Raw genomic sequence first — 240944 nt, 5'->3', positions numbered from 1 at the left:
GAATAATACGCATGTATAACCGTAAGCCAAGGCAGTTTATCTTGCATTTCCGTTGGCATCTCTTTGAAGAAGCAATTTCTGCAGTGATTTAAACTACCTAATTTTGGTATGGAGAACTCGAAACTGAAAAGTTGCCACAGCTGCCATTCCCACTTCAATGATAAAGTTGATAAAAAATGACATTTTAGGTTTTGTCTCCCCTGTAAATAAGATTCCTTAGATAGAAGCATCAGATTTGCAACTTTTTATCATAATTATTTTGCAGTAATTTAGAATTGTAGTGGTGAAGTCAAAATTCATCTTCTATCTATTTTCGAACATTCTAAATGATTGTTACACGATTCCTACGATTGTTACATGCACATGTAAACAATATACATGTATATACGTATATGTACATGTGTATATAATTGTATGGCTTAATAGCTTTATTTTACCAAAAAATTCCAAACACTATAATTATGTTTTATAACCTGACACTGATGAATCATAGAAAATAATAAAAACGCTGCAAGCACTGTGAACATGGGGACTATTATTAGCATTATTATTGGTCATATTATTAGTAGCTAATATCAACAGTCTTGCAAAAGTAGCTAAGATATTTCAAAATATCGCATATCCTAACTATTTGTTCAATATGTTAAGTTCTTAGTCATTGTCCTCACTATCGGCATCCTTTGCTTCTCCTGCTTCAGTTTTGTTTTAGTGCGCACATGTGCAAAGCTCTGTGTAAGGCAGCTTTGCCATGATACTGGCACATCAGTTCCCACGGCACCTAGATTTTTGACACTCCTATAGAACTGTTTGTAGAATATCAGGTGGGAGCGATGATTCTGGTATGTCACTTTACTGCATACTCATCATTTTTCTTACCCAGTATCCACCCATGCAAAGATGGAAATGGTGCATTGTGGGCAAGTTGTGTTGTTGCCTCTTTCTATATACATGTGGGTAGCTGCTACATAATTGACACAATGCACAGGTTTTTCCAGTGATTGTAGGGAAGGAGAGACTGACTGGCCTAGACACAAAAAGCCTGTCCTTTACTAAGTTGAAGTCTGTGCCATTTTCCTGGGTGCCATCTTATTGGCCACAGAGTCTGCAGGTGTAAGTCTCATAGCAAGAATAAGTTACGTTAAAACCTAAATGATTCTCAAAGTCCTTTCATTGCCTGATGAAAGTCGACTTCTGTTTTGACGAGTTTTCTATGACTCTTTTTATTTTTCTACTTACCATAGGTAAGTAGAAAAGGAAAAAGAGTCATAGAAAGTCACCTACTTACCATAGGTACGTAGTGAATTAAGTAAGGACAATCTTAATTGATTTTGTTGAGGCACGATCGATCAATATTTTCACCACTTACGCAGTTGTGTATCGAGCATTGCGCAGATATACTCGTCATAACACTTGTTATAAGAGGCCATCTCTAAAGCAACTACAACTCGATCAAAGTTCTACAAAGTGCACGTTCTTCCTGTTTGATGGTAGCAGCATGCTTCAATCTATCTGCATAAATAGATAGGGGCACACCGTGCACCGCTCGCAAAATTAGCAAGTTGTTTAAGTGAGACTATGCTTAAGGATGTCAATAAGAATTTAAATCCGCCGTTGAGGGCCTTATAGGGCGATATGATGCCAGTCATTGGTGCCTTACCAGGACAAGTTGGTCTGCAAATCAATACAGGGCGCTGCTCATCAATTACTTATCAATTACTTAATCATAGTCAAAGCAACTGAAGAAATCATATCTTTGGTTAATTTACAGGAAAGATGGACATACTAGCCGACACAGTTTTGGACACATAAAGGACAGCTTTGCAAGTAGTTGATTTGTGTGTGTAGTACTTCACCTTAATTTCACAAATCATGCTTATATGTTTAAATGTAAGTCTTGATGCGTATAAGTGGACAGCAGAATTGGATTTTGTGATTTTCTTTGGTGGCTTATTTTCATCTTCACAAGGTGTATTACGAGTAGCAGGTTTCTGACTCTTTATATGGCTAAATGAATGCCAGGACAACATTGACTGGAGAAATCACTATCACTTAGTTAGCTTAAACCAATAAACTAGAGTTAAAACATGCATGATTTGTCTATTTGATAAACAAGGGCAGGACTAATCGGATCGAAATGCTGTTGCTGGATCGAAATTTAGTTATTTTTCAAACTGAATACAAGCATCGTGATCAGTAGCCACCACTACTGGTTTGTACAGATTACAATGTCAGCATTACTTCCATCTTAATAATCTTCCATCTTATTACATAATCAAGTATGTAAATAAATTACATAATAATTATTTTGTTGAATAATTATAAGTCCCTTTATCTAACCTCAATTGTTTGAGTAGTAAGGTATCACAAGTCTAAAAAAATACTCACTCACCTCACTGCGTTTCCTCCTAAAAAGCTCAATTTTGCTGTTAGTCAGTCTCTGATAGCATGTTCTGTGAATCTGGGAGTCTTTCCAGACAAGTTGAAGGCATACACCATTAGGAAAAAAATCTTTCAGGCTCTTTAAAACTTTTTCCAGCTTTTTAGACAGTGACTAAGTGTTTGACCCGTGTGCTTAGTCAACATTTATCAAATTAATTTCTTGAGAGCCATGTATGTGGGCTACACAAGTCATGTCAAAGCTAAAACCATGGATGCACTTATCTTTTATCTTATTATTTTCTATGCTTTATCAGTGTCAGGTTATAAAACATAATTATAGTGTTTAGAATTTTTTTTGTAAAATAAAGCTATTAAACCCTACAATTATATACACATGTACATATACATATATAAACGTATATAGTTTACATGTGCGTGTAACAGTCATAGGATATAGAATGTTTGAAAATAGGTAGAAGCTGACTTTTAACTTCACCACTGACATCCTAAACTACTGCAAAATAATTATGATAAAAAGTTACAAATCTGATGCTTCTATTGAAGGAATCTTATTTAAAGAGGAGATCAATTTTTAAATATCCTTTTTATCAAATTTCTCATTGAAGTGGGAAGGGCAGCTATGGCGACTTTTCAGTTTTGACTTCTCCATACCAAAATTAGTCTTACACACAGCAAAAATTGTCACTGAAACGGGATGCCAACGGAACATCATTTTTAAAGCTCTTTCGTCTGCTCGGCCCACAGCCTACTGCTTTAATTCTGTGATGCACAAGTAATGAATGGCATGATGGATGTATGTTTTGCGCGTGTGTCTATGCATTGTACATGTAAATACATTATTTTTGTATCAAATCCTATATCACACACTTGTCAAATCTTTACAAATGCAGAATATAAATTTAACTCGAGTAGAAGATTGAGAACCACGGTGGTTTAACAGCCTTTTTTTATTTGCAACAATGCAAATACTGTTTTTGAAGTTAAAACCACATTTTTACTGAATCATAAAGCAAAAAACAGGCGTATGTATTTTTGAAGTTGTTATTCTTATACATACAGACGCGTGTCAATAACCGAGTATTTTTATATATTATGAGCAGCCTATTACAAGAAGTGATCAATTGTTGGTCAACATATCATGGCATAACTTTGGAGGTGTTTGTCATCTCCTATTGCCTATCATTACGCTCTACTTTTACATGGAGCCACCCTCACAGCTGGTTGAGATAACCTTTTATATGTTTTCATGGAAATTTCTTGAATGTCTCTACATGTCTTCCATCAAATTTTTAGGAAAGCCAAACATAAAAGCTAACTAATGATGAAATGTGATACTATAATTGCAAATATAATGCAGTATATATATATTATATATGAATATGAAGTATGTATGTATGCATGTAGTCATGCAGCCATGTGCCATGTACAGGGTAGATTCCAAATACAAATTATATGATTTGCATCCTTCATAAATGATCAATAGGCTCTCATAACAAAACCTAAATTTTCTGCATATAACTTGTTATTTCATGGCTTCAACCTCTTTGTATTGCTGAAGAAAATCGTTTAAATGAAGTAAAAACTCACTTCTCAACCTCCTTGCATGGCTACTATAACTCTGCCTTCTTTTTAGATGAAAGGATAGAATAGTATAGATGAAAGGACTATTTAAAATTGAATATCATTTAGACCAATGATATACAGCCCAAAAGGATAGCCGACGGCTATCATATGGGCGTGGTTTAATTATGGAGCTCTATTAGGATTGTGCTAGCCTGGGTTTCAAAGCAAACACAACTCTCGCGGGGCGGTCGCGTTGCCTTGTTAGGTTTTAGAAAACACGAATCGCTGTTATCGTTTCATTAGATTATTCAGCCAGTAGACCCCGCGGGTCACAATAGCAAACATTGAATTTCTGCAATGTAGGGGTAATACCTAACCAAAATAATGTATCTAATCAAAATAAAACATTTCAAATTACCTATTTTTAGTAAATTTAAAATTAGTAAAGGTCGTAGTATATGCCTAAAGTTAAATATAATTACCCTAACAACGGCATTTTTTTTCTAGTTTTTGATTAATATTTTGCCACCCCTAATATAAAATGACCAAGTCTTTCATCGGTTTCACATTGTTTTACCTTGCCAATAAGATGGGACAGCAGGCAAAGCTGTGCAGTGTAGTTTTCATACTCAAAATCTAAATGCAAAACCGAATTTGAGCTATTTTACGATTGTGACTATTAATATCACGAATGCTTGTGAATGGCAACTGACTGATCATAACGGTGACAATATTGGGATACTATATTTATTTGACAACAAAATGAATTCAACAGATAAGTAAAATAACCACTATAGTTCATAATATTCGTAAATTTACAAGGTGCTTTATTCAGCATATTTGTTTGTTCGGGTGCCGTGTCCGGGTTAATCCCAACAGAGCTTCATAATTAAACCCCGCCCATATGAGCGCCGTCGGCTATCCTTTGGGGCTGTATATCATTGTTTAGACTTACGCAAAATTATTCACTTTTGTTTTTGGAATTTAATATGCATCTCAGTTATTAGCCATAAACTTTGTTTACACATACATCCTCCCAGAAAAGGTGATATGTTGACAAGACAGCCAAAGCAAAAAGTAGACTGGCTTTTTGGCTGAGACAAAGTTCTTCACACCTGGCTGCCGCTTGTCAACTATCAAAGTATCTTTTGTTACTGTAACTGTTTCCTATTCAATACAGAGAACTAATAGATTCATACAATCAAATCTACAACTACTCTATTTCAACCATGTAATTTACCAAATAAATCATTTTATGGATAAACCATGAGTTATCTCTCATATAGAGTGGATACCTAGGTATGTCAGTCTCAAACATTTTATTGAGTAAATTGTTTCACGGCTATGATGTCAAACAACTTTTAGAAGACAGAGACTGAAGACCGAGATTCTGTCTTTCTCAATTCTTTCCATGGACAAACCTTTATGTCTAGTATCCTTTCACTCAACATACTAAAGCCTCCTACTTATTACTTTGAAAAACTTGAAAGCATCACATTTTGTGTTCCAGTCTTGTTGGTAAATCATGGATCTATGCGGAGGATGTAATAAGGTTTAATGAGGTTAATTTCGATTTGCGATTGAGTGTGATTTGTGTAATAGATGGTGACATTTATGCAAATGCGTTAAATCCGTATCTGTTAAAGAATACCACATAGCTACAGAAAGTGGACAGCTTGATTTCAGAGTGAAAAGTGCTTCAACCCATTTGAGGTAAGAAAGAAATTATCTAACGGAATACATGTGGGTTTTCAGTGTTTATTTTAATTGTATCAACTGTCAGATATCAGTTTTGGAAGAAACCCAGGAGAACCTATTTTGCCAAGGAAACCAGCAACTACTATGACCCATGAAGACAACAACACACGCAAAAAGGAAATTTAATCACCTATTCATCTTAGCACAACAAACAGACCACCCCAGGATGTCAGATGCTAGCTGGCCGGGAAAACCACAAATCACTTTATCTCACCATAATATATACATTTATTTATATGCTTATTCAGATTCAACACAGCTCATCTAAATATTGCATAAACATCGGAAAGAAGAGACGTGAGAGCTGAGCAGCCATCCAATCCTATAGAGAACCTGTACGGAGTAGAAGAGAGCCTCCATGCGTACATCCCCGAGCTACAACAAATGATTGAGTATCTTACATAAACAATAACTGCATGACTTGAGCTTACACTTTAATCTTTGTATTTTATGCTTTTTACTTTATGTTAGTTTTAAATTTTATGTTTTATGCTAGTTTTGTTTTTTTATACATTGGTAATGTCAAAGCAGTCCTCAGAAACTATCAAACTCATGAAAAACAGTCCTTTCAACTATATCTCCATGGGATTCCATTTAATCATGGAATTTCCCAAGGAGCTGGCTTCTAGCAGCAAGCAGAGCCTTAAAAAAATAAGCTTTAAGAATTTTCACAGCTAAAATAAATTTTTTAAAAATATGACATTTATAGTAATAAAAAGAATGGAGCGAAATACATACTCCAGAATTTTTCTAGATTTTTAAAGCTAAAAACAAAAGAGATAGAGACACTTTTATAAATTCCACACTCAGAAAATTGGCTAAGTTTTTTTAAACATCATGGGCTTCCCAGAAAGATGAGCTCACCCGCTCCACCACAGCTGATCTGTTGCGATATGCACAGTCAGCGATTGCACAAAGTTTGCAAAATGCTGACTAGAAGCCAATTAAAAGTTGTTATTCTCAGATGGCTTGTATATAAGGAGCCTCTGAAAGTGATTAAGATAAGAGAGGACAGGCCAGAGAGAGGCCACGCCGGACAGGCCAGAGAGAGCGGGCCAGGGAGGCCAAGTGGGTGAAATCGTATACCCCTTTTTCAACTGTTGCCTCGAAGAGATAAAGCCAATTGGCTGAATACTACGATAGCATTTGTACGCTTCTGAGGACACGTTTTTATCAATCATTTTGACGAGATATACACTTATCATACTACGAACAACGAATTATTTGAACAAATTTCTTCATTCATTTTATGCCCAAGTGAGGCTTGCTATTGATAAATATACTTTATATCGAAGCCTGAGATAGGCCAATCTATTATTGATACGACAACAATATTTTGAGTTTGCAACCAGCACTTGAAATTGACGCCCTAGAGAGGCTATATACTGATAAAACAACACTCATTCTACAGAGGAACATACATTGGTGCCCAAGCGAGGCAAGACAACTACTGAGCTGGCAGATAAGTATAAAATATTCAGGAGAAGACAACTTGTGTCAGAATTGCAGATACGGTAACAGATCATACACAAAATTCGCAGGATTGATTTGACAGTTGATTGATATAGAGAACATTTCTTTACCTGGCAGGAAGAGCCACTTTGCCAGTTCGAAAAATTTATTTGTTACGTGAGAAAAACAGTCAGGAGTGCTACCTTACACAACATTATATAGAACCACACACAAAACACAATTGCATTTATAAGTTGTATTTTATTAAATTTTGAAACTTTCATTTAGTTTGAATAATTATATACATACATACTTATAAAATATTATTAAATTTTCTCCAGTGACAAAGCTGTAGCTTTGCACCACACTACGAGTAATTTAGAAATACATTATATTTATACAAACAAAAAAATATTTATATAATCTAGATATATTATATTATTATTATTACATATTATTTATTTTATTATTTTAATTTTTCTCACGTGACACAACACAAAATTAGAAGCTGTAACATCTCTCCAACTGGCTGTTTGTAGAAATGTTCACTTGTAAATTTTGTTACAATTAATGTTTGAAATCAATAATGCTGCTTAGGTGACAAAAAGCACACACTTCTAGGCGCATAGTTTTATTCTTATTTCATCAATGCTGATCAATAAAAATAGAAAATAAAACTCCATTTCTTGTTGGCAACCTGATGCTTATCATAAAATATCGGACAGCTGAATAAGTTTAGCTGAGAATATAAATTAATGGATTTTGTTACGTACAAATCAACTTTTGTTCAACTTTTTATCAATATCATTAATTAATATACATTCAAATTGTATGTATATATAATAATAACCATTATAATAAAGTTTAAATATATGATAAAGTTTAAATATATATAAAGTTTAAAGGTCTGCTTATCTTTGTTTCCAGTTACTGTCAGTTTCATGGGTTTGCATTCCTCAAGCTGTACTACCATATTACAAGCTCCAGTAACTTGTTAAGCACTTTCTTTCAAGTCAATTTAGTGTAATATTCATATCTATGTAATTGACATACATACCAGTATATATAAATTTGATCACTAGTTCAACTGACAAAAACTATTGGAAAAAAACCCATTGGATTTTAACTTTGATAAAATATACATCAAACATGAATTTTTTTGGAAACCCAAATCTTTGTTTAATATAGCCGAAGTAAAGTTAATTGTGATGAATTTGTTACCCCTTATGCTCACATGTAATATGTGTAAAAAGTTTGGCAATTAAATCTCTAAGTCAACCAAACCTAGTAAATTACATAAAAAAGCTTTTTGCTACTGATCATCCTTCAAATATATTAAATTTATTGTAGTATGCCCACTGAAAGTATGCCATTTAATATATTATACGGTTATTTACCAGGATGCTAACAACAAAATTGATAGAGTAGGTCCACAAGGAAAGAAAGTGCCAGAGCACAGAACGTAAATATGAATATCTCGTAAGTTGACTGTTTAAACATAGAATTTTAATGTATAATTCGGAGGAATTGTGTTAATTTTGTAATTACCACAGTTCATATGCTAAATACCTAGTAATATTGTCACTTGCTGAAGTTTGCCTATTACATCAATTGAATCAATATTACAAGTTTAAGATTTATTTTGCAAAAAAATACAAACATATTCTAGTACAGATTTATTTTTTCCATTTCCTCCTTCATCACATATTAGCACCATCAGGTAATATTTGAACTTGTAGTAGTATTTATTCAATAATGTATGTAGTGTCATATCACTTTCATCTGACTGTTATCATTCTCTCCCAATCGAATGTTCTCTCAATGTTCTACAAGGTAGAGTAGAAGGACATGAAAAAGCAATATGTTCTTTTGAGAATATTGGAAAATATTATTATGTAATTTACTTTCTCTAACTTAATATATCAGGAAAGAACACTAACAGTGTATTTAGTTGATTTACATAGAGTGACGAAGAGAAAGATGACAGCAACTATAAACAAGTATTGTTAAAGGTTGACTTGCAACAAAATTCACATTACCGTTATTTAATATGAAAATATTCACCATGTCTTACTCTGTTGTGTTGTAAGTGCAAAATATGTGGAAAGGTGATTACAAGCTCTTAAAAGCTCAAAAACGAACAGAAAATCGCAGCCACACGAGACCGCCGTAGGTTCAGATCATCAAAAATGTATGATTTTGTAAATTTTTGACTTAAATATATTTAAATTTTATTTAAATTTAATATTACATGGTATAAAATATATTTTTATTTAACAAATACAAATATATATCTACTTTTTAAATACCAAATATTATATATAAAATAAATACAAATATTATCTATACATTTATAATAAATATATTTATATTTGTTATAAATTCAAAAACTTATAATAAATACATGTATAAATATTTGTTAATTTTTGAATTTATAACAAATATTTATGGCGCTGTAATGATAACACACTCCTTTTTGTCTTTTATGTCAATCACCTGCATTTAGAATATAATTTTATATTGCAGAAAGAAAGATTGTACGCCAATACCTCTAGCAGAGTCACCTGTCATTAGAATGATAGCCACTGCTGCACCTCACATTGACAACGTACCATCACAGGTAGAACAAGATAGAGCATATAGCAGCCATCAAGATATCTCTGGGAGGTATAAAAACAGTAACAGCAGCTTAATCAGTACATTTCAGATCAAATTTTCGGAGCAAAAATATATAAGAATTTTCACTAGCACCAGACTTGAAAAAATAACTAAATATCTACAAACTACAAGTTTACTGATTTAGGTAATCAATGAGTTTAGATCTGATGAGAAAAAATCAGTCATGATGTACATAACAAATAATTAATGGTTACTTGCACATAATCTTTAGGTAAAACCAGTGAAGAAAGAGAAGTAATTTGCATGAGCAATAAATTGCAGAGACAAATTGTCACTTTACGAAGACAATAAATTAGATGTAGTCATTGTCAATATGAAACATTTTATGTGGATTAACTACTTACCATGGCTTCAACTCCTGCAATTTCAAATGTATCAAATTGGTTTCATTAATCTCTATGGTACAACCATTTTTTGGTTGGAGGCATTAATTCCTGGAACATTTAAGCCAAAATATTTATTACATTTAATTTTATGTATATATAAATATATTTTGTATATATTTAATATTTATATATACATGTACTTGACATGTACATAAACTTTTAAAAGCATTTATTATCTGCAAGCTTGAATTTGTGCTCACACTAGTGAAACAACTCCAAATTACACGGAATAACATATTTATGTCAAGTTTATTAACCAATGATAATGTAAGACGTATGTAGGAGAACCAGAAGGCCTAGAAAGTACAATGGACAGTTTTCTGGCAAAAAGAAGCTTCCAGAAACCCCTTATTGATATTGAAAGGTTGGTAGTGAGTGTCATCTTCTAAATTTTGCGTATGCTATGTTATATCTCAGTTTTATCTAGTATTTTTTTGCTTTTTGTTGAAAACAGCTGTTAATTAATTTAACAGAATTCCTTAATGTTTGTAGATCATTACTTACTGGTGCCACAACCACACATGTACCAAAAAATCAGGAAGTTATCATTACCCATTAAGAGTAAGTAAACTCTAGGCAAGACATGTGTCATATAGATTATACATGTACATATATATATTCATCAGATGCCAAATAATGTGCGAAGTTATACTAACATTAATATTAAAAACTACTATAGATCATTTTCACTATTGTAGAGAAGCTTTCAAAGTCATAACAGAAAGGAGTCGAAAAGGTAAAGATCTTTTTGTGAGCAGCTCGGAATATAGCTTTGCGATGACCAGACAAGGGCTAACAAAGACATATAGGTGATGTAGTCGTAGGAGCTGCTCTTCAACAGCAATCCAAGGTGTTAATTTCGTAGCAAACAAAAGACGCAATCACGCCTGTGACCCTTCTATCGCTATGACAAGAGTTGTACTAGCTAAGGTACATTTTTATTTCTGTAATGATCATAATCATTGTTATTGTCTATATTTTAATCACAAACCCTTTTTTAATACTGTATAATTTCATATTAGAAATTATTTCACAATTATTAGTAGGGGTAAACAGCAGTTTTGGAAAAATTAAATAGCCATTACTGCGGGTACATCTTTATCTGCAAGAGAATAATGACATATGAAACTAAAAAGTAATCACATAATGTAATAACATTTCAGTGATTTTTGCAAAATACAGAACAAATCAATCTAACATAAGTTATAAGTATTAGGTATATTTTAAATTGCTTAAACAATAATATAGAGATAAAACTTTTTTTTCATATTTTGTGAACCAGAAACACCGCTGATCATTGTACGAGCTAGTTTTTGACTAGAGAGCCTGATTTGACTAGCTCTCTGAAGAATTCTAATGTTCAACAACAGCAAAACTCTAAAAGACAACTCCTGAACAGCTGGTTAAGAGAGTCTAGAGCTAGTTACATGTTCGCTACGTATAGCATAAAATGTTGCTTGGTAGGCTAAGAAACGAGGTGTTAAAGAACTCCATGCTAGTGCCAAGACAGAGGTCAAAGATGAGCTGATGAACTTATTTGATAACACGCAGCCTCAACAGCTACCAAACCCGGAGAATACAGCAAGAGCAGTGAATTACCACCGTCAGAAACTGCCCACAATACCCCTCAGATTTACAGTTTGAAGTAAGTTATTTTTTGCCAATAAAGTTTTGTAAATACAATAAAAGCTTATTGTTTTATTCAGGATGAGCATCAAATTGTTTGCTAGGTTAAGACTGATTTAATACTGTACACATAGAACAAGTCTTTGTTTTTCTTTATATCGCTACGATTGTCCCATGGTTGAACTGGTGGGGTTATAAAGGAACATTTGCAAAGCTGAAATTCTTTACCTGGCAAAAATGCAGTTGAATTCTAGAAGCGCTATTCAAGTTGTATCATTCATAGGATACAGCAGTAACTTTCATAGGGTACAACAGTATCTTTCATAGGGTACAACAGTAACTTTCATAGGGTACAACAGTATCCTTTATAGGATACAACAGTATCCTTTATAGGATACAACACCATTATTATTATTATTTCCATTATTACTGCCTACCACAAATCTGATTATTTTCCAAAGCTGTGTGCTGATAACTACTGCAATGAACAAACAAATTTGAAAGAAATATTTTGGCTTAATAAGTGAGGATAACTCCCCCAACAAACTTGCTTTTCCAAGTTCTCTTGCGCTGACACATCTAGTCAAGCCGGGAGCATATTTTACGATGTAAAAGGAAGAATTATTTGCATTGCGGAATAATCAGTCAAGAACATAAAATCTATTTAGATCCTAGAGTGACAATGAAACCCAATATACCTATTTTTACTTTTTAGTTCTGTCATGAATATGTCACCATTTACAATGTAACCTTAATGTATTGTGCCAATATTTTTAGCTATCTCACCTTTAATTACCACGGAATTACTTAATTGCTGATGTTTTTAATAATGGTCAATTACACCTGATCCTGAACGCAACCCCAAATGCAATCTCTACAATAATGCAAAATCTTGTGTTTGCACTTCAAGGTAATAAAAAATACGTTTCATCAACTTTTCAGCATCCACAGATTTGTGCGAAAAAAAGATGCGATAAAGTTAATTCTTTTACTGTTCGCAGTTATGTCAAGCAGGAAAACTGCAGACTACAAGAGGGTAGGTATAGTCTAAAATATCATAAGTTTGTATTGCTGCTAGGTAAACACTGTTTTATGACAATGAAAACATTTTTAACCCAATAATAATAAGAAACTATCCACAACAATCTAAAGTTCTAGAGGTTTTTTTTTGATAAAAACAGTAGAAAAATTGGTTTTCAAAATGAAAAACAAATGCAATCAGTTTACATATTTTTGTGTGGGAAAAAGATTGCATGCAGATGGTATGAGTTGCATGACCATAAATTGTTCGAAAAACTTCTAAATGGTGTTAATATTAGCAGAGCCCTAAAAGAGCATAGATTGTTATTTAAATGTCAAATAATTACAGTTCTTTAAACTTTTGCAACACGTTTTCATTCCCCTACATGTGCATCCGCACTTGCATAACTTGAGTATTGGAAACATCACATTCCCAAAATATACTGTATGTGTGCAAAAGGGACTAACGAAAAACAGGATGTTCATTTTAGCATGCCTACTTCCATGCTTCTCTTAGTGTCTGCTATATAATTACCATCTCTTGTTTATCATATATACCTATACAAAGCCAGTTGACATATTTGTTTTAGATTGACAGATGGCCAATGTAGTTCAATTGTCTATGTAGTTGATAAGAATGGAAAACACATCTATATAGCAGGAATACTCATTGAGAAATCGAAGGACTTTGAAGACCTTATTGTAAAAATCATATACCATGCAGTTATTGTCAACAAGAACCTCGAAGAAACTCAAACACAGGTTAGTACTCATACGCAAAATATTCAATTGGTAAAAGATGTTTTGCATAATAAGACTGTAAGCTCAGTAGGAGATCAATTAAAAGATGTTCATTGGCCTTGAGTATCGACAGTCAGCCGAACCTTTCAGCATAGAAACTAGCTTTGATCAATCTGATCAACTATGTTTGATGAATGAGCTCTAGTAATGCAATAGAATTGGCAATGCATCTACTTTTGCAGCTATCATTTGTAGCAACGCTGCAGCCATCTTGATGACTAATCAAGGTTTAGCTTAACATCGTTTTAGTAAATAACTCATTTGCATTACCTTTAACCCTTATTTGGCAAAAGAAAAATTCAGAGATGATATTGCATGAGATATTGGGAAGGTAGTTAGCGAATATAGAACTTGAGGGCAAATTTATTCAGCATCAATAAAAAATAAAAACAAGCAGCGAAAGTTCTATATTTAACAATAAGTGATTATGGACAAGTCACCATGCCATATGACAAAAGCTAAGGAACCAAACTGCAAAACCTGTGACACATCAATTGGCTAAACTGTTTAGTGAGAGGGGCCATCGCAACAACTTTGATCTGGTAATGGCCAGCATTGTAGAATTGATCTTTTTGCAAAACTAGTACCAAAATGGAATGTCTATCAGCTATTTTGCTTTGTGAAATGAATCATTAAAAACAGGATTAGTGAACATAACCACAGAAGCATAAAACGAATGGCTGTCATTGAATTGGAACTACATAAATCAAATGATTTCTGGTACAATAATACACCTAATAGTGAAAGTCTAATACCATGTAAAGCCTGGTTCCCATATACGGCGCAAAGCACCGGTGACACCACCGCAGGCTATTGCGGTAAAATGTGAACCTGCACGCCGAGGATCGCAGTGCACCCCGGTAGATGCTGGCAGTCAATGCAAGAGTTTAGCGCTGTTTAAATTTCGCAGAGTCGCAGGCAAAATCCAACCCAAAAAGCACTGTACAGGTGAAGGTCAGTCCTTTCAATACGTCGTAGCGAAGAGACAAAGCATGGCCAATGAACAATTTCAACTGATATCGTTGGTTCAGAAGTGCCCAGCTTTATACGACAGACAAAGTGAATGTAAATTATTATAATAGTATTTCGCTTAATTAATCGTAGTAGTAGAAAGTAAATTAGTATGTATTTATAAAACAGTACTTAAAATGGTGATATAACTTTCAGCAACACTAAATAAATTGGTGCGATAATATGTACTTTGGATATAAAACTTGGTAATGTGTACAATTTATAATAAAGTTTATACTCTTTTTAAAAAAATCATTCGTTTGAGTTTACATTGGTTATTTATATTTCAATAGTTTATTTATTTTAACCATTCCAATGATGTATGCACAACATATTCGATGGAATATCTGGGAGTGCCAAATTTACTGATGTAGTATGCACTCACACGTATATATATATATATATTTGAAAAATTATTGCGAAAAAAGTAAACTTTTAGTATTTGCGTTACAAATTTGTTTCGTGCGAAGCACTCCTCAGACGCAATTGTACTAAAAATCACCGGTATATAGTACACGGTGCACATTAGAGTGCACGTATATATATATATATATATATATATATATATATATATATATACGTGCACTCTAATAATACTGCTATATGTATTATTAATTAAAAATACTTGCATGTGTTATTATATATAACTGCATTCCAAGTTGCACATACATGTATATACATTCTATGGTGTATCATTGTATGTAGAAGTATTTGCTGAATATGTTTGTGTAGTATGGGAAATTTTTGAGACTTGAATTTATTATTGCAGACCAGTGCTACAGAAGACCAAATATGAAAACAAATGCCTGGCAAGAAATCGCAGAGCAGTTGGCTTTGAGCGCGCAGGAGTGCGAAGCGAAGTTTAGAAACTTCAGGACAAGGTTCTCTAAATATTTGGAAGATAGAAGAGGTAATTGAATGTTGTGGACTAGCATTTATTCCTTAACTTGAAGCATCTTCAATGATGTTTTTAAAACTAAATATTAACCGGCTGAACTTTGAATCTCTCTAGGTGCTTCTGGATGTGGAGCAGCAGATGTGGGGCCACTAAAGCCGGAGTTTGAGGTGGCAAGGTTTCTCAGAAGACACATCAAACACCGAGAGCCCAAATCAAACTCTGCTGTAGAGGTTAAGGCTGTTGCACATTTATTGACAACAGAGTCTGATGACCCTATCTCACTTGACCTTTCGACGACAGACCCTGCGACGACAGACCCTGCACCGGCAGAGACACGCCCTCGTCCACATCAACCGTATTTTCACCAACTCAAACCAGAAAAAGAACATGGCAAAAAACTACAGATAGTCAAGAGGTAATATAAACTATTTGACAGAGCATGTTGTGTTAGTTCTCCACAGCTGCCAAATGCTCACAGAATACTTATTTAGTCTTCTCTAGCTAACAAATATTGATCAGATGAGCAATTTGTTTACCAGATAGATCGGGCTATACTCGGGCCAAAAGCTCTGCAATTGTGGCTGTCTTCTTGCTTTTCGTCTCAAATGAAGTAGTACAAGCAATTTTAACCTCTTTTTGAGAGCGGCCATTTTTAAGAAGACCTTGACATTCCGAGGCTGCCTGGCCATGCGGTCACCTGCGACGCAGTTTTATGTGAACATAGAATCGCGCCAAGCACCGCAAGCGTTTTGCTGCGCAATATTACCGCCGGAGTATCGCAATCGATATGGGAACCAGGCTTTAGCTGTTGTTATCTTATAACGTACAATAACTAAAATGTTCTGCAAACTACAGCAGTCAATTTCAGAGAGGTGAAACTGCATACAAACTTGATGATGGAGTTCATGCAAAGCCATAAACACCAGGATTCTATGATCGTTTATGATGATATCATATTTTTGCAGAGACACGCACGCCAAGGTGGTTATTCTTCAAGCAATCCAAGGGCACTGGAGATGCACTAATGCACTGGAGATACAACACTCTTCACATTGGGATACAGTCACTGTGAAGCAGCGAGTGCCATTCGTGTTGTATGATCAAAGTTGTCAGAGTGTAGTCTACATTGACATTGGCAGATACACTCATCATACAACATGGCACAAATAGAAAATAAAAAATTTTTGCGATCTAAAATTAATGCGTCTAGGTGCTGGAAATCTAAAATGAATAACACTTTTTGAAACCTTTGAACAGGTGTGCGAGCTACCAAAGCCAGTGTCATCAAACTTTCAATATATTTATTATTCTTGTGGTGAGGTGAGAGAGGATATAAAAAAGTGAATTGTTAAAACGAAATTGTAATTGTAAACCGCAAAAGATTGTGAATATGAAACGATGAAGCGCCTGACAAAAAATAACCATGTTGATATTCTCATTAATAAAATACAAAAAACATGAAATTCTTTAGATTGTCACATAATTTCAATAAACTTGCAGCCAGACAGTTGTACTTCCAATTTATTAATTGTCATTTCTTTTTTAAGATTCGTGTGAAGCCGAACCCTTGTTTAAATTCACTATTGGATGAGCTATTTATTTTACCACAAAAGTTTTCAACACAAAATTCTGAGTTTGTTGATATGCATACTGTAAGGACTAGATTAAAATTTGAGGCTGTAACAGCAGAATGTCTCAAATAGAAACATTTTATGATTTTTGCAAACATAGAGGGTGGGTCTCATAATTTTGCACAGCACTGGTGCTGTCAGAAATTATGAGACCACCCAATAATTCTCGCCTTTGTTCAACTTTGCACCTCTGCTGGCACCATATTAATTCATTCATTTGTACATCACATATTGTCATCATTAGATGCAGAAATTTCTCCTTGTTCTAGTAAAGTAAATCAGGAGTCTTTCATTCTTCTTTTACAGCATTGGTGATAGAATTAGTGTCATCAAGTTATCTCTTCAGTGTCTGACCACATAGCTTGTTAGTGGTAAAACGTGATGTCATCACTATGTGTTGTGCATTCTGTAATCTCACAAAGTCAAATAGTTTGGCAGTGGGTTTAGTCTGCCTACTTGTCTTCTTTGTTACATAAATTTGTATTTAAACTCAGAAGATAGCTTGCAATATCATATGCTTCAAAATGCCTCAACATCTCACATCAGAGCAACGATATTTGGTTATCCATCTTCATAAAGCAGGACTTTCTCAGCGAAAGATTGCCTCAGAGGTTGGATGCTCCAAAACAGATGTCAACACTACCATTAAGCGATGGTTGGAAACTGACGGATTGGAAGAGAGGCCTGGAAGAGGACGAAAGCGAGCCACTACTGTACGCCAGGATCGCACTCTGGTGCGGCTGTCCATGGGAAACCGTCGCTTGACAAGTACTGACCTCTGCAGAGAATGGAAAGAGTCAGCTGATGTTGATGTGGCCCCTTCAACAGTCAGAACCAGGTTGTTGGAGAATGGTCTGAGAGGTTGTAAGGCAAGAAGGAAACCAAAAGTCAATGAGAAGCAGAGAAAGGCACGATTGACTTGGGCAAGAGAACATTTGACATGGACGGAGGAGCAGTGGGCCAAAGTCTTGTTCAGCGATGAAAGCACATTCACAATCCAGAACCATGCGGGTAACAACTACGTCAGAAGAAGAACCACTGAAGAAATTAGCCCGCAGTGCATATTGCCAACCATCAAACACCAGACCAGTGTAATGGTTTGGGGGTGCATGGCGGCAAGTGGAATTGGTCGCCTCCACATCTGCGAAGGAATGATGAATGCTACAAAGTACAAGGATATTCTGCAGACCAAGATGCTGCCAAGTGCCAGAACCCCCTTTCAAATGGATGACTAGATGTTTCAGGATGACAATGCACCTTGTCATCGTGCAAGATTGATGAAAAGATGGACGGAGGAGAATGAAGTGAGAACCATTAATTGGCCAGCCCAATCTTCAGACTTGAACCCAATAGAGAACTTATGGCAGAGGATGAGTTGCATCATAGCGAAAGACAAGCCAACCAACAAAAGAATGCTGATAGAAAAGATAATCAGAGCATGGCATCACATTGTGACTGCAGAAGAACTGCAAAATCTGGTCAGCAGCATGCCAAGACGCTGTCAAGCTGTGATCAAGAACAAAGGCTGGCCTACCAAATATTAATGGTAACCCCAGCAAATTGACAACCCTTACGGCCCTTTTCAGGGCCACCATCTATTTACAAGAGTTGTTCAAATTATATTTCAGGAATATCAAAAGCTGAACGAGCTGAAAATTCAATAGAAATAGATAAGCAAATTTTCGTTTTTTTATTCATATCAGTTGCATATGCCTTTCCATTGAGATAAAAAATAAGTATGGATTGTTATGTGATGGAAATTTGCTTCATATTAATCAGTAGAAAATTCCGCATCTAATGGTATATGGTTTATGATAGTTTTTTGTAAAACTAAGTCAGTAAATCATTGCTACCACCAATTGTCTCTTAAAATGTGAGGTGGTCTCATAATTTCTGACGGCACTGTAGATTTGCAGGTTCTATCTATGAAGACGCTATGGATGTGCTACAGACATAACATATAAAAAAGAGACAAAAGTTTGTTTTAACCCTTTAAACTTTAGGGAGTGGTGTGTATCAAAAACATAAATACATTTCACCTGCAGTAGACTTTGTTTAATAAACAGTCAATTAGTTATTGACAATGTTGTAGTAAATAACCTTTGTTAAACTTGTTCTCCCAAACTGATGTCAGTATCCACATCAAATCTGAGCTTTAATAAGTAGCTTGTAGACTTTGCATGTCTTTTTCTCCTAAAAGGAGTTTAGTACAACCAGCAGCCAAATAATTGTTAATTAGAAAAGATACATCTGCAACTATGTTCATCTATGTGTGGGACTAAGTCTGATAATACTTCTTTGACGGAGATGTGTCCAAGACTGGGATTGAACATTGTACTATTTTTGTGATGTGCAAAATTAAATGTCTAGATTTTTCACCATTTTGCTGGATGAGAGGGTAACAAAAACATTATTTTACAATAACATTAATATAATTTAAATAATTCAGATGTTAATTTTGTTCTAACATAATAGACAAAGCATAACATATTTCCAACAACAAAATCACTACGTTATTGATAGTTGGTTATGCTTTGAGAAAACATTGGCTAATATTTATACATGCAAACCTACCAAATGGGTCGAGGCAACATCACACAACAAAATTTGTTGTATATCTTTGCGTAATGGAAAAAATTAATAATGGGAATATTATATAGTAAGTACAAACTTCAAATTCAACAATTGAAGACTTCAGACAGCGTGAAAACTTCGTTTCTTCGAACGTGTTTTGTAATCATTTCATGTGATCACATGCTGACATAAGTGAGCATAATAAGAGTTGTATCATTATTGTACTGCTTAAACTATACTGAATATCGTCGCAAATAAGTTACAAGACAAATGATATTTAGGTCACAAAAGCTATAAATAGCACCCACTATGTGAGGTTAAAAAACTTTGTAAGTTAAACTGAGCATATAAATGAAATCCTAAAAGCAAGATACTACTTCCCAGTGACCAGAGAAATACCTCTTAAAATAATCTTCCCCTTGCAATGAACATCCTATTACAGCTCCCGATTAATGCAAACTAAACTTCATAATTACTACACTTAACTGACCAGTGCTACATTTTATCAATAACATTTCTTAATTGAAACCTGGAGGTCATAAACGCTGGCCTGCAACTGTGCTTGAAAGTAGATGGACTGTAATTTTACTAGCATGATTGACAGTTACATAACCCAAACACAGTAATTGTTTTACTAATGGTGAGCTTGCCTTTACTGGCTTACCCGGTAGGTTACTCAAATAACATAACATGAGAGAGTTGATGAGGTAACGATTTTCTGGTAAGCAGCACAGGATATAGCTTTGTGATGGCCATACAAAGGCTCATGAAGACAATGACCGGAACAGATGCCCTTCAACAGTCATGCAAAAAGGAGTTAACTTTATATAAAAGAGAGACATGATCCTGTCTGTGACCTTCTGTCGCCATGCCAAGAGCTGCACTAGCCAAGGTACATTTGGGTATTCGGCTTGTGTTTATATATTTAACAGTGATATTAAGAATGCTTAAACACGCATTCAACAGATGGGTGAAGGTCATTAAAGCTTGCCAAAATAGTAATGCTCTGACGTCACAAGATAAAACGAAAAACAGAGCTAGTATATTTTTAGGCTAAATAATGCTATGAAGGTAATAAAGCCCATTCTATTCTGTGAACAACCTATGAGGTTTGTTGAATGAGTTAACCTTATTGTCCGATTTATTAATGCAGACATGATTCCTAACGTAATTTTCTGTACTCGATCATCAAAAACATAAAAAAGAAGGTTCAACATTGGAAAGATAGGTCTCCTGCATTTCAATAGTAGGCTAAATATAAAGCACTTGCATATGGTGACGACAGCACACAACTGAGTTTAGTAACGTTCACCGGTTTTTTACACCATCAATCCAACTATCAAAATCTGGAGTTGGTAATTTGTAAACAAATACGCTGTTATATGATTTGTCAATTGGTTGTTGTTTCCATATCAATTTAGCTTGCTTTGTCATCATTACTTTTAAAATACACTTGACGTCATCCTAGATAGATTATAGTTCAACTGATCTCAAGAAAGTGTAGTAATAGATGGCATATGAATGACCAGCTTGACTTCCCTATTGGCATCAAAATCAACTTATCTTGATTTGACAATGAAAAATCTATTGTACTCTCTATTTGTAGAACCACATTTAATATATCTTATATAAATGTCTGCCAAGCTAAGCTATTGAATGGAAGAAGTGAGCGAATGGATGTTTGTTCCAAAAAAATTATAAATAAACTTATATACAAAAACTAAGACTTCCTTTCCTGTGATTTTTTATTATTGTTCAGTTGTGTTGAACTTTCTGCAGTATCTTGTTCATCGTGAAAATAGGACAGCTTGGACTTTAGATATATGCTGCCCTCATAAACTATCATTTTATCGTTCTGTATTATTGACCCAGAAGCTGGAGCAGAATTCTGAAGGAGTGTCACTAGTTAAAGCTTCTGATAAACAAGGATACAGTAGGAGGAAGGACAAAAATACTTTCTCAAGTCACCATTTTTCGGAAAATGAACGAAGTCACTGCAGAGAAAAAGAAAAATCACAGCAGAAGATGATGGACTCAGGCAAAGAGGTTTGGTCTACTGAACTCAAACAAAAATAAAGTATTGGCAAATCTAAGCTAACATGTTAACAGTAATAGCACTCGGTGAGGTAATACTTAATCTGTGTGTACTAAATGTTCAATCCTTAAAAACCAAGGCCAGTGACATGACTGATAATCTTGAGCAATGTATGAACATGGTCATAACTGAATTATGGAGCCTACTATTTCAAACTAGTTTTCAGGTGAATGAACTACGCGGTGATGACTACAAATGTTTGCATAACATTCAAAACAAAAAAGCTGATGATAGAATAACTGTAGTTTATCAGTCAGGTCTGATCACGAAGAGTTCACAACACCTAAAAAATTGCAAAATCTTTGAATTTTAACTGCTTACGACTTTTTTATGACCCACTTAAAAATTCAGATGGAAAATTTTTCCTTGAAGAATGTCAGACCATGCACATGTAGTTTGTATTGACCAAAAAGTCATTTTAATATGTAGAGATGTGAACTTCTATTTATAATCTAACGGCAATAAATTTTAAAAACATTTTATATATGTATTTTTAGCTTATATCGAGGGAAGACCTACTCATAGAAGAGTCGAGTATTGAACATCTGAAAAAGAAAAAATCTAGCTATTTTTATGATTCTGAAATTGCTGAAGCTAAGCCGTATTGTAGTAGGCAGCTCGAGGATAAATTCTAATTAAAGACATGCACTGAAATTCATGAACAGATGCAAAGAGATCAAGGATCAAAACCCAATAGCAAGACTAGAAACAATTCGTAAATGCGGGTCGTAACACCGAAGCTGGCTTTAGCAGAATCCATAATCTGATTACTTGTAATAACAGAAAAATATTTATAAATTCAGAAAGTTCAGATGACATACTGTACTTTTGGCCAATACATTCTCTAGGCTCATCAAAGAAAGCGTACAGAAAATTTAGTGTCGTGTAAAATACTTGGAACACTGATGCAATTATGCTATACGTGCTTATGTGATGTTTAACTTGTTCTGGAATGAGTAATAATGAAGTTGATCATCTAATTACATGCATCAATAAAAAATGAGTGTTCCAAGTTGCACATACATGTATATACATTCTATGGTGTATCATTGTATGTAGAAGTATTTGCTGAATATGTTTGTGTAGTATGGGAAATTTTTGAGACTTGAATTTATTATTGCAGACCGGTGCTACAGAAGACCAAATATGAAGGCAAATGCCTGGCAAGAAATCGCAGAGCAGTTGGCTTTGATCACGCAGGAGTGCGAAGCGAAGTTTAGAAACTTCAGGACAAAGTTCTCTAAATATTTGAAAGATAGAAGAGGTAATTGAATGTTGTGGACTAGCCTTCATTCTTTAACTTGAAGCATCTTCAATGTTGTTTTTAAAACTAAATATTAGCCGGTTGAACTTTGAATCTCTCTAGGTGCTTCTGGATGTGGAGCAGCAGATGTGGGGCAACTAAAGCCGGAGTATAGAATGATACACCATTCTATGGTGTATCATTGTATGTAGAAGTATTTGCTGAATATGTGTGTGTAGTATGGGACATTTTTGTGACTTGAATTTATTATTGCGGACCAGTGCTACATAGGACAAAATATGAAGGCAAATGCCTGGCAAGAAATCGCAGAGCAGTTGGCTTTGGGCACGCAGGAGTGCGAAGCGAAGTTCAGAAACTTCAGGAAAAAGTTCTCTAAATATTTGAAAGATAGAAGAGGCAATTGAATGTTGTGGACTAGCATTCATTCTTTAACTTGAAGCATCTTCAATGTTGTTTTTAAAACTAAATATTAGCTGGCTGAACTTTGAATCTCTTTAGGTGCTTCTGGATGTGGAGCAGCAGATGTGGGGCCACTAAAGCGGGAGTTTGAGCTGGCAAAGTTTCTCATAACACACATCAAACACCCAGATCCCAAATCAAACTCTGCTGTAGAGGTTAAGGCTGTTGCACATTTATTGACAAGAGTCTGAGGACCCCATCTCACTTGACCCTTCGATGACAGACCGATGACAGACCCTGCGACGACAGACCCTGCGCCGGCAGAGACGCGCCCTCATCCAACATCAACCGTATTTTCACCAACTCAAGCCAGAAAAAGAACATGGCAAAGAACTAAAGATAGTCAAGAGGTAATATAAACTATTTGACAGAGCATTTTGTGTTAGTTCTCCACAGCTGCCAAATGCTCACAGAATACTTTTTTAGTCTTTTCTAGCTAACAAACATTGATCAGATGAGCAACATATTTACCAGATTGATCGGGCTATACATGCGGTCACCTGCAACGCAGTTTTATGTGAACATAGAACCGCGCCGAGCACCGCAAGCATTTTGCTGCGCAATATTACCGCCGGAGTACCGCAATCGATATGGGAACCAGGCTTTAGCTGTTGTTATTTTATAACGTGCAATAACTAGAATGTTCTGCAAACTACAGCAATCAATTTCAGAGTAGTGAAACTGCATACAAACTTGATGATGGAGTTCATGCAAAACCGTAAGCACCAGGGTTCTATGATCGTTTATGATGATATCATATTTTTGCAGAGACACGCACGCTAAGGTGGTTATTCTTCAAGCAATCCAAGGGCACTGGAGATGCACTAATGCACTGGAGATACAACACTCTTCACATTGGGATACAGTCAATGGGAAGCAGCGAGTGCCATTCACGTTGTATGATCAAAGTTGTCGGAGTGTAGTCTACATTTACATTGGCAGATACACTCATCATACAATATGGCAGTTGGAAAATAAAAGTTTTTTGCGATCTAAAATTAATGCGCCTAGATGCTGGAGATCTAAAATAAATAACCCTTTTTGAAACCTTTGAACAGGTGTGCGAGCTGCCAAAGCCAGTGTCAAAGAACTTTCAATGTATTTATTATTCTTGTGGTGAGGTGAGAGAGGATATAAAAAAGTGAATTGTAAAAACGAAATTGTAATTGTAAACCGCAAAAGATTGTGAATATGAAACGATGAAGCGCCAGACAGAAAATAACCATGTTGATATTCTCATTAATAAAATACAAAAAACATGAAATTCTTTAGGTTTTCACATAATTTTCAATAAACTTGCAGCCAGACAGTTGTAATTCCAATTTATTAATTGTCATTTCTTTTATAGGATTCGTGTGAAGCTGAACCCTTGTCTAAATTCACTATTGGATGAGCTATTTATTTTACCACAAAAGTTTTCAACACAAAATTCTGAGTTTGTTGATATGCATACTGTGAGGACTCAATTGAAATTTGAGGCTGTAACAGCAGAATGTCTCAAATAGAAACATTTTATGATTTTTGCAAACATAGAGGGCGGGTTTCATAATTTTGCACAGCACTGCATAAGTGTAGATAGTGGCGATGAAAACGAGTTGTTTGAAACTTGTGTTTGGTGAACATAGCGATGGTTTGTGGGAAAGGTTCATTGGGGGATGAATTTTTATATTGAGCAGACAGCAGACAGGTGTTAACAGATAACAATTACATAGGTTAACACCAAGATAGTACTGTTGGTTCCATAGGTGTTTAGAAGTGCAAGGCTTGATTTAGATCTGCAGGTTCTACCTATAAACACGCCATGGATGTGCTACAGACAAACCATATAAAAAAGAGATTAAGGTTTGTTTTAACCCTTTAAACTCTAGGGAGTGGTGTGTATCAAAAACATAAATACATTTCACCTGCAGTAGACTTTGTTTAATAAACAGTCAATTAGTTATTGACAATGTTGTAGTAAATAACCTTTGTTAAACTTGTTCTCCCAAACTAATGTCAGTATCCACATCAAATCTGAGCTTTAATAAGTAACTCGTAGACCTTGCATGTCGTTTTCTTTTAAAAAGAGTTTAGTACAACAAGAGGCCAAATAATTGTTAATAAGAAAAGGAACATCTGCAATTATGTTCATCCATGTGTGGGACTAAGCCTGATAATACTACTTTGACGGAGATGTGTCCAAGACCGGGATTGAACATTGTACTATTTTTGTAGTGTGCAGAATTAAATGTCTAGATTTTTCACTATTTTGCTGGATGAGAGGGTAACAAAAACATTATTTTACAATAACATTAATATAATTTAAATAATTTAGATTTTAATTTTGTTCTAACATAATAGACAAAGCATAACATTTCTAACAACAAAATCACTACGTTATTGATTATGCTTTGAGAAAACATTGGCTAATATTTATACATACAAACCTACCAAATGGGTCGATGCAACATCACACAACAAAATGTTCTGTATATCTTTGCGTAATGGAAAAAATTAATAATAGGAATGCTATATACGAGTAAAAATAAGGTGACTGTGCTTAACCACCTCCCTTATTCACCTGATTTAGCATCATGTGACTTCTACTTATTCCCCAAAGTCAAATTGACAATGAAAGGTGAAAGATTTGACGACATACCAACTATTAAAGAAAATGTGACGAGACAACTCCGAAGCCTTACGGAAAGTGATTTCCAGCATTGCATGGATCAGTGGAAACACAGATGGGACAAGTGCATAGCAAGCTCAGGCGATTACTTTGAAGGGGACAGTTTAAATTAAGTGATTACGATTAACGGTTTTTGTGTACTGAGACAATTCCTGGAACTTTACGATCGCCCCTTGTAGTAGTTACCAATTTCAAAATCAACAATTGAAGACTTCAAACAGCGTAAAAAATTGGTTTCTTCTAACGTGTTTTGTAATCATTTCATGTGATCACATGCTGAGGTAAGTGAGCATAATAAGAGTTGTATCATTATTGTACTGCTTAAACTATGCTGAATATCATCGCAAATAGTTACAGGACAAATGATATTTAGATCACAAAAGCTATAAATAGCACCCACTATGTGAGGTTAAATAACTTTGTAAGTTCCACTGAGCATATAAATAAAATCCTAAAAGCAAGAGAGTACTTTCCAGTGACCATAGGAATATCTCTTAAAATAATCTTCCCCTTGCAATGAACATCCTATTATAGCTCCTGATTAGTGCAAACTAAACTTCATAATTACTACACTTAACTGACCAGTGCTACATTTTATCAATAGCATTTCTTAATTGAAACCTAAAGGTCATCAACGCTGGCCTGCAACTGTGCTTGAAAGTAGATGGACTGTGGTTTTACTGGCATGGTTGACAGTTACATAACCCAAACACAGTAATTGTTTTACTAATGATGAGCTTGCCTTTACGTACTGGCAGTGGATAGCCCTATACTACTTAACATGGAAGTCAGACCAATTCAACTTTAGCTTCACAGGCTGTTCTGGGTAATAGGATGATTCAAGGTCAAATGACAGAAGGTATCTTTGAGCAAATTTTACCCTGCACAATGTGCCAAAAACTTATTCTTATAAAGCCCAACTGTTTGTGACTACTCCGGGTGGCAGCATAACCAAAATATCTTGCACGTCAGTGAATATGGCTCATTTGAACAAGGCAACAGTAACCTGTGAATATCATGGCCAAATGGGAATTGTATGATCAATGCAATGACCAACAATCTAATGCACACCATTCCGATCAGTTTAGTGAACAACCCATTATTGGCCATATTGAAAATTCTCTGGTTGCACTTCATGTCAATTGAAAAGTCGGTCGTGAAGATTGGAAATAGCTTCCTGCGCCCAAGGGTAAACTCTTTCCTTTATAGTGCATATAAAACTGGCCAGTACTAAAGGTTAAGATACCATTGCTACTGAGTTGCTTCTACGAAGACTTGCAACAGAATTTTTTAACCTCTGCCCTAACCAAGGCGAAATCCCTGAACCCTGAATAAGCGAACAAGCAAAACATATGAAAGGCCCAATATCAAAATACGATTTCACACCACTACAAGAGTGCCGCCTCAACTTGATTGATGACCTGTGTGATACAATAACAATATAGAACCAAAAAGTGCAGAATTATCCGTCCAAGATATAATTTACAAACTAATACTGCGGTACCCGCAACAGATGAACCAGATCATAAATTGGTTCTAGGAGAAACTTTTCGTGCTATGAGACAATATTATTACATCAGCAACTTTAAATTCTGCATACAGGTATGTTGTTTTGGAATGAATCTACTAAGACACAAACCAACCTTGTCTATAAGCTTCAATTTCCATGCTAAATTGATATAATGGCTGACTATTTTGATTTCACTACTTTGACTAGCCAAAAAAGCAGTTCAAGTGCAAAAAAGTCTGATAAGACCTAAAACAGTTACATCAGTGTGGATATGGGCACAAACTATTTTTAATACTAATTTTTAAAACAATAACCAAGAGAATGGAAGCAAAGGTTTGGCATAAACTATTACTGAATCTTTAAAATTAACAAAGTGAAGAGTCTCCAAACCACAAGTCTTGTCCAGCTTTTCTTTATTTTCTTACCACAACTATATCACCTTCAGCGAGCCAACAACTCCAACAGCTCTAGGTACTTTGTTATTTTCAATTTGTACTGCACATTAGACAGTTGAGTGTGCTCATCAGTGAACACGGGTAGCAATGTTCATGCTCAAACATTATACGTAAAACATGGAGCATACCAAAATCAGTATGTGTTGGGGCCTGGAATGTCCAAAAAAATGTAACTGGGCAGCTCCAAATCATTTGAATCAAAAAATTGAATTTAAAAAAATCATGTGGACAACCAGCTCGATTTTTCTTCTGGCTTCAAAACAAACCTCATTCAACTATCATAGTTTCTATGTGTAGCATCACCGTAAAAGTTTACTTGCAACAAAATTCACATTACAGTTATTTGGTATCAAAAGATTCACCATGTCTTACTCTGCTGTGTTGTAGGTGCAACATATGTGGAAATGTGATTACAAGCTCAAAAATGAACAGTCAATCGCCGCCATCACAAAACCGCCATAGATTAGAATCTTTTCCAAAACCGTCCAAAACCGAGCCACAAGTCATCTTGATCTTTGCCTGAGAAGTAACAGCTGGTCTAGTGGCAGCGAGCCCACTGTGCCTTTTTCAAAGACCCTTATAATTCTAAAAATCTTGTTCCAGTCCATTTCAACAAAATAAAAAAAATTCATAAAATGCAAAGTTCAGATCATTGTCAGACCCGGATATCCATTCAAAGCAAATTTTCCATTCAGAATGAATACTTAATATCATTCTTTAAAAAAAATTTTAGAATACCGTATGATCGATTATTTCTGTTGTCTTGAAAGACCCTCACTGCAATATAAACGTGTGAAACAGCAGTTTGCTATTGAGCCAATACATGAATCAAAGCAAAAGCTTGGCTACCTCATCATTAAAAACACTGATTAAAATGACAAAAACTTAGCTTGGGTGAAAACTTGGTCTATACTGGCAAGAAAATTCAAAGCTTGAAATCTTGAGCTAGAAATCGAGCAAATTGAAAGTCCAGTAACAAAAACTGAGAAGTTCCAGCACCAATGTTTACCAGCTTCACAGATCAAGTGAAAGACCAATTAAAAATTAGTTCATATAACCTGTGGACTAACCAAAAAGCTGGTATAGTATGAAAAAGAACCTAATAGTAAGAAATAAGGAGGCAAACTTGAGACTAGTACGACCCATACAATCTAAACAAAGTCGTTAAAACATACCATTACTCAATAATAACCTTTGGTAATGCGCCGGCGGATCTTACCAATGTAAAGGTTTATTTTTGTGTGATACTAAATATTGTCCTAACAAACCATAACAAATGAAGAATCATGCTGTATCAGTTTAGACTTGCGCAATTAAAAACACAAGTGATTTTGGTCTAATATTAAGTAGTGATCAACTTCAGTGGTTACTGTTTGAGGGACCAAGTGATTTGCATTGTGGTACAAGCGTAGCATATGCTAATTTTTAAAAAAGCTGAAAAGTAGTACTGCAAAAGAATAATAATCTTCAGCAACTCTTTTGAAAGACCCTACAAGTGTATCTAAAAATATACAAAGAGAATGTCAATTCCTAGTTTTCCTGTTAGGATCCTTCGAAGAAGAAACTAGATGAAATAAAGTGGAGTAAGAAAGCTGTTTGGTCACATCAACTATACTCTAAAGTTTATTCTAAGTTCAGCATGAGTCAAAACTTGTGCAAAAAGCAGATCATTAGAAACTTGTGCAATGCAATTTGAGGGATCGAAAAGGCAAGATGGTATATCATGCAATGAAGTCATAAAAGCTAACGGACTTTTACAAACTCAAATACTTCAAAATAACCAAACCTGTCTCCGTCTAAATATACAGCAGCAATCGAGCCTCTTCTTTACAGAATAAACATCTAGTATATGCCACTTTGTAAAGCTTATCAAACTGTTCAATGCCAGTCTTATTAAATTAAAATTGAGTATAGGCCAAGCCGGGCATAAGCTATGTAAAAGGTTGTCTAAAAGTTCCACCATTTAGACTGACCAAAATGTACTAGAAACAATTTACAAATTTAAATTCCTAAACACCAGCAAATGATGATGCATCCTTAAAAAGACAAGTTATGAAGTGGTTTACAGACATGATCTTCATTTGATCACTCTTCCAGTCTTCGTATACAATTAATTGTCACACAATGTCAAGCAATGCAACATTACGTTCATTTTGACATGTAAGATCAATTACAATTTAGCACCTATTTCTACTGTTGAATGTTTTAATAAATGTCAGGGTTATTTTTCTTTACATAATCGATGCCTGCCGGTATATCATTCTGGGACTTTAAAGTGAATGGTGACAACCAAATGTAACTCTTCATCATTATAGACTGGAGACTTGGACAGACTGGTAGAATGGGAAAGGCAATGGGACATGGAATTTCATCCTGAAAAATGCCAACTCGACACCTTCTCCAGGAAAAGAGTTTCCATGAATGTTTTCATGAGTTTCCGCGGATAACCAAGTCCACCATCACAACACCATTATGCCCAGAACTGAAAGCATTAAATACATTGGCGTGACATTTGACCGTAAAATTCAGTGACAGTCTCATATCAATTGCACCGCCATAAAAGCGAACTCTACCTTAGGTTTTATCAGGCGCAACAGGTAAGGTAAGTGAAAAGGTACACTTAAGACTAAAACTCAGAAACCTGAAAGACATCTTAGTCGTGCTGACGGCTCTAAGCTAGACATCACAGGTGTAAGTAATGTATGGATAGAAAGTACGTATCGAAGTATAGATACTTGTGTATATGTTTTAAGGGCTTTAGCCACAATTCTTTAAGCAAATCAAAGATTAAAAGATTAAACTTACTGCCTGTCATCAATGCTACATTTTTAAATGAGTTTGATCCCATTAAGGAATTCCCTAAGGCTTTTGAGGGTTTTGAAACGATGCCTGGCAAATTCACTATCAGCTTGAAACACGGTGTTGATCCTGCTAAGCTATACCTACGAAGGCCAATAACAGCAGGCTCAAGGAACAAGGCTAAGTCAGAGTTTGACAAAATACTAGCTGATAACGTTATAGAACCAGTAGAAGAAACTACTTGCTGGAGTTCAGGTCTTACTATAGCCCCCCAAATCAGGAAGCAAAATAAGGATGTGCGTATATTTAACTAATTTTAATAAGTGCGTAAGAAGGGAAATCTATCTTTAACGTAAGATTTCTGATATGCTATGAAAAATGTCAGAAGGAACTATGTTTTAAAAACTAAATGCTAATTCTGGCTTTTGGCAGGTCAAATTGGACTCCGAGTGCAAAGTGATAACAACCTTTGTCACACCTCGGGGTAGGTTGTTTCATGCCGTTTAGTATTTCTTCAGCTCCTGAATATTTTCAGAGTGCAGTAGAAAAAATATTGAAAGGTTCGAAAGGAGTAATTTGTTTGATGGATGACATCTTAGTGCATGGGGCCAACCCTCAGGAACACAGAGAGAGGCTCGGTAGAGGGTTAAAATGAATAGAAAAATTAGGCATGACAATTCGAAAGGAGAAATGTGAATTTGGACGGTCAGAAGTCGTTTTTAGGCCTCATAAATAGTGCTACTGGTGTAAAACAGGATCCCAGCGAAAAAGAGGCTATTGTTAACATGTCGCCTCCCACCAATAAAACGGAGATGAAAATGTTCCTTGGTACGGTTAACTACTTGATGAAATTTAGCAGTAAACTTGCAGGCATATCCACACCGATCCATGAGATTTCAGGTCAAAATTCTGAATGGCTTTGAGAATTGAACCAAAAACAGCCTGTGTTATGCAGATTTGATCTAAATGCTAAACACAGGGTGTCAGCGGATGCAAGTGAAAATGCCTCAAGTGCAGTACTGCTACAATCGACTAAAAATGGCGATTGGCAACCGGTTGAATATGCTTCCAGGAAAATGTCTGAGACAGAGACAAGATATGCTATAGTAGAAAAGGAAGCACTAGCCATTACATAAGCTTGCGAGAGATTTGATCATTACCTCGTAGGCCGCTGGTTCGAAATCAAGAGTGACCATAAACCTTTGATAGCAAATTTGGGAGAAAAAGATCTCTCTTGATTACCAGTACAGGTACGACATTTAAGTTATACCCAATGAGGTATAATTAAACTACTTTTCGTACTCCAGGCAAAAATGTTCTTAGCAGACTCTTTGAGTCGACCTAATGGATATGCTAGCGATGAGATAGCTAGCATTAAATGTGACGCAGTAGAAAGCTATGTACATAATACAATTTCTTCAAGTACATACCCCGACGTCAAAGGAGAGGTAATTTTCAAGGCCATGCAGGAAGAGGGGTTTTGCTAGAAAATGTTTAGCATACATGCCTGAGGGAAGGCCAGATAACGTAGATACATTTAGTGAAAAGCTACGCCGGCTCTACGCTGCTAAAGACAGGCCCATTGCCTATAACAAACTTTTTTGTACAATTCCAGGATCTATATGCCTAAGCTAATGCAAGAGGAGTATCTAGACAAGTGTCGTGATGGCTATCAAGGTATGACAAAATGTTGAAGATACGCATAGCGACATTTGTGATGGCGTAGTGTTAATGGCGAGATTGCAGATATGATAGGCAGATGCAATATTTGTATTATGCATTCCCAGGTTAAGTATTGACCAATGCAAGAGGACGTGTTACCCACTTAACCGTGGGAAGTTATAAGAACAGATGAACTCACTTTTGAAGGTGACTCGTATCTAATTATTATTAATTACTTCTCTAAATAGATTGAGACTCAGCCATTAGAAACCCAAACATCTAGAGAAGCGGTTAATGTCATGAAGGATGTGTTTCATTGGTTCAGAATCCCACAATATGTAAGGTCTTACAATGGCACTTGTTACAACAGTCATGGGTTTAGGGATTTCACTAAGAAACAAGGTTTCAGATTTACTACCAGCAGTCCCAGGTATCTATGCTCAAATGGCTTAATCGAGAGTGTAGTAAAAACAATAAAACCTTTGTGGCAAAAAACTCATGATAAAGGTACTGCTTTGTCAGCCTATAAAACAACTCCATTGCCATCAAGATGTTGACCTAGTGAACCCATGTTCGGCAGGCCAAAAAGGATGGCCTTAGGCATACCCTATGAAAGTGATGTAGAAGATAGCCAGTTCAACATACAAAACATCACCTAGGCATAAGATAAAGTCAAAACGGGATAAAAAATACAGGGTAAAATGACTCCTCAAACTATTACCTGGACAAGTTGTGTATGTTAAAGCTTCTACGGACATAAGGACTAAAGGTACTGTACTAAGGAAGGATACCTCTCCACCTGATAGTTACTGGGTAGGGTGGAACACTGTGAAATCCGAAGAAACATAAACGCTTCTTTGTATTATTTCCTGATGCTGGGCTGGCTGGGGCTGAGCTGCTGGGCTGGGACACATCCGACGAAGGCAAGGGTCGCAAAAGCCAACTGCTAGGCACCAGAGATACCAGGGCTGAAACCCCTCTCTCCCAGACACAAACATGTTGGGAATGAGATGCCAGTTGATAATGTAGAGCCAGTAGATGGCGAGCAACCCAGACATGAGCAACAGATTAATAATGTCATACCAATAAGAAATGAGGTACCAATAAGGGACGAGCAACCAGGGCAACTCATAAGTGCTCAAGGTGCAAGCCAAAGTAATGTTCAGGTAACAAGATCTGGCAGGGTTAGTAGATCACCTACTAGACTGAGAGACTGAAATTAATTGACGACTGTTTGTAATTACAGATACACAGAGATCAATGTCTAGTTCAAGTTTTAGTACAGGAGGCCTGATGACCAGGGACAGGAAAAGAGATGAACCCTCAAGCAAGGCGATGAGGACAGGAAACTTTTCACCAGGTAAGTGGTAAGCCTGGCAGTAAGCGATGTTTTCTTTGTTAGGCTTTTAGGAATCATGTTGCGGCAACTTGTCCCAGCAATGTCTGCAACAAGTGTTGCAAGCCAGGACATTAAGTCAGAGAGTGCACAGCACAGGTCTGTGATTTGTGTCCTTAGGATGGACATCCAATAGCCAGATGCCCAAACAGAGGTAAGGATTACCTTGCAGGTAGCAAGAGAAAGGCAAAGTCCTCAAAGCAAGCAGCAAAAACTAGACCTATGTCTATCTTTGTACCGAAAGGAGCCATGTACAGGCAGCTCAGGGTAAGTCGCGACCTTTCCTGAATCAGGTGAGCAGCTTCCTTAGTGAGGTTCAGTCTAGTTTCATGTCCTGTGATGTCATCCAACAGGGTAAGCATGTCCTTTCTGAATGAAGGTAAAAATCCGAGGAAGAATACATGAAAGCTATCGTAGCTGTAGAGGTTGACGAGCGCCAGCTCTAGTTGGAGATTGAAAATAAGCAAGAGTTCAAGGATGCCCTGATGAACAGGGCTATCCTAAAGGACAAAGTTCTGAAGGACACTAAGCTACCTGCTGCCCAAGCTACGGTAAAGTCACCTACAGACGACCATCTGTTTGTTGGTGAGGCTCACTTGGCTCCCCACACCTCAAATCGGGGAGGTGCAGAAGATGCTGTTTCGACAGCAACTTGTACTAATCGTGAGGCTAGCCATGCCAAAACTGGTGGCATGGTACCCAAAAAAAAGACTTCGTGAGCTAAGCGATGGAGATGCCCTGATAGAAGAGGAGCCAGGCTCTCAGTGGGAGTTTAGGATATACCCTATGTATGATTTAGATGACCCGATGATGCCCGTAGAAGGGGAGGTTGACCCAGATGCTTAGTCAAGGCATGGGAGCAGGTAAAAATAGACAAGTACGTACTCAGAACTTGCAGGTTAAAGCTCAAAGATAACAAATTAGGCTGGCGAGAGCTACAATGGCCTGGAGATTAAGTATGGGAAGAGGATGACTCAACCCATACAGGTTAGACCAATTTGGTCATTACCTGCATGCTCATGTATGATTACTATGCTCCTGTTTAATACCTTGGGTAAACTTGCTAACTTCTGCTCCCAGCGTGACTAACACTTTGCTGAGCTCATGATGACGTAAAAGGGTTAGATACTCTTATAAATACTGAAAGACCAAGGATTGTGCTTTCTTTACAAACAAATTCTTATTACCATCAAGTGACCAGTAGGAAAACAACACTACAGCCAAAGAATGAACAATGACGGTCTTGCTTTCAACTGATGTTATATTTTGTTCGTGTATCCACAGTAGAATATTGATTGTATTGATATCAATGTTGATTGTTTGATGTCTTATGTTCAATTTCAGCTATAACAGAATCACCCAGAGTTAAAATTGTCAGTTCCTGTCATTCAATTAAATCGAAGCCAGATGTTATGTATTAGTAAAACCGAATGCGTTTGAGTAAACCGTCGTAGGCTACTGTAGTGGAATAATTTTCCAAGATCTTTTCGCGGCTGTCCAATATTAACTACTAATATCAGATCACAATATGTTGTGTCTAATGCTATCTCTCTTACTTGCATGTGTGGTTGCGGTTTATGAGGATGTAAGTACTAAATATCTCAAGCTTATATACCAAAGATATATATGTATACAAGTAATCTGCACTAAAAACCCATAAATCAAAAAATGGATAAGTACAACAGAAAAATGAGTCGCCCGTGTTACTATATAGAAGTATAAGACGTCTTATTTGAGTTTTATATCGTAAGACTTCTTATCCATTAAAATACATAAAGTTAGGAATATGCTATGAACGCGTTGTAAAGCCCCGTTAAGTAATTCTAATTGTAATGTTTACAATGAATACAGTCGAGATATAATAATTCAGCAAATCATTGCGTTAGAACCACACGTCCCAATCTCAGCAATGGGTATATAGATATGTACGTATGTCGGCCCATATGTATATAGATATATATATATTTTTTTTTCTTTATGTTCCAATTAGTGAGGCTTGGAACTCGGTTTTTTTCATTTATGCATGTGATCTGGAGCTAAAATAGAGTTTGATAGTTACTGAGCCCATATACTACATAGAGTTGAAGCATATAAAAAAACAGAAAGTTCTCAACGGCACCATAGAATCAGAATATTATGGACTCGGACTCGAAATAAGGTTGGTGAATGAATTTACACGTTTTAGATTCTCCAATCTAGTTAATCCAGTTTTTCTATTATGAAATCCCATTAAAATTCACATTCTACTAAAACTTTACTAACATAATTTCGAACAGGGCTGTCCACACCACTGTAAATGCTTCCATGAGGTGTGGGACTGTGGCAGGTTGCCACCCAACACTACTTCTACTACTTCAACTTTGACTACTCACCCTACCACTGCGGCATCCGAGACTCACTCCACTACGACCGACCTACCTGTCTTCATTGGTGAGCCAAACCTGACAACTTCCATTTCTTCCATTAATGTTACGGGTGCTGTGGAAACACTGCAATACTTTACCAAAGAAAGAGTAAATATTGGTATGTCATAGATATTATGAAAGAAGTATCTTCTTTCAGTCTCGCACTATTCTCAAACACTTTTTATTAGTAGATTGGAATATACTAGGCACCGTCATTGCGGTGGCTGGAATTTTGCTTGCCGTAGTATTTTGGTGCTTATTTAGAAAGTACTCCAATAGACGGCCATCGTCTGTAACTTAATATCTTCACCGCCAAAGCCCTGAAGAGGCTTGACTCGAATCTTTGGCTTCTTAAATGCCTTTTATATTTGATATATATATTTTGAATAAATAATCTATGGTTTGGTACCCTTCTATTATACTTGATTTCCTCAAGTGTTGATAGCAATGATTTTATTTTAGACCCGATCATTCTGGACATCTTCCTTATATGTGGGATGCTATTAAGTATTCCTGTCATATTCCTACTGATAACCTGCTACCACCATGCATACCACCTGAATATTCTGACAAAAAAAATGGTTGCATGTTGCTTAACTATGATAATACTACCAGTGAACTCAAAGTATAATGCGATGTCTCACGAGCACGTCGTAAACTAAATATGATCATGCCCCTGTGAAAAATGAATTTACTCCGTAAATTGCATACTAAGATTAAATAAAACAAATACTTAAGCCCAATCTTAACTTTATTACGCTCGTATATGTTTACATATATAAAGGTATATCTTGACAGCTAAATATGATACATTGAACCTGATTCTTCTGATTAGCAAGGTGAGAGTCTGAGCTCGTATACAGAAAATCTGCATCCCGCTTCCGCTTAACCCTCCGCCGGAGAGCGTATCTACCATCTGCATATTTCCGCGTTCGTTGTTCTGGCTCGGGTGGTGGTTGTTTTCTGTTTATCTGACTGTTGTCATTCACAGGTACTTCAGAATCATTGCCTTGGGGAGATACTGAATCTCCGAAAGCGGTTAAATGTTCCGCTCTGTTCCTCTTACTGCCGTCTGAGACTCCTGAAGTGTTATCTGCTGATTTGTCATTTTCAGGTTTTCTAGTGCCATCTGACGGGTAGCTAACCTCTGGTTTCCCACCACTACAAGAAGAATTACCTTCCCTATCACTGGTATACGAATCAGCGCCGGCGTCATCACTGGCATCTGATTCGTCATCAGGTGAGTACCCTAAATCTATATCTAGCTCATGGCTAATGCCCCTCACTGCAGGCCTGTGACAACGTTTCAGTGTATTTAGGTTTACTCTGAATGGTTTCTGATCCGGTTCGTCAAATAATTGAATGTCCGCATAGTTTTATGTCATCTTCTTGACGATGTAAATCCCCTGCCATCTCTTTATGAGTTTGGATGTTCAATTTCCGTAACCTCGGGAGTTATAGTAGAGGACCGCGTCTCCCACTTGTAACGTGGATGGGGTTGCCCTTTTGTCGTAATACTTCGTCTGATTAGTTTTTCTCTTTCCCATGGCTTGTCTAGCATGTTCCCAAACTGTGGCCATACGCTCATGCAGTTCTGCTGCATATGTACCTGGGCTTAGTCGTTCGGGTAACTTTGGTTGTGTCATGTCATACGGCATCCTCATCTCCCTGCAGAACAACAGCATGCTTGGTGATGCGTTGATGACTGTATGACGAGCAGAGTTGTGAGCCATTTGCACGAAGGGCAGATACGTGTCCCAATCTTTGTGATTTTCAGCCATAAGTGTGACAGCTTCTGTTCAATAGTGCGGTTTGTAACTTCTGTGAAGCCATTAGTTTGAGGGCGGTAGGGAGTAGTTTTACGAGGATCTACCCGTAACAGAGAATTAATATCAGTGATCACCTCGCTGAGGAAGTTTTTTGCTCTGTCACTGAGTAAAACTCTACTGCAACCGAACCTGCAGAAGATTCTTTTGATGTATGACCTGGCCACTGTCATAGCTGCCTGGTCTCTACATGCTTCCAACTCTGTGTAAATGGTAAAGTGATCTGTCCACACCAGAATGTGCTTCATGCCAGAGTCACTCTCCACGAAGGGTCCCTGAAAGTCCACTGACAACACGTCAAATGGGCTGTCTGCCATTTGATATTTCATGGGTACTCTTAGAGGGGTTTTAGGGTCTTTATTCCTTTGGCATGACTCACACTGGCTAATGTGTCTTCTTACTTCCTTGTTCATATTGGTAAACCAGTATTTGCTTCTTAACTTGAGCAAAGTTTTACTCACTCCTGGGTGAATTGACATAAGGGACTCGTGGGCTGCGAAGAGCAAGTCTTTTCTCTGGTTGGCTGGTATGGCCAGCAGACGTTGACCATCTCTTGCCTTGTATAGCACCCCATTCACCAGCTCAAATCCAAAGCTTTTTTCCATAATCACTGTACGCTCTCTTTTAGAAGCGTCTGGTGGAAATTTTCTCTTGCTCAGGTAGAGCATAATAGGAGAAAGGTAGTAGTTTCTGGACTGCGCTAATGACATGCCCCTGTCATTTTCATCTAAATCTTCATCGATCATATTCACCTCGTCAGCTCGGGACAGTGCGTCAGCGACTAGATTCTTTTTGCCCGCTTTGTGCTCTATATCGAAAAAGTAATCAGCCAGTTGTACCGCCCATCTTGCCAACCTGGCCGTGAGATCGCTCTTCTTTACAATATAGGTGAATGCTACATTGTCTGTTTGAACCTTGAAATGGGTGTTCATTAAAAACGCCCTATAATGCTTCACCGCACATAAGATAGCAAACAGCTCTTGCTCGCAAGCCTCCCACTTTCGCTCGGGTGCTTTGAGTGCTCGGGAGTAAAACGACACAGGATGAGATTTGCCATCTTCTCCTACTTGTGAGAGTACTGCACCTACGGCCGTGGCACTCGCATCCGTCGTGAGAACGAAAGGCCTCGAGAAGTCTGGGAAAGCTAATATTGGCGCTGAGGTGATTCTTTCTTTGAGCACTTCCATCGCGTGCTGCCACTCCTCGGCCCATACAAATGGTACATCTTTTGTTAGATGTATAAGAGGGGCCGCAATAGAAGAGAATCCTTTTATGTATGTTCTGTAGAAGGAGAATAGGCCTAGTAACCTTTTAACTCCCGTCTTATCCGTTGGTGCTTTGAATTTGGATACCTTTTCAGTGTTATGTGGGGCTACCGCTATTCCCTTGGCAGATATAACATGTCCCAAGTACGTGAGCTCTCTCTGACAAAAGGTACTCTTTGACAACCGGTATTTGAGTTCAGCGAACCGGAGTCTAGAAAATACTGTTCTGAGCAACTCCAAATGTTTGTCAAATGTCCTAGAGGTCATGAGCCAATCATCCAAATATACACAGCTACTGCCCTCAGTAATGAGATCTGCCATTATAGCCAGTGTCAACCTTCGGAAGGTACTAGGGGACCCACATGCCCCCTGAGGCATCACATTCCAACGGTAGGTACCGAATGGTGTTATAAAGAAAGATTTTTCTTTCGAATTTTCATGAAGGGACACCTGATGGAATCCCGAACACAGGTCGATACTACTGAAATAGCTTTTACCATGCATGATCTCCATAGCATTGTCTGTGTTCGTAAGGGCCATTGAATGCTTGACTGTAACTGCGTTCAATTTCCTGTAATCCACACAAAATCTCCACGTACCATCCTTCTTTTTCACCAAGACTATCGGTGAACTCCACGCTCCTGTGCTCATCGATATCAGTCCTTGTTCCATCATTTTGTCAATCTGATCTTTCACTTCTGCACGGAGTTGTACAGGTATATTGTGTAGTCTACTACGTACCGGCGTAGCTCCCGGAACAGTTTCTATTACGTGTTCCACTATGGAAGTCCGACCAAGCTCTGTAATACCTTCCGCTATCGTGTCCAGGAATTCTTTGATCAGGGCTCTCAATTGTCGTATTTGGCTCTGGTTTAAATCAGTATTCTCCATTTTCAACGAATCTCCTGGTCTACTATCAGATTGTACCACAGGTTTATCCTTAAGTAGACGTAGGTCCTCTTCAAGACTTTCCACACTTCCTACTATCGCGTTGACTGGCATGATCTGAAATGAGGAGCTTGTGTGTAGTATGGGGAAACGGATCATCCCTGTATTTGCTCGATCTACTGATCTTCCAATCAACAGACTCCTTGAAGTCGCTAACTGATTGCCTTCAAAAAGGCACAGTCGACCTTCCTTGAAGTCGTGCTCTACGCGAATGTCTATTAAAGTCTGGGAGAAAGGAGGTAGTCGCATATGGTCTACCATCCTTACAGCATGTTTATTTCCCTTGTGTATGCAAATTTTGGCATCTCGTTGGATGACTGCTCTATCTCCCATCGGTACATCCGTGTTTCCAATTTTCAGCAAACATTTGTCAAAGTTATATGCAACCTCACCTAACTTGGCCAAGAAATCTTTGCCTAAAATCACTTCATGGGAAATCTGATCCGCTATATGGAGGCAATGAGTATAAACCTCTTCTAACGTGATTTTAGCTGCTGTCCTGCCTATAATTTTCAGAGTGTCATTGGTCACTCCTGTAGCAGATATCTTGTGTTAGTGAATAGGTAATTTCAGTCGGGCGGCGATATCAGCTCTAATCAATGTGATAATGGCTCCTGCATCGGCTAAAGCCAAACAAGGTTTTCCCGAAATTAGAACTCGTACCACTGCATGTCGACATTTTTTCCCTTTTGATGTGATTCCATTCATTCCATCCTGGCTAGTTGGTGGGTTGCTTGATTGTCAATGTTGGGTTGCATATTGCTTTTGCGGGAAGTAAGTGGGGAATGGCAAGTTGGTGTCATTGACATTAGACACTATACCTATTCCCTGGGTCGTACAATGGAGGCGCATGAAGGGCCCCTGCGAAGGCGCTTCAGATGGTGATAAGGACTTCATATGCACTCTTCTGCAATCGCACTGAGTCGTGACGTCTCCTCTGGTTGCGAGGATCTCATCATTTCCGTCTTTAAACATAGGGGTGTCTTCTGCAATGGCTTCGATATCTTCATCTGTGACTCCACCTTCAACATTTGCTACTAGGGCGCTCCTGTAGCGTTGAATTCGATCTGCGAGGCAATTCGTGTATAACTTATACGCCACTGCAAATGAGGCAAGTAATGTCACCCCCAAGTTACACAGAAATGACCACATCTCAAATCCATTAGCAACATGTCCTCCCGTTAGAAACCAGAAATAAGCGTTCCCAAACACGCCCTCATTGGACTCTCTTATATTGTCTTCCAATGTTTGGTGTCTGGTAGCCGATACACCCATGGCATTCAGTACTTGCTTCTGAGGACTTAGCGTGGCCAGTAGATTGTTGAGACTGCTGTGGTCGCTAAAGTGCTGCCAGTTTAGTCTGTGAGCTCGACTATAAATGGTCTCGTGAATCTTTGGTGGGTTAGCTCCCAAATGGATATTCGGAATAGATATATTGTGTAGTAACTCGGCTTTAGTGAGTGTTCCATCTCGATGGTAAGTGTAGACTGTTCCATTTAGTTTAATAAGCGACTCGTCTCTTAAACGGCAGTTGACATGAATGGAATCTGTATGAACCACATTAGTTGTCGAGTCTACAAACCCAACATAGGTATCACCACCGAAAGTAATGTTGATGGGCAAATACTCTGTGCAGTTGTTCTCCTCCATGCCCAAGAACTTGTGAGAGTCCGGATTAAGTTCAGTGCAGGGGAACACTTGCACAAAGTCGGGTCCTTGTCTGGCTATGTCGGAAGTATTCAACAGGAAGCGGGCACTAGTAGTGGGATGTTGAGTTAGGAGCAAGGCTATTATTTTCAAGGTCTTTGCAATATTGTTGCAGGTATACGCATAATTGCTCCAAAATTGGGTTTTTTCTGTGTGCAATCTGGTAGGCTAATGGTTGTATCATGGCGTTCAGCATTGCAGTATCCTCTCCCACAGCTGCATTTTCCTTCCTCGTGTAGTTGGCCAAGTCGACCATGGTGACATTATTGAGTAGGCGAACTACCAACCTTTGGTCCGTAACTGTCACGGACCGATCGGAACAATCCTTCACGGTGTTTAAGCCATGTTTGTGGAATGCTAGCGCTAGGTTAAGGTCGGTGCTTACAAAATGACCATCAAAATATGTACCATTCACCTTCTAATCTTCCGTAAATTCGCACGTAGTATTAGCATTCTCATTCCAAATTAATACCATGCCATCCGCTAGTAAACAACTCTTATCTTCATACTAGCAGCTCGACACATCTCCAGTTGTCGATTAAAAAATGTCTTGACCATGTCTCTTGTAAACACTGGCCTCAATGACCGAACACTGTTCAGCCGTAAAGTCATGCTTTTTGCAGCAGTACCTGTACTCTGCATTGATGGTGTTTTTTTGTAATGTAGACACCATTACCACCTTCCAGATGTTCCGCTGAGCATCGTCTCGTGTTTACCATCGAGACACATTCTTCCCTCGTAACGGTTGTGCTCTTACTTGACGTAGTTTTCTGTTCGATATCCGATAACCAACTTATTTCGGTTGTTATTGTCTGCGTAAACTTACTGCACTGGTAGGCGATGCTGGACCATTGCACTAGGTTTTTTCTGATATACCATAAGTTGCATGACCTGTGGTTTCGTGGTAGAGTTGTCAACAGACTGTTTATCACACACGTAGTTGGTATTTATCCCGTAGATGTGCGGCTTATCCGTCGGTGAAGATCCGCAAATCAGTGGTCTTGTAAGGTGTACAGCGGAAGAAGGGGTAGTAAGGACGGCTAGAACAGTGCACACCAGCATTGGTGCATATGCAATCGTTTTTGTGCCCTTTACCTTGGTACCTTTCTGATGGGTTCCTGGTTTTGCTTCCTCATCCTTCGGTTGAGTGAGCAAAGCATGTGCAAACTGTTCATCATCCAGTCTTAAAATTCCTTTCGGTATTCCCCACCTGATTCACTTTGTTGCCGGATCTATCACCGTAGTTGCCGTTATGTCTGTTGCTATAACAATTTTCCGTACATTGGTTTTTCTTTTTGCAAATTTTACAGAACTTTGTTGGGGGGATATTTCTTGTCGAGTCGTTGGATGCCATGTTGTGGTTAAACTGCTTCTTCCCTTGTCCATAATTATCTCCTTAAGCTGTCTGAACACGGTTTTGACAAACGGTTGTCTGTCTTTATTAATAGTTGGGTTTTGTGCTGTCTGACCTTTAGAAGTTTGAGATTTCACCAGTTCGGTCAATGCCTTGACCTGCTTGGCTAACCCCTCTACTCTTGACACTTCTGGTTTTTTCCTTTGGTTTTTGAGACCGAATTTCATTCACGTTGTGGGCGTTAGCTGCCACAAGTCTGTCCTTTTCCAACAGCGTCGTTATATTCTGTAGTCTTGGCTATCTCTAATGCTCGAGCCAATGTGCAATCCCCTGCAGCCATTATCTTATCCTGGTATGTTTCCTTCAGGCCATTTATGAAGGCATCCCTGATGAATTGATCTTTGTAGTATTCGGGGATTCCCGAATACGCGGCCTTGTTCGAGGTCACCAGTTCATCATAAAATAGCCCTACAGACTTCTTCCCTTGAGTCAATGTGAACACGGCTCTTCCTTTCATTGTTTTATGTTGGAGATAGGTCTTGTCCAACTCGCCTTTGAGGGCTAGGTAGCTTCTAACACAAGGGTTACCCCCTTTTACCAGACTTATGTAGGCCTGATACGCCGATCCCTTTAGAGACTTCGGCAGGCATTGGGCAAGTTGCTAGTTACTTAAGCCGAAGATGAGCATGTCCACTTCCCACCTCTCCGTAAATCCTTGCCAGCTTTCCTGTGGCTCATCAGCAAAGCTGATCATGGTTTCAAAGTTGGGAAGTACTATGGGAGCGGCAGCAGACCTCAGGGCTGTGCCTGATATGGGCGATGCCAGATATACAGGCTCTTGGAAGTGGGCAACATTACCCGCTTGGGCCTGCATTTGATACCCCGGCGAGGGGGGCAAATCCTCCCGGTGGGGGGACAACTCCTCCCGGCAGAATTTCATAGCCTGTCTGCGGCATTGGCTTTGGAACCTGTACTATCGGTTGCCCTGAGAATGGTTGTTGTGGAGACGTTATAACAGGTTGTGGTTGTAAATTCATTCGCTCGACTGATTGGCCACTAGTGAAGGGCGGTTGACCAATTGCTTGTGGTGGGCCAGTCACAGTTCGGGGTGTACTAGCTGCTGACGGCTTCCCAAATATGATTGGTTGTTGCAGAGGGGCCTGATTTGGTTGAGATGTGTTTGCCTGCAATAACATCATCTGCAAATCAGCCGGTATAGATCTCCATACGGCTTCTGCTTGTTGTTCTTTACTCATGGCAGGTAATGTCCGCTGTGGCTGAATCATTGGGGCGGCAAAACGCATCATGCCCGGTTGAGTCGCTGTTTGGGGAGGCTGCGGTGGCCTGAATGGTGGCTGATATGCGGTGGTAAGTTGCGGATTAGGTACAGGTGGGTAACCTATTGGTTGCTGCTCTTGTGTATCGATACCTACTCGCCTATCCGTGTTAGCCTGGTGGTAACTCGGTGGTAGATAGTTACCTAGCGAGGGTGGTTGCTTGAGACTGGGTGGATCTTCTAAACTCACTGACACTTCAGAGGCTGAACTCGCAAAAGACATTTCGCCACTTGTATTATTAACATCAGTTAAAGGTACTGTATTGATATCAGGGTATAGCCCTGCTTCAGCAGCTTTGGGCTGCCCATTAGAAGCAGTGCTTACCGATTGAGTAAAAGGTGTCATCTCCTCGGTGGAGACTGGTTGGTAGGGTCTATTGCTTCTTGTCCTGCCTCCAACCATACCACGCAGCCATGATCCTGCTTGTTCCATGCTTCAACGCAAATATTTTCCTTTGTATTTGCCACTCTAGGTGTTGTAACAACAACAGTTTCTCGTGCGCTATGTATAAATTACTTCGTTTCAGAATTAATGAAGCTTTCAGAGAATACTTAGATTGGCTATTGTTGCTATGGTTACTGTTTTTATTGCTCCAGCTATGATCACACAAGTTTGACAATAACTCGGTTCAATCAACAATGGATTAAATGACCACTTAGTAAAGTATAATCGATTAAAGTGTAAGCGACTGTAATTCTTTTAAAATTCAATTGAGTTAATTATCTGCTAATTAATTTCCAAAATTAAACAAAAGGTTTTCCCTGTCGCTTATATTGCAGAATTGCCACTATTTTAGTGTATTTGCGATTGCTTGGAAGCTATATAAGCGTACAATCAGTTTTCCTAAGGTAACTACTCTACTAGTTATCACCAGGATTTTATGGTAAATCTGCAGGTGCTTGAAAACTGTAAAAACAAATCAAAATAATTTAGTTTCCCTATCTTTGGCTGCCCTACACTATTTTTACCCTATTATTTGGTGAATTTGTAAGCATCTGGAAACTAAAACGGTTAGTAAATCAGTTTCCCTATTGTTAGCTGCACTACACTAATTCTTACCCCATGCTTTGGGAAATTTGTAGGCGCTTGAAAACTAACTTATCTGCTTGCTCTGACAGAGGGGTGATTTCAATTTGTTTCTTGTGAGATTCAAGTTCCCTAAGCAGTGACGCTAATTTGTTATGGATAGGGCACTTATCCGTTTAACAGTAGCAGCTTGGAATGTGTCTCAAATGTGTGTGACGGCTAAAACCATTAATCACTTATGCAGTTAATTCAGCTCACCCGTCTTAAAAGCACACTGTCCACAATGGATTAACAACTGCAGATGGAAACAACACAAAATTGCAAGCAGAAAACCAAGAGGGGGCGATCCACCAGGACGTCCAATCACTTGGCAGCGGGGCCGGCAAAGAACCTAGCCTCCACCACAATGTTATAGCTCCTTTTACTGCTTTTAATTACTAAGACAATACTATAACAACACTATATCAAACCTAGCGTAGCTATTTCAATCAAGATTATTGATAAATGCAATCAATGTAATAATTTCAAATACCTGTTGTAGCGTTCTTGAGTTGATCGCGATCCCAGTGCGTCCACCAGGTTGGAAATCCGGACTCCAAAAGAATACCTTTCTGTCCTCCAGATCTCCCACCTTAGGTAGGTTAGTGACGCTCTGCTTGCGTGTATCAATCCTATTGGATCTTTCTTGAAACCTGGAAGTTCTAGCCTGAGACGAAACAGTAGATAAGATGATCAATAACACTGATGAAGTCGTTTGTGGAATATTGAGATTCTAGGCTCCCCTCCGCTTTCTAACTTTAGCTAGATTACACAGTTAAGAATGACGTTGTTGCTGACATAAATCACTGTTCGTGTCTGACTGCAATTGATACCTTTAAGGCACCATTGAGTACCAATATATCACTTATTTTGAAGGTTCCTCTTCCTACGAATAGTGTGAGTTAGAATCAGCAACTACCCATTGTTCAATATATATATATATATATATAGAATCCCTCTTACATTCAATTCCAGCTATAACAACCTGATCAAGTTTCTTAAACAACTCTGTCAGCGTGTAACAATCTTATTGGATCTTTCCTTAAACTTGGAAGTTCTAGCCTGAGACGAAAAGATAGAAAAGATGATGAGTTAGACTGATGGTGTCGTTTGGTAGAATATCAAGATTCTAGCCTACCTCCGCTTTCTAACTTTAGCTAGATTACACAGTTCACGTTGACGTGGTTGCTGCCCATAAATCAAGGTTATTGACGGTTCCTCTTCCTATGAATGTTGTGAGTCAACCTCCGCAACTATCTATTGTTCAGAATATATAGAGTCCGTCTTATGTTCAATTTCAGCTATAACAACTTGAAGGGGTGTACTTTACTGCTGTCATGATAAATCTTCTAGTTTTAAAATATATCTTACCTGGCATACATTATAATTATTCCTTGTTAGTTCTCCTATGCTCTTGTAATCACAAAATGTTATCGATAAATTAATTAATTAGTATTAATAATAGCTGCCATCCACCGCCAACATAAATTCCTGTTCGCAGACCGCGATAGCGTCTCCTCGCGCATGAAGAATCTTTGTGCGACTAACCGCTAATACGGTGAGGCGCTAACTGCGCGCCAACAATACGTTCGTTGAGGCTGCCTGTTAGCGCTTAACAATTACTGAGATGTCACCCTTCTCATATTTTGTCAATTAACAAGCTTTGAATGGCTCTGCTCTAAGGCTACCCCGGACAGTAGCGCGTTATTTAGTTTCGCAGCATTTTCTACGCCTGGAGCTGATGCGTAATTTCTCCTGAAAGCTTGTATTGGATGGAGCTTTTTGGAACTTTAGACCTGAAGCTAATCATTTATCGGAAGATAGCTGTAATTTAATAGGTTTAAAAATGTTCTGACATAAATACTGACTATCTGATAAAGCTGATACGATATAAAGCTGACATAAAGCTGATATCAGGGAGATAATCTCCAGAAATGTAGAAATTGATAATATTGACTCTAAAGAACTCAGTAAAACAAACATTAACCATCTTACAAAATCAGAATGGCTGAGAAGATGGAAGATGCAACTAATTAATGGGAATTGCTCACTAAGCCTAATTGCAACTCTCCCCAGTAGATCATTTATTCAATAACCCAATACCTCTAGAGACAGAAAGGAAAGCACTTGCTGCACTGTGTGATCTGTTAACTGGTCACAGCAAACTGCAACTATTCCAATATACAATTGGAACAACCTACACACCTACACATACCTACCAACTCTCACGCATTAGGCATGAGACTCACGCAATCACCCCAAGAAAAAATGAAAATGCGTGAGATTTTTGCCCCTATTTCCACAATTTTATATGTACTATCATTGATACATCAAATGCCCCAAAACCAAATCTCACGCATTGCCCCACACTTGGGTTGGCAGGTCTGCACCTACATGTGGGCTACATGCACATGTTTGTTGGAAGACGAAACTAGTATTCACTACCTCCTAATGCTCAGACTATAATACTCCTCGACAACAGATACATCCAAAGACTATGAACTGGAACACTGTTATTAAATTAATCGACAAAACAGAACGCCTATACTATTAAACTCTTTTACGTAAATACAATACAATTATATAGTGCTACATAAATATACTCATGAAATAATATATGCATACATGTGAGGGTAAATATAAATTGATTTTATAAATCATGTAATATCAGGCCTGCAAATATAAGCAATTTTTTTTTTTTGTTGATTAATAAAGAATTAACTAACTAAATACTGACTAAGCTTTATATTTAGATTGAAGAGCTCTGATAAAGGAAACGAAATATCAAGCATGCCCTCTCAAAATCTGTGCTCGGTAGGACAACGCAATCAAAGGGACAACCTCTCTTCTTTCTCTGTGAAGCACAAAGTGATATAACAAGGGGTGTTATTTCACAGAGATAGGCTTGTGGTCAAGTATTGTCATTCATAATTATAGTGAGAGATGACAGACACCAGCCCATGCACTACCAGGTACATGCAGGTACTTCAACGAAAATAGAAAAATTATGAAATGCCAAATACAAATGCCTTAAAATGAATTTGCAATAAAGCCAAAATATTTACAGCTTGTGACTACAAATAATTTTAAAAGATTTTTTCTATAACAATGGACAGATATCTTTTGCAAGAACTGTGCCTAAAGGTCATTTTGGTACATGATATCATTGATATACAGCTCCACACATATGGGGCTGTATATCATTAATGATATACATCTAAGTGATAACCTGTACAATAGGTAACAGATATTGCTCCCATTGCTACATATTTTACATTTCTTTAGAGTGACAAGTTGTAAAGTAATAATTATAAACATCATAAAAAGCCAAGATAATTAAGTTGTTTCTGTGTCTTTTAAATTCCAATTGCATGCCAATTACTAGAAAATCGTTTTGACCATATTCCATATTATTTTTTATATACAATTATTATATTCCAACAAGTAAACCATTGAAGAAAAAGCTTACGATACATTTTGGATAAACCATATTTCTAGCGTGATTTCATTACATACATGTAAATGTCAGAAAAACTGAAACACTTAATATTGGACAGGCATTAAGTTCAGCTATGCTCGAGATTTTGTTCACTTTCAATCAGTCCACAGGCAGGCTTTTAAAAGGCTGGTTCTCAGGAACCGGATGAAGTTTTATAACAAATATTTTTAGTGACCTGGTGGAAGGCACAGTGCGTGTACAAGTGAAATTGTGAGGCAATCGCGCAAAATATAGGAAAACTAACTAGGAGGACTGACAGACACACATACAAGGACAAAGTGGGCTTTGGTAGTATAGATTAGGTGATTGGTAGAACAAGCGCCGATGATATGTACTCTTGAGTTTTACAACCAACCTCACTAATAGCCAAGAGATTTACAAAAGAGACCATCTTGACAAAATGTTCATAAATATACTCTAAAATTTGGAGCAGAAGAACATTAATGGCATCAACATCATGCAATTGTAGTAAACTAAAGTTACGTATTAAAGCAACTGCGATTTTAATAGACAGGTGCAGGATAGAAAATAGGCAAGACAGGTATAGGAGGTACTCACATCTGTCAATTAACTTGCGATGTTAAAACCAAAGAATTGTTGGATCTTCAATCTTATTATTACACTCAGTTCTGCATATCGTTCGTCTTCCACAAGACAAAAATTTGCTCAATCAAGTGATTCACAAACTACCGTATGAAGAATTAGGTTCATGCTCTTGTTGGTGTTGTGACCATTCGCTCCTTCTCCTTCTATGGTTAGTAAACCAATAATTTGGTGTGACTCGATAAAGTTTTAGTCCATCTTTATTTCTACATTTTGCTTGTTTTCTAAAACACCCTGGATTCTCATTACAAGAAACCTTTTCTTCCTCTGCTGTGAAGGATGCTCAAGTTTCATCTTTATATCCTCTAAAGTTTTCAGCAATCTAATGTAGTTTGTAACCGATGGTTTTGTGTAAATGTCTAACTCAAAGAGTAGTCAACTCCAAATTACCTTTCTAAAGTCTTTTGCATGTAAGAAATGTTAAGTTTTGCTGATTTTTTACAATACATACTGGTAGTTACTGACTAGAAATCAGTGAAAATTGAAAATATATTTTTAAGCGATTTGAAAGTGTTTCCAATGGTTTTTATGAGAAAAAGATCACCTTTTGGAAGCTGATAAATCTAAAATTGAATTATCTCCTAAAAACAGTGAAACCCATCTATTGTACCTATTTTATTCAAATCATCAAAAATAATGGCTTTCGTAGTTATTTTGATGCGTTATCTAGTATTCATGTTTGCAAACGCTTTGTTTGAATGTCTTCATATACTGTACTTTCTTATTTTGCAAGCACATTTTATTAACAACTTTCTTTTACACATTTTTAAACTCAAATAAAATTGTACCTAACATTAGTAATATGTTTTTCAATCTTCAAGCCACGCAAAAATTGCAGGTTGTAGAATGTATGATGAGTAAACAACTTCAGCATTTATAAATATGTATGATGAGTAGACAACTTCAGCATTTGTAAATATGTATGATGAGTAGACAACTTCAGCATTTATAAATATATGGGGTACAAGTTCTTGAACAAATATGTAGCATTGTTAATCTGGACAAAAATAATATTAGAATATTAGGTGTTGATAATTGATTGTATTGATTGACTTTCGAATAACGTCACAAGTAAATCCCACAAAATAGCACATAAACATGTATATAACATAACACCTAGTGCATTTGTGTATGCATGGCACTGTAGCGATCTTTGTAAAGAGAACATTTTTAGCATGGAATATGTGTGTGCATGCAAAACTCAAGTAGTAAAGCTCTATTTTGCGTTCTCAAAACTGAAAAACCACAAAAACCTCAAAATAACAATTATTATTGACTGAGCATTTTGAAATATCCACCATGAAATGATAGCTAATAAAATCATTATATTATATTAATATAACACCTCATAATATAGAATTACAATAAGAATTTGTTGCTGGTGGATCTGATAGAAGCCGAGTGTCACGTTAACATGAAAAGGCGAATGTGAATACGGAGGGCGAGTGAAAGGATCAAAGGCTAATATCTATAGGGACGATAGTTTAAGGCGTTATATCTATCTGTACCGAGTAGTAGCTGCGAAAAGAAATCTTTTATGCTGTGTCGTCTGCTGTAAACGATGATGCCTAATACAATGGCCAGGGTGCTGACAGCTCCGAGGCCGAGTAATGTAGTTTTTGGTTTAACTTCCTGTTCCTTCAACCTATTGGCAGCATCACTTTTCCTTTTTACAGCTGCCTCCTAAAATTGAACAATGAAACTACGAGCTCTCCACCATGTGTATTGAAACCTTTACAGAGGAAGTTAATCGCCGTATAGTTTCACAGAGTCCCTCGATCAACAGAAGCGTATACGGGAGCACGCTCGATTCCAAACAAACAGGCCACGCCTATTATTTTTATATAAGTTATAATGGAGAGGCCACAACAATAATCAACAAAAATTACTCCCATTAGCAGTCGCTTTAAAATTGATTGTTGTATCATGAACAATTTGAAAGAAAACAAAATTTCCTACAAAACACTACTAATAACGTTTTTGTAAAAATGTAAAGTAAATGCAAAAAGAGCGGTATTGAGAGCGAGGTATGAATATTCCATTAGAGATCAGTATGTAGATAGGGTTTGTTTGGAATCAAGTGTTTTTGTTTCCGGTTTTTGGTCACGGGACGCTGTGAAACTATACAAAACTGGCTTCTGACAACTGTTTCGCGTGTCGAGACAATTGAGTGTTGGAGAAAAAACTTTTACAATCGCCCGTTGGATTTTGTTCAATTTGTTAGAGCAAAAAGACAACAGTAAACGTTGAAGTCCGTAAAGCATTAAAACAAATGCAATACATAAAACTATATGTGAAATCCAAAATTTTATGTAGATGAAATTTTTCACAGATTCTCTGTAGATGAAGGAGAAATGGTAAAATTACATTCAATAGTTGATAAGTGGTCTCGAGCTATACACAGCGATACAGTGAGGTACGAGGGATTACTGTCTTTGCTTAAATTTTATGTTGTTTATTAAAAAACCTTTTACCTTGAACGTATCGCAAGTTTACTTTTGACTGTTAAATCGCCTCAACATACAATCATCTCCACAGGCAATCACCTCAACATACAATCATCCCAGCATACAATCGTCTCAACATACAAAATCGCTTCAACACACAATCACATCAGCATGATATAAAATTTGGGCAATTATTTGTCGTAATTGTCAACATATGAGGTCACAAATTTCTTAAAACATTACCGTTTTGTCGGTAAAAGCGAAAAAGTTGGTAGAAATTAAAAGTAAAATACAAAAATAACAAAATACACCAACTATGTTAGCTAGTGTAGGTCAGAGTAAGTTATGAATTTCTACCCCAAGCCCTACTGAGCCTAAATCTTCTCAAGGTAAAGTTACGATAAATAATAACAATAATAATAGTAACAATAAAAACTTATTTTGTAACAGGTGATTAGTTTGACAATTTATATTTAAACGCAAAATTGAACGTAAAATTGAACTTAAAATTGAACTTTTTGCAGTCATCTTGTTGCGCAGTTTAATATAGGCTCTAGAATTAATCGAACAGATACAATGTACTCTAATAAGAATATATGATCCAGCATGTGACAACTTTGACATACGAAGAAAATACCAGAATGCAAAAACTTCGTATGTTGAGGTTTGACTGGATGTACTTTTAAAGGGAAACCGAACACAATTTACTGATGAAGGCCAACTTTTACCCTATTTGCTGTGTGTAATTTACTACGTTTAACAAAATATAAATTATTTCTTACAACAGATAAATACTCAGAATAATATTTTAAAAACAAATAGGCGAGTAAATAGGCGAGTAACAAACCCCCATTGCTATGTAGTAGACAGTCAACGCTGCTAACTGAAATATGACCTCATTACCGCCTCATTGTTTATGCCAGGCTCCTGTAGAACTCTTTTGAAAATGGCTAAGAGTGCTTTTGGTGTACATGCTAAACATTAGGAATGTTATAGTCTACCCTCACTACCGTAGGGTAGAGGCAGTAAATTATTTATTGATTGAGATATGCGCTTGTACACAATCATTATTGACTGCGGATAAGCACACGAGTGACAATGCTTAAGTTAAAGTAATGACGCGTAATAACTAAATGTGTGCTATATAAAAAGTGCAACGATTAAGGCTAACCATTTTTCCAGTCATTCATAGGTCATCAATAGAGTAATTACATATTGATCACATATTAGTGACAATATTAGTGATATTGGTTCACTCAAAGGGAATTTGAAAGTGCTAAAAAAACAAATTCTACTACTGATTAAATTACTAAAAACTAAGAAAAAAATGACTTTAAGTACTAAAATGTCAATTTGAATCACTTGTTTATGTTGGTTTATAGGCTACTTCCCAATCATCAGCTGCAGCTTTAGTATAAATTCAAGACAGTTTGAAGCTTTACTAAATAATCTGAAATTGAGTTTGTGACAAAACGTAGCCAATATAACAAACTCAATGTGAAATACTCTGCAGATTATTAAGAGAGCAAGTTTTGCCCTTGTGGTTCAAATTGATTAATATGACTATCCTAGTTTCCAAAGAAGATTATATGAAAAACATATTAGTAAAAATCATTTTAAAATAACTCAAAGCTGTGGGTACACAAGACAATAATATAACACTGTGGGTACACAAGACAATAATATAAAGCTGTGGGTACACAAGACAATAATATAAAGCTGTGGGTACACAAGACAATAATATAAAGCTATGGGTACACAAGACAATAATATAAAGCTGTGGGTACACCAGACAATAATATAAAGCTGTGAGTACACAAGACAATAATATAAAGCTGTGGGTACACAAGACAATAATATAAAGCTGTGGGTACACAAGACAATAATATAAAGTTGTGGGTACACAAGACAATAATATAAAGCTGTGAGTACACAAGACAATAATATAAAGCTGTGAGTACACAAGACAATAATATAAAGCTGTGGGTACACAAGACAGTAATATTAAGCTGTGGGTACACCAGACAATAATATAAAGCTGTGGGTACACAAGACAGTAATATAAAGCTGTGGGTACACCAGACAATAATATAAAGCTGTGGGTACACAAGACAATAATATAAAGCTGTGGGTACACAAGACAATAATATAACGCTGTGGGTACACAAGACAGTAATATAAAGCTGTGGGTACACAAGACAATAATATAAAGCTGTGGGTACACAAGACAATAATATAAAGCTGTGGGTACACAAGACAATAATATAAAGCTGTGGGTACACAAGACAATAATATAATGCTGTGGGTACACAAGACAATAATATAACGCTGTGGGTACACAAGACAATAATATAAAGCTGTGAGTACACAAGACAATAATATAAAGTTGTGGGTACACAAGACAATAATATAACGCTGTGGGTACACAAGACAATAATATAAAGCTGTGGGTACACAAGACAATAATATAAAGCTGTGGGTACAGAAGACAATAATATAAAGCTGTGAGTACACAAGACAATAATATAAAGCTGTGGGTACACAAGACAATAATATAAAGCTGAGGGTACACAAGACAATAATATAAAGCTGTGGGTACACAAGACAATAATATAAAGCTGTGGGTACACAAGACAATAATATAACGCTGTGGGTACACAAGACAATAGTATAACGCCGTGGATACACAAGACAATAATATAATGCTGTGGGTACACAAGACAATAATATAATGCTGTGAGTACACAAGACAATAATATAACGCTGTGGGTACACAAGACAATAATATAAAGCTGTGGGTACACAAGACAATAATATAACGCTGTGGGTACACAAGACAATAATATAAAGCTGTGGGTACACCAGACAATAATATAACGCTGTGGGTACACAAGACAATAATATAATGCTGTGGGTACACAAGACAATAATATAACGCTGTGGGTACACAAGACAATAGTATAACGCCGTGGATACACAAGACAATAATATAATGCTGTGGGTACACAAGACAATAATATAATGCTGTGAGTACACAAGACAATAATATAACGCTGTGGGTACACAAGACAATAATATAAAGCTGTGGGTACACAAGACAATAATATAACGCTGTGGGTACACAAGACAATAATATAATGAAGTGGGTACACAAGACAATAATCAGGCAGATTTTGCTTATTCAGCCGACTATTAGAAAAATATTTGATTATTGACTGAACAACCAGTCAAATTTAAACTTGCTCAATATTAACCAATCAAAACTGCATGATTGGTTTTGCTTTCAAGTGCATAGGTAGGCCTACTTCAACATTTAAGCCTACTTCAGCTTTTAAGTACATTAAATTTCATCAATGATTGATGAAATTTGTATACTATGTTTCATAAAGATATGACCTCTGTTATTTTAAGGAGCACCTATAAAACTGTTTCTAATCAATGATATAAATTTCAAGGTACATACTCCCATACTTCTACATACCAATGTTGTTCTGAGATCTGCTTCATATGTCAAAAACGACTATTCTAGTTCACTCTAATTTGTTCCACCAGTTTTACAAAACCTATGATAACATCTCAATAAATTTAGCCGGTAATTACGTATCACATTACAACAAAATTTAAAATTATGTAAAAACTGAATGTAAATACAAAAGTAAACAAATAAACTAATAGTCATAATCAGTAGAAGTTGTTTCTATTTTTTATTTTAGGGCCACAGGAATGAGAACAAAGTCGGGTGGTAATAAAGATAATTACTCTAATCATCTGCTCTAACATGAATTATTATTCTTATGTTTTCATTTTATTTGAAATTTTCACCAGCATATTTACTTTTAGTTTCAAAACTAAAATCTTTCTTGTAAAAGATTTGAACATAATATGTTGAAAATTCATTTGTTCAAGTGTCAGAGTCTAATATGTGTTCAAACTTCATGTCACATATTGGAAATAGTTGATCCAAGTCGAAAAATGTATAAATGAAGCAGTTTATCAGACCTACAAACTAAACTAAATTAATGCTTCCAGCAAGTGTTGACAGCCGATTAGAATGAAAGAAAAACAAACCAAATATATCATTCGATCTAACAGTCAAGACGATGGCTTACAGAACATAGTAGATGTAAGTGAAAGATACAGCCACATCATCAGCTAATAAAAACATGTATCTACACTTACAACAGCTTTCTTTTCTGCATTTTTCAGAACTGTTAGCTTGACAACATTACCGGCTGACTTGAACAGATATACAGCCGTCTGATGTGTGACCTCCATTAGTGATGTATCATTCAACTACAAATTCAGTAAAAAGTGTAACAAATACTGACAAGGATTAATTGTTCTCATTATATCATTTATATAATCCTAAAAGTAATTTAAAAACTAACACCAGTTCCCTTCTCTTTATGACTAGACAAACTACCTGCTGTTGTGGTTTACTTATTTCCATGAGTAGGTTTTTAATTCTAATGTTAAATATATTTTTATTTTATTATATGCAAGTTTTAATGCAAAAAATACACCAATAATGTTTCAGTGCATGAATTAAGAAATATTATTAGACCTACTGAGGTGTGTAAACAAAACCCTTCCAACACCATTTCAATGATTTATCATTCAATTTACTACTAAAGATATCAGCACCTGCAGCTCACTTAAGACATCAGTTAAACCCATCGATGAGTGTGTTTATCTGATAAGACAACCCCCACTGATAAGCGGTAAATGAATAGTGCTTTCAGCTGTAAGACATTCAGTTTTGTTCAATATGAACACTGAGAGAGCAAGTTTAGGGCTTGATCACTCCAACTACCTGGTCGTGAGAGCACTTTCAACAGACTCCCCAGTTGACTAAACTGTTTTCATTTGTTTGCCAACTTGAATAGACACTCTTACTAGAACAAAGAGAAATAATGAGCACTATTAGCAATAATTCATGAGCAAATTCAACTTGTTTTGGATTTTTATATTTTTAAACACTTTGTTTCTTTCAGTCAAAACTCTACAGACAAAGTTGATTGGTTCGAATATTTGCTTGGCATGTCGAAGACACTGCACATAATAGCAAATATTTTTATATGAATACATTGCATTCTTTCTATTTTATTGCATAGCTCAAAGATTTCAACAATAATGGCTTCAGGTTTATCACATCATAAAGCATTAAAACAAATGCACTTCAGACAACTAAAAGCTCAATTAAGTGTAAGAAATGAAACCAGTAATTAATAAAAACCGGTTTATATGGTTGTTTCCATTGTAAGTAAATTGAGATGTTATTCTGCTCTGACACGGGAGATGGATGATGCCGAATTAGAGGCGGTAACAGAAATAAGGAGCAATTCTAACATCGACAGAGTGAACTTCAAATGAGAGCAATGAATTTACACTTTTGTCTTTGTTATATTATATTGCTATTCTTGACACTAAGCCTCTCAATTTCAACTCATTTCATTCATTTTTATATTCGCAACCTCACATTCCTTCTTATAGCTATTAGATGACTAGGAACTCATTTTTTAAAAACAAAACCAAAGATGTTTGCTCTCATTTATGGTAACCTTTTGCTTTTATTTTGTCACCTCTAATACCTATTGCACAAATCCTCATGGAACTAATGATTTTTAACTAAAAAAACATAAAGTACTGTTTAATATGACTCAAACAAACCTTATTTACAGAATGAAACTACGAAAAAGAGAACAGTGTAGCCTACTTATGTGCTGGTTTACAAACTGTAGTAGCTTGAAAAAAATTGTGTGTGGTAAATTGGAGTTAACATTTTTTGACGCATGACATAATTTAATAAATGTCTCGACAATTATTTTATTAAAATATGTCATGCTTTAAAAAAATTTGTATGTAAAAATCATTGCAAATCGGAATACATATTTCTAAATTTCTTGAGTATGTACAAGTTTGAAAAGTCGACTATGCTATACATAATTTTAACATAGTGAATGTTTGGCGACAAAATACACATATTTATGTTTACACGTACATTCTATCAATAAAGTTAAGTGATATGCATGGTTGCAAGCAAAAGGCCATCAAAGCCAAAGTTTACACTGCATTGAGGAGAAAAAAGGATATAACGGGTTAATAAGTTCAACTACTTAGGAAGTATAATAACGGATGATGAAAAATGTGACTAGGAAATTAAAAGAAGAATAGAAATGTCAAAAGATGCCTTTCAGAATTTGAAAAAGTTAATAAAAGATAGAAAGATATATACAGACATCAAGCTAAGAGTACATATGGTAGTGAGGATTGGACCATTTCAACTCAGATGGAAGGAAGGCTGGAATTGCCTAAGACGAATGTTAAGAATACTGAAACCTCTATTTTAACGCCACCTTATTTAAACAACATCTCTATTTGAGAGCCAATATAAGAGAAGGGTTCAAAAATTGGGCACCATCCTTTAATTGAACATCACTCCATTCTGACTGCCACTTTGGCATGCTTTGATCTTTACAAATCATAAAGGAGCAGTAAAAAATTGTCCACAAAATGGTACCAATAATGACTCGATTACATCAATAACAATCAATTCTTTTGTTGCTGCTGTTCGTATCGAAGTCTATTTTCTAACTTCGGAGCTCAACAGTTTTTTTGTTAAAACTTTGAAAGCAACACCATAGAAACAATAACTATATCAGGCTAATAGTACTTCCTTGTTTAACATGGTTTTGGTACTGCGACATTTGTGAAAAACCATTCAACACGAACGATGGAATCTGTACTACTATTTTGAGACTAAAACTTCTGCTTAGCGAGATTACACGTGGTTTCCCTTTATTTACACTAAAAGTGTATTCTAAATGAAAACATGTATAAGTTTTGGATGGCAGTTTGTCTACCAGAAAAAGAGAGCAGAGGTATCGGAGCAAGCATTGTTAAAAAGAACAAGGAATAGGAAGTGGTGGAGAACCATGATCGCCCACAAATAACCATCCACATCCTCTCATAACATGGCACTTGAAGAGAGAGATAAAGATATGCACATCAGCATTGCTGATGTGCCACAGCACATCAGCATTGCTGATGTGCCACACTGTATACATGTTATATGCCGTAAAACCTCTAACTGAACGCCACATATAATTGAACGCCACATATAATTGAACGCCACATATAATTGAATGCCACATATAATTGAACGCCACATATAATTGAACGCCACATATAATTGAACGCCGCATATAATTGAACGCCACCTCTAATTGAACGCCACCTCTAATTGAACGCCACCTCTAATTGAATGCCACCCCCAATTGAACGCCACCTCAATTTCAACGCCGCCTCTACTTCAACGCCACCTCTATTTGAATGCCATCTCTAATTGAATGCTACCATGGGAGAAGGATGAAAAATTAGAGTGTTACCCTTTAATTGAACGCCACTCCAACTTGACCGATACTATTTGACATTCGTAATCTTTACGAACCCATAATAGCAAGTGATCAGTAGAAAAGTGTCCACAAAACCGTACTAATAATGACGATCACATCGATAACAATTAATTCGTTCATTGTCTCTGTTCATATCGAAGTCCGTTTTCCAACGCTAAACCTTTTTGTTTTATTTTTGTTAAAACTTTGAAAGCAACACCATAAAAATAATTAATACCGGGTAACTGTCTCAGGCCAATAGTACATGTAGTTCCTTGTTTAACACAGTCTTGATACTTCGATAGAGTGTATGTAAAAACGGTTTACATTTGTGTTGGTATAGCAACGATTAGTCTTAGGCTAAAAGTTGTGCTTGACGGGCATGCAGCTAAATGCTCATCATTACATGTATTTGTGCGAAATGCAACGCGCAAAAGTTTTACTCAGCTAACAAAATTGTTTCGACGATAGTACGAATAGGGCAGCAGCACAGAAGACATTGTAGAAGGAATTGAAACCAGAAAATGTTCGTCCTATTGAAAGCAACAATCAGACCGCAGCTGGCCAAGGAAACGATGCAAATATTTTTGTTATAAAAACGTTAATTTTTGTCGTTTATTGTTTCAGTCTTTATTTAAACACCACTTCTATTTGACGCCACCTCCATTTGACGCCACCTCTATTTGACTACCACCGCTATTTGACCGCCACTATAGAGAAAGGATTGAAAAATAAAGCGCCATAGCGTTCAATTAGAGGTTTTACGGTTTAAACTCATTTGGTAATAATGTTAGCGATTTTGTTAATAAAATTGGCAGAATCAATATCGCTACAGTTATTGTCTCGGTAACCGTTACCATAGTTGAATAAGAATGATCCCTTGTTATAGTCACATTTCAAGGAGCTACCTTTAAACAAAAGAATCAATATCCAAACAATTATTTTCATATCACCAGCTACATATGTTACGATACAAAATGGGAGCAGCAATTGTATAAAAGCTGATAATAGCTTGTTTTAACGAATCTGTTTCAAAGATCATGAAGGATATTAGATTACTTGACAGTTGCAGGATGAACTGATAGTTCTTTAATGGATTTGCTCATCGTATTCTATTATCAGTAAACTCTTATGCTTTAGTAAAAGAAGTATCAATAACCACTATTGGTAAAAAATACCCAATATGATTGTACTAGACAATGCGTTGTCATGGTGACATTCAAGTTTCCTCCTTTGAAAGAGCTGCAAATGATAATATTTTATTTAATTCTCAATGCTATGAATAGTCTTAATTTTGCAAACCTTTAATATCTTATCACCCTCAGCCAAACGGCCATCCAGTGCTGCAGCACCGACTTCTCGGACCTTGGTGACAAAAATACCTACATCCTCACTAATATGCGGCATATCAATCCCTCCACGGATGTTGAACCCTAAACCCTCTACAAAGAAAAAACAGAGATTTGTGTTGTGTCACTGATTTGTGTTGTGTCACTGATTTGTGTTGGTTAATCCCAAGCACCACAGACCTACAATCTATTTTCGCTTATTTGCTGACAAATTCTCACCTATCCTAACCACAGGTGTCCTTTAGCGAGATATTGCCGAAGCTGGGCCGTAGTCTACACACACAAAAAAACAACAAAGGTCCACATAGTTATGAGCAAAAACAAAAGTATCTACCCAAATATGTCACCAATCCGATGAGCAGCACACACGAAAACTAAACCAATCGACAGAGCCACCCATCATGTCAAAATATTCCAAGTTTCAAGTCATGTCTTGCACAACTCACTTTATGGTTACTCAAAACTTGTCCCAAAGTTTCTATTAATTTGAGACTGTCCGATTGCTGTTTTAAAAATGGTCACCGCTAGCCTAGTGTTCTAATTCAACATCTCAGTAACTATCGGGACATTGCTGAGTGCTCCCAAACTTTTTGATGCCCTCTTTCAGCAATGCCCCGATAGTTAGTGAGATGTTGAATCAGGACGTTAGGTTAGGCTAACGGCGACCATTTTTAAAACAGCAATCGGACAGTCTCAAATTAATAGGGACTTTAGGACAAGTTTTAAAAAACCATAAGGTGAGTTGTGCAAGACATGACTTGAAACTTGGAATATTTTGACATGATGGGTGGCTCTGTCGATTGGTTTAGTTTTTGTGTGTGCTGCTCATCGAACTGGTGAGATATTTGAGTGGATACTTTTGCTTTTGCTCATAACTACGTGGACCTTTGTTATTGTTTTGTGTGTGTAGACTACGGCCCGGCCTCGGCAATATCCCGCTAAAGGACACCTGTGATCCTAACACTTTCTTGTAAAGCTGATTCGGTTAGAAGTAAAGCATTCATTATAACAAATTATCACAGCACATAAGATGGAAAAACTTGTTCAGGGATAATTGCCAATAGCAAGTTTTTCATCGGGTATATTTCATCGGCCTTATATCTATCAGTAAATTTTAAAGGGTGAAAATTGTCATCAGGATCTGACTATCAACTGCCTATGATAAAGTAATGAACATTTGATCGCACATGGCTATGACAACAAGGTCTATTGCTACAGATCTTACAGCCATGAACACACTGCTGCAATAGAATTAATCAAGTTACATAATTTAAGTCACTGAACTAGGGTATGACATATGAACATTGCAAAAGGCCTAAGTTCCGTGCATGATTGCATTTTTTCAAGGCAAATTTGTTTCAATACCCACAGCCAGTTTGCCATTGGTTATGGTATGTTAATTTCAAACATACGCACATCCCCATACAGGCTATTTCATTTATTTTTTTCGTACCCTTAGACCGATTTGGAAATTCACGTTCCTTATTTAAAATTTTTAACTACATTCGCCGGTAGATGTAGCTACTGATAAATTCAAGGGAAAACATTTGTTGCTGATATACCATCTTTTCTGTGAAGTACTATCTCGATAATGTCTTCTGATCCATCACCAGCGTCCATTCCGAAGTGTGATCGTGGCAAATCAATAAAACTATACGTTCATATGTGCTATACTGAGGATTGCGGGCGCATGAGACAGAAATGGAACATCAGTTAAAAAAAGGTTTACGGTTTGCATTGGTAATAATAGATAGCCTGGGTTTTTAACCATCATTTTTGTATAGTTTAGTAGTGTTTCAGAATTTTTGTAACGTGAGGATGCAAGGCTTCACAAATCATTGACGCGGTAATACAGGTGATAACTATAAAATTTAATCGTAGGTATTAGTCTCGGGGACCTCTATGGTAGGCTAGAGATTGCCACCTTTCACGTCGGTTTCCCTTGGTTTAAGCATTGGGAAGCTATAAGTATTTAAATTAAAATTGTAGTAATTGATAATGATTATTATAAAAATTTAAACATTATAAAACTAAAAAAATTTTTTTGTTTTTTTTTTTGTTCTTTTTTCGATAGGTGATGTGCGGACATATTGCGCAACCATTTAAAGCATCCTAGAAAAATGGCTAAGCGTGGAGTTATTCCAGAGGAACTGCTTAAAACTATAGAATTTGAGACGTCAGAAGATGTAGATGTAACGCCAACATTTGACTCGTTGAACCTGAAAGACGATTTGTTGCGTGGAATATACGCATATGGTAGGCTATTTGTTCTAGCTGATTGTACATTACCTATTTACACCTAGTTACATTGCTCGGTCATTTGTGTCTCCGTTTCCTAGTTTTGGTCTTGTGGACAGAATGTGTTGATCTTTGAAAGTAAAAATAATGTATTTATACTTTGAGGTTTGTTTATGATTAAGTTGAACCTCTCATAGTTGAAGTCTCTGGATGCATATATAAGGTCAGGTCCCTCAAATAATTCGATTCGGCCACAAATCAGTTTTAAGTCAAGTCAAAGTAAAATCACATAATTCAGTATTAATAGGCGAGGTGAATCAAGCAAGACTTTCAAAACTAAACATAGTGTGCAATTTCAATTCGGATTTTATACATGTTGCATTGCAGTTGGCTACTAGCCTATGTCTAGGGGTAATCTTTCAATACTCTATTATAAGACAAGAATGTTCTTAAAACACATTTAATAGTCGATCAAATAAAATTCGTTCTTTTCAATGACAGTAGCCCTATCTTCCATAATTTAATTTTTTTCAAGTCTTTAATATAAGATGTATCAAACTTTCAGTTAGTAAGACAAGTTTTTAGATTCAGTTAAATTGGTTTTATGTAAACACGTATTGTTACATCATTGTATAGCGTGAATGACTGGATTTTGTCAAGGGAATCTTTTTGCTTCTTTGGCGGCTACAGTCCTACGTAGGTCAGCACACCTATATCTATAAAATCGGCGACTCAAGCCAATCAGTGAAGCTTTATCTTGGTTGAATCATAACCTAGAAACTATCATCTTCCCCTCCATTTGAAATGTGAGTTGTGTTAGTTTATTTTTTCATCATAAAAACAGATGCACACAGAGACATAAACATAGTATTTAGTTTCGTGAATAGCAAACGGAGTAAAACTTTGCTGCAACTTAATTTCGCGGCTCTGATGAGTGCGAAAATATTGTGATGTGAAAATAAATGCGGTGGAAAAACAGATTACATTCCTCAGATCCAGTTCGCTAATAAGAAAAAAAATTCAGTTTGGGACTAGTTCGTTCGCATTTGTAAACCACAAGTTGAAATGTGTGGGGGAGATCGATAATTCAATTTGATCACTTGCTGTCATTTGTTTCTTGGACTATCAATGACATCTAGGTCCCTCCCGCCGTGACTTTCACACTCGAATCCCAAAAAGAGGAAAATAGATAGGTAACAACCAACTTCACAACCAAAACTGTATAACCCTTTCGCTGCCATAAACGCATTTATGCGTTTTTTAGGGACCACTGCCATAAACGCATTTTTGGACTTTCTCAGCAATTGCGTGGTAACCTGATTTTATTATTGGTTGACCACATAACCCACGGTCTTTAAGAGTTTTATGAAATTTACTGTGTTGTGTGAAGATTTCTCTATAAAATCAGCCTAAAACAACGAAGCAATTTTAAACTTTTGTTTGAGAATTTCTAATCTAAAAACAAACATTTTTCTGTGAGTTCATTAACTGCCGCGCGTGAGTCATAAAACAGGTAATTAGTTGTTGATGACATTATAACCAATTAAGACTTAGATTTTCGTGATTATACAGATAATTAAAGTAGCAGCACTGTCTCTGACAGTGGTGAAAGTAATAGTTTTGTAAGAGTAAGGAACATTGTGGAGGATCGTTTTAGCTTTGGATCGATCGTAGCTTCACATAGCTTTATCATCGTGCGCAAGTAGAGATACATTGAATTTTTGCATAGCAATATTGGTTAAAATGTTGGCAAAATAAAATACGTAACAAAAATGTTCTAGATAGAGATTGTACTTGAACAAAATAATACTGTATACATATCATGAAGCAATATCGGCAATTTCGGTAAAATGGCTGGCACTAGGCCGATAGCGAATTTCTACATGGTTGGCAGTGAAAGAGATATTGTGGTTGGACCTGATGAGGGTTGATATTGTTTTTGATTGGTAATAAAATTCATCGCTACAATAATTATTCTTCAATTTTATGACTTCATTTACCAGACATTCATCCTCATCAGTTACAAATTCGGTGACTAAACTGATATCATCTTAATTTGCTTTGCCATGCTGCTCAGTCGGTGTATTAGCTATAATGGGTTTACCAGAAATTTCCCATTGAGCCAACCGCAGACGAAAATTGCCTGCATTTCTAATATGACGATTTTATTGCGGATATCAATGAACAAAGCTATTTAACTTCACGTTTTCGCTCGTTCGTTATGATAGTTTAGTTTTGCTCATGAAATATTCGCGAGAGAATGACACTGCGAAAATGCGAAAGTTAGATGACGCGAATACAAAAGTTTCCTATGGTACCTGATCGATATTAGTAAGTCATTCCAAAAACTGGACAACTGCTAAGTTACCTGTCGATGTCCAGCTGTAGATGTAGACTTAGGGTAAGGTGAAAAATTGGAAACGGTGAAATTGGAAATGCAGTCAATTCTTATCGACAGACTTCGAAGTGATTTTCTAAAGGTTTCATCACACACATATTAAATGATAAACTTACGAGAATAACATTGGTCTTGAAATTAGAAAACCTATTAAACGAGTTTCTTGAAGTTGGAAATTGTTGTTAGCTAATTGGTAGGTTAGATAATATTTTATGTGTGGGTCGAAATCTTTACATTTTCATCAGCAAGTGATATGACAATACACTGAAGGCTATAAAATGTGTGGTCAATTCATAAATTGTTTATAATGATTTTAACTGCCTTTTAGATTGTTATTAAAGTTTTACTATTTAAATTTCTTGAAAAAAACTATACAGTATCTACTATTATTAAGAAATTACAACACAGTCTGAATCTGTTATTTATTTGATATATAATTTACTATTGAGATTGAGAAACAGCTGAAATTATGCTCTTTAAAAATTGAGGTGAAGTAAGTCGCTTACATTTATGCAGAATTATCTAAAATACACATTGTATAGAGAACCGACATCGATTGTGTTAAGTTGTTTGGTCAGGTCCCACTTTAGCTATAGGCTACTTGCCCTGTCTTTAATATTAGCGAATTCTCTCCAGCCTCTCCTGTAAAATATAAATGGTAGCACTAAAAGTCATTTGCATTCATCATTGTTATAAAAATGCAGGCCTCTATGCGTGACAAATAATTTTTAAAATGTTGCCACTATTATCATTTTCCTATCATCATAATGAATAGTTTTGTCAGATTATAATTCACACAGCCTTCAAGATTGAGGCTATGTGTGCACACGCAAGAATCAATTTGACACTCGCTCCAAAATTCTGTGAAATTAAACTAATTACCCTACAGGATGAAAATATTCGTTGGTCATAAAAATTCGCGATTTCGCGAACAGTCAATCCCGCGAATTATTAAATTCAGTGAATAATTAGTCTATTTTTAATCACAAGAGAGAATAACTACTGCATCAAATTGAAAACTAGTCGCTAGTCTAGTTTTTAATGTAAATACTAAACGCAATTGAGTTCCAAAACATTTTTAAAATCATTGCCTGAGCTTGGAGCTAACACTATTGGCAATGCATCACATTTATTTACAAAATTATTCGAGGTTGTCACAAGATATGCAGAATGGCGTCATCGCAAAAATAGCCGCGAGGCAGAAGTACTAAACGTAGCCGAGTTCCAAAACTTCTTTAAATCATCGCCAGGCTTCGAGCTTTATTGCCATTGCGTCAAACTTTACAAAATTATTCAAGGTTTTTACACGTTATTCGGCATGGCTTCAGCATAGCAAAAAAGCTCTCCTAGTCTCCTAATCAACTCCATCAATCTCTAATATCGAAGTCAAGGACGATCATGATTCTGATCTGGACATTATGGTATGTATTTGATTTGCAGTGCAGATACGTTTTCCATAATTAACTGCATTAGTCAATTCTTTTGTTTAAAAACTGATCGCTTTCATCAAATACTTCAGCTATTGTTTTTGTACTTCCTCAACACTCGTTAATATTTTTTCTTTTTTGTGTTTACTGCAGATTGAGAATGAAACAACCTACTCTGATTACGAAAACTAGAGACAAGTAGTAATATTCATCAAAACAGGAATATTGGCAGAGAGGCAACCAGTCAACCTAGACCCCTTCATCGACAACAACTCCTTGATATCGCTGTAGCAAACATGATTAAATTATATATTTTATTTCATGTATAGATATATTATAATTTATTACAAACTTGAGTGGACAAATAAAATATTTCCAATACAAATAAAATTTTACAAACGATGAATGCAGTAAATATAAACAGTTTAGTCCATATGGCGGTTGTCTAGCAATAAAATTAAACTGGTACTCTTGATATGTGAATAATAGCTTGTAATGGTGCTTTCTGACTAGTTATTTTGGTAATAGCAGCCCTGTCGCTGTCACTGTCTTGGGTAGGTGTTGAAGGCGATTCTCTCGCTGCTACATGGCTGGTAAGGAAGTTATCATCAGAACTCTTCTCGCTTACTATTGCAAAGTTCTGCCGGTTGGCCAAAGATTTGTGCTCGTAAAGGCGTTTTTGTTCCTTTTTTAAAAACAGATATATTCTTCTCGTAAGTAGCTGCGGTCACTTCAACCTCAATTTCCAAACCTCCCTGAATGATTAGTGATCTTCTAAGAATGACATCTACCACCCTTGCAATCATTGTTCTTCGGTGTATGATGAAAAATCTCTCTCTCTCTCACTAAAACAAATAATGAAGTAGTAGGGATGGAAAAAATTAGTATTGCGTTTTACCGAAGAACCAAAGTAAAATTCAACTAATTTAGTCAATGTAAAAAAACTCATTACTTACCACAAGTTGTTGGCTTATCAAAGGCCTCCAAAGCGATGAATGTTCGTGAAAACCTCTGGGCGCAGCAAAAATTGTTTACCGTAGAATAGCATGATCACCTCGCAGTTGTAAGCTAAATATAAACCGGAACACGCGATGTGCGCAAGCTTAGGAATAACTATTACTAGCCGCAATAGAGTTAACCTTTCCAAGAGAGTGGCAGTATTCAGCCGCGAATAAATTCATCCGCGATAATGCATGAAAAGACAATTTTCGCGAAATATAACTCCGCGAATAAATTCATCCTGTAGGGTATGTCAGGCTAAACTTTTGGTTCATGAAAGTCAAATCACCAATATGCTTATCTACATATTTGAAATGATTTGGCTGAAAGGATTTTAGTGTCAGCGCTAGTCCATCACAACGTCTATCCATTACAGGGTTTGAGAAGCCATCAGCTATTCAGCAGAGAGCCATCAAACAGATCATCAAGGGACGGGATGTAATAGCACAGTAAGTTGCCAGCAAGAAGTACAAGTCATGGTACAGATGCACAACTTCTCTCTGTTTATAGGGTTTTGCTATTTGCTCTCTACTCGAAGTAGTTACAAGTTTTGATTTCTATGCTAGCAGCCAGATGTTTTCATGTCGACAATAGCAAACAGCATTCTTCGTGTTCAAAAGCGTGGGTGTCATTAATCAGCTTTCATGTAATGTGTTTTATAATATATCTTCCTTTTTATGCTCTTAGTTAGTGAGATGTTTTACATAGCAAGCGTCAGTCCATTTTATGTCATTTTTTTCATCATTTATAGTTGCAAGTTTTTTTCTAATCCTTTGTTGATGTCCATATTTAGTTTCATGCTGCAATGAGTGTCTAGTTTGGCCTAGAGTCTCAGTTTTGCTAATCATTTGGGTCAAAGCCCTCGCAATAGAGTAAATTGAAATAGTAGTTGTAACTATGAAAAATAAATGTATACACTGTTGTGTCACTCATTCATCCAATTTACCCTAGGACCCTTTTATTTCGCTAGTATTTACTTTCGTGAGTAGCACACAGAGTAAATTTTCGCTGCAACTTAATTTCGCGGCTTTGATGATTGCGCAAATATAGCGACGTGAAAATAAAGCAGTGGAACAAACAGATTAGCGTCCTCAGGTCCAGTTCGCTAGTAAGAAAAAAATTTCAATGTGGGACGATTTTCGATTTTCGATTTCAATATGGTATGACGATTTTATTGTGGATATCAATGAACAAAGCTATTTAATTTCGCATTTTTGCTCGTTCGTTATGATAGTTTAGTTTCGCTCATGAAATTTTCGCGAGAGGATGTCTCCGCGTAAACGCGAACGTTAAATGATGCGAATACATAGTGTCCTAGGGTAACTGATTTTTTTTATTCAAATTTTGGTTACTTCTATTCAGCGTTTATATGTAGATGCTAGAAGTTTCAAATAAAACTTGTAAGCAAGAGAGGTTACCATGTGTTTTAGGGTTTAACACGCAAGTTTAAATTGGCAACTGTTGGTGTAAACATTTTTTGTACTTTGAAGATATGTCTAATTTGTCTTTCTGTAGAGCTCAGTCTGGTACAGGCAAAACTGCTACCTTTTCTATCTCATCTCTGCAAGCTCTTGACACACAGATCAGAGAAACACAAGTGCTTGTACTTTCTCCCACTCGTGAGCTCGCTGGGCAGATTCAAAAAGTAAGTGTTTGGCTTTTCTTTCATTGAACTGCATGAGTTTTTATGGATGGCTACAAATCTGCATTGGGCTGCTTACTGTCTTAACTACCTCATTGGATTTTGACATGAACGATTGTTTCTCGTTTTATAATGAGCATTAGTAGTTACATGTCGATATTGCAGATTTGTATGTTCTTTGGAAACTTGAATAAGTGACTCTCCAGTTAGGGTGTACAAGTTCTTATATGTGCTTAGTGTGAAGCTGGTGTTGTAAGATTTTACATATTAGAGGCTGCTAACTAGTAGCTAAATATGTGAATGAGAGTTTGTATTTGAAGCTCCTTAAATTAACACTCAGACTGCTAGCCCTTGTATCAGCGTTAGGTGCTAATTACGTTTCTAATACTGTACCATGGTTGGCAGGTGCTTGTTTAAGTTAAAAAGCTGCTACTAGACTCTTCAAAGATATTTTTATGTTCTGAACACAGTTATTGGGTTATTGCGTGAATCGTAAATTGTCATTAGAAATATGGATTTTAGTCCTGAAAAGAACCATTTATATATAATAGTGCAAGGCCAAGTCTGGTCTATAAGCGAATAGGAATATGGAAAGACTCAGAAACAGTTTTCAGATTCCTTAAAGGATAGTTTTTGTGTAGCCAATTTGGCTATTTATATGTAATCTGTTCTCAGGTAAGGTTTTTAAGAGCTTCTCTTCGTCAGTTGAAAAATTTATTCAGAAAAATTAATGAGCCCGTATGTTCTGTTTGTAAAGTTCAACCAGACCGTTTTAACTTTAAATCCTTCCTTTTTGATAGAGGTAAAGATGTTTGCGAATTAGGTCGGTAAATATGTGCGTGTCGGCTGCTTGAGTTGTTCCCTGAGGCGCGGTAGTAAGCGCCAAATTGTAGCGCAAATCCATGAAGGAACGAAATGTAAAAATGTTTGATTCAGATATTACAAGGCATCAAACTTAAAATATTTGCTATGCATTTATTGTCATGCTTCTCGCGAATATGAATCGACTAATTCAGGGTGAAAATGCTTTAATATAAAAGTGTTGCAACGCAAGTAATAAAATTGTAGTCACTATATAAATGGCAATAACTGATCTGAACTAAGTGACTAACGAATTTGTCTCCACTCGTATTATTTCAGTCTTGCTTCACTTCTAGTTCACCTGGTGGTCAGTCTTCAGAGTTTATCGGTTTCATTCTCTTAACATATCTTGTGTGTTAATCCTTCTAAGTATTCTCAAATATCACTAGAAGTCTTTAAAATCTTTACCGTAGTAAAAGCCGTGGTCATCCGTCTCTTCAAAGCAACACTGAGAGCATTAAGAAAAAAGACTGCACACACAGCAATCAACCAGGATATTTCACTTCATAGCCAAGTGCGCTACCATCTTTCCATGTGTTGGAATAATTGTACACATAGTTATTACCTATCAGTTGTGTTTATCTTTAGCTCTTGTACTACTGCACCTGTGTGTTCCATTCCCCTGTCCGCCTATTACATTTGTAGTTTTACCTCACTATTTTTTGGAAAATTTATATCTGTGAGTTCTTTTGTAGGTTATTCTGGCTCTTGGAGACTACATGAGCGTTCAGTGCCATTCATGCATCGGAGGAACCAATGTGGGTGAGGATATTCGCAAGCTGGATTATGGGCAGCACATTGTATCGGGTACCCCCGGAAGGGTCTTTGACATGATTAGACGTCGTAATCTTAGAACTCGGTCTATTAAGATGTTCATTCTCGACGAGGCTGATGAGATGTTGAACAAAGGTGAGTGTTCCTTGGGTGTTTGTTGAGAAGACGCGACAGGGTCAGTATTAGACATTTGTGGTTAGACATCTGATGGTGTAGAACTGTTCATTTTCATTTCAAGTTGTTGCATCAATTGACAAATGTGAGTATAAATAATTACTCAACTGATGTGCTACGGAGTGGGCTTTATTTATCTTGGTTGTACAATGCAAATAATTGATACATTTTCACCAGGTTGTTTTGTGTATCAGATATTCTCATGAAACTTGCCACGATCGTTAAATATTAGGCTAAACAGTTGTATGTCTTACAAATAAAAACTGTGAATGTTCTATGACTCAGAAGAATTCCCTTAGTATTCTGCTAAAAACTTTATCTGTTGTCATTTTTAACTGTCATCATTACAAAAGTAAGACATTACACCAAGTTGCTGATGTTATAATAATGTATCATTAAAACTTGCTGAAATATTTTAAAAGCAAAGTATGACATTTTTTCAGGTTGAGCTCAGTATGGAAATGAGCAAATTTCATTCAATGATGGCTTAGGTATATATTGGTAATCGTCGCACTTCAATGTAGCATGGGGCAAATGGCAAACAGGGAAAGACAAATCCAACTTTAGTTATAGATCAAATCAGAGAAGAAACAATAATTTGTTGGCAATTACTGAAATTGTAGCCATGGTTACCCAAGCTCTTGATTAGACTGTCTGTCTTACCATTTTTCTCTGGTCTTCTCTTTCATTTCATGTATGACAATTACCTCTCTTCTAGGTTTCAAAGAGCAGATATATGATGTGTACAGATATCTCCCACCAGCCACCCAGGTTGTTCTGCTCTCAGCCACGCTGCCTCACGAAATTCTTGAGATGACCCAAAAGTTCATGACTGACCCAGTCAGAATCTTGGTCAAACGGTTAGTTAATGGCCTTGTTTTAATATTAATGAAAAGAAGGTTGAAGATTTCTTTACATAAACATCTTAGCTTCTAACATAGTTTGTCAAATTTATTTACGTGTGAGGTTGTGAATACTTAGAAATTGAACAATTATATAAATCAAAAGCATTTCACTGTGCGCAATTATGATAGCTGCATGACATTTGGAGACAACGCTCTGTGGTGTTCAAAAAACTTCAGCGATTCTTATGTCATATTTTCAAATATAAGGTGCACTTGGAATCTTATGATTCACTGCATTTGCTAAATAAATTGGATGCCATACACATTTGGTGACATCCGAAAGCTATTGGCTTATGACAAAATTTTCAGTAATATTGTTTCTTTCAAAAGGTTAGCTATTGATGACCTCATAATCTAATCAATTAATTAATCTATTTGATAAACAGATGGAAATGTACACTTACGGTTATAATATTGTATTATCTACTCTTTCACGTTATATCTATTTGCATACCATCAGCATGTTGTTGCATTTCCTTTTACAGTGACGAGTTGACCCTTGAGGGCATCAAGCAGTTTTTTGTGGCTGTCGAGAGGGAAGAGTGGAAGTTTGACACGCTCTGTGACCTGTACGATACGCTGACCATCACGCAGGCTGTCATCTTCTGCAACACGAAGAGGAAGGTCGACTGGCTCACAGAGAAAATGAAGGTCAGTTTTGGGCTTCTCTTGCGGGTTGAATATTTTCTTACTGCTATGGTCTCATTCTAGAATGCTTGGTTTCTTTTGCAGCGATGTCAAATGGCTCATGAAGTGTTTAATATTAAATGCCTGTTTCATCATTTGTCATGCCCTTTGTAATTTGTTGGTCGTTACTGGAAATATGGATTGCTGTGTGAGGCTATAAATAAATTTTTATAAATACAAGTTAGAAACGCTCTTTCAGTTGTGGGAGGTAAGAATTACATTAGTGCTTTACTAGAAATTATATCTAACACAATTTTTTAGCGACGTAGCTGGGTGATTCATGGCTAAAATCTAGCTGTCACTAATTATCAATCATATGTTTGCTGTGTAGCGCAAATTCCTCTCTGCTTTTAGGAAGCCAATTTCACTGTCTCCTCTATGCACGGCGATATGCCTCAGAAGGAGCGAGAGGAGATAATGAAGGAGTTCCGTTCAGGTGCATCACGTGTCCTTATCACAACAGACGTGTGGGCACGAGGCCTCGATGTGCAGCAGGTTTCTCTCGTTATCAACTACGATTTGCCTAACAATCGTGAACTCTACATTCACAGGTACAGGCCTTGTCTGATCTCCAGTTTATTCTAGCCCAAGTGTATAGTAGAACCTGCTATTGGATGTCATTCCATTTCCCTGTCACTGGTTCTCTCGCAATGACTGTCCGACCTCTAATTGATTTTCCTAGTGTTCTATTAAACCTGTTATTGGATGTCATGTTGTAGTCTGTCACGGTTTCCCTCTTACTGAAAAGGTCGGTAGGAGTATATGGAGTTGGTTCAAGTTGATGACGACTCAATTAAAATATTAAAAACATTTTAATATCGTAAAGTGTTTGTTATAAATAATTTTGTTAGTTTATCATTATAATCATGATGTTTTACCCTTCATATGGTTTCATTGTAAAAGGTGAGTGTGTCGTAGTTTATGCAACAATGGTGCATCTCACTCCAATTACCACGCATCCGCAGGTTAAACTGCTCAGATTTACAATGTTTCCAGGTTGCGAATGCTCTTCATATAATAAAAAATGATAGTAAGTGTCATTCAATCTTATATCATGTGCGTCAAAAATGATGTAAACAATTGCGAGCTAGTCTCTAGTGTGCTGGGTATGAATATTCTGTTTCAGTCGTGTCACTCAGTTTATGCGACACGCCATTTTGGTTATGTTCACCATTTTATTAAAAATCACTTAAATTCATGTAGTGAGGAATTGTTTATTTCAAATTCTAATAAATTAATTTTTCATTTTATTGGCCTTTTATTGACCACACTTTGTTTAGTACAATAGTTGACAGTACACATTGAGTAATTTATATATGTTCCGACGTACACCGAGATTCGGGTTGCGTTGCATTTTAAGAACGGATCAATATTTACGTCGAACAGCTTTGTATGTCAATGCTGATGCTTGCTGAAAAAGTTGTGTTTCTTATTTATATTTATCCTTATGTCATAAAGTAATTAATATTTTTGTAGATTAACACCAAGAAAAAGTATGCCTCACCTAAAAGCCCATTTTAAAATTACAGTGCTATACGATTTTAATCCATTTCAGTGTTGGCATCGTATAGCGAAAATATCATATTGAGAGGTATAGAAACCAATAGTAATTATCTAATGCAGACAGCCCTGGTAAAAATCAACATTTTATATACGTACTGTACATATTAAAAATTAGTAACAAAATACTATGTTAACCTTACCTGTGTTACAGGTATACTATGTTAAGGTATACTATGTTATACTTACATGTAAGTTACCTACACTTTAGTGTATGTCTTGGTTATGATCTGCAATAAAATGTAATATTACAATGTACTATGTGCAGTACGTACGTAAGGAGTTTTTACCTTCGAGACAGACGTTTAACATAAACGTTGAATTTAATTTAAATTTTAACTTACTAAACACACACTTAAGCTAAGTTTTAGAATGTATTTTCAACTTTTTCACCAAAACTCAACTTTTTTATCGCATATGTTTTATCACCTATGGGTTTCCGGTTTCGTTTTTACTATAACTTTTAGCCGACTCAATCAATACCTTTTTCAACCTAATTTGACAGAAAGCCCGAAAAATGCTGTTCTCGAAAATGTTCTGTTTAATACGTAATGAAGTGGATTTTTGTTAGTAGATTAAGGGAAGTTGTCTGACCACATGATCTTCTGCATGAAGGTATCGCAACTCCAAGTTTTCTACTGGTTTTAAAGGGAAAATATTACCGTTTTACACACGAAAATTGCTGAGCTGAGAGAAATTGGTCGTCGTGTCTCTTTTAAACCTAGCGAGTTTTTCTGCGAACAGTATATCTGCATCATTGTCATTTCGACATAACAAGCACACCGACTGCCAATATTGAATTTTTAGTGAAATGTTTTGTTGAATTCATATGGCGAAATAGGATTCATATGGTGAGGATGAAAAACCGTTGTGTTCCACATTGTAAGGCAAAAACAATCGTTTGACAGGAAAATGGTAATCCAAGGCGCAATGTATTCTCTGATAGTCTAAAAACCTTGAAGAAAAATAATGATGAAGAACTCTAATCAGCCGGTTAAGAATGAGCGTTGCATTGACCGCTTAAAATTTCTCATTCGGCACCTACTTTTAAACCGAAGTATAAAATTGAATTTGAGTTTTATGGAAAAAGCCAAAGTGAAGGAGCATCTCTCGTTTTTCATTGTTCTGTTGAATGTTGTATCAGTAAAGACTGAAATAAAGAAGCTAAACTCTCTGTCCATAATCTATTTACTGTTTCATACATTCTTCAAGTGACCTTCTACTATTCAGTGTTGAGAACTGCGCATCTAGTGTCGTATTACACGTTATCTGTTATAAAGCGCTCCTACTTTGTTTATAAAGATTCACAGGCTATGTCTACACGCGTAGCTATGCTCTGGTTTCTCTACATTAGCCTGTTGATTCAAGATTTCTGTTATAATAGAGCGTCTCAGGATATCTTATCATAAAAGGCAAGAGATTGACCAACTCTCGTGTAAGGCTGCCTCTTACTGTTACAGGATTGGCCGTTCAGGTAGATTTGGCAGGAAGGGTGTGGCCATTAACTTTGTCAAGTCTGATGACATCAGGATTTTGAGAGATATTGAGCAGTACTACTCAACACAGATTGATGAAATGCCCATGAATGGTGCGTATTCACTTCTTTGTCATCTGCTCTCTCTTCATTCTGTCTACTTCTCCCTCTCGTCACTCTCTCTACTCCTCTGTCCACTGCTCTTCTGCCCACTCCTTTGTCCACTGCTCTCTCTCTCCTCTCCTTTGTCCACTGCTCTTTCTCCACTCCTTTGTCCACTGCTCTTTCTCCTCTCTGTCCACTGCTCTTTCTCCACTCCTTTGTCCACTGCTCTCTCCACTCCTTTGTCCACTGCTCTCTCCACTCCTTTGTTCACTGCTCTCTCTCTCTCCACTCCTTTGTCCACTGCTCTCTCCACTCCTTTGTTCACTGCTCTCTCTCTCCACTCCTTTGACCACTGCTCTCTCCACTCCTTTGTCCACTGCTCTCTCCACTCCTATTTTCACTGCTCTCTCCACTCCTTTGTTCACTGCTCTCTCTCTCTCTCCACTCCTTTTTCCACTGCTCTCTCTCCACTCTGTCCATTCCTCTGTCCACTCCTTTGTCTGCTACTCTCTACTCTTCTTACTATGTATTATGCTCTTCTGTTTATTGAATGATTGTATAGCTGTTTCTATGGCTGGCCATTGCATCAAATCAAATACTTCTCCGATGTTTCCAGGATGCTAATTGTTGTTCACCATGTAGTTCTTTGTAGCAACACTTTGTTTATATAAAAAATTTTCTTTGAATTATCACACTTAATACTAGCAATAATTTAACTCAATGCTAAATTATATTTTTATAATAATTTATTTTGTCGCAAGTTTGTTACAGTTTTAATTATCTCTTTTTATACACCTCGTATTACTAATCTTATTTAGTGTGATTGTACTAAAATACTCTTTGTTTTAATTTCCGTTTCCTTTATATTGTTATTGTCTTCCATTTGTAGTTGCTGACCTGATTTAGAAGGCCATCGTGTGTACATGCATCAACTGGTATTGTATGTTACATACATAATCTCTGTTGATTCTTGGATGGAGCATGCTGACTCATCATTATGTAACTGGACTATGTTTAGGGCTGATCCGTGTATAAATCTTACCTGTATTTACATGTATATACAAATAAATTATGCTCATTATAACCTATATATTTCTGCAGTTCATTCAAGCTCACTTCCTACTGTATCACTCTTGAATTTTTAAGGCTTTTGCTAGATCCCATGTTTCTAAACGGCTTATCCAATGCAATATCTAGATTCAATAAGTTTATTTCCAGTTCAATTGAATTTTAATTTCTAATTAGACTTACATAAATAACTGTGAAAAATACAAACTACTATAAAAAGTCCTTCAAAGTCGATATTTGCTAGCGCAAAATTAAAATAAAAGCCACTGGTAGAACACTTGAGTCTTGATGGATTATGGTGAAAAGGCTGCATTTTTTAGCATAATTAACGCATGTCCCTAGAAGACAAGCTATTAAAACTTTTCCACGTTCTGCTGAAATACTGCATTTCCGAACACCTCCAAAGCAGTGAGATTCGTAACTTTGATATAATTATAATAACGTCCAAACACTAAGTTTATACGATTGTTTGTTGTTTTTGGTATATACATTCGCTATGCATGCTAAATAGTAAGAATTCAGACTGCTAAATGTAAATGGAACAAAAATACAAGTTGCAATGCAATGGGTAAATGCAAGGGTGAATTACATAAGACAATCTCATAATGTATTTTCATAGAGTTAATGGAAACAGCTTTTTGGATTTCCCAGATATGCAGTATATACAGCGATATTTGTATATCGCTGAGGCTCCATTAGGGTTTCCATTTCAACCATTACAATCGTGTTTGTAAAACCCGAGCTTCGTGATGGTAACTAAGAAGCCAGTTATAAATGCATCATCGGTGGTGAGTGTATACGTGACTTAAGCTTAGTCATGTGTTATGACAAATTTGACTTGAGATCTTTATGAATACTGGTATTTACTTATTGCCCGGTTTTGATAAGTGCTTATCGCATACAATGAATTTTGGTATGTGATAGCTGATTACTTATTGTCGAAACCAGTTATAATAGAGTACAACTCCGAGTGTATAAATACATGTCGGCATAAACAATTGTTCATCGTCTACTCCTTGTAAGTGAGAGATATTTTTCATGGTGCTCTGTATGACCTGTAGAGGTTCTAAAAATGCTTTCTTAATAATCACTCCGAACATTTAAAAGGCATTTCTGCAAGTTCTTGTTACACGGGTAGTTTGTCAGGGTTGATAGCGAGCAGATTACTCCCATTTACAGAACTAATTATCGAAGCACATCTATGAAAGCCTGTAGGATATGATATGAAATGAACAGTACCATCCGCATTACAATACATCTATCCGGCCAGAGGTTAAACTAAAGGTTATTTTACATTAGCCAATTTGGTGAGCATCCACTTACTATAGCAATCACTAATATACAGTGCAAAATAAACTGCACACCTTTTGTTGATTGAACAAATTAAACATCTTATTTACAATTTGTTTTTCCCGTCTTTGTTACTAGCAAACAAACAAATTATATGCCAGTAAATTCAAAATTTTGTCAAGGTTTAGAATATTCCATCAAATAATGTGTATCATGCGCTCTAATTGGATTAGATGTAGTTTCTTGAACCAATGAAATTAAAACGATCGGATCACATATCACCAGGTTTCTTGATATGATTTCTTGTTTCTAAAGTTATACATAAAAATTTGGTATTTCTAAAATCTTGTTTTGTAATCATTACTAAATACAAAATAATAAAATTTATATGACGTGATCATATCTGTACAGATTGTTATGTTCAAAACATGAAATGTTAAGAATTTAGCTTGCATAATTATTCAAAAACATAATTTTACAGTTGTTTGGTTTACATGTTTGAAATCAGGACAAAATGAAGATTAATTTAGAATATAATTTACGGCTATTGACTATATTCGCAATGAGTAATAATGTTACAAATGAGAATTTTAGTTATCTAGCAAAGGTGTCCAGTTTATTTCCTACACCACTGTGAAGGGTATATTGAGAGTTGTGTGACCTGCTTTCGGGATTGTCCCCCTTTAGGGTAAATGGCAGGTTCTATTCATTTTTAGTATTTTCTGTCTACTTGTTTATTCAATCGAGTGACCTTGCTCACCCTAGTGTTTGCCAGCTTGTTTATAACCTTTTCATAAATAGAAGCAGGTATGCAATATTAAATTCTATTTACTGGGTGCTAAAAGTAAACAAATTGAACTCTTTGAATGACACTTACAAACAGGTGCATCATGTGCAAGTGACATTGTATAAACTGAGCAGGTGCCCAGCTAATCGTCTCTGTAGATGGTACTCATTAAAACTCTGCATTCATCTAGCTTATATAACAATATGTAGATTTTATGAACATTGTATCTCAGCATCATCTGATAGCATCATCATAGCTTCACTCTTATCAAGTAGACTTGGGTTTCTTGGTAACGACGCATACATCGGTGTGCGAAATAAACTTGACTCCTTTGGTTTGAAAACTAAAATTTTTATTTGCAATTTTGTTACTCAATTTCACAATTCTGTTCAATTGTGAATTTAGTCAATAGCCATAAATTATATATTAAATCAGTTGTCATTTTGTCATGACTAGAAAAATATGTAAATCAAACATCTGTGAAATTATATTGTTGATTGATTATGTACGCTAAACTCTGAACATTTCATTTCTTAATGGTAAAAGATAACAATCTGTACAGGTATGATCACACCACATAAACTTTTTTATTACTTTGCATTTAGTAATGCTTACAAAACCAGACTTTGAAAACAAAGAATTTTTACGAATAAATTTTAGAAACAAAAAATCCTCTCATTCAACTTGGTGATATGTAATCCAATCATTTTTATTATATTGGTTCTAGAAACTGCATCTAATATCATTCTCACATCATTTAATGGAATATTTTAAATCTTGACAAAAATCTAGTGCTCTAAAATTTGCGATTGTTTTCTAGTGAAAATAAATTTGTACAAGTAAAAAGTGATGTCCATCTTATCATGCACACAACTGTATCTCTATGGAACATTGTATTCCGGTGCCATTTACCCTCAATCATATCAAACAGCCAACTCTTGTCGCCATCCCAATAGTTATAGGATAAGATGGCTAGTTAAAGGGCATCAGTAACTCGCTCGCCCAATCTCACCGATATTGCACTGTGAACAGATTTAAACATTTGGGCCCCACTATCCAAAAACACCCCGCTGCAGATACTATCTTTGATTTCACAATCACATAGGCTGATTACATTCTGTACCGCTTTACCTGAGTTTGTCTGGAATATACGGCGTCGGAAGAAAGGCTGTTCCATCCCTAAGCTTCATTGGTATGACGGCTCTATGAATGGGTTAGATGGAGTCTAACATTAGTAAATTACTTCAATCGTTACGCAAATGTTAATATCGCTGTTACCTATTTTCCATGAGAAACAGTCACCGCAATAATTTTGGGACAAAAGCTAGTTGATGTGCAGGTGTTACGTTTCATGGAGGCATGATGCGAGCTGTACCAAATGAACCACTTATCAATATGAACAGCAAACAACGGTCATTCATCAGATAATTAAAACTTTTATTCTTTGTTTACATTAATTGCTTGGTTTAAAACAATTAAATTTCCTTTTCACATCAGACAAATCGCGATTCATCAACCGAACTTCACTGTAATTGTTTCTTAGTCTAATCTCTATTGAGTCTGCCAGCTAATTGAGCTGTAATCTCAGAGCTTGTTCACTCATGAATAGTGCCATGCTAGATGCATGCATCGCCTCAACGGTTACCCATTCACTCATTGCTAATCAACATCTGGTGTGGCCTTAAGCTTGGTCTCTACTATTTTTACTCTTGGGTTGGCAAGTAGCGATGGCTGCTGCACGTCTTGGAATTATTCTGCTGTCGGTTTGTTTGTTCGTATCCGGAGAAAGCTGCAGTAAGTCGAAGTTTGGATGCTGTGATGATGGTGAGACTCCCGCAACCGATGCCACTGGAGGTGGCTGTTCAGAAGGTAAATGGATTATAAGTTTTCAGTCTGTCATGTGCTTTTTTGATGAATTTTCATCAGAAAACTAAGCTGCCATTTGAGCAAGCTTGTTAATTGCCCTGGCCTTATTGTAAAGCTGTGTGTTTTAATACCATCAATTGTTGAAGAAAACCATTTTCTGAGTTGTTTCGCATTATTTGAATGATGACCATTTTGTAACAACATCAGTCATTTAAGATGCTATTCGGGTCACAGTATTAAGTGAAAATTTGAATCTAATATTTCATTTTTAGAGCTTTGTTAGAATTGTTAGAGCCTTTGCAAAATTCATCAAAGTGTGAAAGGTCTTGCAATAGAATAAGTAGATGAAGGATTTTAAATAAAGTTAACACGAATTCTAGGTTAACCCCTCATCGACCTAATAAAATGTTTCTGGCACTTCAAACAGAGGTATGCCGTGATACTTGACAATTAGCGCATTACCTTGGCTAGTCTGAATGATTACCATGTTCACAGCTGAAGTTGGACAGATCATACCTCCTGGCCAGAATTTGGAACTGCAATGCTTGCTTCCTGACGCCCCACACAGTGTAAGCTGGAAATTTGTGCCTGCTGACGCGAGGCTCGCTGACAAATCTCCTTACTCATCAAGGCTCGAGGTAGGACCAGCACGCATCACTCCTCACTGTGTAGGCTCATATGTGTGGCAGCACAATTTTTATGTAAAAAAATATGATATTATCATCTGATGCGATTATAATTGCAAGATCAAATATGGTGTGGGACAACGTTTGATAAAAGAAGTTGAAATCGGGATGTTTACGCAGATTGGCAAAGCTGAGGTTAGACAACTTTTAAGATTAATACTCCAGGTGTCATTTTTATATCTTTAAACTTTGAGCACAGATTTTCTAAATCTTTGATGAAGCAAACTCAATAAAATTTTTCACATAAAAATCAACTTTTTCACATCAGGGCCTGACAGTGAACGATCAGATCAGGATATTAGTGAAAGTTTTCTATCAGGATCAGATTTTTTATCAGGATCTTCGTGAAAGATGATAAATTGGTAATGCTTTATTTGCATCTAAGAATAGATGGATTTCCTACAGCAGATTTTGTCATTGTTCTGAACCTTTGAGTTCTATTGTACAATCATCTAGCAATTGTAGAGAGCTAAAGGAGCTCTTCAGTTTACATGGTCAGACTTTAGAGATTGAAGGCCTTTGCACTATAGAGCAAGTGTTTACCACTTGAGTATAAATAGCCTAACGCCCTTAGCAGTGCTTCAACTTCTAAACCAATGGAGTCGGTCCGACCCTGCCCATCATTATCCATTAAAACATGGCTAAACATTCGACATATGAAAAATGTTAAGTTTTAATGCAACGGCAATCTCTCGTCTGACTAATGGGTTTCCTTCAACGGATAATGAGAGGCAGCTAAGACCTGTTGTCTGTTCAGCATTATGAAAATCTTTTCAACGGTGGATAAATATCTCAACCAGCGATATGTCAGCACCATGTACGGTTACTAATGAGATAAGGCATAGAAGGGTCTTTATTTACCAATTACTTATTGTGAACATATGTTCAACATATGTTGGTGATAGGCCATTATCCTGGGCTTTAACTAATAGCTTATTCTGGCTGACGTACCCTTTGCTCTCTCATCACAACTGGCCATAGTCGTTGGCTGTAGCTTCAGCTAGTCAACCGTGTAGGAACTAGGTGTCAGCCTTCAACGTATCAAAACTAGTTATCATGATGGACATGAAATCAGAATTATTATTGTGTTTGTATTAAAATGTAGTAAAAATATTACGGTACTCAAAAGGTGTGCGTCTATGAAAGGACTGTTTTTGTAATTAGCAAATATTTGAACCAACTTAAATAAAAATCATCGAAACAAATGCAAGAAAAGTTGGCATAGAACATACCTTATTATTCAAGTATTGAATACAAAATTGTTAATGTTTTGGAGAACATTGATCTTAGCACAATTTTAAATGTGGCATCAACTATGCACACAGGCTACACATACTTTAGATTTACTCTGCTAGACATCTCATGCATGTTAAAATTCATGACATAATATTGGTGTCTTTCATTTTAATACCATCTTTAGAAAGACGATTGAGAATTAGTGCAAAGTTAAAAATCTTTGCTTGATTACATATTGATGACAAATAAAATATAATATTATATAATATAACATAATATAATAATATAATAATATAATACAATGTAAAGTAATAAGATTTAATATAATATGATATTCGAACTAGCAAATAAAATATGTAATATGATGTCATATAATATTCAAAATAATACTAATTATGCAAACATTTTAAATGCGGAAAACTCTAATTATGAATATGTGCTAAAAACACTCATTGATTTACCCATGAAATGATTTCTTATTCCATGGTTGCACAAAGCTGTTATGAACGCCATGGTGCACTTAAAACATAATATTTAAGATCGGTCAATTTTTACCGTATTTTTAAAAAACGATAACCTGTAGATTCCAATTTACAGTCACTCCACTACATACAAGGTTCATTTGTAAAATCGGTAATGATGTTACGTGTTTGAAAAAATATTCCTGCAAGAATATATTATAACTCAAATGATTAATTTTTCAGATTTGAAATAATTCTTGATTTCATACCAACAGTAATTATTACACAACATTAATAAAACACATGTTAAAAATCAATAGAAACCAAACGTTAAAAACCTAATTATTTTGTAAAAAGAAATCATTCATTAGCGTAGTAACTACAAAATGAGACATGTCTGTATGGTTACGATATCTCAAGAACAAACGAACAATAGTTCAAGAGTGGCAATGTGGAGCATAAATTTTGAAATAGAAATATATGTGTACCTCACTCTGACTTCAACTCAATCGAAGTCAATTCAATGTAAAGTTCTATCAAACTTGTATACTTTTTGTTATTCTTATGCTTTAAATTTATTTTTCACCGGCAACTTTGTTTTTGCTTATGTTTTCTTTTGGAACTTATTTTGGGTGCGGAGTTGAATATTTGCTGTAGTTTTACGTCACGTCTTGGACAATCTATATATATATTTCTCAAAGTTTGTCCGTTTGTAGGATTGATTGTCCCGCTATAGCAATTATTAGAACAGTTGTAGCTGGACAACAATGCAGACGCAAAGTCATGGCTTACCACCATTAGAAGCCTATCTTATTAAGCACCTTGCTAAAATTTTCCATTGGCAATGTGCCTGGCTAACAGCTTGAAAGTTACAGTTGTTTGAAAAAGTTTTAAAGCCTTTACAGTTGTTTTTATTTTATCTATTAATTTATTTCAACTACACAAAACACTCCTCTCATGATATGTAGTTTGAAAGTTAGAATTACAAATGTTGTTCTAGGTCAAATACAAATCAAATTTTCTGTCTAAAGCCTTTTTTATTGCCCAGGCAACGCCGAGTAGCACAGCTAGTCAATACATATAGGTGACCATAGCTAGGGGTTTGAGTGTACCGGTGTATAATTTAGTTTACTATCTCATGCATATTGTATATGTATATGTATCATATTGTAGCCTATGGGTGTGCGAGACAAAATAAGCTCTTTGTTGCACATTTCTGTGCAGTGCTCAATTTTCAATGTCCGGACTTTTTCAATGTCTAGAATTGGCCCAGTTTGTACGAACAAACAAGGGTTGCTTGTACCCAGCATCTTCACTGCAGCAAATGTCTTGCAAAACTTCCGTTGGTTGGCATCTCTAGCTAGTAGATTTGTTGCTAGGAAATATATGATATTTTGGAAGGTAAAATTTTCAAGCATAGGAAGTGTATTAAGAAAACAGGCGAGTGTTCATTTGAAAATTTTTGTGGTTTTTGTATTCCGGTTGTTGTTGGAAACAACAGAGGAAGCCTTGCTGCTGTTTATGTAAGAACAGAGCCATGCTGCTACTAGCCACTGTATAGCCACTCACAACTGATAGAACTGGCACTCGTATTTCCTACTAGATGCTCTACTAAAATCTTTTCAAACTTAATCTTGTTGCGATTTTGACCACCTTTCTTACTTGAACTCTTACCCTGGTAGTCTAGTGTCTCGTGAGAGATCGTCAGGCGTGCCGATAAAGTGCAGAGAATATGTATGTGCACAAATATTCTATCACACTAAAAGGCGGTGCATTGGTGCAGGTGTTAGAATGTCAGTATGTTTAGTGTGGTGACATGGGTTCAAGTCTGGTTGATAGCGATATTTTATTCTAACCTCTAACCTCTTGCCCTTGCTTGGGACAGGCGGACAGACACGAGTCTCATTATAGCAAAAATTAGGTTAAGGATGAGCTTGCATGAAATTTGTGTATATTTTATCAGAAAGTATCAGTATTTTTTTATCATTTATGATTCATTTATGATAATGATCAATTTCTCATTAATGTTTGAGGTGATCCGACTGTCAGGATGTGTCAGGATAAAAAGCGACAAAACTTGATCGAGGTTAAAACGCTCATAACAGAAATGCGTGTGAAATGACATCGCTAGTTGCTATAGTTGATTTCAGCTATTGCGAGTCTCTGTTCTGTCGGTCAGTTTGCAATTATAGATATCATAATTGTACATTCGCTTGATCTGAGCATTTTAACCCGATCTAGTTTGATCAATTTTAACCTTGAAACATTCTGGCAGTCAGATAACCTCAAACATAAAAACAATCGCAAATGATAAAAAATACTGATACTTTCTGATAAAATCTACCAAATTTTGTGCAAGTTCATCCTTAATGCAGTTTCTTCACAGATTTTGTGTTTAAATATCTGTCTTGTTATCAATGCGATTCCACCAACCCGGGTCATTTACAGCGCCTCTGGATTCCTATACAAAATTCTATTATGAAATTGTTACACAATAGACATTCACTAAGCCCTCTGCATATCTGTAACATCTCATATGTACTCAATTGCTTACTTTCTATTCTTAGTAAATCTAGAAACTTCCTTTCAAAAGAGAAAATGTGACAGCAGCCACTACTGGGTATTTGAAAATGGCAAGTTGGTTGGTAGAGATATATGTTAATGTATAAGTATTTTTTTGTATTTACTCGTTAGTTGAGACTTTTGGAACAAAGATGGTGCTGGTGTGTTAAGTTTTTTATGGTACCAACCATATGATGGTTATGTCACAGATCTCTGTATTATCACGTAGCTGACCATCCTTAACATTGCTTAGGAATTCTGTTCTATTAAACATCCTGCTAGCCCTGCAGACCGTATTATATTGCTCTTGCAGCAATAAAATATTAGGAAAGATTGTAACTTAGTAGATAGTTTAACAATAATGTGAACTTTTTCGTTTCCAACTGCCTAAAAATCCTTACATTTATATTTCTATATATATCAATGGTGTTACTAATGGTATGATCACAAAGCTGGCTGCGCTTAAATCAATGTTTGCAAATAGCAAACCAAGGGAGACAAATTCAAGTTTGACTTTAGCATGAATTGAAAAATGAAAAGCGTTTGCTTGTAAAATTCTACTGCCACTTTTAAAAAAGTCGGCTTCTCATGTAACAAATTTTCCGCCACCTGTTGCCACTTGTTGTTTCAGTTGGCAAGTAGTGTTGCTCATTAGGTATGTAAGGGGTGCTGTTTAGTGAGAATTATTAGTCAATAGTTCTCTATGGTTGAACTACCTGCTCATGTAGTCAGCCTGTGTTGGCAGGCAGTGCCTTGTTTGTAGTGATGTTGAAAGCTTCTGGGATGAAACACTACAAATCTAAACAGATTGTTAGATTAGTGGTTTAGGATAAATCACTGTATGAATAACCCAACTATGCCAGACTAACCAAAGAATAGATAAATATATACAAACTAATTTCATTTGGTTTTTGTCTCTCTGCATCAGGCTCAAACAGTTGAAATTTTGTAAAATTTGCTTTTTAGAAAAGGAGTTTTTAACCTTCAGTATGCTCTTAGCTGAAGGGTTTGATGTTTTCAGTTATAAAGTTGTAGGAATGGCTAATTGCTGCCTAATAAGGCAACAATTGTTGCCATTTGAGACAGCGACTTTTGGTGCCGGTACTTACAACGCCCTCATTTTGTTGCAACTCTATTGTTCCAGTTTCGTTTTAACCTTCTGGAAACATGGTTTTGTTGCAGACGTTTGCTGGCACCAATACATCCAGTCTCACAATTAAAAACACCAGAGCCGAAGATTCCGGAACCTACATCTGTGAGGCAATAATAACTGAAACAGGAGAGATAACAAGCAACCAGATTGTTATTAATGTCAATGGTAAGGGAAGACAATCACTAAAGTGTTTGCTCACCTGTTTGATCTTGCAGCTTGTAATTTGAGCTGATTGTTAATATGTTTAGTCTGTCATGTTAACACCAGTGAGTGAAGGCAGTCTGGAGACCCCATCCATGTACAACAGCACCTTGCTATTTGTTTTCGTCATTAATCCCTTACATCTGACGCAGACAATCTTGCACCAATCTTGACAATCTTTTCCTCTTGTTTTGAAGCATACAAAATGGCTCAGAAATGAAAAATCGACATATTCGGAATATATGAAAATAATATATTACTGGAAGGCCATCTTAACATGCCAGCAACATATAAAAAGCTGCTCTATTTATGATCTTTGGCCTTTTTCCTGCCTCTTCTCTGCTATTATCTGGTCGGAATTAGTTTTCTTATAGATGATTGAAATGCACAAATAATTTCCAGAATTGATGGCATTACAATATTTAATTTTGATGTATAGAAAAGATTAAAATTGATTCCTGAACCTCCACGAACAACCGCTCTCATCCCTAAAGGCTGGTTCACACAATATCACTGTATGTTGGTGTTAAACGCACAATACTTCAACGATCATCTACGATAACAATATTCACACTATCACAAATCCATCCGCATTTACGTCAGCAAAATTTACTCGACATAGCCTTCTCAGTATAGAGTGCGGTCGCGGAAACGACGAAATATTAATCTTGATGCAACTATCATAAAAGACAGTATGGATCGTAAACCCGTGATGCCCAATCACCTGTGCCGAAGTGGTACACATGGTACAGGCTGTCGTGAATGCTCTGCTAACTATCGGGAAAGTTTGACTGCTGCTATCTTTCCTGAAGTCTCTTGACTATGTCTTCGGTTTATGGTGCATTTTATCGATGGAAGATTGTCAAGAGGACAACCCTAACATTTGGCGACATAGTGTGAACCATCCTTTAGAAGTGTGAGCACCTCTGATTGGGAAGCATTGCTGTAGAATAAATATCATTGAAACAGTAACTATTAATCTTTTATGATTTTCACAATCTTAGCTTGTGTTCTTAGAAACCAAGGCGGGCAAGTGTTTATCATAAAGATGATTGAAGTAAAAGTGTGGCACAAAGACAGTGTTTATAACGCAAAATAATTTTATTTGACTAACTAGAAGCTTCTAGCGAGTGAATTTGATATATTTCTCCTTTTTCTTGTGCATTGGAAAATTTTCAAGCGAATATATCAAGAAAACTATTTCAGAATTGCTTGAGTTTTCTATTTGTAACTCTTATGTGTGAGCTAAAATATCCATTGCAGATTGATTACTATTGATTGTTTGATATTGATTGATTGTTATTTTCAAATTCATTTTATAGATTTTCATTTGAAACATTTTCTCATTTCCAATTTTAGGTGCTTATAGCGTTAGTTGAATAGCCTCAGGTTTCAGACAGAGTTAAGAAGATTACAAATCTTTTATATGCTTTTTCAGAATAAATAAAAAAGGAATATTCTTATTTTATAGGCAGTCTAGAGACAACAGACAGCTTTAATTTCACTCTCCTAACTAGCACTCCAGCTTTCTTTGATATTTCTGCGACGTCATCGATAAACATCTTTGATGATGACATGGATAAAACGACTCCTGTCATGACAACCCCAGACCCTCTGAGTTTCGATGGGCCGCCAACTGACCTGGAAGTTGTTGCTATTGGCTCAGTAAATTCTGACCAATCAGTAGAGGTATTCATTCGATGGAGAGCCCCGGGACCAGATTCGGTGGTTGACTTGTATACAGTAAGCATTTTGGTGATTCCGCTTTTAGCATAAGCTAAACTCTGTATACTCGCTTACTAACATGCGTCTATGAATGAGCCAGTCATATCAACTAAACATACATCAGGGGAGATAATTTCGATTGTGATGGTATTTAAACTGTTGCGTAACATTGTAAATAACTTTCTTGTCTGCTAGTCGCAGCTAATCAGTTGTACTATCGGTCAAAGCTATCAATTATGCCATGATTTGGTTGGCACAGAAATTGCTTGAGATATATAGTAAGGAGTGTACATTTCGCTTTCTAGCTGGTCGCAATTTCAAATATGCAGTGATCTGTGGAATAAAACAGGCCAATAATGCTTTTGTAAGCTACAGACAGTGTTAAGTAAATAATCACTCGCAGTTCAAACCACTAAACAGAGCGTAGATTAAGTAAATAGTATTAGCATAACTCCATTGAGTAAGTTAACAAAAGTTAAAACTCGGCAGACTTATTCATGAATGGTTACAGTATGATTATGGTTGCAACAAAGGCCTTCAAGGGGAGAGCTCCGTAGTATCCTTGTGCAGTTATGCGCTTCATTTTCACGTGAATATAAAGATTGTACTTCTATCTGATTGCAGTAGAAACTCGACTTGAGATTAAAAATTGAAGATTAAAAAGTGCTGGTATGTAAGAACAACTGTAATTTTTGATAGTCAATAGAGCAGTGAGTGCAATAACACCTGCACATCAAATGCAGCTTGCCCAAATACAAGCAACAATCAAGACAAGTGAGTAACAGAAAAGTAGGCTATTGAAAACGGCTAAGATATTGAGATTAATGCTTCAATTCTCAGATCTTCGGTAGGAGACCCGAATTGGAGTAGACATTGCCACAAACTTGGGTTAACTGAAATGAGAAAATAAGTTTATATATGAACATCAACGTAATAGCAATTCATAGCATACATGTTGGGGCACCCTAACATTTTCTATAGTCATTGGACACTGTGTGCAATAACATTTGCACATCAAAAGTGGCTTGCACAAAAACAAGCGAATAGCTAAAAAGTGTGATTTTGAAAACGGCTAAGAACTTGGTGGGAGTGATCAGACTCCCACATCACTGGTAGGAGACCCAAGCTTGAGTAGTAGTAAACACATACTTAGGTTAACAGAAGGAAACAATTTACATATATATTTATGTATAATTTTGTATATATAGATAAATACAGCAAAATCAAGGTTATTTAGTAAGCGAACACTATATCGGCCATTTGCAGATATTGAGCAAAATCTTGGTCTCAGGCTGTCAACTTCCCTAGCTTTCAGGTTCTCCTTTGGAAATGAACTTACAAGACATTTTAGTAGATTATATTAGAAAGTATCAGTATTATTATATTATATAATTTTTATAATATTATATTCTATAATTTCAGTATATTTTATTAGAAAGTTTTAGTATTTTTCTATCGTTTGCAATTGTTTTTGATGTTTGAGGTGATCTGATTGCCCAGATGTTGCAAGATTAAAATCGACAAAACTTGATCACGCCTAAAATGCTCAAAAGAAAACGGCATGCCGAGACTACTTCAAAAATGATGTCAGTAGTCATGCATATTGTTTATAAGTGCACAAAAAATATGCAGTCTTATTGACATTGGGTACTTAGATGTTTACACAGCATTCAGATGGAAAAGTAGAACAATTTCTATCCAACCAAACCTATCTTTAAATTATTTGAAAGTCTATAGAAATGTATCTGATGATATGTTTGAAGTTTTACTTTAACAATCATGAGCAGCTACAAACTATAATATACATGTACGCCAATGGAGACACATAACACTGTAACTTGGACGCATTAACCAATGTCATAACGAGAGGGACAACAGAAAGTCCGACATTATTGGAGGCACATTTTTCTTCGGAGCGTTTTAATCACAATCAAGTTTTTTGTTTTTAATCTTGAAACATCCGGGCAGTCAGATCACCTCAAACATACAAAACGAACGCAAATGATAGAAAAATACCAAAACTTTCTGATAAAACCTATTACTAATACTTTCTAATAAAATATACTAAAATTATAAAATATATTATTATAAAAATTTTGTGCAAGTTCATCTAAGTTTTTCCATGATAAAACAACTTCAAACAAGCCTTAGTCAACCCAGTGGCTGTGTTACAGATCTATCATTCTACTGACCAACTGACTTGGGCCTCTGCAGATGTCACAGAGACATCAATGTCATCTAGAGTAAAAACAGAGTTGCCCATATACTTCTATGTGGTAGCTATCAATAGTCGATACAGGAGTCCTCAGTCAGAGATGTTTGTATTTTATCCAGAAAAAGGTAAGAAGAAATTTCAGCTGCCTCTGTGTTTATGTTTGTATCTGGGACGAATGTATCAATCGATCAATATTGTCAATTGATCTATTTTAACGTGTCACTTTGGGTTTTGGTTTTAGTTGTAACAAATTCTGCCAATGATGAAGATATTACCCAAAAGTCTCTCACCAGCACCAGACATCAACTACAATATTCTGTGTGGCTGTTGTACTCTTCATCATGCCTTGAAATATTTTATTAAAATCAATTTAGGATTTTTCATAATAATCTTTTTTGCCACATTATGATTTAAAATATTCTATTGGAGTAGATTTTTGTTTTTCCGTTTTAGAGTCAGTTTTCGCAACCTTTCTACCGATTATTCCGCTTATATTGACATGTTTGTTTCGTTATAAGGTTTATAGAGAGTCGGCAGTTGCAGTTTGAAACCATGATAAACTACCCTTGTCTTGGGGAGAGTCAAACCTACATTTGAAGTGACTTTATTGCAAGATCGGTTTTTTGTGTTTTAGAACCATTGTGTGTTGGCACAAACGTTACATTACTTTAAGAATTAGCTGTAATTTGTTCAACTATTCTCACCCAAAAAACCTATGGTACTGTGATTGTGTTCTCCTGCAAGAAATTTGATTCAGAGAAGAAAATATACTCAGTAATCAGTTCTGCATTCTGCGAATCATGCTGAACATTTCATCAGTTTTTGTAAATTCAATTGTCTCTTTCTGAATACAGTCAAATTTTGACATGGCGAAAATAATGGGTAAGCAAGATTGGCTTCTTGCGTCGAAATTGCTGTAAAAATATAATTTGTTTAGTTTGTTCTACACTTCAACACCTTCAATAACTCCTTTATAAGAACTGCAGGTAATTACAGAAAGCATTAAAATAAATGCATTACATACATTAACTTACAAAACTAATTGTAAAAACACTTGAATATATTTAAGACGATCTTGATGAAGGGAAAGGTTTCATTTTTACTCGACTTGTAAGCTTTTAATAGCAGATGAATAGTAGAGACGAAGATATGACTCATAACTTACTCTAATTATGACTGTACAAATTTAAAAATTCAAAGTTTTTAAAAAAGTTCAAAATCAAAATTTTTAAATTTAAACAAGCTTCTTTTAGTATTTTTCTAATAATTGATTTCATTGTTAGACAGTTTTTTTATTTTCGCCAATCTCTTCACTTTCGCTTACAAAGTTGTCATGTTTAGAGAGCCTACTGACATAGTGTGTTGGAAATTACTTGAAGAGCAGTATCAAAATGTTTTATTATTAGCGTCTAGCACTGTAAGTACTTTAAACCATGACCAGCTGCTTTAATAGTTTTCCACCTAATATCCATTCTCATAGCAGAGAAAGGTATTTTAAACACTCCATTTATTTAATTTGAGTTCCGATGTAAACATATGAGTACCCAAGACCGCATATTTACTTATTCATCTATAAGCAGTGTGCGCGACTACTGACATCATTTTTGGAGTTGTCTTGGCATGTCTACAAACCATTTATTTAATTTTAGTGGCTAACTCTTGCACTTTTTCTTTTTTTGTTGGTACTTGTTTTATAAATTTTGTATGGTATAATTTAAAAGAACATATTTGCTTGAAATGAAATTATTGCTAATCAAGTAATATATATAAATATTTGATCAAATGATACCTGTTGATGTGGTTGTAATGAGAAGCTTGAATTTTCATTTACATGTATATGTATTTCAGTAAGTTATCTGCCCCTTGCTGCCTAACTTTTGAAAATCCTTTAGATATATTGACCTGATAATTGTCATCACCAGTTTAACATTTTTAAACAGAGGCCAACAAAGCAAATGACCTTGAAGATGCAAGCGAAGTGACGGAGAAAGAGGAAGCCAATGGTGGTCCAATGCTGGTTGTTGCAACTGCTCACATTCCAACTACTACCGGTGTTGAAGCTGAGTCTACCACTAGTGTAGAAACTGCAACAGCTGAGGCTACAACCACTGCTTCTGTAAGAAATACTGCCACCTTTACGTCATCCACGAAAAGTCTTCTAACCAAGCCTTCAGTTGGCAGCTCAACCATGTTCGCTATTCTTATCCAATCAGATTATCCAACAACTACTAGGCGACCTGACATGACCTCCGTATCCCCCTCGACTACTGCTTCTGTAGTAGGCACCGTTGAAATGGTTGCAAATGTCACCAAGAAGTTAGACAAATACGTCAGCACAGCTGGTCAGAGTGACACAACGACAGCAGGAGATGTGGCAGAATGCCAGATGTCTGAACATGGTTGTTGTGAAGATGGTGTTAGAGCGGCTACTGGTCCGGGGCATATGGGCTGTGGCCCTTACGAGCTGACTGCACCTAAAAACTTTGTCATACAAAGAACGGCGATTGCCTCAGACAGAGTTGGGATCCGCTTGAGTTGGGATCAGCTTGTGCTTTCAGAAAGTGACCCGATTGTTGAGTACACTATCAGGTATGTTATAAAGTTAACATATAAACCTTTATATTACTTCTGAGGTAGACTCAAATTTAAAATAGCAAAGCCTGTGTTCTAGAGTTGTCTTCTTTTTCAGAAATATGTTTTTCCACAGAATAGGATCACAGCTATGTCGATTTGCTGTTATCTGATTGGCTGTTACATCTGAAGATGCATAGCAAATATAAGGAAGTTCGATCTGGTTTAACTTCGCTTTGACATTTTGCTGCAGTTTCTGAACAAAAAACCATAACCTGTACAGGCATGACAAATGTGACCATAAGATTATAATAGTTGTGCTAGTTTTTCTACTTTTAAATGATTATAATAGTTGTGCTGATTTTCCAACTTTTAAATGCATTTGCCAAATAATGAATGGAGATTTCTGTTATTGTCTGGAATGTGTACTTTGTTGGTATAAAAATATGGATAAATATTTGATGAGTTCTCCCTTTACTTGGACATTAAGATATTAAAAAAACTAACTTTTAATTTTTATTCAGAAAATAATTTGTTTAAATAATTATTTAGTTTTATAATGGTGTCTTCATCTATTGCTGAATATTTAGTAAAAATTATTATTTTCTGAATTGACTTGTGAGTTTTTGAATCCTCTTAAGGTTTTTCCACATTCCCTGCAAGTTCACCCTAAGGATGGCTTAAAAAAGAGTCAGTAATATATGATAGCAGGTAGTGTCAGAGCTTCCTTAGAAATGAATACGATATGTGAACATGAGTTTGAGTGTATGCATTTATTCAGACAGTAAATTGAATTGGCTACTTGCCCATAATCTCCTTACGTCAAGACGCAATGCTACAGAGATTGTTTGTATTGTGATTGGTTACTCAAAAACACACCAGAATATCAGTAGGTAGCATGCTAAATACATACACTGTCTGCTGTAGATACAGTACTACTTTTTAGTGAATGTTGCTTTATTCAAATCCTACGGCTGACAAAGTCAAGGACCTGCTACTATCATTACTAAACAAGTTTGCTCTGCAGTATTTATCTACATTGTTCCATGTGTTTTGTCAATATTGTTCATTGGGCAAAATATTTAATAGCCGTTAAAATTCTATACTAAATTTGCTGATGGGACTTTGGTATGTCATATTAGGAGTAAACTACAGGGTTTCAAGTAATTAACCAATCAAAAGATGAGACTTCAGTGTAATTTTCAAAAAGAAGACAACTTCAATTTATTTAAATGTGTCCTAAATCCTTGTGGATGGCTGTTTAATGAGTTATTAGTACATACGAAGTTACAGTTTGTATAAAAATTTACATATTTGTAAATTATTTGTTTTAATGAACAGATTTACAGATAATAGATTGCTGCCAATGAATAGTTGGAGAGGTTTCACGCTGCCGGAGACTGAATACAACCTAGCTCTCAGAAATAGCTACATCTATTACTTCACAATATATGGAGTTACTGAAAGTGGAAAAGAGACTGAATCATCTCCTCTTTACAAATATGATCCAACAGGTATAACAGTCGGCATCTGTATTTCTGTTGTGAGTTGTATTTAAGTCAATTGTACATATTAATTGTTCACATATAATTGTCTACTGATACATATCTTAAAACTATATGGTCGGCACATATACATGCAGTTACTATATGGGATTTTATTACAAAGCCAGTTTGTTAACTGTTAGTCTTGTAGCATAAACATGCCACAATAAATACTAGTGTATAGGTCAATCTTGGATTCTGTTTTCACAGCTGAACACCAATGATGTTTGACATAAAAAATTACTAACTGAGAATTTCATGTCTTGAAAATTTATGTGTTTACTTAAAAGTTGACGTTCAATAAAATTCACATTACAGTTATTTGGTATCAAAAGATTCACCATGTCTTACTCTGTTGTGTTGTAGGTGCCAAATATGTGGAAATGTGATTAAAAGCTCTTAAAAGCTCAAAAACGAAAAGCTGCCTCAGATTGGAATCTCTTTATTTCGATGACGTAGCCATGAAATTTGGTTATTGTCTTGTCATGTGATGTTCTCACGTGAATTGAAAGGCCAATAAAAATCTCAATATAAAACTAATCGTAGCACTAGTTTATGACAAACACTTCGGGTTTTACTGAAGACCCCGTATCAAATATAGATGCTCGCTACTTTACAGTTTTGTTTCGGTTTGGTCTAATCGGCAAGTCCGTAATCTGATCATGTGACCCAATACTTCGCAAATAATTTCTGCAGCACTTTTCGATTATCACAAGTGACCAACAGGCTCGTCATGATTATCAGACAATGATATGTACTCCTTCAAGCTAAGGCTAAAAAAATAAATGAATTTTTACGGTAAGTTATAGGATATCACTACTAAAAGTGACAGCATTACGATGACGATAAAACAGACACGTAAGAACAATAGACATGGTTTTATTGAATGCGTGAAGTGTATTTGTGAAAACATTTCGACGAATAAGGTTGCATGAAAGTGTAAACAGAAACCATCTCTCACAACTACATCACATTTGAGCCGCTTTGGAAAGAGAACCCAAACTATGGCGGTCTCGTGTGGCTGCGATTTTCTGTTCGTTTTTGAGCTTTTAAGATCTTGTAATCACCTTTCCACATATTTTGCACCTACAACAGAGTAAGACATGGTGAATCTTTTCATATGAAATAACTGTAATGTGAATTTTGTTGCAAGTCAACCTTTAAGGCAAATTTAAAGAATAGAATGAAGTTTTGGTTAAAATCATTTAGGGCTAAAAATGTTCAATAATTTTTTCTGATTTTTGTATATTTGCTATTTATTTTATTCCAAGTTTAATTAGGCATGTTCTTTCTTTTTCTGTGAAGTCTACTTCTAATTCTATCAATGTATGTAGGTATGTTTATGAATATACATTTTTATTGCTGTTTGCATTGTGTTACTGCTGAAAACACTTCTGTACTAACTACACCAGTGTGTACATTTTTATTAAAGCATAAACCTTTGAAAAGGACCTAGTAGAAACATTTTAGATTTTCGCTCATAGAAGTATGCATAGATATGTGTACGACTCATACTGCACACTAGCAAGAATGGATGCGTTTGCTAGTTTTGTTTCGTAGCCAAATGGCTCAGCTTGTTTCAAGTTATTTCTGGATGATTTTAAAATTTTCCGGTTTGTTTCAAGTTAGTAAAGAGTTTTACGTAAATGATTTTGTTGGTTACTTTGAATACTAATACTCAGAGAAATTATTTTCAAACACAAGTGTGTCTGTTAGCTGCCTGCCTGCTGTTAGCTACCTGTCTACTGTTTACAGAACTTAGGAGCAGTAGGTGTTTGGACATTGATTGTCAGACCCGAGCTTCCTGCGAACTCTCAAGGTAAGTTTATTGTACTAGCAAATAATACAGCAACGTGCCTTACTCTTACAAATAAACAGGACATGGTACAATAACGTACCTTACTCTTACAGATAGCGAAGCATATATTCCATTGACTGAATTTATGTACAACATATTCACAGCTATCACAATGTAAATGATGATATAGTTTGCCTTATGGGCCTACAATGAAGCCTTGTACAGTTTGTATACACTTATCTATCCTAGCTGCCATACGCAGAGTAATTTGTACACTCTGTTAGTTCACTTGCTTCAGATATGGTTGCTGCGATGACGGTTTGACTGAGGCCATTGGACCTCGAGGCTACGGTTGCCCAGAGAAAGAAGGCTGTTTGTTTAGCCCCTGGGGTTGCTGCAGCGATGGGGTGTCCACTGCTGTCGGCCCTCAGTACCTTGGATGCATCGGTGATCCTCAGCCTTGTGATGTCAGCCGATTTGGCTGTTGCCCTGATGGAGAGACAGAAGCCGAGGGAGACAACTTCGAGGGCTGTGCAGAATTCATCCAGGTAGGTGCGAAACACCATAAAAAGATATATGAATGCATGCTGGTGTAATATGTATATATGCTTATGTGTATATAGAGATGTCGTGTGTGCGTATGTATGTGTGGTTGCGCATGCGTGCGTGTTTGTGTGTGTTTGCGCGTGCGTGTTAGTGTATGCGTGCGTGTTTGTGTGTGCCTGTTTGCACATGCGTGTGTGTTTGTGTGTGTGTTTGTGCGTGTTTGTGTTAGTGTTTGCGCGTGCGTGTTTGTGTGTGCGCATGCATGCGTGTGAGTTTTTATAGAATGTAAACTTTCATTATCGTGTATGTGTGATTGTGTGAACTGCATTTGGTTTAAATGTTGTAGCACACATGTGTATAACATGTGTATGCTGTTTAATCCTCTATGTCTATTTTCATGTGTACATGTGCATATGAGTGGTAGAGCATGTCATAGGGAAGTGTAAGCATACCTATATACATATGTGAGTTAAAGTATCCACTGTATATATGCACTCTGGTACATATATATGTCTGTACACTTGCACTTGTACTGGTACGAGGTGCAGAATAATTTTTTGCCTATTCATTGGATTGCAGAAACCAGATGTAGAGAATACAGGACTCTGTGACCAAACTGGAGAGAGTCCACAGCGTTGTCAGGACTTCAAGTCCCTTGCAGGTAAATATGCAACAACAGAATGTAACTGGCAGGTGTATCTAAGGCAGTCCTTCCATATCTGTTTTCATTGCCAAACCCCTTACAACTGGCGAGTGCAATCTCGCACTCCCTTGTTTTGGATGAAACAAAAAAGGTGCAAACATGATGAACAACAAACATACATGAACAGCATTCGAAATATCTGAAAACAATATGTTATTGGAAGATCATTTTAAGAAGAGTAATGTTTTCAACACAGCGGCAACATATAAAAACAATTTATTTATGATCTTTGACTTTTTTCCGCCTCTTTTCCACTATTATCTGTTCAAAATGTGGTTCCTTGTAAGTAAGTGAAATGCACAGATCATTTTCTGGATCACAGCATTACGATATTTATTATTTATTATGATATTTATTTTTGATGTATCAAAAAGATGAAAATCCGAATATACATAAGCATGTTTTTGCGGCGGCAAATACACTTTTCTGCTTTTACGATTGATTCTTACAGCCCTACAAACAACAGCTCGCACACGTTAAGGCTGCTCGCGCCTCAATCGAGAAGTCCTGATCTAAGGGAACACAGCATGAGAACTCATTATTAGGTTGTAGTAAAAGGTACAAAGAAAAATCTGCCTGATTGTGGTTAAAGGAAAACTAAAAATTTGTTAACAATTAAATGCTTAGGATAGAAACAAGAATCGCTTACAAGAATTCATGTAATCATTGTTTATTCTTGTTATCATAATTATTATTGTTTATTCTTGTTTACGCAGAGAGTGTTATACCCTATAATTATTTTAACACTTCTCTTACAGCCGGCTTTTTTGGCGTTTTTCTTATGCAGCTGTGTTGGCAATCTTTACTATAATAAGAGCCATATCTGTCTGTTCATCTGTCTGTTTGTCTGTCCCTCCGTCTGTCTGTCTGTCTGTCCGAAGCCACAGTTGGATGTTATGAAAATGATTGCATCGTATGAGATTCAAACTTACGACGTACACTTTGGTAGAAGGACACTCTAACACTGCGCCAATTGACTGCCTCACAGCATTTATGAATAACAGTAATAATAATAATTTATAATATAATAATATACTGTACAGTTAGTTGCGATCTCTCACAGCGCATTGGACAGCTCGCATATTAGTAATATTTACATGTAGATATTGATTAATGAATGCAAAGCCTACTAAAATGCTATCATGCTGTCTTTGCTTGTAAACAAGTCAAAGCCCTTGTTGAGTGGTGTCAGCTTCCTGTAGGCACCTGTCAGCTGAAGAGTGACACTGGCAAGTGTGCCAATTATACCATCAACTGGTACTATGACAGTGCGAGTGGCGTCTGTCGCAGATTCTGGTATGGCGGTTGCGAGGGCAACAGCAACAGGTTCAAGTCTAAGAAGCATTGTGACTCTGTCTGTTCAGAGCCCCCTGGCACAGGTATGTCTTGACATCACTCTTCAGTTGCGCTGTCAGTTGTCCTCTCTGGAAATAGAATGTTATTTGTCCACGGCAAAAAGTATGATGCTTTACATACTAAAAATAGGATTGTTTTTTTTTTGTTAGATGACATTTGCTGTGGGTTGCCTGACTTTTTTACTAGTCTTACTAAATATCATTGTATTATGAACATTTTTAGAAATTATTAATAAAAGTTTACAAACTTTGCCCAGACAAATTGCCCAGGGTTACTGACACGCATTGACAAGAATGACCAGGGCTCTAAGGGTTAAGAATTCTTTCTAGCTCTGAGTTATTGGGCAACTATTGCATGTTTCTAGTGAGTTGATGGCTGATCATAGAGGTAGCTTCTGATCAGTTGCTGTTTGACCACTCCTTTAAAGCTTTGAGAGTTTACAATCTCATAGCACCACTGTGACAAAACTAAGAGATGCGATAATTAAATATTAGCTGGAACTACGGACAGACGGACGGACAAGCATTGAGATTTATATCTATAGATCAGCCTAATTCATTCTAGCTGCGTGCTATCTGTCTGCTGTGGCTGGACGATGTGATAAGGACTTGACGAGATGGCACTACGACCCTGAACTTATGACTTGTAATGAGTTTAAATATGGCGGATGTGCCGGCAATAACAATAACTTTGTCAGTCAAACCGACTGCCTCAAGTTTTGTCAGCCTTCGGCAGATGAAAGGGTCAAAGGTGAGTCAAAGGTCATATTGTTTTGTAATTAATAATTTTCATATATATTATAGCTATGATGAAAGCAAATAGTGCAGGTAAGAAGGCTCTGCCTTAATCAATGCACTTCCCATGTCTATTGTTTGTTCTCTACCTGCTATCTCCTTTTATTCGTTCACCTTTAATTATTAATGCTTCCACCGTCTTGTCTATCCTCTTCCGTCGTTTTCATTATTTGTATTATTATTATTGTTGCTCTTTCCGTCGCTGACTAATCAGTTCGTCGCTATAATTTTAGTTGCTGAATATTTTGTTTCTACAAAAGTTTGGAATTTATGACCTTAGAAACAGAATTGATTAAGGACAGCACCACCTGATAATCGTCAATATACAAACATCACAGAGTTTACATAATTCAATTTTTATATATGTAGTACATACTATGTATTGCTTAATACAATGACTAAGTCAGCACATTATCGGAGATGACCCCAGAGCTCTCGACGTGTGATTACTGTTGTTATCAGATGTGTGTAGCCAGCCAATGGAGGAGGGTCTCTGCAGAGGATCGTTCCTAAGGTATTGGTACAACAGACGCACAGGAAACTGCGAGAGGTTCACATATTCTGGTTGTCATGGCAATGATAATAGGTTCACCAGTGAAGAATTCTGCAACCAGAGATGTATCAAATCAGAAGAACAAGGTATAATTGAAAGTAGAAACATGTATATTTTTGATTGAGAATCTTTGATTGGATTTTAAAATAATTTTGCATTATTTTGAATTAGTTCTTTGGTAACTCTGTGAATAGTGTCTGTTTTTGTTAGGCTGAGGTCTATAGTTTAATTTCTTATTTAGGGGTGCTAAGTTGTGAGCAACTATGACTAACTTCACTAAATAGGGCTGCTAAATTTAGGGTGGGTCTATATGTAGCTTTGATACTTAACAAGACTGAGCATAGGATAGCTCTATGGATAACCCATCTACTTGATGGTATTAAGCTATGAAAATATTTATGAAGCAACATCTTTTTAGCAGTTTAAACCGTTTATTCATATTATTGCCAAGCTTTTGATGATCATTTAGTCTGCTTCTTTCATAGAAACGCAATGCACATGTACATTTGTTCAGCAGTTCTGTGTATCAACCTGCTATTACCTTTCACTAATCTTGGCGTGTTTTCGTAGATGTATGCAGCCTGGCCAAGGACACCGGTGTGTGTCTGTCACTCATACCATCTTGGCATTACGACATGACATCTGGCACCTGCTCTCCCTTTTACTACGGTGGATGTGGAGGGAATGAAAACCGCTTCTCCTCCCAACAGCAGTGTCAGCAATCCTGTATGGAAATGAGAGAGCAAAGGATAGATCCAGGTACATGTAACTTGCAGTTGCCAACATGTGTGTTTCGTACCAACATAGCTTGTTTCTCTCCTGATAAATACTCGACACCCATGTAGAAATATGTATACATATCTTTAATTAGGGTTTCTTTGTTAACTCTATGGGTAGTATCTGTGTTTGTGATGCAGAGATCTACAGATTATCTTTTTATTTGAGGGTGCTAAGCTGAGAGCTATTATGAACAAATATTTAGCTTCGATAGCTAATAATACTGAGCTTGAAGTAACTCTATGGATAGATTCTTAATCCAGTGAAGCTGAGATTCTCTCTAGATAGAGACAACTCTCTAGATAGCCTTCATACTTAGCCATGCTCAGTTTAGGTTTGCACATAATTCAACTATTTTTTTATTAATTTTTTTTCTACAGTAGTTATAACAGTAATTCATCTTCATCTATATATCACAGTCTGTCGTTCGGTCTTTCCAGACTGACGGTCAGCTACGTATATCTAATAAAATCTAAAAATTAAAGATCTGCATAATGCTGGATTTAATCTCAGAACCTTCCGTTTACCGAGTGGTAGACTAACCAATTAAGCAACGCGAGATGCAACGGATGGCGCTAGATAAAATATGCATGGCACCAAAGCTTGCTCTCATGGCTTTTATTAGTAAGTTTAGCAATACGGATAGTAGCGTACTCAAATTAGTCATTGGCAATGTGCCAGGCTAATGGCAAGTAGCAAGCAACTACATTACCCGCTACTGTTTATAAGTTTTTTTCAATACCCGTGCAACGTCTGGCATTTGGCTAGACTTGTACAGAGATGAAGTGCTGTTGCGAATGCTAAAGCTAATTTGTTGTGCTAGGGAGTTTATGTGAATAAGAATTTAACAATTTATAAAAAGCTATGAGTTTGAAAATGCTGCTTATTTCACTAACCAATAGCGTGTCAAATTAGAAACTACTTGTAGCCCAATTACTACACAAGATACTGTAGGTAAGCTCTTGCTTACCTTGTCTTATCTTGTTAAATTCATAGAGATGACAACTCCTGGTTTTCATTAAGGGATTCAGTTAAGGGATATTCATTCGCATGAGACAAAAAGCTAAGAATTGTCTTCTCATGAGCTGCTTGCTTAGGCAAGATCTTGCTTTGACAACCATTTTTTGGGAGTACCTAAACGTAATGGTGTTGAACGCTAGGCAGAAAGTTCTTAAATTTTCAAGTTGAAAATATAATTTCCATTGTTGCATCACTTTGATCCATCACATTTGAGACATTGACTTAGCGACACCTTGACACTGATACTTTGACACTGACTCTTTGACAGTATGGCATGTTGAGCCTGAAACACCTTTACAATGGAACACCTTGACCATGAAACACCTTGACACTGGAACACCTTGACAATGGAACACCTTGACACTGGGACACCTTTACAATGGAACACCTTGACACTGGAACACCTTTGAAAATGGAACACCTTGACACTGGAACACCTTGACACTGGAACACCTTGACACTGGAACACCTTGACACTGGAACACCTTGACACTGGAACACCTTGACACTGGAACACCTTGACACTGGAACACCTTGACACCGGGACACCTTGACACCGGGACACCTTGACACGGGGACACCTTGACACTGGGACACCTTGACACTGGGACACATTGACACTGGGACACATTAACACTGGGACACATTAACACTGGGACACATTGTCACTGGGACACATTGTCACTGGGACACCTTGACACTGGAACGCCTTGACACTGGAACGCCTTGACACTGGAACACCCTGACAATGGAACACCTTGACACTGGAACACCTTGACACTGAAACACCTTGACAATGGAACATCTTGACACTGGAACACCTTGACACTGGAACACCTTGACACTGGAACACCTTGACACTGGGACACCTTGACACTGGGACACCTTGACACTGGGACATCTTGACACTGGGACATCTTGACACTAGAACACCTTGACACTGGAACACCTTGACACTGGAACACCTTGACACTGGAACACCTTGACACTGAAACACCTTGACACTGAAACACCTTGACACTGAAACACCTTGACACTGGGACACATTGACACTGGGACACATTGACACTGGGACACATTGACACTGGGACACATTGACACTGGGCACATTTTGATACAGTGATACCTTGACATTGTGACAGATTAACACTGTGACACCTTGACACTGTGACACATTGACACTTTGATGGTATGTCACTTTGACGGTATGTCACTTTGACGGTATGTCACTTTGACGGTATGTCACTTTGACGGCATGTCACTTTGAAAGTATGACACTTAACAGTATGACACTTAACAGTATGACACTTTGACACTGTGACACCTTGACACCTTGACACTATAGCACTTTAACAGTGTGACACATTGACACTGTTACTATTATATTTTAAAATTCTGTCCTTTCAAAACTATAATACCAGTATATAAATACTGACCTATCAGCAGAGTGACCCTTTTGGCACTGTGGAATCCTGATACTCTGACATCGTGACTCCTTAGAAGTGAGATCTTAACACAATGATTCACTGAGACAACCTGTAATACGATTAGTGTTGAACTATTAATTTATCATTTTCTATCTTCCAGCTGTTTGCCTTCAGCCGGTTCAGGCTGGCTCATGCTCAGAAGTGCTCACCAGATATGCCTATAACTCCCTAGATGGCTCATGCAAGCCATTTGTCTACAGCGGTTGTGGAGCCAATGACAACAATTTTTTTACGCAGAACAGCTGTGAACGCAGTTGTGCTCCAGCGTATGAAACTGGTAGGTGTAAAAAAAATCAATGTATATTTTTAACTAACCTAAGCTATGCTTACACCTAATATAGGATACACAGGAGACCCAATGCACACAATGCAGGAGACACAACTCCTATTATTTGCACTTCCTGCAGAGCTGGTACTTTTGCACTACATACAGTGTTGATTGTAATTGTGAGATCACTTAAAAAATGTGCTACTTGTTATGAATTTATAGTTTTTGAAGTACTTGTTAGATGAATTATAGCAACATGCACATTATAAAAAGCTAAGGATGACCTACACTCAAATATTATTAAATACTAACTGGTATTTACCTTTTAGTCTGGTTTTGGGGTAACTTACCAGTATTTGCACGATATGACAAAAACTCCGATGAAATTCAAGTTTACATTTTTCAACAGAATTGGCCAATTTTAACTTGATTTTTGAGTGTATTTATACGTGTAACTACATGTATATGAAAGTAAACTTGTGACCTTAAGGTATTGGTAGCATCTTAATGACCAGTTGACCAGCTGTTATTATCAATCACAGGATATGATAAAATAGGTGCCCAATAAATGGATTACTCACATTTCTTAAGAATACTTTAGGTGGCTGACAGAGTGTCTGAAATACTGGCATGTATAATATTTATGGTTTGGGAGAACAGAGAAAGTGTGTTTAGGCCATAAATAACAAAAACATGAAAAAGATTACTTGCATGTCCCATAATTACAATCACCAGTGTTACAGTAGTTGTCTGGCAGCAGAAGTCTTGTATAAAGCTGTGCTTTGCATTATTTTGTTTTTTAGATGATGGCTCTTTAGAGTCGTATTGTTAGGATAGTCAGAACTCTCCTGTTTTTCTCTCGCTTTAAAAAAAATCTATCAGTAAGTAGAGGTCTACTGACTGACCTGGTGAATTTTCATATAACCCGTAGTACAGGAATTGATAAACGATTGGTTGTTGTCAAGACTCTGATTTAGCAGTCAGTTTCAGAAAAATTTGACCCAAACTAAGTGTTCAATTTCTTTGTTTAAGGGCTTTCAACATAACTTTAAAAATCATGAATACGGATAAAAAAAACTTGAATTTTGTTAATTTCTAAAACAAACTCAATTATTCATTTACATATACTTTTTGAGATGTACATTTTCAATTAGAATAAATATAACTCTTTACAGTTAATTATCACTATGCATACTTCTAGATTTGAAAATTTCTTAACTTGGCATCGAGTTTTAATCTCTGCTGCTGCGTACTATCTTACAGAACTACTGTAGTTTACTTTCAAAAAACCTCATTCATGTTTCTTTGATGTTGGTAGACCGCAGTTCTTTGTGTAAACTACCTGAAGATGAAGGAAACTGCGGAGAGGGCAACTCCTTAGATATGATGAGGTGGAGGTATGACAATCACTTGGAGATCTGTGTCAAGTTTGTGTACACTGGTTGTCGTGGTAATGGCAACAATTTTGCAACTGTTGATGGTTGTATTGATCGATGCGAGATAGAGAGCTTCAAGGCTAGCGGTGAGTGGCTGCAGGTGCTTTTTAATAACGCATGTCATGCTAACTATCACTGACACTCTTAATGTTTGTACTTGACAGCACCTGCTCAAGCTTTCACGTTCACCAACCCTTTAGACATGTCTTTAAGTCTTGATATGCTGTGCCTTTTTCAAATGTTTTAGACTTGAATATCCTGTTTTTTTAAGTGTTAGAGCTCTCATTCTTACAAGATACGGTGGTAGACAACTATTTTCTCTTACGCCTAAATTCCGCAGAAGAGGTTTTCAAATACATTTGGTTTTGAGTTATTCAAGTCTAAGCCAAACATAACTACAGATTTTAATAAATTTAATATTGTAAAATAAAATTTAGAAAGTGTTGCACTTAATGTATGGAATTGTTTTCTCAATTTTGCAGATGTCTGTTTGTTGCCCAAATCAGAAGGAAAGTGTGATGGAGCCATTGAATCCTATTATTATAGCCCAGAAAGTGGCAAATGTCATAGCTTCATGTATAGCGGCTGTGGAGGCACGGCTAACAGATTTACAACAGAGCTGGAATGTAACAACAAGTGCTCCATTACTGACAGCTTGTCTGGTAATTGATTACATGACTATATGGCTACAAAACTCTGCCATTTAGAACTCTTTGCAGTTTTTCAAAAGAATTTTCTAGAATGTTTTCATTTACAAAGTTCAGACAAAAGGAAATAAATGTCATTATCAATAATAGCACGACAGTTTTCACAACTACTGATGCAATTTAATAATTTTAAAAACTTATCTATAGTGATTTACACATTTTTATGAAGCTGAAGAGATTTTAAATGTTTAGGATCAATCTTGATTAGATCTCAGCCTCTTTTTTAGCTTTGAGAAAGTTTAATTTATTAGTTGAGAGTAGCATTAAACCCTTCTGTGATTGGTTAAAAGTGGCATTATACCCTTCAGTGATTGGTTAACAGTGGAACTAAACCCTTCTGTGATTGGTTGAAGTTATATTAAACTTTTTAGTGATTGTTTGAGAGTGGCACTACACCTTTTTGTGATTGGTTATGAATGGCATTGAAAACCTCAATGATTGGTTGAGAGTGGTATTAAAACCTTCTATAATTGATCATGAATAGCCTTGAAAGCTTCAATGATTGGCTAAGTGACATCAAAAGCTAATTTTTTCAAAATTCTGTCTGCTCATATTTTTTCATGCGGTCAATTTTCTACCATACATACACTTCTGTGTCATCATTACACTCTCACGCAGGGCAATGTTCAGGAGGAGTGTCAGTTGGTGATTGCTTTGGCAGCTATCCTCGTTGGCACTACAATGATATAACTCAGAGCTGTGAGATATTTGTCTACAGTGGATGCGGAGGTAATACCAACAACTACTTGAATTTTGAAGAGTGCATCCAGGCATGTGACAAGAAGATCCCAAATTTTGGTGAGTTACTCTAGCCAGAAACGGATGAATAAATGAAAACACTAACACCCATTCACTGTGTTTTCGTGCTTTGAATGAGTTTGGAGTTGCCTGCTGTCAATGAATTTGCACCCTGTTTCAACGATTCAGAGTTGCGCAATAGATTTTTCCAAAATTCGCGATGTACTCCTCAAAACCAAACTTGTTAAAGCATTCTCGCTTTTTGGTCACGATCACTTTTTAATTCACGTCTAATCAACTAATTGAACTAAAAAAGTAATTATTTCATCACCCTCTTATGAGCAACCCAACCTTGGCATGTAAACGTTAATTTAAAGGTAAAAAGTCAAGCAGAAACAGTAGTGAGCAACAGTACAATGTTTTTGTAGCTGATACCTGTTTAGTTGTGTACTGAAATTGTTTTACCTTCAATGGGGAGAGCTTAGCCAAGTACGATCGATTTGGATCCATCAGCAGTGAGTATTTATATGATGTTGAAGTACTCTCATAACAAATACCTTTACACAAATTAGCAAAGCAAAATAGCATTAAATGCATTCAGATTTTTTATGATTCAGAGAGAAAGCAACTCTTAACCCATTTGAAGCGCAGAAACACAATGTATGATTGACTTACTTAAGAACTTTTGTAACGACACTTACTTATGATTTGAAAAAAGCAAAATGTAAACATTCGGTGTGAACCTAATGCTATTACAGCATAAATGCTCTTGCACTTCGAAGTTGTCTTGTCATGATGAAAATTTTTAACAGTCTTCACCTTATCAAGAGATGTATACAACTCTAACCAACATTGATATATAGCTGTAGTGTGATGTGTGTGTCTTCTCCTATACTAGCTCTCCAAGTATGTGTCATCTATTCTATAGCTTTGGTGTCCGGTATAAAAACTTACACAAATAACATACTGTTACTCTATCACAACCCTTTGATCCTTGCTGGCCAGCAATGTTATGGCTGGTTATTACTACAGCTGCTAAAAAAGATAACTATTTGCAGAACAGAGGCTAAAAGCAGTCAGAATGTACAAATTTTTAAACTATTTGGAACATTTATTCTGCTAGCGTATTGCCTGATGTTCATTTGCAATAAGCTATCAAACTGTACACCATTTTGACTAATATACATTATTAGCTTTTCTACTTGTCTACAAAATTGAAAAATTATTTTCAAAGGTAAAGGATTTATCCGGCCTTTACTCAGGCACGGTTTAACTTAGCACGGATTTTCTTTCGTTTTTATTACCGAAGGAAATTCCTTTAGTCGTGGGGAGCTTACGACTATGTCTCTGCACTCTCATCGAGAGCGCTCCCTATATATACACGCAGATTACCCATTCCAGATAATAGGACCGAGTAGGAAATCATATAAAAATAAGAATAACAGAACCGCTAATACGTTGGCATAGATATAAATAGAGACAAATTATTAACGTTACGATATACAAAAAAAGAGCAAACACAACATGCAAGATATCTAGGAGTATTTATAAAAACAGTGCGTTAACAGAAAGTCATTTCCCGGAGTCCACCACAGACATTCGATTCACTCAATAAGATTTAAATCAATTACATTCACCAATCGTTTGCTAGGTTCACTGTGTTTCAGTAGAGCTATTCAAAACTGGCCATGAAATAAAATGTGTGTACAGCTAAATCATATCTCCTTGTTAATCTTTTAGTTTTAAAGTGTTATATTGAGCTGTTTATTGGCCTTTCAGTTCACGTGAGAACATCACGTGACAAGACAATAACCAAACTGTAATGACTACGTCAGATAAATAAACAGATTCCAATCTATGGCGGCTTTTCATTTTTGAGCTTCTAAGAGCTTGTAATCACATTCCCACATATTTTGCACCTACAACACAACAGAGTAAGACATGGTGAATCTTTTAATATCAAATAACTGTAATGTGATTTTTGTTGCAAGTTAACCTTAAAGTTTCTACAGTCCTATATTCTCTTAAAATCGGAATGTTTTGGTAAAAGTATGAAAAACAAGACCTTTTTAAAAACTTTTGTAATAGCAGTAAAACTACACCCGAGTTATCCTTATTCTACCACGTTTTCATACAGTTATAATTGAAGCTATCCCAACGATGTAATGTTTTGTTGATTTTCATCACTTATTTCCTATCTACAGATGATTGCTCTATGGATGTGGACCAGGGAGTGGAGTGCAGTAGCGGCTTTCTCAGCCTTAAGTCACAGTGGTTTTATGACAGGCGGCAAGGCTCTTGTCAGCAGTTTACCTACCGCGGTTGTCAAGGAAACAGGAACAGATTTGGAACCAAAGATGAATGTTCAAGAATGTGCCCCACTATGAGTAAGACGCTTATCCAGGAACTTAGTCTAAAGTCTTCGCTTACCAAGTTACCCTCGGTTTTTCAATAATTGCATCTCATTATTCTTTCTACATGGCTGCTGCTGACTTGAAGCTGAAGAACACATATCAAGTTTATTAATAGTACATTCGGAGAGATCTTAGAGATTGTATGGTAAAGTGTAGCCAGTAAATTATCAGAGATTTTAATTCTTCTCCGGCCACTGTTGGTTTCTACCAAATGAGACCAGATTATCAACATGAAATTTTATTCACATTTATGATTGGCTCAAGTTCCTTAAACTCATTGAGGACATCAAATTTTTTGCGTTAGCAGGTTTGATCAATGCTTAAAACTGTCATGTCTTCCAATGGTAGTAGTTGGCCTTTTTAGGCAGATAGTATTGAAATTCAACGAATTTTCTAGATGACAAAAAGAAACTAGGAAATTACCAGCAGTGTTATTTTAGGTTGCTGCAATGTTTGTTTTGTAAACTTAGTCAAAATGCTAAAAATCAATTAAATAAAAAGTAATTGCTGTCATGTTTTATATTTCTATTTTTTCTATATATTTCTATATATTTTATATTTTATATTTTATATTTCTTACGCTATTTAATTTCCATTATAATTTTTGTGAAATGCAACAGATAATTATGGAAAAGTTTGGCTCTTGGTATCCTTCTATCTGGTGCCATTTTTAAGACTCATTTGATTTTCATTAACTTTGTTATAAAAAACTGAAATTTAAAATTTACTTTACACAGTAATGTTGTTGTCATGTTGTTGATCTTTTATTGAAGAATTATGATTCTTTGTGAAGCATTTTGACCTAGGCATTGGCACCTTTCATATTATTTCGTAGCCTGCCTAGTAATGTTTCACTAGTAATGTAAACATTGCACTGCGTAGCCAGGCACTAATGCCAGACACATGTTAATCATTGTCACAATGATCTCTATAATTGTGATCATTGTCACAGTGATCTCTATAATTGTGATCATTGTCACAATGATCTCTATAATTGTGATCATTGTCACAGTGATCTCTATAATTGTGATCATTGTCACAGTGATCTCTATAATTGTGATCATTGTCACAATGATCTCTATAATTGTGATCATTGTCACAATGATCTCTATAATTGTGTCATTTCTATTGTTACTGAGCATTAGCTTCCTTCTTCAACTGGTTATGCTATAAAATAGAAAATAATTTCAAGAGAATATCACTCGCTATTTATCATGCTTAATTTCATATTTTTACTCTAGCTATCTGTTGTAGGCATCTGTAGTTTACCTCTAGCTTCAGGCCAGTGCTATGACCAGATACCCATGTACAGATATGATGTTGCAACATCTGAGTGCGTGCGATTTACATACTCGGGATGCGGAGGCAACGCTAACCAGTTTGAGACAAGAGCGATGTGTGAAATAGCTTGCTTGAGATATATGAGAGGTTCTGAGGAGACAACTTCCAATAGTTAGTTCATTATTTTTTTAGAAGCACTTTGTGCTACTTTTAAGCAGATAATAATTTATGTAAGAATTTAACAATACCAAGTATTTGTAGTGGTTACACCAATCAGACGAGTGGATAGGAGGGTGTGCGAACTTCCTGTGGCACGAGGACCATGTGAAGACCTCATGTTAAGCTACTACTACGACAGCAGACGGAAAAACTGTCGAGCATTTGTATACTCTGGCTGTGAAGGAAATGCAAACAGATTTGCCACTCTGACAGCTTGCAGACAGCATTGCATGGGGGAAGAAGAAACAAGCAGCAGTAGAGGTCAGCAGGCAGCAGCCGTGCAATGTGATGTCCTCTTTGTAAAGCCTTTTACCCTGGTCACCTTTTCTTGAACAGCTTTAGTTTTTTGGGGGTCGTCAACTCTGATTTAGCTGTTATGCTGCTCACATAATGTGATTAGAAAGATTTAGTTGAAGACAACTACAGTCACACACACAAATGTTCCAACATACGAGAAATTTAATATACAAGCAAAGTTTCGAGCACATTTTTGAATTGAGTTGCGAAACAAAATTGAGATACGAGCATTTGAGAAGTATGCCGATGTGGCTGCTCTTAGGTGGCCAAGGATGCAAGAGACCCTTTCGAAAACGGCATCGCTCAGTTTTTTTCATGGAACTTGTTCAACAAAATTTTTATCAAAACCAGCTGAAATTGACTGGAAAAGCGGAGCAAAAAATGCCAAGTTAGAACAAAATGAAAACAAAGACAAAATTAGAATTAAGTTTGGTAAAAGATTAAGATTTATTTAAACTGAGTATTTAGTAAGCTAAATTCATGTAAGTTAAATTTAAAGTTTGCGCTATTTTACACAAGTATAGTGTATCTACCTAAAATTGATCAGTCTCTCTCACACCACTGATATACACAGTGTCTGTCCCAAAATAGGAACTCCATACAATAATGTACATAGTAATGTTACATTTTATTGTAGATCATAACCAGTAGTTAGGTATTTGTTACTTTGAAAGTGTAGTTAGTGATTTAGAAGGATGAAAACCCATATTTTCATTGTAATATCTTGTTTAAAAATGTTTTTTATAAATGTGAACAATTAATTTGTATTTAGTTATTTTATATAAAAAATGTTGCTTTGCGACACAAAAATTGACATACAAGCTTAGTCCTAGAAAGCATTAAGCTCGTATGTCGAGGTATGACTGTACAGTCTAAACTGAAATCACTAGAATGTAAATTTGATCCACTCTCTTCTTCCACTTTTTCCATAAGCTGGTTCACACCTTGATCTGAAGCCCTAAAATGTTTTGATGAGCAATTAGATTTCTTTCCAGTACAGTGTACAAAATACTAGCACCTGGAGAAGTCATTTTTATTGTATGCCAAAATCCGTTTTCAAATTCCAACGATTTTTGTTTGTTTTCTCAAAAACTTAAAAGAAATACGATTGAGATAAGCAAGAATTCTATTCATCTAATATGTGCTAAACACGCATAGTAAAAAGTTCTTGCTAGCATCATTTACTAATAAATACAATGACTGCTCAGTTAGCTAGTCGAACATTTGGGGCTGCTTATTTACTGCCGTTTATAAATGCGACTCCGCAGTTATTTATAGCAGTTTATTTATTTACTCATGTCAACTCTATGGAACTGTAGATATGTTTACTCATGTCAACTCTCAATGAAACTGTAGACATGTTTACTCATGTAAACTCTATGGAACTGTAGATATGTTTACTCATGTCAACTCTATGGAACTGTAGATATGTTTACTCATGTAAACTCTATGGAACTGCAGATATGTTTACTCATGTCAACTCTCTATGAAACTGTAGAAATGTTTACTCATGTCAACTCTTCATGAAACTGTAGACATGGTTACTCATGTCAACTCTCTATGAAACAGTAGACATGTTTACTCATGTAAACTCTATAGAAATGTAGATATGTCTACTCATGTCGACTCTATGGAACTGTAGACATGTTTACTCATGTCGACTCTATAGAAATGTAGACATGTTTACTCATGTCAATTCTATGGAACTGTAGACATATTTACTTATGTCAACTCTATGAAGCTGTAGACATTTTCTTCGCTAAGATAAAACCTTTTGCAGCTCTAAGATCACCTCGATCTAATAACTTGTTGGCATCAACGCTGCTTTTTTAGAGAAACTTTAATTACTTCAGAATATTCCATTTAGCATTACACTATTATTTGATTGACAGTCCTTGTATTTCTCTTCTCCTTGTATTCTTTGTTGTATATATTTTGGTTTTCATTATTTTCCATATTCAGACGTCTGTGGACCGGAACCAACCTGCTTCAACTCCTGTCCTGATGGTTTCCTTCTTGATGGCCGTGGCTGTGCTACCTGTCAATGTAGAGATCTTTGTAGGCTCATTTCTTGCAATGAGGTCTTAACACATTGTGTCGTACAGAGGAAAGACTGTACTAACACTTCTATCTTGGACTGCACAACTACCGCTGAACCTGTATGCATTGAGGACGGAGAATCAGGAGGTATACTGAAAGAAAATGGAATTTATATTTAGTTACCAAGGTTCAGTTATAGGAATGAATATAGCTTATGCAAAAATGTCATAAAATTAATATATACATGTCTCAAGGGTATATTCAATAGCTTAAATCAACCTTATTTCTTTCAGTACCTGTAACAGTTTCTTCCACTATATTTGTAATCTAGGTCAGTTATACACTGCCTCATAGATGGTTAGATTCGAAGACTGGCTCTGGCATAATTTTATGACAAAAACATTTATGACTTCAAGTTTAGTTATTCATTGATAGCCTGAGCACATTAAATATTGCTGTTTAGCTATTTTCATTGGTAAGAGATCAGAAAATCATTTAGTTTTGGACTTTTGGATGACTAGCTATAGACAATTACAAATGGTAGTACATGCATGGAATCTTACAGAGCTGAGTAGTTTTTTTGTCTGGCGAAATCTTTACCATCATCAGAGCTATGTCCACCTGTTCAAAGAAACGGTTGGATTTTGGGGAAAAAGATTGCTTTATACGATATTTAAACTCATGACATCATCCTTTGTAGATTGACACACTTGCGCCAACTAATCATCCTAATGCATTTTAGGAATAATCTATATATATAAATATTAGTGTCTCGATCTGGTATTCATTCACTCTGCGATTTGGTCTGTCGAGCTATAACTAATAAAATCTTAGAATGAACAATCTGTATCACCAAAGATTTGATCTCAGAACCTCCCTTTCATCATGCAATAAGCTAACCAATTGAGCTATGGTAGATGCATTGAATTCATTGGGTGATATGAGTGATTATCTAGATTAAAATAGCATACTGACTCTGCATTACGCTACGGCGCAACGTCACTAAAGCTTGCTATCACGGCTCTTAGTAGTAAATTTAGCAATACAGATACTATCTTGCTGAAATTAGCCATTGGCAATGTGCTAGGCTAATGGCAAGTGGCAGACAACAACATCACCCGCCACTGTTTATAAGCTGTTTTTTAATACCCGTGCAACACCGGACATTCTGCTAGTTGTACATATAGTTATTGCACCTGATGATCTTTCATGGCGCACCGGACTGCTAGGATACTAGAAAGGAATAAATTGACTTGTTCATAGAGAATTGTTACTTAATTCTTATTTCACTATTCTTGTCTTTTAGATGTAGCACCTTATGTTACACGACCTACCGGCACTGGCTCACAGTATGTCAGAACTGCTGGGGGCAATGTGGTACTTCCCTGCAATGCTCTTGGCTCTCCAAAACCTATTGTGGTTTGGTATAAGAACAGGTTTGTTTTAGACTCTAACTTTATTGCTTATGTTTGGTGTTTTTATCCGTTTAGCCCAACAGGCTGAATGTTACCAGCTACGAATAAGTTGCAGATTTTTGCATCAGATTTGATTAGACAAAATAGTCTATTGCGCCCGTATGTAAATAATAAGATTTTCCGTTATAGATACCATTATCCTGAGAGCGTCGCAGTAAATGCTTTTCTACATAAGTGAGTAGCCAAGTACAATAGCTTAAGCGGTACATGTTTGTACCACACATTAAGTTGAAGGCGGTGTTTTTGAGAATGGCTGCGCAGAAGCTCCTAGCTACATCAAAATATTGGGGCAGTAAAGGCTTGTACTCTATGGATGGTTATCCTGCATTATAATGTTCGATGTATCCTGGGCCGAGCATTACTAGCTACATAGCTTACTATTACTAGCTATTACAACTAACTATTACAAGATTACTAGCTTGTAGATAGATATTGACCCTATATACACCGATTAGTAGAGTTTAAAGTAAATCAGACATTGAAACAAAAACATGTGTATTGAAAGAAAAGCTCTTTTTAACTAACACTGTTCTATAATGTAAAATGGTTAGGCTTTGGTGTCTGGTGTAAGATGCAGTGGATTTACTGGGGAAGCTGGAATGTAGTGGATGGTGAGGCAAATTGGAGATGTGATTTGAATATTTTAAACAGCAAATATCCAAACAGCTCAAGAAGCATTGTCAAGGTGGACATTTTTGTCGCAGTGCAGCTCCATTAGCTGAATAAAGTTAAACTTTACTATAATAGGAGCCGTGTATATCCGTCTGGTTTAGAGGTAATAAGCAAGGTTAGAGGTTGCTTTGTACTAAGCAGACACAACGCCATGACACACATAGACATCTATTGTTGATGGTTACCTTCCGGCAATGTGTAATTTACGCATGCGAGCAATTGAAACTCTAATTGGAACTGAGGAACTCGTCAGATATTTTCCATGTCTGTATAACTTTTTCTTGGTAATCAGCAACAAACTGATGTTTTTTATTACAAGCTAAAAAATAAAAAAATAAAAAGACAGAAATCAGGAATTATTTAGTGAGTTGAACAGAAGTTGGTAATCTAAAAATATTATGGAGAAGTTGGGATAGTGAATTGAAGTTTGTAGTAACAGAAAGTTCATAAACTGAAACATGATGTAGTACATATGTAGCACATGTATGAAGGAAAACATTCTTTTCACAGAATAGAAAACAATGTTTTTCATATGTATAGAAGGATAAATACAAATATATAAAAATCTTGCATCTTGAAAATCAACTGAGTTTATGTAATAAACTCAGTAATAAGTAAGTTATTACTAAGTAATAATGCAGCACCTTATTTTTATTTAAAATGATAACCTTTAATATACTGAGAGTATGTGTGACTGTTCGTCTGAAAACAGGGTTAGAGGATTAAAGATTGTTTTGCGTGGTAGTCGAACTCACGGCATTTAGTTTAGAAGCTTGTCACTCCAACACCTACACTAATCAATGCCTTGAGGCATATCAGAATAATTGTGCGCATACCTATTCTCTGTGCCTCATTGGCCCACCTGACAATCGCTGACAGCACACTACACTGCCAGGATACTAACAATAAATAAATTCTACAGAATTTCTAAGCTTTTTAAATCTTTTTAAATTTTTCATCGTATACCTGTGAGAGTTGTCTTGATCTGTTCTATCTGAGCGTATGGTCTGACTGCAGGAGGCCTCTGGTGATTGGTGACAGAACCTCAGTAAGTTCCGATCACTCTCTTACCATCAGAAACTTGCAGGCTTCAGATGGTGGGGAATACATCTGCAGAGCCTTCAACAGAGTTGGTGACCCTGTCTATGAGTACTTGACCCTCACTATTCATGGTAACACTGCTCTGCATCTTTTTATGTATTACGTAACCTTGGTTTAGAAACCCTGTCTGTTTACATGGTGGTGAGTAGTGAAATATGTGCCTGTACATAGATTTAGTTTGGCCTGCTCAGTATAGTTAGCAATGTCACTTGCTACGTATCAACAACGCTAAATGCTAAGTTGTACCAAAATTGTATGGCTGTTCAATTCTAGAACTATTTAATTTAATTTATTACTAGTTTTTGCTCCAAAATCTTTTTTTTCTATGATCTATAATTTTGTTGGTTCTGGCTTGTTACAATATTTAATTTGTCAATAGTAATAACGTACTATAATATAAATTAATATCATTTAAAAGAAAAATAGTATGGTATGCTGGGACACTGTAGAAGATAAAATAATATAATATGATAATATATTATGATAATATAATATCACCTAATATGGTATAATATAACACAATATGATGTAATACAACACTATAAAATATAAGCTTCAAGTCTATGATGTTTATGATGTCTATTATGTTTATGAGGGTTATGATGTTTATGATGTCTATGATGTTTAGGATGTTTATGATGTCTATGATGTCTATGATGTCTATGTTTGAAGGGTGCTTATAATACAAAGATTTTTGTATCAATAATTTTATTTGTCAATAGTAATAGCGTACTATAGTATAAAATAATACAATTTAAAAAAAGAATACTATGATATAATGTGACATCGTATGATATAAAATACTGCAATATGATATAATATAATAAAACATGCAGTGTAATATAATATACATTATATTGCATATTAAATTACAGCATAGAAATGATGTAATCTAATATATATAATAGATATAATTTAATATGATGTAATACAATATAAGCTTTCTATTCAGATGAAAAGAACAAGCATTTGTTCGTCAGTCTGGCGTTTTATCTCAATATTTTAGCTATAACTTCTGCTCAAATCAGAGATATTTATTTTAGTATCATAAGGTAGCAAGCAGTAGACATTTTAAATCAAATCTTGGAACAAACAGTTCATAAAGCTGTTTCACAAACATTGTAAAAAGATTGGTTCAGATCTGTGGTTATTGCTAATGATGGGGTTTTACTGAAGATGTTACACACTCCAGGTTGATTCTGGTAAAATAAAAACAGTAAGGTTGGTTTTGCAGAGGGCGTCATTATGTTAGAGGCACCGGCGGAGTACATCGGCCCCAGAGGATCAGAAGTTACGATACCATGCAAGGTCCTCGGCACTCCTAAACCTGATATCTTCTGGATAAACAAAGGAGAAGTTTTACCTGAAAGCAATAGAAAGTACAATATCGGGGAAGATAACTCTCTCACTGTTTATGATGTCTCCGTGGAAGATGCTGGTGACTATGTATGCATCGCTAAAAACCCAGTGAGCTCTGCCTCAAAAACATTCACTCTCAAGATAAGAGGTCAGTAAAGAATAGTCTGTGATCTTTAAAACTGATTTCTCTCTAATTATATAGTGAGTCAATATTATTATTAAAATTGTCTATTATACTGCTGAGTCAATATTTGGTGGTATTTGTCAAAGATTATTGAGAGTAGTAGAGCAGGCATGCCAATAGTCATAGGTTGTTCTAGACATACCAATAGTCGTAGGTTGTTCCAGACATGCCAATAGCCATAGGTTGTCTACATTCATGTCAGATATGTTAGAGTGTCTGGCCTGTAACTAGGGCGTTGGCGCGAGAGGCTTAATCTCTACCAGCTTAGGTGAAATAGTTCAGGCTAGGAAATAGCCGGAACAAAACTCAAGATACCTGTTTATTTTACTCAACAACCAAGTTGCAGCAAAGACATGACATATGGCAGTCAAACTTCATTTCCTGTGTGTTGTTGAGAAAATTCCAGTAGTCTGAATTGCGTTAAACTAGAAGCAACCTGATAAGTTACTGAGCTAATCACCCTATAGACAGTTTTGCTAAATTACAGAGACTCTGCGAGTATCCCTGCAGGACCACAACTCGAGTTACGTCGAAGGAGACACTCTCACTCTTGCCTGCATAACAGAGGGCTTTCCACCAGCGAAGGTCGAATGGCTAAAAACTGATCAGAAGCTACCATATGACTCAAGGATTACTATAACAGGTTAGCTTGATAACAGCGAGAGAGTTTATCTGTACCAGTGCTTTCCTATTTGCTGTCACCGTCAAATGAACTACGGCTGATGAGGACAATCTCACATCCCTTGCTTTTGAATGAAACAGAAGTCATAATGAAAAACAGACATACTGTAAAACCTCTAACTGAATGCTATGACGATCTTTTTTGAACCCTTCCTTCATAGTGGCAGTCAAATCGAGGAGACGCTCAAATAGAGGTGGCGTTCAATTAGAGGTTTCATGGTATTTAGAATATATGTAGGTAACTACTATTCCAATTATATTAATCTTTTATTGATCACAGTCTTGAAAGTGTAGCAATTGAAATATAAAGGAAGGGTATGTAAGCATTAATGCTTGCACACACCATCTCACCCCACATTTCACTGATGGAAATACATTTTTAACGTTTTTTAAACAGTTGATAACTTTGATAGCTAATTGGTATTCATAGTTTGAAACAACCTTGCAGCTTGGAAGCAAAATATAAACTTTCGAAACGCTTGTGGGTAAAATATATTACTAAAATATTTGTATTCTTCGTCTGACAGTTATTTGAAGGTCATTCTAAGAAGGGCCTAACATTCTCACACGGCAGCAACATATGAAAAAGCAACTAACTTTATGATCTTTTACTTTTTTCTTGCCTCCTTTTTGCTGTTATCAGATCGAAGCGTTGTTGCTTGTGGGTGAGTGAAACGTGCAGATCCTTTTCAGGGTTGATGTTACAATATTTATTTCTGATGTATAGATGAGATGAAAATTGATTCACGCACACCTGCGAGGGGTGCGAACAACAGCTCGCACCCCTAACCGGGATCCTTTGCTCTAGGCTATTATTTATTTTATAAATAGTGAGAAAGTGATGCTGTTAAGTATCGCAAGTATGCATGTGCATATTCAATTGGATAAAAATTACAAGAGCAACGGTGCGCTAACATTCAAAAGAACTGGGAAATCTTAAATCATGTAATCTTTGTTTAACGAGGAGTAAATCACTAACAAATGTGGGAGAGAAAAAAATCTAACTCAACTATTCGCTGACTTGGAAATCGCAAGTGATCAATTCTATGAGGTTTCTCCGCTTTTTTGCAGATCATACTTTGGAGATAAGAGATTTAGAAGAAGACGACTCTGGATTCTACACATGCATTGCGACGAATGAGCATGAGGCGCTATCGCTGACGACTACCATAGAAGTGAAACCGGCAACAAGTAAGAAGTAGATTTTGCTGTCATGCATCATACGTTAAAATATGATAAGTGATCATATAGGAACCCACCTAAATTAGAAACTTCAGCTAAATTAGAAACTTCAGCTAAATTAGAAACTTGACTAGGGGCGGTAGGTATTCGCAATTCAATAATAAAACTGAATTCTCAAAGGATTTAAAAATATTAAAAGATGGCAAATTTAGAAGTTAGCAACAGCCAGGAGTTTCTTCCACCATGCTATACAGACAGATTAGTCGGTAGATAAATACATGTATGTGGTAAACTAACAAACACCCCTAAGAATTTTAAGCCCTATTTTCTGTTTTCAAATATTTCGTTGCAAAGCATATGTGTGCAAATAAGTAAATATAGTATTTATGACTTTGTTTATGAAAATAATAAGGTTCTGAGGCTAGCTTCTGTTCATTAGGATTTTATACAAAAGTTGTTAATCTGTAACTTGACCGTTCAGTGCCAGTTGAAACAAAATGCTTTAGTAATAATGGATGGCATTTGGTTTGATTCAAATCTAAACACTGGAGCAAGTTTGTGTTGAAAAATATTTAGGTGTCTGTTCCAATAGGAAGCTGATATACTTAATTTACATTATGACATTCAAAAAATAACAAATAGAATTTCATTTTCTTGTAAACTGCAGTGATCGCAATTATGGGACCACCCAGAAAGTTATTTTCATGTTCTTTGTCAGGCCACACATACTATACATACTCATGTTCTTTGTCAGGCCACACATACTATACATACTCATGTTCTTTGTCAGGCCACACATCCTGTACATATTCATGTTCTTTGTCAGGCCACACATCCTGTACATACTCATGTTCTTTGTCAGGCCACACATACTATACATATTGGATTATCAGGTTTTGTAGATACTCTGTCTGCCACCAAAAGCATCCTCAAGAAATATAATCTATTTATTGGGCAGCCATTTTATTATTCCTGTGATTAACAATAAGGGCAGGTTATCTGAATATTAAAACACTACTATTATTCCAAAGGCCACCAATTCACTTTCATGTATATTAAACGTCATGTTAAATAGCAATTTTGTCACAGAATATATAATTGGTTTTTATTGGATTTATTGTAATAATATACAGATACCGCCTTGTTACACCAGAACCAGACTAAAAAGGCACATATCAGTTGGTATTTAATAATATTCGAGAGTAGAACTTCGCTGGCTTCATTTTGATGTGCATAGTGTCATAACTCAATTAATAGTAAATTAAAAAGTGTGTTTATTTTAAGGGGTGCCATAATTATGAAATATTTTGCTCTTTATTTCAGGTCTGCTCCCTGATTCGTGCACTGATAGTCCAGACTTGGCAAACTGCCAGCTCATAGTCTACTACAACTTCTGTTTGCACCCAGTTTATAGCATTATCTGCTGCAGGTCATGTGAGCTAAACCGACTCTCCAGACTTTAATACCCTGTGTAATTAGTGCCAGGGAGACTTGGTAACGGCCCATCTTTAATGTATAAAGTGTGTATATCCAGTGTGCTAATTTATACATTGATTTTAAAATGTTAGCAAAGCAGGTTATTTTATTGAACAGACTGTAGTGTGATTATATGTTTAGTTTTATATCTCTAAAGCTTTTACTGCTGTTGAACGTAATTGCATTAGTTGGCTGTGCCATTTGAGGTAGGCATCTAACTCTTTATGTTGGAGTGAAACTGTGTTCTTCTCTGACATATGCTTTATTTTTGTGATTTACAAGATCTAGCCTTATATATAAATGATTATCTACATAATGACATTGCCTTAAAAGATTTTTAAAATAAATAACTTTCACAATATAATTATATATTGATTTTTATCCTGCACTCCAAAACTTCATAACTCTGAAGTCGTTTACCCTAAAAGGTATAGACAACTCGACACCAGTTAGAGCAGAATTGTGCTAATAAAGGTTTATCGAGCTTTCTCTGCGGAAGCTTCCTGATCAGGGTCAGGTGTGGCAGAAGGCTTGTAGAACGGATCCTTCCGGAGCATGACTTCTGTTAATGACCTCATCTCATCAGAGCTAGCGGCGAGAATGTTTCTCTGCAAACATTGATGAACTGTACAAGCGCGGTATGTCCAGCAGATGGTTTGAATTTCACTAGAGTTATCAAACTGAGATATTTCAAGTTTGATTAAATTGCCTTCATTAAAATCCCGAGTTTTTAATAAAATAACCAGAAAATGTTAAAATAGAGCAAATGACTTTTGCTGATTGTCTAATAAAATGGATAGCTGCAATATAACAGTTTTACTGTTTGTTTGGCCTTTTCAATATTTTAGCGAAAATTTAAGGTAAAAAAATACATTAGCCTAGTGATAATTTATTAGATGACAATTAAACCTTAGAACACACTCAGCAGTGAGATGTAATACAACAATATCAGTAGGGACGACACTACCACGTAACGTGTAACTGCAAAAGTGTTTACAGACTGGTTCTCTCTGGTGAAGTACTGTTTCAGCCATATTGTTAATATTGAGTTACGCTTGTGCTTACGGGTAGAATTTTTACAAACAAGCAAATCTGTAAAAAGTGGCAATCAAATGTTTCAATGTGTTTCACACAGAAGGTTTGAATTTACAAAAGAAATTTAGTGATGGAACTAAATCAGAAGTATGCTATGTAATTATCTATTTCCCAGCGAACGGGTGACACGATTGTAGTAAGCATGAACAGTGGAACTGAAGCGGAGAGAGCGAGAGCAAGAAAAGAGCTCACTGGTTCCCCTAATCAATCCAGATTGTCTGGTAGTAGAAGGAGTGACAGGAATTTTAGCCTGAGGTATAAGAGTTTCCTGTCTTTGAGCTTCTGCCTCTGCTAACTTAAAGGCCAGCTGACCATTGCAGAGGTCGTTGAACTGAGAGAGAGCCGTGAATAATGATACAAAGATCAAAGAAAAAGGACTATCTGAACAGATACATAAAAATATGTACATGAATATGTTTAAAAACACACAAAAAGATGCAACAATTCGGTATTTTGGCCATGACAAATAGTTAATTACATGTTGGTCCCTATTCTGTATTAAGATGTACTGTATTGTTACCATGACAACTGAGTGAACCTAGGGCTATGCACAACCTTTAGCGAGTCACTAAGGCTACTCACATTGATGATGAGTCTCATAAGCCCAGTTCCTTGACCTTTTGGAGTCTCACTTAATATGGTATCTTGATACTGAATAGCCTTCTTGAATGCGTTAATCCCTTCTGCACCAATTCTGTTCCCTGATACAAAGACCATAAGATACGTGTGTAGGTTTTGATCAGTAGTTCATTGCAATTTAAAATTGACATGCACGATTAATTGGAGTGCTATTGGTACGCTTAGAAAACCAAGTTAGCTTTTCATATTTGATAACTTTAGCAATGACCTTGAAGAAATCTTAAGTCGTCAAAAAATGAGATACAGTCAAACATGGATAACTCGAACTTCACGGGACCGAGCAAAAGTGTTCGAATTATCAGAGCGTTCAAGTTATCAGAGCACTGTCACAAGCCCATATATTTATTTATTTATTAGTAGATACATGTACATATACAAACTATAATATAAATCAAAAGCACAAATGGCTTGTTTCGAATTAAATGCTTCTAATGTAAAGTTTAAAACGTTTTTATGAAAAAGTATAGAGATTTTTCTATCACTTGAGATTGGTTTGCTGTTTGAGGTGATGTTATTGCCAGGACGTTTTTCAGATTGACATTGGCAAAACTTGATCGTTGTTGAAATGCTCAAAAGAAAAGACATTTTTTTTCTTTTGGGGTTTTACCCACGATCAATTTTGCCGTTTTTTCTTGAAGTTTATGCAAACATTACCTTACTTTACCTGGGATTCGTTAAGAGCAACACTCCGAGGCAGTTCAATTAGAAGTTTTACGAGGTTTTACGGTACATTCTATATCACTCACGCTTTTTTAATAGATACTTATTGAATGTACACACGTATTCTGTGTTTAGGTCAAACGATGAATATTTTTTGTAGCTAAGACAACATATACGTTTAATTACAACAATTTTTAAGACGTTTTAAACATTCAACATTCCGACGTTGATTCAACACGGAATCAACGTCGGAAAACTATTCATCACAGGCTAGCCGGGTCACGCACTCAAGGATTTTCGCCACGCACATAGAAAACAAAAACAACATGCGATTTTTGTTTTGTATGTGCGTGGCGAAAATCCTTGCGCGCGTGACCCGGCTAGCCCGTGCTATTCATCGTATAGCAGTATAAATCAAATTTCACCAAACCTTTAGAAAAGTCGTTGACAAAAATATTTTGCCGATGGTGGTAATAACGACGCTTATGAATTACGAAAAGATGAAGTTTATCTCTATGGCTTTGAATAAAGTGATTTTCTAAAGAGATAACAACCGTTTCGGTAGCCGTTGGGCAAAAAAACAGTTCGAATTAACAGTGTTGAGTTCGAGTTATCTATAGCAATTTATCATTACGTGGGAACAGACCAAAGAAACCGTTCGAATTAACCATGTGTTCGAGCTATCCGTGGACGAGTTATCCATGTTTGACTGTATTATGTTTCTGAAATATTCCAGGCTCTTGCAATATTCCACGACAATATTCTGGCAATATACAAAAACGTACGTTGTAAGTTAAGGTTGATCAATATCCTGTTGCCTGGTATGCAGAGCTGATCTTCGATAATCTCTGTAGTTTCCAGCAAGGGGTGAACAATATCGGAGGCCTCAGGCTATAAACAGTCACATTACGGTAAGCAGAGCAAATATCTAGCCTGAGAACAGTGTTACGACTACGGTGACAGTAGACAATAGTTGAGAGAGCAAGAAAGAGCAGACAATAAACCAACAGACACTCCGAGACGAGATTTCATAACAGACAGACTTGTTCGCCATAAAGTGCGCATAGATCAGGTGATTTAGTGCATACGAGTGCGCATAGTAAAATACTGAATGTACAAGAAAAGTGAAAGCTGTTCATTTCTGTGCTGTGCGAGTAATTATACAGGATGGAGTATATGGTCACAAAGACGCCGTTGACCTTGAACCCTCACGCATAACCATAACAACAAGTAAATATGAATAGCTCACAAGAACCATCAACCAGAATGTGCAGCTATACCTTCTTTTTGCTTGAGTCGCTCTGATGAAACAGAAAAAGAGATGAGGTTAGAGGGGGGAGGGGAGGCCCCTGACCATTGGCAAAAGTTTACCAGCTCACTCTGCTAATTTTAAATAGTGTTTATAGCAAAGGTAAGACAACTTCAAACAAACTGCTAGTATTATATAACATACAAATGACCAAACAACGCTTAGGTCAAGGACAATCAAGGTCGGGAAAGGTTGGACTTTTAAACTGATCTTTATCACATACATAAAACCATCAATGACATCATGTGATCATGTGACCAACTAGCAATTATCTGACACTACAATGAATCAAGTATTTAAGCAGATCAAGTAGTCATTAACTCGCAGGATCATAGGCAATGTCTGCATAGACATGGAGATTACACAGAACAAGGTAAATTGGGAATAAAGAGGATGGTTAGAATACAAATAAAGAATAGACAAGCTTGAGCTTTATTTACCGAGGAACTGCTCTGAAAGAATAAACAAATACAGCTTATGCAGAGGATCAAAGCAGGGCAGCCATTCCAGGAAATCACTAAGGGAGCTTTCGGAATCCTTACACGCAGGAGGTATGGATTGAGTATATAGGCGTAAACCCCTCACAAATTTGGAACAATTACTGTAGTTTTTGCCTTGATTACCGCAACGATACACGATAATTGAGCACAATTTTGGGAAATTACGGTAGTTTTTGCCTTGATTACCACAATGATACAAAATAACTGACTCAGGTAAAGTCCGCTGAAAGCGAACAAGCGAAAGTGTGGTTATGAATTATTCAAAACTGTAGTTTGAGGACTTTACTATATCTTAATGTTTTGGCTACAAAACCAAATGATTGCCACATGTATACACAAGCCATTAATAGAGTAATCAGCCACATAATGCTGAAAGCAGCTCAGAGAGGATAATGCCAAGTTAATGAATAAAGTAAATGGCCACGTATTACTAAATGCCGCGTGGAAAGGATAATTTCAATTACGTAAAAATTACATGAGTATAGAAATGGTTATTGCATATCCAATTCCGCTATATTTTTTCTACATTTCATCGAGCTCATACCTCTAGGGCAGGAGTTCACCCCTTTAGGGTAGGAACTCATACCTCTAGAGTAGGAACTCATACCTCTAGGGTAGGAGCTCATACCTCTAGAGTAAGAATTCACATATCTAGGGTAGGCATAGAAAATCCGAAAGCTCCCTTAAGCAAGCCAAGCACAGTACTACTACAACAATAATGTCTACTCTAACGATTATGAATAAATGTCGAGAACTAAATATCAATTTTTACATTAGCCATCTTGTTGAACCAGATATTATCCTAATAAGCGTATATATTATAATACCTGCAAGCGAATAGCTATTTATTCCTAACAAATATTAATGACCTTCAAACGGTGGATCGTTGGGCAGAAAAATGTTGCTAAGTTACTTTTTAGTTCTCTCACTATTACTTAATATTGCGCCAGACCATTAAGCATTCCAGTGATTTTAAGATGCTTGCAGTGTACTTCACTAATAACGAGACTCACTTTTGCAACAGAAAATGTATCAAAAGCTATCATACGGTTCCAAAAGTCTCTCTATACCAACCTTTGTATTATTTGTACCAAATGAAGTGTATTAAATTTCTTTTAATGTAACTATAAAGAGAACTGTTTTAATGTTCCACATCAGTGTAAAACAATAATCGGGCTATTTTTATCGAAGCCAAACGATTGATAAAATGTTAGCCTTAAATACCCAATAAAATTAAAGCCATAATGAGAAGAAGTAGGCTATTTAAAAAAACTTAATAATAGAAGATTAAAAATAGCAAAATTTAAAATTTGATGCTAGTTATTACCTCAAAGTAATGTGTATAACAGTATCTATGGGACCTATCAACTCCCTGCTACATTTGACTGTTATGAATTACTTGGCATACCTCAGGTTCATTGGGGGTGTTTCCCTTTGTCTGCCCTTTACCACCTTTTTTATCCTTTCCTTTTGTAGCCTTGGTTGTTTCCGCTGTTGCGGCTACAAGCATCATAAATGAATATAGAATAATCATTAGCCAGAAACCATAGGCTAAGCAAAAAAGCTTCAAGCTGTAGTAATTTGTATAGCCAAATGTAGAAAACTTTTTGAAAACACTCAAGCAGAACAACACAATGACACAATTACAGCAGACATCAGAAATCATAGGAAAGCATAGCGGTAAAACATAGAGGAAAACAAAATAGGCAGGTACCAGGAAATTACATAGAGAACACAACTCTGTGACAGTAGGATAGACCCAGAAAGGCTACAAGCAACAATGGTTAGACAACCAAAATTTGAAAATGACATGCTGGTGTGACACAAATCTAGTTGTCTTGTAATGCCAACATCTTCACTGTGTGCAAGGATTACATTACTGTAAAAAATCTTATATGCTCTCTCTACAGTTGTGATCCAGGTTAAAAGTGGTGGTGGCAAAGATCGGCATAAGGCAGATCCTGACAAACAATACTCCCACTTAATTTAGTTTAGAATTGTCAGTAAGAAATCAGCTTTAAAAACTTGCTGACGATATTCTAGATAGGTGCTGGTGTTTAAGGAAAAGGTGGTAAAAGGAAAACATGATCTGGCAGTAATGGGGACTGGATATGCAAGAGGAGGACATTCTACATACATAGCTAATTAAACAAAAGCCATCTTAAAGCCGACAGCGCATTACCTATGACAGCCTTGAGTATCAAAGACGCTGCCCAAGCAAAAACAAACAGCTAAAATTGTTTAGGCTCAAACATCCATCAATACTTTTAGTAGTCAGTATATCAACTAGTCAGTACATCTACTAGTCAGTATATCTACTAGTCAGTACATCTACTAGTCAGTATATCTACTAGTCAGTACATCTACTAGTCAGTACATCTACTAGTCAGTACATCTACTAGTCAGTACATCAACTAGTCAGTACATCAACTAGTCAGTATATCTACTAGTCAGTACATCAACTAGTCAGTATATCCACTAGTCAGTACATCTACTAGTCAGTACATCTACTAGTCAGTACATCTACTAGTCAGTACATATACTAGTCAGTACATCTACCAGTCAGTACATCTACTAGTCAGTATATCCACTAGTCAGTACATCTACTAGTCAGTATATCAACTGGTCAGTACATCTACCAGTCAGTACATCAACTAGTCAGTATATCTACTAGTCAGTACATCAACTAGTCAGTATATCCACTAGTCAGTACATCTACTAGTCAGTATATCTCCTAGTCAGTACATCTACTAGTCAGTATATCTACTAGTCAGTACATCAACTAGTCAGTACATCAACTAGTCAGTACATCTACTAGTCAGTACATCTACTAGTCAGTATATCTACTAGTCAGTACATCAACTAGTCAGTACATCAACTAGTCAGTACATCTACTAGTCAGTATATCAACTGGTGTCAGTATACCTACTAGTCAGTATATCTACTAGTCAGTACATCTACTAGTCAGTATCTACTAGTCAGTACATCTACTAGTCAGTACATCTACTAGTCAGTACATATACTAGTCAGTACATCTACCAGTCAGTACATCTACTAGTCAGTATATCCACTAGTCAGTACATCTACTAGTCAGTATATCAACTGGTCAGTATACCTACTAGTCAGTATATCTACTAGTCAGTACATCTACTAGTCAGTACATCTACTAGTCAGTACATCTACTAGTCAGTACATCTACCAGTCAGTACATCTACTAGTCAGTATATCCACTAGTCAGTACATCTACTAGTCAGTATATCAACTGGTCAGTATACCTACTAGTCAGTATATCTACTAGTCAGTACATCTACTAGTCAGTACATCTACTAGTCAGTACATCTACTAGTCAGTACATCTACTAGTCAGTACATCTACCAGTCAGTACATCTACTAGTCAGTACGTCTCCTGTTTTATCACAACGACAGCACTTGCAGCAAATCAAAGTAATAGCCTTCATCGCTTTATTGATCTGCACCCCCAGCAGAAATGTGCAGTTCAACAGAAACAGATAGTACAAACACTAATATTAGATGAACAATAGTTATACATCAAAGCAACATATCACAAAGTGTAAAATATAACAATTAGGCAGTCACCAACCTTTGCCTCCTTTCGTCCCATCTTTCTTACCACCCTGAGTTTTATCTGCTTCTTTCACCTTTCCTCCTTTTACTGTTCCTTTAGTTTCATTTTTGTCATCCTATTAAAACAGTCATAATCCCGTAAACAGTAATATATTATGAAAGTTTGCAGAGCTAACAGCTCTTTCAACTTCTCACAATACCCACCTTTGATAATGCTTTGAGAAATTGTGCAACACTTGTAAAGGAGGAGTGACACCAGCATTTCACAAACTCAACACAGTAATAACTTTTTGCTATTTTATTTTTAAACCCATTTTTCACTTCCGGCCTGCCCTCTGTTGGTGTGTTTAGATGCTGCAAAATCTGCAATTTCACTGCAAGCTATACATTACTTCCTACAAGCAAACATTGTGAAAATTTGAAAAAAGTTGACTGTTTCCATAATTCACTGCAACTAAAATGGAATGTCTATTTTGATATATAGACCAGTTTGATAAAACCATAGATATATATACCTATATACCATAGGTATATATATCTATGGATAAAACTAACACAACTCTTGATAGACTTTGCTGACTTAGGAAGCGCTGCAATAACAACATAATATCGCTCATATTGATAGACATTAGTACACAATCTAGACTATAATTAGACATCCGTCTGTCTGAAACAACGATTGCGGATTGGAAAAATGATTGTATCATTCAGGATTAGTACTCATAAAATTCAGCTTACTAACTCAACACTCTGACACCTGGGATAATTTATTGCCCAGCACTTCTGAATAGTCAGGCTATCCTACTCTTTGTGCTTTATCAGCACACCTAACGATTTTTCAGGGTTCTGGTATACATAAAAAGCTTAGCAATACATAGGAATAAAATGTGGTATTGACACCCAAATACCTATATTCGTACTAAATGTGTTTTTCGGACAAATATTTATCTTATTTGTCAAAAATATTAATTTTCCAAGTTTCTAAAAAATTTTAAATTTTATTAATTTTGCTAAATCTTTATTAGATATTAGAAGAGAAATAAATCTTATTTATCGTCGTTATCCAAGTTCCACACAAGCCTCGGCCGTAAGAGAATGAAGCAGTAACAATGCATCATTCATAGCAGTAATTTACTTTAGTTCTGCTAGTAGCCAGTCAAATCCCAAATACCTTGCGTTTGTCATTTACCTATGTTACTACTTATGCACATGTTTGATGAATGACTATAAACTTAAATCTGGGAGTTATTTTTTCTTGATACCAAGAGGAAATAACTCCTGATTAAAAGTAAGTTGCCCATTTCACTCGTATGACAAAATGAGTAAGTGGTCACTCTTTTAAACAATCTTCTCACCTTTTTTTTAGAAGACTTGTCTCTCTTATCTCTTGTTCCAAGATGGCTGTTGCTACGATGACTTCCGGGTCTGTCTTTACTGTCAGCGCGCCTACTTTGAGGGGGAGACTTGCCTCCATCCAATCCTCCACCTTTTTCGGATTTAAGCTTCCTTCGCTCAACGATTTGCTCATGAGTAAGGGGGAAGAACTTGAGAGCTTGAGCTAAATCTTTGGCACCCACATCTGTTAAGTGATTTTGGGCTAATGATAGACTGAGGAGAGTTCTATTCATCTTCAGAGCCTGAATAAATAAATTTGGGATTGAAAATATAATACAATCGTTTAGTTATTAAAAATTTCCAAACAAACAGCAAATATTTCTAGCTGAGCATAGATATTCCTGTTGCTATGACGACTTGTGTGCATAGATGCAGCATACAAACTTGACCTATAAGAAGAGTAAATGGTCTAGCGTTGTGTTTGAATTACTCGATTGTAGAATATGGGCAACAGGTTGCACAACATAAGTAGATATCAGATTTTCTTGTAGCTTAAACTGCCTTTTCAGATTAATAAAAAATATTAATAAAAATATGGCTAACTTCTACATTCAGAAGCAACATTAGAGGCAGCGCTGGACTACGTAGCCCTAGTGATGGCTGACACAATGCAGTACAAGGAAGACAGGAAACACTTAGCTGGAAGCTGTTAGAATGAGGAGACAACAACTTATTGTTATGCAGAAATGGAATACATGTACATGGAATACCTCTTTACGATATAAACAGTAATGGAGAACTGTTAGTTTGTGAAACAAATCAGAGTTATTGCCCCAGGCTACAGAAAATTTCAACTTATTTTTCACTAGTCGCATTAAAAAGCAATGTAAATATCAAGTTTCAAATAGTAGTTTGATTAAACTCAAGAGTTAAATCAGCACTATAAAAATAGAGATTCTATACAAACTTTAGTACTAATTGAAACTATTTTTAATGAAAGAATGTTGCAAAGCCAAATACAACAAATAAATAACAAAGAAAAAGCGTAACTCTATGAGTGCAACACCAATTATGAAACGCTTTTTGCTCTGCCTTTCGGTACATAGATTGTACCAACTTCTATTAGCTGCACACCATCTATGAGCAATGATGTCTAAAGGTCTAAAAACCTTTCTATTAAGCGAAAACTTGTTTAGAGAATTGTAGAGAACAAAGTTGTCAGTCCGATACCTACACACAGGTTGTTATTTTACATGACGGTTAGTTCAAATTAATTCATAGTTATTTGCTAAATGCATCAAAAGTTTAAGTACCTCTGCAATGGCCTTGCCTCCCGCATCTCCGATACTGTTTCCAGCAAGATTGAGGGAGGTTAGTTTGCTGTTTGAACTCTTAAAGTTTCCTAGCATCTAGAAAAGGTAAGACAGACTCAGTTTACTGTAATCCTAAATACTCGTCCATATCTGCTAGTTTAAATGTCCTCTAGAAACTACACAGCTTTTAATCAAACACTTATATACCAATAATAAAAAAGGAGACAGCTCCAAATTTAACTGAATGTTCCATTATCTTCAAATATTTAATAGAGCTTTAGACAACGTCAAGAAATTGCCAACTACTATTGTTTATAAATACAGAGTAGAGAATTATTTAGTTTTATTTTTTTGAAGGAAAAATCATTAGCTGAGCAGTGAATATCGCCTCTCTGTTATGAAGACATAGTACATACAGTGGCAATGTTTTTTGCCCCAAGATCAGTGATGCCATTGTGCCTCAAGGAAAGGTTGAGCAGAAGGCTGTCTTCTCTCAGCAACACCTGATAATTCTCAGCCTTTATTGCCGGTGTGTTTCCTTCAATGAATAGAGTCTTTACGTTTGCACAGCTTGGCAGGAAAGTACCAAGTAGCCTCAGGGTCTCTTCTGTGAGTCCGGCATTCCAGAAACTGTAAGCAAACACAGGTTCTACGTATTGCTCAAAAAAATAGTCAAGATGAGAATCATTATTAAAATTATAAAATATTCAACAAAATTCGATAACAGATAGAAATAGCTGTTATTTCTCTGATATTAAATAAAATTTAGGCCAAAGAGTAAAAACAAGGCAGCTCAAACTGCATATATAAATAAAGCCCAAATCTTAACTCTGTATAAGAGGCAGAGGCAATTCAAGTGTTTAAAAAGTTTGTAAAATGAGAATTGGTGACAAGTAAAATGCCATGTAAATCGACCTCATCTACATAGACATCTATTGTTGAGGGTTCTCTTCAAGCAATGTGTAATTAACACACTAGAGCAATTGGAACTCTCATTGAAGCTGATGAACTAAAAAAATATCTTGCATCTCAAAACTAAACGGAGTTTATAATTTTTACTATAATAAGACTTATACCTGTCTGTCTGATGCCACAGTTAGAGTTTGCAAAAAAAGATGGCACCAAACAGAATTTGAATTGCCGATTTTTGACGTTGGAAACCAACACTAACAACTGTAACACTGAACCACCCATGAGCAATCCTTAATACTTGTATGTATACTTATTACACCTGATGATCTCTCGTGTCACACTAGGCTTTCAGGATACTAGTAGTTATGATGCAACACCTCATCGTTATATGGGAAAAATAATATTACATGTATTACAGCTGTAGAAAATGACAGCTGATACATTAAGTGAGGGGTTTTCCTCTCCTGACTGCTAAAATCAATTGAAAAGATAACTCTTCTAAATGAATTCATGTCGAAAACTGTACAGAACCGTGTGACATACTTGATGCTGTGTAGCCTCTCCATGCTTGGAAAGCATTGCCTAAAAATGTTCATCATAGTATCATCGATTTTCCAACCTCTAACAAACACCTCGGTGACGGTGTCATGCTTTTCTGGGTGGTCCATCTCCACCTGTAGCAGGCCAAAGTAATAAAAAAGTGGAGAACGCAATGATGTGAAGAAAGGAGTCACCATGGCTGGTCAGCATTAAAGTGATTGTCACACAAACAACATCAATTACCACACAACAGTTTTCAACACATCACATCTTTGTATGCAAAGTAATGCATAAAATTAATGATGTAAAAATTACGACAAAACTATTTCCTGTTAAAATATCAAACTTAGTTATTTTTGATCTATTTGTAGCATTTAACATGACAGGCAACTTACTTGAATACTAGGCTTGAAATACTCAAACCTCTCCTTAATGACATATGTTTTTGGAGGAGGCTCCGGTGGCTCCCCGTCTTCTGTAAGCGTTTCGGGTTCCGGAGGTGGGGCCACTACAGTCTCTGTTCCTTTTTTACCTCTTTCTTTTCCTCCTGAAAATTAAAAAAACTATTTACAAGCAAGCAAAAGCAGTAGAATAAACTAAACACTCTAAAGAATGAGCTATGTGGACAAAAATTTCAGCTAATTTCCAAGCATGCGCGAAGCATGATGACATCAATGATAATTGATTTATTATTGATGATCACTAAAAATTATAAAGTTCAATTGTAAGTACAAATACAACCTGCCAGATTATTAAATCTTTCTGTTCACTTCAGTTGTATATGATTAAAGTTAATAGTGCCATACTTTATGTCTTCAACTAATCCATAATATGGAGTGTTAATGTTGCGTATAGCCTTATTTCACCTTTATCAGGCTTTGCTTCTGGTGGAGGCGGCGGTGTTCCGGGACGCTTTGCTCTCACCGCAATCGGAGGAGTATAGTAAAGATTTGCACGAGCGGAGAGCTCATTGAAATCTTCTTGAAACTTCCCAGTACAAACATATGGCTCTAAAATAAGTGCAAAAATATTAGTTTTTTAGTATATTTTATATCTATATTTTAATTAGCTTAAAATCGGCCTCTATAATAGTGCTGAATTGAAGAATAAACACTGCCTTTCTGAATAGTCATGATCACGAGAGGAAACGCAGTTAGCTAGTTCAGTTTACTACTACTGCTAGTTCTCAGCCAGTAAACAACAAAAGGTATGTTATGATTTATTCATTTAAATGAGAATAAAAGCCGACCCGTTGGCACCAAGGCTAACAAGTAAAAACAAAGTATTATGAGTTTTTTCAAACTGCATAAGTGATGACAAATCACGATGCTGCTTGCTATTGTATATCTGTTTATTTGAGACCGGGCATTCAGCTAGTATCTGTATACTTGAGACCGACTATCTTGAGTTAGTAATGATTTGATCTTGTACTATGACGGTTTGATAGCATCTTCAACTGCTTCAATATTGCCAAAAATTGTTCAATATTTCTTCCAATCACCAAATCAGCAATCACAACTCCTCCCCATGATTATAAAGTTAAACACGCTCAAGAATAGCTAGCACGGCTACGACATCAAATATTAATAGTACAAGTTGAGCAAGAACAAGAGAAAGCACAAATTACGCTCAACAATAATCATAATCAGCAAGCAGAAGAATTAAGGCAGTACGTATGCTGACCCTATGCTAACCCATGACATTTGTTATAAACAAGCCATAGAAAGACCTACGCGTATTTGCTAGTTATTCACATTCTAACAAGAGAGTGTAAATGTGACATCTGACGTACTTAGGAAAGCAAGTGAATAATATATTTGAACAATACAAAAGTATTAGTGTATATGTACAGCAAGGTCTTACCATTTCTGTTTCCTGCAACATCCATGGAAATCACATTGAGCAATACGGACATTATGTTATAAAATGAAACCATTTGCCGACTTGGTAAAGAAGTAAAGGAACTTGAATGCATAAAATTCATTTTTAAAAATATAACATGAGAAGTGAAGTATTCTGTGAAACACGAATAAGGAAAATACCTGGTGATTTGCTTCCATCTTCAGTATGTTCATGATGACCACTTGATGCACTTTTATCTGGTTTCTGCCTGTCTACCTTTCTTCCCATCCTGCTTGATGGATGTTTTCTAAAGATTTATTTTCGCATTCAAAGGTTTGAACAAAATATTTTTCAGCAGCAACAAGTGACAGGTTAAAAAACAGCTGTCAGCATAAGTTATCTAAATTCTACAGCACAAACTTAAGATTTTTATATTGTCTATTACTCCGTTTCCATGCTTTGAATGGATACAGAGTTGTTTCTACTCTGAATCATGGAAACTATGAAAAATGGAACCATGGAAAGTATGTGAGTATAAGAGCTAGTGACATAATGAAATTTCCTTCAATTATCCTAAAAAACCGAACTATGTATTTTGAGACAATTCTTCTCTAGCTTGATATACTAATTGAAGTTGAAACTGAGGGTATATGCCAGAAACCTCCCCCATTTTAGACTAATACATAAATCATGCCGTGGAGATGATGCAAACACCTACACAAACACCTATCACAACTTCAGTTGTAATAGTGCTACAGAACTAGTCACGTGTTACAATGGTGATCGTAATTATGAGAACACTTAAAATAAACACGTTATTTGTTATTAATTTATAGTTTGTTAAGTATTTGATAGATGAATTGTGGCACTCTGCACATCAATAGAAAGCTAAGGATGTTCTACACACGAATATTATTAAGTATCTTTTGATATTTACCTTTTTATTTTGGTTTTGGTGTAACATATCAGTATTTGCACATTATAAAAAAATCCAATAAAAATTAAGTTTATAGTCATTGATAACATTGGCTCAATTCGCCATGATTTTGGAACATACGCATACATGTTACTATACAAAAGTAAATGGCTTTTGAAGTATTAGTAACATTATAATATTTAGTTGAACAGCGATTATTGTCAATCACAGAGTAGGTGCCTGGTAAATAGATTATATTTCTTGAAAATACTTTTGGTGGCAGGAAGTGTCTATAAAACTTGATTCTCAAATATATACAAATATTATAGTATGTATGGTTTGTGATAACGAAGAAAATAAGTTTATGTCACGAATAACAAACAACAACAAAAAAATTGCTAGTTGATCCCATAATTATGATCATAATTGTACGTAACCATCGTTGAGTAAAACCAATAATGTTACAGTTTTTCTGAGCCTTTTACAACGGTTCAAAAAAAGGTGTAGTTATTACACTATTTTAAAATTCTCATTTGTGTAGATCAAGACTAGTGAAAAAACCCGCAAAAAAGATACATTTGAAACATGGCTGAAAATCAGGAAATTAACAGAAGTTTGAAGATGATGAGATCAGCTTTGCATAATTTTCCTGTGATAAACCACAGACATATGTAATCAGACATACCATCTAAAATATACGAAATGCTCATGAAGAGTGTGTGTACATCTATGGTCAGAATTGTAAACCAAGAAAACAACAGACAAAAAACAATTTTGCAGAGTTACGGTAGATCACTATGGCCGTGACCAGGGCCGAACCGATTAACTTCCCTGATCACCACGGTCACAGTGCTGAGCCTTCCGGTCAGCGAAGAAACCCCAGTCACTGTTGACGATGCTCGAACGACCGAGGAAATCGAAAAGAAGGCTGAACATAAATTAAAGAAAAAGGTAGGCGGAGCATAAAAAAGAAGAAAGCATATATAAGGAGCAAGATTCGATCGTTTTGGCAGAGTCTTACTTTCTGCATGTTTGTACTTTTTTTATTGCCTGTCATTCATGTATGCCTATGTATATTTATTCATTAAATATATATATCATTGGTAGTTAACTCTCGGTGTTTTTGCTCAACTGTTTTGTGGTGACCAAAGGGAACCGGCAGTTTCTTGACTATAAATTGAGTGATCAAAAAGATGGTGCAATAAAATTGTTTACATATTGTTTAAAACTAACATTACTAGAATAATGACATTACTTCGCTTTCATTATTAAACAAAAATACAATTTGATAGTACTACAAATAAAAAAAATCATCTTGCGCTTTAATAACAATTGAAGCTTCAAAACTTAAGCACAAAAGATGTAAATACAAGTTTTTGACTTCTTAGAAAGCAGTCACAGGGTTTTCCATTCAAAGATGTAAATGAGCTTTGCATGTTTAGAGACAGTTTGCCTTTTTTATGAGATCACTTTTTAACGTGGCATTTTTTGCTAGTTTTATTCTTGAAAATTTATTATATTTTTATAATGTATTACAACTAGATGAATGCCTGGCGTTGCACAGGTAGTAAAAACAGCCAATAAACCGTTGCAGGTAATGTAGTTGCTTGCCATTAGCCTAGCACATTCCAAAGACTAATTTGTGTACACGACTATCCGTATTATTTAGTCTAGATATTTAGCCTGATATTTGAGGTTCCGAGATCAAATCCAGCATGAAACGGATATTTCATTCCTGAATTTTAATAGCTTTAATTTCACAATGCACACGCACACATTGAAATAGATTCAAGTCACATTTACATTAACATGTGCAATTCTCTTGTCATATTTTACAACGTTTATTGAATTGCAGTTGGTATAAACAAAAATTCCTGATAAACCAATTAGCCAGAATGCTTCTAGAAGCATTAAAAATAACTACAACAGCAATAAATGTTCAATTATCAACAACAACCTTTTTTAAAGACATTCAATATCTAACAAGTTTTAGTGTCTCAGTGTAGAAGAAAACACCAATTAAATGAATTTTAATTTAATGATTTGCTGCTGAATGATGAATTTAATATGCATGCATGATGAATAAAAACCTTATGTCGTATCGAATCGCAGTTGCGAGAATCATTTCCTTTGCAAACGGTAACAGGTGAAACAATCCATACACCATTTAGTTTGCAGGTAGGTTCGTGTGCCATATGACATTGTTGTATAGAAGTATTAGCAAAAGCAGATAGCATAATGGAGAAACACCTAAACACCGGAGACATACGCAATATTACAATGAATATGACACCTAATACATTAGAGGACCAGCAATAAAGACAGTCATCATATACTCATCTACACGCAGCTTAGAAACCTCCTGTAGAAGTAGCCCATAAGAAAAGAGACATCAATTGACATGCCAGAATACCATTAAAAGATATCAGATTTGTACCAGACACGACCAAGACAATTGGAGTTAGTCATCATTTCCAACCATTATACTCTCATGACAAGTTCACTCAATTGCTAACGCTCTGCAACATAAAGAACAGAACCTGAGTGTCTAAACACTTTCTTACAGGCTAACAGAGACATTTATAAAAAAGAACAGCTTCAACGACTCAGCCTCTATCTAGTGGTCGATCTATCTATCTCTCCTTCCTGAAGGACCTGCTGAAGCTCCCTCCACCTGCTGAGGCATGTTCCTTTGCCTCTGGAGCCTCCCTCTCTTTTTTCCTCTGCCTCTGGAGCCTCTATTGCTTCTCCACCTATAGAGCCTTCTTCTCCAACAGCTGATCCTCGTGTACTCCCCTATCTTAACTACCGAGCCTCTATATATAAGGACTGTCATGACGCTCATCTGACTGTTGAAACTCGCAGCCGTATGACCGAGCAAGCAAGACTGTTTGAATAAGGGTGTAGCTTTAATTGGCTGCTTTAACCTTTTGTCATTACTATTATTGTTTAGAATTTTGTTAGTTGTGTATTTTAATTGTTGGACTTGTAGAATAAAAAGTACCTTTTACTGGTAAAAATCAGTATTGCTTATAATAGCTTAACACCTTTACTTGTACCTGAGCCAGTAATAATCAAATTAGTTCCTACATGACAAAGCAAAAGTATACAAACTGAACATAGTCAAAATAGAATGAAATGACAAAGCAAATTCAACACTGATGTTGTGTGTGGATTTGGATTAGTTAAGCTTCACATAATTTCTACACATCCACTCATGACAACGTACGTACTAAACATATTGCAGAAGTTTCAAAACCTTTGACGTACATTTACCGAAACAAAAACGCTATCTGACTGATTAACAGTTTTTATCACACACTAAACGTGTTTTCCAAGCGCCTTACTCCAAATTATAGACCAACTACTTCTTAGTTTATTTATACTTACACCGTCGCCTTTGCGCAGTTTACTTGATGTATTTGTCGAATTGAACTTTACACTAATTCTATTTATGTTTTATTCAATATACTGCAATCCATATGCTAATGTTTTCATTAAAATCAAACGACATTTAAAAAGATGAAAAACATTACTATGCTGCACGCATGAATAGCAAAGACGGGATAGACGCTTTGCGCATTTTGTAATTTAAAAACAGCGTTCGCGATAGCAAAGACTATAATATTATATAATTATTAAACGTTTTACATATTTTTTACTAAAGTAAAATACTTTTTTAACTAAAATACGTAAAAATATAAAAGATTTTGTTACAAATATTTATAATATAAGTAGAACCAAATGTGTTCGTTTGTTGCCTAGCAAGCGAACTAACTGTATATTTTTGATTACTGGCGATTACATTTAAAACATGTTCGCACGATTAAACTTATTGTTTTCATTATCCTCTCGTGTTTACACTAGGTGCACAACTCTCACAGTCAACGTCTGTTAGCCTAGCAATGCTTGCGCACGAATTACAAAATTTTCAAAGCGTATTTGCGCCGTTCCCCCGAATCAGTCTAGCTAATTATATCATCATGCTTTTTCAAAGACTCCATAGCCTACTAAAAATTCACATTTATTTTAATACGTGTATTCAATGTAAATCAACAAGCTTACCAAAAGTCTAGTTCAAGGAAATGCTTTAAACCAGAGTTTTGTAGAAATTAAGCAGTAAGCCTACCACTTAAACAGTGAATGGAAGATGGCAGATACACACATTTAAATAATTCAGATTTTAAAGAAACAAACTAATGTGAATATTTGATATAGGGCTAGGAAAAATACTGAGTGGTAGAGCTTAATGACGGATACCTTCAACAGAAGAGAGATCAATGCATTGTCCTAGTCCCGTCTTAGTAAGTGATATAATGGTCAATATAGAGTCACTAATCATGGCTGCTCAGAAACAAATGCGTCCAGCCAGGCAACTCTAAACGCAGAGCTATTACACTAAAAATGGTCGTAGATGTAGACTGCAAGAATGCATCTGAAACCATCCAAGATATCACTAGTGGATGCTGCAGCTGGCAGGCAATGAATACACTGAGTGGCATAATCATGTCACATGTGTAGCGTACAAGATTTTTTGCAACAAGTATGGTTTCAATAAATTAAAACAAAAATACTGGGAAGCTCTAGAGGTCAATGAGATGACCATGCTAATCTCCTCTGGCCCTTCTACATCCAGACTGATAAGACCATTTTGGCAAGCCAACCAGATAGGTATCATGGTGGTAGACGCCCAGGGTTGATACTCTCTTCCAAAAGGCCTGTGGGGCTCGGCCCAAAAATCACGTTTTAGGGGGTTTTCAGACCATGGGGCACTGTCAGTGAATTTGCTACTTGAGGGGGGGGGGGGTTCCACAGCCAAGCCAGTGAAAGGGCCCATGTTTCTCATAACTTTCTCCACACTTTTTAATGGGGAGGGGGTGTGGAACTTGGGCGCCCCTAGGGAACTCCCAGTGTTTAAGGGGTGTATTCCAAATTGACCAACCAGTTGATGGGGGTACAATATCCAAGTCTGGGCCTAGCCAGGTGGGTGTTTTTTTCAGAGTATCAACCCTAGGGGTAGACAAAGAGAGCACGAGGGCTACTAAGACAGATATAACAGTACTCAATGTATACACCATAACGAGCGAAGATAATGAGAAAATGGAAAAATATTTCCCATTCAGAGAAGAGATTGAAAAGTGCTGGCATGTAAGAGCAGTTGTAATTCCAATAGTTATTGGACATAATGTGCAATAACATCTGCACGCCAAATGTGGCTTGCGCAAATACATGCAACAATCCAAACAAGTGAGTAGCAGAAAAGTATGCTATTTGAAATGAACAAAATATTGAGCTGAGCGCTCCAACTTCCAAATCTCTGGTAGGAGACCCAAGCTTGAGTCAACCACAAACTTGGATTAATAAGAGTGAGGAAATAAGTTTATATATGAACATAAACGTAATAGAAATTCATAGCATAGATGTTGAGTCACCTTAACATTTTTTATCTAGCAATATATAATTAATTTTGTTGGAAACTTTTAGTACATCAAAAAGTGTGATATCTGATAAGTGCTGTAAAACCTTTGATATAGCAGACTGCATTAGTATGTATGAGCATACAACTCCTTATTTGGTTTTAACAAGATTTTCTATATTATTTTGCAGATGTCCATGTTCAACTAAAAATAAATGTTATAAAAATTTGTTGATCCACTAAAAGTACTGGACAGTTACATGGTTTTGATTGACAGCCCGTCCAATCCTCACCACTGATTGGCTGATCTCTAAATATTTTTGTGAATTCACAAGTTTTTATAGTGTTTTGTAGTCATTATGAAATAATAAAAAAACAAATATACTCCAAAATATAAAATAACAGTATGGGATCCAGTACTAACATTTTATTATAAAAGTAAAAAAAAACAGGTGAGACCTAAAGCTTTAAAATCAAACTGTCTCTCTGCCTTTCCATCGCCCAGTGCTAAATCTTTCGATGCTGACAAAACTGCTGACAGAAAATAATGGAACTGTAACAATTCAAATGATTCAAACAACTATCAAAAGGATAGCTGGTAGAATCATAAGTAGGTATTTTACCAAGTACTTGCATATGATAAGTTTATGACTATATATATATATATAATATATATAATTTGTTACATGTTATATGCCCGTTGAACCAGGCAATAGCTTTGGTGGGTGTAGAAAAATCTGTCATTAGACGAATGTTTACAGCTTGATAAAGTTATAAACATATTGATGTTAGCAACAGTATATATCTGTAAATATAATAACATATATAACAACTGGCAACAATACTATATTGTTTGATAGCTTATTACCCGTTCGCCTAATGAACACTACAAATTGTCTCCTTACTTCTCTCTTGTTCTTACACTTCTTTCTCCTTTCCTATTCTCTTGCCTTCTCTCTCCTTTTTAACTCAAATTCAACAATTGTAAAATTTAAAAATTTATTGCTGTTTTACATTTGAGACACAGAATCAAAGTGCTTGGAAAAGCGTAGGCTTTTAAATAGAAGTCGTGATAAATGTATGCAGCATGATTTAGGTTAACATTTATAGTTAACCTAACTTCTTAAATACTTTAAACTTTTATTAGCTTTTTTTCCTTTCCTTACAAAAGTATAAACTGAAAATTACTTTGAGTGTAAAATCAAATACAGAAGAGCTAGGATATACGAGCTACTAGCACTCACAGTCATCTAAATCTACGGTATATGGTGTTGAAGCTAAAGAGGAATGTATGAAGCGCTGTTGAATGTGATTTTAAACTAATATAAACACAACGGATGCACACAAAAAATGCGTATATGTTTACCTATTAACAAATATTGTTCTAGTTGACTGATTTACATAAGAAAATATTGTTATGGCTAGATTGACGTGGAAGTCAACAAATGCATGTAAAGCAGGACTGCAACTGTCCAACTCATATTGCAAAGACTTCGCTTGATCGGCTGTTATATGCACTGAACCCACCTTGAAGATAATAATTCCGCCCCTGCTTTTAATCTCACACGTTCCATAGGATTCCGTAGTTTCAACTTCAGGTCGAGGTTCTTCACGGGCCTTCTTTTCACCTTGAGTTATGTTTCTTATTGTTTGGATTCTTCAAGGTCTACGTTCCTCACGGCTTACTGATTCAGGTTTTCACAAAATCAGGTGAGTATGAGCTTGAATTTATCGCGAGTGCTTAATTTAGGCAGTAGATATACAGCCATTATCTCGAAGAATTAAACTATGCATACCAGCATCTTTTACAGAATACCATGAGAACTCTATTGTTCACTCTAGTCCAGCTAAACTATAGAGATTGTGCAACAGACATTGATTCCATCACACCACTTTTTTGTATTTTCTACACTGCATTCTTTATTACACTCCATCGGCTTTTTGCATTTTCTAAAACTTAACAACCAACTAATAGTAAAAGGAATAATTGAATTTTAGGAGTTTATTTCAGACTAAAGCTAATAGATCTACCTTTGCAAATAGAGATATAAATAACGGCCAAAGAAATGCAACAAAAATATTTCTTGAGGAATACAAATATGTAGTAAAGAGCAATGCGGGCATCGCTGCACATAATATAATAGTTGAAGATAAAAATAAGGTAGCTTGCAGATAAACAATACTGTTACACATATAATGATAATTTGAAGCACAAAGTTAGATTTAGTTGTAGACAAAGGAGGTCTTGCAGAGCCAGAAACAGAAGCGGTATGATTGGGTTTAAATCATCAGCTAATTGAGATGGAATCCCTTTTCTATCGTAGCATGAGTTAGTCGTTGTTTGAGAACTGTCTCGCTAGAATATTCCGGCAACTTGAGATAATGGACGCAGGTATTAACCGAAGGATAGGTATTGTCATTGCTGTCAGCCTTTTTGACTATAGTCAATCTAGGGTAGAGATTGGCAAGGCCACCAGGGGGCAGCGATGAACAGCCAGTCGTGAACTGAAGAAAAGCCTTCCTCTCATCTCCATTCATATCCACCAGAACATTGACCAGTCGCAAGAATCCCGGACTGCAGCAAAAAAAAATCCAATCAGAACCTATCTTAATGAACACTAGCCAATCAGAGCTCATCTTAATGGACACTAACTAATTAGAGCACACCTTAATACACCCTATTTAAACATGGCTTACTTTAGTAGATACAAGTGACAACTACCAGGTTTTTACACATGTGTTGACAGCAACACAGATTATGAGTGCCATTGTCAAGTGAGCTTATCGTTCCTAGGTTGACCTAGGTTTCCTAATTATGTCTAAGAGTAATGAAGCAGATACAAATTACTGCACTATTACAATCTATCATCTTGTAACTATGCTAGTTTATCTACCCTAGGACACTTATATTTCGCTAGTATTTAGTTTCGTGAGTAGCACACAGAGTAAAATTTCGCTGCAACTTAATTTCGCGGCTCTGATTAGTGCGAAAATATAGTGGTGTGAAAATAAATGCAGTGGAAAAAACATTACATTCCTCAGGTCCAGTTCACTAATAAGAAAAAAATTCAATTTGGGAATAGTTCGTATTTGTAAACCACAGGTTGAAATGTGTGGCTGAGATCGACAATTCAATTTGATCACTTGCTGCCATTTGTTTCTTAGACTATCAATGACGTCTAGGTCCCTCCCGCCGTGACTTTCACACTCGAATCCCAAGAAGAAAATAGATAGGTAACAACCAACTGCACAACCAAAACTGTATAACCCTTACGCTGCCATAAACGCATTTATGCGTTTTCTAGGGGCCACTGACATAAACGCATTTTCTGACTTTCTCAGCAATTGTCTGGTAACCTGATTTTATTATTTGTTGACCACATAACCCACGGTCTTTAAGTGTTTTATGAAATTGACTGTGTTGTCCGAAGATTTCTCTATAAAATCAGCCTAAAACAACGAAGCAATTTTAAACTTTTGTTTGAGAATTTCTAATCTAAAAACAAACATTTTTCTGTGAGTTCATTAACTACCCCGCGCGAGTCATAAAACAGGTAATTAGTTGTTGATGACATAACAGACAATTAAGATTTTCGTGATTATACAGATAATTAAAATAGAACTTGAAAAATACTGTATACATATCATAAAGCAATATCGGCAATTTTGGTAAAATGGCTGGCACTAGGCCGGTAACGAATTTGTACATGATTGGCAGTGAAAGAGATAATGTGGTTGGACCTGATGAGGGTTGATATTGTTTTTGGATAGTAATAAAATTCATCACTGCAATAATTATTCTTCAATTTTACGACTTCACCTACCAGACTTTCATCCTCATCAGTTACAAATTCGGCGACTAAACTGATATTGCTTTGCCATGCTGCTCAGTTGGTGTATTAGCTATAATGAGTTTACCAGAAATTTCCCATTTGTCCTAACCACAGACGAAAGTTGCCTGCATTTCTAATATTACGATTTTATTGTGGATATCAATGAACAAAGCTATTTAACTTCGTTCGTTATGATAGTTTAGTTTCGCTCATTAAATTTTCGCGAGAGGATTACACCGCGAAAATGCGAAAGTTAGATGCCGCGAATACATAAGTGTCCTAGGGTACCAAAATACTAACTCAGCAAAATTATAGAAGACTTGATGCCCTCGGTAGATAACTTATTTATTGTTAACCATATTAAGAAACAAAACTTTTTAATGGTACAAAACACATTTGGTACACAAATAGCAGAGGAGATAAGAGTGTTGACAATAACTATTAACCTCAAATGACTTCGATAAAAAGGAATAGAGGTCCGGCCCCTGTTGATAATAGTGACCGATCTGCTAGGTACTAACCTGTCTCTACTGAAGCCTAGCTTGGGTTCTGTGTACTGTATAATATCCTCTTTTGTCCATTGCGGGCACTGCTCACCGCAGAGCATGGTCACGAGTTCACTTGGACTGAACGAGTGAAGCTTCTCCATCGGGAAAACATCATTGAATCCCTCTGAAACATATCATTGGTGCTACAAAACAACTATGTATTACATGAAATCATTGTTGGAGATGTGACAGTAGAAAAGAACTAGAACATTATAAAAACCTCACAAAAATACTGATTCCAATGAACGCTAAGCATTAAGTATTAATATGACCTAGCCTTACATATTATATTGTCAGGGAACATGTACTGAATGCTAGTACATCAATGACAACTAAAATGACTAACCACTAAACAATGACTAACATTGTTAAGTGATAGTCATACGTCGAAATACGACCATAACGCATTTTGGGATCGGGTTAGTGTGTCAATTCCCCAAATCAATTTTTGCTATATAAAATAACTAGATACTACTAATTAATCCATTCATATTCTCTGAAAAAAAAACCAAAATACAGGATACTTCGATGAAAAAACGCGTTTTTAATTGTTCCAATTCAACACCTACATTGACATAGTAACAACTACCTAACTAGTGGTTATAATCTGCAATTTAATGTAACACTATGTATAGTACTGTATAGAATGCTTAGCTTTAAGACAAATGATAGCGGCTATTGGTGGTGAGAGAGATTTAATGGCAACACATTCTGTACTCTAACATCAACTCAAATGAACTTAGCTGATTATTCAACCACTCAAAAATAAGCTTTTACTCTTCCAGTAAACGTAATTGTAATTTTGTCTTCGTTTTTATTTTTTATTATTATTCTCCGGCTTGGCCGTTTTTGCCTCACCATCACCTTCACTTTAAAGCAGACATTTTAAAACCTTTTCAAATTGATTCGATGAGAAAGACCGAGCGATGCTGTTCTCGTAAACGGCCTCTTGCATACTCAGCCACCTAATGGGCACATGGATAGCAGTTTCATATGCTTGTATCTCAAATTTCTCGTATGTTGGAACACTTGCATGTCGAGGAATAACTGTACGACAAGAGATTGTGTGGTTTGAATCCACTGCAAGGCATTTATTCCGCGCCATGCCTTAAGATGTCTAGAGGAGAAAGCAAACCTTTGAATGCGTCGAGTTGAAGTCTAATTCCAGATCCCATGCAGAACTCAGTTACCAGCTCGATGTACTCATCCAAGTTTTCTATTGTCACTGGACAGTCACCGCCTTGCGGCTTCAGTTCCACCAGCTCATAGCCATAGACATCGGAGGGAGGGTTGAATGTAAAGTCAAGGCTATATAAAATAGAATTACAAGTTGAAGAGAGGTATTTAGTACAAAACAAATCTCCCAAGAAAAATCATATTTTTAATAATGATACGTTTATGTTCTCATACTAGGAATATCCCCACCAATTCTGAGCGGAGGAGGAAACTCCGGGACCAGAACAGCTACAAGACTCCATGCGCAGAACTTGACCATAACAGCAGACCATTAAGTGACTAGAGTCAGTCTACGAGACTTGTTAGACTCGGGTGGACAGACAGACAGACTTACCAAAGATCATCCAGAGAGCACTCTGTTCCTGTGGCGGTACGTATGCGAAGAGCTTGCAGACGTTCATACTTTTCACGTTCACTATAGCTCTCAGTAGCCAATATAGCGGACTTGTGCTCAGCTAACTCCTTGAGCTGCTCTATGAAGAGGGCTCTACTGGGGTAGACCAGTCTAAAGTCGGCCTCCGTAAGTATAGATGTGTACCAGGCTGGTGTTACAGCCACTTCTGAACACTCGGATGAACCAGCCCGTGACCTTGGAGAGGTTGGAGCTGGGAGCTCATGCTAAATAAGTAATAATTTAAGAACATGATCAGATTTGAATAGCCACAACTATGATCTAACTATGTTATTTGCAAACTTCCACATTTCTTTTTAAAGAAAATTCTAGTACGGCAGACACTCCTACAACGTGAATCATGCGTTCCAATTTTACGAGCAGTAAAATACATGTATCTATTCCAATACTAAATCGTTCCAAGATTGTCCCGAACCCTTCCTTTCAAATATGAAAATACTAAACCTAACTTTAATTAAATGACTGTACAGTAACTGGAGTATTACTGGTTTGTATTGGCAACTTTTCTCTTTTATCTCATAGCTTTCACTTGATTTAGGGTTTATGATTACAGTAATTTTATGTTAAGTTAAGGGTAGCGAACACCTCCGATGTCAATTTAAACCAATTTTGTCTAGATAGCAATATCTATGGTAAAAAAACATTGTATATGTCTTTAATAAAGTGAAATAAAATATATATTTACTATGAAGCGTAAGAGAGGTGTGTTTCTGTACATCTGTTTTTCCTAAGGAAGGGTTAGAGGCTAAGATAAAAAATTGATTTCAATGAGACTCTAATTTATGACATTCAGATTGGTAGACTGATACTATCATCCGCATCAATCGACTGTCTTAAGTATTTCTGAACATGTAATAGCAGAGCTACTTATTCTCTATGCGTTATCGGCACACCTGACGATCTCTCACAGCGTGCTAGACTAAGAGGGTATTAGTATACAGAATAGATATACCCCCTATTTGTCGTTTTCTCTTTCAAGTGCCGCAAGAGAGAAAATGGCATTTTAAAGGCTAACTATGGGATCCTCATTATTCAAATTAAATTTGAAAATTTACATCGACTTGTTATATGGAATTTCTCAAGTATCATGAAGCAAAAACTTTACCTAAATTATTTGTTATATGCTATATGAGGTGTCCATTACAAGGGCGTCTATTGTAAAACATTATTGTCTAGTTCAATACCAATATGTCAATGGCTATTGGCATATTGACCGGTATATCAACAACTAATGAGAATGGGAAACAATAATACCTCAGTGGGACTCTTCATCTCATCATCCGTGTCACTATCTTCATCGGCGCAGACAGCACCTGTGTGATGCTCTACAACGTAGTGACGCGCCAGATTGCTGCCTACTTCACCCATACACATGAGCTTGATGAAGGGGCGTGACAGTGGGATATCCACTAGCCGGCCATCTTGAAGCGCCTTTGCTAGTAGGCAGCCCAAGAACCTGAATAGCTCAGTTACTTTGTGAGCCATCGATTGTGGGTAAGGGGCAGGAAAAAGACCCCCTTCTCTCTAAAATAAAACAGAATAATCTCCTCATCATCACATATTTACCACTTGCAGAGATCAATATCAGAAACATGTTAATAGAGCTAAAAATGCTCATCTAAATGTCATTTACCAAAAGTGTTGAGCTGATGAAACCTACCTCCAAAAATATACAGTTGTCCTAGCACGCTATATGCGTAAAGAGAAACTTCTAGATATACTCAATGAGCATCGATATGACGGAGAAACTAACTTGACCAAATATTAGTTCTGTGAGATATAGCACACAAAAAATATGGCTACAGATAGACATACCAAAGTAATAATCATTAATCAATAAAGTGTTTGTGATTGCTTGCCAAAAATCATATATCAGCTACCAATATTACCTGAATATAAAAGCCAGGTGGCTTGATGCCATGACCTATATCAACAGCTCTCTCTGCTGCCGTATGATCGGCATCATCTGTAATCCACATAGCGTGAGACGTCCTCTGGAGCTCAGCAGATACAAGAGCGTAAAACTCCAGGGTCGGACCCAAACCTGTGCCCTCCTCTTCAGTGAACTCAATCTATTGTAGATCAAATAAGCTTTTACAGTATCAGAAGATGATAGAAGCTGGACATGAAATTCAAGTGCGATATTTTAACCTGCAACTCTAATCAGACAAAATACATGTCTAACTTGGTAAACTATAATCAGACAAGATACATGTCTAACTTGGTAAACTCTAATCAGACAAGATACATGTCTAACTTGGTAAACTCTAATCAGACAAGAGGCCATTCATCTAACCTGATAAACTCTAATCAGACAAGAGGCCATTCATCTAACCTGATAAACTCTAATCAGACAAGAAACCTTATCTAACCTGATGAACTCTAACCAGACAAGAGACAATATCTAACATAATAAACTCTAATCAGACAAGAGACCTTATCTAACCTGATAAACTCTAATCAGACATGAGACAATATCTAACCTGATAAACTCTAATCAAACAAGAGACAATATCTAACATGATAAACTCTAATCAGACAAGAGACAATACCTAACCTGATAAACTCTAATCAGACAAGAGACAATATCTAACATGATAAACTCTTATCAGACAAGAGACAATGTCTAACCTGATAAACTCTATCAGACGAGAGACAATGTCTAACCTGATAAACTCTATCAGACGAGAGACAATATCTAACCTGATAAACTCTAATCAGACAAGAGACAATATCTAACCTGATAAACTCTAATCAGACAAGAGACAATATCTAACCTGATAAAATCTAATCAGACATGAGACAATATCTAACCTGATAAACTCTAATCAGACATGAGACAATATCTAACCTGATAAATTCTAATCAAACATGAGACAATATCTAACCTGATAAACTCTAATCAGACAAGAGACAATGTCTAACCTGATGAACTCTAATCAGACAAGAGATTATATCTAACCTGATAAACTCTAATCAGACATGAGACAATATCTAACCAGATAAACTCTAATCAAACAAGAGACAATATCTAACCTGATAAACTCTAATCAGACAAGAGATAATATCTAACCTGATAAAATCTAATCAGACAAGGGACAATGTCTAACCTGATAAACTCTTATCAGACAAGAGACAATGTCTAACCTGATAAACTCTATCAGACGAGAGACAACATCTAACCTGATAAACTCTAATCAGACAAGAGACAATATCTAACCTGATAAACTCTAATCAGACACGAGACAATATCTAACCTGATAAACTTTTATCAGACACGAGACAATGTCTAACATGATAAACTCTAATCAGACAAAAGACAATATCTAACCTGATAAACTCTAATCATACAAGAGACAACATCTAACCTAATAAACTCTAATCAGACAAGAGACAATATCTAACATGAAATGAAGGAACATACCTCCAGTACGGACTTCCGCTCGGCATGATACCGCATCACTTGCATTGCCCAAGGAAGTAGATTTTCTCCACGAGGAACCTTGACCCTCTCATGCTTGAGCCGGCCTACACGATACTCAACAGAGTCCTCTCTACGACTCACTTTGGTTCCACTTGTCCTGTCCTGTGTTTGCTCTCGACGATTCTGCAGGCTTATGATGGCCCTGTAAACACATTCACTGCTGTACCTTCCAGTAAGACAAACATCATAAAAAGCTAAACAAATTACAATGATCATGAAGGATGAATTGAAGCATGTTTGCTATAGACACTTATGCTATATACAAACCTGCATGTTCACAGAGAAACAATACGTGTGTATGATTATTGTAAAAGGAGATAACAGAAGAGATAGCAGTTGCAGCCAGCAGTCACAGTTGTGTTGATGGTGCCTAGCAATGACAATATTTTTGAACAAAAACCAGAATATACTTTTAGCCAAGTGTCTTAATTAACCCAATAAAACTTTTCAATGGCGAATTATGTTATAACTGAACAATTCAAGTTTTTTAAATACCTAGTGTTGTTATGTTTTTGTGCAATAAATTAATAAACAAAGACACGTAATAAATTAATTGATCAAGTACTTACTCATAGAACTCTGCAAATTGTTTGGTTTACCGAATGTCCTTCTTCAGCAAATGATATGTGATCAAAATATATTCAACTGCAAATGTGATCTATTCATACACCTAACATTTCCATTGCTGAAAAGTAATATAATATGGTTTTCTTATCTTCACAAAGACCTACCATCTTTCAAGTTGACAAACTAGAACTGTTCACTAAAGAAACTCGTAATATCCCTTAAACTCTAGGCTAACCTGTAGCTGTGGGTAATAGGCCAGGTTCACATAAAGAGGTATTTCGAAAGGCCTAAGGCTCAATAAGAAGTTGCAAAGGTTACCTATAGACCCACCTTGATGTACCATAAGCTGTGTAGTTGAAATAGAGGCTTCTAAGATCATAAGAGAAAAGCATGGGACACCATTTTGTAAGTCGCTCACACCAATCAGGCAGTGCCATGCTCGCGAGTACGAGGCAGTCGCTCAGCTGCTGTGTGATCTTATTGGTCAGTTTCTTGCTGACAAACTTGTCAGACTCGACATCAAACTCCACCTTGTCTTGAGCTGTCGCTGTAACAAGCGCCCAACCTCCTTGGTGACATAGAAAGAATGCTACACGAAATATTACAGACGTAATAATTCTAACCTCTGTGCAGTCTCATTGGCTCAAGCTGCGAATCTTTGTCCAAAGCTTGAGACCAAAATCTTCTGGAAGGTATGTTAGGTTTACAGAGGCTGAGAAAGAGTGGATGTGACAAGAATGGTAAAATAGGGAAAAACAGAGATTCAAAAAGTGTAAATGAAAGGAAATTAAAGGCCGATATGATAAGGAACTGAAAAGGGCAGCGCCGATAGTCACGAATTGAACTCACATTCATTGTGCTCGAGAGAGATGACGTAGAGTAACTGTAACAGCCTAAGGACATCATCAACAGAACAGTCATGCAAATGGTACTCCGTGTCTATGGTGCTCAACACTCTCCTTCTGCTCAAGCTCAGATCTCGTATCCTCTGCTCCTCGGCAAGCTTCGACCCGAATGTTCTTAAGAAATCCTGCAATAGAAAGCCATCAATTTGTGAAGCAAATGGAAAATAAAAAATTCAAAATCAACCAATGCTAAGACTCGAGCTTATTAATGGCTGCCAAATTGGTTGGTCACCAGAAGTAACTAAAATCACTCGGGACGTAATAATTGGGTCGTCTTGTATTTGAATTTCACTAACAACCTTGCATAATAGATCACGACTATGTCATTTCAAGCAGATAGTAATGATACCGTTACTAAAGCCATGGCATGTAAGTGATCCAAACGCCATTGGGAACCTCATTTAAAAATTTGTTCATAATGTAGATGGTATCACAACACCACATCTGTATCATTAAAGATGGTATCACAACACCACATCTGTATCATTAAAGATGGTATCACAACACCACATCTGTATCATTAAAGATGGTATCACAACACCACATCTGTATCATTAAAGATGGTATCACAACACCACATCTGTATCATTAAAGATGGTATCACAACACCACATCTGTATCATTAAAGATGGTATCACAACACCACATCTGTATCATTAAAGATGGTATCACAACACCACATCTGTATCATTAAAGATGGTATCACAACACCACATCTGTATCATTAAAGATGGTATCACAACACCACATCTGTATCATTAAAGATGGTATCACAACACCACATCTGTATCATTAAAATTATTTCTTGCATGGCTACAGATCAACTGACTCTATGAGCCATCTGAAAATTATGACAAGAAATTGATCCGAGATAAACACACGCTGACTGACCTTGTAGGCAGCTATCAACTGTGAGCAGTTTCTCATCTTTTTGACCGTCTTGCAGGTGCCACTCAGTCGCCATCTTGTCAGGAAAGTTTCGTCTGCATTAGCCTTGAGATAGTTGATGAGTTCCGACTTTGGGAGCTGGTCAGTGCCGAGATAGTGGGCAACGAATCCCATGGTCCAACGACCCTAAATAAACCAACAACAAAAGGGTCTCCATTCATTGGTCTCAAGTTTGGCAACAGGACAATGCCCAGTATTTAATTTTAGGAGCTATTTGGCACAATATAAAAAGCCATTTTTTTTTAGTTAGCTTATTTCCAATAGAAATAGTTGAGTACATGCAACAAGAGTTGGGTACAACAAAAGATTACTAGATAAAGCAGACATTTTTCACAATAGTTAACAGACTTGAAAGAAATGAAGGCCTTACAACGGTGTTCTCTTGTCTTTTGGGTTGAGAAGCCGGTGTAGTAACATCTCTGTAAATCAGTGTGTATGTTGGGTCCCATGCCCTCTTCAATCGCTCTGCCCGGCTGTTCATTGGGCCCATGAGAGTGAGCTGCTGAATATACTTGAATAGCGTCGCGTTTGGGTCGTCCAAGGGTATTTCAATATCAGACATCTGTAAAAACCAGTGCAATAGTCAGAACAAACAGACGCACTTAAAAACATTGATGGCAATCATTATTAGAAAAAGGTTTCTGAATTGCCATAAAACTAGCACTTTGGTCTCATATCTGGGCTGTTTAACTTACCCCCGTACAACTCGGCCCTCTAATGCTCAAATGTAGCCTAGGTTCTGCATGCCCACTTTCCGATTGGCTACACTCCATAGCCTCAGGCTCTCCAGGTGCGGGCACATGAAAGTCTTGGGTCTGATTTACATTTGTTCTACCCGGTCGAGGATCGAATGCAGGAACTAAAGCGGAGAACTGTCTCTTTAGCACAAAGTCATCATCCCACGACCGGCGTCTGCTCTCTGTACAGTTCACGTCTTCATCTTCGTCCTACACCAAACACGAGCAATATACGTACAGCCAAATCTTGACATAAAAAATTACTCCATTATAATTTCTGCTTAATAAATCTTAAGCGATCTAACTTTGGTGCAAATTTTTCCTAAAGAATATAATGTATATTATTTAATTACTTCAAAGACAGCTTCTTCTAGGGCTCAAAGACAGCAATAAAGAATTAAGAATAAAGCAAAAACTAAATGCAAAAACATGAATTTTATGTAAACAGTGACCAATAAAAGTTGATAAAGGAATAATGAGCAAAAAGGGTTTTTTAATGTTACTTCATATGAGAAACAGGTCCACGACAGTAAAGACTTGGCTATTTGTAAGTTTGTGATAGAATGAATAGAGGTAACGTATCATAACATATAATATACATGCTTTAAATCATTATAATATATATTGTTTATGATTTTGGTGCTTTATTTCTCATTTCAATAAATTTTTTACACTTTTACCTCCTGAACAAAAACGTCTCATGAAATTTTAGACATTGGATGATAGAAACTACATTGGGTGTTAAGTCAAATTTCGACATCATATGCTAAAAAGCACTGGTAATCATAAGTTGATATTTAACTATGCTTGTATATAATTGAGCACCACTATTCATGCTGGATGAGTAAAACCACAAAAAATACCAATTACTATCAGCAATACTTTGCCGGTATGTCTATGGTAATAATATAGATACGTGTACCAGAAACGCGCTGCAAGCCAACTGTAACAGAGAAACTGCATGATATAGATCTGGCATAGACAGGTGTATGACACGTTTATTGGTAAAAAAAGATGTCTAACTTGATGGTATTCCTCCAACAACAACCTATACACGAATACTATAACTCTATGATATTCCTCTAACGGACAACTCTATGATATTCCTTTAAGGGACATATCATAGCTCTATGATAATCCTTTAAGGGACATATCATAGCTCTATGATATTCCTTTAAGGGACATATCATAACTCTATGGTATTCCTATAACAGACATACCATAACTCTATGGTACTCCTCTAACGGACATACCATAACTCTATGGTACTCCTCTAACAGACATACCATAACTCTATGGTACTCCTATAACAGACATACCATAACTCTATGGTACTCCTCCAACAGACATACTATAACTCTATGATATTCCTATAACAGACATACCATAACTCTATGGTACTCCTCTAACAGACATACCATAACTCTATGGTACTTCTCTAACAGGACATATTATAACTTTATGATATTCCTATAACAGACATACCATAACTCTATGGTACTGCTCTAACGCACATACCATAACTCTATGGTACTCCTCTAACAGACATACCATAACTCTATGGTACTCCTCTAACAGACATACTATAACTCTATGATATTCCTATAACAGACATACCATAACTCTATGGTACTCCTCTAACGGACATACCATAACTCTATGGTACTCCTCTAACGGACATACCATAACTCTATGGTATTCCTCCAACCTATACAAACATACCATTGGCTCATTGTACATCTCATCGTCAAGATTCATATCGTCTTCCTCTTCCTCTTCATCATCATCTTCTGTGTTCTCTTGCTCCTCAGCCATGTCATCATCTTCTATTCCTTCTAGCAGCGCCTGTAAACATCAGTGACGTCTGATAGCAAATGACAATGTGTGATAACCAATAATGGGTTTTATCTATTTTATGTAATGGCACCGTAAACTGAGTCTCCAATCACAAGCACTGAATGACGATGAGATAGCACAAATTTGATAATAAGTTGAACTTTCCTACTTGAAGATTGGGCTACACATTCTCTAACATTCAAGTGGTAGGATGAGCACCGACGCATCCATTTAAAAGCTTTCAAGCAGTACCTACATTTGATAAAGAGCTTAAAATAAAAGTAAATTTAAGGTGAAATACCTGCGCTTGGCACGAATCTAGGAAGTCGGCTTCACTGTCACTAGAGTTGGTTAGAGATAGAGCCATAGTCTGAGAAAGAGATAACAGGCTTTGTTGCTGTCTTTGACCGGCTGAGGGAGCATTTGTCCCTGCGGGGCTACTGGAGTTGTTCAGATTGGGAAAGCTTTGGGCTGCACTCAACAGAGTATCTAAAAATCATTACACATGTGTTTTAATGGTGCCATGCCATGTCCATCTCTAGATGTTTTTTCACCAATATATGACAGCGCACAATTACTGGCTTTTCTTCCATGCTTCAAATGGATTCAGCGCTTCTTTCACGCCGAATCATAAAACCGGTCAAATCCGAACGAATTTGATGCCATTTCGCTTCACTAAATTTGTGCGAAGACTTTCGCAGGGAGACCTTCCCCAAGGAGACCTTTCGCAGGGAGACCACTGTTCAACGACGCAAAACCGCTCACTGCTGATGGATTCAAATCGATAATATTAGGCTAAGCTCTCTCCAGCGGAGGTAAAAATTCAGGGCATTTCATCACTTCACCACACAGGTCTCTTCTAACAACTATCGCAAACGATGGCTGCTCATGCGATGATAATGAGATAATTACCTTTTTATTTATTTCATTGTAACAAATTCTGTTGCTGTGTTGTAATATAGAGGGCAGCGGTAAAGAAAATACTCATCAGTTATCCAGGCTGAGTTAGCGCAACAAGTATTCAAAGCATGAATTGCAAAGCGATCGTGACCCAAAAGCGAGTCTATTTAAAGAAGTTCCATTTGGAGGAGTACATCGCTAGTCTAGGAAAAATTGATAAGTGCAACTCTGAACCGTTGGAAAGGTAAGGTGCGAATTCATTAGCAGAGGTCAACTCCGAATCCATCCGAAGCATGGAAACCCAGTAATTATAGTGTTAGCAGTCAAGCAGTAAGCAAATCCTCGTGTGGTATACACATGTTTGTTTTTTGCATCCTTTTTAGTATTGGTTATGAGGAAAGTGTGGGGCCTGCCCTAACCCTGCTGACAGATCAACAGTTCATATGAAAGCCAGCATGTGTTAAAGTTGTACTTTTTCAATAATTCATTTCAAGCAGATGACTGACAAGTGATGGCTAGTAGTTAGCGAGTGACTGCTAGTGGCTGACTATTGACGACTAGTGTCTGACAAGTGAAGACTAGTGTCTGACAAGTGAAGACTAGTGTCTGACAAGTGATGGCTAGTGGCTGACAAGTGACGGCTAGTGGCTGACAAGTGACGGCTAGTGGCTGACAAGTGACGGCTAGTGGCTGACAAGTGATGGTTAGTGGCTGACAAGTGACGGTTAGTGGCTGACAAGTGATGTTTAGTGGCTGACAAGTGATGTTTAGTGGCTGACAAGTGAAGACTAGTGGCTGACAAGTGAAGACTAGTGTCTGACAAGTGACGACTAGTGTCTGACAAGTGACGCCTAGTGTCTGACAAGTGACGGCTAGTGGCTGACAAGTGATGGCTAGTGGCTGACAAGTGATGTTTAGTGGCTGACAAGTGATGTTTAGTGACTGACAAGTGATGTATAGTGGCTGACAAGTGATGGCTAGCGGCTGACAAGTGATGGCTAGTGGCTGACAAGCAAGGAATACAGAGGGTGACAAATGATGACAAGTAAATAGCAAGTAATGACTAGAAAGCAAATATTGATGAAATCTAATAATTTAAGTTAATGGCCATAAGCAAACCTGACCAAAATAAACAGACTATCAATTACACAACAGAAAGTAACGTTTGGTAAATGTTTGATACAACAACACATGCCACAGTCTCACTAGTTTCAACTCCATAAACTTTGGATGAAATGAGAAACCAGGGACTGACCTGTTGTGGCACGATTACAACTCAACGCCCTGAGAAGAGTACTCGCTGTAGTGTGAGACTTGTTATTGCACCCAAGGTTACGACTAGCGAGATTCGCAAAAGATTCGAGCAGGCTCATCGTCTCCTGTCGACTCGATGTTAAATTAGGAACGCTGACACTCATTGAGCCACTTTGACCTCCCGAATTATTGCTGCCCTGACCTACGAATAGATGCAAAAGTAAGATTAATCTTTGGATGATTGCTAAAAAGGCTAATGCAGTAGATTAAGTTGTGCAAAACACTGCAACTGTGACATAAAATAACTACAATTCTAAACTTTGTAAAAGTTACATACATAAAAATGACTGGTATAACAATGATGTATTCAACTTTGAGCAGTTTGACTAAAGGATTATGTATGAGGAGGTGCTAGTCAGACAGTATAAAAACTGCAGGGTATAAGCAAAAATGGCTGTTCAATCACAATCTAAAGGATAAGCATACTTTGAAAAACTTTAAATTAGGAAAATATCAAAAACTAATATTGGCGAACAAGAAATACATAACAAAACCATTAAAACTGATTGTTTGGTAAGATTCTCAATGATTAAGACTAGTATCCTTCGCTACAGATGGGTATAGCTACCAATAAATTGAAAAATTCCATTTATTTGAAATAAAAAAAAAAAGATTTATTATTTTCTATCGAATCAAATACGATTACATGCATTTAACACGAAATGGTGAAGGTAGACTATTGACAACAATTTGAAATTAGCAATAAACAAGGCATGCGTCACTTGTGTGGCGCAAGAAGAGCGTAATTGCAAGGACCACATGTTGACTCCCATAAAATATTTGAAAGCAGTATGAGACATTCAGTACCACAGCCCAATTTCAACATGAAAGGTGTTATATTTGCTGTTTTTGCCATCTCTGTCGCGAATGCTTTCCTTGAAGAGGTAGGTTATACTTGTATTATTTCAAAAGGTTGTGAAGAGCGAGCTTGCCCGTGTTAAGAATCTATCTTAAAGTATTAGTTTATCAATTATAACTTCTTGACATAATTAAATAGAATAAACTGGTTGCCTTTGTTGTTCTAGTTGATTCTGGACTGTGACACAGATGATGACTGCAAGTTGGGAATTCAATGCTGTGTGCCAGAACATAGATTTTTTATAGTTAGCAAGCGTGAGTCACCGCCTGACGATATTCTTGAACCTGTCAAGCCGAAGAGGCGACAAGGTGAGCACGGGTGGGGTCTATTAGCAGCGATCGCACAAACAGACAAAATTGATTATTTACCTAAAAGCACCAGCCCCTACATCAACGCTGATGGTAGGAGCATCTGCCCCTACCATCAGCTCTCCTACAGGGGCACCTGCCCCTATTATCAGCTGTGATGTAGCTGGTGCTGAATATGATCCAGCCACATGGCCCGGTGAGATGGTCATAAGAGTCGAGTAGAAATGCTATTAATATTTTTCAATTGGTTTAATTTTAATGTAGCATTGTATATGCAGCAATGTAACATTTGTATAACATAAGAATCAGAAACAGATTTTGTTCACTGCATGAATTATCAATTTGAATTTGACTTGATTTCGGTATCGACTACTTCTATTGATGTCAATGAGTTGCGGTTAACATCGTAGTTGTTTTGCCTGGCTATACTGAGTAACCAATCACAGAAATTTTACATGTGATGTTTAGAAAGCAATACACCTGCATTGCGATCTGATACAGTTACCGCTACGGTTACATACTAAACTAATGCTTCATTTCATTACATTTGCCCTGAAACCCTCTCCATACCCAAATAAGAACTCGTAACTGATAACAATTTATTTTGAAACAGGAAAATGTGTCAACTATGTGAAAGTAGGAGAAAGCTGCCACTACCCTGCATTCGCTGGATGTGGGTGTGAACCAGACTCTCAGTGTGTCTACTATCCCGAGACAGGAACTACTACAAATTCCATTCCAAGAATCCCACCACATATTCCAGCTGATGGACTTGGGAAAAGAGACTTCATTGATAGACCTGGTATGTTTGAGCAGACAGGTTACTAAAAGACCCTGCGGATACAACCGACCATCAGCTCATTTGTTCAATTCATGGAATGTCCATTTTCATATTTCAGGTGAGTCCTGGTGTGAGAGGAATACTACTAAGTCTTAAGCCACAAGCAAAATTCACAGAGGCCAGCCTGCCTCGAAATGAAGACAAGCACCTTTACTCTATACCATATTAGCAAAAACCTTTATTGGGCAGCTAACTACAATGCCTCAAATAAATGTTTATCAAAATGAGCAATTGAATATTGCGCCTGTTTTCAGCATGGGATAAAGACAACTGAATGTGTCTTTTGAAGCAATGTTTGTTCTAGTATCTGGTTTGGGATGTATGGATGGCAACAATGAATAGGTGTTCTCGTCAGTTGAGATTTGCTTTATTCGTTTTATTTAAAGAGATAATACTATTGCTTGTAGCAAACCTGAAACAATGTTTACCATTGATACTAATAGTGTTTTAAAAGTAGGAATGTCGACTAGCAAACAAATTTACAATGCACTTTAGTTTCAAAACAGGATGCAACTACAAGCGGAAACAAATCACTTCCTCCTGCATCTTATCAAATGGCTATTATTAATAATAGCGACTGAAAACAAAGGAGATAAATCCTTTGACGTTGAAGCAGCGTATGTCATCTCCCAGACAATATTACCGAGATAGGATGAGACCAGCAGAAACGAATTCTGTCTCAAACATGAAGGTGGTAATACTTGCCTTTGTTGGTGTATCAATTGCCAGCGCCTTTCTTGAAGGGGTAAGTCATGTTCAACCATACATTTGAATACACCAGACTTACATTATTTACAATATCTCTTGTGATTACTTACTAGTAAAGCTCTGCATATTAATACATGAAGATGCACAATATTCGCACAAACGAGAACTGATAGTTGCAGAGCAACTGCGAAGCAGACAATGACTGCGATGTTGACTCGTGCTGCGTGGAAATGTCAAGGTTTTTCATTATGAGCAGAAGAGAACTTGGCAAGATGCAACCAAAACTTGGAAAGCTACTGGAACCAGTGATAGTAGGTAAGCGATAGCCCAGATGACATTCTATTGTATAGCCCATATGACATTCTATTGTATAGCCCATATGACATTCTATTGTATTGCCCAGATGACATTATATTGTATAGCCCAGATGACAATACCAGACTGAAACTACAGAAAATATTAACAAAGCTGACAACAAAAATAGACCGGTGAACGATTCTGAGACTGAAAGAATTGTTACTTTTGACATTGATTTGCTTTAATCTATGGACACGCCAGCTCTTTGCAAAATATTATCCTTATCCTCATCCTTATTTCATAGACCCAATGGCCGGAGGAAGATGTGTCAAATACGTTCCGACCAATTCCAGCTGTCACATGCTAGGATTTGCTTCGTGTGGATGCGAACCAGGTAATTTAGTCATAACATAACTTCATAACATATGTATTATGCCACATACTGATTATTAGCACAAGTTTTTTTAATCTTTTACTAGGAAGCAAATGTGTCTACTATCCAGAGAAGTTGAAACTGCTGCCTCAGCAGACGATAGAGCTCTTGCCTCATCAGAAAATAGAGCTGCCACCACTAGACAAAAGAATGATGAGGGAGAGACCTGGCAAATCCATTTGTGAATCCAATACAAACTAAAAGTTGCTCAAACCACTTCTAGTTTACACATTTATAACTATATCTGCTGAGAGCATCAAACTTTGCCAATATACAAACAGGCCACCCGTTATCATGTGTCGAATGACAGCAGTCTTTTAATGCATAGAAGAGAAGATCATTAGGTAAAATAGAATTATAGAAGGTAAAATAGATTAACCAATCCTGCTCATCACAGACCAATCAAATTTGTTAGATGCTATAATGATAAATACTTTGCACGACGTGTTGCTTGAGAACTGACAAAAAAAGACAGCAAATAAACAATAGAGCATCAACAGGTAAGTAGAAACAAGGTAACATGTCCACAGCTCATTAATAAATTGTATATGGAATACCGACACGGCTATTCTTACAAATCGGAACAATATAATGCAAATTACGCATACATAATTCTAGCGCAGTTTTGATGATAACACAGACACGAGTCTTCAATGTTTAGTTGTGCGTAGTCACAATTGAGATAAGCAACAGAAATTACTCCTAATCCACTGGAAACAACTACTTATGGCACACCTCATTAGCTGTGGACTACGGCTTGAAATTCAATGAACCCAAAATATTAAGACAAGACCAAACATACATTAAGAGTATGGACCCTTTTAAAAAACTAAACGTCAGGAGAAATCCTAAGACAATGAGACTAAACTTGCCACATAATCTACAAAGGATATCATACTAAGAGAACGGTTTAGAGGTGATTGAACTGACATGGCCAAATATAATTTAAGCAGCAAATAGACTACCTAAGCACTTCAGCTGTAGCAGGAATCTACACAACTAGTGTAAGTCTGTAGATGTTATTGTTGTTATGAGCTTTAAAACCTTCTTACGATATTTTTGCAAATACAGTAAGCGCCCCTACAATGTATATAATCCGTTCCAGAAACGTATGTTATAGGAATTTTACATTGAACTAACAGTAAAACACGGGTGGACTGCCTGATCCGTTCCATGATTGTTCCAAACTCACCACTTTGGCTATACAAAAAGAAAAACTTGACATATATTTTTTAATTTGTTGGTTGTATCGTCACTACAGCATTATTGGTTTGGATCGACAACTTTTCTTAGCAAGCTCACTGGTTTTATAGACCAGGATTGCGGTAATTTTACAATAGGTTGACGGGGAGCTCACATAATCGACGTTCTTTTTCAACGATTTGCATGTTCTTTAGAAACAGCAGTCTAATCTGCAAAGTATAACTAATAACAAATATTTTATATGTCTACAATAAAGCAAAAGAACAAAACATTTTTACTATAAAAAAATGGTACTAACTGTTCATTGTCTATCTGTATCCGGGAGTCAAGGTTACGATAAAAGAGGGCTAATGACGATACTCCAACTCGTGTCATTCAGATTGGTAGACCAACGCTATAACACCTACGTCAATCGATTGCCTTGCCTTCAAGTATTTATGAACAATTGCCCAGCTACCAATTCTGTTTTGTCGACACATCTGATGATCTATCATGACAAACTAGAATATCATGAAAATTGTATATATAATAGATATAACGCTATTAATACACATGTCGTTTTTTCTCTTGTAAGTCCAGCGAAATAAGTTAAAATTCTAATCAATTTTGAAAAATCCCTGACTTGACACTTAATTGTTACGTAGTACGAAACAAAAATCTTTGCATAGATTTTTTACGTTATCTTCAATTTAGGAAAAACAAAAGTAAAACGCATTGTAATCACAACTCCTAAAACATTAATTTTAGGAGAAAGCATGAATATAACTTTCATCTTTTAAATAGCTTTGTAGCGCAGCACCAAAGCACAAACTTTATAGACTAGAAAGTTTGCAAAAACTCTTGAAAATTAATTGGGATAAGTTGAGACTAACGATATTTGGCTACTAAAAAGATTTGAAAACAATCCCAGTCAGATGGACAATGAAAACGGCTTTTCTGCTAATATTTTGATAAACGTTTTTCTACAGATAAATAGTTGAAATTTAACATTTTTAAAGCTATGTCTTATGCCTTCCACTAACTTCTACACACATTTCCTTAGTATTTAGCGACACCTTCCAATAAATATTACTCAGACTGAATGATAGGACTCTACATAGGCCGCAGCAGTGGATTTTTCTCGACCATAGTCCGTCATAAACATTTATAGCAAGTATAGACAACATCCTGAGGTAATCGCGTATAGAAAATGCCTTATATATGCCAGTTTGCACCCACTGACCGATTGAAATGGTACTTTGTGAGCGGTTCGTAGCAGCTATGACTGAAATGCTTACCCACATATCTCCATTAAAATGATAAATCTATGACACATGCGAGTTCCCAGGCTTATTATATTAGATAATTTACCCATCTATCTCATTCGACCTTGGTAAGATGCGGAGAGACCAACATGAGAAACTTATTGACATTGCTAATCTGTTGCTGTCTACCTCAACCCTCTTTGGTAAGCATTACCAGCTCCCATTTCTATTAGCGGTACTTTCAAATAACAGATGAAACGGATTCCTGTTTTCAGTTTACAAACGCTATCAAAGAGCTTCATGGGACCACACAAATAAAAACCATTATATAGTTTTTGAAGTTTACAAATTACATTTCAAAACTACTTTGATGTAAAAAATTTTTGAATCAATTTTTGTCGAATATTACAACCTATTGTTTTAACCTTTCCAGCTAAACTTTGTAATTGCTACCTAGGTTTGAAGAATGCTACACCATCGTTCATGCGAGTTAGACTGATAACAGGCGCTTTATTCAAGTTCTGTAGGGTGGGGCGTGATGAATGTGGAGACACAGCGTGCTGCGTGGCCAACTACGCTTTTGAGGATATGAGCAGGAACATCATGCCTAAAGATGGCAACGGTGGGTGCGAATATCACTTCAACAATGCAATGGTGTCAATATCATTGCCGCAAATAAGCACCGCTACCATGATTGAATCTATTAAATTATTAATAGATATATATAGATATATATATATCTTAAAGTTTGATGTTCGCTATTTCTCAAAATCCTTCCCACAATGCCTAAAAGAGATACGATGCTCGCTCTTTCAGTTCAGGGTTATTTGTTATTGTGAAAACGAAACCGGAAACAGATAGGTGATAAAATTTAGCCGATGACAAGGTTGAAGTTTAGTAAAATACATACTAAAACTTAGCTTTAAGCTAAATTCATTTAAGTTGAAGTCAATGTTATACGTCTGTGTCGAAGGTAAAAACCCGCAACCATACCTTCTGCACATAGTACATTGTAATGTACTATGTGCAGTACGTAATTTTATTACAGATCATAACCACTATATACACTAAAGTTACTGTAGGTAACTATAGTTGCTAAGGTTAACATTATCTTGTTATTAATTTTTAATATGTACGTATATCGAATTTGGATGATTTTTACCAGAGGGTGTTTGCATTAGATAATTACTATGGTTTTCTAAACCACTGTATACAATATATTTTCGCCTTACCATGCCAACACTGAAACAAATTAAAATTATATAATTGTACACCAAATAATTTTTCAATGTAATGGTAGCAAAACAGACTATATTTAGCCATTACTTGCTAATGATTTTACATTTACATTTAAACACCATTAGTTTTATTTTTTCTCTTAGTGTATTTCAACAAAACATTTCTTTCATGATATGAAATTTAAAAGTTACAGTTGTTTGCTAAGTTTGAAAACCTTTACAGTTGTTTTATTTTTTTTCTCAATTTATTTGAAGTGCACAACATATTTTCCTCATGATATGATGATTGAAAGATAAGATGGTAACTGTTGTTGTATGTTAAATAAAAATAAATTTTCTATGCAAAGAATTTTTTGATTACCCTGGCAACGCCGGGCACTCAGTAGTAATAAAATAAATGACAATATTTCTTTTCTTCTATTATTTTCTACCTTGTGCTTCATCGTATCATTGCCAAACATGTTGTCAACACTGCCTTAACACAGCCCACATTGTAAGAACAAGAACGTTTCAACAATCAATATGAAACAAAAATATTATGAGAATGGAAAGCTAATCTATAGTAAAAACACCTGAAGACATATATAATCTAATTATGCTTTTGTTTGACAGATAGAGATTTGGAAGGCAAATGTGTGGAGTACATAAAAGAGGGTGAAAGTTGTCACTATCCAAAATTCGCATCATGTGGGTGCGAGCCAGGCACAACTTGTGTGTTTCATCCGAATGCATCCAACAAAAGACAAATTGACTTCAGGGGGGCCAACTCCTGGTGTGAATCAAGATCGGCTGAAGGTTACCTTGAACTATTTCCAAAATAAACATATACTGTCTGCTTGTGAGGCTTTTAAGGGTATTAGATAATTTTGAGTTACTCAATAAAATAGTTATTTTTTTATTGTTTTCCGTTATTTGAAGCACTTGGTAAGAATAAGATTATGCCAAGTATTAAATTATGACTAGGAGATGTTGGTAAAGATGCATTAACCGAGTGCACAAGTTTTATTTGAAATGTTAAATCCGTTTCCTCACTCCTCCCAACAGCACACAAACCTGCATTCTGTTGTTTGTTGTTCACGACTGCACTCTTATTGGCTCGTCGAGCTGCTCTCTCAGCCAGTCGTCTATAAAGTTGTTCCTCTGACAGCGAACTCCATTCAGCCCACTGTGTCTCATCCTCCTCATCATTCATGCTTGCCTCCCGTCGCGGGTCCCTTTCATTCATCGAGCCTCTTGGAGCCGGCTCTCGGTTGTTAGGAGTGCCTAAAAAAGACATCGCGATGTTAGCAAAAATACAAAAAACATTCCAAAAACTTATTATTTTGGAGACGACAGTAGTAAGAGTAATGGTCGAGTATTATGCATGTGCCTTTGACTTGTTAACAGTAAAGGAAAAAAAGACATATTGCTTCTTAACATTTGACTGCCACTACATCCCGCAACGGAAACCTGCAGCGGAAGGAGAACATATGAAGGTTGAGAGACTAACCCACCTGTGACAAGTTAAAAAACCCCAAACCCTGTGTGGTAGCATGTGTCACAATGCTACCACACCAGGTAACATGACACATGTTTGTGTCAGCATGTCAAAACCATAAAGTAAGACATAATTATCGTTTTTATGCGTCGTGTGTTTGCACTGCTGGTCCTTGAGTAACTTCCCCTCATTTACATGTACCATTTACATGTAGATGCTGCTAAGAAATTGTAATATCGCTAATCTCATGTGAAGCACTTTTAGCCTTGCTCTAGGAGGTTATTCTAACTTGATCTAGGAAGTTATTCTAACTTGATCTGGGAGGTTATTCTAACTTGATCTAGGAGGTTATTCTAACTTGATCTAGGAGGTTATTCTAACTTGAACTAGGAGGTTATTCTAACTTGATCTAGGAGGTTATTCTAACTTGATCTAGGAGGTTATTCTAACTTGATCTAGGAGGTTATTCTAACTTGATCTGGGAGGTTATTCTAACTTGATCTAGGAGGTTATTCTAACTTGATCTAGGAGGTTATTCTAACTTGAACTAGTAGGTTATTCTAACTTGATCTAGGAGGTTATTCTAACTTGCTCTAGGAGGTTATTCTAACTTGCTCTAGGAGGTTATTCTAACTTGCTCTAGGAGGTTATTCTAACTTGATATAGGAGGTTATTCTAACTTGATCTAGGAGGTTATTCTAACTTGAACTAGGAGGTTATTCTAACTTGATCTAGGAGGTTATTCTAACTTGATCTAGGAGGTTATTCTAACTTGATCTAGGAGGTTATTCTAACTTGAACTAGTAGGTTATTCTAACTTGATATAGGAGGTTATTCTAACTTGATCTAGGAGGTTATTCTAACTTGAACTAGGAGGTTATTCTAACTTGATCTAGGAGGTTATTCTAACTTGATCTAGGAGGTTATTCTAACTTGATCTAGGAGGTTATTCTAACTTGAACTAGGAGGTTATTCCAACTTGAACTAGGAGGTTATTCTAACTTGATCTAGGAGGTTATTCTAACTTGATCTAGGAGGTTATTCTAACTTGATCTAGGAGGTTATTCTAACTTGAACTAGGAGGTTATTCTAACTTGAACTAGGAGGTTATTCTAACTTGATCTAGGAGGTTATTCTAACTTGATCTAGGAGGTTATTATAACTTGAACTAGGAGGTTATTCTAACTTGATCTAGGAGGTTATTCTAACTTGATCTAGGAGGTTATTCTAACTTGCTCTAGGAGGTTATTCTAACTTGATCTAGGAAGTTATTCTAACTTGATCTAGGAGGTTATTCTAACTTGATCTAGGAGGTTATTCTAACTTGATCTAGGAGGTTATTCTAACTTGATCTGGGAGGTTATTCTAACTTGATCTAGGAGGTTATTCTAACTTGATCTAGGAAGTTATGTATTAACTCTTTCGCGGGCGAATTTTCAGGACTATATCAGACTCTTCTGGGCGAATTAATTTTCCGGGAAATCAATTTCTTTTAAAAGGTTTATACATTCTTTTGTATGTTATTGTGTGTATATATCTATGTATAAACATGCATATGTATACATGAATATGTCCAGATGTACATATATCTATATATTATAAATGAATAGAAATGTATAACAAAAATATTTATAAATGTAGATCTACCAAGATAAATATATATATTGTACATCTTTTTATGATACAAGTGTTCACTTTAATAAGCACGATTTCTGTATAATATATCCAAAAGCATTCTCCTTTACAAAGGCCTACATCACAGTCTTTGCACCATGCGTTTATTCTTGTCTTTTTGTACCAATCACACAGCATCTACTGGAGTAAATACTGGACCTATCACTACTACAAACTGATGAATGGTAGGAGATTTATCTCTCCTCATATTGGTAATATTCTTCCAGGCACTGGCATCACCTCATCATTACTGCTACCAGCTTCTTGATCAATATCACTCCCAGATGTAAAATAATTACAATCACAATTTGAACCTGATTCATTGTCATTTTTGGCTATTAAATCTAAAAAGTCATAGTCAGCTGTGATTTTCTTAGTAACTCCGGTACTAGTACTTGCTGTATTAGAATAACCACGGAGAGTTCTCTTAGAAGTCGCCATGACGATAAACTAAATTAAAACTCTTGAAGCTTTCAGTAAATAACGGCTAAAACAGAACCAAAAATAAATAATTAAAAATTATTTAGAACGATATACTAATTTTTTTTTCAATTTTTATTCATTTATTGCTGCTAAAAATGTGTAAATAGAATTTTTTTTAGAAGCTAACCGAAGCCAATATATCGTAGCTTGCTATCCAACAAAAAAGTAAACAAAAACGGCTTTTAGCAAACCAAAAGCCGCAATAAAAGAAATATGTTAATATAGCGAAAAAAATGTCGTTCTGCCCGCGAAAGGGTTAAACTAGTTCTGTAAAAAATAATAAGGAAAATGATATATTGATTTATCAGACCAGATCACTAACTGTTCGCTCAAAAATGAAATCATTCTTTTTTCATTAAGAATTAATAATTAAGATGATAGGCAAATTAGTATAGTCCTAATCTCTAATATCAGCTGACATCGGTTCACATCAAATGTGACTTCGATGGTTTGCATTTCACTATGTGGATCCAAAAAATTATTTTAAGAAAAACGTAGTCCAAACTAAAATAAAGTTGTCTATTCTAAAACCGTTTCCGCAAAATGTGTGACCTTTGCTGTTGTCAATGTCCTTTACCCACAGAGAAATAGTAGAATCAAGAGTGGTGTCTAGTGAAGTCAGATAGCATGACAATTGAGAGACAATCAGGAGACTCACTTCCACTGCTGCCACCAGAACTAGAGGTGACACTGGTTCTGACTAAAGGGGTAGAGTCCAGAGAGACATCAGCAGCTGCCTGAGACAGGTCCATCATCTTCTCTGCTACAGACTCAGCTGTCTGAAATAGAAACTTTCCTTCAACTTTCCAAGTAAAGCTCAACAGTGATTCTTATACAATTTATCAAATGTGAGAAATTCCTAAGTCCACATTTTTAAGAAAGCACTCTCAGAGTAGCTATTTCGTAGAGAGTTATCTTGCCTCCGGGTTATTAGCATAGCAACTAGGACAATGTTACAATCTTTTAACTGAAAGTCAGCATATTTATTTTTGCACTCCATTACCAGCTATTAGAGTTGCCCCGATTTCAATATCGGAATCGGTATCGGTGCCGATATGGGTATTAAGTATCTGAATCGGTATCGGCCGATCTTTTCTTAAAAAATCGGACACTTCAGATACTTTTTACATATCAACTATTTAGCAGAAACCTGTATTTTAGCCTGCTACTTTAATAACAAATCATCAGCTGCAAGTTCCTTGCTTTTATCTAATGATTTCCAAGCCTGTCACACAATCTATTTCATGTCTATAGCCTAATAAACATCCACACAGCTGCGCAATATTTTGGCTTTAGTCAGGACGTAATCACCAAGTGCAGTATTTCCCAATTACAGCGATATGATTTGTTGCAGTCAATCACGAACAAGAGATCCATAACGAGCAACAAAAATGTGGTGTAATGTTTCTATGTACTAGCATGGCGAAAGTAATTTGAGCAGTTGATGCATAAAGTTATCTATCTCTCTCTCTTGATCCCGACGATATGATGTATCGTTTGTATCGCATAAAATAACCTCAGTGGCTTTTCGGTGTTTAGCCTCCCCTCCATCATCTGTAGCGCGTGAGTCCTTCAGTACGACTGGCGACACCGATAGTGATAGAAGATAAAGACGTCTCACTGAGATAATTGAATCACTAACGGTAATTAAAAGACGCATTTATTTGCTTTAGACTTGTACAGGCGCAGCAATTTGTTCAGCTGTAGAAGAGAGACTGCATTATCACAGAGAAAGCTGTACCACTAACTGTAATTACCATTAATAATAACATATTTCAAGAAACATGGACTGTTTTGTTATTAGATGCACGGTATGTCAGTATGTGAATATATATACATGTATATCTTTTTTCATAAATACAAACAAATAAATACATTAATATTTATATTTTCTTTGCATTATATTTATACTTCCATAATAAAATGAACAACTATCTATGCAACACAAAAGAATCTGAATCGGATTATTTTTCATTAAGAATCGGTATATCGAATCGGTATATCGAATCGGTATCTGAATCGGCTGGTGAAATTAGAATCGGGGCATCTCTACCAGCTATATGCCTAGTACTGATACTATCATCAGGAGGAACCACCACACATTTGTAGGTAATTGAATACTTACAAGTTCAACTCTTTCGCTACCAAATTAATTTGTTTACCGGAACATAATTACATATTCGGTAGAACATAATATTTGGTAAGGATGTGTATAAATCATAAAAAAACAAGATGTAAAAAGAATGTTTTGATACTAAATTAATCAGCATAAAATTTTACATCAGCTGAGGCCATAAAAAATGTCACTAATGTGTTGCTGAATGAGCTTTTTGTGACTGTGAAGATGTCCGAGTCAAATGATTTATCGATAATATTAGAGCTTACAGCATAATTATTACTAATAAAAATAAAAAATATCACTCTTAGTAGTACTCAAATTCCATAGATTTAAAATTAATGAAACCATTGCTGTAACGCGTTGGACACAACTAGTCATTGGACACGAAGAAATCCTGATGCTAAGCAAACTTTTCGCAAAGCAAAACAACACTCAGGATGGGTTTGTATTTATAATTTCTATTGGCTCAATACATGCAGAAAATTGTTTCCTTTCACTTATGTACCGATATGATAGGTTAATTAATCAACTACTCACAAATCAGAAAGGTTTTGCACCAGACGGCTCTTGGCCATACTCAAATGCTTTGGCAAGCGGTACTACGCGGCTTGTGGTAGCGAAAGAGTTACAACTAAAAACCGAGGGAACAAAACAAGATTTTTACATTTGTATTTGGTGAAGCCTTAGGTCAAACTATAGTACAAGTGAGATGGAGGTAGGACTGGAGAAATGATTTTCTACTCACACTTTTTATCTGTTTGGTTATATTGTCAGCAGAGGCAGCCTGGTCCGTGCTAGCTACAGACCCTTCGGCGACTACTTGACTTGTTTCACTCAAACTCGGGGTTGAACTGCTCTTCTTACTGAGCACAGAACCTCTACTACTACTACTATCAGGTGGAGGACGCCTCAGTCTCTCCGGCTCATGAGATGGAGCTAGGGCTAAGTCAAACTTGCCCTCTGCCCCCATACGATAAGAATTGGAGCCACCATTATCCCAATTGACATCGACCCAGCCTGCAATGTTGGTGATGAGGTGACACGTTTTTGTCCGTACAAAGGGTGAAACATTCTATTTTTATGAAAAATAGTAGCATAATGGCTAGTTTTAGTGATACAGAAATGCTGATTCCAGGGCACTGCCAGACAATGATGACAACTGTAGCAAGTAGACTTGGTGCAGAGATACTGAGTCATATGAGAGCTGTAGGAGGCATATGCCAAGCAACTCATCTCCATGAGATAATACAGTTCCTGTGGGTACTGTTACACGACATGCTAAGGCAAAGCTGTCTGATCAAGCCAACACTTGGAAACTTCTTACAAAAAGCAAGCCATTCACCCTTACAATAAACATGGGATGTTGATGCCCTTTAGCTTTTTTTCTTTCGCCACAATAAAGGCACAATTTCGTCCAATTTGATGTTTTGCCTTTAAAGATGTAGTTGCGTCAAAAATGAAATTAGGACCCATAAAAGGCTAAAACATCAGCTACAATTTGATGCCATTTTTGTCTTTGTAGACCAACCCTGTCCAGAGATATATGCGTTTGAATGAGGCCCTCTTTTAAAAAGCTCACGTTCCAGCGGGTGGCAATTTCGTGACGTCACAAGCTTGTTATCTGAAACGAAACCACAAGCGATAAATATGAGGTCGATTCGTTAGCCAATCATGCGTGCGAAATTTTTATATAGGCCGTAATAAATGTTATCACTCGTAAAACGCGTTGTCTGTGATCTCGAAGATTCTCCTAATTATATCTCATTACTCGTTACTGATTCAACGCGTTTCAACAATTACTAAGTTATACATAGTTTTAAAATGGCTTCAAGTTCGAGCGACCGCTACTCAGAGTTATCTGAGCAACTTTTAGTAAAAGATTAGAGTAGACAGCCTATGGCCAAAGCTGACAGGCGTCAGCAGCGTTTTGCTGCAGAAGAAGACAGAATGGAGGTAAATTAACTTAGAGTCTTCTATACTTTAGTAAATGTAATATTTTTTATAGTCATAAATACATATACTAATTAATAAAATGATAATTCTTTGCTATCTCCAATCATCGTTTCATAGCTTATCTGCCGTTTTACCTAGCTGTAATATTTTTTTCGAATTTTCTTTGGTAAATTAGAGTCATGATTACAAATTATTTTCACTCGTAGGAAGTGGGTAAAATCGATTGATCATTGCAAATCTTTAATTTCCAGAACCAAAGCTTCGAATCGTTGGCTTGGCGTACTTGTGCCTTTATTAAATGTTTATTCGTTTTTAAAATTACACTCGCAATCTATTTAACTCCCAATTTGGAAGCTGTCAATAGATACGCTTTAGAATGACATATATTTATTGCATTTTTTTTTACTGATTACAGAATGTTTATGTCGTCCCACCAGCCGAAGAAGCTTTGTCAGTGTGGAAACTGCCATAAAGTGGAAAGAGAGACTTGAATGCGTGCTGCATAAGCCATGATGTTTTGTTTGAGTTTGTTGCAGTAGATGAATTTGTCTTATTGTATCAGCTAATACTATCTGAGTGGCCACGACTTGATGAATATTTTTAATAAAAGTTTTATGCCGAGATGAAAATATTTTTGCTTGTAAAAATTATATAATAAAATAATATTGTTGAAGATAATGCAAAACATGATTTGCAGAATATTGTAGTGTATCGGATATGGTATATGGGTGTCCGCAGAACTGGAGAATGTGAGTTCAAATCCAGTTTGCAGCAGACTTCTCATTCTTAAAACTCTATCCCTGTCTATATTCTTTTCAAAGAGGTGGCTTGCTTATTTCACTTATCTAGTATTCGGTAAAAATACTACTAGCAAGAAACGAGTACGTAGGTAATAGGCGACATAATGTGGGCGGGGCTTATGGGAGGCTGTATATCGTTTGTATGGGTAGATGCAGAACTGTGCTGATACAAAGACCGCGTTCTACAAAAGTGACTTGACAGAATTACCGTAGACCGGTAGAATTGGTAGTCGGTACCCAAATGTTTACACAACATTTGGAGAAAGTGAGTAGAACAAATTTTCAATTTTCGTTATTTGAGGCCTTTTAAACATTCATAATAATGCATCTGTAGCAGGATTTAAAATTTTATTCTAGCCAACATGAGCAAATACAAAATAAGATATATGCCAATAGAGCCGTGTAAGACTAGACTTGTATCGCAAATAGCCGATGTGAATACGAGAGATAGAGACAGGTTGCCAAACGCGTGACATCATTTTTGGCGAGGCTGGGCACGTTTTTGTGGCCTGAGCGTTTTTACGGCGATCAGATTTTTTCGGTTTTAATCTTCAAATATCTTGGCAATGCGATCGCGTAACACAACAAACAACATATCAACTGATAGAGAAAAAAAAGCTTTCTTTTAAGATCAACTTAAATTTTGACACAACTACATCTTTAATGTAAATACCAAACAAAAAAGGGATACGCTTGTCAACAAAACTGCTCCATGACATTGAAAAGTGTGCTGCCTTTCTTTCAAAAAAACACCACACTTGAATTCAGCCACTCTGACGGAAGACAGAGGGTGGTGCAGTTGTCACCTGCTGACAACTGCTAATAGACTAGTTGGTCATATGGGATAGCAACTGGCACATGGCTGAGCACCTCGTCTAACAACAGCATATCATCAAAAAAGTCTCATTCAATTTCATTTGTTTCATGTTTCTAACTACTTCTGCAAAGTGTCACTTAGAGGAGAGTCATCTATCAAGGTGTCACTTAAGCGAGAGTCATCTATCAAGGTGTCACTTATATGAGCATCACCTAGACGAGTGTCACATAGCAAGGTGTCACTTAGATGAGAGTCACTTAGCAAGGTGTCACTTAGATGAGAGTCACTTAGCAAGGTGTCACTTAAATGAGAGTCACTTAGCAAGGTGTCACTTAGATGAGAGTCACTTAGCAAGGTGACACTTAGACGAGAGTCACTTAGCAAGGTGTCACTTAGACGAGAGTCACTTAGCAAGGTGTCACTTAAGCAAGGAATAGCTAAAAGTCTCACCGTTGTGCAACTCCCCGACTACTGTTCCCTCACCGGCCGGCTGCCCATCCTGGTCTCTCCACTTCCAGTCTATTCCTCTAATTACCCTTGCATTTGGCGCCATCTGCTTGAGTACGTGTGTCCTCAAGAGTCGTCTCTCCTTCCTTAAGTTGGCTTCAGCCTCCCGCGCTGCTTTCCCTAAACCAAACAGCTAGAAGATAAAGATCATTCCACAATTAGAAAGCATATTTTTAAATAACCCCAGCCTCAAAGAGAAATCTCTATTACAACGCGATATCTCATTCGAAGTACAAAACTGTTGACACCAAACGACCTAATGACAAAGCCACCTTTGAATGCTAAAACACTCCGTTAAACAATCTTCACTCACCCACATCATCACACCCTCCAGTAACAAGCCCGTAGAGCTCAAAGCCAGAGAGGCTGAGGTAGCTAGTTTGTCCGCTTGCATTTCTTCCGTTTTGCATGATTCGTATATGTCGCCATCCTTGCTGCTCGGTCTCCTTGCACTCAACGTGCCACGTAAAGGTCGATCTAGAGGGAGATGAAGGGCGTGATCCATAAGGGTTACTCAACTAGCTACAGACATTTCGACCCTTTGAAATTCTGGTTCAACTAGTTTTGCTGACACAGCTACATGTTGATGCACTTTAAACCTCTATTTGCGGGCTGAATGTGAACTAATCAACTCTTGCATCAAGCATCTTGTAAAATGTGATAATTGTAGGAGAACAAATAAGATATCTATAAGTGATGCAAGTATGTTCGACAAACTCTTTGCATCCAAGCAAGCAGTTACCAAATTGATCATTGCATGATTGACCCAACTTATAAGATAGTCATTAAAACTAATTGCCCCTTACAACTAAACATATAGAGAAGGCAATTCATTTGACCAGATGTGTTTTATGGCGGATTGAAGAGCATTGATTATGCAAGTTTCCTTAGTATTAGAAGCATACATTCCTGCCGAGTCAACCATTTGAAACGTCAACTCGCCACACGGCACTAAAATTAACTTTTCATACAAAACTGTCATGAGATTTGAAAGCGCTTCATATCTTTCCATAAGTGTGTGTATATAGAGAGGGCAAGAGTAAGGACATGAGAGAGGAGAAAGCAAATAAAACATGAGCCTTACCCAGGGTCATTCAGTGACAAGTCATTAATATGCTCCTTGAGTGTTGTCCAATTGGCTCCATCCTTTGAAACCTGGAAGAACCAATGTCGAAGGGCGGATTTGCCATAACCTCGCGAATGCCGAAGTGTGTAGGAAGAGGGTATGATCCACACTCCGAGATCAATAGAGAACCAAGATTTCCTGTATCAATATAAACACCGTTGAAGATGATTTGTTGAATTTATTAACTCTTTCACTACAGAAAGCCTTTAAAACGACTCGCCTTAGTACCTATACAAAAACATTGATCATGAATCACACAGTTAACAGATTCACCCAAAATTTTGCCACAATAAATTTAGAATAGTGGGTTGTGATTTCGCAAAAAATCAATGAGATCGTTTACTCAGAATTCACAGCACAATATCGTGGTTTCCAATTTTTTTATTTTCGGCTTAAGATGAATTTTATATGAGAGAATAGGTGTCTGGTTTTAGTCAAACTGCGAAAACGATATAATTTTATTGCATCTGGTCTCGCTGAACTAAAAAAATATTTAACAAGCCTTTCTTTGTCAAATGCATTGAACTTTCTGCGGAATTTTCTTTGAATTCCCAAAAGCTTTAGATTACGGCTCTATTGACAGAAACTAGCTTTTACAGCAAAAATACGGATTATATGTAAGCAAAAGAATTTTTGGCATAAAATAATTCCGTTAGAATGAGCGAAAAATTCTGTAGTGAAAGAGTTTAGCAAGGTGCAATATCTATATAATTACAATAATATAACACACAAAAATTGTTTGTCCCAACAAACAGATATAAGCAAATAAATGCACAAAGTATAAATTAATAAAAGAAAACAAAGAACCTACTTGTCATCGTTAGTGTGACAGTTGAGAGCACTCGTCTCTCTTGATAGAATATCTTCAAGTTTGCCATAAGGGAGTTGTCTGCCATCACTCGAGGAAACAACTACGACTCCATGAGCTGCTGGGTTGACCCATTCACTTCTCGTTCTAATAAATAACAAGAGAAATATTGCCGATGCCAGCCACTCAACAATAATAGCCGTTGCTGCAAGAGTATGAACACGTGAATGCATTTTTTGATTGGACTCAACTTGAAGTTGTCTATAAAAACTTAGTGACAACGAGTTGAATTATTCGAGGAAAGAAATTTAGTCACTAGCAATGTTTTCTTTCAGAAAACGCGTAGCCGGTTCACGTAATCAATGTGACTGTATAATCTATTAAAATAGCTGATTGCATCTAAAAAGAATGGTTAGAGGCATGCAAATGGGCCTCAAAATGTTAGTTAGTTTTGCTAACCAATGTTGATGTCAATTAACTAGTTTTTACAATTACTAGCGCTATGCATGTGCTGATGATACAATGCCCTTCTCCAAAAATTCAAACCATCCTAAAATGGCACATGCATTGTCAAGAACCTACCAAAAAGAGCACTTCTTTAAGCATACAAAAATGAAATCTAAAAAACTTCAATGAAGCCTGAAAGGTCAAACAGTGACCCTTGAAAGGTCAAACAGTGACCCTGAAAACATAGCAGAAAACATCCGTTAAAAATCTGGAAGCGTAACATCTAACAAGAACAAATCTAACATACTAAATTCATCTTTGTTTCGCACAAGCATATAGAACAGCATAAAAGTGTATGAAAATGTCTATTGCGTATTTTCCGAAAAAGCAGCTATATTTAAAAGTGGCTACCAAAATAGCTGATATAACCAATTATACATTTTTAACCATCAGCTTCCCTTATAATCAGCCTGTGCAGCAACATATGCTATTCATCCACAATCTGTCATATCAAGTATATCTTGAGAGTATGGAATTTTGACAAAAAACCTGATTAAAAGAAAGATGTCTACTTTTTTAGATTTACATGCCTGAGTTTACACTCCATTTGGCATGAAGTAAAGATGAAACTCTCCATATAAAATGGTTGCTTATCACCGACATGCTACGAATCTAGCTGATAAGGTACTTGCTATGTCGATAATATCCTTACATTACGAATAATCTGACAATATTTACAAAGTGGAATGACATCCCAACAGGAAAATGGTAACAGAATGACGGCCATCATTCCGAACAGGTAAAACTCATCTTTTGACACTATAGGCATAGGAAAAGCACAAAAGAACGATTGTTCTGAGGCGTCCTACTTAACTGCATGTTTGAAGGACCATAGATTTGCGGTATAAACATCTATGAGTGTTAAAAAGGTGAGGACATACTTGGCATTCGTGCCTATCCAATACATTAATCCATTCTCATCAAAGTCATGCTCATATCGCAGGTTGACTGAGCTGCCTTTGGCCTTGACCTTCTTGAGAAAGGAAAAAGTTGATCTCTCATAATCATACCATTGCTTGGCTACCATCTTTAACAGATATCTCTCCAAACTCAACACAGTGGCTAGAGGCTCAACCTGTAGTCAATTTAGACAAACAAATGTAAATTGCATTCCAAGTCAATTGTCATGCAAACTGTATTTCATGTCAATTGTCAAGCACACGAGTAACTCAACATAATAAAAAGCTTGAAATACCTTGAGTGAGCGTTCTGTGCGATCGATGAGAGTCGTCTCCTTTGCTGACCTTTCCAACCGAAACCGCATTCTCCTGTGGAGGATCTGCAGACCGTAATGAGTGCTCGAGTTCGCATCGTACATGTAGGTGGGCAGCTTCTCGATTGATTCTAGCACCGCAACTAGCCGTGTCACCAACTTGGAAGCACTAGAGAGAAGCAATGACATATACAGAGTGGCCTTGACTGACCAAAAGGTAAAACATGAGGTAAACCGTTAACATAAATTCACATCAGAATTTCTTATACCAAAACTCACGGTCTGATAAAGTTAACCCAATGGAACGAGTAAAACTAATGAAAACAAGTTACAAAAGTTTTTAACACAGAAAATAGCAAACACCTAGTGTGTAACAAGTACCACTAAGCACTAACTTTATAGTTTACAGCTGGATTAGAAGGTTAAACTCTGAGACATACTCCACTATTCTAAGCATATCTCCCTCACACACGCCTCATCACTTCTGAACTAAGACAGAGACATTAGTGGGCTAGTAGAGTAACCCTTTACTAACTCTTCGTTTCGTGTAACTCACTTTTGAGGATACTTGGAGAACACCTTCTTAAAAGTGTTTATCCTCTTTGAAAATATAGCCTTAGTAATGCCAGCTTCCTCGGGGTTAAGACTAGTGAGCAAGGTGGAGACGATTCCCGAGCTCTGTAACTCGTATGCGGCGACTGTGTGCTCATCAGAAAAGAGGATTGCAAAGTTGCTCAGAGCTTCTGTGAGGTCAGCTTGCCAATCTGTGAAACAAGAAGACATAGTAATTGGTCTATGTGTACCCGAGCTAGTCTGTAATCCCCATAGATATATAAACCCATAGATATATAAGGTTTATATATCTATGGTAATCCCCAACAGCCTAGTAAATGTAGGAGTAACAAGGACTAGTGGAAAGTTTTACGGTGTAATCATGAGTATACAAATAGCCCAGAGTATTCTTTATTTAAAATGTGAAACTTATGTAGTGACCATTAACGCATTCCTTCATGACCAATTGCTAGTGACCATATCCTTTATCAAATGGTTAACCAATGAACAGACATGGTAAGCAAACATATAGGGTCAAACTGTAATTGGTAAACTTTATCTGGTTAGTGAACATAACAAATCTATTCTAAAGAACTGTGCAAAGCATTAACATAAATTAGCCCGTGGCCCAAGTGAATTATCAGCTATTAACTCATATCTAACAATCTGTTGGCTGCCTAGGCCTGGCTAATTGTGCATTTCTACATCACAGCTCTTCCCCTTACACTCCCTAACTCTCTGTACACCAATAAAAAAACGCAAAACCCACAGCTTGAAAAATATCACTTGCCCATGAACTGTGCTTCAAAATAACCACCTGCACCAGAATGTCACCTTAGAATACACCAACTATCCCTGAATGCTAGCTTATTAACATCTGCCCACGACTCAAATTTCAAGAATAACTACCTGCACCAGAAAGCCATCTTAGAATGCTACAGCTGCACCTGAACACCACCTCAGCATAGTTTAGTAAGCCCTTCGTAGAATAAAACTACTAATGCAATTGCTACAGACATAAAGTAAGCAGCGAGCTGAAAGTACAGTCAACCAAGAAACCATAGCAGCCAGTAACTCCTACACCCCCAGAAGTCTTATAGCGAGACTACAACTCCTACACCCCAAAAGCCTTATAGCGAGACACCAATATAATCGTACTGCCAGGTAAAAATAAAACTAACCAGCAGAGTTGAGAAGTTGACTGGCACAAGCATCTTCAATCTGTTTGGAAATTGATGCTAGCCTTAGAGCCATCCCTCTAGGCTGATTCTCCGCTGGTTTCAACTCTCGCTCGTAAAGATCTTTGGCTAACTGTTGCACCTGTCAAAGAAGACAAATAGCTGTATTCACCACAAGAAGTGATCATCTCACACAAACTTCTAATTACCAAATAATCAAATTCCTAACATACCAGCAACTGTGGGCAATCTCTGCTAACACTTAGGTAATTTGGGTGAAATCTTACAATTGATGCTAATAAAATGTTGGTGATTTTTTGCCAAGACTATTAATGATAATCATTATACTATCAACAAAGACAAAAGTTCAAGCAGAAGACCTTTTGTTTGAGCATCTCAATCTTTGACTGCTGTTTCCGTTTGGAGCCCCAGCCGGGACTTATCTCTGGCGCGAGAGATGTCTCAGCGGTGAATGTGTGCCGTGTGTTCCGATTGCTCTCAAAAACGAATCCTGGCAGGTCATCCTTGAGTATAGTTGCTTGCTGCAGAATTGATAAGCATGCGGAGTTAAGATGCTGTAATACGGAGTCATGAACACTACATTAAGGACATCTTACAGGAAACAAACACATTACGGTCAATAAAACTGAAATATTTTACTAAAACTCAACACTGGATATGCAGCCATACGCCGAGAGAGGAGCTGCAGAAAAAAGGGTGAGAAAATTTTTGAATCCTACAGTGTTGAACACAACCAGACTTGACAAAAGACGGACAAATCTAAGCACCAATGAGGTAGAGAAGAGATATGAATGTATAGTTAATGAGAGTAAACTAACAACAAAAATCTACCGTAGAATGGAGCCTGACAATCCTTTTCGTTAACTAAAAAGGACAACATTTAAACAATTTATTCAATCCGCTCTGCAAGAAAACCATTGAATTACATGGAAAGCAAGTGATTGGAGAGAAAACTTTTGAAGCTGTTAACACGTGATGAAAATCTTTCAAAATTCAGTTAATCCATGAATTGCATTTCAACAGCATCTAATAGAACAAACAAGCTACTGAACTCATGCTAAACATAATGCATTTTACCTCAGCTTGAGACACTAACATTGACAACGAATGAGGATAGTTTCAGCGCAGAAGGTAGTTATTTCCGAGGAATATACATGTGGAATGAGCACGAATGGTAACCAACCTGCTGCCCATCGGTGTTGACTAAACGTAGCTCCCCATCTTTCTTACTGATCAAACACCAGTTGCCTATGTTTATGCTAGCCGAGCCAGCTTTCGAGAGGACTGGTTGGGGTGGATCTGAACCTACTGATGAGCGTGCCCGCTCCAGCTTTTCAAGGAACTCGGTACGATTCTCTACAATATCGTATAGATATATATGACTAAGCAAAAGCCTATTAGGAAAAAATAGTAAAAATACTCATTCAAGAAACTATGACAATCGAGCTCCAAAACACCTACCCGAGTTGTCATTTCCACCTTCTGGAGAACCACTTGAGTACATGGTAGCAAGCTTGCCATCAAGTATAAACCTGAACCAACCATTGCTGCCATTAGATAGCTCCAGCGCTGCTGCCCAACCCCATATATAGAGACAGTCTTTGCCTTTGACAAGACACCAGTCATGCCATGTGTAGGCTCTGTTGGGAAGTATGTCAGTTGCGTCCTCCAATGGCTTTTCCACCTCCTGAGTGAACAAAAAGGTGTTCATGCAATATCGTTGGACTGTCTTCTTTTCTTTAAATCGCAGTGATTTTTGATATATGTGAGCCACACCCTACTCACTGCCAGCCAAATGAGATCTGCACATTGATTAGCCAAGCTATTGCGACTATGAAACCTTTACTGATTTTTATGGTGTATTTTTTCAAAATTGTCTTACTCGATGAAAAAATAAAATTTAATTCAAAAAATCGACAAGCAGAGAGGATGATACTTTCTGGATACAGCATGATATGAGCAGATTTTAGTTTATGCACAAGAGCATGTCAGCTCTAAAGAACCACCCTTCAAGCCTCATATAAACAATGTATAATACCAATCATTTAAAAATACTAGGTGCGGGCAGGCATCGAGCTGCATACTCGTCGGAGAAGTCACCACACAAGAAAATTAGAGAGGTCTTGACGGGTAAACTCTTGTAAGGGACGGTAAACAGAGCAATATGCGCAACGAGACTTTTTGACGCAGACGTTGTGTCACAGGACTTTTCAACATTACGAATTCTAGTGAAAGACATTTTGGCACAGGTTAGAAGTTCAAAATTTATCCTTTTTTCATTGTGACTTATGGCTCAACCAATTATAAGTAGCAGAGAAAAATGCAAAAAGAAATGCTTAAACGAATTTTAAGCCGAGAAAAATGAACATCACAGGTAAATTTACGTATTTAACAAATGTAGTTCACAAAATCCTTTAACCAAATTTCAACAATTCTAACCTAAAAATCATTTTTTATGTATTGAAGAAGAAAATATTGTGTGAAGTTTCATGAATAAAGTAATGTTGTCTCGTGACTATCATCGAGTTATTTGTTAGCTGTATATAAGCAGGAATAATTTATTTGGTGTAAAAATACCAGTACAAAAAGGTTTGGTGCCAAAAAGTCCTACACCGTACAATATGTATAAACACAAAAGAAGAAACACCGGACCTTTTCCTCTGAAGACAGTTTGTCATTTTCATCCTCGGCATCTGACTTGGGAGACTGTGGTTCCTCCCCAACCAATTGTAGCACTTTGTGGAAAATGCCGAGACGAGCAAAGTGGTCGAGAAAAATGTCTTTCTGCTTGAGGAGAAGATCTTGTGACATCTGCAAAGCGAGCAGGTGTCCGTCATCATCTTCCTCGCTGTCGAGTACACTGCTCAGCACCTCTACTAGCTGTGACGGGAAGAGTTTGGGCAAGCCATCCTCTCCGGCCTCACACATTAAACCGAGGGTCTCCGGCGAAATATAGTGTAGCATCTTACGCATTAGTGTTAAACTTGCTTTCCTGTAAAACAAAATGGTTTCGGTTTTCACATTGACAATTAAAATTAAAAACAATGTGATCTAGCAACGATTTTCATATGAGCTTCACATTTCCGCAATGTTCATATGAGCTTCCCATTTCCGTAATGTTCATATGAAAAAAAGCTGCTATCCAAATAAAAACAGTTTTAGACCATTAGATCGCAGTTGCTTAATTAACTGTATGCTAAGACCTCCAATAAACAAAAACTTGAGGAATGAGCCATATACAGACCTAACTGAGTATACCAAAGTCCCTGTATAGACCTGAGCGAAAAGAGGGAGTAGTCTCTGTACAAAGGTAGGTGCCACCTCTTTGTCTCCTGCAAGAAAACACAAGTGCAAAACTAAAGTAATTCAACACCTTCCAGTTTGTTAGTGGGTAAACAATGTGATTTCAGCTACACAAATGTAAATGTGCTCACTGAAAGATATGCATCAAACATTCAACCCCTTAAGGTGATTGTTGGACAACATACCTTAGCCCATTAAACATGCACATCTATGAGACGCGAACGCCTATGAGACTGGGTTCTGATCGGAGTATTCTGTTCAAGAACATATTAGGACAATCGGTATAATTAAATGCAACAAGATACCTCTATGAAACTGCTGACAAATCAAACAAACCCAGTTTCAAAACTTGTGATGCAGACAATGTTTACCCTAACCAGTAGTCAGTGACTACTGGATATTACAAATATTATAATACTACAGTGTATATTTAGACAAAGACAACAGAATAATATGACCAACCTCTTTCCTCTTGGGTAGGTTTGTCTTCCTCCATACTCTCTGCAGTCGAGGCAGTATCAGCAGCAGTATTGGCAGCATTGTTGGCATTGGTAGAAGCCTCATTCGAAGTCACGTCAGCAAAAGGTGATGGCTTGCTGCGCTCGAGAGACACCATGTACTCACCTGTGAGATGTATAGCAGTGGCTAGACTAGATGTTAAACTCGAACAAATACCTACTAATAATCTTGGCATAATCTTTACTTTGATAAGAGCCATGCCCGTCCATTCATTTGTTCGAAGCCCGCTAAAAGCGTTTGATAAAAATGATTGTCTTGCACGATAATCGAACCCGGGACATCAGGTAAGTGTGCTACCACCACACCATTCAGTCGCCTTACCACTTTAAGAGATAATAATTCCGGTACTGATTACTCAGGACGATCTCTCACAGCGCATGGAACTGCTAAGAGTACTAGTATGGTATAAAAATAACTGTTTGGTACACTATGGTAAACATGATTACCAAAAGAGGTCTAACCATAGAGCATTGACACAAATAACCGATTGGAACTCACCAGGACTTTGTAGGATAGCGATAACCTCCCTGTGACCTTCATCATTCCTCTCTCTCGCTTTGTCTAAGGGAGTCTTCCCATCTTCATCTCTGAGGTCAGGGTTGGCACCACTCTGAAGCGGATACAACAAAGAGTTGACAAAGAGAATTGAAGGTAGAGTAACCAAGAAAACTATTAAAAATAATACTAGTATAGCGGACCGTATCTAGAACTGGTCATCCAAGATAACACACAAAATCTAAAACCGAGTCAATTTATCTCTGTACATGTATCTATCAAATACTTATGATATTCTAACATTAAAGCAGCACAATTTTCACAAATTCACAAACACCATCTTTATCTTCTGTATACAATAGCTACTACTAAACAGTGTCTTCTGTATACAATAACTACTACTAAACAGTGTCTTCTGTATACAATAGCTACTACTAGACAGTGTCTTCCATATAGCATAACTACTACTAAACTGGAGTCTCCAAATCACAACAATCTCCCAATAGCTCATACCGTACTTTAAAACAATATCAGAATAATATGAGAGTACAACTCCAACAGTACAAAATCAGTAAGTGAATGAATGTAGAGAAAACAAACTGATCTGTGCCACATTCTCACATACATCGCTTGTTTATATTACTCACACAATATTTTTAAAAATAATTTGTTGTAAATAGTAAGTAAATGGAAGCAGAAGCCTTCACAAACTCCAAAACTTAATGCTAACACCTTCAAGTATCTATTAATTGAGTGAACACGGTAGTATCAAACCATCATAACAAATCAAGCACTGTGACTACCATAACAAATTTATTAACGTTTACATAATGGCTCAAAGGTCATTGCAATGAATGTGCACTACAGCTACACTAATGTTCATACCACGTTTAGCAGCCTAGACATAATGTTCAACTAATACTCATAGTTCATGATGTGTCAAACAATGAATGATCTGCACTCGAGATTCCATCGAGTTGAAACTAAATCTTTTGTGCTTACTGCAACATAACGAGAGCAAATATGAGGAATCTCATCAACAATCTATCAAAGTTCACAAGGAAGTAGCCTGTAGCCATTGTAAGTGTAATCGATGTACTGTGAACACAATGAAAGGAGTTAAGAACATTCATCTTATGTAATAGTTTAGCCGGTGATCACTGGTTCACAAAAGCCTTCCAGGACTCTGAAGACAGACTTTCATAAGTACAGATTTTTGAACTAGCTGGCATAAGGCATAAATGTAATCCTAACTCATTGTAAAATATTTACTATAGCAAAATTCAATAATCATTTTAACAACAAAAAATAAACTTATAACTTAACAACAAGATCAAGTTTACTTTCACCTTAAAAAATAGACTATTTTTTAATTTATGTATTAGACTTGTTGGAATGTTTTTGTTGGACACACTAAAATGCATACTTTTCCCACAATGCACCTGTGGTGAAATTATAAGCTTATACTCTTTATATCATGCTGTTTAATATAAGCTAGCTAAAATACAGCTGAAGCTTAGACATACCGGCACTCTTTATTACGTTAGTGTAACATTTTTGTCAACAGTGATCTGATTTGAGGAAACTATTAGGGGTGTTTTATTCTTCTTTGCTTTGGCACTTTTTTGTATTTTATTCTTATAAATGGCACACTTAAAAATTAATGAAAAATGTTATTTTAGTGTTGAATGTGTCATGCTTATGATAAATAAAATCGATAACATCAGTGAACACCTTCCAAAACACAGTTTACTATAGACTAAAATAACAATATTCACCAATTTCCAAGTTTGCAATTATAAACATAGAACACAAAAACAAAAAGTGACAAAGTAATGATGAATAAAAGAATGAATAAACACCCCTAATAGTTTCCTCAAATCAGATCACTAGTCAAAAAGCATAACATGACTCATCCCTGATAAGACTCACTATAAACTAGGCAGCTATGCATCATCTGTTAATAAAAATGTTACACTAACGTAATGAAGAGTGCCAGTGTGTCTAAGCTACAGCTGTGCATTAGCTAGCCTATATTAAGCGAACAATATGAAAATTGAATGATTGTAATTTCACTACATCACCGATAAACTAAAATAAATAATATAATACAAATATAAAGATGTGAGCTGAAGTGGCTCTGCTAATAAAATCACTCGCAATTTAATAATAGTATTCTACTGTATCCAGTCATTCCTACTGCAAGAGATGTCATCAACAGCTTAAAGTCACCACCTCTGGTACTGAACATCTCTAGCACTCACCTGTAAAAGTGTTTTCACTATTTTTGGTCGACCAAAGCAAGCGGCGTAATGCAGAGAAGACGATCTTTGGCCTCTGTTAACATCAGCACCTCTTTCACATAAGAACTCAACCTGCATAAAAACAAGCATATGTTAAAAGCCTGCAACAACTGAATGACTGAAGTGGGTCACCCTATAGCTGCTTTAGTTGAGATTAGACCGTTATCAGAAAATATTAACTTACCATTTCTTGGGTGCCAAAGGCTGAAGCCCAGTTGAGCAGAGTCTGTCCGACATCATCCATGAAGTTAACCTCGAAACCTTCAACAGAGTTATCTTTGATGATAAACACCAGGCTAAAATCACCTCACAACAATGAGAGTTTATACGCAAAATACTAAACGTCACTGTACGCAAACTTAGAACTCATTCAAGGGTGCTTTCAGGTTATTCAAGTATAAGAGATACACACGCAGAGGGGCACGCATGAGACATTCAGATTCTAATTGTGTATACCTCACAATTTTTGACACAGATCTAATACGGATTAGCCCAAGGCCAATTGGTCTAAAACCAACTCATCTAATGGTACGATTGGTCTAATGCCGATCGGTCCAAGTATATTAATGGTATTTCGGCCATTCGATAGACCGGTAGTTATAAGACCAATCATACCAAATCCCACCATTTCCAGTGAACTACAGAAGTTTTTCATCAATCTGTATACATATAGACAAATGATAACTGAATCAGTTAAAGTTCTAGTTTCGATGGAGAAGTGCATGAGTTGCGATACATCATTAAAAGCCGTAGTGAGAGAACTTTAGATTTTGATGTTTTTAGACAACAATAACAGAAAGCTCGCTGTAAAACAGACGCATTCAGTTAAAGTTTATTGTAAAAGGTTTTCATGAGAATCGTTCATAAATAATCGATATAGTAATTACCGCATTGGTCATATGTGGCGGGTAAACTTATGGACACATGTGAAACTAAATGAACGTTTATGGCATACCCCATTCCATAGTGAACATGTTTTCAATATTTTGTCAATGTATGGGAAGGAATTCTGAACACATGTGTGAAGTAGTAGTCACAGTATAAACTTGAAATTACAAACTATGACATAAACACCATGTATGCTCTCTCATTGATATTCATTGTGTTTCCATGACGCAGGTAATGAAATTCAGGTAAAGAAGGAATTCTATGTCAAGGGTCAAAACGGTGCTTTTGAAACTAATACAATCGAAATGAGAATGACTAAGGGTTGAAAATATTTAAAATGGAATGGCTCTTCAGGCATTGTCTTGCGCAGCATCTGCAAGTGTTGTTTTCATCTTTTTCAAAGACAAAATATGCAGAAAAATTTGCGAGCGATAAAATTTGGTTGACTTGTGGATTTGTGCCATTTCCATTAACAACATCATGGAAACAATGATTATATACGATCATGACTTCACACCCTTTCAATTATCTACTGCTGTTCAGATACTGGAAGACTCAGAAATGCCAACATCAAGTAATACCCACTGCCACTGTCGATGGCTTCGATGAGAGCCTCGGTATCCTTGCTACGAATGCAGTCAATAAGCTGTCTGTGAGACCTTTCCCCACCGCTGTCAAGTTTTGAGCCTGAGCCACCTTTAGCGGAGAGGGCACTAGCACCACCGGTCATGGGCAGTGCATCGCGGCCCTCAAAGACGAGCACTAGGAGTAGATCTATGAATCTCATGGTGTCTAACACACACCTACACAAAACAACGGACAGTGTTTGTGCAATGAGTGAGTAACCAATCAAATCATGCTCTCGTGATGCTCACACATGATATAAAACAGCAAGGAATAGTTTAACCCAACCCTAAAAAAATGTGTTATATAAAACCACTGGAAAAAAATAACTAAATATTTTGCCCACTCTTGGCATCTACAGAAAAGAATGTAATTGCTTATTAAAAGCTAGTTGATCAAGTATAATACAGTACAAAACAGCAACTCCCGTTAACTATAAAGAACTTTATATTGCATGTAGTACGATGATATACATGTCGTTACAAAGAAAGAATCGGACAAATGAAATACAAGTCAATTGTGAACTCTTAATTAACATAAATAAAAAACCCGGAAGAAACGTAAAAGAAACCTCACCAACCAGTAGTTGGACTGCAGATGCGACACAAAGAAATAAATAAAGCCTGACCTCTCATTGCCCATGAGGGCGGCCTCCACACTGTCTAACAGATCACTTCGCAACAGATTGTGGGTTATTTTTGGGCTTCCACGGCAGAGGGTTGACAGAAGACTAACTACTGTAGAGATGCCTGTAAAGCATTGCCAAATACAGACCAATCGAACGCCAGTCTCACACACAATTTTTTCAACACGAATGGCAAAAAAACCAACTTTTACAGTAGGCACACTTTTGTGTTTGCATATACAAACAGCATGAAAGATTTGTCCGCGATTTTTAGAGTCCTAGTTTACCAGACAATTATTAGCAGAATGTTGTGAAATTCCCACAGGTGACCAAGTCATGGTTCTCAAGCTAAGCCAACTTCCAACATACTTTAGGAAAAGACTGGCTAGTCATAGTAACTTTTGGATCACAAGCTACTAGTTAAATTAGAGTGGCAATCAGTAACTAAAATGCTCACCGGAAGATTTGGGGTCGGGGGTCTGACCGCCTCCGCTAGGAAGAGATGTGTTGAGGTTAGTAGGACCCCCTGCTGCCCTCAGCCTATTAAGAAGCTCGTCAATGAGGCCATGCTTCGAGAGTGGTTCTGGATCGACATTTCGCCGAGTGTATCTGTCAGATAGCGTCGCAAAGCATCGCAGAGCACTTTCCGCTACCTACAGCAGTTCAGTAGCAATGCATAATCCTAAGATTGATAAAAATATACTACAAGGAGTTACGGTCATTGACAGCTCTAATGAACCACAGACTTGGTATCTCATCATATGCTGTGATATCATCTGCTTGTTAAGACATTTATTAGCAGATATGCCAAGAATAACTCAGTACAAATGAGAATTACTTACAAAGGGATCATCATGGGTAAGGAGCGCTGAGAGAGAGACTATTGTATCCTTGATAGCCATCGAGCCTTCTCCTGAAGACGGCTCAGTTTTCCCACATAACCTTGACACAACCTGTGTAAATTAGTCTGTCATAAACAATCTGGTAATTGAATATAATTTATGCGCAATCATGGCCCAGCTTGTCAATGCTTAGGAGTTTTTGAATAACGATTATTACTAATCAGAGGTATTGTTTTAATAACTTTCTCTGTTCTCTCCAATGGAATGAATGGTAAAAGACACCTGATAGAAATATAAGGTACAATTCAATTACAGTGCAGTTTTAAAAACAGCGCAATATGACAGAGCAACCGAAGAAATGTCATATATGAAAAAAATGGTCAAATGTAAAACCTTGAGTAAGGAAACATCTTTAAAGCTTCAATAAGTATGCCAAGGCATCAAAAAGTTAGAACATCGCATAAGACTGCAGGCTAAAATAACTTTCTTTCCCGCAATTACAGCAACCGCCCAATCTTCTCCAGAAAATTCGGGATTCAAAGGCTACTTCAACCAGTCAGTGTTCCTGCACTGCTCTTAACCTAACGTAATCACGGTATCAGCAGCCACTATGAATAACAATATTTAACTGTGATAAAGATGCCGGTACCATTATTCAGACCATGCAAAAACTCACCGACATCGATGAGTGTAAAGTGTCCTTGTGAACCTGAGTTCCATTCTCAGCTATGAAGGTAACAACAGCATTGAGACCACCCGACTCAAAGACAGCTCCAGACTCCCTGGTTACTATGAACTCTAGCACCTGCAGAGAGGAGTTGAGAGTGCAACAGTCGAATACATTAAAAGTCAGACTACAACTAAGAATCTCTGGTCATAAGGGGCAATCTTTACTATAATAAAAGCTGTGGCTGTTTGAAGACATGCTAAGAGCGTTGGGAAAAGTAATGCATCACACTGGAATTGAGTTAGGATATCCGGCTTTGCAGAATAATGAATGAAGACTATAGCTTGAGAATTGTAGCCTAAGCGCAGATAAAATGTGGCAAGGACATAAAATGTAACAGCCACACCAAACCCTTTCTATTCCCACCAAATAAATTATGGTTCCATACCAAATGGAAAATCTTACAGCTTTCATAGAAAGTCGTGAATTTTTCACGGCAGCACTGAATTAGTTTGGAGAAAACTAGTGAAAGACATATTTTGAATGAACATTGATTTTGAAAAAAGACCTGAATGAATATCAATTCTTCCAGAAGTGAATGTTGACTTGACTGGAAGGCAAGCTTATGGGAATGTCACTAACTGAAACATCTACACCTAATCTAGGTTTCATATTCGGTCAAGCATCAACATTTACATAAGACAAAGTTTAATCACAAATTCAGCTTGACATTCCAAGAAATCAATTCTTAGCTGGCTTGTAACTTTTATTTCACCCAGCCAATACTGAAGAAAGCAAATCAGACTATGTAGAGGAGATTTACTATAAAAAAAGCTGAATCTGTCCAATTGTCTGAAGCTACGATCGGAATAAAAAATTGCGTGATACGAGCCTCGAACCCGTGACATTCAACTCGAAAGCTCGACACCCCAAACACCTGTGCTAACCGACTAGTTTCTCCATAATTGTAGAATTACTTATTTTCTGTGATTTATTGAGACACTGGACTGCCAGGCTGCTAGTAACAATAACTATATGACGGATCAGTAGAATTACAAAAGAAACTTAGTAAGCATTAAAGTTCTTCAAGTGAAACCAATAAGAAAATATTAGAAATGAAAATAATAAGTGTATAAATTACCTTAAATTATACATAGTGTATCTCTCACTCTACCACTTGACCTACACTTAAATTATACATAGTGTATCTCTCACTCTACCACTCAACCTACACTTGACTACACTTAAATTATACATAGTGTATCTCTCACTCTACCACTCGACCTACACTTGACTACACTTAAATTATACATAGTGTATCTCTCACTCTACCACTCGACCTACACTTGACTACACTTAAATTATACATAGTGTATCTCTCACTCTACCACTCAACCTACACTTGACTACACTTAAATTATACATAGTGTATCTCTCACTCTACCACTCAACCTACACTTGACTACACTTAAATTATACATAGTGTATCTCTCACTCTACCACTCAACCTACACTTGACTACACTTAAATTATACATAGTGTATCTCTCACTCTACCACTCAACCTACACTTGACTACACTTAAATTATACATAGTGTATCTCTCACTCTACCACTCAACCTACACTTGACTACACTTAAATTATACATAGTGTATCTCTCACTCTACCACTCGACCTACACTTGACTACACTTAAATTATACATAGTGTATCTCTCACTCTACCACTTGACCTACACTTGACTACACTTAAATTATACATAGTGTATCTCTCACTCTACCACTCGACCTACACTTGACTACACTTAAATTATACATAGTGTATCTCTCACTCTACCACTCAACCTACACTTGACTACACTTAAATTATACATAGTGTATCTCTCACTCTACCACTCAACCTACACTTGACTACACTTAAATTATACATAGTGCATCTCTCACTCTACCACTCAACCTACACTTGACTACACTTAAATTATACATAGTGTATCTCTCACTCTACCACTCAACCTACACTTGACTACACTTAAATTATACATAGTGTATCTCTCACTCTACCACTCAACCTACACTTGACTACACTTAAATATTATACATAGTGTATCTCTCACTCTACCACTCAACCTACACTTGACTACACTTAAATTATACATAGTGTATCTCTCACTCTACCACTCAACCTACACTTGGCCGAGTCTGCACTTCCATTCACACATTTCTAAGATAGACTAACGATAAAAATAGTCTTACTGATGATTAAATTAGTTTTTACATTTAGCTGTCTAGATAATTATATATAATAATGTTTGTGTTGTTTTGCTGTATGTAATTACTAAAAGTATTTATCCTGGTTCTTTGGAGTCTAAAATAAAGCAAAGAAAGCTGCCTACTTGTTTATAAGAACATTTGTGCAAATGTACAATGGTTTCCATATACAGTGAAACATGGATAACTCGCCAACGGATAGCTCGAACACATGGTTAATTCGAACGGTTTCTTTCGTCCATTCCCACGTAATGGTAAATTGCTATAGATAACTCGAACTCAACACTGTTAATTTGAACTGTTTTCTGCCCAACGGCTACCGAAACGGTTGTTATCGCTTTAGAAAATCACTTTATTCCAAGCCATAGAGGTAAACCTCAACTTTCCGTAATTCATAAGCGTCGTTATTACCTCCATCGGCAAAATATTTTTGGCAACGACTTTTCTGAAGGTTTGGTGAAATTTTATTTATACCAAACATCCGCGTAGCGATCGCCCTTCGGAAGCGAGGTAAAGTAAGATAATCTTTGCATAAACTTCAAGGAAAATCGGCAAAATTGATCGTGGGTAAAACGCTCAAAAGAAAAAGATGTCTTTTCTTTTGAGCATTTCAACAACGATCAAGTTTTGCCATTGTCAATCTAAAAAACGTCCTGGCAATAACATCACCTCAAACAACGAACCAATCTCAAGTGATAGAAAAATCTCTATACTTTTTGATAAAAACGTTTTAAACTTTACATTAGAAGCATTTAATTTGAAACAAGCCATTTGTGCTTTTGCTTTATATTATAGTTTGTATATGTACATGTATCTATTAATAAATAAGTAAATACATGGACTTGTGACAGTGCTCTGATAACTTGAACGCTCTGATAATTCGAACACTTTTGCTCGGTCCCGTGAAGTTCGAGTTATCCATGTTTGACTGTGGATGTATATATATATATATATATTTATTGTTTATATATATATATAAACAATAGAATTGTTCATAAGCATTAATAAATGTTTTATTATGACTACCTAGCCTTAGTGCTAATCTAGACATGACCTTTTGACAATAAGGTCCAACGTTGAATTTGTGTGGCTGAATGTCATCCAATTAACTTTTTTGGGATTGATATTTTTTGCTACTAAAACTTATACCGTAAGTCCTTATGCTCAAGCCGCGCGACTTGTCGTTGAGCGCGGCTTCTGGTTCAAGGTAATAAGCCGCGGCTAAATCCAAGTTTTTAAAACTTACGTGAGGCTTAGGGCGGCTTCTCGATAAATGCGGTCTCTGCTCAGTTCCACGCTATAACCATAGAACCGCAGTCATGATACACTTTTATGTACGGGATTTTGGCAACCTACTCGTTTATTTTCAGGGTCATGTTTATGGAATACTTTAGACTAACGAAGAATTTATCGCTAATGTTTAACTCACCACAGTCGTAGGTCATTAAAACCGTTTCATTCCTGACCGCATATTTCCATAAACGTGAACCCCTCTAACAGCGCGATAAAAATTTAGCTGAGACATGACAAAAAGTTGTTGATGCAAGGGTTTAGAAATTTTAATTCAAACTTGGAAGTAAAAGAAAATTCTTTTCACATGTACTGATGTAGCCTGTTTTCTTATTCAAGAGTACTGGGTATAACGAAACCCTTCTCAACACTCTGGCTCCTGAAGGGGTCAAGGACGACAAAACATCGGTCATTAGCCGGGGTCTGTGGGCATATGCGGCTTGTTGGAGGATTATTTTTTCTTTCGTGAATCATCTGGTTTTGAGCACAAGCCGCGCGGCTTGAGCATGAGGACTTGCGGTAATTGCACAACGTAAATTGCAGGAGCGCTGCAATTGGTAAGCTATGTTGATGCTAAGGTATGTTGACGAAGACTCAATTTACAAGTAAATTGAGTCTGCGCTGCTCTATGGCAAAACGTAGAGCAGCGCAGACTGTTATTATTTAATACAGTCAAACGCGGATAATTCGCACTTGGATAGCTTGAACACCCACGCAATGATAAATTGCTTTAGACAACTCGACCTCAACTTCATTAACTCGAACAGTTTTTGCCCAACGGCTACTGCGACAGTTGTTATCGCTTTAGAATATTACTTTATTCCAAGCCATTGAGATGAACAACCACTTTTAGGCGTCGTTATTACGACCATCGGCTAAATATTTTCGTTAACGGCTTTTTTAAAGGTTTGCAAAAAATGAAATTTTACCAAACATCCGCTTAGCGATGGCCTTTTGAAAGCAAGGAAAAGCGAGGTAACCTTCGGTTAAACTGCAAGTAAAATCGGCCAAATTGATCTTGGTTAAAACGCTCAAGAGATAAAGATGTCTTTTTTCTGAGCGTTTTAACCACAATCAAGTTTTGCCAATTTCAACTTGAGAATGTCCTGGCAGTCAGATCACCTAAAACAACAAACAAATCTCAAGTGATAGAAAAATATCTATACTTTCTGATAAAAAATTTCAAAACTTTACACAAGAGGCCCTTTAACTTTCAACAGGCAATCTATGTTATGATTTATATATAGTTTGTATATGTACATGTATCTACTGATAAATACATGCACTTGTGACAATGCTCTGATAACTTGAACGCTCTGATAACTCCAACACTTCGCTCGGTCCCGTGAAGTTTGAGTTATCCGAGTTTCACTAAATATAGATATGAGAATTCAGGACAGCGAGGCCTACTTTAAGTCACTTATGAGCTACTTTCCTAATAGTATTCTGTCTGTAAATTGTTTGTATCATCAGATGGGTTTTGGTAGTTTATAAAAGTGTTTATATAGACATTGTAGAATGTTTAAGCAATGTGGAAAGGGTTGACCATGCAGTACATTCCAGCTGGCATCCTATGACTGGGGCTTGCATAAACACACCAATATTTACACTCAGTCTTGGTCAGAACGATGTCCAGAGTAAACGAGATACATTTGGTATGAGGGGAGAATCAAGATTTCTAATATATCTTCATAGTAATTATCAAGTTACACTAACAACTACAAGCAGTAGTGATTGGGTTGCATAGAGCAAGGTATTCCAAGAGTTTCAGATATCGCGAGACAATATATACCATACATGAGTCTCAGATGCAGTGAGATAATATACCATACCTTGATACACTGTTCAGCAAGATCTTTGCTAGTTCTAGTCGACATGTCTGCTATGACAAGTCTGTTACAGAGTGCCTTGATAGCTCCATCTACAGCCACTATCCTCCGTGTACAATCAGCTGAGACATCGAGGTAGTATGTAATAGCTCTGGCTGTGACCTAGCAACGCATACACAGTAGCCTTGGTAACAGGCACATCAAAGTATGTTTCACTTGAAATAATCATTGTTAAAATATTTATTCAAGGAAAAAATGATTAAATATTGAACGGGACTATGAAAAACATTAACCTGTGACCCTTGCTAAAACTCAGACTACCTAGACTAAAGGAACTGGCATTAGTCAATATTTTTAACCAACTGAAGCGTATGTTGCACTAAATAGCACAGCTATTTACCTTCATACTTAACAATTGACCTTGATAAACAACAACGATTGCTGGAAAGCAAAAATGTGCTAGAATGGCAGGTTAAATCAAATAAAAGGTGATCAAAGAAGAATTGCATTGCTGCATGTTCACATTGATTATAATGTGACATAGAATAGGATGCTCCACATCAAGCATTGAATAGTTATTCGTAACGGCTCGGCAAATGTTGTACAAGCAGAGAATAAACCACTCTGAAGAGCCATTGCTTCATAGCTTAAGTAGGAATTTTAGTAATTAACTAAACCAGATTAGGCACTCAACCGGTTACACTCATAGATGTTTATAATAACTTTTGTATCATATGCTATAGAAATCACTTATTAACTTTGCATTGAATAAAACTAAAAGCAAAATGGCATGTACCTTGAGTGTCCAGTACAGTTTACATTTTAAGCAACTTAACGCAATCTTTATATACCTCGAGGACATTGTCAGGGGCAGTCTCATCAATGAAGATCCGACATAAAGCAGGAAGAAATGTACGCGGGGGGCAACTTTCGAAGCACCTGTCTACATTGTCTGACATGAGCAACAGCATGCAGAGCTGCTCCAAGGCTATGAGCTGCATGTCTCGCTCTTCCCCAGCCCCCATTTGCAGCCATTCAAGCAGAGTGTCTGGATCAACATCAGCCATGTTGTCCTTGTGGTACCAGCCGTACCAATGCTCTCACGATCAACGATACAGATATATAACCTGCCAATGGAAAGCTCATTTAAAATATTAGATCATAAAAATATAGCTAATCGTTCTGGCAAAACTTACCCATCCATGAAACTCCTGAGGATAAATAAAGAGTTAACAGAGCTGATCATACAACCAGTTAATAGGCTTGAACAAGTATACTTGCGTTGACCTCCACTATACACTTTATTATTACATAATTTGATTATTTATTTGTTAATTATTTATATCCATTTATAATAATTATTTTTCATACTTATTCGACCAATCATAAGATCATCATTCACTAACATAAAGCAAATTAACTTTTGTTCCAAAAGGATTAAAACGAATTGAAATGAAAAACTACAAGAAATCTATTGATGCTTGCACTGTAAAACTTAATGCAAAGTGAAAATACGTAAATACGTGTTGTTAAAATTAAAATCACTTATAGAAGACCATTATTGGTTTATCGACAATCGAACAGGAAGAACGTGGTTTTTAATTTGGCGAACAATTTGTAAAAATAAATTTTTAAGTGCATCGAGTACATAACGTTGAAAAGCATTAGAATTAATTAGTAATGCTTTGACTTGCCGCTATGTAGCCTTTAGGTAACTTATATCGTGCGTGAATAATTTAGCCAGTTAGAACGACTCTTGTGATTAAACAATGATCAATCTTTATTCGTCTTTGTTCGCTAATCCTCTAAAGGTTAGCTGCCATGGCAAATCGTTTTATAGTCTCGTTGAAAGTTAGCAAAGTTACCAGTTTTTTTGATCGAATAAACCTAGTCTCAGCATTGAGCCATTTACTGGTGACAACTTGAACACCTCTTGTAACAGAATAAAACATTAGAACAAGGCCACTTGTGCTAACAAAATCAACTAATATGCCCCCACAAAGCTTCCATGTTTACAAACAATTTTAGTCGGAAACCAAAACTACAAAAACGAATGCTTAGCATATCCAAGGGATGGATTACTTATATCGACCTACAACTTGATTTATAGCAATGAAATAAAATTTACCAGTAATAATCTTATCAAACAAAAAAGATTCGGAAATATCAGTTTCTCCAAGCTAGTAAAGCTCAGGGTGGAAATGCTGACGTTCAAACGGGTAAACACTCCTTTGTCGTACCTCCAGGCTAACTTGAGAGTCGAGGTCACGTGATAACCACAAGCACTCTCAAAGTAGGCTCATTCATAGTAAGGTGAAAAATCAAATAAAAAATATATAATTTGTTTTATAATTTTTAATTTAAAATAAAATTTTTAATGAAACGTTCAAATAAACATAAATTAAAACAAATTATACTACGTTTACTATGGAGAGTATTGTTGCTATCGAAGCTGCTTCCGGTTTGAAAAACGATATGAGCTTATCAAGGAAAAGCTCGAATTAATAGTATTTCCTTTGGATGTGTTCAATATGATTGACGAAGAACAAATTGTTGCGTCAGAAGATGTTGGACCTGACCTTAGCGTCAACATAGCTTACCAATGCGCAATGAAAGGAAGTGTCACTAGATTTCTAACCTGCTTTGATAGTGAAGAAGATCCCTATCATGAAGTAAGCCAATTATACTGCATGTATGTAGTTTAATCAGTCAGTGTTCAGGTTTCGACGTCTGTATGACTTAATTTATATTAGTTTGTTGTTTGTTTTATTAAATGTTTATTGAAGGTCTATTTGACCCTGCAATAACAAAATAACGGTACCTTTCGGTTTGTAATACTCATCAATAGTCATGCAGTTTTGTTTAGTTGGTAAGAGCTGATTCCTTTTCACTATTTTTTTGTTCCTCTGTTGCAGAAAGCATCAAATTTAGCTACCACATTTTTGTAGTTACCTATCTTTCAATTGTCTTCCAGAGAATTTTACTGATTTGAATATGTCTACTTTCCTTGGGCCTACACATCTCAGCAAGATAACCATTTTAATTTTATCATCAAACTCTGACCTCTCAGCTGCTGTGAGAAAGAGTTCAACTTTTTTTTATTGTGTCCACTAATTGGACAAGCCAGATTCATCCTTTACAGGTTTGAGAGCAAAAAGTAGACATTCGGTTTCAAAGAAAACTGTCAAAAGCTTCGGCAACTTGACAGTAGTGGTTGCTTCTGTCTGCACTCACTCAGGTCTTCACTCGGGGCACTATGTTTATGCTTCCGTGTTTGTATGACTTCACTTTAGTTTGTTGTTAATTTTATTAGCACTCTATCGAAGGTCCACTCGCACTGCAATAACAAAAAAATAAGCATGTTTGACTATTAAAGAATATTGTTTGAGAATATAAATATAATAATAATAAATATAAATACAAACAAAATATGATAACATCAATAGTCAGCTTTATGGGTTTTTAAATAAAACGGGTTTTATTAACAAAACGGGAGCAAGTTTGTTTATAGCTCATCTGCTTTTTGATGCTCGTAACAATTATGTGTTTGTAACTTGCACAAGCTAATAGCTCACAAGTGTTTACCAGGTTTTGAAGTCAACTATGGTCATGTAACATACCTGTACTTGCATGTCATTGAACTTATGCCAAGTTTATAGCTTCATGTTCTTTTGTATGTAAAACTTGAAAAGAAAGTGCTTGCTGTCTATAAACAGTATGTGAGAACTCTTATTACTAAGCAGTTTGTTTATATTGCATTTTTCGAGATTTTGTTAATTTATCGCGTCATTTTTCGTTGTTGTCACTGGAAACTATAACAACCTAAGTTGCACGTGCTAGCTCTATTTTTAGCATTTTTGTGTGTCCTAACAGTTCTTAAAATGCACAATAACAAGGTTCCATCTCAAGTTTTGAGATTTTGTTCAGATTAATCAAGCTATTTTGTTTTAAATTCATGTCACTTAAAAAACTCGCAGATATTTTGTTTCATGTACTAGTTATTAGTTACTACATTAAATTAAAAATTTGATAAAAAAGTAAACAGGCAATACATAAACATCACAGCAAGCTTTCAAAACAACTTTGTCTTACTTTTTTAGAAGATTTCTTGAAAAAAATAAAAATCTTACTTCGTAAAAAATATGATAATTAATATTTGTATTGTCAAGCGAGCATATTACTGATACAGGTAATACCTGATCAGGTGAACCAAAGAGATGGTGAAGCCAGGTCTCCTTTAGATATTGCTGCTGCATTGGGGCGACTGGACATGGTAAGAGAGTTACTGGCAAGAGGAGCTGAAGTCAATTCTGCATCCATAAAAGGTATCATGTTGTGGTTATTAAAGTTTACAGCAGAGACAGAGACACGCATAACTTCTGATAAAAGAGTTATTTTAACATACGTTCTGTTTGTTCTTTTCTTGTTGTTTATTTTAATTAAACACGTAACAAAGCGAATATAAAGTTCTCATTCATAAATGTTTTTTGGTATTAACCCGTGCTTTCATGTTTTAATAATAGTAAACTTGCAGACAACAAAACATAAATTTATTGTCATTCACACATAGATGACAATAGCTGACACGTAGATCTTTTTGCTTTTTAAAGGACTAGCTGGTTAGAATGTTTATCTGGCTTATCTGAGCGAGACCAAGGTGTTTGACTATAAACTACTACCTTTTTATATGTGACTAGCCAAATGTCCGGCGTTGCACGAGTGTTAAAAACAGCTTATAAACAGTGGCAGGTAATGTAGTTCCTTGCCATTAGCCTGAATGGGAGGTTCCAAGATCGAAACTTCTGTGATATGGATTGTCATTGCTAAATACTAATTACTGTACATGGACAGACCGGGCCACAGATGACAAACATTAAGATTGCTAAATACTAATTACTGTAGATGGACAGACCGGGCCACAGATGACAAACATCAAGATTGCTAAATACTAATTACTGTAGATGGACAGACCGGGCCACAGATGACAAACATCAAGATTGCTAAATACTAATTACTGTAGATGGACAGACCGGGCCACAGATGACAAACATCAAGATTGCTAAATACTAATTACTGTAGATGGACAGACCGGGCCACAGATGACAAACATCAAGATTGCTAAATACTAATTACTGTAGATGGACAGACCGGGCCACAGATGACAAACATCAAGATTGCTAAATACTAATTACTGTAGATGCACAGACCGGGCCAGACAAACAGATGACAGACAGACAGACATACAGATGGACAGACCGGGCCACAGATGACAAACATCAAGATTGCTAAATACTAATTACTGTAGATGGACAGACCGGGCCACAGATGACAAACATCAAGATTGCTAAATACTAATTACTGTAGATGGACAGACAGGGCCACAGATGACAAACATCAAGATTGCTAAATACTAATTACTGTAGATGGACAGACCGGGCCACAGATGACAAACATCAAGATTGCTAAATACTAATTACTGTAGATGGACAGACCGGGCCACAGATGACAAACATCAAGATTGCTAAATACTAATTACTGTAGATGGACAGACCGGGCCACAGATGACAAACATCAAGATTGCTAAATACTAATTACTGTAGATGGACAGACCGGGCCACAGATGACAAACATCAAGATTGCTAAATACTAATTACTGTAGATGGACAGACCGGGCCACAGATGACAAACATCAAGATTGCTAAATACTAATTACTGTAGATGGACAGACCGGGCCACAGATGACAAACATCAAGATTGCTAAATACTAATTACTGTAGATGGACAGACCGGGCCAGACAAACAGATGACAGACAGACAGACATACAGATGGACAGACCGGGCCACAGATGACAAACATCAAGATTGCTAAATACTAATTACTGTAGATGGACAGACCGGGCCAGACAAACAGATGACAGACAGACAGACATACAGATGGACAGACCGGGCCAGATAAACAGATGACAGACAGACAGACATACAGATGGACAGACAGGGCCACAGATGACAAACATCAAGAGTTATATATCTAGATTGAATGACCTGCCATACTGTTTACCTATTATTTTCACAAACAAGTCAAAGCTCAAGCACTCTTTTAAACTGCTTTTTAAATATTATTCAGGCATTTTATATATTTATGGCAAACTCTTTAGATGTTAACTGGTGGTTAGTATACATGCGTCCCGTTTTTAAAAATTGTGGAGCTTCTACTCAAAAAGCGAAAAGCTTTCAACGTGCCAAATACATTAAAACTTTGACTTTCGACATCCGATGTAAAATTTGAACAAACCTTAATATATGAAATGATTTCTGACATCCAAAGTTTTTAAAAATTTCAAAGTTTTTTTAGTAAAATTGATACGAAGAATAAAAATAAAAATAAATTTTAGATAAGAGAAGTGTATAAACTAAGTTGTTTCAAACGATATCTAGTGAACTTACAATACGTTTAGCCATGCATTTTTCAACTGACTATTTTACTAAACTTAGCTTAGCGTACACTTCCATCCACATGTCACATAGAGTGACAATTGAAACCTTTTTTTACTGATTGTTCTATTAATAATTTACTTTCTACATATAGTCTAAGTATTTTCAGATAGTTTTTACATAATTTATTATAAGGCTATATATAATGATTTGAAAGATTTTTCTTTTCTACTCTGGACCAAATTAAGCCAAAGGCAGTACATTCTTATTGGAATCTTATTTTTATCAAAGTGTTCAATCTAACATACAAAGTGCAGAACAATTAATAGAGTCAAGTAACTTTGTATATGAAGATTTCATTGTGTTGCCTTACATATAGGAGGTGTTTGTTACCGATATTAACAGGCCAGCATGAGAACTTAAATCTTAAATGTGTATAGTTTTCAAAGTATGGTTGTTTGAGGTTTACTAAAAAATTGGTTCTGTAGGGCAAGTTGGTTCATATGATTTTTAAATTAAGTACTGTCCAAACTTAATTACACTACTAGATGCTTTCCACAAAAGAGACATATTGAAACTAGCTACTAAAATGAAAATTCAAAAAGCCAAACTATAAAATTTTACTATTTTCTAAACAGCAATTATTAGCAAATTATGAGATATTTCTGTAGAATTAAAATGCCTGCACTGCGCAATAAAATAGTCTCCTAAATCTGACTGCTGAAAATCGTTAGCTGTTTTATTGGTCAACTAAGTGAAGTCTCTAAGAGTGTTTGTCCGCTCTCTCTTTTGCGGTCGGTTGTTTTGACAATGATTGTCTTTTAGTTCAGGCTTTATTACTGACTTCCATGCAGCTCTGTTTTCTGCTTTCTTTTGCCATCTGTACGTGTCTAGTTCTTTTCACTTCATGTTATGAAGAGTGCTCTAAAAGTGCTAAGAGGACAGATATAAACGTGTTTGGTGTTGTTTAAGGTATTACAGCATTACATCGAGCAGCTGACTGGGGCAAGATTGACGTAGTCAAACTTTTAGTTGAGAATGGAGCGGACATGCAGGCCAGGACAACTTACGGAGAAAGACCTCGAGAAAGCGCATTTCGATATAAGCATATTGAATGCGTTGATTATCTCGACTGGGCTGGTTAGAAATACATCTAAATATGAAATGAGTGTAGATGTGTAACAGACTTACACCTGATTCATAAGCCTGTTGAAAAAATTAAGTGCTTTCAAAGATAGACTTAATTTTTTTAAATTTATCTGATCGAAATTTGAAGGTTTACGAAATTTGAATGCGCACGGTTTATTATCAATGAGTAACTATACTAATATTGCAGTCATATATATGTTAATAAGGTAATTGGTATAAATTACGAAATTCTAAACAATTTATTACTAATAAACTTAGTTTTTTCAGTAGTGATACCAAAATTATCTTTTACATTAATAATGCTCTCTCTACAACTAGTTTATTACCGCAATTACTGTTTTGAATTATAGCAGCGAAATATGGAAAACTAGTAATGATAAAACAAAAGAAAAAATAAATTACTCTGTGGAAATAAAATATGTTATTAATCATAGGTGCAAGGTGGTTTTAAGAAAATATAAAAAGTTCTAAAATAAAGGTTAACATGTTTAAGGGAGTTGTCTCATCTTTTACTCTAATCCTGAAAGGAATTTTGTGAAATGAGAAAAAAAGTTTGAGCTCAGAACAAATTAATGCATTATTTTTAAACTCATTTGCAAAACAGTAATTGCAAGAAAAACAGAAGAATTGCTTGAAATGTTGCTAATACATAATAACAACCACATACGATGAACTACAAAGTCACGCTACTATAATTGTTATAAGAGATGTAGTTGTTGATCTCAATATTTCTTTGTTGAACTTAGTCAGTAGTGATTGATTCTTACACTTCTGCTAAATCAGGTCAAGGATATTAAACAATCAAAAGCAATTACCGCATTCTTTTTTCTCCAGAGGCTCGAGAAGCACTCATAACGTCTATTCAAGATGCGAGAGATACATTGGCGGACCCTGAAAAGGTTCAAGGTAGATTCTCCAGAGACGATAAGGTTTGTTGTTTTTTCTAAACCTGGCCTTATGAATAACACTTTTAATAAAAAAACAAAATATTTTAAATACTGCCTATTATATGTATTTTTAACTAGCCGAATGCCCCGCGTTGCACATGAATTAAATAACAGCTTATAAACCGTGGCAGGTAACGTAGTTGTCCGCCACTTTTCATTAGCCTGGCACATTGCCAATGACTAATTTGAGTAAGCTACTATTCGTATTGCTAAACTTGCTAGTAAGCTAGTATTTGTATTGCTAAAATTGCTAATAAGAGCTGTGAGAACAAACTTTAGTGACGTTGCATAACGCAGAGTGGTATGCGTATTTTAACTGACATAACAACTGATATCACCTAATGAATTCAATGCATCTCACGCAGCTTAATTGGCTGGGTTATGGTCTGGTGAGCGAGTGGTTCCAAGATCAAATCCAGCAGGAAGCAGATCTTTCCTTTTTAGATTTTAATAGCTATAGTTGGACACACCGGACGACAGATTTTGAGATTTATGTATACATGTATATAGATATTGACTTATTACACTTTTAGATATTGTCGCGGACAACCTATTCATGAAAGTTTTTTAGTATTTCAAACAATGATGATGGTTTCAAACTAGTGATAGCATCTTCTTGCATTTCAGCAAGTGACAGTGAACACCTGCAATGAGAAGACACAGTGGCTCGAGGCCAATCCTGATGCTACTACCAATGACTTCATACAACAGAGGAAAGACTTTGAAGACTCATTGGCTCCTATTTGGGCTAAACTCTTGGAACCTCCGAGTATGTACTCATTATAGATGGTTCACTTCATATGTACTTCAACACATTGGCATACTTGTATTTTCATTTCAGAGTTGTATGCTCTTGTTGGAATATGTAAAACTTGCAAAACTTTAGGTAAATTGAATACTAGAAGTTCATTCCACTTTTTAGGCTTGGAGCAGAGCTGTTATAACAAACTTCCTTAAAACTTGCAAAAGTTATAAACTCCTGAGCTTTGACATATTTATTTTGTGAAATAAGGAGTTGCATGCTCTTGTTTGAGTATGGGGATAGTTCTTTATATGCCGAGTCCTGACTGGCAGTTCACTCTCAAGCTAGCTAATGTCTCACAAACAGCAAACATTTTTTCTATTTTTAGGCTTCCATATTTTCTCATTAGAGCATAGATCTAAGGTTGAAACTGGGTTGATTACTGACCTTGATATGCACATATGCATGTACTGATTTGTAACTGAGATGATGAGAACATCTATATATAGAGCAGAAATGCACTAAAATTGCAGGTTTAAACGAAGAAGTTCACCTAGTTCTTGCTCTGTTACCCATGTGTTGATAATCGTTGTAGAAACACCCCAAAAGAAATAAGGATGATAGGTATATAATTAGAATGTAGTAGCGTGTATTGCACAATGCCCTTTATTCCATCCAATGCAAATTGACAAATTGGAGTTGGAACTTGGGCCACACTAGAACACTAATACATAACACATTAGCTTTAATGCCTCAACACCATTAATCAAAACTGAGTCTATGTGCTCTAAGTCTGTGGTGCTATGTAAAGCCTGTTCAATTTTAGTCTATAATCAACTAAAACTTATTTGCTATTGGGCAACAAAACTACTGCATGTTGAGATTAAATGCTCTAAAATAAGTTGACGCCTGAAAACTTATGGTTAAATAATGGGCTGCATCAATGAAAGACAATATATAACATTGTCATTCAGAAAATGTTTATGTATAACATTAAGAAACATTTTTTGTCCTCTATGTTGTCCCAAAGGCACCTGTCTGATGAAGGTGTGATGCAATGCAGTGGTGTGCATGTGAGAATCGGGCACCGCTTCAAATGATCATTGTCCTTCAAACCACGTGAGCTCAACTAAGGAGTTGTCTGTCAATGCTATATTTCATTGTGGCCAGATGACTCTCGAATTGGTTTCACGTGCTTTGAGTTAGCTTCACACTAATCTCCGCAACTCACATCCCTGCGGCCACTAAGCAGTAACCTATTCTTGCAATGTTAAAATTTAGAAATATATGATCGTAAATTATATCTAGTCTCGATGTCTTGTATTACAATCAATTTTTAGCCATTGATGTGCTGATAATCAAACTGTATTGCGTTACATTTTTTCTAGATGTAGAACTAATGAAAAAACCAACATCTGCTGGACTGAAGGCTACATGAAGAACTTGAGCTATATTGCGTACTGTTTACATCGTAATTTATTGACCATAACCAAGTATTAGTTTTCAATTCTTTATGGTTGTATATGATTTGGAAGAGTGTTTGTTATATAGCGGATTACTATATAAAATAGAAAACCAGCTGCCTGTATAAAGTACCCATGGATTACCAGGTTAGATAAAATAGCAAAAAATTGCAACAAAAAAGCAACAACACAAAAAACATTAGTGAGGCGAGAATAAAAGATAATAAAATAAGGTATTCAGCTACTCCAACAAGTCAATTCTCCTTAATTTACTTTGGAGCGTACTACCACCTCCTCGAATTCTATGTACCACTGAGCAATGAACATCCACACCAACGTCATAGCTACAAATACAACGGTTACAAGACATCTTCAACACCAGCATTATATCCATTAATAGAAAGTGAATACAGTCCGCCGTCATGTCTTCAATAAATTTGTTAGAGAAAGTCTTAGCGACTCTGTGATATTTCAAGAAACGATGGTAATTTAATGATATGGAGAAGAAAACTTCTGCTAACAACTGTAACGTCATGGATACGCGAATTGATCACATGAATTAAACCAACAATCAAAAGTCTAGCAATCAAAATTGATTACAAAAATTGTTTTCATGCCGTTTGCGAATAAAAGATATGCTGAAGCTGACCAATTGCGTTGGTAACAATCTTCCATGACGTGAACAGAATTTCACAATGTGGCTATTTGAAGGTAGACGATTTGAAGACTGCTACCGTTCAAAGAGATATCACCAATCTTACAAACGATATAATTGTGTAACGGCGATTTATCTAACATCTGATGATTTTCAAAGAGTGATACTGGAACTGAAACGCGTGGGCCTTTTAGGCTTACAATAAGCTCATTCCACAGCCTTCCATGCCCAAGGGCATTCATGGTGTGTGTGTGTATCCCAGCTCTCCCCACTTGGGCAATCATGAAATACATGTTTCTAATCATGACGAACACAAAACGATTATTTTTAAGTTAAATACCCAAATAAATATTAACAAAAATTCATAAGTTCTTCTATATAATAATATCGCAATGTATCACAAATTTTCTATAAATAGACGTATCGCAATATTACAACTTTGCAATATCGAATTGTCTGGTGATTTTTGGAAATTATGAAGCTCTAGGTTTAGCAAATAATGTACTTGATGACAATCGGGTATTCCGGTAAAACACAAACTTCATCAGCGCTTGTAAAGAGAGACTTGTCAGTCTTACACCATTTAAAGATTAAAATAATAGAGAACAAACAAATGGCGGTGAAAGCCTTGGTAAACAAAAAAAAATTCATGTCAAATAATGATGCACTAAAAACAACAATATCTTTTGTGTAAGCAGCGATAATCAATAACCAAAACGTTTTCGAGAATTGCTATGTAACTGTGGAACTTACTAGACACAGCCACTGGTATTTTGAAACCCATGGAGACATTCCAAGTCTTAAAGATCAACATCTCAGAGGTAAAGTGAGAGATATGGATGAGATACGTGAACATGGCCACATAGTAGAGCCTAAAACATACTCATATTTGTAAAGCAGAGCACATAGTGCGGTCATACCTGTCAGCATGGCGACAGCACAAAACATTTTTTATATTCATATCTATTAGCTTGGACCTGCTACAAATGTAAGATGAATTATTATGAAACTCCAAATCTGGCAAATCAAGGTCATGTAATGGTACAGTGATAATTCATAACAAATCACAACTGGAAGGTACTTTGAGACGGTCTTGCTGAAAAGGAAATATTTAAATAATTTGCATCACGACCATGTACAATGGACATTCAATAAAAAAGGTGAATTTATTTATAAAAAGTGTTGTATGATGAGTAGAAACTCAATTTTTAAAGTTCAGGACACAACGGTTTGCCTATAAAGTCATGCTAACTGTTTGTTGGAAAGTGCATGGGCCTATCACTATTTCCTATCTTGGCAAATGTACCACTTACTATGAACTTTTAAAGCAGATCAAAAAGGATGTGAAAATAAATGTCAAAATTTACAGCCAGCTAGAGTCTTCTTTCACAAATGAAAGACCGCAGACAAATGCCAGAACAACAGAAACAATCAACAAATTCCATTGAGAATTGCTACCACATCCACCTTACAGTCCTTATGTTACACTTACATCAACCTGTTTGCAGTTTCTTAGAGGAAGCCACTTTAATAGCAATGACAAGGTTGAGATTGCAGCGAACAACTTTATACAAACTCATTTTAAAGATTTTTATGCTGAAGGCATTCAACAGCAGGTAGCTCCAGAGCAAAAAAGTGTGTGACCTTACGTGGAAATTGTTGAAAAATTTACAAAATATGCCAGCTTTTACTTATAATAGAACTATTTTTATAAACCAATTCACCATAATTATTGACTGGCCCGTCATACATGCAAATGTGGTTAATAATGACATCACACTTGATGGAGATGCAGCATGTGAGGACTAACTAGATACCCACCTTGACAATCAACTCCCAAAACAGAAATATAATGATAGTTATGGAAAAAGTGAAATATGACCATTCCTAGATATTAGCTCCATATGTCCTTGACACAAACCTTTAAAACTTCACAAAAAAGTGAAAAACATCTAAAAAGCATAATTAGTAAGCGTGATAAACTTACACTTTATTGTGCAAGTAAAGACTGCAGGCAATTCGTACAACGCTGGCCAGTGTCGTCCATACTCCAAAAAGGCGTGCGGCCAATGCAGTCACTGAAATGAAGATTGGTCTGGTAACATCCAGTGATACTAGGCTACTTTAGAGTGTTAGTGAATGAAGTTTGTCAGTTTTTAATTTGCAGAAAAACAAAGATTTAATTGGCTTATCTCCGTAAATTAGCAACCAAAATCAGCGTAATGCTAATAGGAAGAATTCCTTCAAGATATAGACGTACAGTCAAACATGGATAACTCGAACTTCAAGGGACCGAGCAAAAGTGTTCGAATTATCAGAGCGTTCAAGTTATCAGAGCACTGTCACAAGTCCATATATTTACTTATTTATTAGTAGATACATGTACATATACAAACTATAATATAAATCAAAAGCACAAATGGCTTGTTTCAAATTAAATGCTTCTAATGTAAAGTTTAAAACGTTTTGATGAAAAAGTATAGAGATTTTTCTATCCCTTGAGATTGGTTTGTTGTTTGAGGGATGTTATTGCCAGGACGTTTTTCAGATTGACATTGGCAAAACTTGATCGTTGTTGAAATGCTCAAAAGAAAAGACATTTTTTTTCTTTTGGGGTTTTACCCACGATCAATTTTGCCGTTTTTTCTTGAAGTTTATGCTAAGATTACCTTACTTTACCTGGGATTCGTTAAGAGCAACACTCCGAGGCAGTTCAATTAGAAGTTTTACGAGGATTTACGGTACATTCTATATCACTCACGCTTTTTTAATAGATACTTATTGAATGTACACACGTATTCTGTGTTTAGGTCAAACGATGAATAGTTTTTTGTAGCTCAGACAACGTATACGTTTAATTACAACAATTTTTAAGACGTTTTAAACATACAACATTCCGACGTTGATTCAACACGGAATCAACGTCGGAAAACTATTCATCACGGGCTAGCCGGGTCACGCACTCAAGGATTTTCGCCACGCACATACAAAACAAAAACAACATGCGATTTTTGTTTTGTATGTGCGTGGCGAAAATCCTTGCGCGCGTGACCCGGCTAGCCCGTGCTATTCATCGTATAGCAGTATAAATCAAATTTCACCAAACCTTTAGAAAAGTCGATGACAAAAATATTTTGCCGATGGTGGTAATAACGACGCTTATGAATTACGAAAAGATGAAGTTTACTTCTATGGCTTTGAATAAAGTGATTTTCTAAAGCGATAACAACCGTTTCGGTAGCCGTTGGGCAAAAAAACAGTTCGAATTAACAGTGTTGAGTTCGAGTTATCTATAGCAATTTATCATTACGTGGGAACGGACCAAAGGAAATGTTCGAATTAACCATGTGTTCGAGCTATCCGTGGACGAGTTATCCATGTTTGACTGTACTTGCAATGTTATCATGTTTTACACACTGATTGTAAATATTACCACTGGCATACAGAAAACCAATAAAATACATATTATGCAATATCTCAATCATTTTACACTTACAGCATGGTTTGGATTTAGTGTCCTAAACTAGACCAAAAAAATCATGACTTGGCAAAAAGTAGGTTTGATAAAGAAACATGACTTTTTTCAAAAAAATCAGATTTTTTGTTTCAAATTGATTTTTCGATGTTTGGGATACTTTTTTTGGATAAATTTGATGCTTCTGCCCATTTATGCTTTGTAAACTGTCTGTGTATTGTATAGCACATCAGTAAACCTCGAACCACTGTACTTCCAAAACTATACACATTTAAGATTTAACTTCTCCTGCTTGCCTATTAACATTGATCGGTAATAAAACATTTTCTGTATTGGAAACTTACATGCTTTAATTTGACAAATTGTTATTATATATTTTTCTTACATTGCATGCAACAGATATAAAACTATAATGTGCAAACTACATGTAATCTAGTCACGTAGAGCTACTAGCAGTTTCACGCAAAGCACGAATCAGAGCCAAAGACATAAGTAGGCACTATGAAATATTGATGTTGATGTTAGAGGATTCAAAGAAGAGATTAGTATCATCTGAATAGAGCAAAGGTGTGAATAAGTTGGTGACGTGCGTTAAATCATTTATGTGAATTAAAAAAAGAGTTGGACCAAGGATGGAACCATGAGGTACACTGCATGTTAAATCTAGTATGGAAGATAATGTGTTACCAATAATAGTGTATTGTTTACTTTTGGTTAGATAGCTTTTGATCCAGTTAATTGTGGTGATGATAAGATTAAGACTGGAGTTTTGAGTACAATATGTTATAATCTATTGTGTCAAAGGCTTTAATAAAATCTAGAAAGATGCCAAAAACACATTTACTATCGTTTAAGGAGTTTAAAACATTATTAATCAATTTAATTAGTGCATCCTTGGTGCTGCGTTTTCTCCTCTAACCATATTGCCTATCGTTAAGCAGCAAACTAATCTAATGGTATTCCATAATCTGTTTATTGACATCTTTTTCAATTATCTTACTTAACACTGCTATCAAACTAATGGGTTTGTAATTAGAACAAATTTTATTTGAGCCTTTTTTAAACGAAGGTTCTACTTTATCTATTTTCCTTTTACTTGGTACTTGAAAAGCTGTTGAGGAGTTTAAAATGTCAGTTATTACAGGAGAAACCATAAGAGAAACACAGGTGCTCACCAACTTTATGCATTTTGCGCTATTCTAACCTAACAATGATGTTAAAGTTGCCATAGGCCTGAGTTCCAAGCATGAGTAATAAATATCCATAGTCGGAAGTTTCTTGAGCTATTACCATAACACTTATGAGCAAATAACAATAAAAAGCACTACTGGAAGCAGTGCGAATAATTAAGTTAGGCCTACATACTATACTCGAGTCACCAAAATACTGTACTGCATGACATCAATGATATACAGCCCCCCCTGGGGGGGGGGGCTGTATATCATTGATGACATGTAAACTGGCCAGAGTGAAATGCAAGATCAGAGATTCTAAGCAATGATTAGGTAAGCACACATCTAAAACCGACCAACTTTCCACCCAATACAATGTGCATGCTACCAGTGCCCTAAATACATACATGAATTAATTCATTTTAAATGAATTATTTTAAATAATTCATTCTAAATGAATTCTCAGCACACTCGTTCACAATTTTAAGTTTTAATTTTACCATGAACCACATATTCATTAGTACCAAGACCAGTATTTTCATTGTGGTACACAAAACCATACAAGTCGTGCAAATAATGTGATGAAACAATATCGAACACCTACTCTCTCCAGGACGGCCAGTGTACGAATTTTCCAAAAAACTTGATGCATCTCCAAAATAGATTGCGTAAGTGTTCGTTGTAGCCATAATAGGGAATATGGCAATCCAAAAGCGTAAAAAGAGTTCCATCGAGACCTCCATTCCAGTTTATATAAAAGTATAAACACTAAGATAGTTTTCCTGGTTGCCTCAGTCCGATAGCACATTCAATGCCTTCCTTGAATCCTTTTACGTGCGTGCACAATAGCACCGGATTAACGGTTCCATTTCGCTTTAGAAAAGGACAAACAAATAAACAAAATCGAACCATTTACGCATCGTTTGAGTGAAAAAATCAGGCTAATTATAAGCGGAGTTGTGCAACTACGGTGAGACAACTCTTAGTTGATACAGTTTACTATTACCATTTTGTGCAACTTGATACAATAAAATGTTGTAACTTCAAAGCAACTTATCTTTTAAAATCACGTGTAGCCAAACCCTGTTAGTAATTTTCTGTGAAACTGCTACTTTGTGAAATGTTGTAATATATGCAACGATCATTATGTGATGAGAGTTACATCAAACAACTCCAGTGACCATTTAAAAATGCACACTTTTCTGTGATTCTATTGTACTGTTTGCAAGCTGAAATTAATTTCTCCTAATCACATAATACTCTCACAAGATGAAATTTATTTTGTGTTAACGAAACATTAGCAAATGTTAATAGGTGATTATTTTTTCTTTCAAGCTGCATTCATATTTTTAACCTTTCGAAAAAAAGGTTACATTTAACACTACTTAGCAACATAATAGCCACAGCATTTTTTTTTCAAAACTGGTTAAAAAAAACAGATGCGTGCATATTCTGAACATAAAATTCAGTTTCTGTGTTTGCGTATTCTTTAAAGGCAAATTCCAACTAGTTATATATTTCAGCAATCCTAGATTATTGTAGGTGGTGCCATACTTTTGCCATGACTGTAGAATTTATTCATCAAATATTCCAGGATGACAAGCAAGGTGATATGATGCCAGAAAAATATGGAAATTTACCAACAAAAGACCAACTGCTTGACCTAATGATGATGCTGACTGAGCTTCTAGATTAATACTTCTAACAGACGCTTTGTGAACAAACAGCGATGCTCAGAGACAATTGATATTGAATTTTAAAAAATCCGTGTTATCACAGAAGCATATCTATAACAATATAAATGTACTTTAACAAAATGTTATTGTGTAAGATAACATATGCTGTTAGTTTTAGTATATCACAAATGCTTTCTGGCAAGCTATTTCACAGACAAGCTTGTGAAATATGAGCATTGTAAACAGGTTTGTGTAAGTCTCATCACTCTTTCACAGCGGCAGCTCCCCAGCAAGGTTGGAATATCTGAAAAGTGGCCTCGATTTAAAGACTAAACAAAAACAACAGGGTGAGCATGACATTGGAAGGTTATTTGAGGTTACCATCTCTATTACAGAAGTGTTTTAGCAGTAATGAACATGATTAAGGTCAGCTTGAAAATGGGAAAAAAGTTCAAGTAAAAATGAAGAAAGCTGAATATTTTGTAAAGATGTTAGTTTTGGTGCATATCCAGGCTTTTCTGATGCAATGGACATGTAGAACAGCTAGTTTGAAGCTATTATGGAATGACTCATGTCTTGAGAAGCATATTTGAAGAAATTTGCAAACTATATTATTAAGGTTGCAAAAATGTGTTAATCTGTGTTAAAATGTGTTAAAATCTTTGTTAATATGGCCTTAAGCAAATTCATCAGAATCAACCAATCATGTGTAGCATTCAACAGCAAAAAAAACACTAGTTTGCAAAAACTTGATAAAAATTACTTAGCAAATGATATAAAAATAGAAAACAGCTAGCATTCTCATTACTTTGACTTCTTCTTGCTCTTTCGAGGACGAACTAATATTTCATCGAACTCTATCAACCACTGGGCTATGAACATCCAAAGCATAGAGATACCTGAAATATCAAACGTGATACATTAAGCTATATATAATACATAAAAAGCCTATTGATAACATCACAAAAAAGACCAATTGTATATAATCAGTGAGCTCACACAGTATCCCTCCTCAGTTAAACTTTTGTTTAAAAACCACCGAGATGATTTCCCTATAAACACAGTTATGCAATGGTTCATGTTTTTTTCGTATACACTACAATTACTAGCCACTCTAAATGATGTTTTGCAACATTTTTACACGTTATTAGACAAAAACTCTACAGAGTAAACCTCAGAATGTGAAAACTGAATTTTCAAGCATTGAAAATGAAAACATTTCTAGTACTAAATAAGTTTGACAAAAGCAAACAAAAAAAATGAGATCAACTCCAACTCAGTGCTTATCTATCATACATTTCTAAACTATTTTATTTAAACCCTATTGCCTTGCTGCTCACAACAATCCTATCTATTAAAACAAACATTTACTAGAAAAATTACTATAAAACCTCTAATTGAACGCCGCTTGTATTTGAACGCCACCTCCAATTGACCGCCACCCTGAGAGAAGGGTTGAAAAATAGACCGCCACTCTCCAATTGAATGCCACCTCGATTTGACCACCACTTTGACATTATTTGATCTTTACGAGCCCATAATATCAACTGATCAGTAGAAATGTGTCGACAAAATTGTATTAATAATGAATTGTTTATATCAATAACAATTAATTCTATTGTCATCCAATTCCAAAGCTTTTCGTTTTTTTGTCAATAAAAACTTTGAAAGCAACACAATAGAAATAATCAACAACGGTCTCAGGCTAATAGTAGTTCTCTGTTCAACACAGTCTTTCTACTTCGAAGGAGCCTACATAAAAAAACGGCTTAAATTTACGATGGTAGATGAACTTTCAAAGCAACGCTATAGAAATAATAATATAGAAATGTCTCAAGCTAAAGGTGGTTCCTTGTTTAACGTGGTCGTGCTACTTCAAAGTACATGTACATACCGTACAGGATGAAAATATCCGATGGATATAAAAATTCGCGATTTCGCGAACAGTCAACTCCGCGAATTATTAAATTCCGTGAATAATTAGTTCTATTTTTTATTACAAGGGAGAATAACTACTGCATCAAATTGAAAACTAGTCGCTAGGCTAGTTTTTAATATAACTACTAAACGTAGGTGAGTTCCAAAACATTTTTTAAAATCATTGCCTAGGCTTTGAGCTAACACCATTGCCAATGCATCACATTTATTTACAAAATTATTCAAGGTTGTCACAAGATAGGCAGAATGGCGTCATAGCGAAAATAGCCACTAGGCAGAAGTACTAAACGTAGCCGAGTTCCAAAACTTCTTTAAAATCCTCGCCGGGGTTCGAGTTTTATTGCCATTGCAGCAAACATTGCAAAATTATTCAAGGTTTTTACAAGTAGTTCGGCATGGCTTCATCATCGCAAAAAAGCTCTCCTAGTCTTTATACATTGAAATCAACTCCATCAATCTCGAATACCGAAGTTGAGGACGATCATGATTCTGATCTGGACATTATGGTATGTATTTGATGTGCAGTGCAGATACGTTTTTCCATTATTAACTGCATTAGTTAATTCTTTTGTTTAAAAACTGATCGCTTTCATTAAATACTTCAGCTATTGTTTTTGTACTTCCTTGACACTTGTTAAGATTTTTTTCTTTTTTGTGTTTACTGCAGATTGAGAATAAAACAACCTACTCCGATTACGAAAACTACAGACAAGTAGTAATATTCATCAAGGCAGGAATATTGGCAGAGAAGCCACCAGTCAACCTAGACCCCTTCATTGACAACAACTCCTAGATATCGCTGCAGCAAACATGATTAAATTATATATTTTATTTCATGTATAGATATATTATAATTTATTACAAACTTGAGTGTACAAATAAAATTTTACAAACGATGAATGGAGTAAATATAAACAGTTTAGTCTATATTGCGGTTGTGTAGAGCAATAAAATTAAACTGATACTCTTGATAAGTGAATACTAGCGTGTAATGGTGCTCTCTGACTAGTTATTTTGGTAATAGCAGCTCTACATCGCTGTCACTGTCTTGGGTAGATGTTAAAGGCGATTCTCTTGCTACTACATGGCTGGTAAGGAAGTTATCATCAGAACTCTCCTCGTAGCTTACTATTGCAAAGTTCTGCCGGCTGGCCAAAGATTTGTGCTTGTAAAGGCGTTTTTGCTCTTTTTTTAAATCAGATATATTCTCTTCGTAAGTAGCTGTGGTCACTTCTATCTGAATTTCCAGACTTCCCTGAATGATTCGTGATCTTCTAAAAATGACATACACCACCCTTGCAACCATTGTTCTTCCGTGTATGATGAAAAATCTCTCTCTCACACTAAAACAAATAATGAATTGGTAGGGATGGAAAACATGAATATTGCGTTTTACCGAAGAACCAAAGTAAGATTCAACTAATTTAGTAAATGTGAAAAACTCATTACCTACCACAAATTGTTGGTTCATCAAAGGCCTCCAAATCTGTGAATATTCGTGAAAACCTCTGAACGCAACAAAGAATTTATAGCTTAGTACGATCCACCCGTAGTTGTAAGCTAAATAGAAAACGAAACGCGCAATGCGCGCATGCGTAAGATTAACTCTATTGCTAGACGTAATAGAGTTAACTTTTCCTAGAGAGTGGAAGTTTTCAGCCGCGAATAAATTCATCCGCGAATATGCATGAAAAGACAATTTTCGCGAAATATAACTCCGTGAATAAATTCATCCTGTACGGTATATGAAAACGGTTTAAATTTATGATGGTAGATGGAACTTTGAAAGCAACGCCATAGAAATAACTACTAACTATCTCAGGCTAATAGCAATTTCTTGTTTAATGCGGTCCTAATACTTCGAAGGACATGCATATGAAAACCTGTTCGCAAGTTTTGGATCAAAGGTTACGTTTACTAGGCAAACTTTTACGCGCTGCATTCGTGCTAAATGCAGCGCATAAAAGCTATGCTAAAAATGGTTGGACGCTAATATCGACTAGTTCAACAGTGCAAAAAAAGAGTTGAGGTCAGAAAATATTGTGGAAGGTATTGGACAACTAAAATATGTTCGTTCCATCGACAGCAACAATTAGAACGCAGCTATCCGAGTAAACGATGGAGATATTTTTCTGTTAAAACGTTACTTTGTGTTTCTGCATGTAATATAAGTATGATTCGTTTATGTCACTTGTTGATAAATAGAAATCTTTTTATTATTTGATAGATTATTATGGTATAATTTTTCAATATGCAGATTTATAGCGTGTTATTTAATTAATAGCGTCCTTACAGCTATCTTAACACGGCTTACGATAGATCGATGCTCATAACTCCACTTCTATTGCACATAACAAGCCAGTTTTGGCTGCAAATTGTAGCAAACATATTAAAGAGTGCAATGAGCTTTTATTCAACAATGCCAAATACAGATATAAAATAAAAATATGTCTTCAAATTTAGAATGAAATAAAAATTGAAAACTCAAGCAAATTGCAAAAGAGAACAGAGGCAATAATATCATCGCAAGTAAATTGCAAGCAATAGATATCGACTAATAGAGATATTTCTCAGTTTCTCGATGCACATTTATTGAGAGATCTTTGACAAATTAGAGCCAAGTTAGCAGATTTATTGCATTCATAAGGTATAATATCGCACCATCAAAAAAAAGAGCAAATTATAGGCGACTATAAATTTGCCTTCCCAAAATTCTGACGAGCTATTTGAAAAATACACCGCCAGCCTCTATTTGACCGCCACCATACAATTGATCGCCACCATAGAAGAAGGGTTGAAAAATAGAGCACCATGGCGTTCAATTAGAGGTTTTACGGTATATGTACATGCACTATTTAAAAAACTCGTTCAAATTTTTTTGAGTCTGCAAATAAATAATTGTAGCCATTTTGCAGTTTGCATCCTATGAACGTGCAGAATCTTCAATATGAATTTTATATTTGTCATGATAATTGGGTCTTAAGTTGTTTAAATGAGCAGACAACTCCTAATTGCTCCTTGATACTCACTTTCAAGGACTGCAAACTAGGCCAGTAAAAGCTGAAATATGTTGAATAAAATAAGAGAATGTCTTTAAAATAATACTCTTGAGCAATTTGCTCATATTTGTTTTACATGACTTGCACCGCTTATAACTTGTTTGTAACTAGTATTCAGATAAGAAACTGACATACACTAGTGGGAAAAAGGTCCATAAGAATTTATTGTGTTGTATCATCTTCTAGCTCATTGATTAAAAGGGAAACATGTGGGCCATGGAGACACTGAATTATTTTGGCTGATCTCGCCACGTCTCAATGTCTGTATCTAGGCAAAAACCACCGTATGTTTCCTAGAATCTGCACACATGTCGTATGTATACTCCATCTCACACCTTGGAATCTAAACACCTCCCGTACGTATACCCCTATCCCACACTTTGTAATCTGAACATCCCACACCTCGAACCCAAAAGCACTAAATTCTTCTGCTAGAGTGAAAAGGCATTTATTTTCTGAAGGTAGCTGTCAGCTTCTGTACTTGTATTGATGCTTGTTAAAATGGTAGTTAGAGTTCCATGACAAATTCTTTGTTATTCACTTTCGTAAGCGCCACAATTTTCACCATCAACTCTTAGTAACTTTATTAAATGATACAGCATATTTTCAAGGGTCTATAAAAGTGCAACATAGCTGTTAGTTTTTGCTGAGCTCACGTATTGTTACATATATATAAAAAACTATTAGATTTTTGCCAATTAAGTCAGTTTCACCATCTAAATGCAGCCAGCAATACAATGACTCCATCATCAAACGCATTTATTGTAGTGTTGTTGTACTAGAAGCACTGGTGTTTGCTATTTATTAGTTAATATATTCAATGTTTTTACACTTCTACAATAATGTAGAATATTATTATTTTGTGCTTCACAAAGTTTGTCTGTTGACCATCGAAAAGCCATATATATACTACACCTTGAAAAGTTAGCCAACTCTCCTTGATAGAGAACTGTGGTAACAGCTTGCTGTTTGTGGGGGTACTTGAAAAAATATTAGGTTCTCTAATATTACGATGGGTTCCATAATTTCTTTATAATGCTTTGATAGTGATAAATATTAATAAAAAATTTATTAAAAAAAATGCAAAATTGTGATAACATGTGAACACACATCAAACAATGTACCGTAAAACCTCTAATTGAACGCCATGGCGCTCTATTTTTCAACCCTTCCTTTATAGTGGGGGGTCAATTGGAGGCAGCATTCAAATAGAGCCTGGCGTTGTATTTTCCAAATGGCTCATTGGAACTTTCGGAAGATAAAATTAGCCCTTTTACGGGCGAAGCGAATGCCGCCTATATTTTGCTCTCTTTTTTCGGTTGAGCAATATTAAACCTTTCGGATGCAATAAATCTGCTAACTTACTTCCAACTTGTCAAAGATTTCTTGATAAAATATGCATCGAGAAACCGATATATATCTCTACCAGTTGATATCTATTGTTTGCAATTGACCAGCGACGATATGATAAGCTGCGTCCTTTTTTGCATTTTGTTGACATTTTCAATTTTTATTTCATTTTAATTTTGAAGACACATTTTTATTTTATATCTATATTTACAATGTTGCTAAAAACTCATTGCACTCATTAATGTGTTTGCAGCCAAAACTAGCTTTTTATGTGCAATAGAAGTGGAATTATGAACATCGATCCATTGTAAGCCGTGTTAAGATCGCCGCAAGGATGCTATTAAATAATATACTATTAATCTGAAAATTTATAAGTTATACAATAATAATTTATCAACTGATACAAATATATATTCATGAACAAATGACATAAACAAACCATACTTATATTACTAAAGAAACAAAAATTTACAATTTTAAAACAAAAATATTTTCATTGTTTGCTCTAATAGCTGCGTTCTGATTGTTGCTTTCGTATATTTTCAATATAATTATTGAATATGCGACTAAAAGCTTATCATTAGTTTCGTGAACAGTTTTCCATATAGCAACGCGTAAAAGTTTTGCACCGCTAAAAAAATTGTTTGAACGCTAATGAGTTACATAATTTTTTTAAAATGCTTTGATAGTGATAAATATTAATAAAAGATTTAATAGACAAATCGCTGCTAAAAAGTTGTTTGGAAGCTAATACAGCATCGGTTAGTTCAGCAGCACAGAAGAAGAGTTGAGGTCAGCAGACACTTTGGAATGTTTTAAACAGCTAGAAGATGAAATGGTTCCAAACAAAAGCAACAATCAGAAAGTAACTCGCCGAGCAAATGATCCAAATATTTTTGTTTCAAAAATGTTAATTTTTGTATTATAAATATGCTTTGTATAAGTCACTTGTTTTTGAATATATATTTGTGACATTTGATAGAAAAGTATTATATAACTTATAAATTTCCAGGTTCATATCATTTTGTAGCATCATCGCATTAATCTAAACTTGACTTACAATGGATTGATGCTCATAACTGCTCTTCTATTCCACATAAAAAGCTAGTTTTAGTGGCAAACTGTAGCAAACATATTAACGAGTACAATGAGCTTTAATGCAACATTGTTAAATGGAGTTATAAAATACAGATATGCCTTCAAAGTTAGAATAAAATAAAAAATTGAAAGCTCCCACAAATTGCAATGCAGGCAATAAGACCATAGCTGGTTAACTGCAAGCAATAGATATCAACTGGTAGAGATATTTTTCAACTTCCCTATGAATATTTATTTAGAGATCTATGACAAGTGAAAGGTAAGCTATCAGATTTCTTGCATCCAAAAGGGTTAATATCACTCCGCCCAAAGAAGAGTACACAATATAGGACACATTTGCTTCGCCCTTGAAAAATTAAATCCAACATCCTTTTATTCGGCGTCCTTTTAAATTCCCAAAAATCTGACGAGCTATTTGAAAAATACAATGCCACCCCCTATTTTAATGTCACCTATCATAAAATGCCACTACAAAAGAAGAGTTGAAAATAAAGCGCCATGGCGTTCGATAGAGGTTTAACGATAAGTTAATTGTAAATTGACAAGGTTTACACTTTCTGACAGGCCTATTCGTAAAAGCAGAGTAGATACTATAGAGCTCATGATTGCCCAGCAACTTCCAAGAAACATATTTGAAGCTAAAATTTCAGGTTGTTAGCTGCTTACACTTACCAGAGATTATCAAAGGAGAGATAACTCCAATTTCTAACAAGCAAGTCTCATAGGCGAACAACTCCGTCATAAAATGAAGAAAAGCAATGGCGAATGTTAACAGCGTCACTTGAAAAATCCTAGAAAAAGGAGCATGGGAATTGATTGTAACACATTATAGTAAAGATACAAGAAAGTATAGTAGATTATTATTCAGTATAATATAAATAGTTAAATGCCTGATGTTGCACGGGTAATAAAAAACAGCTTATAAACAATGGCAAGTAATGTGATTGCCATCGGCTAAGTTTACTATTTGGCCAATGGCAAAATTAGCAAATTGAATAATTGAATTGACTTGAGCTAGTAACATAAGCTTGTGCAAATCTTGAAACCAGCTTGTAATCATTGTATTATGTTACGCGTTATGATCTCTCTTGCTATTATGATCTTGAAGTGTGCTAGTAGTAACCACTACTATTTTTGCTTTTCAAGCTTGTGTATTTTAACTGAAGCAATGAATATGACCACGATTATTTCATTGTGTAACAATGTAGTCGCTAGGCCTTGTGGGTAGCACGTCTGCCTGCAGACCTAGAGGTTTCGAGTTCAAATCCAGCGCAAAGAAGATTTATTATTCCTAAAACTTCGCTATAACTTGACACAAGAACGACAGATGAAACACTGACATCTAGTTAAATAATATATAGTGAAATTAAAATCTTCTGCTAACCAATGATAAATATCAGTCAAATATATTTGCAAATGTCAGCCAATAAAGCCTGGTTCCCATATCGATTGCGAGACTCTGGCGGTAACTTGCGCAGCAAAACGCTTGCGACGCTAGGCGGCATCTGTTCACATATAAAGCTGCATCGCTAAACATAATTGTGGAATCAAATAAGATGTTCGCTCGCCATGCCGTTTCTTTAATGGTGACCTTCACCTGAACAGTGCATTTCGAGAAGGTTTTGCTTGTGGCCTTTTGCGAAATTTGAACAGCGCTAAACTATTGTGATGCCGCTGGCAACTACCGGCTGTACCCAGCGCGTAGGTTCCCATTTCACCACTAATAGCCTGCGGTGATGTCACCGGTGCTTTGCGACGTATATGGGAACCAGGCTTAAACCAACAAGAACTCAGAGTATGATAGAAAAGGCTAAAATCATTTGAAGCAGTCTTGATTGCTGCAGATGTTAATGGATATACCAGTCATAAACACGACTTACAACTTGTTTCTTAAATGAAGGCTGCAGTAACCGCGTACAACACTGGCTAAAAGCGTCCAGACTCCAAAAAGACGAGCAGCTAGCGGTGTAACTAAAACAAGAATATTTGTTAGTAAAAACAGCAAGGGCAAGTGTTCCTAGTTAAAAGTTATAAGTACTGACACTCATGTTAAGTCACACGAGTAAGATTTTTTATAATGAGAATCGCCAGATTCTCATAATAAAAAATCTACTCAATCAAATCCTCAATAATGTCTGTGGGGTTAATGAACCAAAAGTGTAAAAAATTTAATAAAGGTCATTTAAATACAAAACAAATAGTTTAACAAGGAGTCTTGTGAAGCCTACTGTTGTGAACTGACTATGCAGGTGTGAAACAGTAAAATCTATGGACAAGCATAAGCCAAGACGCGTAATATAAAACTACGCTGCGTCTGAAATATGTCATGAAAAAAGAGCTTCAAGCATTGTTGGTGTTCTTACTGGGTTTAAAATCACGACTTCCAAGACATTAGCTAAATTCATACTGGGTCATTTTAGAAATTGTCCAGATTTAACTCTGCATCTCATGAATTCAGTTAATTATCCTTTCCATTGTTTAGTTAGAGAAACAATACAAGTTAGTGCAACTTGTGTCTAGTCTATTTACTAGAGTCAGCTATTTTATGACAGAGCTAGGCGACATTGCATCGCAGCTCACAGGTCGTTAAAAAGCGAGCAACTTTTTTCATAAATGAAAAGTTGTCTATGCACTTGGTAGTCAATGCAGTGACCAAGTGTGAGTTTGATAACGAGGCAGTAACCACCAACTTACCAAAAATACAATAATTGGAGTTGCACACATTCACAAGCTATCAACACAGCTTTAAACTTACTGAAACCTTTTAGGAGACAAAGTCATTGACCGGTCGAATTACGTTCAGGCAAATCAGTTTGCCAAAAGATAAGTACTTTGTGGATATTTAATACTTGACAGTGCAGTACGCAGTAATTCTAGCAATACGCAGTGATATGCAGATAATGTAGTACTGCACTGCAAAGACGCAGTGAAGTTCTAATGTGTCATGACCCTGGTGCTTACTAATATTATTTCACAGTTCTTTATTACCATCTGAGTCAAGAAGTTGACCACAAAGTAGTAGAAAAATATGTCACTATGGAACTGCCCTCTTTCACTATTGTTTGCAGTGCCTGCAAGCTACATAAATGTTTTGAGCAGATTGATCTGTTTGTCCTAAACTAATTCTTCCAACAAAACTTGACCAAGCCAGCAAGTCCTGCAGACTAATGAGCGAGCAACAAACTGAGCTCTGCTGTTGGAGTAAAAAACTCAACCCAAAAACAACACAAAAATATAAATGAAAATGAAAAAATGGCAAAGAAAAAATCAGATGACGCACACAACATGTTCCCTGTTTCTATAATACAGAAATACATTTATTACTTAGCAGACCAAAAAATGCAATTGAGCATATGTCCAACAATTTGCAGACTTGTAAATTTCAGCTTGTGAGAATGTCCAACTAGTACGAAAAAACATGATACAGTATTAAATATATCAGCTTAGGAAGTCTGTTTTAAAATCTTAAGAGGCCTTATAACTTAGTACCTTGTTGTATTTACTGATTTTGAGAACAAAACATATGAATGTTGACAAAAATATATTTTATGTTAACGGTACTAAACCTTTTTGAGCGTAAACACTACGAAGCATAAGTATTAATAAGTTTTTGGTAGTACCGAAAAGTAAGCTTCATTACTCACGTTCTTCAGGTTTGGAATTATAAAGTCTTGATTTTAAAAATGTCGGTGTGCCGAAAAATATCGCAAAAGTGTTCCCTAAAGCCATGAACGCAACAAGAGCAATCCAAATACGCAAACAAAGTTCGTGTTTGGTAAACTCCATCCTGCTTTCATTCAAAGGGACTTTCGGCTCGTTACAGTACGTTAACTGCTGCCTTATAGATACGTTCAGCTAGTGGAATATTCTACGTGCATGTTATGTACTTGAACTAGGTTTTGAGTTATAACTCTCGGCGCAATATGCCTTGTTTTGAACGGTAAAGGTGTGTTTCCGGTTACAACGTTTTCTTAGGGTTATGGATGGTTAGGCGTCAGTCACTAAGGCGACAAACGCTTAGGCGACACTTTTGGTTCAAAAGGCGACAACTTTAGACAGAAAGGCGCCACAACAGACAGAAAGGCGACAATTCCGAGCAGCAATAATTCAAAATACATGTATTATGTCCTGTCATGACGTTGTGAATTAGTAGTGAACACTAACAGGACATTAACTTTATTGATGCCCAGATAAGAAGTCTTGCATTAGTACATTTTTCACCCATTGCTCTACCTTATTTATTTGGCATCCATTACCTGCTTATATCCACATTAAGCTGATTACATTATTCCTTTACACACAGTAGAATTTCATATCGGGTTAAAGTTTGTACCAAATATTCAAAAAATTGAGTTGGTATTTATTCAATAAAAACTGCTGAGATCAATCTGTCTTTAATCGCACAACTATTCTTCAGTTCATTCTTTTCCACAATTTTAAATCTTACCAGTTTGTCAAGTCTAACCGCTCAGAAGTCATTTAGACAGTCACTAGTTTCTTTTTCACTTCCTTCCTTGACTGCTTGTGAAAACTGGCAAGTTGCTTATCAGTGTGGCAAAAGTCTGAATTTTCTTACCGTCTAATCTATGACATAATAAAAGTACCAACTTTTGTAATCCCTTTGAAGCGATGCATTCTTGAGTCACGAGCATACCTGGTTGATGAATTATTATACCATGGCTGGCTCATGTATCATGTTATTATGTATTTGGACCCTCATCAGTAACTTTCTAACTAATGTATACTCTTGCTCTAATTGCAGTATTAAAATAAATACATACAAATGAGTTTAGCTTGATACATTTTAATAAATTTGCTTTTTGGTATATTGATACAAATGTGTAAAGCTGATCTTCACTATATATAACTTTCGAAAATACGTATACCAATAGTGATAATTGACAATGACTTGATTCTGATTGATACTATGTAGATAAACACATCGAGCGATGGAACTGCTCTATCCTATCTAGAATGACGAGATAAGGTTCATGGTTATAAATTGGAAATTGAATACTACTTTCTACTAATTCTAAAACTTACATGAAGAGATAATTTGAATTACAGGAATATAAGTATACAGTCACACGCAGGTACATGAATGACTTGCATGTCCAATCATACACAAAAATAATAGCAGGAAATTCCCTACCCCACTCTTTAATAAATTTGTCATTAAAGTTCAAGCCGATGGCTGTCCATGTAATATCTTCCATTCTTTTATGAAGTCTTTATTAAAACAGGCGCGTATAAAAAATATTCATAGTGGGTGTTAATATTGTCTATGATGTGGCACATGGCCGCATCAACTTACAGCTGAGCATATATCACAAAGGTCTTTGAGGTGTTGATTACTTCTCATTGTTTCAAACTACAAGTTGTGTGTGCCATCGTTATCTGTGACAAGGGTGAATCAGTTAATTATCTCAAGTGACTTTAAGGGTAACATGGCATCAGGACGGGCTGATTTCTATGATTTGGAATAGGTCATTTCTCCATAAGCTTTCTGTGATGCTGTTTAGTCTTCAAGCTGCAGAAGTTAGTAAAATATGGATATATGTTATACACCTATGTCAAAAAAAGCCTTCATTCTTCATACTCAAATAAAGTATCAACAAACATAGACCAGTGTGAATCGCTACTTAGCCTATTGAGTCTGCATTATAATGTGACATGGATTATTACTATAATTCTAAAGAAACAAAGATAAGGAAATCATCCTTGCCATAAGTAAATAAGAAATCACAAAAGTAGGGAATTGTCTTTTCATCTCACGCAGAGAGCAAACTTCTCTCCCGGGCTACCATGAATTTTGACAATCGAATCTATAAAATTATTTTTTTTCGAGGTGAGATAAGTCTCAAATTTCAACAATCAGAGATAAGGTTGTCGACAATTCAGTCGAGAATGTCACATCTCGAACCGTTTTGAACAAAAATGCGGATACAAAAACCGGTTTTTGTATTTTAATTGAATAAGCTAGCTTGATTTCGCTTACTTGAGTTGCAAAAATGGCGACTCCCAAAACTGAACCACAACCTACAAAGCTAGCTTTAGATCACCCAATAACTTCATTCCATTCTGGTATTACCTGCATATTTACATTTTGCCATTTTTCTCTTGAAAGCTTGAAAAACAACGAAAATTTGGGGAAGTACTACTTCTGTGAAAGAGATAGACAAGCAGTTTAGATCTGTTAGTTTAGTACCCATTATTTCATAATTTATTTGTAGGAAATCACTGAGCGAGGGGAAAGGAACTATTGTTTGATATGGTATGATTAATATAACAATTAATCAATCAATAGTGTTATTGTTTAAGGAAACATTTGACTTATATGGTAGTCACATTTATTATTATATGTCCTTGTGAACAACCTATTTCATCCCTAATTTCTCGCCTATACTACTCAGGCACACTTGTAACTGTCCTAAATAAAGATGTCATTGGTGTAAGATGTCATTGTATAAATCATAGTAAATAATCACAGCACATCTTTGTTGCCATCAGCACTAGCACGGCCCTTGGTTGTCATGGCACACTTCATAAATCACAACTGGAGACCGAAAGGAATATTCATTTTTAAAGATTTTTTTCACTGCAAGAGGCTGGAGTTCTGTTACCATGATTACTTTTACTCAGCTCTATTGTGCATGTTGTATGCCACATAATGACATTCATGTGGAAACACCTGGATAGAGGGAGTATTTGATGTGGTTCATAGATTTTATGTCTGGTTTCTTGTAGGTTTACTGTATGCGCAGCTGGCTGTTGTACTAATGTACCACTGTGCCACTGTACTAATGTACTACCATAATAATTTACTAATGTACCACTGTACTAATGTACTACCATAATAATGTTCTAATGTACCACTGTACTAATGTACTACTGCAGTAATGTACAGTAGTATTATACAGTAGAGGATAGCAAGATACATGAAACTGTTATGTAATGGAGTGATTCCATCTTATGTGATTTGTCAGCAAAGCAAGCTCAATAAGCAAAGCATTCAGGTTGAAGCAGTCACAGGGTAGAATGTCTTGTTGTTTGGGAGACTTTGTGTCCAAATTAAGACATCGACAAGTTACTTGGCAATCTTTAGGCTTCAGCATTTGCCAAACTTAAAACAATTCACCAAAATACGTTATGTAAATGTTTGTACACTATATATATATATATATATATATAAAAAAAAAATATATATATATATATATATATATATATAGAACTGTGCAGCATCCACTTTGTCTATATATATATATCTGTAGCATATGAATGTAGAATTACTACAAGCAGTTACCAAGCTTTAGTTTATAACATCACTTGTCAAAACAATAACCACGTCGAGTAGAGTACGTTATCAAAATAAAGGGATTTCAGCCTACGACCGTTTTTTTAACTGTTCGTTTTTGAGCTTTTAAGAGCTTGTAATCACATTTCCACATATTTTGAACCAACAACACAGCAGAGTGAGACATGGTGAACCATTTGATACCAAAAAACTGTAATGTGAATTTTGTTGCAAGTCAATTTTAACCTACAGTTCAAAGGTAAAGCAATCTAAACCACTAGCTCTGAGCTGCTCTCATTACCATGACCCACGTACATAACTTTTAACACTCCAATGCCCAACAATTCAAAATAATTAAAAAATCTTGATAATTGAAGGCTGTGATACTTATCTGTAAAGTTGTTGAGTTTTACAAGTACAAGTAAGTTCATATTTTAAACTTTGATATTTTTACTTGCCATCTTAATATGGTTAGCATTTTATTTCTACTAACATTCTACTTTTTGATTTAGTGAATTTATATTTACAAAGCTGATGACTTGATGTAAAATATAAAACAGACCAAATAAAACAACATTTAATAGTTGCATGTAGAACAATAAGTTACTGTTTTTGTGATCAGATGCACCTGCCATTGTTCTCTTAAGAGGAAATATCTTCAAAGTATTTTGGCTCCGGTTCGAGAAATTATTTTCTTCAATTTGCGTAAAAAGAAAACAGTAAGCTGTTTAAATATTCTTGTTATTTTATTGTTTGAAACAGCAACACTTGACTGATACGAATAACTAAACCATAGTTTACTGCACTATGTACTATAGTAAACTATGACTCAGTGCAGTAGCGTATAGAGTAGACCCAGTATGAGGGGAGTGACAGACTCACACTAAAACATTTGCAGGTGTTAAACTTTAACTCTTAGAAGATATTTTTATAGTTTCAAAACTTACACACATTTTTGGGACAATTATTATTTCTGTGTTTCAAAAAGTAGATTTGCAATGAAGTGATTCATATTACCACTTGGATTGATGTGTATAATTATTGACACAATAGTGATACTTATTCCTACATGTAGCCTATACCGATTGATTTTTTGTTGACCAAGAGCCAAATACTCTTCATCACAGAATTAGGAAATTCATATTACAGCCATACTTATTATAGAGTGCTCATGACATCACCCCTAGCAGGATGTTGTAGTAAAATGTCTTGTTGACTGGAGACTTTGTGGCCAACCGGGGAGATTGCCAAGCTACTTGGCAATCTTTCGGACTTCAATGACAGCCAAACTCAAACCAATTCACAAAAATCCGTTATGTAAATGTTTTTACACTAGATATAAACCGTATATAGACACCCGGTAATTTGATGCCTCATAAAAATAAAAAGACCCAGACATGAATAGAGAATTACTGCAAGCCATTACCAAACAATTGTCATAAATCAATATAAATCAATCAAAGCCACACTATTCTATTGTATATCGTGTTTACAATTGTACAAAGCCTTAGTTTTTCGGTTATTCACAGTTCTGCATTTGCTAAACATACAACATGACACCCCTGCCTGTACTTCCACCTCTATACGAATACTCAGTGTTTTTGCTACAGATCAAAATTATGTGTCTAATGGTTACCTGAGTTAAAATGGTAAGCGTCATGTATACTTAGTAAATGGATAATGATAAGCCAGACGCCTCTATTATTCTTATAATAACTTGACAGCACAAGCTGACCCTAGATCAACCTTCCTATATGCAGTGAGAATTAAATGGTGTTTACTCAATATTTCTATACTCTTCAATGTTCTACAGGCTTCGATGTTAACCAAACTCAAATCGATTCACCAAATTCCATTGTGTAAATGTTTCTACACTATATATATGCTGTATCAACACACCAATAATTTGATGCCTCTTAAAAAGAAAAAGACCCAGACATGAATATAGAATTACTACAAGCCGTTACTAAGCAATTGCCATAAATCAATAAATATTAATCAAAGCCACGCTATGCTATTGTGCATCTTGTTGGCAATTGTACAAAGCCTTAGTTTCTTGGTTATTCACAGTCCTGCATTTGCTAAACATACAACATGACACCCTCTCCTTTATTTCTACCTCTATACTAAAACTCAGTGTTTTTGCTATTGCTCCTGAGTTAAAATAATAGTCACCATGTATACGTAGTTAATCAAATTATAAGCCATACGCGTCTATTATTCTTATAATAAATTGGCAGTACAAGCTGACCCTAGATCAACCTTTCTATATGTAGTGAGAATTAAATGATGTTTACTCAATACCTGTACACCTTTTAAGTATTTCACAATTTTATATGTTTTACTGTTTCACTCCTTTACTAATAGCTGTAGTCACTCATAAATACTGATGAGCAGTTTAGGTTACAATACTAATATACATGTAACTTATTCTTATTACATTTAAAGTTGGGAGCACATTGGTAGATGAGCTTTAGTTACTAATACTGTAATATTGTAATATTGCAATACTGAACTATCGTACTATTGTCCTAATGCACTAATGTACTAGTGTGCTAATGTATTAATGAATGTCATTCATTTATTGAGCATGTTGCTGCTTTACTGGCTGAGTATGTTTTTGAGAGCATTGTTATATAAAAAATTGATCTGTGATCTTACATGTAGTAGGATATGTCTGAGTCCAGTGGCAAGGAAATCTCAACGACAGGAGATATACCCAGTTCATGGCCGCAATTTAATGTTTGATAATCTTTTTGTTACCATTGGTGGCTTTTTCTGGGAATTGTACCTTAAAAGTTGACTTGCAACAAAAGTCACATTACAGTTATTTAGTATCAAAAGATTCACCATGTTTTACTCTGCTGTGTTGTAGGCTCAAAATATGTGGAAATGTGATTACAAGCTTTTAAAAGCTCAAAAACGAACAGTTAATCGCAGTCATCACGAAGACGCCGTAGGATGGAATCTCTCCCCAAAACCGCTCAAATTTGACATACAGTGGAACCTCGGTTCTTAAATGCTTCGGTTTTTGACCAAAAAATAAATTGAGATTTGCTTATCTCGGATCTCAAACATAAATTCAGTTCTCGACCAAACCGGAGCATGCGAATTAGAATTAAAAGTTCGGAATAGCTCTGGAAACAGCATGGAAACATTCGTTAACTGAGGGAGAAGCAAGTTACGCTTCATAAATTTTTTACAAAAAGAAAGGAAAGGAACCATCTGGGGCGACGTCCTCTACAGAAGAGATTTGCTAGAAAAACAACTCCTCCAGTCGAGTTACCCTGAATTGTTTTGGAGGAGGATACTCTTTCAAAAATGTGAAGTAAACGTGCCATTGCTGTTTATAGTTTCTTTTACACACAATTTTTGATGTAACTGATCTGTTGTATTCTTCACTGTTTCGTTATTAATTTCTGCAATTTTTAGTATTGTATTTTATCGTAGAATGTTTTCGATGTTTCAAGAGCAAAACATACAAAATTTAGTTTTTGGTTTTTCTGTTTTCATCATCATAGATGGAAAATCTTTTATTAAAAATAAACACGACCTATATCTACCTGTTTTGATTTGTAGTATGACAATAGACTTGTTTTTTTATTAACTGTATACTACATTGTGGTATAGAATGTAATTTATGGTGTAAAATGTTAAAATATACTTTACCGAAGTTGTTATCTCGACTTGGAACGAATTAAAATATACATAAATTAATTCTACTGGGAAAAATGGTTTCGGATTTGAACAACTTTGTTTTCAAACAACCTTCTGGAACGGATTTTGTTCCAGAATTGAGGTTCTACTGCTCTTGAACACAATGTGCTTCTGTTTACGCTGTTATGCAACCTCATTCAATGAGATATTTTCACAAACAAACTTTTTCAGAAGTTGTATTTGAGGTGTTCCGAAGGCAGTCATTAGAAGTGAGAATACCAAACAATCGTGGAGGTTTCGACCAAAAGTATGTCTTTGGGGATCAGAAGAGGACCTATGCAGTTGGCAAGCTAGGAGATCACTGCTTTGGAAGAGTGAATATTTCAAGGAATGCACTATATGATGGCACACACGCTGAAATCAGAGTTCCGGAAGAGCTGAACGACTGATTAAAAACGGAAAGAAATTTGGAAAAGAATTTACTCTTTATTTAAATCGTGCTCCTTGTAATGATTGTGCAGAGGCACTGATAGAATTTAATACAACACATAAGCTAACTATCCGTATTAAATTTGTCGACACTTACACGGGTAACAAGGATGGGTTGAGAAGGCTAAATGGAGCTGGAGTTGAGTTAAGCACATTCTATGAGCAGTGCTATAAAGAATTGCATGCCTGCATAGAAAGGATGGAGCCACGTGAAAGACTGAATGATGAATTTGAATACGCGACTGAATTGGCCACCAGAGATAATGAGGAGGCGAACACACTTCGTCTGACTCTCGGCACCAGGAGAGATTGAGATAATGTCATGGCCGAACGGCTAAAAAATGTTTCCATTAGTTGAGCATAGTAAATAAAAACATAATAAAAATCTCGCTATTACTTTCGCTATTATCTTTAAGCAAACTGTTTTTTTGTACTTATTTTATGTGTTTTTATTATTTGCTAAGAGCTTCAATAATATTTATTGTTTCAGTTCCCATAAAATCTTGTTAGATAATTTCATGTGATCAAACTACTAATGCTGAACAGACATATTAGCCACCATTGTGAAAGCCAAAAGCCTGAGAAAGGTGAACATTAGAAATACAAACTGACTTTTGTAAAAATACTTGTAATAATTTTGCATGCTTGCAATGTAGCTTTACATCTACTCTATATTTTGTATGTCAGAATAGTGTCTGTCATTTTATTATTAGCTTTTTGTGGTTTTTTACGTTGTACGTTATCGTAATGATAGTTTAGATTAAAATAAATAACTGAAAAAGTTTAAACAATTTTATTCTATCTCACACAGCCTAGGCTCCGCCTACATAGCGGTGTGCCAAAACAATATCCTCATAACTGACTACCAGCTAATATTAAACACCATGTTGAACAGACAAACCAGTCATCAGTGTAAAAATGCCAAGTATGAAGGCGGCTGAACATCCTAGGTACAAACCGACTTTTGAGAAAATGTTTTAATAATTATGTATTCAAAAAGCTCAATGATATCCTTTAGTTTTTATATAATAAAAATTAAAACAGAAAGAATTATCACAAATATTTATCTTTATTACTAATGACCATATTAAATGATAGCTACTAATCTCTCTATTCATAAGCCTTAGTAACTTATGAATGAGAAACAACTCCTGCCTATTTGATTCTTTGAAATGAGTGATCATCATTGTACAGATTAAAATTGCAACTGTAATTATCTATCTGAAATGAATTTTATTAGTGGTTTAAGTAAACTCACATATCATCATTGATAAAAAGTGACTTTAGAGTAGATGTTCAATTAACAGAAATGGTAAAAGTAAAGTGTAGAAAATTCAGTGTAATAAATGCAGTGTAAAAAATGTGGTGTAAACTCCAAAATCTTTTATTTTCGTGTTACTATAACAGCTGTTATAGATGGGCCAACTTTCGTGCAATCAGAAAATTTAATATACAATAAAATATTTATGCTTCGCAACAGAAATACAGTGCAGGCAGACAGACAATTGCTAACAATAATATATTATTTGTACATTTAATCTAACATAAATATTTTTACACATCAATTTAATAAATAAATACCAATTGCCAGGTGTAATGCTCTTGTAGCATCAACTGCCTATGATGTGTAACAGTTGATAGGTGTTACAAGAGGCAAAAAAGTAAATGTTCTGCATAGTTATTATATTTCTAATAAAGTAAAAACTGAACACAAAATAAACACTCAAAACTCAATTATATGTATATATTTTAATAGTTTAACAATAAAATGCAATCTTTGAAGTTGTCTTATCTCATGACACACATTTCCTTATTACTAATATTAGGATAAATACCGATAAGTGAAGAAACCTAATGTTATTGGGTGTCAACATCAATGAAACAAAAATACAAACTTAACAACAAAGATAAAATCATTATGTAACCATGTTATTTTATTTAGGTAAGCAGTTCAGTTGAACCTTTTCGTGAACCAAGTAGCTTATATAATAAGATAATAAAAGTCTGACACACACTCTTTTCCTGTTATATAAATAACTTACTTTTCTATTTAGTCTAAAAACTTACCTTTTCTAAATTTTGATAGGTAAGATTTATCAAGTTACCTAAATGTTTTAGAAATTTGTTGTTTGTCCTTGAGTAGAGAATATGAATTTGTATAAAGTACAAGTACCTTATACAAGTGTCAGTCTAAGTACCTTACATATTCCTAATAGACCTAAATCTGTATTTACTACTCACTCCCTTCTAGTCTGGTGTCAGCACAAGCACCTTACATATTCCTAATAGACCTAAATCTGTATTTACTACTCACTCCCTTCTAGTCTGGTGTCAGCACAAGCACCTTACATATTCCTAATAGACCTAAATCTGTATTTACTACTTACTCCCTTTTAGTCTGGTGTCAGTACAAGTACCTTACATATTCCTAATAGACCTTAATCTGTATTTACTACTCACTCCCTTCTAGTCTGGTGTCAGCACAAGCACCTTACATATTCCTAATAGACCTAAATCTGTATTTACTACTTACTCCCTTTTAGTCTGGTGTCAGTACAAGTACCTTACATATTCCTAATAGACCTTAATCTGTATTTACTACTCACTCCCTTCTAGTCTGGTGTCAGCACAAGCACCTTACATATTCCTAATAGACCTTAATCTGTATTTACTACTTACTCCCTTTTAGTCTGGTGTCAGTACAAGTACCTTATATATTCCTGATATGCCTTAATCTATATTTACTACTCACTCCCTTCTAGTCTGGTGTCAATGCAAGCACCTTACATATTCCTAATATACCTTAGTCTGTATTTACTACTCACTACCTTCTAGTCTGGTGTCAGTACAAGTACCTTACATATTCCTAATATACCTTAGTCTGTATTTACTACTCACTCCCTTCTAGTCTTGTGTCAGTACAAGTACCTGACATATTCCTAATAGACCTTAGTCTGTATTTAGTACTCACTCCCTTCTAGTCTGGTGTCAGTACAAGTACCTTGCATATTCCTAATATACCTTAGCCTGTATTTACTACTTACTCCCTCCTAGGCTGGTGTCAGTACAAGTACCTTACATATTCCTAATATACCTTAGTCTGTTTTTACTACTCACTCCCTTCTAGTCTGGTGTCAGTACAAGTACCTTGCATATTCCTAATATACCTTAGTCTGTATTTACTACTCACTCCCTTCTAGTCTGTTGTCAGTACAAGTACCTTCAATATTCCTAATAGACCTTAATCTGTATTTACTACTCAGTCTGGTGTCAGTAAAAAGACCTTAAATATTCATCCTAGTGAGAGGTATTTGAGTGCTGCCTAATAGGATATTTTAAAAGTTTTGTTTTACATAATACTAGTAGTAATATTGAAAACAATGAAAATTAAATAATAATAACAATGACACTAGCAACCTTTATAGAAAATCTTTGCTGCGTCATCAGCCTGGTCATGACTAAAAGTAGTAATAATAATAATTGCTGAACACAAGAGAAGTGAAGGTATTTCCGGTGGCTGATATGGTATGCTTTAGTAGGTAAAGCATAAACAGAAAGGTGACAGAGAACAAGCAGAAATATCAACTGATTGAGTTTAAGATCAGAAAGCGAAAACAAGAACACAAAGTGGAAGTGGTCCCATTAGTTATTACCTGCATATAAAACAGAGTAAGTACTTCAAATAAATATGTAGGGAAAGTTCTAGAGTCAAGCTGTACTTTTAGAGTTGTCAAAGTGATGCTAGGTACAACTATAATTGATTTGGAGAGCATTTTGGGAAAATCATCATCAATGTTGTGATAGCAGACTTAAGAGAAACCATTGGCAATAAGTATTGCCAATATTAAATCATGGCCTTAACAACAATCAACTGTCTGACACCACTTCTGGTCAAGGTTGGAGTAACAATCTCATTTAAAAATGTTCAAAAGCCTCCCTTCTAGGAAACAGCTTGCATTTTCTGATAGTGGGGATAAGTAATTGAGGATGAAAAAATGTCCCTGAAAACTTCAAGTTTTTGGAAAAAATCTAGTTATAAGCCAAAAAACCAGTTTCATAGTACATGTATATAGAACCATAAACATAATAATAGCATTAATATTAGTATTCAAGGCCAGTAAGTAGTAACACATTCAACAAATCCAGCCTTTGTCTGTATTTAGAAGCATACATAATTTTATATAGAAAGTTTTAAACAAGTTTTATATAGTAGATTGGTAAATCTATAGGTAAAGTCTATTAAAACTCTCAAAAACTGACTAAAACATTTTATGATATCTAAAACATAGGACGTATAATTATAAACATGTTGAACATTAAATGAAATTTCTATGAAAAGACAAGTTGTTATGCATTAAGTTAATATAGTGTAATATTATATTCCTTATGTTAATATAACAAAATGTTATATTGATAGTTACAGAGTAGTCTGTTTATTTACATTTAGTCATACATCCCTAAAACATAAACAGAATGTTGAAGTGGCCCAGCATTTTATATTGCTTTAAAATGGTTAATGTCATACTAACTTAGAATATTTCACTGTTGGCTTTCAAATGACTACATGTTAACACTGCTGACAAACAGAGCATCAGTCAATCAATAGGTCAATGCAAAAAGCAGCCAATCAGGCAACTGCAGTTGAGTAAACAATTCAAAGATTTTAACATAGACAATTTATTGAGTATAAAAGGTTGTCATTGCAACATAAACTACATTATAAGTTTTCTCAAAGCACTGTCAGCTTATCAAAAAGAGATTTGTTAGCATGGTTGGTACTAATATTCTTAATAGCTTGCCTGATTTTATCAAAAAGAGTCTGGAAAACGTTGAAGACGAAGAACTTCATCATGAGTTGAAGGATGATTCAGAGAAAGGTGAGTTGTGATAATCTTAACTCATGCTTCAAGACCCAACAAAAATACTTAGTTTATTCTTTCTTAAAAATAACATTTGAATTTTTAAAAGTAATGACTACATGTATTGAATGGTCGTTTAAACCAGTAGTTAAACAACTTTGAATGTGCTATAAAGTATTAAGTATACCATTAACCAATAATTTTGTATACCGTTATCACAATATAGGTTCATAGCAAACAGCAAACCTTAACTAGTTGTATACACTGGGTCATAATATACATTAAATTCAATCATTACTTGAGTAAGAAAGTTGATCGCCTCCTAGAAATACAATGCGTTGATTGTACAGATAGATCTTCACACTTTCGTGTAAATTAAATAGGTAAATTTAATAAAGAAGAACTGAGCCTCAGTTGTGTCTCTGATTAAGTTGATAATGTCTTGAAACACTATTTACCTTCTCTAAAGATGGTAAGTACAGATCTATTTTAAAATAAGAATTGTTGATGAACAAGTTTATTATCGTGTTTGGGTCCTTTTAAACACTTTTTCTGACTGAACAATTTACATGTTATAAGACGACTTTGATTACATCAATCATACATAATATATATAATGCATTTTAAGTAGATACAAGTTAGTGAAAACCTGCTGCTTGTTTTTATGGTGTGCTGATAGAATCTTTGGTCGAAGAATGATTTGAGATATAGGGAATATTTATTGTCTTTTGTTTTTTTTCAGAAGTCATATTTGAGGTGTTCCGTAGGCAGGGATTACCTGAGAAAAAAGATGGTGAACAAGAACAAAAGAAGTATAGTGCTAAAAAACAGCTCAAGACCTTAGCTGTTGCCAAACTGATAGATGCAACAGGTAACGCTAGGTATTTTAGAGCGGTCAACATAACTGAGGGTGCACATGCTGAGATAAGACTTATTGGAAAAATGAGAGAAAAGCTGGAAGATCAGCCATTAAACAGCAGCCAGCTCACAATATACCTCACAAGGGCTCCGTGTAATGACTGTGCAAGAGAACTAGTAGAGTTCATAAAGGATAATAACCGGAGAGACCTGCGTCCCATAATAAAGGCTGTAGATGCATACTATATAGAAGAAAAAGACCCGACCCTGTCGAGAGATGACCTGGTGGAACTGAATAAAATCTGTGAATTGTCTACTTTTGATAAGATGGACTGGCTGGAACTGTACTTGTGCATACAACAAGTTAGTTTCGACTATACAGCTGTGATGAAAAGAAGAGACAATTCGCAAAAGAAACGCCTCGACAAGCGGGTGATTGTTGTATAAAAGCAAATGACTAATTGACTTTGACGCAAATAAATGAAAACAAAGAATCTATTGCAGAACTTCGAACTCACATAACAAAAAAATAATCAGTTCCTTTTATTTTAAAAGATAATTAAATTGCTAAAGAGAGGTCTGAATTGAAATAAAACAAATAAATTTAAATTATATATGAGAACAAAAGTACACAGACAAGATCTTAATTGGTAGAGTATGAGAAGTTTGTAAAGCAGTAAAACTAATCAAGAATATTTGTAATGTTATTAAATCAAGCACTAACTTGACACATTATATAAAAGGTTTATTAGCACATGCATGTCCAGACACACGTGTTACACTTAACTCTGTGTTTCAGATGATTTCTTCTACTTTCACTTGGAGTATTTATATTAGTTTATTTTTGTGTGATTAAATATGATTAATTTTATATCAATGTGTTTATTAGTATGGACTTGTATATGTATTACACATCAGGAAGTCTGTAGTTGTCGTTTTGACTTTTATTGTTTTGTACTTTTCATTTCTATACTCATTATTTAATTTATTATTGTGTTAATAAAGATGAGTTCTGACAAATCATCTGATCAGAATAGGATTTGGCTAACTATTGCTCATCCCTTTGCAATAAAGACATAGCTAGTCCAAAAGGTTTCAAAGCTCAGAATGAAACAAAATTATTTGCAATGCTAAATGAACAAGAGTGATTTAGAGCATCTTGTTAAAATGTACTCATCTAAAACAATATTTTCTCTACGATAGTTAACAAAACCTAGTCATAACTTACACTATAGATATTTATCCTGAGAATATCTAATTACACAATGTTGATATTTAGCTGGGACACTTTTATGATTTAGTGAATATATTCTGAAAGAGGTAGGACAACTCCAAGTCAAAGTGATCATGTA

The 240944-nt window shown here is 36.1% G+C and overlaps 9 protein-coding genes and 1 long non-coding RNA gene across 15 annotated transcripts; 4 read left to right on the top strand and 6 right to left on the bottom strand.

Moving 5' to 3' along the window:
* Nucleotides 1–8892: 8892 nt before the first annotated feature.
* LOC137400085 (uncharacterized) lies at nucleotides 8893–47566 on the bottom strand. 2 transcript variants are annotated; one of them, XR_010979215.1, is made up of 4 exons: nucleotides 47386–47566; nucleotides 46508–46681; nucleotides 9723–9833; nucleotides 8893–8999 (listed from the first exon to the last, which is right to left on the bottom strand). It is a non-coding gene; the product is annotated as an uncharacterized lncRNA (long non-coding RNA). The 2 variants fall into 2 exon arrangements; XR_010979216.1 differs by lacking the exon at nucleotides 9723–9833.
* A 3579-nt stretch (nucleotides 47567–51145) lies between these two features.
* On the bottom strand, nucleotides 51146–63023 carry LOC137400158 (disks large homolog 4-like). Its single transcript, XM_068086473.1, has 4 exons — nucleotides 62869–63023; nucleotides 61260–61399; nucleotides 56743–56856; nucleotides 51146–51799 (listed from the first exon to the last, which is right to left on the bottom strand). Exons 1-4 carry the CDS (start codon nucleotides 62924–62926, stop codon nucleotides 51578–51580), a joined length of 534 nt encoding a protein of 177 aa, XP_067942574.1. The 5' UTR covers nucleotides 62927–63023; the 3' UTR covers nucleotides 51146–51577.
* Nucleotides 63024–63411: 388 nt separating this feature from the next.
* On the top strand, nucleotides 63412–77638 carry LOC137400139 (eukaryotic initiation factor 4A-III). Its single transcript, XM_068086454.1, has 9 exons — nucleotides 63412–63562; nucleotides 68745–68817; nucleotides 69884–70013; nucleotides 71567–71780; nucleotides 72538–72679; nucleotides 73210–73375; nucleotides 73766–73962; nucleotides 76432–76559; nucleotides 77440–77638. The coding sequence occupies exons 1-9, from the start codon at nucleotides 63427–63429 to the stop codon at nucleotides 77454–77456; spliced, it is 1203 nt and encodes a 400-aa protein (XP_067942555.1). The 5' UTR covers nucleotides 63412–63426; the 3' UTR covers nucleotides 77457–77638.
* Nucleotides 77639–89345: 11707 nt separating this feature from the next.
* Nucleotides 89346–122466, top strand: LOC137399256 (papilin-like). 3 transcript variants are annotated; one of them, XM_068085285.1, is made up of 25 exons: nucleotides 89346–89603; nucleotides 91760–91925; nucleotides 93741–94389; nucleotides 95713–95885; nucleotides 97671–97734; nucleotides 98012–98261; nucleotides 98839–98920; nucleotides 100165–100341; nucleotides 101122–101145; nucleotides 101575–101751; nucleotides 102236–102424; nucleotides 105050–105226; nucleotides 106536–106739; nucleotides 107136–107315; nucleotides 107979–108158; nucleotides 110303–110485; nucleotides 111767–111964; nucleotides 112046–112273; nucleotides 114272–114496; nucleotides 115656–115785; nucleotides 117514–117668; nucleotides 118832–119104; nucleotides 119628–119783; nucleotides 120893–121012; nucleotides 122327–122466. In XM_068085285.1, exons 1-25 carry the CDS (start codon nucleotides 89436–89438, stop codon nucleotides 122464–122466), a joined length of 4668 nt encoding a protein of 1555 aa, XP_067941386.1. In that variant the 5' UTR covers nucleotides 89346–89435. The 3 variants fall into 3 exon arrangements, with proteins under 3 accessions (XP_067941386.1, XP_067941385.1, XP_067941387.1); XM_068085284.1 differs by lacking the exon at nucleotides 101122–101145 and adding an exon at nucleotides 100883–101068 and having other exon boundaries at nucleotides 112055–112273; XM_068085286.1 differs by lacking the exon at nucleotides 101122–101145 and adding an exon at nucleotides 100883–101068.
* A 486-nt stretch (nucleotides 122467–122952) lies between these two features.
* Nucleotides 122953–140624, bottom strand: LOC137399257 (leucine-rich repeat-containing protein 71-like). Of its 2 annotated transcripts, XM_068085287.1 has the most exons (14): nucleotides 140516–140624; nucleotides 136410–136516; nucleotides 136231–136242; nucleotides 135234–135377; nucleotides 134763–134914; nucleotides 134371–134501; nucleotides 133332–133545; nucleotides 132916–133011; nucleotides 131623–131904; nucleotides 130284–130383; nucleotides 128091–128182; nucleotides 125659–125764; nucleotides 124157–124275; nucleotides 122953–123087 (listed from the first exon to the last, which is right to left on the bottom strand). In XM_068085287.1, the coding sequence occupies exons 2-14, from the start codon at nucleotides 136495–136497 to the stop codon at nucleotides 122956–122958; spliced, it is 1668 nt and encodes a 555-aa protein (XP_067941388.1). In that variant the 5' UTR covers nucleotides 136498–136516; nucleotides 140516–140624; the 3' UTR covers nucleotides 122953–122955. The 2 variants fall into 2 exon arrangements, with proteins under 2 accessions (XP_067941388.1, XP_067941389.1); XM_068085288.1 differs by lacking the exon at nucleotides 136231–136242.
* Nucleotides 140625–144528: 3904 nt separating this feature from the next.
* On the bottom strand, nucleotides 144529–199509 carry LOC137400288 (E3 ubiquitin-protein ligase HECTD1-like). The gene is made up of 43 exons (XM_068086619.1): nucleotides 199408–199509; nucleotides 198131–198406; nucleotides 197283–197441; nucleotides 191903–192031; nucleotides 191227–191337; nucleotides 190842–191037; nucleotides 190388–190508; nucleotides 189721–189938; nucleotides 188432–188508; nucleotides 188209–188319; nucleotides 185948–186059; nucleotides 185393–185554; nucleotides 184872–184959; nucleotides 184280–184619; nucleotides 183089–183314; nucleotides 182811–182983; nucleotides 181987–182148; nucleotides 181610–181748; nucleotides 180433–180640; nucleotides 179859–180045; nucleotides 179545–179738; nucleotides 178160–178303; nucleotides 177307–177486; nucleotides 176536–176699; nucleotides 176166–176342; nucleotides 172891–173162; nucleotides 170685–170805; nucleotides 167446–167655; nucleotides 159203–159403; nucleotides 157349–157536; nucleotides 156934–157056; nucleotides 155170–155421; nucleotides 154845–155036; nucleotides 154418–154600; nucleotides 153471–153651; nucleotides 152952–153168; nucleotides 151995–152196; nucleotides 150460–150642; nucleotides 149825–150094; nucleotides 148493–148776; nucleotides 148058–148230; nucleotides 146896–147046; nucleotides 144529–145116 (listed from the first exon to the last, which is right to left on the bottom strand). The coding sequence occupies exons 2-43, from the start codon at nucleotides 198344–198346 to the stop codon at nucleotides 144834–144836; spliced, it is 7680 nt and encodes a 2559-aa protein (XP_067942720.1). The 5' UTR covers nucleotides 198347–198406; nucleotides 199408–199509; the 3' UTR covers nucleotides 144529–144833.
* On the top strand, nucleotides 160081–161431 carry LOC137400289 (uncharacterized). Its single transcript, XM_068086620.1, has 4 exons — nucleotides 160081–160145; nucleotides 160287–160428; nucleotides 161042–161230; nucleotides 161328–161431. The coding sequence occupies exons 1-4, from the start codon at nucleotides 160086–160088 to the stop codon at nucleotides 161363–161365; spliced, it is 429 nt and encodes a 142-aa protein (XP_067942721.1). The 5' UTR covers nucleotides 160081–160085; the 3' UTR covers nucleotides 161366–161431.
* Nucleotides 199510–199753: 244 nt separating the features above from the next.
* Nucleotides 199754–208054, top strand: LOC137399611 (ankyrin repeat domain-containing protein 45-like). 2 transcript variants are annotated; one of them, XM_068085792.1, is made up of 7 exons: nucleotides 199754–199951; nucleotides 201469–201604; nucleotides 204684–204851; nucleotides 205695–205789; nucleotides 206435–206576; nucleotides 207145–207173; nucleotides 207938–208054. In XM_068085792.1, exons 1-6 carry the CDS (start codon nucleotides 199811–199813, stop codon nucleotides 207162–207164), a joined length of 702 nt encoding a protein of 233 aa, XP_067941893.1. In that variant the 5' UTR covers nucleotides 199754–199810; the 3' UTR covers nucleotides 207165–207173; nucleotides 207938–208054. The 2 variants fall into 2 exon arrangements, with proteins under 2 accessions (XP_067941893.1, XP_067941892.1); XM_068085791.1 differs by lacking the exon at nucleotides 207145–207173 and having other exon boundaries at nucleotides 207938–208030.
* On the bottom strand, nucleotides 208008–214170 carry LOC137399612 (ergosterol biosynthetic protein 28 homolog). Its single transcript, XM_068085793.1, has 4 exons — nucleotides 213919–214170; nucleotides 210655–210745; nucleotides 209421–209539; nucleotides 208008–208356 (listed from the first exon to the last, which is right to left on the bottom strand). The coding sequence occupies exons 1-4, from the start codon at nucleotides 214055–214057 to the stop codon at nucleotides 208277–208279; spliced, it is 429 nt and encodes a 142-aa protein (XP_067941894.1). The 5' UTR covers nucleotides 214058–214170; the 3' UTR covers nucleotides 208008–208276.
* Nucleotides 214171–215576: 1406 nt separating this feature from the next.
* On the bottom strand, nucleotides 215577–226270 carry LOC137400152 (ergosterol biosynthetic protein 28 homolog). The gene is made up of 4 exons (XM_068086469.1): nucleotides 226080–226270; nucleotides 224316–224406; nucleotides 223108–223226; nucleotides 215577–215889 (listed from the first exon to the last, which is right to left on the bottom strand). Exons 1-4 carry the CDS (start codon nucleotides 226219–226221, stop codon nucleotides 215795–215797), a joined length of 447 nt encoding a protein of 148 aa, XP_067942570.1. The 5' UTR covers nucleotides 226222–226270; the 3' UTR covers nucleotides 215577–215794.
* Between the last annotated feature and the right edge of the window lie 14674 nt (nucleotides 226271–240944).

The sequence above is a fragment of the Watersipora subatra genome, chromosome 7 (genome assembly GCF_963576615.1).
Source record: "Watersipora subatra chromosome 7, tzWatSuba1.1, whole genome shotgun sequence".
NCBI classification, from domain to species: Eukaryota; Metazoa; Bryozoa; class Gymnolaemata; order Cheilostomatida; family Watersiporidae; genus Watersipora; species Watersipora subatra.
The sequence above is the reverse complement of the archived record's forward strand: the minus strand, read 5'-3'. Positions and strand labels throughout refer to the sequence as shown.

Bases quoted from the DNA above. Each gene is read 5' to 3' on its own strand.
- LOC137400158 (XM_068086473.1), bottom strand. From the start codon at position 62,926: ATGGACGCTGGTGATGGATCAGAAGACATTATCGAGATAGTACTTCAC. The intron at 61,400-62,868 runs GTATATCAGCAA...TTTTCTTTGTAG, and splicing joins AGTACTTCACAGAAAAGATG to AGGGTTTAGGGTTCAACATC. The intron at 51,800-56,742 runs GTAAGTGTAGAT...GTTCAATTTTAG, and splicing joins ATGCAGAAAAGAAAGCTGTT to GAGGCAGCTGTAAAAAGGAA.
- LOC137400288 (XM_068086619.1), bottom strand. From the start codon at position 198,346: ATGGCTGATGTTGATCCAGACACTCTGCTTGAATGGCTGCAAATGGGG. The intron at 176,700-177,306 runs GTAAGGCTCATG...ATCTCCCTCTAG, and splicing joins TTGTCACTGAATGACCCTGG to ATCGACCTTTACGTGGCACG. The intron at 148,777-149,824 runs GTATTATTGTTT...TTACTTATTTAG, and splicing joins AGATGAAGAGTCCCACTGAG to CATGAGCTCCCAGCTCCAAC.
- LOC137399611 (XM_068085791.1), top strand. From the start codon at position 199,811: ATGATTGACGAAGAACAAATTGTTGCGTCAGAAGATGTTGGACCTGAC. The intron at 204,852-205,694 runs GTTAGAAATACA...TTTTTTCTCCAG, and splicing joins TGATTATCTCGACTGGGCTG to AGGCTCGAGAAGCACTCATA. The intron at 206,577-207,937 runs GTATGTACTCAT...CATTTTTTCTAG, and splicing joins TAAACTCTTGGAACCTCCGA to ATGTAGAACTAATGAAAAAA.
- LOC137400152 (XM_068086469.1), bottom strand. From the start codon at position 226,221: ATGGAGTTTACCAAACACGAACTTTGTTTGCGTATTTGGATTGCTCTT. The intron at 224,407-226,079 runs GTGAGTAATGAA...TTCTTGTTTTAG, and splicing joins TAATTCCAAACCTGAAGAAC to TTACACCGCTAGCTGCTCGT. The intron at 215,890-223,107 runs GTAAGTGTAAGC...TTGATATTTCAG, and splicing joins CTCTCCTTTGATAATCTCTG to GTATCTCTATGCTTTGGATG.
- LOC137399612 (XM_068085793.1), bottom strand. From the start codon at position 214,057: ATGGAGGTCTCGATGGAACTCTTTTTACGCTTTTGGATTGCCATATTC. The intron at 210,746-213,918 runs GTAGGTGTTCGA...TCTTCATTTCAG, and splicing joins CACTGGCCGTCCTGGAGAGA to TGACTGCATTGGCCGCACGC. The intron at 208,357-209,420 runs GTAAGTTCCACA...TTGTATTTGTAG, and splicing joins AATACCAGTGGCTGTGTCTA to CTATGACGTTGGTGTGGATG.
- LOC137399257 (XM_068085287.1), bottom strand. From the start codon at position 136,497: ATGGGAAGAAAGGTAGACAGGCAGAAACCAGATAAAAGTGCATCAAGT. The intron at 134,915-135,233 runs GTGAAATAAGGC...TTTAATTTTCAG, and splicing joins AGAAGCAAAGCCTGATAAAG to GAGGAAAAGAAAGAGGTAAA. The intron at 133,546-134,370 runs GTATGTCACACG...GTTTGCTTACAG, and splicing joins GAGAGGCTACACAGCATCAA to TTTCTGGAATGCCGGACTCA.
- LOC137399256 (XM_068085286.1), top strand. From the start codon at position 89,436: ATGGATAAAACGACTCCTGTCATGACAACCCCAGACCCTCTGAGTTTC. The intron at 106,740-107,135 runs GTGAGTGGCTGC...TCAATTTTGCAG, and splicing joins AGAGAGCTTCAAGGCTAGCG to ATGTCTGTTTGTTGCCCAAA. The intron at 119,105-119,627 runs GTCAGTAAAGAA...GCTAAATTACAG, and splicing joins ATTCACTCTCAAGATAAGAG to AGACTCTGCGAGTATCCCTG.
- LOC137400139 (XM_068086454.1), top strand. From the start codon at position 63,427: ATGGCTAAGCGTGGAGTTATTCCAGAGGAACTGCTTAAAACTATAGAA. The intron at 68,818-69,883 runs GTAAGTTGCCAG...GTCTTTCTGTAG, and splicing joins GGACGGGATGTAATAGCACA to AGCTCAGTCTGGTACAGGCA. The intron at 70,014-71,566 runs GTAAGTGTTTGG...GTTCTTTTGTAG, and splicing joins TCGCTGGGCAGATTCAAAAA to GTTATTCTGGCTCTTGGAGA.
- LOC137400289 (XM_068086620.1), top strand. From the start codon at position 160,086: ATGAAAGGTGTTATATTTGCTGTTTTTGCCATCTCTGTCGCGAATGCT. The intron at 160,146-160,286 runs GTAGGTTATACT...TTGTTGTTCTAG, and splicing joins CGAATGCTTTCCTTGAAGAG to TTGATTCTGGACTGTGACAC. The intron at 160,429-161,041 runs GTGAGCACGGGT...ATTTTGAAACAG, and splicing joins CAAGCCGAAGAGGCGACAAG to GAAAATGTGTCAACTATGTG.